Source organism: Myxocyprinus asiaticus, chromosome 24 (assembly GCF_019703515.2).
Source record: "Myxocyprinus asiaticus isolate MX2 ecotype Aquarium Trade chromosome 24, UBuf_Myxa_2, whole genome shotgun sequence".
NCBI lineage: Eukaryota > Metazoa > Chordata > Actinopteri > Cypriniformes > Catostomidae > Myxocyprinus > Myxocyprinus asiaticus.
Window position 1 is genome coordinate 35,812,630 of NC_059367.1, and position 210,005 is coordinate 36,022,634.

The following is a 210,005-nucleotide window of genomic DNA, read 5'->3' on the forward strand; positions in this document are numbered from 1 at the left end:
GGCCAGGGGTGCCTCTCTAACAGACATTTGCAGAGCAGTGGGCTGGGCAACACCCAACACCTTTGCAAGGTTCTACAACCTCCGGGTGGAACCGGTTTCATCCCAGGTAGTGGCACGCAATACAAGAGGATAAGCCCGGGATAGCCGGCCGGGTGTATCACTTGCACATAGCGCCTTCCTCCTCTTTTGAGCTGAAGAAGTGCGCCATTAATTCCCAGTAGTGTTCCCTGGTTGACTTCCTCCGAGCCCTGTGGCAGTCGAGTTTTCAGAGAGACTCGCTGCCGGTCCAGTATATGTGCTAACTAAGAGCCCTGTTCTGGGGTAGGTGCTCCGCATGTGGCGGTTCCCTGTAAGGTAAACCCCTTGCGATGTATATCTTCTGCTAATTCATTTCCCTGTTGGCAAACTGCATCTTCCTTGGGCAGAGCCCCTCTGCCCCAGTCTCCATGTTTGTAGTAACTCCTCCCCCGTTGGGTAGGATCTACCTTGATACTCTCCACATGGTCGGCAAGACATGGATGTATTTTTTCCACTTAAATATCCCCCCTCTCTTTGGGCGAGGTGTGGTCTCCGCGGTGTCCTTTTTTACATTTTACATTTTTATGCATTTGGCAGACGCTTTTATCCAAAGCGACTTACAGTGCCCTTATTACAGGGACAATCCCCCTGGAGCAACCTGGAGGTAAGTGCCTTGCTCAAGGACACATTGGTAATGGCCGTGGGAATTGAACCAACAACTTTTTGCTTACCAGTTCAGTGCTTTTAGTCCACTACACCACCACCACTCCGGGTGTCCTCCCCTTGGGAGGGACACCCCCCGACTAGACCTGGTGGCCCAGTCGGATAATCCCCAATTTTCCACTCCCTAAAAAAGAAGGGGAAAAGAGGCCACGACTGGGTTAGCCTGTTACTATCTTTTGGGTAGTCAACTTGTCCCCAATGGGCCGTTCGACACTCATAACTATGTTGGGGGAGGTTACGTGTTGACCTGGTGTGCTGGCTACGGGGCACACAGTGGTCTGCCCATCACATACCGCCAGTTCACATAACACAGTTCAGCCAGTTGTGGCATTTCATATAGGGACCCCTAGTTTCACTACATCGACACAACGTCGAGTGAGTGACAGATAGGGAACGTCATGGTTACTTGTGTAACCTCTGTTCCCTGATGGAGGGAATGAGACGTTGTGTCCCTCCTGCCACAACGCTGAACTACCTGCTGAAATGGCCGGACCTTGTCTCGGCTCCACAGCATAAAACCTGAATGAGTGGTTGCATACAGCTCCTTTTATACCCGTATATCTGGGGGAGTGGCATGCAAATACCACTCGCCAATTTTCATTGGCCTTTTATCAATGACCAGAGGTGTTTCGGGCTCCCAATAGTGACCCCTAGTGTCACTACATCGACACAACTTCTCATTCCCTCCATCAGGGAACGGAGGTTACACAAGTAACCATGACGTTTTTTATTGTTATTATTATTGTACTGGCAGATTGTTTTCATGTTTTTCACTTGTTTATAGTAAAAACAAGTGAAAGTAATCCTAAGTATTTAGATTACGTTACTGACAATGAGAAATCTAACTAAATACGTTACAAATTACATTTTACAGCATCTATTCTGAATTCTGTTGTGGAATACATTTTCAAGTAACCCTCCCAACCCTGCATATATTACTTTTATGCAGCATTTATGTGCTTTTTTTAGCTTCATAGTTTTGGACCCTGTTGACTTGGATTGTATGTGTCTACAGATCTGAGAAATTATTCTAAAAAATCTTCTGAGTGTTAGGTTGTGAAGGATACAGCAGACTACACAGCGATCTGGCTCTACTTTAGTGCAACAATACATGCTACACTACTGCAATTCATCTGCACTTTTAAATCATTATTTGATGAATTACTGCTGCCATGATCACAACAAAAATGTACACTTTTTAAATACTTTCTGTTTATCTAATAATCAGCCTAATTTACGTACCCCACTAAAAAGACTTAACCAGCATGCAATGCCCATTGAAGCTGGTTAAGCAGTTTAAAATCTAGTGGGGAAACCAGCATCCAATGCTGGGGCACCAGCACCCAAAACACAACATAAGCTTGTCACCTGCAATACTGGTCTTTTCAGCAGGGAAGAAAGGAAGTGTTTATACTGAAAAGAATAACAATGACTTGAATTTAATTACTCATGTCCAGCAAAATTGTGTGCAACTTTGAATCCTGGAAATGCTGATGATGTCCAAAATTATACCTCAATTTTGGGAGTTAATCTAATCCTAAAAATTAGGCGGACAATTTTCAGTTGCTTTATTATGTTCCACATAGAGTGTTGCTCTACATGTTTGTCCGCATCGGTAGAAATGTGCAAAAGGACTTAACTTCATTTCAAAAATATAATTTACGTATAAAATGCATGGTGCCCTCGTCACATAACAGCTTTCAAAAACTTTTAATCACTCTTTTTTGTCATGTTTCCATCCCTCATGGACATAATTGACTTTAAAAGGCAATTTCTGCTTTTGTATTTATTTAAATTTTCACCCGTCTTCCACTCAGTCTGGGCAAATCATCTGCTTTCATTTGGCAGTCTAACATAAATATCTGCTTCCTGGTCCCTGGCCCACTCAAAACTTGGAAAACGAACAGCAGAGCAATTATTTCCATCCGGATCGTGTTCAAATTGGTCTCCAACACTTCACACATCACACAGCATAAAGCAGGAGTGATAACGAGCAGCTGTACAACGTATCATATGAGGATATGATATTCTGACAGCACTGTGTGTAAACTGGCCTAATTTTCATTCTGTCACCATCAGAACAATATTTATATGTTGTCTGTTATGATACTGAACATTATATTGCTGGAACTATGTAAACAGGACAAACAATTTATCAAGTTTTTAAACGGAAGTGTGTGCGACTTTTCCCTGATCCATTCACCATGAACTTTTAGGTATTTAAAGAAATAGTTCACCAAAAAAAATCAAATTCTGTCATTATTTACTCACCCTCATGTCATTCCAAACCTGTATGACTTTTTCTTCTCTGGAATACAAAAGGAGAAATTCTGGAGGATGTACTGGTCACTCTTGTCCACACAATTACAATGAATGGGGACTGGAGTGTTCATTCTTCAAAAAGGACACAAAAGCATCATAACGGCTTACATTTGGTCTGACTGACACACAAAGCCATTTTAAGAAATTTACTTGCATCCTTTTTGAAGGGTAAAAGCTTCTTTCATTGTAATTCCATGGAAAAGAGTGAACAAAAAATTCATTTTACAGTATATTCCAAGGAATAAAGTTAGTTATACAGAATATTGGAACAACATGATTAGTGTATGATGACATTTATTTTTTATTTTTGGATGAACTAATCCTTTAATGCAAAATTGTTCGTATAATTATTTTTAAAACCTAACGGAGGTTTAGCTAATCACTAAATCATTTCAAAGATCTGCTTACCCAATGCTATCAAAAAGTATTAAACAGGGCTTTATAGTTTGTAAATCATGGCCAGAGGCAGTAATGCATGAAACCATGGAGTCAGTAGTGAGCTATCACTGCAGTCCACTGGGAATTATGCAAGAAGAATCATTTGGTTCTTGTTAGTTCTTGTTATTTCCCCCATTTTGCTACTTGCTTATGACTGCCTTCATTCATATCAGTGCAGAACTAGTAAGAGAGGGTTACAGTACTGACACCTTGTAAGAATTCTGTCATCGTTTTATCACCTTTATGTTATTCCAAACCTGTTTTTTTTTTCTTCTTCTTTTTTTCTGTGGAACACAAACAAAGAATCTGTAAAGAATCTTCACTTCTTTGTGTTCTACGGAGAAAACTGACAGTGTAATATATGGGTTTGGAACAACATGGGAATGAGTAAATATCGACAGGAGTTTATTATTTAGTACGGTGCACTATCTGCAAACGGATGCATTTCTAATTTCATCACATGTTAGCCTAAAAAACAGTGTTTATTGTTTCAAGGCCACAAGTGACCGCACAAAGATTGCTTTAGACAGTTGTTTACTTTGTTATTACTGGTTGAATAATGTATCTCTCTCTGTAGGACAAGAGCCTGGCAGATTTTCTTGTATGACTCAAAAAGACTCTCAAAAGTGTTAAAGTATTTCATCCATCATATTGCAAAATATAGCTCTAAAAAATCAATCCATCAAATCATCAATCATAAACATATTCTCTATATTTTCACTATATCACATTCAGTGTTGGGTGTAATACACTTACAAAGTAATTAGTTATTGTAATCTAATTTTTAGTCAAAAAAGTAGGGTAAAGCATTACATTTTAAATTCTTGCAATCAGATTACAGTTACTGACTTTCAATTAATTTAATTACTTTTAAGTACATTACAGGATTATGTTTAAAGTTTTTAATATATTATTTATGTTGAACGCATGAATTATGGCCCCGTAACAAGTCAATGTGAAGGAGAAATGTGAGGTGCAAAGTGTATGACTTTATGGCAAGCCAAATTGACTTTTATTCATTTGCAGGATATGTATTGTTGATATCAACAATAAAATTGTTTTATTGATTTCAACTACTAAAAACCATAAATTTTTATATCTAATTCTTGATATCAAGGTGGATATCAATTTCTACTAGTGGAAATGCCAATTTTTTATATCAACAATTGAATTCCAACTAGTAAAAATACTCTTTTTTTTTATATCAGATATTCAGTTTTCACTAGTGAAAATTTTAATTTCTGATATCTATAATGTAATTGTTACTAGTAAGAAAGTCTTTTTAGATATCGTTAATTGCACTCCATACTAATTGTAACATGTTGAAATACATTTACAGATATCAAGAATTAGCATATTAACTAGTGAAAATTGATTTCTTGATATGAGGAATTTATATTTTTACTAGTAAGAAGTACATTCTTGATATAAGGAATGATAATTTTATCTAGTGAAAATTGAATGGTTGATATCTGTAATTACCTTTGCATAGTTTTGTTGCCCTTTTAACTTTTAATCACATGTAGGATATGAATTGTTGATATCAACAATTACATTTTCACTACTAAATCGTGAATTCTTGATATCAAAAATTGAATTTCAACTAGTAAAAAACATCATTCTTGATATCTGTAACTGAATTATTACGTGTAAAAAAAAATAAAAAAAAAATAAAAAAAAGGAATTGTTACATGTTGAAATGTAATTTTTACTAGTTAAAATGGTCATTTCAGATATCATAAATTCATTTTTGGAAATGTGCATTGTAATGAGGAGTGCTTACGAGTTCCTTACATACCTTATGAATATTTAAAAAAGAATGGAATGGAACCTCGCAAGGGAAACGAAAGGGGGAAAGAGAACCGCTAATTCATCCCCACGATCCTTTTACTCGTTTATAAACCACACTTATATTTTTTATATCAACACCACAAGGTGTATATTATTATTATATTTAATAACATTGTATTATTTTGTAACGTGTATCGAGATATGTCCATCTGCAGAGCCACAGCAGTTTCAGGCCCGATGCAGTGTTAGAAGATTAGCGCCATCTACCATTTGGAGCTTAATTTCTTACGTTTGTTTGCTTTTTTAGATTTAAAATGTGCTGTTTTTACATCAATTTTGATTTGATTACTATCTAAAACATTTAATGGTAGCCTTTTCAACACTTTTTAGTAAGGTTCCATGGGTTAATATTAATTAATGCATAGTTAAAGTTTTTCAAGTTAATAAATAAATTTGACTATTATGTGATCATTTGATTTCCTTCCTGTTCATAAAGTTACAAAGAGTACTTAAAAAAGACACAAAGAACAGACATTTAATGTAATATGTAATTAATCATATCAAATTCAAAATAAACATTCAAATACAAAGCCTAACAAAACATGTACATTGCAAAATATATATACACTACCGGTCAAAAGTTTTGAAACACTTGACAGAAATGTTTCTCATGATCTTAAAAATATTTTTATCTGAAGGTGTATGCTTAAATGTTTGAAATTAGTAGACAAAAATATAATTGTGCCACCATAATAATTTATTTCATTATAAAACTCAAATGTAATAAAAAATAAAAATAAAAAAAGGTTTTGAAATTGATGACTTGGACCAAATAATAAAGAAAAGCAGCCAATAAGTGCCCAACATAGATGGGAACTCCTTCAATACTGTTTAAAAATCATCCCAGGGTGATACCTCAAGAAGTTGGTTGAGAAAATGTCAAAAGTACATGTCTGCAAATTCTAGGTAAAGGGTGACTACTTTGAAGATGTTAAAATATAACACAGTTTTGATTTATTTTGGATTTTGTTTAGTCACAACATAATTCCCATAGTTCCATTTATGTTATTCCATAGTTTTGATGACTTTACTATTATTCTAAATGTGGGGGAAAAATTTTTTTTTTAATAAATGAGAAAACTTTTGACCGGTAGTGTATATTACATAATTAATAAGAAATGTAAATAATAATAAATTATACTAAAATAATGATTTAAATAACAAAGGCTTGAATGACTCAAAACAAAAGCATTTTTAAAAAATACAACCTGATGCTAATCAAACTGTTTCCACAATTATATTCCTTGTGACAACCAATTTAACTTCTATAAGAATAATGAGGAATACATGTATACAGATCCAGTAGTTTGCAAAAAAAAAACCACATAGTTTAATAAAGTAATTGTTTACCAAAAATGCTAGATTTAATAAAACTTTACGTAGACAACAACTTCTTAAACTACTTCAAAGAGTTCTCATCAAAAAATCCTCCACGTGCAGCAATGACAGCTTTGCAGATCCTTGGCATTCTAGCTGTCAGTTTGTCCAGATACTCAGGTGACATTTCACCCCACACTTCCTGTAGCACTTGCCATAGATGTGACTTGTCGGGCACTTCTCACACACCTTACAGTCTAGCTGATCCCACAAAAGCTCAATGGGTTTAAGATCCATAACACTCTTTTCCAATTATCTGTTGTCCAATGTCTGTGTTTCTTTGCCCACTCTAACCTTTTCTTTTTGTTTTTCTGTTTCAAAAGTGGCTTTTTCTTTGCAATTCTTCCCATAAGGCCTGCACCCCTGAGTCTTCTCTTTACTGTTGTACATGAAACTGATGTTGAGCGGGTAGAATTCAATGAAGCTGTCAGCTGAGGACATGTGAGGCATCTATTTCTCAAACTAGAGACTTTGATGTACTTATCCTCTTGTTTAGTTGTACATCTGGCCTTCCACATCTCGTTCTGTCCTTGTTAGAGCCAGTTGTCCTTTGTCTTTGAAGACTGTAGTGTACACCTTTGTATGAAATCTTCCAGTCTATTGCATACTGTGGCAACTCAAAAACAAACACAAAGACAATGTTAAGCTTCATTTAATGAAACAAATAGCTTTCAGCAGTGTTTGATATAATGGCAAGTGATTTTCTAGTACCAAATTAGCAATTTAGCATGATTACTCAAGGATAAGGTGTTGGAGTGATGGCTGCTGGAAATGGGGCCTGTCTAGATTTGATCAAAAATGACTTTTTTCAAATAGTGATGGTGCTGTGTTACTGTTACATCAGTAATGTCCTGACTATACTCAGTATACTCAGTGATCAGTTGAATGCCATTTTGGTGAATTAAAGTACCAATTTCCCTCCGAAACAGAAAAATATGTACATTATTCCAAACTTTTGGCCGCCAGTGTATACATTTATAATATATATATATATATGTGTGTGTGTGTGTATATATATATATATATATATATATATATATATATATATATATATATATATATATATATATATACACACACACACCGATCAGCAACAACATTAACACCACCTGCCTAATATTGTGTAGGTCCCCCTCGTGCCGCCAAAACATCGCCAACCCTCATCTCAGAATAGTATTCTGAGATTCTATTCTTCTCACCACAACTGTACAGAGCGGTTATCTGAGTTACCGTAGACTTTGTCAGTTCGAACCAGTCTGGCCATTCTCTGTTGACCTCTCTCATCAACAAGGCATTTCCGTCCACAGAAATGCCGCTCAATGGATGTTTTTTTGTTTTTGGCACCATTTGGAGTAAATTCTAGAGACTGTTGTGCATGAAAATCCCAGGAGATCAGCAGTTACAGAAATACTCAAAACAGCCCTAACTGTTACTAGTAGAGCTCCCTTTCCTGATATCAATAATTACATTGATACTAGTAAAATGTTCCTTCTTGATATCAACAATTGAATTACAACTAGTGGAAATGGTAATTTCTGATATCAGTAAATGAATTTAATGTTACATTTGGTATTTCTGATAACTGGAAATGGATTTCAGATATCAATAATTTGGAGTGTAATAAATGATATCTAAAAATACTTTCTTACTAGTAACAATTATATTAAAGATATCAGAAATTAAAATTGTCACTAGTGAAAACTGAATTACTGATATAAAAAAATGAACATTTTTATTTGTTGGAATTAAATTGTTGATATAAAAAATGAGCATTTCCACTAGTAGAAATTACATTCTTGATATGAAAATGTTTATTTTTACTAGTAAGAAAATAATTATATGTGAAATTGGAATTTCAACTAGTAAGAAACACATTTTTGATATCAATAATTGTGTTTTGTATAGGAGTGAATGACATATTGGTGTGAAACTTTGCTAGTGAGAATTCAATTATCCACCTTTTTCACAGTCAGCGAAATTGATATCAACAGTTCATATCCTGTGAATGAATAAAAGTCAATTCGGCTTTCAAAAGTATCAGAGATCATTGTGAAATTCAACCAATGAAAATTCAATTACAGATATCAAGAATTGTTTTTTACTAGTTGAAATTCCATTTTTGATATCAAGAATGTGATTTTTGTGAGTGACTATGTCATTTTTTATATCAAGAATTCACATATTTACTAGTGGAAATGTAATTATTTATATCAAAAATTAGCATTTCCACTAGTGAAAATTATATTCTTGATATCAAGAATTAGAATTTTAACTAGTGAAAATGTAATTGTTGATATCAACAGTTCATATCCTGTGACTGTTGACTCCGAGTATGGCTGCTGCGTTGCGAGCTCCGACACAACATAGTAATGTTTTGTTTGTTTTGTTAACAATTCTTATGTTTTTTGTTTTGGATGTTGTCTGCCTTATTGTCTACGACACACAAACACTTTTGGACATTGGTTCAGCAATCTCACACCGTAAACCGGACTTCACATTCCTCAATGCCGACCCGCTGTTTACAAACACGCAAGCGGAGCCCTTTGTCTGGGCAGCACGGCCGCGGAAATGCAGGAGGAAAAGGGGAAACAGAGCTGGCGTTCTCATCAGAGTGAGACGCCGCGCAAATCGACCCCCACTACCCACTATTCTACTGGCAAATGTTCAGTCTCTGGATAACAAGCTCTGCGAGCTGAAAGCGCGGATCTCTTTCCAACGAGATACAAGGGAATGCTGCATTATCTGCCTAACAGAAACTTGGATGTCTGCGGAGATTCCAGACTCAGCCATTGAACCCACGGGGTTCTCCGTGCACCGAGCGGACAGAGCAAAAGACCTCTCAGGTAAAAGCAGAGGTGGTGGTGTATGTTTTATGATCAACAAATCCTGGTGTGATCAGAGGAACGTATATTCTATCAAGACTGTCTGCTCTCCTGATCTGGAATTTCTCATGCTTCTGTGTCGACCATTCTGGCTACCGAGGGAATTCACAGCGGTCATTATCACTGCTGTGTACATTCCCCCACAAGCCGACACAGACCGGGCACTCAAGGAACTGTATGGGAGTATAAGTGAGCAGGAAACCGCACACCCTGAGGCCGTGTTCATTGTGACCGGGGACTTTAATAAAGCCAGTTTAAAATCAGTCGCACCAAAATATCACCAGCACATTAGTTTCAACACACGAGGGGACCGGGTTTTGGACCATTGCTACTCTCCGTTCCGGGATGGCTACAAATCCCTCCCCCGCCCACCATTTGGCAAATCGGACCACTCTTCCATTCTGCTTCTGCCCGCTTACAGGCAGAAATTGAAACAGGAAGCACCTACCCTCAGAACGATCCAGTGCTGGTCGGACCAATCAGATTCTACGCTACAAGACTGTTTTGATCACACGGACTGGGAGATGTTCCGGTCCGCCTCTGATGACGACATCGAGCTTTACGCTGATAGCGTAATGTGTTTCATCAGAACGTGCATAGAGGACGTCGTTCCGACCAGAACTGTACGAATCTATCCAAATCAGAAACCTTGGATCAATAGCGATGTTCACGCGGCACTTAATGTGCGGACCTCCGCTTTTAATTCCGGGAACGTGGAGGAGCATAAACAAGCCAGTTATGCCCTCCGAAAAACTATCAGAACCGCAAAACGCCAGTACAGGAGTAAGATTGAAGGACAGTTTAACACCACCAACTCTAGAAGCATGTGGCAGGGAATTAACATCATCACGGACTTTAAAGGGAATAAAAACTCCGCCATGAACACCGCTGCCTCTCTACCGGATGAGCTAAATACTTTTTATGCTCGTTTCGAGGGAAATAACACCGCCCTTGTGGAGAGAGCTCTCGCGGCTGAAGCTACAGAGGTTAGTTCACTCTCCGTCTCTGTAGCGGATGTAACACGATCCTTCCGATGGGTGAATATCCGCAAAGCCGCTGGCCCAGACGGCATTCCGGGCCGCGTCATCAGAGTGTGCGCGAACCAGCTGGCTGGTGTTTTTACGGACATTTCCAACCTTTCCCTCTCTTTGTCTGTAGTCCCCACATGCTTTAAAACATCCACCTTTGTGCTTGTTCCAAAACAATCAAAAATAACTTGTTTAAAAGACTGGTGTCCTGTTGCTCTGACCCCCATCATCAGCAAATGTTTTGAGAGACTAATCAGAGATTACATCTGCTCTGTATTGCCACTCTCTCTTGACCCGCTGCAGTTTGCTTACCGCAACAACCGCTCCACTGATGATGCCATTGCATCTACAATACACACTGCTCTCTCCCACCTGGAAAAAAAGAACACTTATGTGAGAATGCTGTTTGTAGACTACAGCTCAGCATTCAACACCATAGTGCCCTCCAAGCTAGATGAGAAACTCCGGGCTCTGGGCTTAAACAGCTCGCTGTGCAGCTGGATCCTGGACCTCCTGTCAAGCAGACGCCAGGTGGTTAGAATAGGCAGCAACATCTCCTCATCACTGACCCTCAATGCTGGAGCCCCACAGGGCTGTGTTCTCAGCCCACTACTGTATTCTCTGTACACACATGACTGTGTGGCAACACATAGCTCCAATGCCATCATTAAGTTTGCTGATGACACGACGGTGGTAGGTCTGATCACTGACAATGATGAAACAGCCTACAGAGAGGAGGTACACACTCTGACACACTGGTGTCAGGAGCACAACCTCTCCCTCAACGTCAGTAAGACAAAGGAGATTGTGGTGGATTTCAGAAGAAAATACAGAGAACACAGTCCCATCACCATCAATGGAGCACCAGTGGAGAGAGTCAGCAGCTTCAAGTTCCTGGGTGTCCACATCACTGAGGAACTCACATGGTCCATCCACACTGAAGTCGTTGTGAAGAAGGCTCATCAGCGCCTCTTCTTCCTGAGACGGCTGAGGAAGTTTGGAATGAACCGCCACATCCTCACACGGTTCTACACCTGCACTGTGGAGAGCATCCTGACTGGCTGTATCTCCGCCTGGTACGGCAATAGCATCCCCCACAACCGCGAAGCACTGCAAAGTGTGGTGCGAACTGCCAGACACATCATTGGAGGTGAACTTCCCTCCGTCCAGGAAATATATACAAGGCAGTGTGTGAAAAAAGCTCGGAGGATCATCAGAGACTCCAGCCACCCGAGCCATGGGCTGTTCTCACTGCTACCATCAGGTAGGCGGTATCGCAGCATCAGGACCCGCACCAGCCGACTCCATGATAGCTTCTTCCCCCAAGCAATCAGACTTTTGAACTCTTGATCTCCCACGATCAAAATACATCAGCACTGCACTTTATTACCCTTAATCTTATATCTCACACCGGACTGTCATAAATTATATTATTATTATTATATTATGTTCTCTCTTAACAACTGACTATCAACCGACAGCCTGAATGTCAATACAGTACAATACTGTACATTCTATATATATATACTTTTTTATATATTTTTATTTTTATTGAATAGCGTATTGTATACTGTACAGTGTGTTATTATTTGTATACTGTTGAGTGTAATTATGTGTATAACAGATGTTTAAATTGTGTTGTGTTCACTGTCACGACTGCTATGTTGATCGGAACTGCACCCAAGAATTTCACACACCATTGCACTTGTGTATATGGCTGTGTGACAATAAAGTGATTTGATTTGATTGAATGAATAAAAGCTAAAATGGCTTGCCATATTAACTAGTGTGTAACATTATTTCCAACTCAGTAAATGAACTGCTCACCTCTTGGTCATCAGCCATCAAAAGGTGACCAGGTGCACCAGGAGTTCACGCTAATCTTCAATCAGCCACACTGTCATTACTTCATTAACATTCCTTGTAGTTCAGTTTGAAAACATATTTAGTTTTTTTGTTTGTTTTTTTACCTAGACTGCCCTAAATCAAAACTACATCAGACCTTTTTGGATACTGGCAAAAGGTAGAAAGGGATTTGTTATCAGGACCCTCTGATTGCGACCCAAACGAACCAAATACTTAAATAACTTTGCGATTAGTTCCTGGTATGACACTGATCTGTAAAAAAGATTGAAGGTTAGATTGTGTGTGTGGGGGGGGGGGGGGGGGGGGGGGGGCGGGGGAATAAATGTCTCTGTATTTAGACCATTGAATACCTCACAAGTTGAAGTTGTTTTAATGGAGAAGTCGCATATAACATTGAGTACATGATCCTCAGCTAACCTTAACATACCTTGTGCCTGAATTTATGAGCTAGGCTGTCTTATCTTTGTTTGCTTTAATGTCCATAAATACAAATACCACCATAGCTGTTTGGGATCAAGATAAATAGGCTTTCAACTAGTTTGGCATATACATTTCGTATACAGTATGCACAATTTAAAACAATATATATATATATATATATATATATATATATATATATATATATATATATATATATATATATATATATATATATATATATTATCAATGCCATTGCAAACTTCTGATCAGTTTGCCTCAGATGGCAAACCTACAGAACTCCCACTGATTGGCTGGCTTTAAGCAACTTCTGGGAGAGCAACATGATCACACAGGAAATCAATATCTTGCTTCCAAAAGTTCATGTATGCTAAAATCGACCCCATTCTGACAAATTACTGGCAAACGCGTTTCTTGTATCAGACATTTTTTGCATCGGTTAAAGCATAATCACATTTCCCTCTAGTGCTACTGATAGCACGTTGTGCGAGCAACCACTACGATGGAGGTTCTGGTCCAGTGGGAACCAGGAAACAAACGTGTTCACAAAAACAGTGATCATTGCGATTCGGATTTTGAAATATTGTCATAAAATAATGTTTTTACTCCACTGAAAGTTTTAGTTTAGGGTTAGGGTTGGGGTTTGGGTTAGGGGGTAGAATCAATAAAATATGCAGTCCTGTTGATTGTAATACATCATTGTGGCAGCGGAGGTGTGGTCAAGCGTCCGTCCGAAGAGAGCGAAAGCGGTGAGGGCACTTGCACCTGAGCTAGATTATGTTTAACACCTGTCTCTAATTCCAGTGAGCACGGGGAGAGCGGCATATCAACAGCCATGCCACCACCAGCAGCAGAGAGAGAGAGTCTGGCACAAGGAAAGCCACGGTGCTACAGAAGCTGTTGTGCTTAATCTATTGTGTTTGTGAAGCTGATGTGTTTAAGTAACTACGTGCCTGTGAAACTGATGAGTTTGTGAAATTGTAAAGCACTGAGGTGGCTGATTAAAACTCGTACCTGAACCTGGAAACCCCGCTTCCCTGTGTTCTCCTTCCCTTCTGCCTGTGAAGCAGTGTCACAATCATTTACAACAAAAAATACAACTCGTTTTTGGCCCCACCCTGTGGACAACTGGAGCTCACACATGCCCATAGTTCAAGAACATTTCCAGCTTTGGCCACTGGGGGACAATGATTCGAATTTCATTAAGCACAGACCGATTTCACCAGCAAAACTTTCAACTTTATCCTTTTGCGCATTCACAGAATGACCAGTCTGTTTAGCCAGTCAGATGGGTCTGTCTAAACAGGCAGTTCTTTGTAAAAATAAGCAGAATTTTGAACCAGACTTTGTGATATTTGTCAAAAGTCTGGCAATGCAAGGCTACACCTGCATGTGTTCTATTTCATCTTTTGACTGACTGCTATCTAGCCTTCACTTCCATGCAGTAAACAATTGTACAGTATGTCAGTCAGTTTCTAGTAATTTATCCTTTTCTACATACACTGGCTGCCAAAAGTTTGGAATAATGTACAGATTTTGCTCTTATGGAAAGAAATTGGTACTTTTATTCACCAAAGTGGCATTCAACTGATCACAATGTATAGTCAGGACAATAATAACAGGAAATATTACTACTTCAAAGAGTTCTCATCAAAAAATCCTCCATGTGCCGCAATGTCAGCTTTGCAAATCCTTGGCATTCTAGCTGTCAGTTTGTCCAGATACTCAGGTGACATTTCACCCCACACTTCCTGTAGCACTTGCCATAGATCTTGTCGGGCACTTCTCACACACCTTACAGTCTAACTGATCCCACAAAAGCTCAATGGGGTTAAGATCTATAACACTCTTTTCCAACTATCTGTTGTCCAATGTCTGTGTTTCTTTGCCCACTCTAACATTTTCTTTTTGTTTTTCTGTTTCAAAAGTGTTTTTTCTTTGCAATTCTTCCCATAAGTCCTGCACACCTGAGTCTTCTCTTTACTGTTGCACATGAAACTGGTGTTGAGCGGGTAGAATTCAATGAAGCTGTCAGCTGAGGACATGTGAGGCATCTATTTCTCAAACTAGAGACTCTGATGTACTTATCCTCTTGTTTAGTTGTACATCTGGCCTTCCACATCTCTTTCTGTCCTTGTTAGAGCCAGTTGTCCTTTGTCTTTGAAGACTGTAGTGTACACCTTTGTATGATTTTTTTTGATTATTATTATTAATTGTTTTTGGCAATTTCAAGCATTGTATAGCCTTCATTCCTCAAAACAATGATTGACTGGTGAGTTTCTAGTGAAAGCTGTTTCTTTTTTGCCATTTTTGAACTAATATTGACCTTAATACATGCCAGTTCATTGCATACTGTGGCAACTCAAAAACAAACACAAAGACAATGTTAAGCTTCATTTAACGAACCAAATAGCTTTCAGCAGTGTTTTATATATTGGCAAGTGATTTTCTAGTACCAAATTAGCAATTTAGCGTGATTACTCAAGGATAAGGTGTTGGAGTGATGGCTGCTGGAAATGGGGCCTGTCTAGATTTGATCAAAAATGACTTTTTTCAAATAGTGATGGTGCTGTTTTTTACATCAGTACTGTCCTGACTATACATTGTGATCAGCTGAATGCCACTTTAGTGAATTAAGTACCAATTTCCTTCTGAAACAGCAAAATCTGTACATTATTCCAAACTTTTGGTGGCATTAAATGGGCAGGTACATTTGAGAAGTCATAGATTCCATTCCTGCTGCCACATCTCTCTTTCTGTCTATTTTTTTTTTTTCTACTCACCTTCCTTACCCAGGACATCTACACACTCATGCAAACAATACACAAACTTCAAGTGAAGATTCAGGAGGAATAGGGCACATTCCACAGGAAGTTTACACGTCTCTCTTTCCTTTTCTGCCTCTTATCTGTGCTGATCTGAGCTGATTGCTGAAGCCTGGGTGGAATGATAATGGAGAAAAAAAAGAGAGCTGAGTGGAACCATGACAATGTTCATAAGACTTGCTGTAAGTGGTGCTTTTGATTCTTTGATGTTAAAATTAGAGCTGTCGAAGTTAACGAAATAATAACAAATTAATGCAATATTCCTTTAACAGCACTATTTTTTTAACACTGTTAACGCATGTCCTTATATGGCCATTTTAATAAACCATGCATTGACGGTCATGAAAGCAGATGCTGGGAAACATTATGCTGAGACTTGTGCCAAGCATTTTATCAGTGTAGCAAAGCAGGGGTACATTTAGAATGAAGTAAGCACACAAAAAACACAGTTAAATAGTGCTCGTAACATGATTGCAGCGGCCATTTGAACACCTGCCTTGCACTGCACACCAGAGTATTAGTGCTGGCCAATGTATCCAGGAATGATCAAGTTTGCCGGATAAATTGGAAAAAATCCACTCATCTCATCTCTAAGCATGCACACTTGAAGCTCTGTTAATTCAGGTATTACACTAAATTACATCGAATTCTGCTCGTAATATCATGTTTGTGTTTAGATTAAATGCAAGTATAATAAAGAGAAACAGTGTGCTTTTTCTTTTACTTTTGTGCATATATCATGCAATATCCTGCAAAATTCAAACACAAGTGTTCAAAAAAGAAGCATAATAAGACCAGTTATGACGGTGATGTGTCTCGCTTGTTCACTTCTGATTGAATCCCCCCAAACGGGTGCGAGCCATTATTTTATGTTGTTTGTTTACATGTTATCATGAATTAACTCTACCGTTGAGTTTGTGCATGACTTTCTGGATCTACTCACCTGTTAATCAACCAATACGCTAAAGTAAGAGTTTTAAACTGGCACGAGAGACAAAATAACTGTCTGGAAAATCCATGGCAGCACAGCGCAAATAATTTTTGAATTTGTCGGACATTTCCAGGTAATGGAAACCCTGCTGCGCACAGTCTCCAAGGTTCTGTTACATTGTCTCTGCATAATAGTGTGTTTGATAGTGCACTAGCCACTGTAGAACAGCAGAAGATGCTGGAACCCTGCAGGTAATCTACACTGTTATTAGCCCATTTAATCCCACCGAACGGGGTGAAAGGGGTCTAAAAGGAGTTGTTGATGTATTTTACACAGAGTTGTCAATTGTAAATGATAGTGCAGATCTTTTTTAGCATGAGTGTTACAATTTGTCACATATCCAGAGCTATTTAAATCCACTGCGCTCCTCTAAACATTATGTCTGTTAAAACACCATAAAAGGAAGCAAATATGTCCTGTCATAATATATATATAGAGAGAGAGAGAGAGAGAGAGAGAGAGATTTTATTTTATATATATATATATATATATATATATATATATATATATATATATATATATATATATATATATATATTTTTTTTTTTTTTTTTTTTTTTTTTTTTTTTTACATATTTTGAATTGTGCTGTGTTCATTTTCTGTTATACTGTTGGTAGGGAAGGTTGTCTGTAAATGACTGAAAAACAATAAATACATCTGAATGAAGCATATTTTGTCATCTCATGAGATATTGCAATTAATCACGATTAACTACAAGAAAACATGCGATTAATCGCATTTACATTTTTAATCGTTTGACAGCCCTAGTTAAAATATTTTCTCCTATTCCAGCTTAATATGCAGAGTTAGCGCAATTCGGAAGTTTCTTTTTTGTTCCGAAATAAAAAACATTCTCCACTGACGGTTAGGTTTAGGGTTGGCGTTTGGATAGGCGTATTGCTTATGAAATATGCATTCCTGTTTTACACCTGTATTACATCTTTTACAACTAAAAATACAGTTTGCTTTTGGCTCCTCTCTGTGGACATTTCACCTTAACAGCACTTCCAGATTTGGCCACTGGAGGCAGTGGTTTGAATTTCGGTAAGCACAGACCAATTTCAGCAGTAGAAACTCCTGTTGCCGAATTCACAGTGCGATCACTCTTTGCAATTCAATTTAGTGACATTAGAGACACAAATATTACACACTTCAAATATTGCTAAGCATCCAGTTTATTAGTTATCAAATTTACTGATCAGTCTAGCAGATATAAAACTGGTGCATGTTTAATACAAGATCAAGGATTTTGTAATTACAAAAATTCTGATTTCCCTTGCAAATACTCTATCAGCGATACCACGGTACGGTGATGGTCTCAGATGGTAATTCCAAGGTACTTTGCAATATACAATAGTACTGAATGATTACTTTATTTGTATACCATGCTTTTTACAAGATACTACAAAGGAATCCATGTTATTGCAATGCCAAACAAATGCCAAGTGTTTTTAAAAAGGAACTAAAACATAAGTGAAGTTTTCATTTTTGCAAGAGCCTACAACATTTTGATTGCAATGAATCAGAACCATTGCATTTAAATGAGATGCCAAATAATGGTGATCAGTAGCCACTTTTCCACTATCGGGCCAGTGTGAGCCAGGGCTATCAACAGGTCAGCCGGATCCACTAGCCTTGGACCTCGAGCTGCGAGACCAAAATCGATCTGCGTTCCCACCATCGGGCCAATAGCCACGTCATGTTGCCCTAAAACCCGCCCTTAAAGGGGTCATGACATGAGGAATCACATTTTCCTTGATTTATTGACATATAAGAGGTCATTGTACTGAAATGTAACTGAAAACTTCCTCCTTAATAGAAAAAGAGCATTTATTTAAACCAAGCTGCTAAAACAGCTTGTCAGAAATACATCTGAATATGCAAGGCCTATTTTTCGTCATTGCACCCTTGGCCCTGCCCACTGGTGCTCAGTCAGTCACACAGCAGGTGAATAGGAGAGCGATGGGGCCTGTCATGGGAGATTCATCCAAAGTGGACTTACACGGGACACCTTCATGTGCCTGTCTGGATTTAAATGTTTTTCTACATAAACATGCACAGACAGACATCTTTGACCACTTGATACATATCTCAGGCCGCTTTTAAAAGATGCAGTGTCAAATTAGAACCCTGAAGAGGAGAAGCTCTCTGTCATTCAGCTGAGCACAAAAGCGTCATGGATGCGTTCTTTCGCCCACCTGTGCTATTTTTAGATGTTGGTGTATGAAAACATGATGAATTGATACTGGAAATTGGCTGTGGATGTTTCTTCAGTGTATTTTAGAGTTGACTGTATGTTTGGCTCATATCGTACCAGTGATAATACGATTCAAGCTTTGCAAAAAGAACAGTTAATGAAGGATCGGGCAGTTAAAAACACATGGAATTGATCGCAAAAACCGTGAGTAAAACGTTTAATACATAAATATTTCATATGTCATGACTGTGTGATAGTTTATGGTGCTGACAACGTATTTACACCGGGCGCGTCTGTCTACACCGGGCACATCGACACAAATTTTCTAAACGTTTATTTGTGCTGTTGGCAGTAGTAGCGCCACCGCATGCAGCGCAAAATGGACGCTTCCATGGTAGACAGCATCATTGATTATAATGGGTTCTATTGCTTTTGACGCAACTCTCCCGTCCGGTGTAGACAGTGTTAACAGTTGTGCTTGAGATGAACTGTTAAATATATATAAGGATGCAATATGTTGGATGTGTGTTATGTGTAAAATTTAGTTTATAATGTTTTGGTACTTATTCATTTTCTTCCGATTGAGAAATAAAATGGCTCTATTCGAGGGGCTGCACGATGTTAGCCAACCAGAACAGTGTCTGTTTACGTTGAAGATTTAAGTAGGTGCTTAGGCCAAAACCGAGCATTTCGGACAGAGGGCCAGAGACAGGGTGAAAAATGATCATATATTACTAAATTAGGACTGTTTTGTTGCAAAAAAATAAAAAACTTTACTAACATTATAAGCGGACCTTAGAGAAGATAATAAAACTATAAAAATGAGCATTTTATGACCCTTTAATACGCTGCCCTGATGCCAGCGTCACACACGCCGCCCATTTCACAAGCAAGAGGGAAACTCAAGCTGAGGTATCATGTAATCTAGTTATCTGGAATATCGAGTTTATATTGAATGTATACATTAGCTAGCTAGCACGATAAGTTAGCATTGACAAATCACCAACTCTAACTGACATGGTGTTATGAGTGGTCTCTCCAATAACAGCGGGACAATATCCCAGCACACTGTCCATGATTTCAAACCATGGAAAGTTCATTCTTTGGGCACCACTTTGTCCATTGTGCATTTTAACGGATTTGTACTGTGCCTACAATTTTTACATTTTTTCCAGACCCTGTACCACTGTGCGCTGGATAAACAACCTAGCAAGTGTAGTGAAACTTCGCCTTTGACACTGATCCTGCCTCAATTCCCAGTTGGCCTCCTTTGGCCCAGAGAAAACCTCAAGGAGGCACAATGAAGTCCCAGAGTGACAGTGGGAACACTACTGGCCCCTGGCATGCATTGGCATGCCTTCATTTGGCGGCTAATGATCATTTTACTAACCTAAATTTCACAGATTTCATGTGGGTATTACTGGCTTCTTGTAAGTTCACAGTAACCTCTTGGACGAGTTACAAATCACTCCATCTTCACAAACATCATGAGCACCTATACCCTCAAGATTGTATTGCCACCTGCTCTTGACCGTACAATGAACCAGCCAAAATTGTATGTGTGTATGATTGTTTAATATGCTCTCAGAATTCTGTCACTGAGGGCAAAGTGATAGACCTGCAATATCAACACATGACAAAGTGAAGGAATAAAAGCATGACTCTTTCCATTCCTCTTTATGGCTTATTTGTAATTCTCCGAGCAGTGGTAATGCCATGATCTCCTAAAATGAGGGATCTATTATTCCAGATGTTCTGTGCTGTGCAGTAAAGTCATGGTGTTCTCATATGGGCTAAGTTTTGTGGAAAAGAAACAATGATTTGGGATAAGGCCATGCCAACATTTCTGTATGGCGATTTTTCCAAGAGTGTTAAAACACCATATTTTTATAGAGAATTAAATAGACACACTTCGTGGAGCAGTATGAGAAAAGTCTGCCTTCAATTTTCTGCATGGCTGATTTTTGCATTGCATTCAGTGTTTTCTTTCTTTTTTTGGGAAAAGAAACTACAAATTGTTCAGAGTTTTCAAATATTTGAGGAGTAATTTCCTGGGGCTATTGAAAAGAGGCTACTCTTGATCAACAAGCTACTGATGGCTTCAAAGATCACACTGATGCTTTTTTTTTTCAGTTTGCATAATTGAAGCCAGCCTTTATTATTCACAATCGATAGGATTTTCAAAAATGTACAACAGTGGAAGTGACAACTGTGACCACACACCTTCAAATTTTTTGGCCTTTTTGACAGAGCTGTTATTATATTGTCACTTGGACCAAGCACATGTTCACAAACAAACACACTCAAGCTCTCAAAATCCATGCAAGCACAATGCACTGACCATCAGACAGCATGCCCACAGACTGCACACATTCTGTTTTAGACTTCTGGTAAGCATTAGCTAGAATCGCCACACTGTAAAAAGTGGTAACCTGCAATCGCAGTCTTAACCTCGTGCGACCAAGCGTATGCATGGGTGGACATTGTATTATGGCTTCGCTATACGCAACGCATAATTTAATTTAAACCGACTGATTTCAGTTCAGGAGACTCTGGGCTGTCAGTAAAGGGTTTAACTTTCGCCGTACGAAGTCATGTGACAAAACAACATGACACCGACCACAGTGAGTTTGTCTTTGGGAGAAACATGCATTCATGCTTCAAGTGCATTCAATCCAAACTTCCTATCAAAAGTTCAGTTTCATGTTGCAGATGATATCTGGACCACTCAACATGTTTGACAAACATGGGACGTTGGTAATAAGTACATAGATTTAGAACTTATAATACATATGTAATAATTTTTATTTGTATAGTTTTTTATTTGTGCTTTTCCCAATGCACATTGTTCCAAAGCAGCTTTACAAAATAAAATCAGCTGTAATGTCTGTAACATCTCAAAAACATGAATAACCAACACTCCTGGAAACATAATAAACAATTGATTAAAAAAAAAAAAAAAAAAAAAATATATATATATATATATATATATATATATATATATATATATATATATATATATATATATATATATATATATACGACTTTCGTATATATCTATATATATATATATATATATATATGACTTTCTATAGACTGATATTATTTAAAATTTCACAACTTAGTCCCGCGGGAAACTATTTGCTCTAGAATTTTTATCTATTTTTATTTTTTATGTTTATTAGGTGCTATTAGTTACAAATCAAAAAAGGGAATGAAAAATGCACACAGCAGTCACGCTCGGGTCTCAGGAGGTTAAAGAGCTATTTCTGCCTGATGTAGTAACCCTTAATTTTTTTTTTTGTGTGTGTGTAACCTAGTTTATTCAGTGATGTTAAATAAAATTTTTGACATGAATAAAACCTGTTAATGTAGAAATGAATGAAGCAAATTTTTGGTTAACATTTTTTTCATTGTACTTATTACTTTTTTATGTAGGCTACAATCATCTACGAAGACTGCTGCACCAATTTATTTATGTTCCATGCAGGTTTTGTATTGTGGAATAATTAATTTTAGATAAACCAACCACTAAATGGCATGTAAACACAAAACAAACTGAGTCTTGATTGTTGATAATCAAAAGTCTGGCTGTGTGAGACTACATTACAGTTAGCTCTCCAATCAGTAAACACACATGAGGGGACCCAGTACAAGTGACTCTATAATGTCCTGCCCTCCAAACAAGAACACACAAAACCTGATCTCACATGCTATCATGGCATTGCAAGTGTTCTAAATGGCTTTGAATTGACAGTGATATTTTGGGCCTTGCTTGTATAAATCATTAGAGCTCTGAAAGATGCACATATTCAGAAGTTAACTGCAAGACCAGAGGAAGCTGTCCACTCAGGTATTCACCGCTAACTGTGTCCAATAAGCGGATGTGATCCAGATGTGCTGTGTGTTTGTTTGTGTGTGTGTACATTTGCAAACAAATAAATTGAGCATATGTATGTTTTCTTTTTTTCAAATAGATGAGTTATACCAAATGAGAAAACCAGCCAGTGCCCAGTAAATTTGGGAACTTCTTCAGTACAGTTTAAAAAGCATCTCAGGTGGCACCTCATAAAGTTTGTTGATATAATGTCCAGAGTGTGCAGAGTAGGCACAGGATGGCTATTTTAATGAAGTTAAAATATAAGATACATTTGCTTAAAAATACCATTTGGTACTACAGTCTCCGTCAGAGAGGTGTTGACATCAGTTAATCACTTGAGAGTAAACATGACATCAATAGAGAAAGCCCATTTCACTTGTTACATTATTAAAGATTTGAACTTTTCACATTATGACAATAACAGTGAATCATTACAGTTGTATGGACGTAATACCTTCATTAAATGTTCTTCACAGTGACTCCATGCCACATCTATTTTGTGGTGCCTCTTCATATCCAGGATCATCACTACCACAGGACTTACTCTCTCCATTGACAGGATACTGCTCTAGCTCCCATATTAGCCCGCTCACAAAGGTTTCCTGTCATCTGTGAACATTTCTGGAACAGTCCATGAAAGATCATCTTTGAAAACAAAAGCTTCTCTAATGAGCCATTAAGACCAACCCAAACACACCATAGCTCATCCTTCTCTTTGTCTGTATTTTTTGACATTAGGCCTGCATTAAGCTGGTGCTGTGCATGACCCCTGAGCTTGTGATTGTGAAAACAAACATGCAATATTACAGGATTGTCTTATTACACAGCTTTTTAAAATTTGACATTTTTAACTGATTCAGTTTGATTCAGTCTAAATGGAGTAAAGCTGAGGTGAGTTATTTTCCTAAAATAAAACTGTCCTAGGCCTTTTATTTTGGGAGAAAGATTCCTTTTAATACCTTTTAGACATAACTTATATTAAAGCTGTGATGAGGCAGTCATAATGGATTTTTTTTTAAAGTAAATCTTTAATTAAAACAGATTTCTTTTCCTCAGAAAGGAGGCGATGAGAGTGAGCTTTATTTGACAGCGCACATGCCACAATGGAGGTTTAGTGAATTCACTAGTGCAACAACAGCACTATCTAGTGTTTAGGAGGCGCTTGAACGACACTGCGTAATACATTTCAAATCAGTGACTTGCTGTCCTGCATGAAAACCGGCCATTTAATGTGCATGTCATGGCTTTGGCTTTGCTTGTTAAATTGTATGAATGACAATTTTGAAATCAGGTTGTTTTAAAAGGATTTAAAATGGACAAAATTAACTTCTAAAATCCTCAACATAATTTGATTTGTCCCTAAAGAGTTTCAGATTATCTATTTGCATATCTGGCATCAATGTATCACATACATCGCTGACCACATAAACATGAAAAATGGCTCAAACATTATAATTGTAAACACTTCCAGTTTTATGTCAATCTGATACCATGGTACCATATGAAGGATAATTTGTCCATATGATCTCCAGAACTCTGTAGATTTTTGTTTGGAATGTTTTGAAGATCTACTGTAATTACCATAATTGTATTTGACTAGATCTGGATCATGATGATCATCTTAACTAACTGATTTACTCCAAGTATATTTTAGCAAGCAAAAAATAAATAAATAAATAAATAAATAAATAAATAAATAAATAAATAATAATTAGGCCACGAGGTTAGTAGGCCTAATTTCAAACGTGGATTGACCAGTAATCCTGATGGTGGGTTTTGTAATAATTAACTTTTCTTTGCACCTAAAACACATTGTTTAAGTTTTTATCAAAGAAGGAGTAAAAAAATATGCTTACTCAACTTACTGTAACTTAGACAAGTTTATTTTTGCTTTAACTCAGTCAAATCACATTAATAAAAAAAATGTCAATTTCTTTCAACTAAATATTACATTGACAAAACTGTTTATTTAGAGCGATGGTTTTGTTCAAATAACTTGAATATTGTGGCAAACTTTTTATTTTTTATGATCTGATTAATGCAGGATGCATTGATCTTTGCAATACAGGATTAACTCTTTTTGAGAAGCAAAGACTGGACATGCAATAGTTTGATTGGAAGGCACATAGTTTTCAACAGTTGACACACAAACCTCAGTAATAGTTTCACTCAACAAACATACATTAAAGGGATAGTTCACTCAAAAATGAAAATTCTCTCATCATGTACTCACCCTCATTCCATCCCATATGTGTATGACTTTCATTCTTCTGCAGAACACAAACACAGATTTTTTCAAAGAATATCTCAGCTCTGTAGGTCCATACGATACAGTGAATTGTGGCCAGAACTTTGAAGCTCCAAAAAGCACATAAAGGCAGCATAAAAGTAATCCATATGAGTCCAGTGGTTAAATCCATATCTTCAGAAGCATTATGATAAGTGTGGATGACAAACAGATCAATATTTAAGTCCTTTTTTGCTATAAATTCTCCTCCCTGCTCAATTAGTGGCAATATGCATGAAGAATGCAAATCGGCAAAAACAAAAGAAGAATGTGAAAGTAGAGATTTATAGTAAAAAAAAACTTAAATATTGATCTGTTTCTCAACAACACCTATAATATAGCTTCTGAAGATATGGATTTAACCACTTTAGTCTTATTGATTACTTTTATGCTACCTTTATGCTTTTTGGAGCTTAAAAGTTCTGGTCACCATTCACTTGCATTGTATGGACTGATAGAGCTGAAATATTCTTCTATAAATCTTTGTTTGTGTTCTGCAGAAGAATGAAAGTCATACACATCTGGGATGGCATGAGGGTGAGTAAATGATGAGAGAATTTTCATTTTTGGGTGAACTATTTCTTTAAGTACAAGTTGATACAATCACAACTTAACATGTTAAGTTGGCTGGAAAAATTTAGTTGAGTCAACTCAAAAAAGCACAGTGATAGAACTAAACGTCAAAATCAGTTTTTACAGTGTTGGGACGCTTCCGGGACAACAATAATAGGCATTCACACAAATGTCCTATATACTCAAATAAGAGTCATTGCAAAAAGAGAAGAACAAAAGAACAAAGGAAAAACAAAACAAAGAACAACAACAGCAGCAGCAAAAGCCCCTACACATTTATACAAGAGGAAAGCAAGACATAGAGCCAGAGTTATTGCTAAAACATTGTTATTGTGTAACAAATAGTCATCACGTTTTTATTTTAAGTTCAATAAAGATATCTGAGAGTAAGTCTGTTTCGTTTATAAAGTGGAGATGAGCCTGCTTGGGTTTTGAAAACATTTGTATATGTATAGGCTACAAAATAACTTATTATAATAACAAAAGATTTCTTTGACATAAAAGGAATGGGTTAATGAGATGAGAGCACAAATCATATAAATTCGACTAGACTTTATGGGAGTTATTTCTAAAAAGAAAGAATAATGGATTAACATTCATCCTCACTTCCACAAAAATGGGCAGGCGTTAACCGCCTACATATCCCAGCATACATTCTTGCTTCGTCACTCCCAGCCGTCTGTGATTGGCTGTGGAATAATAGGTGCGCAGATAGCCACGCCCACGCTTAACTGCGATACAGCTGCACGCTTGTGCGGTTCGAGCTTATGATTGCGCGAGCAGAAATTACTGACTGAAGTTTGCTCCTGTAAATAGTGAACGAGTTAATTTTGTACGTGGCATGAACGGCGAAAGGTAGAGAGTGCAACTTTAATTAAAAAAAAACAGGAGACATGGTGGACAAGACATACGGCACTGAGTCTTCCAAGAAAAAATGTGGGACGACAGCCAATGGTATGTGTCATTTTAATAATTGCATTCGATCATCATTTCATTCAGACTGTGGTGTTTTTACTTCTAAAGATAATTATTGTCTTTTTTTTCTTTTTTTTTTTTCTGTTTAATACCAGTAATATTTTACTTTCATGAAGTCGTCTTCAAGTCTCCCTTTTCTTTACCGTTGATTTAAAATAATCCCAGTAGTCATGTAATAATGAAGTGTCCTTACAGTAAGGAATGAAGCTGTTTTCTGTGAGAGGTAAATTCAGAAGGAGGTGTATTTTAGGAGGAGAGGAATTAACAACAGGAAAGTTTTTATTTGGACACGGGTCACTGGTCTTAAAGTGCTCGTAAATGGTGAACTTTTGAACTTGGGGAAAGAAAATTCTAGGACATTGGGAATTTGTGTCCAAATCAACCAACCTGGGTCACACAAATCTTTGCAGCTTTATCTAGAGACGACTTGATCTGCAGCTCATCACTCTAGAAGAGGCAAAAATAAAGCATGTGAATAATAATAAGACAGATGTTATTGAGTTTTGATTGAAGTTGCTCTCAAACATATTGGCCTGAGTGTGCCACCACAAGAGATGCCTGGTGTCCTTAATGCGATTTTATTTGATTGAATTATGACCTGATGATCAATACTGTTCGGTCAATATTGTCTAGATAAATAATGATTTCAAATAATTCATTTGCATATATGCCAAATTATATCAAGGCTGACTGAGAGGCAGTTACAAGTGATTTTCATAGCAAGGCCTTGATGGGATGTGAAAATGAAAGTGAGGTTGTCCTAGGTAAAACAATAAAAATAAATAATATATATATATATATATATATATATATATATATATTAGTTTAAAAAGCACACATCAGGTTTGCAGAAATTAAATCTTTGTGTCCAATTTGGTTTCATGCTTTTTTTAAAACATTCATAGCATTTTCTACACAAAAAAAATAATAATAATTAAGGACCATCAAGTTAAATGTATTAAAATACTGTCTTTGTGCCTTAAATACATGAGAGTGTACACAACCTAATTATTAATAATAATAATAAAAAATGTTTCTCAAGGTAAAAATATGTATTATAAATATCATGAATTTTTGAGTCAGGAATATCAAGAAGTACTCTTAATGGTTGCTCCATTTGACCTGAACAAAATGTGCCTTTTCATAAAAAAAAATTCAAAATGTCTGCTATTTTTTTTTTAAACTTCACACAGTCCTGAGGGTCAAAAGGGCTCCTCTCTCCTTTTTTTGGCAACCTACATGTTGGTTACACCACAAGACTTTTTTTTTTCTTTTTTCAGATATTAATAATATTTTAAAATAATTTGTATTTTTAATAATTTAAAGAAATAATAATTTTTTGGCACGACTCATGTCAACATTTTGTTTTTCAATAATATCAGCTTATAATGGGACTTTGATATTTTTTTAACTGTCCCTGGATGGTTACACCACATGACTTTGTTTTTACTTTTCAGTGTTAAAATACTTCTATCCCAGATTAATATGCAGAGACAATCATAAGTAAGCCATTCATAGGTTAGTTTTCTTGAAAACTGTAAACAGTAGCCCCTTTCACACATGCAGCCAGGTAAATTACATGAAAATTGTAGGGGTTAACTTTACTGGTAAATGTACCACATATGCTATTCACACATGCAACGACTTTCCATCTTTTTCAGTTTTGCAGTAACTTTAACACATCAGCACCAAATGTTGTTAAACTCTGTGAAGTAATTTGCCGAAAATGAAATCTACACGGCTATGCTGGAAATGCATGTAGGCTTCTTGTTTGAAAACATGGCAAGGTATTATTTTGCACCTGAATATATTAGGGATGCTCTGATTAGGATCTTTACAGTCGATACCAATCACCGATCTTCTTGTCATCTGATCGGCCGATCCCGATCATTTCACCTTTTATCAGGATCTCTGTCATAACTGGCTATATGTAAGTTTTCCTCTTCCCAGTAATATCACTTTGCCTAGTTTTTGCTGACAAAAACAGTTTAAAACATATTAAAAAAGCTTTATCAAAACAGCCCTACTTCCGATTCACCAGTGTTATAGCGCGGTGTAATTATGTCATCTTCGTCAAAAATTTCTTACATCAGAGCATCCTGACCTCGTATGAACTGACACCGGTAATCTTATGGCTCTGTTCACACATATCATGAATATGTACATTTATAGGTAATGATACAACTTCTTGTTTAGGGTAATTGCCAGAGCAAAATTTACCAGTATTTTCAAAAGGGTCGTGTTCACACATTAACCTAAACATTTCTGTAATTTCTGGAAAAGTTTGTATGTGTGAAGGGACTACTGTGTCTCTATGGCGTTATGAAAATTCCTCTTTATTTTTTATTTGAGCGACTCGTCTCAAGAGAGACAATAACATTGATTCGACCAATAGCGTGATTTGGGGGCGGGACTACCAGTTTGTTTGATCAATGACAGAAGGGGGGTGTATTCAGAAAATAGTTTTGAGAACAATGTTTATTTTTGCAGTTCTGTTTGGTGGCGCTAGTGTCGCAGTAATCACATCAAAGGTCTGGAAAAAGTCCCATCAGACCCAAATAATAAAATGCAACTAACTAATCATGCCTTGTAAGGATAGCATTAAGGATTAATAAAAGCCATAAAATTAAGGAGCCATAAAATTCACTTGTTTGATCTTAGAAGGCTGTCTGTGGCACTTTTGCACACAGGTAGTAGCACAAGAGCTTCTTTCTGGGTCATTGTGTGCAGACTGCAGCATGATGCCTGGAAATGGAAGTGATAGAGAGGGATTGCCATGGTAATGGACCCTTAAGATTCTTCTTTTTATGTTGCATGACCCAAGGTCATTTGCTTTCCACCTTTGGCTTGTTGAGAGGTGTGAAAGGTGAAGGCTAAACTTTCATGTGGTTGCTAGTAGTCAGTGAGGATATCGTTAATGAAAACTAAATGAAAACATTTTTGTTAACTGAAAATAGTAATAAAAATTTGAACAAAATAAAAATGACCCAAATTAACATTAGTTTTAGTTTTTGACATATAGCTCTAACAGTTCAAAGAAGGGCAAGGAGGAGCTGGGAACCGGCTGAACAGTAAATGTAAGGTTTAATGTTAAAACACAACATAAAACATAAACGAACAGACACACATGCAACGCGGCCGCGTCTCTCTCCCTCGAACCGGCGTCTCTGGCTGCCCCTTATCTCGCTCTCCCGCTGATCAGCTGATTCAGCGCTGGCCGTGCTCCATCATGGCCCGGCCATGCCCTCCTCCTTGTCACACTCCTCCCCCGCTCGATTCAGGTCAGGGCACCACCGGTCTGACTAACTCTCCCCCCCCCCCCCCCCCATCTCTGGGAGACGCTGCCCTTCCGGCCGTTCTGTCAGCCGGTGGTCCGCCCCGCCTCCTGTGAACGTTGGGGAGAGGTGTGGGGAGAGGGAAAGGGCGAGTGGAGACACACACAGAGAGAGAAGGAGAGAGAGAGAAGAACTTACTCTCCGGCTCCCGGATGCGCTGTTGCCCGGTCCTCAACTGCTCCTCCGCCCTCTGGCGCACGCCAGCTCGCTCCTCCCCCGGCGGATGGCAGCGAGTCCTCCGGCCCCTGGCGGACGGAACCGCTCCTCCCCTTCTCGGCAGACGGCCGCGGTTCCTCCGGCTCTTGGCGGCCGGCAGCGACCCCTCCGTTAAATGTAACTAAATTAAACTGAAACTAGAAAACACTGAAAAAACTAAAACTATCAGTCATAGAATGAAAAACAAACTAAATTGAAACATTGAAAAAAAAAAAACTGAAAGTAAAAAAACAATGAAAAACTAAAATATAATAAATTGATGCAAAAAATAAATACAGTAGGAACCCTTATGCGGGTTGCAGTGCTTGATATGTTTCAGATGATGTTTCTTCATTTTGTCAGTTGAAGGATATTGCACATTCACTTCTCATGCTGTATTTGTGTTGCACCTGTCTTTTCTCTTGTGTGTGTTTTAGTGTGTGTATGAGGGGGAAAGTGTGTATTTCAAAGTAATGTCTAATGACAACTGTATGCAAATCAGATTAAGATGGATTTGTTCTTCTATCCAGGTTTCTATGGTGATGTTTTGGATGCAGTGGAGCATGGGATAAGTAAGTTTTATTTAATTTCATATCACAGCATTGGTCAACAACATGAGAAGTTTTTACCCTTCTCTTAGCAAATTAGATTTTTATGAAAAGATGTAAAATTCTTTTGATAGATTTTCTAAAGGAAGCAACACCACTTCTAATTATCTTGTGGTGAACTGCTGCATATGCAATGTGTTCATTTACTGTGGCTGACAATCTATGTAGTCAATTTCGGTTATAGTGTGTCAACATGAAATGTCCACAAGGGGGCACCCTGTCCTCTCCAAACCAATGTGCTTAATTTTGGTCCAACAATCTTGGAAAACTTTCTTTAGTTATCACATATGTTTGAAAATAATATGAAATGTTATATTTGTGTTTTTATTTGTATTAAAAGTTGAACATACTCTTGGTGGTGGCGTAGTGGACTAAAGCACTGAACTGGTAAGCAGAAGGTTGTTGGTTCAATCCCCACAGCCATCACCATTGTGTCCTTGAGCAAGGCACTTAACTCCAGGTTGCTCCAGGCGGATTGTCCCTGTAATAAGGGCACTGTAAGTCGTTTTGGATAAAAGCGTCTGCCAAATGCATAAAAATGTAAAAAAAATGTACTCTTCCTAAAATTTCATAAAATCAAGTTTTTTTGCATTAAGGCACCATTTAAAGGGGTCATGACATACTCTTCATACACTATTTTTTTATAATTTAATTATCTTCCCTGAGGTCCATTTATAATGTTAGTGAAGTTTGTTTGCATCATAATTTAGTCATATATAATAATTTTCCATCCTGTCTCTGGCCCTCTGTCTGAAACGCTCGGTTTTATGCTGCCTGGCCCTTTAAGACTTCAGTGTAAACGGCCTCAATTGTGATTGGCTAACATCATGCAGCCCTTCCAAAACAGCCATATTTGAAACTCAATCCAAAGAAAATGTACAGACTCCACACAACATTATAAAACTACATTTCAGGGTTAACACCTAATGTACACCCAACACATTTCAAACTGTTCTTTCAAGCACAGCATAAACTATCAAACAGTCATGACATTTGAAACATTTGTGAATGGAATTGGTTGCTTAAGGTTTTTCATCCAGTAGTCAAATGTTAACTGCCCCATCTCTGCCCCAACAGTTCCTTTGCTAAGCTTGAATCATATTGCAACAGGTTCACAAGCAATTCACACTGAATTGAGCCAAAAAACAAACAAACATACAATCCATGTTGAAATCTTCTGAATACGCAAATGTATACACGGTGATGTTGAGTGCTTCAGCAGGCTAAAGCAGAGACGCTGGTCTTCATTAGAGCGACATCCCACATTTTCCTGCTTTGTTTGCACACAGGACTGCATATGTTTCTCCCAGTCAGTGACAGCTAGGGATGCTGAGTTTTTTGACGGTGAGATTACCGTCTGAGAAAAAATCGCGGTTAACTGGTTTTACAATTATTTGCAATTTTTCTTGTTATACAACAGCACTGATGCAAAAAAAATGCATATCATATCACAACTGAATGTCTTAGTGGACGTATTTCTGGGGGATATGTGGACACTAAGGGCAGCTTAAAAATATGCTTATGCGCATCCCGAGCTCAGTGATGTGCTTCTATGTAACCGGAGTGCTTCAAAAGTGCGTAAATGTAGGATTATTGTGGGTGCGCAACGTGTAGCCTAGTTCATGGCATCCAACGGATTTTTCTTCTGCAACAGTTTATTGCAAATAAACCTTTGGACTGTGCATAATTATGGGAACGTTGCTCACAGCTGGCAATTTGAAGTCCAATAATGACTAAAATTTGCATTTGTTGAATGCGATTGATTTGTACAGAGGCAATGCTTTAAATAATGAGATCAAAAAGATGCAACTTTTCAAAGTTTACTTGCTGATAGTAACTGCACACAATGCACATTGACATTACAAAAAGCAGCATCTTTTAATTCATCACTTTAAAATCACCACAGCTAAAAATATTAAAGCTTACTAGTGGAGCATCCTGTCCCATTTGTAAGATGTGTTTCTTTCTATGACATCTGTCTGCATGATTTACATCTGTCGTCTTCAGTCAGTCATTTAAATGCTCCCTAACAGCCGATTTAAGTCATTTTTTTTGGTGGATATGAGTCTGGTAGATTGAATTCATCAGTTATATTTTGGACTTTGTGTGTTTAAGCCCCCATTTCACGTGAATTGAAAGTTCACGTTCAGTCCGCGACACCTGGCTAAGTACCACGCGGCCACCGTCTGTGACCATAGCAACAGCTCCAGTACCCACACAGGCACAAGAGTTTTCACATTTAGGCTTACAAAATCTTATAAATAACTCTTTTATATTATATATTTGTACATTATGTATATTATTTTTGCCACGTCTAATTAAAGTATTTCATGTTTTTTTGGGGGGAGGGTTTTTCCCCTTTTTCTCCCCAATTTGGAATGCCCAGTTCCCAGTGCGCTTTTAAGTCCTCGTGGTCGTGTAGTGATTCGCCTCAATCCGGGTGGCGGAGGATGAATCCCAGTTGCCTCCGCGTCTGAGACCATCAACCCGCGCATCTTATCACGTGGCTTGTTGAGTGCGTTGCCACAGAGACATGAGAGGCTTCACGCCATCCACCGCGGCAACCACGCTCAACTCACTACGCGCCCCACCGAGAACGAACCACATTATAGCGACCACGAGGAGGTTACCCCATGTGACTCTACCCTCCCTAGCAACCGGCCCAATTTGGTTGCTTAGGAGACCTGGCTGGAGTCACTCAACATGCCCTGGGATTTGAACTAGCGAACTCCAGGGGTGGTAGCCAGCGTCTTTTACCACTGAGCTACCCAGGCCCCCTGCATTTCACGGTTTTAACCGTGGATTCTAAATTCTTGCAGTTAAATTAACCGTGACATTTTTAATCGGGGTTAATAATGAAACCGTATAATCGCGGCATCCCTAGTGGCAGCAGCAGAATGAGATGCGTTTTTAAAAGTTGCACTAGTACCGCTCTTAAAACGAGGTGCACATCAACGGTGTTGTGTGGAAACGCATCAGTATGATCAAAGATGTCCATCTAGTCCATGTTTTCAAATAACCAACAATAAATATAACACAGATGGGTGCAAAAATGGTCCAGGACACCTTCAAAACAGCACAACAGCAAACAGCAAGATGAAAAAAAAAATGGGGGTTTCCTTTTTAGAGTTATAACTTGACATTGCGTCTTTAAAAGCGGCGCGAGAGGCATGATAACGGTCAAAGCCATTCGTCTAGTGCACGTTTATGTCGAAAATAGTGTTGTCAAAAGTACCGGTACTTCATTACCAAGTCGGTACTAAAATAAAAAAAGATGTAATGATACCAGTGATTCTGTAGTACCGAGCACCAACTTAATTCAACTTAACTGCTTTCAAATGCACACATGCTTGTGATATGTCGTGATAAATCGTGATATGTCCTAGTGTGATTATTAAACTGCAAAATGCTGCAATCTTAGTCTGTATGAGCTGCATGAGCTTTAAATGAATGTGTGAAGCAGACCGCTCATACACTGGAAACTCCAGACTATGAGAGTCATTCATGTTGTATGAGAGTTGACAGCAGAGCACTAATCATCTCTGAAGCGTTATTTTTATATAATTTATGTAATTAATATATAATATATATTTATATAATATAATTTGTGCTTTAACGATCATGGGCCATGTAGCGAATTGTTTATCCGGAGAAGTTAAACTTCTGTCAAAAATACATGTCAAAATAAAAGCATGATTCATAATAAAAGCTAAATGCCTGAAATTGAAGGAATTGCAATAGAAATATATTAACTGTATAGTAAAATGTAGTCTTCACTGTAGAAATAATAATAATAATAATAATATTAAATAATGACTAATGAATAATGATTGTAATAATAATCAAAATTAAACAATATATCAAGCAAGAGTGCTTTTGTACTGAATAAAAGTTTGTTAAAAAATGCAATGGTATGTTGATAAGTAGTTGTTCTATTTTTTACTTGTTAAAAGTTTAAGTAAAAATGTTTGATTAGACAGCATTTTGATAATGAAACGAAATTAAACTTTAAAACATGGAATTCTGGAAAAATAATTTAAAAAAATAAATAAATGTAAAAAAAAAAAAAAGGAAAAAAGGATTTGGGGAAAAAATAAAACAGATTTCAGTAGGGCCCTGCTTAAAAACAAACAACTGTTAGAAACACTTGAAGGAAACATGCATACCTTTTAACTTATTATTTACATTGAAATTTAACTTTAAATATGTTAAAGGAGTGTGTTCCATAGCACATTATCATATTAGCAAATTTTTACTTTGATATCGAAATTGGTAACGAGAACTGTGAAATTTCACTGGTATCGGTACCGACTACTGAAATTTTGGTACCGTGACAACGCTAGTAGGAAAAAATTTTTTAATCCAGATTTAATCCACTTTGGATGAATCTCCCATGACAGGCCCATCTCTCTCCTCTTCACCTGTGTGACTAACCAGTGTGCGGGGCCAAGGGTGCAATGATGAAAAATTAGGCGTTGATGTCTTGCTGAAGAGGCAGTCATATGCAAATGTCCTTGTGATGGAAAATGTTATTCCTCATATCATGACCCCTTTAAGGGAAAATAGTTTCAGACTGCCTTACAGGTGTCACTATAACATAATGTTTAATATTCTAAAAACATATTCAAGTGAGCTTTGGAGACAGCCAAATTAATTATTAATGACTGCAATGCTTATTTTCTGGTATTTTTTAACAGTTACCTCTGAGGTGAAAGTTTTGGAAAGTTATAAGATGCACAGGTCACAAGAGATGTTTTCGTTTTTAAACATTTTGGTTGTGTTTGATTTGAAGTGCTCACAACACTTACACCAGACTATCATTCTCACAATTCGACTCTAACCATGTATTGTGTTGCAGTTCCTTGTAAAGTTACAGGCCAATTGGCAAGTAGACTCTGTTTTGTTTACTCACTAAAGCCAATTTCTACTCTTGAGTGTTAATTTTAGACCTTGTAGATATCCATATGTGAACATGTTCAGCTCTTTTTCTGCTAGTGTTTGTCTTTCTAAAGCTCCACTGACACTGAATTTCTTTCTCTCTCTCCTTCTGTTTTTCACTCTCTTTAAGCTGCAGTGCCAGGTGGCAGCTGTAAGAGGAAAGAGTCATTTTCAGTTTACCCTTTACTGACCCCAGCGTGACTGTTTCATTTAAACTTCTGGGAACCTGTGATCATGGGAAAGGGGGCATGGGGGACCTGTTAAACCAGTGCACAAGAAAAAGGGCTCTATTGTTATTCAGGGCAGCTATTGATTTATGAGATAGCACATGATGGGGCTTTAAAAGTGATTGTGGAATAGTTACGTTACGATGCCCCATGTGTGAATCATAATCTGCTCATTGTACTTGTATTCAGCTGTTTTGTACTCCCAGAACATTGAACCATTCAACTTTGTGTGGCACTTCAGGCCATGTTTGCTGTATCCCTAATTTTCATCTCTCATTACAAATTTTACATCTGCTTTTTTTCATCTAAATTAAATAGCATGTTTCCGTCATACTACTCTATAGTGATGCCTAAATTTGGCCTGTGCTTTTAATCACTATATTTGTGAATGCAAAGTTAGACATGGCCACAGACTGTTCACGGACTGTCTGATGCGTTTTACTCTCAAAAGTGGCAACAATGTTTTCAAAATGGCATGCGCCAATCTGATTGATTGGTTTATGCAATTCACAGGAGTCAGGGTAACACTGCACAGGTTTTTATCAGTCTTGTTCTCAGGGTTATATTCGATTTCGGATTTACCTGCCCTGAAAAGTCACGTAAAAAAACAAAGAACAAAACACTCCTCTTCCTGTCTAAGTAGGCATGATTGGTGAGAATAACTGCAGTGTGTGGCCAGATTGTTATCGAGGCCAGACCATGCAAATTCCATATCAGAAGCCCCAGACCAATACCGAACCCCCGAAGCCCCAGACCAATATCGAACCCCCGAAGCCCCAGACCAGTGCAGAACCCCCCGAAGACCCAGACCAGTGCAGAACCCCCCAAAGACCCAGACCAGTGCAGAAGACCCAGACCAATACCGAAAAACCCAAAGACCAATACCAAACCCCCGAAGACCAATGCAGAACCCCCAAATCCCCGAATACCAATGCAGAACCCCCCGAAGACCCAGACCAGTGCAGAACCCCCGAAGACCCAGACCAGTGCAGAACCCCCCGAAGACCCAGACCAGTGCAGAAGACCCAGACCAATACCGAAAAACCCAAAGACCCAGACCAATACCGAAAAACCCAAAGACCAATACCAAACCCCCGAAGACCAATGCAGAACCCCCGAATCCCCGAATACCAATGCAGAACCCCCAAATCCCCGAATACCAATGCAGAACCCCCGAACCCCCGAAGACCAATGCAGAACCCCCGAAGACCAATGCAGAACCCCCGAACCCCCGAAGACCAATGCAGAACCCCCCGAAGACCCAGACCAGTACCGAGCCCCCCGAAGACCCAGACCAGTACCGAACCCCCCGAAGACCCAGACCAGTACGGAACTCCTGAAGACCCATGGTTAGAGTTCAACATAGCAAAATCCAATTCTCTTTGCATACCCCCTGGAACCTGCTTACGCACCCCTGGTTGGGAATCATTGATATAGTGGACGAGTCATATAATTTACTTTATGATTATTTTATGCTGATTTTGTGTCCTTGAAAACTCATACAAAGAAAGTCATGCAGGTTTTGAATGACATAAGAGTGAGTAAACTATGACAGAATTTCATTTTTGGGTAAACTAATCCATTAAATCAATTGAAGTTTATATACTCAAACCTTCCGGTCTATTTATTCAGTAAACCCCAATGATTAATCATAAAACTGAGCAATATATTTTTTTTTTGGAATGGTTACATGGGTTTTCGTTTTATTGTAGAATTCGATTAAAAGCTGTTTCAGTGTGTATGAAGCATTTTTGTGTTGGTTTTGCTGTAGTTGTGCATTTACTTGAGGTGTTAAGTGATGTTTTTAGCCGCTGCATATCACCCTTCATTCTGTCAAATCTCTAATCCAAATCCAGTTGCAAAGTAAATTGTCAGTTTGACTCTGTGTGTGTTTGTGTGTGTGGGCATGTGTGTTTTGCAGGGTAGGTTCAGCATTAGTTTCAGGGCTAATAGAGTTGTGTAGGGGCTAAACCCCAAACAAAAGAAAAGCACTGCCCTTAATCTGAGCAACCTGTCAACTTCCTGAGCCATCCCTCTCGTTTCCATGGATACTCCAGCTTCCTGTCCAATCCCTGGTGTGTGTGGCTGGCGTGACCAATGGGATTAGGGGAAAAGGGGGCCAGTCAGCACACTGGGTGTTGTGTTAAACCCGGGGAGGCATCAAATGTTTTGTTTGGATTTTTGGAGAGGGTCGCCACACTGGCAGTTTGGCTTGTTGTGACTGGCACAGGGGTTGTGTTGTGTGACCTGAAGAGCACACACAATCTGTTTCTTTATTTGCAATGACTAACACACATTCATTATTTAGTTTTTCTCTTTAATGCAGTGGCTCTCAACTGGTTTTGCTTTTGGACCCAGATTTTATAGTGAAAATTGAGTGGTGACCCAATACACTACCGAAATTGTTTATCATATAAAATGAACAAAATCATACTTTAAATGAAACATTAAATGTATTAATTTAAGCATGCATTTTAACTGCAAAGGCCCAACAGTATACACAATTAACATAACATATACATTTAATATGTATGACAAATGCATAAAAAAACAGAAGTGTGATTTAGCAGTTTAAGACATGGAACAAATATTGGCCAAATACTAAGGGGTAAACCGTAGTTTTGATTGAATGCACGGTCTTTGATGTCAGGCACAAGATATCGGAAACATTTTCTCCTCCCTGTTAAAAGTTGATAAGCCCATTTATTTCACTGTCATAACTATGCATGATTATATGGTTAGTTGCATTCTATTATTTGCATTTAGCATTGTCATTCTGTCTTTTCAGAGCAGACCTGCAAACCACAGCTCTAATGCACACAACTCCTCAGAAATACATAATCCAAAAACATAACAATATAAAAAAAAAATTTATTATTCAAATAATATACCTTGAAGACACCAAATCAGTGTTAAATGATGACAGATGCAGTTTTGTATGGGTTTTACAGTTATGATGTAGTTATGAATTCAACCACAGGGGAGCGGAAGAGAGCAAAGCATTGAATATATAGGGCTTTTGCTCCTCATGTGCCCTCAGTGAACTCAACACCCAGATGCACACTTCATTCCAACACATGCTTCTCTGCTGTCCTCACATAACAGGAGAGTGACACATACCTTCACTCTCTTTTTGTTTCTCACCGGTTCTTTCCCATTTTAACTTTCTTTTAGATCCATTTTCAAAAGTTGGCTGGAAGTGCATGTTTTAATTTAGAGTTTGTTTCCAGACTTCTGCTCCATGGTGTTTTATTGATCAAATGTATACGTTTTGAGGGAATAACGAAAAGTTATTATCCTCCAAAATTAGCCATGAGTCAAAGATTATCATCCATACAAGAAAATATAATGGATGACAGGACATCAAATACACAGTTAAAGGTGAAATGTGTAATTTCTGCGCCACTAGCACCAAACAGAATTGCAAAAATAATGTCAATTTTCTAATAGTTTCCCTATCACTCCCTTGTCCATCCATTAGTTGCTGAAACTGATAGCCGCATCCCAAACTCATGCCATTGGTTGAGTGTTGTCTCTGCATATTAATGCTGCCTTCATATGCTATCAGAATTATCCTATTTCACACTTCTTAAGTGATAATTACAAGTACGTCAAGTTCAAGTGCTTTGTTGTCAGAAAGAACAGAGAACATGAACGGCGCCAGGTTCAGTCATACATATTTCTTGAGGAACTTTTATTTTGACAGCATAATACATATTACTGTTAGCTTGCTGGCTATAATGTCATGTTGAAAGTGTACGAATCATCCTATCTTGGAATCTCAGGTATCAAAAGTATCTCAAAGTTTCCCAGTTGTAATTACGATTTAAGGGGTTGTTCATGTGCAACTTCTGAGTGGAAAGCTCATATTTACGATAATTCTGACAGCATAAGTGGGAAAGGAGAAGTATTTTAACTTAGAAACTATTACACACATCACCTTTCAAAAGAATGCACAAAATGTTTACATTTTCTAAAAAATATGAGGGGTGTTTGCCTGTGCTACATTTGCTGCCACCATGCTACAGTAGCATGTTGTGGGTGGTTGCCACGGCGTTGCTATGTGGTATCTAGGTTGTTATTACTTGACTAAGTCTAAGAGCCCAAGTATCTGATATTTCGGTGCCTAGAATTGGCTCTGGTTCCACCTTTAAAGTAAGTGGGTAGGATTTTTTTCCCCTATGAATTTTAGTGTCCGCTAGGCAAATCTTTAGTCAGATTTCTTAGAAAAGTAATAGCATACCAATTTAAGGGATCATTTATTTCTGTAGCACAAACAGTGCAGGGGTGTTTTTCCTAATAACAGTCAGTCTTAGCTCTTATGAGCATTCATTGATGAGGAGAAAGGTTTGGAAGACGAGCCAAGATAGACAATTTTCCCCTTATAACATCTCCATTCCTTTTAAATTACATTTTTAATACAATCATACGGCCACTTTGACGCAACTATGTGGTCATGTACACAAATGCAAGTAGTTAATTTCCTGATTTAGGCCTAATTATATTATCATTATTTATTATTATTATTATTATTTTATTCCTATATTTTTAATTACATAATAATGTATTATTATACAATAGATAATAAAAAATAGGTATTTAAAGGCTAATTGAACTATATCATCATATTCTATTTAAATATAAATAAGCCACATTTTTTTAAAGTATCACTGTCACATTGTCACATATAACTGCATAAAGTGCAAGTATCTCAACATTAACTGTATAAAATTGTATTGAGTGTAATTTGGCGATTGACCTACAGATGTCTGCAGAAGTCTTTGTCCTTACGATGCTCTTAGTGCTTCATGATTTCTCCAGAGCACTTGTAGATCTACATTATCATATATCTTTTAATTTCTACTTACAATGGTTTTGGGAAACAGCCTGTAATTCTAAGATGATATGTACGGTCGTTTGTACAATCTGCTTAGGCTTACAATGCACTTACAAGGGCTTTGTGTAGATGCAATTAAATATCTGTATATCACAATAGTCTTTCTCACTATATTGTATCAATACTAGGGCTGCAAATAACGATTATTTTGATAATCGATTAATCTAGCGATTATTAGAATGATTATATGACTATTCGGCGATTTATTGCAACAATTAATCATTAGCTCTTAACCAATTATTCAGCTTGTGCCCCGACTTAAAAGGTTGTATTAAACGTGCTTACTAACAATAAAGATGACAAAATCATCTTTTAAAAATACCTCTAAATGACGTTTACTGAATTAAAGGGGAAAAATACTTTTTATTAAGTTTAATTCAGTAAATAAATTCACTGCAAAAAATCCTATTGTTATCAAGTATTTTTGTCTTGTTTTCCATATAAATTGTCTGAAAATCCTTAAAACAAGATACATTAACTTGAGAAGCAACATATAAGATGTTAAAAATTGCTTTCGGAGACTGTATCTTGAATGTAAGTGTATTTTGTATATAAGTGTATTTTTCATTTGGTTATACTTCTGCAAGTGCAGTAAAGACAAAATATACTTTTATTCAAGATCTGTTCTCTAAAAGCAAGTCTAAATATCTTAAATGCTGCTTCTCAGGTGAATGCATCTTTTTTTTTTTTTTTTTAAGGATTTTTAGTTATTTTAAAATATTTGCATTTTTAATATTAGATTCAGCATTCTCAGATAACAATTTTTATAATCTGCAGTATAGCTGCTAAAGTAAATGTACGTTGTTTTAAAGGAGTTTTAGATATTTATATTGGAAAACAAGCCAAAACAAAAGCAAACCAAAAACGTATTTTGTTGCAGTGTATAATGGGGCGAAGACTACCCTCTCTCACATTTCTGTACATCTCAATTCTGTTCAACTCTCTTATTGATAAAGCTGCATATTGCCATTTTTCTTAACGTTAAGAACACACAGTGACGCATATATTATGATTCAATAAGTCGCGAGCAATCATGTTATAATCTAGCTGCATTAAGTGTGCGCACCGAGGGATGAGCGTCCCCTCGACGGAGTGTGCATCAGGCGGATGCAGTTTCAGTCTCTTCCCCCTTAGATCGGGACATTCGCGCAACTCATAGAAGAGGTGCTGACCACACAGAGAAATGCCAGTTTCAGAGTTTGTAGTTATTTACATGATCTGCTTCCGTATTATTTGAACTTTAATAAAGTTATAACGCATTAAATATAGCTGCATTAAAGATATAACACCAGGTTGTTTCCTCTAAAGAGCTCCGGCTCCGCTTATTCCACAATGAGAGTGCTTCTGTATTTACTTATTTGGTATTTTTGTATAATTCCCTCTTATTTTGCGATCTGCATCTCCTGATGCTGTTTGGAAAGTTTAGAGTGCATTCTGGACTGTGAGCTGTGTAATACTTCCTCTCCTCAGTCAGGCACGAGCTGCAGTGCTGCTCTCATGTCATCATTAGAGTTTAATGTGATCTCATTTTACGTTAAATGAGATCAAACGACTATTCGACAACGAAAACATTTTTAGACAATTTTTTATTGTTGACGTTGGCGATAACGACAGCCCTAATCGATACTAGAAGATGCATGTATTGATATATTTATTTTCTCATGTCCATGCATTCGCTTATATGATTAAAAATGTCTGTGATTAGCCAGTGGCTGGTAATTTTTTTTGGATTTAGTTTGAGAAGTGTAGTGGTAAAAAAGTTCATCACTAAGATCTTTTTACTGCATGCTGAGAGTAAAAGTTTGGTTTGACTCTTTCCGTGTAATGAGTGTCCAAAGATTATTATCGCATAATTTTTCATGGTTAATTGCAATTAATCCGAAAAAAGAGAGAGTACACATCCAAAATATTTCCAAGAGGTGCCGGATAAAAGCAAAAAGTTTGAAAATAAAAGGAGGAAAATCTGCACAGTGTTTTACTCTTCCATTTTATTAATTAAAAAAACAGCAACAGCAAATCAATGGTGTCATCACATGTACCATTAAAATGTAATTTACATGATTATATGTCCTTGTGGGTTAGCCTACACTGGAAAAACACAACGCGCTTTAAAAACAAGGATTGTGGAACATCGGAGTAGTATACGTACAAATGATCAAAGAAACCCTGTAGCAATTCATTTTAATTTGCAAAAAAAAATAAAAAATACAATAAAATAATCTTTCAACACTCAGGTACATCGGTATTGAACATGTCAAAACACCCAGAGTGTCAATAAAATTGTATTAAAAAGAGAAGCCTAATATATTTATATACTTAATACTCTGTATCCTAAGGGCATGAATTTGGATTTTGATATCTACCCATCTCTTTGATTTACTGACTCTTTTGGATGATATTTGTTTCGTGTACCTCTATGTGTTTTAATTCTGACCTATGTCACATTTTTTTCTATTACTCTAAATATTTTCATTCAAATGACTGCATTGTCTTTAAATTGTGATTCACTGAATATTTCTGAGAGTTGTTTACATTGTTTGAATCTTTATGATAATGATTGTTCACATTGAGTGTGATTGAATGATTATGAGATAATTGATTTTGATTGTTAACAGGTGTACATAATGAGGTGTATGTTTGAAACAAGGATATTTAATGAAGTGTTGCCTATTGATGTGTCCCTGACAAAGATCTCTCTGATCGAAATGTTGCTGTTGTTGTTTTTTAATTAATAAAAAGGACGAGTGAAACAGTGTGCGGATTTTCCTTAATTTCATTAATTTTAATTGCAATTAATCAAAAATTTTGACTAGTCCCCCCATAGGTTGAGTATTCATTGCAGTGTGCATTAAATCACTTAAACTCTCATCCTCCACAATATTAATCAGCCAGCTGACTGTGGCTATCCGCTTTGCTACAGCAGTCATGCAGCCACATTCACATTTCGTGTCAGAGTGTCAATGCCAGCGTCAAGCGCCGCTTTAAACTAAACACGAAAACCACTTGAAAACAATGTCTCATTCTGCATTTTCATTATAGTTCAGACTTGACGTGTGTGGTGATGGGGGCATGGCCGAGCGACATCTGTAGAGGGCAAGGCCGGGAGAGGAAGAGCAGTAAGGATTGACACCTGTGGGGAAATTATAAATTTTTGTGTCACAGTGAGAGCTGGAGAGGGATAAAAGGGAAGTCCAGTCCAGATCTGTGACAGTGGTGCAGAAACCCGGGAATTAGGAGGAAGAAAATGCAGACATGGAGTCCTCGCCGCTAACCAAAATATTCAAGACCCCTGCTAGCATCCACCAAGCCCAACATCAGTCTCTGCTTGAGCTGCGTATGGAACAGGATCAGCGGTTCCAGGCACACTTCCAGGCTCAAGCGGAGGACCGGCAGGTGCTACAGAGCTTGGTACATCAGGAGAGGTCTTCAGCCGTGAACCCGGACCCACCTATGGCTGTGCCACACATCTCGTGGCTTAACAACTTCCTGCGTCCAACCTCCTGGTGTACGAAGACCTGAAGAAAGCCATCATGCAACGGGTCAGCCGAAGCCCAGAGCAATATCACCAACACTTTTGCTCGCTGTCGCTCTGCGAGATCGGCCACCCGTTCGCATTTGCTCGACAGCTCTGTGACACCTGCTGAAGACGGCTGCTGGCTTAAGATCGCAACGCCGAGGAGGTACTCGATCTGGTGGTACTGGAACAATTAATCGCCGAAAGGGACAGCGGAGTGGGTCCAGTGCCACCGACCGGCGTCACTCGATAGGGCAGTCCAGCTGGTTGAGGACCATATGGCGGCGTATTGGGGGGCCGGCGAGCCCTCTTCTTCTCTCTCTCCCTCTCTCTCTTCTCCCTCCCCCTCTCCTCCCCCTCATCCTGTTCCATTATGACCCCAAAACCGGTTCCCAGGTCCCGTGGACCTTTCAACTCACCGGTTTTCCCTAACCCTCTCCGCTCTCCCCCACAGGCTGGTGAAGCCGCTGCCGCGGGTGTGGGCATGAAGTCTGTGCTGGTCAACTGGAGCTGCGGGGAGCCTGGGCATTTCCAGGACCAATGCCCTACGATGGAGGTGGAGACATTGGTCTGGTTCCCCGACATGACACAGGCTGCCCCCGATCGAGCAGGTGCATACCGGATACCTTTGTGTATGAAGAGGGGTACATACCAAGCCTTGGTGGATTCAGGTTGTAATCAAACCTCCATTCACCAAAGCTTGGTTCAGTCCGAGGCTTTGGATACAAGCCTGCGGGTGAAGGTAAGGTGTGTGCACGGGGATATTCAAATTGACCCTTTAGTGACGGTTATTATTCATTTTCGGGGACAAAATCATAGTGTTGAGGCTGCGGTTAGTCCCCGCCTGTCCCATCCACTAATCTTGGGTACGAATTTGCTGTCATTTACAACTTTATTAAGGGGAATATGTGTGGATGGGTCCTGCAACAAAATGTATCGGTGTGTTGTGTTTGATTAGCTGGCTAGTGAGGCATGCCAGGGCCATCTACGTCAGCGTCACATTAGGAGGACATAAGGGAGGGGGATGTTTCGGCTTCCCCAGCCCTTAGAGGACTCCCTGCAGGGGATTTCCCTCTGGAGCAGATGCAAGATGAGATCCTTAGGCGCGCCTTCGACCAAGTGAGAGTGATTGGTCAATGCCTCCAACCAGACATTGCACTCGCATATCCGTATTTTTCGATTATCAAGGATCGGTTGTATCGAGTGACGCAGGACACTAAGACAAAGGAGGATACAACCCAATTGTTAGTACCGAAGAGCTGTCGGGAAATATTATTCCAGATGGCTCATTATAATCCGATGGCGGCTCACTTAGGGCAGGAAAAAACACTGAACCGTCTAAACACTTGCCCGTTTCTGTTGGCAGGGCATTCGCAGGGATGTCCAAGGTGGTGTGCAGCATGCCATAAATGTCAACTGGTGAATCCGCCGGCCACCCCAAGAGCACCATTGCTCTTTCCTTGATTTGAGGTCCCCTTCGAAAGAATTTATATGGACCTCGTATGACACAATGTATGTCTTTATCAGTGGAACACAGGGGAGTAAAAAACTATCAGCAAGTTTTTTCTTTTTTTTTTTTTTTTATTCCCGTGTTCTTCTGATATAGATTTTTTTTTTTTTTTATTGAAACGGGGGCATGCAAATAAAAATGCTACTATATTCAAACATCCCTCGTCAGCACATACATCGTGTATTCAACTTCATGCATTATGAATATTAATAATATAAAGGCTATAAAAGAATTAATTTGGTAAATATTAAAAATAGAGAATTGTAATGGAGCCAAGTCTTCATCATTTCAAAATAAGAGTCCCTGATGTGTCTCAGGCTTGTTTAGTGTTAAAAGTCCCATGTTATGCACTCAGTCTTCTTTTTGGTTGGGATTTTGGTAAAAAATAAACTACGTATGGGATTTTATTCATTTTGTACTCTGGCCTCTGTCTGTGCTGACTAAGAAAACATTGTAACATTCTACGAATTGATTTTAAAAACGATTGGCCGATTAATCAGTTATCGGCATTTTCCACCACCTTAGTTATCGGTATCAGCAAAATACACTATCGGTCGACCTCTACAAGAAAGTATCACAAAATTAGAGTCATGACATTCTCTATACGAAACTTAATGGCAGGAAAAACGGCCATAAAATTTAGATGTGCATGATATTGCCTTAATCTTATTTTGTCAGCAAAATCATTGTAAATATTTTTTTGAATATTTAACCGCCCAGCCCTGTATATTGAAGTGTGCTAAATAAAGTTGAAAAATGCGCTGTTTATCTAAGATTCACATCCTCAATCAGTGGTCTAAATTGAAAACATCCACAGCAAATGAACTTTTCACTCTTGTGAGTGAGTTTTATGCAGCAAAATGCCAATTTATGGTTACAAACAAAGTCCAAGAAATCAGAGACATAGACTGTGGTCAGTACACTCTTTCCAGACTTTGCTTATTTGCATGCTGTGGTTTTTAATGCTATTATGGTCTTGTGAGTCAGGTCTCTTCTTAGAGTCACAGCAGAATGCCAATTTAGTCTGGTCACCATAGTAAAATCTCCATATGGCTGGCACAGAGACATGAGCCCAGCCGTATTCCTCCTTTACTTCAGACACTTTCCACTGTGAAAGATAAATAGAGAAAAGAACGAACGAGACTGGGGAGAAAAAATAAAATAAAACAAAAGCTTGGTTTAGGCTGACTGGAAAATGTCAATGTGTTAGAAATTTCCCAGCATGTTAAGCAAACTAAACAGAGCAATTACATTGGGATTGTTTCCAGATGAATCTATCTCTCTTCCTGCTAAAAAAGGGGAAACAAGCTTTTGAAGAACTGAGTGTGCAGATTGTTTCTGCTTTCACTTGTGCGTGAAGGTCAACGTAGAAAAAAGAAACAAAGATGAGATTATGAAAAAAGTGTTGCTCAGCCTCTCTGTGGAAATTGTACTTTTAGAATTTTTTTTTATTTATGCAGGAGTGGGTTTTTGTGCTGAGCTGTGATCTATTTCAAGCTTGGCCTATTTTGGCTTGATTAAGGTGAGAGGTCTTGACTGGGTTTAGAGGTCTGCCAAAGCACCACCCAGCTACCCACCATCCAGAAAATAGCATAATTTAATAAGAGAAAACACTGGAGACCTTTGTTTTAGTTACTGTCTGTGTGACATTTATTGGGTTGCTGAGTCATGAAAATCCAACACAGAGTCATGGAGCTCATGCGGGTAAAGCAAGTTTAAATCCGGCTCGCAACACTTCCCATTCCCATTCACCGCTGTTATCCCCATTATCCCTGTCCTTTTTCAAAAACAGAAAAAATGGGATACAGTTCTGGTCTGGTGATGTTAAAACTACAGTACAAGACAGAAATTCTCAAGATGTTTAAAGGAATAGTTCACCCAAAAATAACAATTTAGCCATCATTTATATATCTAAATGTCATTTCCAAACCTGTTAGATTTTCTTTTGTCTTTCTTTTTGTCATCTTATTTAGCGCTTGCGCAAGTTCAAACTTGTAGTTGCATCTACTGTAGATGGAAATCCTTATTCTGCAAAAAATGTAATGTGATTCATATGCAATATTCTGTGTTGATTTGAAGTCTTGTAGCAACACTACCCATAACTCTATCCTTGGTGATAGCTAATTCAAATCTTGTAAGAGTTTTGAAGAATGAGAGTTATTATCTAGACACAACTGTTAAGATGCATTGCACCATGTTTGAATATGCACAAGTGCAAATGCGGAGGAGAAAATTCTTGAGTAAATAACTTTAATTTCTGCCTTTTCCTCATCGAAAGCTATCAGATGATTTCATTAAAGTGCACATGTGGTATGGACTGCATTTATAGTGTTTTTTGAAGGCCTCTGGTCACTTTAAGCTTTATTTAAAATATCTCCTTTTGTTTTCCATGGAGAAATACATTTATACCAGGACTCATTGGTAAGGAATTTTTGGTGCTTTGGCCCAATTCGGTGGGCCAGTATTACAGATTTTTACTTAGCCCACCAAAAAAAAAATATATATATTTTTTTTTTAGAAAAATATTGCTTAGTGAGGATTTCTTAAAAAATAATGATATAAATAGTTTTCATGTATCAATTAACATCATACAGAGTCCAGTAAACATAAAAAAAGCTCAATCAATATTTGGTGTGGCCACCTTTGCCTTAAAAACAGTACCAATTATCCTAGGTACACCTGGACACAGTTTGTCTTGGTTGTTGGCTGATACGATGTTCCAAGCTTCTTGGAGAATTCGCCACAGTTCTGCTATGTATTTAGGCTGTCTCAATTGCTTCTGTCTCTTCATGTTACCCCAGACTGACTCCATGTTCAGTATGGGCTCTGTGGGGGTCAAGCCATCCGTTGCAGGGCTCCCTGGTCTTCTATTCTATTCTATTTGCAAAAGGAATGTTTGGGAGTCTACAATTAATTTTCTTATTGACACACTAAAGCTGAAGAAATGAATAATCATCTTATATATTTTATTAAAAGTTACATGAAAAATGTTGCATTACAAAAAACTAGCTTTGCTGGAAAACGACGACATATGATTCAAAACATTACTGACTGGTTTTCAACCAATTCTTACTGATGCCTTCAAAATTATGACAAGTTATCTATGATATTGATGTCAGCCAGCTAGACAGTTTTACATTGGTGATAAGTTTAAATTAGCTGCATTTGCAACAGCAATATTTAATACATCACAGATATCCAAATGTTTAAGTTTTGCAAGGCATAAAAACACAACAAACAAGATAAACAAATGTTAATGGAATATTCCACATTCAGTACAAGATAAACTCAGTTGACAGGATTAATTGCATAATGTTGATTTCCGCAAAAATTAATTTAGAAAAAAACAGTCTGGGTTACAGTGAGGAACTTGCAATGGAAGTGAATGGGGCCAATCTGAAACGTTAAAATACTCAGTTTCAAAAGTTAGCCACAAGATGTAAACAATATGTGTGTTAACATGATTTTAGTGTGACAAAATCGCATACTAATCTTTTCTGTGTGAAGTCATATCCAATTTTACAACTTCGTTGCCATGATGACAAAACGCTGTAAACTCTAAAACCCTAAAACGACTGTAAAAATGATTTAAACAACTTAACAGCTTTAATAATACACAAGTTTTAATTTTTAATAAAATTATAAGCTTCACGTTTCTGCCTTTTAAACCCTCCAAATTGGCCCCATTCACTTCTTTTGTTAGTGCATCATTGTAATGCAGATTTTTGCTTTTTTTTTAAAGAAAAAGAGGGATGAGACAAAGTTAATTTGTGTGGTAATCAACATTATGCAACAAAAGCTGTCGATTGAGCTTAACTTGTTTTGAATCTGGAATATTCCTTTAAGTTTAGTGAAAATGCAGTATTGGCCTGGTGGGGCAGTTGGCAGTTCTGTCAACTGGCCCGAAACACTCTAATACTGGCCCCGTGGAACATCCTTATTGTTGGGGCCTGTGGGTTTGAAACAATATGAACTTGAAATATCCCTTTAAACACACATCAAGCTGGAGCAGAGCTAGTTGCTTTAACAGAAGTAAATTATTCACTGAAGGCTTTGCAAAGCCTTTACGATGTTGTGATAGTCCAGATATTTTCAATTACTTTTATTAAAGCCTAGATTTATTTATCTTTCATCTAGATTGAATATTTTTTTTTATTGATTGTGTATCATAACAGCGAGATACATTTGACCCAAAGTTTGACAGTGCACTTACCTTACCTCAATAAACTACTCATAACAATGTTTTCTGGTGCAGTGCAGTCCCCATCAGAGCATACAAATGACTCACTTCTCAGAAATCCTCATGAGATTGAAGGCTCCTCCAGGCGTGTGACTGAGGTTCTTACACCGCAGTTTGCATTCATTGATCAGCGAGTTGTGTCCATTGGAAACCCACCGACAGCAATGAATGTTTATTGCAGTCATTAGTGGGCTAATACACCCATAGTGCTCTTTCCAAAAGTGTTTTGAGATTGCTCCATTTATGTTGTTTTTGGCATCCCTCAGGGTACAGTCAACGGTCGATGGTTTGTTACAGAAGCTCAAAACTCACCGACAGCGTTGAATGTTCACCAAGGGACCAGGAAATCTTGTAGGACAATGGCAATTTTTGTGTAGAACCACCAGGTGTGCTTTTGATCAAGATCCAAGATACACAGTAAGATCTAGTGTAAGGTACAAGAACAATCTAGAACCTCTTGACTTAGCCTTCACCTACAGTAGGTGTAGCTTTATTTTAGGTAGCTAGAATGGAAGTCAACATAAAATGACATTCGCAATCAATTCTACTTCCACAATGTGACATACACTCACTGAGCACTTTATTAGGAACACTATGGTCCTAATAGAGTGCCCGACGTGGTCTTCTGCTTTTGTAGCCCATTCGCCTCAAGTCGAAATCACTGAGATTCACTTTTTTGATTTTATCCATCAGAAATGTATTGGATTTTGAAAAGTAAGCCTAACACAATGCCTTAATGGCTATTTGGCTATTGGTAGGCCTACGTGACGTTTCAGTGGCGACTCCAAATGGAATTGCTTGAACACACCCCCATCTGCCATTGCTCAAAGAAAATAGATATTCCCGTTACTGTCAATGTTGCTGTTGAGTCAGAGTTGCTGTGTCAGGCTGGTTGGGATGCACAAACAAATGGAACAATGTTTTGATGGTGCCACAGAGCTATATTATATGGTTCATTATACAAGATGGTGCCGTGGATGGCAGCCTTGGTGTGGAGCTTGTTTGTCCTGTGTTTAGTAATTTTTTTTTCCAATCAGTTTTACCAGGGATGACCTGCTGAACATTCAGAAGCACATACCAGACAATCTTTTCCCTGTTTTGGACTATTCGGACGTTTTTGCTGGACATTTTAGTCGGAAGCGCGCTATGAGACGCAGGCAAGGGAAACGAGCCGGTGCGCTGGTCAAGCTCTGTCAGCGCGGCTTTCGAACAGCGCTGCCGAGTATTCATCTAGCAAATCTCCGCTCTCTACCTAACAAAATGGATGAACTACATCTCCTCACCTGTACAAACAAAGACTTTTCAAACTCTGCTGCCTTGTGCTTCACAGAAACCTGGCTGAGTTAAGCCATTCCGAACAGCGTGTTACATCTGCCGGGCTTTCAACTGTTCAGAGTGGATCACATTGCGTAATTAACGGGGAAAATGAGAGGCAGTGGAACATGCATTTACATCAGTGAAAGTTGGTGTTCAGATGTAACAACATTAAAGAAGATGTGCTGTCCTAAGTGCTCTTTATTAACTGTAAGCCTTTCTACTTGCCGTGGGTGTTTTCTTCGTTTATTATGGTGTTTATTTTTATTTTTTTATTTTTATTTTTTATTTTTCCCTTTTTCTCCCAATTTGGAATGCCCAATTCCCAATGCTTTTTTTAAGTCCTCGTGGTCGCGTAGTGATTTGCCCCAATCCGGGTGGCAGAGGACTAATCCCAGCTGCCTCCGCGTCTGAGACCGCCAACCCACGCACCTTATCATGTGGCTTGTTGAGCGCGTTGCCATGGAGACAGAGCACGTGTGGAGGCTTCACGCCATCCACCGCGGCATTCACGCTCAACTCACCACGTGCCCCACCGAGAACGAACCACATTGTAGTGACCACTAGGAAGTTACCCAAAGTGACTCTACCCTCCTTAGCAACCGGGCCAATTTGGTTGCTTAGGAGACCTGGCTGGAGTCACTCAGCACACCCTGGGATTCGATCTAGCGAACTCCAGGGGTGGTAGCCAGCATCTTTTACCACTGAGCTACCCAGGCCCCCCATGGTGGGCCCCCATATATTCCTCCACATGCATGCGTGAACGCAGCGCTGCAACAGCTGGCTGATCAGATCACAGACACAGAACAACAATACCTGGGCTCACTTATTATTATCCTTGGTGATTTCTTTTTTTGGGGTGGGGGGATCGTTCCTCCCCTTTTCTCCCTAATTTGGCATGCCCAATTCCCAGTGCACTCTAAGTCCTAGAGGTGGTGTAGTGACTCATCTCAATCGGGTGGTGGAGAACGAATCTCAGTTGCTTCCACGTCTGAGACCGTCAATCCACGCATCTTATCACTTGGCTCGTTGAGCGCATTACCACGGAGGCTAGCGTGTGTGGAGGCTTCACGCTATTCTCTGCGGCATCCACGCACAACTCACCACACGCCCCACGGAGAGCGAGAACCACATTATAGTGACCACGAGGAGGTTAACCCATCGTGACTCTACCCAACCTAGCAACCGGGCCAATTGGTTGCTTAGGAAGCCTGACTGGAGTCACTCAGCACACCCTGGATTCGAACGTCTTGGTGATTTTAACAGAGCCAACCTCACCTGTGAACTGCCAAAATACAGACAGCACATTACATGCCCCACCGGAGACAGAAATACATTGGATCATTGCTACACAACAAGGATGCATATCGCTCTTTCCCTAGAGCAGCTTTGGGACTCTCTGATCACTGTCTGGTTCATTTTCTTCCAACCTACAGGCAGAAAATAAAATCAGCTAAACCTTTAGTAAAACCATAAAGAGATGGACCAATGAAGCAGAGCTGGAACTACAAGCCTGCTTTGACTGCACTGATTGAAGTGTATTTGAGGCTGCAGACACCAATCTGGATGAGCTCACAGATACTGTGACATCATATATCAGTTTCTGTGAGGACATGTACATTCCTACTAGGACTTATTTAACATACAACAATGATAAATCATGGTTTACAGCAAAACTCAGGCAGCTTCGTCAGGCCAAAGAGGATGCTTACAGAAGTGGGGATAAAATCTTGTACAATTAGGCCAGGAACACACTGAATAAGGAAATCAGAGTTGCTAAAAGAAGCTATTCTGATAAGCTAAAAAAACAAGTTTTCAGCTAATGACCCTGCATCAGTGTGGAGAGGCCTGAAAGACTTTACTAACTTCAAGACACCTTCCCCCAACACTTTAGGGAACCAACAACTGGCTGACGACTTGAATGTGTTTTACTGTAGATTTGAAAGGCACAGTCTCACACCCCACACCCACTCTGACCTTCAGTTCACACAGACATCAACACCTCCTGCAACCCTCATCCTCCCCCCTCCTGCTACTCAATCTGCACTTAAGATCTGTGAAGATGAGGTGTGCCATGACTTCTGGAAACAAAAGACAAGGAAAGCACAGGGCCCCGACAGTGTTTCAACTACTTGTCTAAAATCCTGTGCTGACCAGCTGGCCCCCATCTTCACACAGATCTTCAACAGATCACTGGAGCAGTGTGAAGTTCCCTGCTGCTTCAAAAGCACCACCATTATTCCTGTCCCAAAGAAACCCAAAATCACAGGACTTAATGGCTACAGACCCGTCGCTCTGATTTCTGTGGTCATGAAGTCATTTGAGAGACTGGTGTTGGCTCACCTGAAGGACATCACTGGACCCTTTCTAGATCCCCTTCAATTTGCTTATCGAGCAAACAGGTCTGTGGATGATGCAGTCAACATGGGATTGCATCATATCCTGCAACATCTGGACAGACCAGGGACATATGCAAGGATCCTTTTTGTGGTCTTCAGTTCGGCTTTCAACACCATCATCCCAGCTATTTTCCGGACTAAATTACACCAACTCTCTGTTCCCTTGTCTATCTCTCAGTGGATCACCAGCTTTCTGATGGACAGGCAGCCACTAGTGAGACAGGAATTCACTTCCAGCACATGTACGATCAGCACTGGTGTCCCACAGGGATGTGTGCTCTCCCCACTACACATCTCCATGTATACCAATGACTGCACCGCCAAGGACTCCTCTGTCAAGCTCCTGAAGTTTGAAGATGACACTACTGTCATCGGTCTCATCCAAGATGACAATGAGTCTGTATACAGAAGGGAGGTTTAACGGCTGGCTCACTGGTGCAGTCAAAATAACCTGGAGCTGAACACTCTCAAAACAGTGATGATGATAGTGGACTTTAGGAGGAACACACCAACATTGACCCAGCTCACCATTCTAAACAGCACTGTGGCAGCAGTGGAGTCATTCAGGGTCCTGGGCACTACCATCTCACAGGACTTGAAGTGGGAGACCCACATTGACTCCACTGTGAAAAAGGCCCAGCAGAGATTGTACTTCCTTTGCCAGCTGAGGCAGAAGTTCAACCTGCCACAGGCGCTGCTGATACAGTTCTACTCAGCAGTCATTGAATCTGTCCTCTGCACTTCAATAACTATTTGGTTTGGTTCAGATATGAAATCGGACATCAGAAGACTACAAAGGACAGTTCGGACTGCTGAGCGGATTATTGGTTGCCACTGCCCTCCCTTCAAGAACTGTACACTTCCAGAGTGAGGGAAAAAGGCTGGAAAAATCACTCTGGACCCACTGGAAGCTTCTGTCACCAAGACAAATTCCTTGTGTGTGTAAGCGTACTTGGCAGTAAAGCTCATTCTGATTCTGATAGTGCTGACACTTTTCTGGGAAATCAACCTATGAATGGCTTATAGATTTCTCTTCATATTAAGCTGGATATGAGAAAGTATTTTGTCATCAAAAAAATTACACAAATTACAATTGAAGTACCCTGAACAATCAAGCACAATGAGACCAGTTTCACATAATATAAACATCTTAAGATTAGAATAAGCAAAACTTATCCAGACATGAGACAGAATAGAATTGTGCAGTAAAAATACAATAAACTGTAGTCTTGCCAGGCTTGTACTGTTCTTTTAATCTTTCTCTATCACCCTATCTGTCCCTCGTTCTCCCACATTCTCTCCAGGCCTGTTCTCATTACCCTGATCTGAACCCCAGCCTGTGTTTTTTGTGTGAGAGCTCTTTTGAGGCAGGCATGCATTATTAATGAACGCTCCCATTTGACTGCTCCTCCTAACTACGCAGCCAATCCTGGCTACTTTTTAAACACACTATATGCTCTCTTTCTCTGCTGTGTCTCTGTGATTCGTCCCTCCCTTATTTTTTGACTGCTCCTGCTTTGGCACAGAAATCAAGGGGGCTGAGTATGTTTAGGGATTTCGAAAATCCCTGATTAGAATATCATGCGAGGTATGACAAAGAAAGAGGAACGCTATGCGGTTCTTTGGATGCGCCATCATATGAATGCACACAAGACATCAGCAGTCCCATAGCACAAAGAGAGAGAAATGTTATAGGAAGGCAACACAATTAATTTGAGCATGTTCCTGTAGCTGTAACTGGTAAAGCATGGCACTAACTGCAAATGTATAGCTTGAATGCACTTAAAAGTAATTTAAAAAGCATCTCCCATATGCATAAATGTAAATTAATGAATACAATGCACATACACCAATCATCCACAACATTAAAACCACCTGCCTAATATTGTTTAGGTCCCCCTTGTGCCACCAAAACAGCGCCAACCCTCATCTCAGAATAGCATTCTGAGATTCTATTCTTCTCACCACAGTTGTACAGAGCGGTTATCTGAGTTACCGTAGACTTTGTCAGTTCAAACCAGTCTGGCCATTCTCTGTTGACCTCTCTCATCAACAGTGCATTTACTGCCACTCACTGAATGTTTTTTTTTGTTTGTTTTTGGCACCATTCGTAGTAAATTCTAGAGACTGTTGTGCGTGAAAATCCCAGGAGATCAGCAGTTACAAAAATATTCAAACCAGCCCATCTGGCACCAACAATCTTGCCACGCTCCAAATCACTGTTATTCAATTTTTTCCCCATTCTGATGGTTGATGTGAATATTAACTGAAGCTCCTGACCCGTATCTGCATGATTGTATGCACTGCACTGCTGCCACACGATTGGCTGATTAGATAATCGCATGGATGATTGTTGGTGCCAGACGGGCTGGTTTGAGTATTTCTGTAACGGCTGATCTCCTGGGATTTTCACACACAACAGTCTCTAAAATGTACTCTGAATGGTGCCAAAAACAAAATACATTCAGTGAGCAGCAGTTCTGCAGATAGAAACACCATGTTGATGAGAGAGGTCAACAGAGAATGGCCAGACTGGTTCGAACTGACAAAGTCTATGGTAACTCAGATAACCGCTTTGTACAATTGTTGGGAGAAGAATGTAATCTCAGAATGCTATTCTGAGATGAGGGTTGCCGTTGTTTTGACGGCACAAGGGGGACCTACACAATATTAGGCAGGTGGTTTTAATGTTGTGGCTTATTGGTGTATAGGGCGCCTCTTTGAATAGCTCTTGACTGAAACCAAGAGTGGTGGGTTATTGCACCTGGTTTCAGCTAAGTGTAACAGTTTAACGGCTGGTGGTCTGCTTATATGTGTGTATTTTTGAGCAGGAGTTGAGCTCCCAACCATGGTGAACCCAAGAGCACTGTCTGTTATCACCTTTCACACGCCTGCTCACACCAACAACTCATGTATGCAGTCCTTGAATTACCATTGGGTAGATGACATTAAATATTTTTGGGTATATTGGGCATATAAATATTTTTTGGACATTATAAAATGCTGTCAATGAAGGGGGTCGACTTCAGCCTTCCTGATTGGGTTGTGGGGGTATATAAGACTAAAAAGGTTGGGAAACACTTTTTGTATACAATCACATACATTTTAACCTAAAATTTAGAAGTTGATTTAAAAAAAAAAAAGCAATGGATATGCATCAACTACATATGCGTGTAAAGACCGTCACCCTGGTGCACCCTTCAATTGCAAATGAAACTAATACAGGCCTTCTGTCTCCCATTATCAATGCAAACACATTAGCACGCAATCCTGACTTCCCTCATTTATGTGAAGTGCGCTTGCTTACAGCGTCACATCAAAGTACTTTCTCAGTATATTTGGCACTATTGCTCGGCTCTAATAAGCAGATACAGGCCATGGAACATCTGGTTTGTAAAGTGGCAAATGGGAATGCTCTAACTTCCCCCTCTGATAGCAAGTCCAGCGAGTCTGTCAGGCTGTGCTTCCTGTCTCCTGCTGCTAGCTGTGTGTGAAGAGAGAAAATAGACCTCAGGCAGCTTCTTCTACTTTTACAAGAGTGTAGGAGTACTGAAAATGACAAATTTCACACCACTGCAGCATTCATTTGGACAGATATACCCTGAGACTGGTTTAGTTGGAACTCAAATGTCTATTTTTGAGGCTTTGAACTAGGGATGTGCTGACACGATTATTAAATTTGGCCGATGAATAATTGTCAAACAAATGATTACGATTATGACGATTAATTGTTTGTTTTGGGTTTTTTTTTTTTAAGGATTATGACAATTGTCTGTTTATAAATTGACGATTTATTTTCATACAATTTGTCATACATCTAAATGTTTATATGTGCTTCATGCACCTTGAGAAGTAATTTATTCATGTTTAACTTGGAATCATATAATAAAATAGGGATATTAGATTTCCTTTAAGGCTTTATAAACTTGTATTTTAAAGTATGTATCTCTTTTTGGTCAACTTCAGTCTTGATCCATTTTACATTACACAGTTGTTTTTTAGGGATGCACCGATACCACTTTTTCTCTTCCGATTCCGATATCTGAAATCTCAGTATCGGCCTATACCGATCTGATACCAGCGTTGTTGTTTTTTCATAATCAATTTAGAATATCTATACCTCACTGAGTGTTGCTAATTATATGTAAAGAAACACAAACCTTTAACTACACATTATTTCAATATAAATGTACAAACTATTAAAAAAAAACTTTATTGTTAACTAGTCTACTGGTTAATGCTGCAGCAAAATTAACAGTAATTCCAGTCTAAGTGTTCAGTAGAAAAGAAGGCAGTTTTTATTTATTTATTTATTTATTTTTGCAAAAAACATTCAACTTGTATCTGGACTTTAAAGGATTCAGATCTCTTTTTTTTGTTCAATGTAGTTGTAAGATATCAGTTCACTTTTCATTCACAGTTATTTTTTGGAACCCATTAAACTTAAATATTGTTATAATTTGTAAACAAATAATAATAATAATAATAATATACTATTATTTATTATTATTATTGACTTTTAGAATTTTAAATACAACAGTAATATATTGTGCACTTTTAACTTTAAAACCCTCTGGCTTTTATTTTGACATTCTAAACTCTCCAGGAAGTCCTGTATTTGTCTGTTTGAAAGCAAGTTCACAGTAGTTTAATTCGCTTCTTATTCAAATTCTGGTAAAATGCCCCTTCGGCGCCGTTCTAAATGCATATTATAAGTGAACCGAACTATTGAGCATCTACATCTGAGATGTTGTTCGTGAGCAGCCCTCAAATGTTGCGCAACACGTGAAGGCTAAAAATAGCCATGAGTGTGTGTGTAAACAGAGCAGCGCCATTCAATAACGCGCTGGCGCTGCACGTGCATATTATATATTTACTTATTAAACACAGCCTTTTGTGATTCACAGAGCTATCGCACGTCTTCAGGTGGCTTTGAATAAAATGCAAGAGTCATATGAACTACTTCAGTGGTGTTTTAATGGTTCTTTTATGTAATTTTTGAAGCTTGACAGGAACAAACATGACTAACTCACAGTATCGGATTTGGATCGGGCTCGTCGGACCGATACCCGATCCATCTAAAAACGTCAGTATCAGAGCCGATACCGATTCAGGTATCGGATCGGTGCATCCCTAGTTGTTTTTGGAACCCAGCCAATCTGAATATAATTATATTATATGATGTTATATTATATTATATTGTTATTTTTTGCAGTAGTAAAATATTTCTGTCCTGAATTATTCACTTTCACACATTATTTTAAGGCTCTTTGATTAAAGTTACCAATTATCATGAAGGAAGGCCTTTGAGATTTTGTGTGTATTTGAAAAGTTTTTTCATTGTGTCATCTCCACAGAAATAGAGTAAACGGCCATCTCTTCTTGTTTCACTGAATGTCATTAACACTGTGTGTATGAAACCCAATAACTAAGAACATTTGACATTACATGATTGCTAAATTAAAGTGCAACTGGAGCATTTTGTGTTCAATATCAAAATCGTAGGTTTTTTCACAGGAGTTTGGCGCAAACCTCCACAGATGGTGTTTGCATCACAGCGCTTCAGAAGTGGTTCATCTTCATGTGCTCGTCAGGAGCTGCTCTGGGTGTGGTTTGCGGTGTGGCAGTAAGACAGTCAGAGTTCCGTTGAATGAGACACACAAACGTGCCGTTCATGGCATTTAAATATTAGCTTAAAATTCTCTTATTTGGACAGTAACACGCAATTGGAATTTGAAGTGTATAATAATGGAGGTTATCTCAAATATCCACGATTATTCAAATAACCACAATTAGACGATTATTTAATAATCATGACAGGCCTATTACAACTCCAATTCCAAAAAAGTTAGGACAGTATGAAAATGCTAATAAAAACATTATCATATCTGTCTGCATTCATGGTGTTCTCACAGATGTGCGAGTTACCCATGCCATGGGCACTAACACACCCCTGGCCCATGCAGACACTGGCTTTTGGACCTGACGCTGATAACAGCTTGGATGGTCCTTTTCCTCGTTTTTCAAAAACATTTTGAAATGTGGACTCTTCAGACCAAAAAACACAGTTCCACTGTTCTACTTTCCATCTAAGATGAGACCGAGCCCAGATAAGTCAGCAGCGCTTCTGGACAGTGTTGATGTATGGCTTCTGCTTTGCATAGTAAAGTTAACTTGCATCTGTGGGTGCAGCGGCGAGTGGTGTTGAGTAACATAGGTTTATTAAAGTTATTCCAAGCCCATGTTCATGAAATCCATTACAGATGAATGATGTTTAAGACCGTGACGTCTGAGGGATCAGAGATCACGCACATTCAGAAGTGGTTTTCATCTTGCCCTTTACGCACCGAGATTTGACCAGATTCCTTGAATCTTTTAACTATGTTGTGCACTGTAGAGGGTGAAATGCCCAAAATTCTTCCAATTTGTCTTTGGGGAAAATTGTTCTCAGAGAGCTGGATTATTTGCTGAAGCATCTGTTGGCAATTTGACAAGTCTTGAACGATCCTTGCTCCTGAAGGACTAGGCTGTTTTTGGATGCTCCTTATATACTATGACACATTTGCCTCACCTGTTTAACATTTCCTGTTTCACATGGCCTTATTTCAACTCATCATATTGTTATTAGTCTTAAATTGCCCCTGTGTCAACTTTTTTTGGAGTGTTGCAAAAAAAACAAACAAACAAACAAAACAAAAAAATTCACAAGGTAAAGCATCATATTATGTGTAGTTGTGGTGCTTTCAATATAGCAAAGGATGAATATAATTTACAAATCACTAATTTTTGTTTTTATTAGCATTTTTCATACTGTCCCAACTTTTTCGGAATTGGGGTTGTTTATATTAAATTAATAATTAAAATTAGTAAATCATTTTTTATATTTATATGTATATGTTTAATAAGTATTTAATTAAAATCGGCCACTACTGATATTATCACCTACCGTATATTTGTGCATCTCTACTCTAAACATGCCTGTCAACAAAAGATTCAAAAACCTTCATTTCAATTTCTTCAGCACCTCAAAATATTGTACAGTACATCTATCTATATATGCATCTCTATGTCTCCATTTAGTCAGTATTTCTTCCACCTCTCTTGTACTCCTACGTTTCCCCCACCCCCTCATGTAAGCAGTTTGCAGGGTGAAATAAATGTATAACAGCACACTTATTGAAAGCGACTAAATAATTCCCCATTTAAATCAAACACAACTAACTCTGCTGTCTATAGACCACGAAAAAGAACCAGGATCTGATCTGTCTCTCTCACTGTATCTCTTATCATTTCAACAATCTATCTATTCATCATGACCTCTCATCCATCGCTTATTTTTTGGGAGTTCAAAGACGGTCTCTCCTCTTTTTAACCCCCCACCCACCCACCTCCCTTATCTCTGCTCTCTTTCATAGCACGCTGGTCTAGCCCTCATTAGAATGGTGAGGACTTGAGCCAATGAATATGTATATTGCTCAGAAGAGGAGAGCAGAGGAAGGATTGTGGATTAAGGGAATGAAAAAGGAGGCTGCAGGGTCTCTGATGTTGGCCGTGACATTTCCATGATTGCGGCTGTCTGCTCCCATCACGTTGAAGCTTATTGTTCGGGGTCAGAGCTGAACGACTCTCACTTCTCCATCAGCGTGTCTCTCCATCAGTCAAACTCAGGGGGCGTTCTGCAGGAGAGAAAGAGACAGCCACTTAGACACTGACCCATTTATTGCGGGTGTCAAAAAACAGACACCTTTGAAATGAGGAATACACAAAAAGAGACTTGCAAAACAGCAGTCATGATTATATTCTTCAAAAATTCTGGCTAGGTGTTTTTCTAAACTCTTAACTATAAGCATTGAAGTTCTGCAATTCATTCCTGAACAGATTCATGTACAAACCCCATTCTAACTTTGTTTTTTGATAATTCAGTTATTAGGTGTGCTATCTAATTTTGGTTTTCATAAACTTGCATCTTTTGCGCACTGAATTGCGATTGGTCTTATTTCTTGCATCTTTGGAAGCAGTGAATTGCTGGTGGTCTTCTTTCCTGTATCTTTTTGCATACTGAATAGTGATTGGTCGTCTTTTTTGTATAGTTTTGCATACTGAATTGCGATTTGTCATATTTTTTATCTAGTTTTGCATACTGGATTGTGATTGGTCGCCTTTCTTGCATCATTTTACGTACTGAACTGCGATTGGTCTTTTTCCTGCATTGTTTTGCGTACTGAATTGTGATTTTGTCTTCTTTCTTATATTGTTTTGCGTACTGAATTGCAATTGGTCTTTTTTCTTGCATCGTTTTGCGTACTGAACTGCCATTGGTCTTTTTTTCTGCATCATTTTGCATACTGAATTGTGATTTTGTATCCTTTCCTGCATGGTTTTGCGTACTGAATTGCGATTGGTCTTCTATTTTGAATGGTTTTGCGTACTAAATTGTGATTGTCTTCTTTCCTGCATGTTTTTTTTTTTTTTTTGCATACTCAATTGCGATTGGTCTTCTTTCTTGCATTGATTTACGTACTGAACTGTGATTGGTCTTTTTCCTGCATCGTTTTGCATACCGAATTGCGATTTGGTCTTTCTTGCATTGATTTGTGTACTGAATTGCGATTGGTCTTATTTTTTGCATCGTTTTGTGTACTGAACTGTGATTGGTCTTCTTTCCTGCATGTTTCTTTTTGCATACCCAATTGCGATTGGTCTCTCTTGCATTGTTTTGCGTACTGAATTGCGATTGGTCTTCTTTTTTGAATGGTTTTGCGTACTGAATTGTGATTGTCTTCTTTCCTGCATGTTTTTTTTTTTGCATACTCAATTGCGATTGGTTTTCTTTCTTGAATTGTTTTGTGTACTGAATTGGGATTAGTCTTCTTTTTTTAATGGTTTTGTGTACTGAACTGTGATTGGTCTTTTTCCTGCATGGTTTTGCATACCGAATTGCGATTGGTCTTCTTTCTTGCATTGTTTTGCATACTGAAATGCGATTGCTCTGTTTCCTGCATCATTTTGCATACTGAATTGTGATTTCGTCTTCTTTCTTGCTTCGTTTGCATACTGAATTGGGATTGGCCTTCTTTCTTGCATGTGATTTTTTTTTTTTTTTTGCATAATTGTGATTGGTCTTTCTTGCATTGTTTTGCATACCGAATTGCGATTTGGTCTTCTTTCTTGCTTCATTTTGCGTACCGAATTGTGATTTTATCTTCTTTCTTGCTTCGTTTGCGTACTGAATTGGGATTGGCCTTCTTTCTTGCATGTTTTTTTTATTTTTTATTTTTTTTTTGCGTACTGAATTGCGATTGGTCTTCCTTTTTGCATCGTTTTGTGTACTAAATTGTGATTGTCTTCTTTCCTGCATGTTTCTTTTTGCATACTCAATTGCGATTGGTCTCTCTTGCATTGTTTTGCGTACTGAATTGCGATTGGTCTTCTATTTTGAATGGTTTTGCGTACTAAATTGTGATTGTCTTCTTTCCTGCATGTTTTTTTTTTTTTTTGCATACTCAATTGTGATTGGTCTTTTTCCTGCATCGTTTTGCATACCGAATTGCGATCGGTCTTCTTTCTTGCATTGATTTGCGTACTGAATTGCGATTGGTCTTATTTTTTGCATCGTTTTGTGTACTGAACTGTGATTGGTCTTTTTTCCTGCATGGTTTTTTTTTTTTTTTTTTTTGCAAACTCAATTGCGATTGGTCTTTCTTGCGTACTGAATTACGATTTTTGAATGGTTTTGCGTACTGAACTGTGATTGGTCTTCTTTCCTGCATGTTTTTTTTTTTTTTTGCATACTCAATTGCATTTGGTCTTTTTTCTTGCATTGTTTTGCGTACTGAATTGCAATTGGTCTTCCTTTTTGCATCGTTTTGTGTACTGAACTGTGATTGGTCTTCTTTCCTGCATGTTTTTTTTTTGCATACTCAATTGCATTTGGTCTTCTTTCTTGCATTGTTTTGCGTACTGAATTGCGACTGGTCTTCTTTTTTGAATGGTTTTGCGTATTGAATTGTGATTGTCTTCTTTCCTGCATGTTTTTTTTTTTTTTTTTTTTTTTTTGCATACTCAATTGCGATTGGTTTTCTTTCTTGAATTGTTTTGCGTACTGAATTGGGATTAGTCTTCTTTTTTTAATGGTTTTGTGTACTGAACTGTGATTGGTCTTTTTCCTGCATGGTTTTGCATACCGAATTGCGATTGGTCTTCTTTCTTGCATTGTTTTGCATACTGAAATGCGATTGCTCTGTTTCCTGCATCATTTTGCATACTGAATTGTGATTTCGTCGTCTTTCTTGCTTCGTTTGCATACTGAATTGGGATTGGCCTTCTTTTTGCATGTTTTTTTTTTTTTTTTTTTTTTTTGCGTACTCAATTGTGATTGGTCTTTCTTGCATTGTTTTGCCTACTGAATTGCGATTGGTCTTCTTTGTTGCATCGTTTTGTGTTCTGAACTGTGATTGGTCATTTTCCTGCATGGTTTTGCATACCGAATTGCGATTGGTCTTCTTTCTTGCATCGTTTTGCATACTGATTTGCAATTGGTCTTCTTTCTTGCATTGTTTTGCGTACTGAATTGTGATTTTGTCTTCTTTCTTGCTTCGTTTGCGTACTGAATTGGGATTGGCCTTCTTTCTTGCATGTTTTTTTTTGCGTACTCGATTGCGATTGGTCTTTCTTGCATTGTTTTGCGTACTGAATTGTGATTTTTGTCTTCTTTCTTGCATCGTTTTGCATACTGAATTGAGATTGGTCTTCTTTCTTGCATTGTTTTGCATACTGAACTGTGATTTGGTCTTTTTCCTGTATCATTTTGCATACTGAATTGTGATTTTTGTCTTCTTTCTTGCATCATTTGCGTACTGAATTGGGATTGGCCTTCTTTCTTGCATTGTTTTGTGTACTGTACACCTTCAATGTCTTTTCTGTTAATGCTGTTAATGCATGATTTTCTGTAAAGCTGCTTTGAAACGATGTGTTTGTGAAAAGCGCTATACAAATAAAAATGACTTGACTGAGCTGCGATTGGTCTTTTTCTTTCATGATTTTGCATACTGAATTTTGATTGGACTTCTTTTTTTATATAGTTTTGCGTACTGAATTGCGATTTGGTTGTCTTTTTTATATAATTTTGCTTAATGAATTGCGATTGGTCTTCTTTCTTGCATCGTTTTGCATACTGAATTGCAATTGGTATTCTTTTTTGAATGGTTTTGCATACTGAATTGTAATTGTCGTCTTTCCTGCATGTTTTCTTTTTTTTTTTTTTTTTTTTTTTTTGCACACAATTGCGATTGGTTTTCTTTTTTGAATGGTTTTGTGTACTGAACTGTGATTGCTCTGTTTCCTGCATGGTTTTGCGTACTGAATTGGGATTGGCCTTCTTTCTTGCATGTTTTTTTTTTTTTCCGTACTCAATTGCGATTGGTCTTTCTTGCATTGTTTTGCGTACTGAATTGCGATTGGTCTTCTTTGTTGCATCGTTTTGTGTTCTGAACTGTGATTGGTCATTTTCCTGCATGGTTTTGCATACCGAATTGCGATTGGTCTTCTTTCTTGCATTGTTTTGCCTACTGAATTGCGATTGGTCTTCTTTGTTGCATCGTTTTGTGTTCTGAACTGTGATTGGTCATTTTCCTGCATGGTTTTGCATACCGAATTGCGATTGGTCTTCTTTCTTGCATTGTTTGGCGTACTGATTTGCGATTGGTCTTCTTTCTTGCATCGTTTTGCGTCTGAATTGCGACTGGTATTCTTTCTTGCATGGTTTTGCATACTGAATTGCGATTGGTCTTCTATGTTGCATCATTTTGCGTACTGAAATGCGATTGCTCTGTTTCCTGCATGGTTTTGCGTACTGATTTGCGATTGGTCTTCTTTCTTGCATCATTTGCGTACTGAATTGGGATTGGCCTTCTTTCTTGCATTGTTTTGTGTACTGTACACCTTCAGTGTCTTTTCTGTTAATGCATGATTTTCTGTAAAGCTGCTGTGAAACGATGTGTGTTGTGAAAAGCGCTATACAAATAAAAATGACTTGACTGAGCTGTGATTTGGTCTTTTTCTTTCATGATTTTGCATACTGAATTGTGATTGGACTTCTTTTTTTTATATAGTTTTGCGTACTGAATTGTGATTGGTCCTCTTTCTTGCATCATTTTGTGTACTGAACTGCGATTGGTCTTTTTCCTTGATGGTTTTGCATACTGGATTGTGATTGGTCTTCTTTCCTGCGTGGTTTGGCGTACTGCATTGCTTTTGGTATTCTTTCTTACACATATTTGCATACTGTCTTGCAACTGGTTCTGTTTTCCTTGTGTATATTTGAACATTGATCGCTGCATATATCGAAATGCAGTTGTGGTTTTGTTCGTCTTTTTGGTACTTTTTAGAGACTAAAATTGGATGAAAATTAGATGGGTGAAAACTGAGAGAGTGTGCTGTAAAACTATCATTTTCCACAATACATTTTTCATAAATATTAGAATCTTAATAAAGTGTAATGTAACATTGATGAGGCGATATGCTGCTAAATTAGTGTTTGCCCAAGGATGTGCAGAGGCAAATAAAAGCTTAATACACATACACACACGCACACAAACACACACTCACTTGATTTGGACGTTCAGTCTGGGTTTAATCTGTTCTGTAGATGCCACGCTGCCACAGTGTTTGCTTCAAACTAAAGCTAATCTCTAATGCTAATCTCACTTTATAATCACACACACACAAGATTTGAGGCAATCATGTGAACTAAATGTTCATGTATCCCTTTTGTCTGTGTATGTGTGTGGGTTGCTGTCTCCTCAGCTCTCATCACATTACTGTTGATGTCAGTAATGATCACTGACAGCAAGTTATTCTGTGACATTAAACATAAAAACACATGCACGCATACAGTATATAAACTCAGCTCAACGCATCTGCACTGCAAACAAGCCTGTTGCAAGCAACGCAATATTGCAAAAAAAAGTAATTTAAACATCTTTTAAAACAAGATATATGTACTTGAGAGGCAAAATCACATCAATTGTTTATTTTTCTTACCCCATGGTATAGTTTTTTCTTTCTTGTTTTAAGCATAAATCTAACAATATTTAGTGAAATACTTATACTTCCATATATATTTGCTTTACTTTAATATAGCAATTTGCCAGTGGTACTCTTTATCGTTTCAATATTTTTACTAAACAAGACAAATGACTGATTAAGAATTTTTTTTGCAGTTAAGTAAAACTATAACCCTCCTATTATAATCATTAGTGCAACGTTGCTTCATTGATGTTACTGGGATCGTTCTAGTTCTGTCTCATCGTGCGCATTGCGTCGCTCGCTCTCAATGTAGATGGACTGAAAGGCCTCGTAGTCAACAAACTTTTGTCATTTGCATACATTACCACCCAATACATTCAGCACACCTCCATAAACGCAATCACAGCACGTCCGCTCCACTCAGCTCAGCTTTGCTAATGAGACACTCGTAAAGTGCTTAACTTGAGAGTTTAGAGTTTAGAGGAAAGAAGCTGAAACCCTGACGATGACTGTGTGGTGATCTTAAAGAAATCAGGAGGCTTCTCCATTCACATTTCAAAGAGCGGCTAAAGCTCAGTGGATTAGCACGAGCGAGCGGGCGAGCTGACAGACCGAGAGGGATGCATTAACCACAGCACTGGCAGTGCCACAGCTCTGACTCTATTCCCTTTGTGCAGGTTAAGAGCATTATCATACACACTCCTCTTCTTCTCATGCTGTCGTCTTCACTCCCAGCTGTGCTATTTCATCTCTTTCTCTCACACTCTCTGTCTTTGTCGTTTTTGCCTTCTCACTGATAAAACAAACACCTTACGCTCTTTAGGCTGAGTGGCACGATGAAAAACATCAATCCCAGCTGTCCAAAATTGACGGTTGAGTCTGCATTCTTCCACTTTTTTCTTTTGCTTTCTTTAAATCTTTCCCTTTTTCATTCTTTTCTGCATGGGTTTCTTGAATGAAAACATTAACGCTTTTTTCTGTAATAAAGAGTTGCATTGCAACCCAGATTTGAACCCATGTTCTCGACATGAGCACCATTGTTTCAGCACATACACTAACTGCTAGGCTACAGTTCGCACAACAATCCTTTCTAACCATTTTGTCTGTCTTTTGCATATTCTTTGAAAGCAGTAGCGACCATAAAGACCATATCAAATGACCAGGATGAAAGTGGAAAGTGTTTTTATTTTATGTAGAGCATCTTCACTGATCCAGACAGCATTAATGCATCTCCCATTGTAACTCAGCATTCCGTTACAACTCTTTAATAAAATGCCTCATTCCGAATGATTTGTGACAACCCCAGCGATGAGTTATTTTTTTTTATTTTTTTTTATTTTTTATGCAGCACGGCTCAGAGTGCGTTTTGGCTACATATCTCATGCTAGATTCAGACGCTCACGGAACAAAAATTTCTGTGCAAAGCTTTGTCATTGTGTGCATACTTTACACACCCAGATGTACATGCAACATTTTCTATACCTGTCTTAAAGATAAGGTCAGTGGGTTGCTCTCAGCACACTTATGCACTTAAATACCATAGCAAATGCACATGCCACCTAATAAAATCGATTCTGATTCTTAGCCACTCCAAAGGAGTACAAAAAGAAGACTATTTCTGCTTTGATTTAAAACCGGCAGGGTTCTTCCAAAGGTATTTCTTTACAACTTCACACACTCCTGTAGGATCATGCTTTTAGAAGACCATAAACAACTAAATGATTGTACAACTTGCACCTCAAACAACCACTGAAACAGTATTGCTCAACACGTTATTTCACCTCACCAACACCGTAGCGACACACAACTTGAAAGAGCGACCGTATCTTTGTAATATTTACAGCATGTCTGATCTGCGACCACTGGCATTTAAGCACGCCAATCTGTGTTTCTCACTTCAACTTGTCAAAAAAGAGGACAGGACCGATAAACCCGAACAGATGCGCAACGTGACCGCATCCTAAACCGCAACGCCACATCTGCGATCAAGGGATGCCATAATCTTCAGGTTTGGCTAAAGCTGCTGTATTTTACACAATAGGCTGACCTATTCTCTCCTGTCTAGTGTGTAATCAGAGCTTGGGGTGAGGGGCCGAACAGGATTCCTGCGGATGGATTAGACCGGCGTATTAGATCGAGAAGCAGGGAATGAAAAAGGATGATGGGAGGTAGTGCTTTTTAAATGGATAGCACCTTTTGCATCAGTTCACTTGTGAAAGAGCCTGAGATGGTGTTAGGTCTGGTCAATGATGACAAAAATCATAAATCATAATTGTAGATTATTTGAGAATTTTGATTAAAAACACGTACGAATACATGTGTGGTGCAACTGCATGCCATATTCTTTAGGTAGGCTACACATTTAAAACAAGCTGAGAACTGAAATCCAATCACAAAAAAAGCAGTATACACAGAAATCGGTGATTGGTTAGAATGCTCAAACACTGCAAACATTTTAAATAGAATATTTTGAAGCACTGAGGGCAGACCTGAATTTGCACGCTCTAATCATCACTTTTCACGATTCGTAAATTGCGGCAGATATAATTGTAATCTGGATTATGGATTTGATTTATTGTGTAGCCCTAGGTGGTGTTACTCAGACAGGTTTTACTGCATACTGCTTGTGGGTCTGATTAGGGCACTCTTCCTCTGTTATAGAGCAGTCCTCTCCACCTTGCAGTCGCATCAAAGACTCCCATATCCTGTCCCACACTCTCCCGCCCCTCATCCCATCCCCCAGACTTAGTGCTGTCTGATAATCATGCACACAGAGCGTGTGAGTGTGTGTGTGTGTGTGTGTGTGTGTGTGTGTGTGTGTGTGTGTGTGTTCAAGCTTTACATTGGCTGGCTAGTCATTTTTGTGCAGCGTGGAACTTGTGATGAAAAAGTGTTCTCCCAAAAAGGAGAACATCATTCAACCTCATGTCATTCTAAACCTGTATTACTTACTTGAATGGAACGTAAAAGGAGATGTTTGGCATATTGTTCAGTCTCAGTGACCATGAACTTCTATTTTATGAAGAAAAAAAAAGATGCAATGAAAGTGAGTGGTGACGGAGGTCCTAACGTTCTGCCTAACATTTCTTTGTGTTTCATAGAAGAAAGAAAGTCATATGGGTTTGGAACAGGGTGAACTATTCTTTTAATTCAAAGACTGGTAGAAATGAGAGAACATCAAAATCATGTTCTTTGATTTAAAGTTGGGAACTTTTTTATTTTTGTTGCTGATCAGCCATATAATGTAGTCTGTATATAAGTGGTTAGGGGTGGGAGGAGTATTGTGTGTGTTTGTGTGTTTGCGTGCATGCATGTATATGTGTTCCCGCCTGGATTGGTACAACTGAACAAGACTGTACATGCCGGGTATTTCAGAACATCTGCCATAAACACGTTTGTATCCTGAGCAGGACATTCTTGGACATAAACGCATTATTGCGTCAATCTGGTTCCTCTGAAGATAAAAATCACACCGTTGCTGCTGATTTGTTTGATTCCTCGGGAATAAATGTATTGCTCCATTTGCTCGTTAAACTAGTTTGTGATGTTTTAATGACTAAATTATGTTAACGACCCTGTTAACAAATTTATATGTGTGCATACTTGGATATAGTTGAAGGACAAAATTGTCCCCAAATATGGGCTAAATTTGACAAAACCTCGCTTTGGAGATATTTAGTACCATACTCATTTGGAACAACACTTCATAAATTAAATACAACTTGTTTGTTTGTTTGTTTGTTTGTTTTTCAGTTCCAAAAATTGAAATAGGGTAAGACAGTGCCTTAGAGTTGGTCTTTTTGAATTACCTTTATATAAACAATAGAAGTCTATGAGATGTCCCCATTTATGTAGCTAAGTAAACATGTATGTTTGAACTTTTCAGAGCTGCATTTGGTGTTATAGTTCTGATAGTCTCGTTCTATGACAAATTGCTTTATGGATTAAGACCTTTGGACAAAAGCATTGTGTAAAGATGAAAAAATAATAATAGGTAGACAGCATTTGCTGTCTGTCAATCCATTCCAAACCTTGTGACCTCCACCCTCCCACACACACAAAGAAAAAAACACAGACTCCTTGCCATAATTACAGACCTTTTCTCAGCGCCTTTCCCTCCCTCTTGTTTTAGCAGCTAGAATGAACTCACTACCCCCTTTTTGGCATCATAAGTGCGTTTCTCATGTCCCACCACAAACCAAAACAGAAAACACACCTTTGTGCTGCATGGAAATATAAGACAGACACAGACGGGCAGCAAACTCGTCCCTCCACCTTTTCGTAGTTTGAGAGCAAGTGTCTCGCAACCTCTAACCCTTAGGGGTCCCCTCTGTCCCTCTCTCTCTCTCTCTCTCTCTCTCTCTCTCAACCGGGTGACCTGTACAGCTGTGGGTTAGGATGAGGGTTGACCTAGTCTGTCTAGATGGGGGTCTTTTGCTTTTGTCTCACTGTCTACCCCCCCATCCCCCCCAAAAACACACACAAACACGCACACATCACTGCTCGCCGCCAAATCACACCCTCCGCATGCGCACACACAAGCCGTCCCGCATGGAACACTCAAAAGTCCACGCAAAACTGTAATTAAGAAACTCTCACAACTAGGACAAGGCCATGAAACTGCTGATTAGCACCACCCAGCTCATTCACAAACTTCTTTCACTCATATCTCTCACATTTTCCCAGCTCTACTAGCAGTGGTGATTGTGGAACTAATAGGGATCATGACGGTTTGTCTGTCAGATGCCCGTCCGGACGCTGTGTGTGAAAAGCGTTAGCCCTCATTCAGAACTTAGATAACAGAAAAGCAAACAAGCACCACGTAACAGTGGAATGCACTGAATGAACTCGGCTGGAGTCAAAGCACACGGCACGCCAGCACGTTAAACACGCAATGACTTTTGAGCCATAACAGAGGAATAGACTTTTAAAAAAAAAAAAATATATATATATATATATATATATATATATATATATATTTTTTTTTTTTTTTTATTAAAATAGTTTAAAATACTTACCCCCCACCATAATGTCACCAGAGCTAACTTGTAGTTTTTTTTTTTTTTCTATCAAGGGTTCTGTCAAAATTGCAAAAACTGGACAAAAGTGACTGAAAAAAAAAAATTTACTTATTCAACAAAAAAAAAAGTAGCCTCCAAAATCTTGAGTCCTTCTTGAGCACAAAATGAGTTAACTTCCAGAAAAATCTGTCTCTTTCTCATAGATTTTTTTTTTTTTTTTTTGGTCGCATACTCGTTTGCTTCTTCATTTGCGCCCAAACCCACAAGCAAGCACACACAGTCAGTCGCAAAGCAAACTGTAGATACACAGAGTCCTCAGCCGGTCCCATACACACTTACAGCCTTGTCTGAGGCTGCTGGAATGGGCTATATATGACTCAGTTGATGGACAGGGGCACATTTTGTCAGGTGACAAGCAGAAGCTCTTTCTATTGGCTGGTTGAGGCTAGCTCCGGGGCTAGAGCGCTGTGATTGGCTGCTTTTGAGGTTGCTGAAAAAAGAGTCTCTCAGTATTCCAGACTACTGTTCTGACCAGGGCAGGGCAGGACTGCTGCACTCTGTCAGTCTGACACTAATCATTGTGAAGGGGACAGAGAGAGAGAGAGAGAGAGAAAGAGAGAAAGAGAAGAACTGTTTAGGTGTGTGTACGAGAAGAGCTGCAAATCTTGTGCAGCTATTTTGCCACAATAAAAGTGTCAAGAAGTGAAGTTTAGGAAACAGGCAGAACTGTCCCATTTCCGTGGCGTATTTTAGATTTAATAATTCAGAAATGTTAAATAAAGGCATGTTTTATCAGTATTTTCTTTTTTTTTTTTTTTTTTTTTTTTTTACATAATCCTCTCTTTGTAGTGGAGAAGCCCATTAAGAATTCATTCAAACCGAAAATATAACTCCTGAGTTTATTAGTCTTTTTAATGACAAAACTAGCCACGCTATAACAATTGTTTTTTTAGTTTTTTTTTTTATTTTTCCTCTTTTTCACCCAATTTGGAATGCCCAATTCCCAGTGCGCTTTTTAAGTCCTCGTGGTCGCGTAGTGAATCGCCTACTGCTGCTCACTGGATGTTTTTTGTTTTTGGCACCATTCGGAGTAACCTCTAGAGACTGTTGTGTGTGAAAATCCCAGGAGATCAGCAGTTACAGAAATACTCAAACCAGCCCATCTGGCACCAACAGTCATGCCACGGTCGAAATCACTGATATCACATTTTTCCCCATTCTGATGGTTGATGTGAAAACATTAACTGAAGCTCCTGACCCGTATCTGCAGGATTTTATGCATTGCACTGCTGCCACACGATTGGCTTATTAGATAATCGCATGAATAATTAGGTGTACAGGTTTTCATAATAAAGTGCTCATTGAGTGTATGTATGGATAATGTACAGTGATCTGGTAATTATAGCAAAATAAACCCAGTCGGGGTGATGTGAATCAGAGGAACTAGTACAGTGTAGAAAACAGGTTGTCAGGAACAGTAGTTTAGTGTACAGTTTAGCATTATACAAAAATGTTTGACCGCAGAATGCAATCAGACTGAAGTATTACAGCTTAACAGCTGTGCAATAATATGTGTATTATTTTTATATATTAAAATGGCTCAGCAGTTAAGGCTCTGGGTTACTGATCAGAAGGTCGGGGGTTCAAGCCCCAGCACCGCCAAGATGCCACTGTTGGGCCCTTGAGCAAGGCCCTTGACCCTATCTGCTCCAGGGGTGCTGTATCATGGCTGACCCTGCACTCTGACCCCAGCTTAGCTGGGATATGTGAAAAAAAGAATTTCACTCTATATGTGCAAATGTATAATGTGTGATAAATAAATATAATAATAATTATTATTATTATTATAACTGTTTCAAAGCAAGTATCAAATATACAGCAACTCAAATGTACATTTTAGTGGTCATTATAGAAAACTATTTGAATGCAGAATGTTATTGAACAATCAGACACCGGTACTACAAACATCCATGTACTAGTGTATTATTGTAGAAAATGAAAAATATGGACTATATCCATAATTACTTGAAAGCAAGTGCCTTGCTCTTTCTGCTTTGTTTCTACCTGTCTCAGTCAGGTTTTATTGTGTACTTTTGTTTCCTGTTACTGTTGAGATAAGGCTGCAGTAACAGAGAGAATTGTATCTCCGAGGTGATGCAGAGTGCCATCACGGTTTATTCACTTCCATTCATCCTGCTTAGCAATGACGACAGAGCCACATTGGGATCTGTGCCAAACGCTTTCATTCTTATTTGATAACATCTCGCCCACAGCCATGTTACTCCTTTTCCTCATAGCGTGGACTCCTCATAGTCTACGTTCGCACAGCAGCAGAATACGGTCGTCAGTCCTGTTTTAGAGTGCTAAATACGGTTCCGTTCACACACAGTTCAGTTATAAAGAGCGACAACTGTACTCACTTAAGTGACTTCCTTTTTTATATTTACTTTTGTCACTGTTACTATGGTTACAGCTGTTATTAATGGCTATAGAGCTCAACAGTGCCCGCCCACTTTTTCAGCAGTCTTGGTTCCGGAGGTATTTTTCCCGTTCATTGTTCCTTAGGGATTTCTTTAAAGTCTTCATAATACAGTTCTAAGCCATGAACCAAACCAACCAGCCCCAAGGTGAATCACAACATTACAATCTTTGATTAGAAGCAAAGAAGTATTTGAATATCTGATAAATAGACAAAAGGTACAAGACTGTGTACTTAAAGGGATAGTTCACCCAAAAATGAAAATTCTCTCATCATTTACTCACCCGCATGCCATCCCAGATGTGTATGACTTTCTTCTGCAGAACACAAGGATTTTTTAGAAGAATATTTCAGCTCTGTAGGTCCATACAAAGAAAGTAAATGGTGGCCAGAACTTTGAAGGTCCAAAATGCACATAAAGGCAGCATAAAAGTAATCCATAAGGCTCCGGTGATTAATCCGTGTCTTCTGAAGCTATATAAGTGTAGGTGAAAAACAGATCAATATTTAAGTCCTTTTTTGCAATAAATTTCCACTTTCACTTTCAGATTCTTCTTGTTTTGTTTTTGCCGATTCGCATTCTTCGTGCATATTGCCAACTACTACTGTTTTTTTTTTTACCCCAAAAAGGAAAATTCTCTCATCATTTGCTCACTCTCATGCCATCCTAGATGTGTATGACTTTCTTTCTTCTGCTGAACAAAAATTAAGATTGTTTGAAGAATATTTCAGCTCTGTAGGTCCATACAATGCAGGTGAATGGTGGCCAGAATATAAACCATATAAACGCAGCATAAAAGTAATCCATATGACTCCAGTGGTTAAATCCATATCTTCAGAAGCGATATGATAGGTGTGGGTGAGAAACAAATCAATACTGGGTAGGGAGGATAATTTATGGTAAAAAATTAATACAATATTGATTTGTTTCTCACCCACACCTATCATATCACTTCTGAAGATATGGATTAAACCACTGGAGTCATATGGATTACTTTTATGCTGCGTTTATATGGTTTTTGGAGCTTCAAAGTTCTGGCCACCATTCACTTGCATTGTATGGACCTACAGAGCTGAAATATTCTTCAAAAAAATCTTAATTTGTGTTCAGCAGAAGAAAGAAAGTCATACACATCTGGGATGGCATGAGAGTGAGCAAATGATGAGAGAATTTTCCTTTTTGGGTAAAAAACAGCTTTAATGAGGGAATGAACTACAATGCCATTAAGCCTTGCAAATGAGATAATCAACTATAATGGTGATGGAAAAATATAAAACTTTACATTTGAAGTTGTTAATGGCAAGTATAGAATCAGTATATTTAAAGTATATCGCAAAATAACGAGATGCATACAAATATAAGTAGCTTGAAAGTGTAGTTTCTCTCAGGATCATGGGTAGTGTAGTTCTTCAACAGGAGTTTTGTCTGATGGCTTAACAGAAGCATATACCATCGATTAACAACCTCAGAGCTCACGCTAGGTCTGTCTTTAGAGTTATTGTTTACAATCAATTCCCTATTAGAAAAAAAATTATGGGATTTTTACTTTCGAAACCAGACTGTTGCACTCTACTGAGAATAGAAAAGGGGATTGACTTGGTTATTTGTTCATACAGAGCGTTTTCAAGCTACTCCTGTAAGCTGTTGTATGAACGGGACAATTTGAGATTTACACATATTAGTAAATACTGTGTGAACGTAGCCATAGTGCTTCAGAAAAGCATGCATCTGTCTAGATTGATTCTTTCTTGCCATGTCCTCATGTCCAATTGTATGTCCATATGCATGAGTGTGTGGTGCGGTGAGCAGTCAGATGAAATAAATGTGAGTTGTGCCCAAGATGGCACCCCAATGCCCCCAGCATAAACAGAGCATGAGTGTTGATGAGCAGAGTCGAGAGGTGGGGCAACTGAACCATAAAATCAGCTCGTTAGGATCCTCTGATTGTCACATCCGACTGAGGCTGATGTGAGGAGATTGCTTGGCCCATTTCTGCCGGACGGCTTTCTCAGTGGAGGCCTTATCCTGCTTTGGCTTCGCTTAGAAGAGCATTAGATCTTTACTCAGATATGCTTCCTTCCCCATACTGCATGGCACAAGAACTGCAAGCATGTTAATTTAATGTAAACCTCTAACTCCTTAATAATGAATTCATCAAGCACACTGCCGCATGGAGAAAAAAACTTTGTAATTGAGCAGGCTGAGCATGCACAAGCTTATATTCCTTCCTATTACTTAGGATAATTCGTTTTTTATAGTTAATGGGCATTTGTTGCGTGTGTAGAAGTGTTTGTGCACGCACCGTGCATAGCTTTTTACCCTGTATTTTATCCCATACAGGACGCCTAACGTCCTGTATTGAAGCGAAAAAAGGTCTGACAACGAGACTCTTGAAGAGAACTCCCATCTTTAATTGAAGCACTCGAAATGCTCAAGTGTCCCGTATTGTGTGAAACATTCAGCCTTATCGTGCTGTGGTGGCTCGCAGCCAGTGTGTGTCACCGCACCTTAGCACATCTCTTTGGGTGAGTAAAGCCAATATCTGTATTATTTAAAAAAAATTTTTACTGCTTTGTTTACCCTGTAACATACTTGACATCATGGGTGTGTTCCATTCAAAAGTGATAATCTCTATGCCCCTCCTAGACTTTACCTTCAACTGTCAGAGGGCTGAAAGATGTAATAAAAAATTCACTTTTTAAGTAATTTTTTTATTGAAAATTCTCTTGTATAGATTCTGTGTTGCCATCATTATAGTTTTCCCTTTGAAGTGCACTGTGAAGGCATCATTTATGCCGTTTGTAACACAGTATATGTCTTCTCGTCGCAACTCCTGACGAAACAACCATGTCGCACACAACGAATGATAAAAAAAAAAAATAAAAAAAAACATTAAAATCTGATCTGACTGCTCATTTTAAGGTTTCTGAACCACCTAGAAAGGGGGCATGGGGGGGTTGGACGTTAGGGCACCCACGGGCAGAAACATAATTTAGCGCCTCTGCTAAGAAGCATGAATTGCGTTCTGTGAGGTTGTTTATAACAAATCAGTGAACCAAAGTACTGGCTATCTTGATTTTCTTTTCTTATGTAGTTTTTTTTTTATGTTAAAATACTTTACCCTATCCCAGCTTACTTAATATGCAGAAACAACTATAAGTAAGCCATTTGTTGGTGGATTTTTTTGAAAGTGTGAACACCAATGTTCCCTCAGCTGCGTGTGTGTGCTGCCAGATTCTTCAGATGTTGCTCCCGTGCAGACAGGAACAAAATCTTCGCTGGCAGAATCAAAAATCAGTGTGTCGGGAAAACAGAGATTTCTTAAATCAAAGCTAAATGACTGAATGAGTCCATACGAATGTCTTTTTATTTATTAATTATTTTTTCAGCATGCAGCCAAAGCTGTGAGAAATCTTGGAAACATGGAAATATGCAGCACTGATGAATTCGTGAAAGGACGCATTACCGCTTATACAGCAAGGTGTGAACAATCTTGGTAAATGCGGTAATGTGGCAGTCATCATGAATGGTAAAATGCACTACACGTTCATAATGCCCATCCTGTGTGTTTTTAATGTAAACACGGTCATGTATTATGCAAGTGCAAACAGGTGCAACACAAATCTGGTATATGTTAATATATCTGATCTGTGTAGACCTTGCAGTGCAAATTAAGCCTATTTACCTTAAACATTAATCAAATAACAGTAGTATTAAAAAAAATAAATAAATAAAAAAAAATACTGCTGTTAATTTGTCTTTTTTTTTTTTTTTTGTATTTTTCTATTAATGTTCTTATTTTATAATTAGTTATTTATTATTATGACTATTTTCAACTATTTACCTGAGTAATTAAAAATCAAATTAAGCTATGTATGGAGAAATATTTGAAGGCAACATGCTATAGATTTAATTTAATGTTAATATGTACTAATATGTGACTTTTTTTAAAATACATTTATTAGTGTTTAATAGCAATAATACTTTTTGTGATATTGAAATTGGTATTGAGAATCATTAAATTTCACAACTGGAATATTTTGGCAAATCGACAACTGGATTATTTAAATTGTATAGAAGAAATATTGTATTGGTGAAAACTGTGGCTCTGTGGTGCTATCAAAACATTGCTTTGCATTAACCAGTGGTGTGTTCATAAATTTGGTTCGCTGCAGTCACCGTTGGATAATAAGGACAAAATAGGATTCATACTATTAGTGTTGTCACAATACCAAATTTCAGTAGTCGGTACCGATACCAGTAAAATTTCACAATTCTCGTGAATAGGTAATATGCTATTAAACACTCCTTTAGCCTATTAATTTTTTATATTTCAATGTAAATAATAACTAAAAACAATAGCATGTTTCCTTCGAGTGTTTCTTAATTAAGTAAAGATTGCTTCAGTTATTTTAAGTAGGACCCTATGAAATAAACCTTTTTTTCTAAATTCTATTTAATTTTCCCCCAATTCCAAGTTTCCTTTTTTTCTGAATTCCATGTTTTAAAGTTTAATTAAATTTCATCATCAAAATGTGTGTTATCAAATTAATCCAAACTTCAAATGAAAATAGAACAGTTTTTAACAAAACAATCATTATTAGATTTTTTTTTAAATTATGTGCTTTAATAAAGACCCTCACAACATAATCTAAAACACAACATTGGGCTTGTTTTATGTCAAATAAAGTCCTGCACAACAGAGCATCACATTATAAATGAAAAGATTGATGAAAACTTCTATTCAGTACAACAGTACTCTTGCTTGTAAGATAAAGGTTGTTCATAATAATAATAATAATAATAAAATACATTTTACTAAACACTTGTCATATATTTCTGCTGCAGTTGCTTAAATTTCATGCGTCAAGCTTTTGTTTTGAATGGAACATTTATTTTGACATGAAGTCAGTAGTTTTACACTTCTGGATAAGACGTTGGTTATATGACCCAGTGTGATTATTGAAGCGCAAAATGCTGTGATTTTATTGTATAAATAGGTAGTCTGCAGGCTCTGCGCAAATCACCAAAAAGAAGTGCTCTCTTCTGTAATCTAATACAACATGAACAGTGCAAGATGCTCATAAAATGTGGTGTTTTGACCAGTCTGTGTTTTCGGCATATGAGCAGCTTCACACATTCACACTTTGCAGCGAGCATCACATGCAGACTTTATATTTATTTAATTAAATCACATCCATTTTCAGTTTAATAATCACACTAGGATATATAACAATTTTAATTTGATTAATTGTTAATTTCTGTGTAAAAGGATTATCAGAACAGTTGCTCAAATGAGCGTGTGAGCATTTGTAAGCAGCCGTCTGTCAGTCAGTCAGACAGCACGCTGGGACCGAATTGAGTCTGAGCTCTGTACTACCGGTACTGCAGAAACACTGGTACCATTACATCCTTTTAGTATCGACTTTGTACTGAAGTACCGGTACTTTTGAGATCACTATTATTCTGAAACACCAGGGTAGGGTTGCACCAGCTGTGCGTAAGATCTCACGTAAATTGGGATGTAAAGTTCAAACTAAGGGATTAGTAACTAGTTAGTTTGTAACTAAGTCAGTGCTTAATTTGGTTGCACCACCTGTTCTTAAGGCAAACCTTTGCTAGTAGGTCGTAAGCTCTCCGTAAAGTAATGTGTAGTCGCACAAAGTGACGTTTACCTGAATTGATCCAATAATCAGCTTTCAAATTTGTATACAGAACTGTTAAAAAGCCGTGAATTTCAGTTTTATCTTGTTACGGCTGATGTTTAAACCTTGTTTGCTCACGTAACTGTCAGCTGTAATAAATTATATCCCCATTAATATATGATACGTAATAAAAGTAGATTTGATAAATGGTATATTTGCCCTGTGTAAATAACAATATATCTAAAATAAATAAGGGCTGATAAATAAATACTAATACAACAAGCTGGAAAAAATAGACATTTATTCATTTTAATATCCTATATATATTTTGAATGTGTTGAAACTTGACACCAGGCGATGCATCCTGAAAAAGACACTGTTTTCTCTCGTAAATGTAAATGAGTGTAAATGTCAACATCATACTGTATTTCGAAAGGACTAAAGCCTGTCATGCAAAACATGAGCTCATTGATGTCATAAAATATGTCTTGCTTTTTTATTCCAACCGTTAGTCTTGTTCGGAGGCTTCCGTAAATAGTTCCGTTTAGTTTATATGTAGGGTTATGTTCTACCTAAGTTTAATGGTGCAACGCTCAAATATTTAGTAGTGCCTAAATTGTGACATAGTGCCCATTTACGCCACAACTAGGCCAAGATGTAACTTGCGTATAGCTGGTGCAACCGGCCCAGACAAACTAACAATAAGAGTAAAATGTGGAACATGTTGCAGTTCCTGGCTGTGTGTAGCACCTGCTGCTCTGCAAATCTTTCAGAAGCACCCTTTCAGTAGAAAAGAACTTCACAGTTTGTGCTGCACATTTCAACTTGAATTGTTTTGCAAGCCTGTCGCAATGTAATGCAGGCTTTGTAAAGAGGCTGTAAATGAAGGAGTGGGGCGGTGCAAACTTGCAAAAGTTCTGTTTCTCATTTCAGAGGGTGTTTACATAGAAGTCTTAAAGCCACAGCACAAAAAAAAAAAAAAAAAAAAAAAAACCTTTTAATTCTGAGGGTCAGAGAGAGGGTAGAAAATGGTCATAAAATCTAAATTATAACTGTTTTTGGTGTGGAACATAAACCCTGACTGACATGAAAGTGTACCACAAAGAAAATAGGAAAACAAATGTGTATTATTTGATCTCTTAAAGCCCAACTTTGGATGGTTTTTGTTTCATTTTCTAATGTGTCACTTGTTTGGAATGCTTAATCTTGTTGCTCCTGTCCTATAAATCCCTTTGTTTATAGTTCCTTGCGTGGAAGTCCAGATATTAAGTAGCATCTTGTTCAAAATTAATCCAAATGAATCAAGAGGACGATGCCTCTTGCCAATTTTATAGACATCAGTGTATTTTAAGGCCATCAACTCTGCACTGCATTAGGGGTAGCGTAGTTTAGAAATAGAGTTCTGCTTTGGTGGGAACAAAGGCATGTGGAGCTGCTATACTAGGCTTAGCGTGTTCTCTCCATGCACACATAAAAAAAAACATCTGGGCTGTCTGGGGCAGTAATGACCACATGTGCAGCCTGAGTGAAGTAAGCCTGGCAGTAAAGTATGTAATCTCTCCACGGCCTTTGTTTCAGATCAAAAATATACACAGGCTGAAATGAAATCTTGGGCACTTTTATAACAAAAACATTTGTAATATAGTATTTCATGTATTGTAAAATGTTATATTGCTCCTTTAATTCAAACTGGAATAATGGATTTAATATTTCTGGTTGTGGCTTGTTTCTTAAAGTAAAAAAGGTGAAGCTAGTCAAAAATACAATGGACAAATCCTACAACAATGGTTTGCAACTAAATTTTTTGTTTATAAGAGAGAGAGGAAAAAAAAAAAAAACTAAAGTAGCAGTTTAAAAGCAAAGAAGGTTGTTTGACATCTCTTCATAGACTCTCATCTAAAATTTCATCAATTCAGTACAAACAATTGATTTTCCCCTAAAGAACTTTCTCCAATTTAGCCTTTCCCGAGTTCCCACCAGTCAAATTCCTTAATTAAAGCACCGCTCAACTAAACCATTTTACATCCAGTTCTGCTTCCCTTTACATATACTAATACACCCGGGGGGAGTGGGGAATACAGATGAGTTCATTTATTATTTAGTTAAAATTAAAATTTAGTCAAGAGTGGAGGCAGGGGAGGGGTCAGGACTCATATTCCCCCAAATGTTTAAGGGCTTTGATAGGGGTTTTTCCTAGGAAAAAAGTAATCCCAAATTTTCAAACTAAAACAATCATTTTTGTGATTTATGGGGTCATGATATGCCTATTTTAATGCTATCGAAGATTCTCTTATTAATAAAAAAAAATTGCACAAACAAACAGTCATATATTTATAAAACATGAATATTTTCCACCCTCATTCGTACACTCAGAAATGCTTAGTTTTGGTGCTGCTTCTCCTTTAAGATTTATGATTGGCTCTCTGCTATTGACTGACCTGCTTTCTACTTGCCATTTCACTTCTCATCACTACTGGGCGGGCTACAGAAGTGATTAGGTAAATTAGGCATTGATGTGTTGTTAGGGAGGAGGTCAAATGCTCATTGACATCATTGACAATACAAAGTGGAGGAAGTATAGAACAATGTTTTGGCAGCTTGGTTTCAGCAAATGCTCTTTTTGCAGTGAGGAGGAGGTTTTGAGTTCTGAAACTTATAGTATGTTTTTATAGTACAATGACCTTGTATGTCAAAAGATCAAGGAAAATTTGATTCCTCATGTCATGACCCCTTTAAGTTCCTGAGACCTAACAATTCATAAAAATTGATGACCACACATGTGGACAGCTGGAATAAGTTGTGAAATTTTAAATAATAGTAAGTATATAGAAATAAATAAATAAATAAATTATATATATATATATATATATATATATATATATATATATATATATATATATATATATTATTTATTTTTATTTATTTTTTTAAATTGTTTTTAATATTTCCAGGAGTGTTAGTTATTCATGCTTTGAGATGTTACAGACATTAAAGTTGATTTTCTGTAAAGCTCATTGCCACAACTGTTCATTGAGAAAAGCACAAATAAAAAACTATTACAATACAAATTATTTGACTTGTTTGACTTATGTTACAATGTTTTTTCTACTTTGGCAACAAAATCTCAATGTTCTCTATTTGCACTGTCAAACTGATAGCCAAGCATCTACCAATCAGAAATTAGCATAATTAATTAATGGCCAGCATCGTCCAATCACTGCCAGTTATGTAAATAAAATTATTCATTATAAATTCTGAATCTATGTGCTGATGACCATTGTCCCATGTCTGCCAAACATGTTGAGTGGTTCAAACATCATCTGCAGCCTGAAACTAAACTTTAAATAGGAAGTTTGGATTGAATGCACTTCACTTCAAAGGAAAGTTATAGGATGCTCCCTTGCTCCCTATTTAGTCAATGACTTAACCTCCAGTGTGCTGTCTGTCTGCACTGGTCTCAGAACAGTTTGAAATGCACCTTATTTTCATCCTAACTCTGCCTCTGAAAGCATTTTTCTCCCCCTCAATGTGAAAACACTTAGTAAATATAGGATTAATTAGGGGAAAATAGCACTAATGTACACTATAGTGTACATTGTGTTTGCAGCGTGGTGTTTCACGATAAATCACTCAATTTTAAAAATGGCATTTCGAATGAAGCTAGAGACTCTAGTCTTTTGATTCAAACAGGTTTCAATATAACTTAATTAGGTTTCTTTACAGATGTAGTTTTGTTGCCATTTCTCCCAAAGACAAACTCCGCTGTGATCAGCGCCATGTTGTTTTGCCACGACTCAAAAGTTTAACCCTTTAATGACAGCACAGCTTTTCCTGAACTGAGATCAGTTGGTTTAATTTAATTTATGCGTTGCAAATAGCGAAGCCAAAATACACTGCCATACATGTGTACGCGGGGCCACACGAGGTTGAAGGAATAGTTCACCCAATAGTAAAAGTTCTGTCATCATTTACTCACCTATATGCTGTTATTTTGTCCTTGGAACGTAGCTCTTGACATACAGCAAAAGTTCATAGTGACCAGGGGCTGTCAAATTGCAAAAAGAACAAAAAAACACTAAAAAAGTAATCCATATTTGCTTCTATAGACTTGCTATATTCCAAATCTAGGCTCTGTGTGAGTAATAAACAGAAATTTAAGTCTTTATTCAGTTGTAATATTCACCTCCGCCGAAGGTTGCATTTATGGGGCCTTTTCTGTCTTTTTTGGAGCTTGACAGCTCCTGGATACTATAATTTTCATTTTATTTTATGTATTTTTTATAGCATGAGCTGCGTAGCGATTCTACAAAAATGGCTGCTTATGTGTACCACTGGAAAAAAAAAACACATACTGGTTTATCCATTTATTATAACATCCCTTTGATACTCCTATACTACCTGTATTTTTGGTCTGAGGCCTTTGAAGCTTTAAAGAGTTTTGGTCTGTTTGTGGTTTTACTGTATGCTCTCTCTCTCTCTCTATGGCCAGTTTTGTCCGAGAAAGTCATACTGAAGAACTTGTCTCCCCCAGCCGGGCTAAATATGCCTGTTCCGTCTGCTCAGTTATGGCTTCAATTTTAGATTTTGGCACCAGCAGTGGTGACGGCTTGGGCAAGAATGAGAGCCACATGTTGAGGGCTGAGCCATGACTGCAGAGAGCTGGGATTAGTGCAGGGAAAACCCTCTGCTTAGGGCACATTTTTACTCCACTCTGTCACCAAACAGCATCCTGCAGAGATTCACGGGCTCTGCTGCTCATTATGGTGTCAGCACAGTCAACAGGAGACTTGCAGAGCCACGTGCGACGTCACGATGAATACAGTGGATGATTGAAAATTTGATATGCCATTATTGGGTTAGACATAGTCAAAGTTATTTGGTCAAATTAAGCTGGCTGCATTTTTAGATGTATTTCCAATTACTTAATTTATTAGTGCTGCTTGCTAAGGCAGTTATCGTTGCTCATACCTTGGGATAGAGATTTCAACAAACCTCTAACCCAAAGTATTAAACTGTGGCACGTAACTCGTATAATCTTTCTTACGGTCTTTAACAAAGTCTGATTCCGGAGTCCATCATTTACTATGCATCTTTACGGCACTTTTTTTTTTTACTTGCAGTAAACACTAGGGATGTCCCAATACCGATACTGCTATCGGAATCGGGTCTGATATTGTACTCATGTTCTCGTATTCGTACTCGTAAAAATGCTCCAACAAATTCAAATCACGTTATGTCAAGATTATTTTACTGCAAAAGCTGTGATTTAATGAGATAAATATATAGTTTAAATGAGTGGCGTGCTGCAAATGTGAGCACTTGTGAATGTTTGGAGACAGTGTGGTACAGACGCAGGTGACAGCGGACAGAGCGCAAATTCACACGAGGCACATACAGAGTACATATTTATTTAGCAGACTATTGGGAATTAATAATCACTTTGAGTCACGTAGTGATCGGCTTTTCCGAAGTGTGAAACTACTGTCTTGGTCATAACACAGAAAGACTTCAAAATAAAAGCTCAGTTTAAATGTATGACAGAAATGTAATATTCAATTCAAGGTATGACAGAAATGTAATATTCACTGTTATACTACTACTACTACTACTACTACTAATAAATACATAAATAGTAATTGTATTATATTTAAGCAATATCGCACATCTGTGAGGCTCTGTTTTGCAGCACTTTATTTGACAAAAAATAATACAATATCATGTTGAAAATGCATTGTTATACTTTCATTTAATTAAAGTTTTAATTATTTATTTAAACACCATTTTGATCAAATTTAAATAAACTGTTCATATGCAGTTCATACAAAAAAAAGCTGGTATCGGCGAATACAAAAAAAAATTCGGTACTCGTACTCGGTCTCAAAAAAATGGTATCGGGACATCTCTAGTAAACACACACTAAATACTCATTTACATTTATACAAACTGTGCAGTTGACATGCATGCATTTATTAAATCAATGTCTACATTTTTTTCAACAGTCATCTCTTTAATTACATTATTAGTGTGTTACGCTGTACAGTCCGTCTTTGGAAAGATCATTTTTGAGTGTTGATTGAGTGGATTAAATGACAGCTGTGGAATGTAAACTGCCTGTGACCATAAAGTGTTTCAAATATTCCACTCCTGGACCTTTATTTCTAATTCAGACTGTATGCTCTTTTCCTGTGCCAGTTATCTTTTGTAAAAAGATAACTGGCACAGGAATTTTTTTTGTAATTGTAAATGTCTTTAATAATATTGGTCATGAAACTTAAAGATATCAGCAATTGGTATCAGCCAAAATGTCTATATTGGTGAATCCTTACATCAAGATTTATAACATTAACCTAATAAATGGTGTAATTGACATAATTACTTAAATACAATTATATTGGTTTGCATTTATCATTAAATAAAAAGCTCTTAGATTTTTGTGATTTAACTGGTTTATTTGCATTAGTCTTGATACTAGTAAATATGCATTTGTCATCATTATGTCTGCCCAGATCCTTCATTGCTTGTGTGTTCTCCTGCTCAAAAACGTCATGATCCCTGACATGTTCCCCACCCCCAGATCAACACACACACTCACAAGGAACTTGGGGCCCCCTAACCGCTCCCTGCAGCTTTCTCCCAAGTGATAGACTAATTTACAAAAATTTTAAACCAAGTTATTACCTTTAGCTTAATAAGGCTGTACCAGTTCAAGCCAGCAGTCATAAAGTTCTTTAGAACTAACTGAAATGTGCAAGTTAAAAAAAAATAATAATAATCTGAATCAAAAGTCTATAATGGTAAATACATTTTTGTATAAATAGAAAAAAACAAGAATATATTGTAGTTTGCTGTTACTGTAGTGGGACTTGAGTGATTCTTCTGTGGTTGTGTGTATTCTGTTGTTTTACATGTTTGGCACTACATTTTACATTGGGAATGTCTGTGTGTTTGGTGTGTGTGTGTGCAATTTATACTCTCACTGAACACTTTATTATGAACGCTATGATCCTAATAAAGTGCCCAATGTGGTCTTCTGCTGTTGTAGCCCATCCCCCTTAAGGTTTGATGTGTTGTGCATGCCGAGATGCTATTCTGCTCACTACAATTGTACAGAGCGGTTATCTGAGTTACCGTAGCCTTTCTGTCAGTTCGAATCAGTCTGGCCATTCTCCATTGACCTCTCTTATCAACAAGACGTTTCCATCCACAGTACTGCTGCTCACTGGATGTTTTTTGTTTTTGGCACCATGTGGAGTAAATTCTAGAGACTGTTGTGTGTGAAAATCCCAGGAGATCAGCTGTTACAGAAATACTCAAACCAGCCCATCTGGCACCAACAATCATGACACGGTCGAAATCACTGATCACATTTTTCCCAATTCTGATGGTTGATGTGAACATTAACTGAAGCTCCTGACCTGTATATGCATTGCACTACTGCCACACGATTTGCTTATTAGATAATCACTTGAATAAGTAGGTGTAAAGGTGTTCCTAATAAAGTGCTCAGTGAGTGTATGTTTTTCTATTTGTCTTGGTATCATAAAAGAGAACAATAATGAATATTTATGACCAGGGTCAGAAATTAACCTGGGCTTAGGGCATAATTGCACCAAAATTAAAAATGTTTTCAAAAAAATTCAAAGTTCCTGTTTTATTTTGTTTTGTTTTGTAACAATTTAGATTTCTTAATATTCTATTGTAGGCCTAGTTAAGTATTCAAATTATTCATAATTATTTTAATAAATTGATTACATTTATTAATCAATTAAAGGATTTGACAAAAAAAAAAAAAAAAGAAAATCACAAAGCTTTTATGTTGAGAAAACAATGCCCTCATTTAAAAGTAAAATAATGCCCTTGAAATCAAATTCAGGGGCAAAAATCTATTTCTGACTCTTGATATCATTTAAATGATTTGATCTTAAGTACTGCTCACTACTCTAGTGCTTTAGTCTAATGTATTGATACCAGATGTTAATAGCTGGGTGATTGCTGTCATGTAATACCTTTTGAACTCTGTGACTTAAAAAATTATATATGCTTGTGTTGTAATTTAAGCATGTATTTGTATGAAAAGGTATTCCAGATTTTTAGAAATATGCTCTGCTCAAGCTTAGGAAATGTAACTGTATTAATAATAACATGATTATTTACACAAAGGCATGAAAATAAGGCTAACAGGATTGATAACAGAATGGAACCTTAAGGATGAAAATAAACGGCTAAAGTCAGCCATTGATCGGTGAGGACTTGACAGTTAGCTTACTTGAGGGTGTACATTTTTACATGGATGTGATTTCCAATTTCTGTAATTTTATCAAACAGAATGGAATGTCTTAGAGTAAGACAAACCAAGTAATATTACTAAACATCAAATTATTAATACAGTTGCTAATGCTCACTGATGTTTGTGGTGGTGTTTTCTCACCAAAACTGATGTCACTTCCTAGAGGATGATATAAAGGGATGTTACAAAAGACAGGATGTAAAGTAATATTTAGATATTTATATAAAAATGTATATATGTATTTATAGAAAAATATATGAATACCAATAAAAACAACATTCCCAAGAAAAGTATGTTTTGATTAAAATATTTAAATTAGAGTAAGTGAAAAAATGTACACCTAAGACATTTTCTTCTTAGAATTTAGCACATAGCACCCATGGGAAAGGATGAAAATAAAAACATACAGTCAAACCAACTACTGAAATAATTTCAAATTCACCCCTGTGTTCACTTAAAGGGATAGTTCACCCAAAAATGAAAATTCTTTCATCATTTACTCACCCTCATGCCATCCCAGATGTTTATGACTTTCTCTCTTCTGCAGAACACGAAGATTTTTAGAAAAATATTTCAGCTCTTTTGGTCCATGCAATGAATGGTAACCAGACCTTCGAAGTTCCAAAAATCACATAAAGGCAGCATAAAAGTAATCTATATGGCTCCAGTGGTTTAATCCATATCTTCAGAATCGATATGATAAGTTTTGGGTGTGAAACAGATCAACATATAAACAACTATAAATTCTTATGGATTACTTTTAGGTGGCCTTTATGTGATTTTTGGAGCTTCAAAGGTATAGTCACCATTTACTTGCATTGTAAGGACCAACAGAGCTGAGAAATTAAGCAGTTTCATTGAAAAACATAATTGAAAATCAAACCCTAAAAATTATTGTCTTTACGTCCTCAGTGAGCAAGCCAAAGGTGACTGTGTCAAGGAACTAGGGCTGCACAATTAATCAAAATAAAATTGAAATCGCGATATGACCATGTGCGATTATTAAATTGCAAAGGGCTGTGATTTAATTCAATAAATTAGTCCGCTCGCTTCAAAGTTTTTGCGCTGCTCTGTCCAGTCTGTATTAAGTTAGAGCATTATTAGAGTGTTTTCAGAGCGCTTCTGTGCTCCACAATTCCATCTCAGAGTAACAGTTATCATAATAGCGTGGAACACAAGATGAGGTATAAAACATCTTTTTGAAATGATTGCTGAGCAAACAGCATTAACAGTAGCACCTGTGGAGTCCAGAAACATGCGTTCTTCCTCCATTCTCTTGTCATTTGTTTAACTCATGAGAGAGCGTGTCACCCTTATTACACTCCCAGCAGAAACAAGTTAAAGTGGAATTAATATTACCAACATCCAACAAAATGAAAAGGAAGGAACGTACATATAATAAATCTATATAAAATATTTAGATACTATAATAGAATGCATTGTTAAATGAAATGGTGACAAACTTACCAAAACTTTCACTTTGTTTAATTACACCATTGAGTTATCAGATCAACTTCAGATCAACGTCGGCACAGCCATTGACCAGGGAGATAAAAAAAAAAATGGCACTCCATGTCAAAAATGTTGCCGACCCCTAGCCTAGAGTAAAGAGTAAAATGGAATATTTTGTGTTTATTTAATTATTCAACCTACCAACAGTATTTTTGACAGCAAAAACTAGGCAACAACTATAGTATTACCAACAGGGAAATTCAGTTAACAGTGACATTGAGCAGAAAGCTTACAAATAACCAGTTCTGACAGAGCTGCTGATAAAAAAGTTAAATGAACGGCATCGGATGATTAGATCTGAAGAAAATTCGAGATGGGTATTAGATGTTAAAATCCTGATAGGAGCATCCCTAATAATCAAGTTGACTGGGTTTCAAAAACTAATGATGATGATTAGTGTGCTGAGACCTCAGTCAGCCAGTTTATACTAACAGTTATCAGTTAGTATAAAGCCAATATCAGTTATCTATTGTATGTGTAATACAAGTCATTTATTAGATTAATTGAGTAGATTAGATTAGATTTAAATCTAAAGGATATTGATTGAATTGTATGATTAATAATTAAGTGTCTTTGAATTGACTGCGGAAGTGCGCGCAGATGCTTCATCCTTCATTTACATTTGATGCATTTTAAAGTTTGCATTACATAACTAAATACATTTACAAGCTTGTTTAAGTTAGCTCAAACAATAGAGTGTTGCACTTTCAATGCAAAGAACATACATAAGAGTCGACGCGTCCAAAGTGTCGTAGAAGCACCACAAAATGACGTGGTTGCTTCAGCTATTGCATTTTTCATGACATATTTGCCTTTTTCAGCTATGTTTAAGGTATGTCCAGAATATTAATACTTAACCTAATGTGAGAGAACTCACTTTTAGTGCCACACAGTGGGCATTTCACCTACATCTATAGGCTATACATCTATGGAACCGCGTTAAATCGTTTTGCAAAAATGTCACTACAAACACATAATTTTCACGAGATTACGCTGGTTTTTCAAGTATTATACAGTATATAAATGATTCAGTACATCTGTTCCAAAACCTAGCATACTGCCTACAGAGGCAGCAATTTAAGGCATAATAGGTGTGCTCCCGACACAAAGTTTGTTCCAAAAAGTTGGTAACTTAATTAGCGGTCGACCGATAGTGGATTTTGCAGACACTGATAACTAAGGTGGTGGAAAAGGCCGGTAACCGATTAATTGTTTTTTTTTAAATCGATTTATCCACCTTTTTCCTGAACGCGGAAGTGTTCCACGATTCGACTGGACTCCAGTGTTTTCACTCGCATTGGTGTATATTCTTAGTGGGTAATGTAATGTTTAAGGTATTACATTTGTAATAATTTACCTTTTTTTTTTTTATAGACAGTGCCTCACCTAAGTGTGTAGATGACATGAAACGATGGTCAGAGATAAGTTATGTTGATATCACACATTATTAGTTATGACAGCCAACAATTGCACAAGTTGAGCCTGAAATTCATTTTTCCCCAAGTAACACTTAAATGGCTGTTATTCTCTGGATTGCTCGTTTTACTTGCTGTCTCGAGACCAGAAATACAAAACAGGCAATTAGAATCACCACCCAGTGGTTTGCTCAGATAAACTCTGGATAGAATGATCATTAAGTTCTTAATCTTTACTTGCTCTGACGGGCACAGACATTGAGGCCACAAGAGTTCAAAATGAATCAGATCCTAAAAGCAGTTTATTGTGCAACCAAAATTCCAATAATAACCAGAAAATTAAGGTTTGTTGCATAATGTGGGACTTTTAACTATAAACAAGCCTGAAATACACCAGGGACTTTAATTTAAAAATGACAGAGCAAGCATTTAATAAATTAAGCTTTTAATAGCTCATAATTTCACCAGATGAGGTTTATTTATGAGGAATCAAAGAATCAGGAATAAAAAAACTACTGGAATAGATTTTTGCCGATTTACCAATATTTCCAAAAAGCAACAATCGGCAGAGATTAATCTTTAAAACCGGTATATCGTCCTAATAATACCTAATTATAATGCCTCCTAAGATACCACATTTTGGCCAAATTCTATGGTGATTCTACCATGATGAGCTCCATTAAAAAAATAAATTCAAGATGGGGTTTTCATTACATACATACTTTAATATATAATCCATTCAATACTGAAAATTAAAGGTAAGAACTTGTTTAAAAGAATAGAAAACTGTTGAAAAACCATGACTATTTTACCCAAAATGTGTGTGTGCTATGAATATTTATGCTCATTACAGTATCATGTTGTTCCTCTCACGTCACCTGTATTGAAATCAGTTGCGACTCGAGTCTCCCGTGTGCTGTGTGTGAGAAGCGCTATTTAAATGATGCACAGAGTTACTGCCTATAAAGAGCATTTGAAATTGGTCTCTTATGAGGCTCCATTTCAGTTAGGATGCTGCCATAGAAGAAAGCTTCCTATGTAGGCAGGACTCAGCGAGGCATCTCACTAGATTTTTCAACAGATCCCACCCTGAACATAATGTTAGAAAACATATTTAATTCAGTTCCTCATGTTGTGTTGTTAACCTGCTCACTATTTGGAACTCACCTGTATCGGTCAAATGACTCGTCAGTGATTATTGTCTGTAGTTTCAGAGGCAGCCGGCAATGAACCATGACCCCTACTTAAACGCCCCCCCCTCTCTGACTGAATAATTGGGAAAGTAGGTCATGGAGCAAGGCTGTCAGTAGTGGCAGTGTTCTGTCTCTGTGTCTTTTTTTAAGCTTAAATAGGCCTTTTATGTAACATGGGGGTGGGGATATACTATATGTGTGTTTGTGTGTTGGAGCTATATGGATGAAAATCTCCCAGCAGCTCTGGAAAGAGTCTGAGGAATCACTATAAAATTCTCTTCCTGTTACAGTTACTTTAGTTCCTTGAGAGAAAAAAAAATAAAAAAATAACTGGATTCTAGTGACTCTATAGCATATCCTTTGAAGTGGATTTTCCATGCTTTGTTTGCTCAGCATCCCATTTCTGAGCATCTGTGAAATAGAGGAGTAGCGTTTATTCTAAATATGTATTTAATTCTAAATATAGTGGAAAAACCAATCTGTATTTTTATCTGGGATGTTTGTTCCTGTCTGACATAGGCTTGTTTTCCATTGTAGCTATGTAAGATGTAAGATAATGAAGATTGTGGTATTGTTAAAACCATTTTGTCATAGGGTCAGTAGAAATCTTTTATAAATCTGATTTAAATTGTTCCTTTCATTTGTGATGGTTATTTTTACAAAAAATATTTCATACCATTTTCAACAGAAATGACATATGCCAGATGGTGTAACCGTCTAGAAAAAGTAATAACATATTTTCTTTACACTTTGAATACGTGTGTACACTATTTTCATTATTTCAATCTAAAATATTTTTAACAAATAACATATATTGAATCTTGATTATCATTAGGTTGTCTTGGTCATACCATTTACTTTTGAAAACCCAAACTAGCCTTGTCATGTCGTAAAATTATCAAAATATTTGATATATTTAAAAAAACAAAAATACTGAACAAATGGTCACAAAGGTCTATATGGGTCCTCTCTGTGATGTGATGTTTCCTGTTTTATGCTTTTCTTGTTAAATGACAAAATGGCTTCCTTCATGTTGCGTATTTCACAGTGACTTATAATAGTAACATTTTTTTAAAATCACTGCTCATATTTTGGTCAAAGAAATTGTAATAAAACATTATGCCTAAATGGTTTGTATTTTTTATTTATTTATATTATTATTTTATTTAAAAAAAATAAAAAATAAATTACAATAAGTTCAGCCTCATAATAAAGACTTTTTACTTAACACTCTCCAGACAGTTACACCACCTGGACATTTTTGAATTTGCCAAAAAAAAAAAAAAAAAAAAAAGATTCCATTATTGAAAACATGTTCCTCGTAGTAGGGGTGTTTTCAAGACATTGTCTGTATGAATTGCATTTTTTATTTATTTTTGAATAACTTGGTAGATCAGGATAAAAATAATGAGTGGCACGTAATTTACCCTGTAATGTTTCAAAGCCACACTGTGCTACAAAACTGACCGCCCTCTTTATAATGTCCTGTATTTACATTTCCAATTACGGTTGTGGAACAAACACATTTTAAAAGCATTCCATATCATCCAGATGTTTGACCTTTTTGTTTCCTGTGCAGGAAAGCATATGCACATCTGCATCCTTTTCTTGAGACATCATTATCTGCTGCTATATTGACTTAAAGGTACCTAAAGTCCTGAACCTGGTAAAATTAATACAGAGTAAGGGAGTTAATGATTGTTTTGACTTTTTTTTAAAACCTACCAACAAACTCTGAGTGTTGAAAAGAGGGCCTGAGAGAAACAGATTGCAAAGCCGCCCGTTGTGATGCCAAGCTTTGATCTTCCACCCTGTCGTCCTGTGCTTGAGCTGTTTGAACTGTGTGTTTAGGGTCGGACATGTGGGTGTTGGGCATCTTAAAGGGGGAGTTTCCTGTGAAACTGAGCCTTGTGAGAGGTGAATGAGGGCAAGGAAACCCCAAACTCCCCTCCGTTGGGTCAGGTCATATAGTAGCGACACGGACATGATGTTCAGATACCTTTCCTTTTGTGTGTGTATGTGGGAGAGCACTAGACCAAACAAAAACAAGGAGATGGCCTAAAGGTGTCTGTCTGGACTTGCCCATCTTTGGAATATGCATTCTTTCTCTCAGTTTGACTGACTCTCTCAATTTCTTTTCACTTCAGGGTTCATCTCTGTCTCTTTTGTGGTGTTAAAAATATCTGATAAACTAAATTTTTACTGAAGAAAATGTGAGCGGTGCTTGCCCTTGCAAAAGTCACTGCCATGACGCTAGGGTGTTGCTTACTGACCCAAGTAAAAAATAATAATAATAAAACACCCCCAAGTCTGATATTCTGATACCTCCTTCAATTTAAAGGAATATTCCGGGTTCAATACAAGTTAAGTTCAATTGAAAGCATTTGTGGCATAATATTTATTGCCACAAAAAAAAAAAAAACACACACACACACACACACACACACACACATATATATATATATATATATATATATATATATATATATATATATATATATATATATATATATAGACTTGTCCCTCCTTTTCTTTCAAAAAAATAAATAAGCAAAAATTTGGGTTACAGTGAGGCACTTACAATGGAATTGAATGGGGCCAATCCGCAAGCATTAAAATACTCACTGTTTCAAAAGTATAGCCACAAGACGTAAACAATATGCGTTAACATGATTTTATTGTGATAAAATTGCTTACTAATCTTTTCTGTGTGAAGTTATAACCAATTTTACAACTTTGTTGCCATGATGACATAATGCCTTAAACCCTAAATCGAACGATAAATCAATGATTTGAACTTTACAGCTCAAATAATACAACATTTTTAACAGAAGAATTCATGTAAGTGCTTTTATAGGCTTCACATTTCTACCTTTTAAATCCTCCAAAAATTCACTTCCATTGTAAGTGGTAGTCAACATTATTCCACAAATGCTGTTGATTGAGCTTAACTTGTATTAAACCCACAATATTCCTTTAAGACTAAGGGATTTTTTTTCTATACTGGGTGTATCTGTTGACACGACACAACGGCTTGAGGCTGTCTACACCGGGCACGTCGACACACGTGCTAAACTGTTTATTTGAGTTGTTGGCAGTAGTAGCGCTAGCGTGTGCACCTCAAAATGGAACGGGACACATGTTTACTCTCGGCACGATGTGCTGCAACAGACGTTTCCAGTGTAGACAGCATCATTGATTATTATGGGTTTTATTGCTTTTGAAGGGACGTGCCGCTTTCATCTCTTGTAGACTGGGTGTAAGTCGTAATAATTGTACAAGTTGACTTTACTCCCATAGAGAAAAAGAAACGAATCAACGAATAATGTTATTACGATTATTTCCAAAGTTTAACCCCTAACCTAAACATAACCATAAAGTGTAACCCCTTACCCAAACTCTAAACTTTACCATGATTTTAATAGGAATATTTTTATAGTCTCGTAGCACAGAAGAAATAAACATCGGGGTTTGGAACAGGATGAGGGAAGCGTATTACAGGTTATTGACATACATCAGTCATTTGTATTGTCTAAATAAATAGTATGTAATGAGTAACTATATTTGTTTTACAGATGTTTCCTTTCTTAAAAGAAAGTGTTGGATAGGATTAGGAGGCTAGCAATATTTTGACACCTGTATGTATCACAATTCTATTTTTTTATAGGTTGTACCTTTTCGTACGAGCCAAGTTGTGTGATATCTTATGTTTTCCCCCAATCTCATACATATTATTAGTCTCATTAGTTGTCATGAGAATATGTTGTATTTTTTCTGGTTTTATCGACTGGCAGGCAAAAATCAAAAGTAATACCTCTTATTTGAGGTATCATTCATGTCTGTAGCCCTAAGTATTAGTAATAGTAATGCTTGTTCTTATTGTAAGATATGTATATGTTGAATCATGAATGCGATAGTTTGCATTTAATTCATATTAAAATATTCTTTCCTACCATGATTTGATCAATATATAGTAATTACCAGCTTAATTTAAGAATTTTTCTTGGTATACCATACCGTATAGCCTACATCTGTCTGTAATGTAAGCATTTTGTGGTCATATACTGTTTCGCTCACTGATTATAACTGCTTTTGATGTGACTGTTCCGTCTGATCCAGCCTCATATGTGGGCTGCTGAAGAATGAATTAACCGTAAAGCCAGTGCTGTATTTAAAGTGCAGTATTTTTTGGTAGTAACTATATACAGTCAGTTGTTGAGCTTGAAAATGCAGGCCAGAACAACAGGGTATACTTACAATGCAACGGTATGCTGGTTCTCTTGTAAACATATGGATATAACTTTCCCTTATTGATGTATTTTTTCCACTGGTTTCTCCTTCAATCCAATTCCTTAGTGATTCATTAACGGCTCCAGAAATGGAGGCCAGTGAACAAAATGGCAGCCATTTGATTTTTTTCTACATCTCTTTGAAGTGTTAATTGAAGCAGCGGCTGCATGATTAAGTCGAGATGGCTATCTGAGGCGGCGTACAGCATCTTGTGTAATATGTGAAAGCAAGATAGCACGAGCCACAATGTTAGACGAGAGAAACTGGCTCCCTCTTTCTCCCCTACTTCGTGTGGCGCCTAAATTATTTATCTGGTTTGGGGAAGCCCAACTCGCTGAACAGGTAAAGCATATTTTTAGCATTAAGTCTGGGGTGTGGAGGTCTGAGAGAGAAATTCCTCCCGGGACTCTCTCTCTTCTCTTCTCTCCTCATTCTTCTCTTCCGGCCCTTTCCTCACTCGTTTTCTTGCGTGAGAAAGATCTGAGTAAGGATTGGAGCCTGTGTTACTGGGTTACCCAGTTCTGTCACTTAGCGTGGGGAAGCTCCTGCCTTGAGAACTTCTAAAATGGTGTGTCATTGGCTTTCGTAGGACATTCTGTCAGTGATTTGCACTCTCAGGGTCTCACTGCTAACATGCCCTTTTTTCATGCTCACATTTTAACACAAAGGTGCAAGGCTTCTAGACAAGCTAAGATACATTCTTATTTTACCTCTTGGAGATTAGAAATAATTGACTTAATCTTCATGTTCTGTTGGAACTGACTTTACTGTTTTTATGTTTGGGGTTCTAGAGACCCCAATGGTGTATATGTAAAATGAATAGGGATGTCCCGATACCATTTTTCTTTTCTGAGTACGAGTACAATACTGTAGTATATTGTAGTATTCGCCGATACCGTTCCCCCCCGAATTCCATATAACTGTTAATTTAAATTGTATCAACAAAATGGTGTCTAATTAAATGAATTCAAACTTTAATGTAATGAAAATAGAATGATTAATTTTCATCATAATATTGTACTATTTTTATCAGATGAAGCACTTTTATACAAAGCCTCACAGCACAATCCAAAATACAACATTGGAGTTTTTGTCAAATAAAATGCTGCATAAAAGAGCATCACAGATGTGAGATATTGCTTACATATAATACAATTGCTATTGCTTTATTATTATTATTATTATTATTATTATTAGAAGTAGTAGTATATCAGAGAATATTACATAACTATACAGTACATTTTTCCATTAAATGTAAACTTTTATTTTGGCGGAAGCTTTTATTTTGGTGTGAAGCCCTTTCCATTTCTGTGTGTTTTTGATGGTAGCTTCTCACTTCCAGAAAAGCAGGTCGCTGCGTGCCCCAATGTGATTATTAAACCGCAAAAGGCTGCTATTTAATTACATAAATATGTAGTCTGTATGTTTCCTCGCACTACAAAGTGAATTAGCACTCTACTCTCTGTCGTCTGCAACAAACAGAGCGCATGATGCTCATGATGGTGTTTGTGTGTGTGTGTGTGTGTGTGTGTGTGTGTGTGTGTGTGTGTGTGTGTGTGTGTGTGAGACAAGGAGCTCTTCAAGGTATGAGCAGCCATTGTCAGCACAACACTGGCTTCACACATTCACAAGCACTCACATTTTAAGTGCACAGCACATGCAAACTATATATTTATCTCATTAAATCACAGCCTTTGCAATTTAATAATCTTACTAGAACATAACATGATTTTAATTTGTGCGCTGAATGTTTACGCAATGACACTCGTACGTCAGATAGTATTGGTTTTTGGTTTCGGAGCAAATTGCTTCTTTTCCTGACAGTGCTTGCGTATGGCATCAAAAGACATACTTTTATTTAGGACTGGGTAAAATATAGATTTTCCGATGCATCGCAATCTTTGTTTGAACAATCTCGATATCGATTCTTAAATCCCAAGATCGATCTTTTACTCAATGCGGCAACCCTCTACAAAGTGAGTGTTTGAGTAGTAAAAGTTTGGTTTGAATCATTCTGTGTCCAAAGACGAGATTCACACAATCCATATGTCATTGAATAATGTCTTTTTTAATACCCTTTATGTTCTCTACAGTCAGTTGTTCATTAAAAACAACAAAAAAGAATTCTAATCACACAGCATTCTCTCTCACATGCTTAAGAGAAAGGGACGGAACCGATTAAGCATGTTTTCTTCTAAATAGTACAAATTATGCATGTAAAAATAAACATGTAACAAAAAATATAAATGAATATAATAAATGCAATTTTAAGACATTTATTGATGGATTACACTGAATCTGAACATTTTTTAAAAGCTAAAATGTGACCAATATGATAAACTAATTTGTAAAATGTATATTTTTGAATTGTACCTAGACGGTCCCTTTATAATGAACAGCATTAGCTGAGAGAGAATTTATTTTATATCTAAGCAGATTGGACAATGTAACCAAATACCCATATGAATCGATATTGAATGGAAACAATTCTGAATTAAATCTAATCAAGAGCCTGTGAATTGGAATTGAATCTAGAAATCTGTATCAATACCCAGCCCTACATTTATGTTTAGTTTTTGTCCTTTTTGGAGCTTAACAGCTGTGGTCACTATGACCTGTTGAATATAAAAGAAGTGTGTACATTCTTAAAAGAGGTTTGGAATGCATGAGGGTGAGTAAATAATTACCAAATGTTCATTTTTTGGGTGAACTGTTCCTTAAAAAGCCACCAAAAGCAAATGGCCACTTGTTTTGCCATGGTCATGTCACTTTGTATGAAGAGCCACTAAGGCATTATATCATGATAGCTGCTGTAAATCATCCTAACTGATGTTGATGATAAGGTTGATTTGTTGAGACATAGAAAAACATGCTTTAGATTAGAACATTGCAAAAGAGTAGTTGGTGACTTTTTTAAGAGTATGTTGGCTTAGAAGAATTAATAAACAGGCTTTCAACAGAGATCTTTTTTTTTTTTTTATACTTGGAGCTAACCCTGTTCTGCGGTGATACCAATCAATGAGCCAGGCTAACGCAGCACTCTGTGTGCATGTGTTGGCATACATTTTTAATCCCTCTTTTCCCATAAATCTATTATTCCCACTCCAATAATACATTTTCTTTCCTATTAGCATAAAAACAGATGTGCACATATTAAGGAAGAAAGAAGCCATACAAACAAACACAAAAAGGGCTGAGAACAGCACTGCTGCATCCTGCATGCATACCGCCACAAAGCGGAACAGTGCGCGGCCGGCACTTTATTTGATGTAATATTCTTCGACATATTGAGACTAATTTTTTGCCTATAGACCTAAACAGCTGTGGCCTAATTCTGTTTTACACCCCTCCCCCCATCACTCAACGTTTTGCCTTGTAAGGCTGAGATATTCCTGGCATATGAGCTTCGACAGTATGCTGCGTTTTCATAGGCTATGTGACCACCCAGTGGACAAGACAGTAGCCTCGGGATTAATATATGGAAGGGGGTCAAGCCGTGCCCAGAGGCTGGGCTCTGATGGCTGAGAGGGGAAGTGGAATGGATGGGGGGTGTGGTGATCCAACTGTGTTTACATATCCCCTCTCTCCCATGCCGCCCTGCTTGCTAATCACCGTGCCAAGTTAAATGAGCATTTGCTCATAAAATCTGTGTGTATATTCATATTTCTCTGGGGAACGAATAATGGGGTCAGCGTTAGGGGTCTGAATGCAAACTTGTTATACGCGACTAATTACTGTTGTAGCGATGTTTGGAGTTTGCCATACTAATAGTGTTGACATTTGTTATCCCGATTAAGTTGCTGTTACATGTGTTTGCTTAGAATTACTTTCAGAGCACACTTGAGTGGATATATATGAAATGTAAAAATATACAGTTCATAACTAAATAGGAAAGGCTCTGCCCATCACAAGCACAATGTTATAACTAGGGCTGTCAATCATTTAAGAAATGTAATTGAAATAATAACATGTGCTGTTAAATCCAATTAATTGAATATAATCCTGGGTATATGAAAATATGTTTGTGGTCTAAGTCGATTACATTTTTTAATCACAATCAATTGCATAATTAAATCACGATTAAAAGTGCTGGAATTTTACTGTATATATATATATATATATATATATATATATATATATATATATATATATATATATATATATATATATATATACCTCTTTTCCTGTTAAAATGCACTTATTTCCTTCTTAAGAAAAAAAAAGTAACAATTATGCTTTTAACATTGCCTAAACAAAGCCATCAACACTATTCCAAGCAGTGTATATGCTTTATTAACGGTAAATGGGTTAATCGCTATTAAGAAAAATTTGCGCGTTAAATTAATCGCATGCGTTAACATGTAAACTTTAAAAGCACAAATATATATATATAATATATATACACACACATATACACACTACCATTCAAAAGTTTAGGGTCACTTACTCATTCTTTATTATAATTATTTTTCACATTTAAGGATAATAGTAAAGTCATCAACTATGGAAGAACAGAAATGGAACTATAGGAATTGTGTAGTGACTAAAAAAAAATCCAAAATAAATCAGAACTATGTTATATTTTAGCATCTTCAAAGTAGTCACCATTTGCCTGGATTTTGCAGAAACATACTCTTGACATTTTCTCAACCAGCTTCTTGAGGTATCACCCTGGGAGTTCCCATCAGTACTGGGCACTTATTAGCTGCTTTTCTTTATTATTCGGTCCAAGTCATCCATTTCAAAAAGTTTTTTTTTATTTTATTTTTTTATAAAATTTTAGTTTTGTAATGAAATAAATTAATATGTTGGCACAATTCTATTTTTGTCTACAAAACTAATTTCAAATATTTAAGAATACGCCTTCAAATCGAAAGGTTTTTAAGATCATGAGAAACATTTCAGTCAGGTGACCCCAAACTATTGAACGGCTGTGTGTGTATGTGTGTATATATATATATGTATATATATATATATATATGTATATATGTATGTGTATAAGATCTCTGTTGAAAGCCTGTTTATTCATTCTTCTAAGCCAACATACTCTTAAAAAAGTAAGTCACCAACTACTCTTTTGCAATGTTCTTATCTAGAGCATGTTTTTCTATGTCTCAAGAAATCAACCTTATCATCAACATCAGTTAGGATGATTTACAGCAGCTATCATGATATATTGCCTTAGTGGCTTCATACAAAGTGACATGACCATGGCAAAACAAGTTTTGATGTCGGAACAAGAATTTCTGAGGGCTCAAGTGGCCATTTGCTTTTGGTGGCTTTTTAAGGGACAGTTCACCCAAAAAATTAACATTTGGTAATTATTTACTCACCCTCATGCATTCCAAAACTCTTAAGAATGTACACACTAATTTTATATTCAACAGGTCACATATTTCTGTCAGAAGTCTCATCTGGGTTTGTTTTGTACAACAAATAGCATTAAGAGGTCCTTTCCCCATATCTTAAACACTGACAAAGAATCGCTGTGTGTGTGTTTGTGGTGTTTGCGTCAGTGTTATGACCCCTGACACATTGCAAAGGTGCTGCCCTTCTCACACGGAGCTGAATAAAATGTCAGAATCTTATGTAAAATTGGTAATCGCGTTAATGCATTAAACATTTTTAAATAATTGCATGCGTTAATGCGTTTATTTTGACAGCTCTAATATTAGTCAGGTGGTTTTAATGTTGACATTAAAACCACCTGACTAATATTGTGTAGGTCCCCCTCGTGCTGCCAAAATGGCGCCAACCCGCATCTCAGAATAGCATTTTCTTCATACAAAATTTTGTGCATTTTAAAGTTAAATGCATCGGTCTGGTGCACTTTGAGAGCAAAATTAAGTGGCTAGATCTATGAAGAACTTTGTGCTCTTGTAAACAATTTTGTGCTCTAGTAATAATTTAATCATAAACACATTGGTTGTATAGATATGAATGGTGATGACACAGCAATAAAGTCACACCCACAAAGCATAAATGAGACGGAGTTTAATGCAGTTCACAAGTGGTCAAAACACAAAATCGACTAGAGCATACATTTGAGCCAGTGCTCAACATAAAGCATTGTCATGTGCTTGTCCTCCGGACAAGTCAATTGGTCATTCACTTAAAAAAAGTTACTCATCCGGAGAGAAAAAAGGACATTTATGTTACATGCTCAAGTAACATGTAATTTATATATTTTTTTAAATTATGACCGATGCCCAAACTAATAGTGTACCTATGCAATCAACTCAGTTCTCTGCGACAGAAATGTAAACTGCACTGAGTAGGGGAAAAGACTATTGTCATATGATAATTATTTTATGATACATATGGTAGTCAAATAAAGGAAATGCTAAATAATTGCCTGATTTCTTAACAAATAAGTCCCAAAACCCCAGCCTTCTACTTGCCACCTCCTCGAAAGCAGCCACCCTCCCCATTTCCACGCACCACTCCAAAAATGAGGGCGCTCCATCCGACTTCCATCCCCTTCAAATTATTTGCCTGCCAATCATGAGACTGGTCAGAACCCAGTTTTTTTTTATGTGATTATCCCCCAAATTTATGACCGTCCCATCACCCAAAATACAGAGACTGGGACAAAGTAAAATTTGAGTGCTCAAAACGTCACACATACAACTCTGAACTTTCAGCCAAAATTCTTGAATCTTAACACACCCCCAAAAAACATGGATTGTGTCTCCATCTTCTGATTGGCATCGATAGCAGGTGGGTGTGTCTTTAAGACCAAGCCTATACAATCTAGAGGGGGTCCAATAGAATCTATGTAATATCTTGAATTGCATAAGGCGCACTCTTGCATCTCTAGATGCAGACTTGAAATTTTTTAGAATCCTAGCCCACACTTCCTCCTCCAGTACCAAGTTTAAATCTTTCTCCCATAATCTCTTGATAGAAGTTAAAGCTCCATCCCCCAGACTCTGAATTGTCAGGGAGTAATACACTGATGCCTCATGACCTTTTCCAAAAGCAGTAATCACCTCTCCCAGAGTATCTGCAGCATTAGGGGTGTGTGAGCTACTCCCAAAAATTGTACAAAGCAGGTGGTGCAGCTGTAAATAACTATTGAAGAGATATCTGGGAACCAAATTTTCAAAAGATCTCAACACTCCACTCTCATATAAGTCACCTAGTGTAGTAACTAGAGCCTGACCGATATGGGATTTTTTAGACCGATACCGATTTTAGAGGGGGGAAATCCACCGATTTTGGTGGCCGATATAGTTAATTTTTGAGCTGGAATGAAAACAGACCTTTTCTATATGGATTGTAAAAATCAGTACTGAATGTTTAGTATCAGTCAAATGCTGGCCATTAAAATAAAGAATAAATAAAAATACAATAAATAGCTAAATAAACATCAGTACTATATGTTTAGTATCAGTCAAATGCTGACCATTAAAATAAAGAATAAATAAAAATACAATAAATAGCTAAATAAACATCAGTACTATATGTTTAGTATCAGTCAAATGCTGACCATTAAAATAAAGAATAAATAAAAATAAAATAAGTTGCTAAATAAACATTTAATTTAACACTCTGGACACTTTTGTCCATACTGCGTGCAAATGTAAGATAACGGGGTGTGACCTAACTTCTCTGGTTAGTTTAATAGAAAGGCTTTGTAATGGCAAAATATGGGCAAGAACTTCCTGTTCAATACAAAACCTGGGTGGGGCTCTCTCAGGTGGAAGCGACCAATAAGCCAAATGTCTGAGACCGAATGCATAATAATAAAACAAAATCTTGGGTAGGCCTAGCCCACCTTTGTCAATCGGCCTATGTAACTTATTAAAATGTAATCTGGGACGTTTACCATTCCAAATGAAGGACTTCGCTATACTGTCAAATTTCTTGAAATTAGAGAAGGGGACATCTACAGGGAGAGGTTATAACAAGTAGTTACATTTTGGAATACAATTCATTTTAATAACATTAACCTTCCCAATCATAGATAAATGTAAATGTAATGTTATAAATGTAATAAAGCCCACCTGCCCACATTGCTCGAAAATCTTTTTATCAAGGGGTCAAAATTAACTCTTAACTAAATCAGACAAATTTGCTGGGAATAAAATGCCCAAATACTTGATGCCCTGTTTGGGCCACTGGAAGGCGCCTGGCTGGAAAGCCGTTACTGGGCAGTACACTGTCAGAGCCAAAGCTTCGGATTTAGACCAATTGACTCTGTATCCTGAGAATTTAGAAAAGGAATTAATAATCCTGTGGAGGCAAGGCATGGATCTAGTAGGGTCGGAGACAAATAATAAAATATCATCTGTGTAAAGCAAAAGCTTAAGCGCCATACCTCCCGCCAAATCTGCTAATGGTTCCAGGGTAAGACAGAACAATAATGGGGAAAGAGGGCAACCCTGCCGGGTGCCCCTATCCAGAGTAAAATAATCTGAAATTAATCCATTCATTTGTACCGCCGCTACCGGGTGTCTATAAAGTAACTTAATCCATCCAATAAAAGTTTTCCCGAACCTGTATATTTCCAAAGTCTTAAAAAGATAATCCCATTCTACCATAACAAATGCCTTTTCGGCGTCAAGTGAGATGGCAGTGACAGGAGTCTGATCATTCGCCACTGAGCACATGATATTGATGAAACGCATAATGTTATCAGAAGAGCTACGACCCCGAACAAACCCCACCTGATCTATATGTATAAGAGATGTCATAACTTAATCGGTTAGCCAGAATGTTTGACAATATTTTTACATCTAGCTGGATCAGGGAAATGGACGGTAACTCTTACTTGTCCTTTTTAAGAATCAGACTGATCCAGGCTTGCGTCATGGTTGGCGGAGGTTTCCATCTTTAATGATTCTGTATAAACTTCTAACAAAAGTGGAGCCAGTTCTCTAGCATAAGATCTAAAAAATTCAGCGGCAAAGCCATCTGGCCCCGGAGCCTTGCCTGTAGGTAAGGCCTTAATTACCTCATCAAGCTCCTCCAAGGTTATCTCAGAATCAAGAGAATTATTTTGCTCAGTCGTCAGTATAGGGAGATCAAATGGTTCCACAAAGTGTCTAATATCTTCATCAGTAGACGAAGACGTGGAACTACAAAGATCAAGATAGAGTTCTTTAAAAGCATTATTAATATCAGTGGCTGAGGTAAAAATTTCACCACCAGCAGATTTCACTGAGGGAATGGTAGAAAAAGACTCTCTCTGCTTTAGATATCTAGCCAAAAGCTTCCCTGCTTTGTCCTCCGTTTCAACATATGATTGTCTTGCCCTGAATAACCAAAACTCCACCTTCCGTGACAAAATAGTATTATATCTGTATTTCAATCGGGTCAATTTTCTGAGGCCATCAGATGACATTCGGCACTTCAGCTCTGCCTTGGCACTTTTAATATTCCCTTCCAACACCACAAGTTCTCGTGCTTTGGATTTTTTGATGAATGAGGCATACTGTATGATCCAACCCCTAAAAACCGTGCCTCCCAAGCCACCCTCGCAGAGGATATTGAGGACCAGTTGGTCTCCATATAAACATTGATTTCAGCCTTTAACATTTGTTGGAAATCAGGATTTTGCAAAGGGATACATTAAAGCGCCAACTATATGATTTCGTTTTCTCCGTATGTGGCAACACCTCTAAACTCACCAGGGCATGGTCTGAGAATAAGATGTTTCCAATAGAGCAATCAACAACAGATGAAATGAGGGACTTGGATGTAAAAAAAAAATCTATTCTAGAATAAATCTTATGTACTGATGAAAAAATGTATAGTATCTACCAGATGGGTTTAAAAGTCTCCAAATATCTGTGAAGCATCAATGTTGCTCTAGGGGGCTTACACACTTTTGCTTCACTATGATCAAGGACTGAATCCATCAATAGATTAAAGTCTCCTCCCAATATTATATCATGAGGGGTGCCAGCAGCTTGCAACATCCCTTCAAGATCTATAAAAAAGCCCTGATCATCAGCGTTAGGTGCATAAATAATAGCCAAAATCAACCTTTGCCCCTGAATTTCTGCTAAAACAATAATGACTCTTCCGAATTTATCTTTAATCTGTTTGAGACATTTGAATTGTAGATGTTTATTTATCAGTATAATGACTCCCCTTCTCTTACTTGAGCCAGCACTAAAGAAAACATGTCCACCCCATATTTTCCCAAATTTTTCAGCTTCCTTCGGGGAACGATGTGTTTCTTTAAGAAACACTATATCATATTTCCTTAGTTTATCCTTTTTATGGGGTGCCCCAACCACTTCACATTCCATGTGGAGAGAGATAATCCACTCATATTAACATTTGACATTTTGACATAGATTGTGTGTCAGAAATAAAATTATAAAGACCACATTCCAAGATTAGTGCAACAGTCAAACCCCGAACTTTCACCAGAACAAAACAAACAGAAAAAAGAAAAACGTGGGCATTAACCCCGCGCTTGGCAGTGCCAACTGGTGTCCATCCCTCTAAACTCAAATAGTCCATGTACGCCTACAAGAGCCCCCGCGACAACTTTGCTGTCGGATTACTCAAGTCTGGTGTTTGTATACAAATCCCGTGAGACAGAATTACACAGCAGAAAACAATCCACAAAACAAACTCCAGCCAATAGGCAGAATAAACACAAAGAACGTGTAGATTCATTCAGAAAACTGAAAAAATACAAATAATTTTTTTTTTTTTTAAATAAAAAACTTTCCGTTTCCTCGGGCAGTCAAACGAATGTTCAGTGAGCCAGCTGTTCATGAGTGCAGCAGATGACCTAATCCTTCCAATGTCCTGCAAAAAACAAACTCCAGCCAATAGGAGGCATAAACACAAAGACGTGTAGATTCATCCACAACCGTCCCGAAGGAGCGTTATTCCACAAAACAGACTCCAGCCGCTATGCGGAATCAGCACAAAAAGAAACAAAACAGGCGCCCCGTTACCTCGCATGGTCAAGTGAATGTTCAGTGAGTTAAGCTCACTTGGGAGCAGCGTGAGAAGCACACCATGACTTCCTCAGTCCATTGATTTTATGAAAGACATCGCTTGTTGTGGGCATGTAAATATTTTGCGGCCATCCTCAGTATCCATTCTTAATTTGGCCGGGAACATCAGTGCAAAAACGATCCTTCATCGATGCAAAAGTTTCTTGAAAGAATGTTACTCCACAAAACAAACTCCAGCCGCTAGGTGAAACCAACACAAAAAGAAACAAAAAGGCGCCCAGCTTCCTCAGACAGTCAAGTGTATGTTCAGCGAGACAATCTCACTTGGGAGCAACATGAAAATCACCAAATGGCTTACTCACCCCATTGTCTCTATGAAAGACATCGCTTGCTGTGGGCATGTAAATATTTTGCGGCCATCCTTAGTATCTATTCTCAATTTGGCCGGGAACATCAGTGCAAAAGCAACCTTCCATTGATGTAAGAGTTTCTTGCATTCCTTGAATCGATCACGTTTCTCTCTTGTCGAATTCGCAAAGTCTGGGAACAAGAAAATGCTTTGGTTCTTCCAAGAAAGCCTCCCTGTACTCCTCGCCTCGCGTAACACGATATCTTTATTGGATGATCTCAGAAATTTGGCCAGAATTGATCGGGGCCTGTCTCCTTCCAGCTTATGGCCTGTTATGTCGAGCAGACTCAAGAAGAGCTTGTCTAGAAATGTCACCATATTTCGGCCTTCCTCATGCTCAGGAATTCCAACAATTTGGACATTGTTTCGCCAATAACGATTCTCAAGGTCTTCCAACTTTTCCCAGAGGCGCTCCAAGTCTGTCTTTGTCGCTAGCGGATTAGCAGCTATTTCCCTCTCAGATGACTCCAGATAATCGATCCATCTCTCGACATCCCCGATTCTTATAAGCAACTCAGAGAATTTCACTTCCATGGGCGTAATCGATCGATGTATTACAGCAAGATCCTCCAGGTCCGCTACGACCTTCATCAGTGTCACAGACATGCTGAATTTATCCCGCTGCACCATCCAAATGGTGCAGTCCCTGGTCTGCGGCCCTGTCCAGGGTATCAGCTTGAGCATGTAAGTGTCTTTTAAAATCTCCAGAGCCTGAAGATTTTGAATTCTTTGACATGTTGACTTAGAACCATTATGGATCAGGGTGTATTGAATCTTACCGGTTTAAGACAAAAAATAATTAAAAACTAGCAAAGTGCACAGAGCTCGCCATTCACACGTCCGACCCCCACATGGTGCCACGCGACTCCCCTCTCAATACCAGCTTTAATACCACAACAAATAATAAAACTAACTAATATATTAATTATGACTGACTGGGAGTGAAAGATGCTTTGCCGAAGCAATGGTGCAAAACACAACTTTAGAGATATTTTATGTTATTATGAGAAGTGTAAATATATTTTCGGTTCATATTGAAACTGACAGGACAAATTAGACCAGGTCGCCACAGTCTAAGTAATTAATGGGAAACACTGCTATTCTTCTTACAACAGTTGTACAGAGCGGTTATCTGAGTTACCGTAGACTTTATCAGTTCGAACCAGTCTGGCCATTCTTTGTTGACCAGGTGGGCTGGTTTAATTATTTCTGTAACTGCTGATCTCCTGGGATTTTCATGCACAACAGTCTTTAGAATTTACTCAGAATGGTGCCAAAAACAAAAAAAAAATCCAGTGAGGGGCAGTTCTGCAGATGGAAACGCCTTGTTGATGAGAGAGGGATCATGCAGCATCATTTTAAACACAATAGTTTTCAGTTACTGATGCCATTGTAGAAATTCACTGTTCACATCTGCTTTCCTACTGCAATCGTGATGCCACGTTCATGTTTCGCATCAGGGTATCAATGCCAGCGGCACTTGTAACTTCACATGAAGAGCGCTTGTAGACAAAAACGTCTCATTCTGCGTTTGGTGATAGTTAAGACTTGATGTGCTTCTGTGGTAATTAAAATGTGCCTTACATAGAAATCAATAATTTTTCAGCCTATCACAAGTCCCATCTAGGCTTGTTCTGTACATCAAATAGCATTAAGAGGTCCTTTCTCCATAATTTTATCACAGAAGCGCTTTTGTGTGTGTATGTAGAGATTCTTTTATTTACTTGGATTAAAACCTCCGCGGCTCTATCTCAGGAGAGAGTGGAACTGTCTGCTAGCATCTTACGTCAGTGCCGCCCATAGAATGTCTATGGGACCGCAGCGTAAGCTTGTAGGCTCCCTTTGGTAAGTGAAATGTGCGTCAGTGTAATGACTCTGGGCAGACACATTGCAAAGGTTCCGCCCTTCCAACAAGTGTTTATGCTGTTTTAACGGCAAATGCGTTCATCGCTATTAAGAAAAAATTGACACGTTAAACTTTTTTAATCGTATGTGTTTACTCATTCATTCTGACAACTCAAATATGTATGCACTGATGAGCCAAAACATTATGACCACCTGCCTAATATGCTGTTGTTCCTCCGCGTGCCACCAAAACAGCGCAGACCCGCTGAGGCATGAACTCTCCCCTGAAAGTGTCCTGTCCTGTAAATTGCGAGGCAGAGCCCCCGTGGATCGGACTTGTTGGTCCAGCACATCCCACAGATTCTCAAATGGATTTAGATCAGGGGAATTTGAAGGCCAGGGCAACACCTTGAACTCTTCATCGCATTCCTCAAACCATTCCCGAACAATGTGTGCAGTGTGGCAGGGCATGTTATCCTGCTTAAAAAGGCCACTGTCATCAGGAAATACCATTGCCATGAAGGGGTGTACCTCATCTGCAACGATGTTTAAACAGGTGGCACATGTTAAATTGAGGTCCACATGAATGGCCGGACCTAGTGTTTCCCACTAGAACATCGCCCAGAGCACTCCCTCCACTGGCTTGTCGTCTTCCCACAGTGCATCCTGGTGCCATCACTTCCCAGGTAAACGGCACACACGTACATGGCAATCCACAAGGTGTAAAAGAAAATGGGACTCATTGGACTGGACGACCTTCTTCCACTGCTCCAAGGTCCAGTTCTGATGCTCGCGTGCCCATTGTAGGCGCATTCGACAGTGGACGGGTCATCATGGGCACTCTGACTGGACTGCAGCTACGCAGCCCCATAAGCAGCAGCACTGTGTGTTGTGACACATTCCTCCCTTAACCATCAATAACATTTTCTGTGATGTGCAACAGTAGACCTTCTGTTGGTTCAGACCAGATGGGATAGCCTTCGTTGCCCTCTCACAACGATAAGCCTTGGGCACCCAACACCATGTCGCCGGACCACTCCTCGGTAGGTACTCACCACTGCTGACCGGTAGCACCCCACAAGCCTTGCCGTTACAGAGATGCTCAGACCCTGTCGTCTGGCCATTACAATTTGGCCCTTGTCAGAGTCGCTCAGGTCTTTACTCCTGCCCATTTCTCCTGCATTCAACATGCTGACTACGAGAACTGATTGTTTGCTTTCCATCTAATCTACCCAGACCTTGACGTGCGGCCTTGTTAGGAGATGATCAACATTATTCGCTTCATTTGTGAGTGGTCATAATGTTTTGCTCATTAGTGTGTGTGTATATATATATATATATATATATATATATATATATATATATATATATATATACAGTGCATTCAGAATGTATTCAGACCCCTTCATTTTTTTCACATTTTGTTATGTTGCAGCCTTATTCTAAAATGCTTTAAATTATTATTATTATTTTTTAAACATACCCCATAATGACAAAGCAAAAAACAGATTTTTGATAATTTTTTTTATTTATTTTTTTACGGCATTTGAACACCAGCCTTGCACTGTGAGGCGCGGTGTGAGCGCAAGGCAAAAGTTGCGAGGCGAGGTGGGAGCGTGAAGTGAAAGTGTGAGCTTGAGGCGATCATTTGTGTTCCACGACTGTGGTCTTTGAATAACATAACGTGCGAGTAAGGGTAGCCGGTGGAGTTTCTGGTGCCCCCCTAGGGAGTTGGTGCCTTACGCAGACTGCATAATATGCGTATAGGAAGCGGCGGTACCGATTACTGGCTAACGGAAACCTTGCTGCTGTCTCCAAGGTTCTGTCACAGCGTCTCTGTTTGATAGTGCACTAGCCAATACAGAAGTTGGAGACCCTGCTGGAACCCTGCAGGTAATATACACTGCCATTAACCCATTTAATCCCATGGTTACAATTGTGACCGGGCTCTAAAAGGAATTTATGTATTTTGCACAGAGTTGTCAATTGTAAATGACAGCGCAGACTTTTTTTATGTTCGTCGAAACTCCATAAAAAGAAGCAAATAAATCCTGTCATAATACACTTACAATTACCATATTTAGTACATAATTTGAATTGAGTTGTGCTGTGTTCATTTTCTGTTGTTCAACTCTGTTGGTGGTGTAGGTTTTGTGTGGATGACTGAAAAATACATCTGAATGAAGCATATTTTGTCCACTTATGTTTATAAAGATATTGTGATTAATCGAGCTTAACTACAAAAAAAATTGTGATTAATCACAATAAAATATTTTAATCATCTGACAGCCCTAATTTATTTATAGCTTAAACCCGATGTTAAATTCCTGACCTGAAGTTATGATTTCACGTCGGAGCCAGTCTCTCCGTCCTTTAAAGTTGATCACATTTGTATCCACATCAGTGATAAAGATTATTAACTGGTTAAGAATTTATTCAGAAAAAAAAAAAAGTTAAAATGCTCCATAAAGGTTTAAATGCTCCAGAGTTTTCATTTATTAGGAATATTCCTCCTTATGTAAAATGAAGAAACTGAAACGTTTTTTTTCTTCTTCTTCTTCTTCTTTAAACTGTGCTAAATGTGGAATGAAAAATTCCTGATAGATTTACGGGACTTTCACCTGTTTGTAGGCTATATTGATTTTATTTTCATTTCTATTAATGTTTGAATTTGTATTTATTATACACTGCAAAATGTGTGCTTGACATTTCACATTTTTCTTGACACCTCCTGCCTCCAGAATAATGTTATACATGCACAGACTAACAAAAATTCTGTTTCATGCAGATATTAATATCAGAAATACCAGGAGAAATCACAGTTAACAACATATTCCACAAATTGTAGCCCACAAATTCAGCTTTATCTGGTAAGAAAAAAAATAATACAATATATTTTTTTAAATAATAATTGGGCTATTTGGCCAATAATAATAATTATTAATATTATTATTATTATTATTATTATTATCCATCCAACTTCTATAGCTGCTTGTCCGATGCAGGGCCGTGGGTAGTGCTGGAGCCTATCCCAGCTGTCTCGGGCCGAAGGCAGGGAAACACCCTGAACAAGTGGCCAGTCCATCACTGGGCATTATTATTATTATTATTATTATACAATTATTATTATTATTATTATTATTAGGCTATTGTTATGAAAATGCATATACAAGGAATATTTTATTAATTGAAACTATAAATGTTAGAGTAACATTTAAAAATGGGTGTTTCATTTAGTTTTGACACACTTCCAGTTTAAGCCCCGCCCACACTCTGTTCTATCCGAATACAGAGACAGATACAGATAATTTTATCATATGAACAGATACAAATACAGATAATGGCTTCGCTGCACACCCCTAAAATATATATATATATATATATACAGTTGAAGTCAGAAGTTTACATACACTTAGGCTGAAGTCATTAAAACTCATTTTTTAACCACTCCACAGATATAATATTAGCAAACTATAGTTTTGGCAAGTCATTTAGGACATCTACTTTGTGCATGACATGAGTAATTTTTCCAACAATTGCTTACAGACAGATTGTTTCACTTTTAATTGACTATATCACAATTCCAGTTGGTCAGAAGTTTACATACAATAAGTTAACTGTGCCTTTAAGCAGCCTGGACAATTCTAGAAAATGATGTCAAGCCTTTAGGCAATTAGCCAATTAGCTTTTGATAGGAGGTGTACTAAACTGGAGGTGTACCTGTGGATGCATTTTAAGGCCTACCTTCAAACTCATCGCCTCTTTAATGCCAAATCACATAAGTGAACCGCTTGTGATGATGTATAATTTGTGTCTTTACATACTCCCAATCGCGATTAGAATGGTATAATGCATTTTTCATACATGCTTGTGTCCAAATAAATCCCCTTCATAGAGCAGCTCACATTCTTCACATCTCTTGCAAGGCTTCCGTGGGGTTGCGGCAGACAAACGCTAACATTCAGCACATCATTGCACATTCAGTGGATCCGTAGAAGACAAATACAAGTGTCATTCTGTACATATAAAAAGTTTTGGTGGTAGATCCAAAGAGACTAATACTTAAATAACACAGTGAAGCTGATGTCGTCTTGAGTTTTTACCTAGTTACAGTGATAAACGGCTGCTAATTGTACTCAGGTTGATGACACAATTGGACCGTGGTTCGGACCCAAATAATATGATGTGACCAGAGACCAGCGGGGGCAGAGTGAGGGTGAGGAAATTATTACAATGACATCACCAAGTTGTTTGCTTACGTTTATCCAGATCAGTCAGATCTGGCTGTCTGGTATAACTGCCAAGACTGCAAACTCATTAGCGGATACAGTTACATTTAGTTTTTTATTCCAATGACACTCTCCCCTCTCCAGAGGATCATGAATACCTTTTCAGTACAAATACCTGTATGGAGGACTGCATACCAGCACTATCACATCTGACAGGCTACAGCATGTCTAGGGAACCGCATGGATGACAGCCGAGCACGTCATCTGCATTCTGATCGAGCACTTACTGAATACAGCCTGAAAAATTCGGACATGTATAATACCCAAATGAACAACAAAAATATGGTTATTTGATTTAATGGGCTACAATTCTGTTACAATACAGATGTTCCAGAACCTAGTGAGCCACCTCACTACCTTCTTAGGCAGCATCCTAACCATCATGAAACCTTATAAGTGACTGATTTGAAACATCAAAGAGAATTTGAAGCACGCTCTTTTGACTTGGGTTAGTAAGCAACCGCCTAGCTATACTCTAGCAACCGCAGCACCCTAGCAGCTGCATAGCAACATACTAAAAAAACACTCAAATTCTTTAGCAACTGCATTGAAAACCAGTGTCACTTTAGGAAACATCAGTTCTATTGTGTTAAAAAGTTGAGGTAATTATTTGGAAAGGAGAGGCTGATTTTGGCAAGCCCAAAACAGTGACTTTAAATGCCATAGGTATTACAGGATGTTACATCACACCAGGTGTGCCTCTCAATTTATGGTTATATACACTCCTCAATCCAGACAGGCAAGAGTTTTCCTGGAAAGATGCATTTGATCATAATTAGCTATTTAGTTTCATGTATAAGCCGTTGAGAATGAAGGTTTGGCTGCATTCCTTGCAGTCTACGTGCTATGCTGAGGAATGAGAGATTAAGCATGCCAGACTACACTGAGTGCATCAGCATTGCTGCCATTCAACGCCCTAGTGACTGTCACTCAACACAAATCTCTTCAAAAGCCTTCAAATACAAATCTTGATCCACCATATTTTTTTATCTCTAGAGGCTGGACTGTGCAGTAAGCATGAGCAGAAGTTTACTTTCTAAAAGGAATAGTTTACCCAAAAATGACAATTCTGTCATTTATTCACCCTCATGTTGTTTTAAACTCTGTGACCTTCTTTCTTCTGCAAAAACCAAAAGGAGAATGTTTGAACATGCAATTTCTAGGGCTGCAAGAATCACTGTGACACCGGTGGTAATGTGCGTGTAAATATACCAACTTATATAAGACTTTGTGAAAACCTGAAATAAATTCCTGAAATAATAGCATATAATGAGTTAAGTGAAGTGTTAGCAGTTTAGTTATTGTGTTGTGTATTCTTCTTGCTTTTAGAGACTTATTAATTTTCAATTTTTAAGCGGTATATAGTGCATTGTTATGCAACTCACAATGCAACACATTTAGCATGCCATTTAGTTCAGCATGTGCATTCACTTCATTGTATGTGCAAATGTAAGTAGTAATATTATATTTATGTTGTTGATATCTTTTTTATCTCATATACAGTGGCAAGAAAAGTATGTGAACCCTTTGGAATTACCTGCATTTATGTGTGAATTTGTCTTAATATCTGGATTGATCTTTATCTAAGTTACAATAACTATGCGTTTGAGTAAAGTTATTATCCCGCTAGTAAAGCGCTGCATTTTTCCGGTTCAGCTCTTTCAGCTCATGCAGCAATACTCAAAATAATATGACTGGATCATTTGAATAAACAAGGTTTTATTAAGTTGTGGTAATAATTCATCATATTTTCACCTACAGTATGGTTAAATTAAAATTTTTAATTATACTAATGATGCATATCTTCTCGTCTTGTTAACAATTAATAAACACCTGTACATTTTTGTCAGTAATTTAAATGAGATTCAGGTGTTTTTTTTTTTTTTTTTTTTGGTAATTAAATGTTTTTATTAAATATTACAATAATAAAGCAAAAAAAAAAAAAAAAAAAAATATATATATATATATATATATATATATATATATATATATATATATATATATATATATATATATATATATATATATACCCCACACACACACACACACACACAAACAAACATTTAAACCCCACAACCACACCCTCACCCCTCACAGACATCCCCAAAACTACACTACTCTCTCCACGCCCCACCCCAAGAGCCCTCCAAAAACTCAAAATAATTGCCCCATTTCCCGACAAACAAATCTAAGTTACCCCGCCTTCCCAATGACACCGCTTCAAAAGCCACCACCCTCCCCATCTCTTTGCACCACTCTGGAAATGGGGGCGCACCAGCTGACCTCCAACCCCTCAAAATAATCTGCCTGGCGATCATCACACAGGTCAGAACCCAATTCTCTATATGACTATTCCCCACATTGATGACCACCCCATTTCCCAAAACGCAAAGTCTGGGGCAAAATGAAACCCAAGTGCCCACTACGTCACACACAAAATTCTGAACCTTCAACCAGAATTTCTGGATCTCAGTACACCACCAAAAAACATGGGCCATGTCTCCATCCTCCGATTGGCATCGCCAGCAGGTGGGTGTATCTTTAAGACCAAGCCTATACAATCTAGAGGGGGTCCAATAAAATCTATGTAAAATCTTGAATTGCATAAGACGCTCCCTTGCATCTCTAGATGCAGACTTGACATTTTTAAGAATCCTAGCCCACACTCCCTCCTCCAATACCAAGTTTAAATCTTTCTCCCATAATCTCTTGATAGAAGTTGAAGCTCCATCCCCCAGACTCTGAATTAACAGGGAGTAATACACTGATGCCTCATGACCTTTTCCAAAAGCAGTAATCACCACTCCCAGAGTAGCTGCCGCTTTAGGGGGGTGTATGCTACTCCCAGAAATAGTACAGAGTAGGTGGCACAGTTGTAAATACATATAAAACTGAGATATGGGGATCCCAAAATGTTGAACCATATTTTCAAAGGATCTCAACACTCCACTCTCATATTGGTCACTGAGCATATTAACCTCCCTCACAATCCACTCTGACCAGCCGAAAGGGGACTTATTTATACATAATTTTGGGTTCTGCCATATGCTCGAGGCAACATTTAAATAAATGTCTAAATTAAACACTCTGGACAGTTTTGTCTGTACTGAGTGTAAATGCGAAATAACAGGGTGTAACTTAATTAGTTTGATAGACAGGTTTTTGTAATGGCGAAACAGGGGCAATAATTTTATTTAATTTTTAACTTCTGTTTAATGTTACAATTATTTACTGATATTTGGTCATGTTGAATATTCAAGTTATTTTAACAGATTTGTACATCCTGGATTATTTTTAGCCATTGACAATTACTAACGTATAAGGTATACTACAGACAGAATTTTTAAAATCAATGAAAACTTTTGAGTTTTATATATATTTTTATAAAAGTTTCTTTTTTTATTCTGTGTTCAGTAACACTAAAAGTTTGTTCCAAAATAAACATCCCCAATTTGGTAAAAAAAAAAAAAAAAAGAAATTGTCACCAAAATTGTCACAACACTGAATGGAGACTTGAGCTTTCAAGCTTCAAAACAGACACTAAATAACCATACAATTATCATTTTATTACTTGCGCACTATATTCCAAGTCTTCTAAAGCTATATGATAATAGACAAAAATGTTACTCATTATTCACTGTTAATCTTGCTGATAACTACTGTGCCTATAGTCAGTGATAATCAGATTAGTGTGATTCGTGTACAAATCATTCAGATTTCAGCAATTAATTGAAAAGATTCAAATCAAAAGAATGATTCATTAACAAATCAGACATTGCTTCTTCTCTAATGAACTCGCCAAGGAGAGCTAAAGCAGTGGTCAAGATTTTAAGAGAATAATTACTTAAATTTCATTATATTTCTCACAAAAAGTTATTGTAAAAGCTAACATAAAACTTTTGATTGCTTTTGTGGGCCACCCCACCAAGTAATTTTTTATTATTTTTAAGTGGCTCCTTGTACATATCATGTCACTTTCCTGGTGAAATGAACACTAGAGATGCTACAACAATTATTTTTTATTCCCCTATACTTGAGTAAAACAGCAGATTATCAGTTCATAAACACATACTTTTCGACCTGTTCCTCACACAGTGCTGTCTTGTGACATTGGAACAACATAAAGGTGAGTAAATAATGACAACGTTTCCATTTTTGAATGAACAAACCCTTTAACTAAGTGCTTGAGTCCAGTAGACTCAAGAAATCTGATCTTGGTCGCTTTCAGTTAACGTAACTTCCATTTTTCTGTGTTAAGATGACAGCATCTGATCTGGGGTCTGCTGTAAAGAAGCAATTCTAACAGACAGCTCAGTGACCAGCCCAGTTCTGATTACAGGAGGCCCCAGAGCTAATAACAGGCTTGGCCGTCCCTCAGTTCCTCCAGTCGAAGAGCGCTAATGTTCACGTTAGATGCACACACAGTGTTATTACACAACTCCCTGTGCCTTACAGAGGCCCCAGAGAGAAGAGTGGGGGTCTTACACCACAGCTTGTACCACTCTTCTGTCAACAACGGGATGAAAGCAAAGAGTAGAGGGAGAGATGAAAAGAGAGAGATCGGCTGGGGCCATTTGTGTCAAAAAACATTCATGAGCCCCAAATAAGAATAATAAGAATGTTAACTCAATGTTTCTTGATTTGTTAGAGGACAAAGTGGCTAAACATGTTCAAAAAGGATTCTATTTTTTATTACTTTTTGTGGTGTTCAAAAAAAAGCATCACTATTTACTATTGCTCATATTTAGGTATTGGGATCTAACCAAACCTAGCAACCACCCAGAACACCCTAGCAACCGCATAGCAATGCTTTAAAATAGGGATGCAACGATATGACAATTTTTGCCAATACAATAACAAAAAAAACAAAAACAAAAAAACTATAGGCCGATACCAGTATTTTTCCTTATTTTGTCATCAAATCACTGTTTTGCTTAGGAATTATGATTTTAAAAGTGTACAAAGAGGTACAATATTTATTGTTCTAACAATAAATTGGATCTGTTGACAGGTCAGCATTTTAAGAGAGAAATACAAGATTTAAAAAAAAAAAAAAAAGATGAAAAAGTATGATAACATGGCGATTGATGTGGGGAAATAAGGTTACTTTGCACTTCTAAAATATTTCTGCACTTCTCTATTTTCAGTTCTAAACAATACATTTTACATATTATAGAACGTTACAAATTCAAATTATGCCTATGAACTTGCTTTACTTTTTCGGATTTCATTTATTTTGTTAGGTAATTCGTTATACTACACAGGAAAAAATATTATAAACATTATACAATGCCGATGGTATACCGATGGTTTCAATTTAGTCAATAATTGGCCAATAAATATCGGTGGCCAATACATCTGTGCATCCTAGCACTGGTAAGCACCACTCACATTTTCTTTAGAAAGTATAAATCTATTTGTAACATTTCTATACATCAAATTGAACAAACATGAACAGCGTTTTGTAATACTCACATCCTGACCCTACACAATATTATTTACTTTTTTTTTTTAGATGCTTGAGCGAATAAGTATGAATGTCATGTACTGTATATAGGGCCGTTGATAATAATCGATAATTAAAATAGTTGACAGATTGATAAGCCAGGATTTTGCGTTGTGCACAAAAAAAATGAACAGAGAAAGGGAGCTCAGTTATATGTACATCAGTTGTTGGAAGGAGGGCATTTGGCAAAATGTGGAATATCCAATTAATCGATTAATCAAAGAAATAACCAACAGATTGGTATTTTGTTATCAAATAGTAGTTAGCTGCAGCCTTGAATAAATAAGCGTGACCTTTCATTCTTAAAATTTGACATGACTTATTTTTTTTAGACAGTTAATTACACGAGCAAATTTGGAGTACCAGGGAGAAATTGGAGACCTACTTCACTTTGAATTGATGTCGTGTTTCAGAGTTACAGATCACAGAGCGGCTTAGGGATGAGCTGAGGGTTCGACTTTATATAATTACATGCCTGCATCCTCAGCATCCTTCGCATTAGTTTGTGTGCAACACTGTTGCCTTTAGTGGGGCGTTGTTAGCTTCGTATGGGCCTCATCATGAATAAAATAATGTTGGTATTTTAGTGGCGTTGAGTGCAGGGAGGGAACTGGAGCAGGAGAATCGCGGCGAGGTTCACGGCTGTTTTTTCTGCAGGCATGGAGCGTGAAATGCACTAATGTGATTTGACAGTTCTGGAGCAAGTAGAGGAGGGACAGACAGAAAAAGGATGAGAGAAAGAGAGGGGGAATGAGGAGAAAAGAGATGGGGAGGGAAGATGGAAAGATGGGGGATGTTGTGGATGAGTGTTATGGATTGAGGTCATGAATGCAGAAGGCTTGATCTTTTGTGACCTCTAGAAGTCCAGGTCTAAATTATTAACTCTTTGTTTACAGATTGAAGAGGTGACAGTGATACTGAGTGTGTCCAAACATTACCATAGTACAATATGGCACTTGCATTCTTGCGATATATTCTCTCATTCGTTCGGGGCTTTTTGTTCTTTGTTGAAATGGCGGCATCAATCCATGAACAAAAGGTTCAACGTCATCTGATATTTTAAACTTCATTTGACATCACGATGGACACACTTATCTGACAGAAGAAGCTCGGTGTTTCCTTAGTTTAAGAACTTGAACGTTAAAGGGATAGTTCACTCAAAAATGGAAAGTTTGTCATCATTTATCGTTTTGTCATTCCAAAGCCCTGGCCTGCTTGCGTTCATGGAAGTTTGGCAGAATGTAAGGGACTTATAGCCTCAGTTACTACAATGCAACTTTTTTTCCCCATACTATAAAAGGGAATTGTGTCTGAGACTGAACATTCTGCCTAACATCTCCTTTTGTGAGTAAATGATGACAGAATGCATTACTTTTGGGTAAACTGTCCCTTTAAGAACTGGTCAAAAAATTTGACAGTAATGCGATAAATTGTGTGTCGTGAAGTGCTTTAAACCCCGCTTATTCATGGTAAAATCTCTAATTCATGGCCTCTCGAGTGGCCTATTGCTCTTATAAAACAGCGGAAACACCCTTAGTTTAAATTTATTATTAATAATTACTGGACTAGCCAATTCTTCTGCTAAGAGTGTTATCTTGCCTGTTGTCGAGCAATGTAGCGTGAAAGAAAGATAGAAAGAGGGCAAGAAAGTATGATAAAGAGAGAAAGAAAAAAGAAAACAGAGAGAAAAAGAAAGAAAGAGAAATAAACTTTGTTAGCGCACTGTAAATATCTTGTTATATAAATTTTTTGGTCATATTTTCATCAACATTATGTTCTAATTAAAATCATTTGATTATCACAGGGGTGTCCAAACTTCAACCTACGGGCCATCTATGGCCTGCCGACTGCTCTGATGTGGACCGCGAGAGATTTTGGAAATGGAACATAATTTGGCCCGCTATTGAGAAAATATATGAAATTCGTATTCTGAACACAGGGTGTCACTATCACGTGCAGACACATTTCACAGCCCATTTGTCTCCACTAGTGCGTTGTCTTTAATTGCCACCAGCTTCATCCATTGGATGAGTTCAGGAGTTTGGAATCCTCCAGATTTCCACGGATGAAGCCCATGCAAAATGAATGATGCGTTTGTTATAGGAGTGGTATTGGGTTAGATACTTTGCTCATGTACTCATTCTCGATAAAATGTCCCAGTACTACACATCGTTCAACTAAGCAGAGCTGCCGTTGTGCAGCACGACCGGCCGCACCGAGTTTATTGAGGCGTGCAGAGACGGGCGAGACGAGCACACTCTCCTACAATGTCTTCTGCAGCGCTGGGAAGTTTATTAATTGTTGTGAATTGGTTTTTTTGATGTTTCATTTAAACATGATAAATGATTCATGGACTTCTCAGCACCGTTTGAGAAAAAGGACATACTCGCGTTCAGCTCGCAGTTGCATATCAACCAAATGAAGGGAGCGCAATTATTTTGATCAAATAAAATCGGGTTTGTAACACAAGGAGCAGCAGAATAGAAACCATGTTTGAATTACTAATAAACAAAGAGTAATTCCTTGAATCGCGTCATAGCAGGAAATTGTAACACATTCTGCTTGTGCTTTGCAGTGACACTGAATGGACGTCAAAAAATAAAAACGCAAAATCCAAGGGCATTGAAAGTAATAAGTTCTTACCCAATATAATATTTGTTATATTACTGCATTGTCAGAAATTAACTTTTCCATAAAGGGGACAATAATTGCCCTATGGATAACATTTTCAGGGGAATTTTTGTTTATGAGGGCATTTTATCTAAACATATAAAAATGTACTGTGTCTTTCTTTTATTCAAAAAATATTTTATGTAATAGTGTGTCAAGCTGCTCTTAAAGTAGAATTTTAAGAACTATATCAGATGGTATAAATAAAAAAATAAAAAAATAAAAAATAAAAAAAACAGAAACCAGGACATATTTAAACTTAAGGGGTAGTTTTGTTTTTGTTTTTTCACTTTTGGGGCCATTTTTGCACTGAGCCCCCCTTAATTTCTGACTCTGCATCACTGTTCTATTACAAGTGTTCTTGTTGAGAGAAATATCCTTTTTTAACTCAAAATGTGATAAAAACTTGCATAAAATTATGCATAAAATATACAGATGATGCAATAGTGGCATCTAGCCTTTTTTTCTATCTTTATTATAACCGTATTTTCTTTTTGTATCTGGCCTCCAGTAGAAAAAGTTTGGACACCACTGAATTATCATCATGTTGTGTCTTTTTCGACTCATCTTTTTTACTGTCGGCAAAATCTAAAAACCCTTTGTCAACAAACATTTTTGTCAATTATTTGGTTGAGAAGATTAACACTAAGGGACAATTATAATTTGTGTAAAAAAAAAAAAAAAAAATATATCACACAAATTAAATATTTAAATGGTTTGTTTATTATACTTGTTTAGATTATCATAGTTTAAAAACTTTCTCTTATCCCAGCTAAATATGCAGAGACAACTGTAAGCCATTTGTAGGTGAATTTTCTCAAACTGTGTCTCTGTGATGTTATAAGCACCCATCCATACCGACAAAATAACATATTCAGAAAGCTGTTTGAAAACAAACGTTTATTTTTGCCATTCCATTTGGTGCCACTAGTGGTGCAGAAAATACACTTCAGCTTTAATATTTGTATTATAGATTTTCATATTTAAGATCGAGTAAAACTGTCAAAATACATCAGCACTGCACTTTATTACCCTTACTCTTATATCTCACACCGGACTGTCATAAATTATATTATAATATATTATATTCTCTCTTAACAACTAACTACCAACCGACAGCCTGAATGTCAATACAGTACAATACTGTACATTCTATATTTACTACTATATATACTTTTTTATATATTTTTATTTTTATTGAATAGCGTATTGTATACTGTACAGTGTATGTTATTATTTGTATATTGTTGAGTGTAATTATGTGTATAACAGATGTTTAAATTGTGTTGTGTTAATTTGATGTTATTGTAAATTGGTATATGTCTCATCACTGTCACAACTGCTATGTTGATCGGAACTGCACCCAAGAATTTCACACACTATTGCACTTGTGTATATGGCTGTGTGACAATAAAGTGATTTGATTTGATTTGATTTTGATCAAATCTATACATAAGTCATATCAAAAGTAGAAAAAAAAAAATATAAGGCTTTCTGCCATGTAAATCTCTGTATTGAATTCTTTCAAATTACCCATATTGTTTTAAGTCTAAAACTCTTAAATTGGATATTACAGAATTTTCCTAATAGACACAACATAATTACATGAAAATGTTTTCAAGTTTTAGAGTTAGTTTAAATCAACATGCTCTGATATCCACAGCACCAACTGCAAAATGTTCAATGATAAGCATGCCAGTAGTACTGTTTGTTAGTGTTATATCAGGGAAGATGCTTCATCTACTACTATTAGAGAAAGAGGGGCTGAATAAATATTTGATTAACTGATTAAATTATTCACCAGGTTTGTCATCACATTTATCATGACTTTATTAAAGTAGTGTTTTACACTGAGTCATATTGGCTGTTGGTGTGAATCTGAGTCGTTGAGACAGATCCCAAAATCCTGCAGATTTTGGCAGCTTCACAGCACTTCTGCTGTCCCGTGTCAGAAAGAGAAACACCTGCAGAACTGAAACCTCACATTATCATGTATTTGTGTAATATTTTAGAATAATTTAACCGTACGGCGTCAGGCTGCCACGCTAGAAAAGGGAAAACTTTGCATCATGTTCATGAACAAAATGAGATGTTTTTTTTTTAGAACTTTTGGAACATATATAGTAGGCAGGACTTGCTTTATTTAGTGGTGAAGGTTGCTGGTTCAGTTCCCTCAAGGAGCAAACCATGATACTTTTGCCTTGAGTTGCCATTATTTACTCAACCTCATTTACTTCCAACCCCATATGCTATTTTTTTTTCTTCTTTACTTTTAAATGGAACACAAATGGAAAAGTTATGAATACCTTCACACTGCTCTTTTCCATACAGCGACAGTTCGTAGTGTCAAGAGCTGTCAAGTTCCAAAAAGGACAAAATAAAAACAAGCACCTAACAACTAAATCATACCATTCATGCTGTTTATTCCCTGTCTTTTAAGGCCATACAATAGCTTTGTGTGATGAACAGACTGAAATGTAGTTCATTAGTCACTGAGTGTATTTGCATGCACACCAATACACTCATAACTACCAAAATTCCATTTATTAAAAAAAAATCAAAGAAATCCACATTCACTTGAGTCTTAAAATCATCGGGTTATTCTCTGCTTTTGACATCAACACATAAATAAGCATGTGCGCATTGGATAAGCCTGTAAGACTGCGAGTAAATGTGTTTTTACATGCAGAACTAAATCATAGTAATGGGTAAAATGTGTCATTCGGTTTATGCTAAAACTGTTTATGACCTTTCCTCGATAAAGGAAACATTTAAATAACCTCACACATTGTCAGTTTAAGCATAATTGGTATAAGAATGTGCATTTAAACACACACCCTAATCTTCCCTTCTGCTAAAGCTCTAAAATCTAAGCCATGATCGCATTCAGATTCAAAAATAGTAGGGATGCACCAATGTATCGGCCACTTATTGACCAAATTAAAACCATCGGCATATCGGTTATAACAATGAAAATGGCGATATGAAAATCTGATGGTTTATTTAAATTAAATTAGTAGCAGACTTTGTAAAAACTCAGTGCATTCAAATGCACAATTCAGAAATAATAATAGCCACAATATGTAGAAGGGTTCTTAGAACATATTTTAATTTTTATTCTTTCTCGTTCTCACATTAATGCGGAAAAAATGCCATAAATGGGCCTGACAGTTGTGAAAGCGGCACTTACCTAAAGGCTACATGATGATCCAAAACGTTTTGAAACCAGTAGACTTTGACTTCTGCGATATCGGGATGATATCCATTAATGCTGCATGATTGATTGAATTGAGATTGAAATTGCAATATGGCTTTATGCGATTACTAAACCTTAAAAGGCTATTTTAAACTGCAAAAACAGAAGTGCACAAATTTTTTAGAAGTACAAAATAAAATATTTTCTTTATTTAATACCTTTTTGTATCTGTTTTTATCTTCTATTCATCTTTTATTGTGGCTCTCTTTAAACTTTTGGCCTGTCATGTGTTCAACAGATCCAATGTTCAATGGAAATTATTTATTGTTAGAAGAGTGAAAAAGCTTTTGTACCTCTTTGTAAAAATCTTAAGCATTCCTAATAAAACAGTGATCTGATGAAAAATATTAGTAACATTAAAAAGGCCTATAGTTTTTGTTAAAACTGGAATTGGTATTGGCCAATATTTTTCATATTGGTGCATCCATAAAAAAATAGTGCCTTGAAGTGCCACGCACAGGTTTGACGCCATTGATGCCTAAACACAATTGGTTCTCGTATGTGCGAACTAGGGCTGCACAATTAATCGAAATAAAATCGAAATCGCGATATGACCTCTTGCAATTATTAAATCGCAAAGGGCTGTGATTTAACCTCCTGAGACCTTTGACCGCTGTGTGCATTTTTCATTCCCCTTTTTTATTTGTAACCACATATGTGGACAGTGGGAATAAGTTGTGACATTTTAAATAATACCAAGCCATATGAAGTTTTTTTTTTTTTTTTTTTTTTTTTTTTTTTATCAAATTGTTTATGTTTCCAGGAGTGTTGGTTATTCATGTTTTTGAGACATTACAGACATTGCATCAGAAATTAGCATAATTAAAACAGTCACTGCCAACCATGTTAAAATAAAGTTATACATTATAAATTCTGAATCTATGTACTGATGACCATTGTCCCCTGTCTGCCAAACATGTTGAGTGTTCCAAACATCATCTGCAGCCTGAAACTAAACTTTAAATAGGAAGTTTGGATTTAATGCACTTAGCTCCATAGAGAGCAATAGGATGCTCCCTTGCTCCCTTTTTAGTGAATGACTTAACCTCCAGTGTGCTGTCTGTCCGCACTGGTCTCAGAACAGTTCGAAATGCACCTTATTTTCATCCTAACTCCATATAAACCCTCTGAAATTTCGGTGCATCTATTGATTCTCAATGTGAAAATGAACAGTAAATATTGGATATTTTAACTGAAACTGAGCATACAGTCCACGAATGTGGTCACTGTGTTTAACAGCATGCCCTTTCGCGATAACTCACTCAAATTTTAAAATGGCATATTGTATGAAACTAGAGACACTAATCTTTTGACTCAAACAGGTTTCAGTGTAAAAACTTAATTGGGTTTCTTACCAGATGTAGTTTTGTTGGTGTTTCTCCCAAACACAAACTCCTCTGTGATCGACGCCATATTGTTTGATCACATGACTCATTGCGTCAAAAGTTTAACCCTTTACTGACAGCCCAGAGTCTCCTGAACTGAGATCAGTTGGTTTAAATGATATTAAATTATGTGTTGCATATAGCGAAGCCAAAACGTTATGTCCACGCAGGTGAACGCGGGGTCTCAGGAGGTTAATTCAATAAATAAATAGTCTGCTCGCTTCAAAGTTTATTTGCGCTGCTCTGTCCAGTCTGTATTAAGTTAGAGCATTATTAGAGTGTTTTCAGAGCGCTTCTGTGCTCCACAATTCCATCTCAGAGTAACAGTTATCATAATAGCGTGGAACACAAGATGAGGTATAAAACATCTTTTTGAAATGATTGCTGAGCAAACAGCATTAACAGTAGCACCTGTGGAGTCTAGAAATATGCGTTCTTCCTCCATTCTCTTGTCATTTGTTTAACTCATGAGAGAGCGTGTCACCCTTATTACACTCCCAGCAGAAACAAGTTAAAGTGGAATTAATATTACCAACATCCAACAAAATAAAAGGAAGGAACGTACATATAACAAATCTATATAAAATATTTAGATACTATAATAGAATGCATTGTTAAATGGTGACAAACTTACCAAAACTTTCACTTTGTTTAATTACACCATTGAGTTATCAGATCAACTTCAGATCAACGTCGGCACAGCCATTGACCAGGGAGATAAAAAAAAAAATGGCACTCCATGTCAAAAATGTTGCCGACCCCTAGCCTAGAGTAAAGAGTAAAATGGAATATTTTGTGTTTATTTAATTATTCAACCTACCAACAGTATTTTTGACAGCAAAAACTAGGCAACAACTATAGTATTACCAACAGGGAAATTCAGTTAACAGTGACATTGAGCAGAAAGCTTACAAATAACCAGTTCTGACAGAGCTGCTGATAAAAAAGTTAAATGAACGGCATCGATCGAAGAAAATTCGAGATGGTATCAGATGTTAAAATCCTGATAGGAGCATCCCTAATAATCAAGTTGACTGGTTTTCAAAAACTAATGATGATGATTAGTGGGCTGAGACCTTGTCACAAAATGGACAAAAACAGGACACGGTGGATGGTACAATTTGAATATGAAGACTGTGGTTTTTTTCTTTGTTTCATTGTTTATATATTTATTTGTTTGTGGGTGAATTGAAAAAAAAGGTCTCAGTTTGGTTCTTTTAAAGAGGACTCGAGTATGAAAACTTCAGTAGCCTTTAGGCAGTTCAACATGTGAAAAACATAAAAACATAATCGCAGTTCAAATCGCAATCGCAATATTTTTCAAAATAATCACAGTGTGACTTTTTATTCAGATCGTGCAACCTCATGATGCACTATTTCAAAAAAGTGGAATGGAGAATGAGATTTGAGAGCTGCAGTGGAGGGTACAATTTTCAGCGACCTATATTTTAGTCTGGGCCTCGTTTCCCAATAACGATTGATCTTAGCGGTTAAGGAAGCATTTTCTACAAGTGATTTTACGACCGTTCGTTATTTTTTTTTTGCAGTTTCCCAAAACTGCACTTAACTTGAACGTGCGAGGATGCGCTTTAAGTGCTACTTAAGAGAATCTCTGTCCGTGTGACAGTGCTGAAATGTGAATGTATAGTGCTGCTCGTCATTGTAACTTTATTATATTTGTGCGTAACTTTACAATAATTTGTAATTTACCTCGTTAATATTTGTTTACAAATATTTTATTAAATATTCGACCTAATTAACTACATACAGGTGCATCTCAATAAATTAGAATGTCGTGGAAAAGTTAGTTTATTTCAGTAATTCAACTCAAATTGTGAAACTCGTGTATTAAATAAATTCAATGCACACAGACTGAAGTAGTTTAAGTCTTTGGTTCTTTTAATTGTGATGATTTTGGCTCACATTTAACAAAAACCCACCAATTCACTATCTCAAAAAATTAGAATACATCATAAGACCAATAAAAAAAACATTTTTAGTGAATTGTTGGCCTTCTGGAAAGTATGTTCATTTACTGTATATGTACTCAATACTTGGTAGGGGCTCCTTTTGCTTTAATTACCGCCTCAATTTGGCGTGGCATGGAGGTGATCAGTTTGTGGCACTGCCGAGGTGGTATGGTAGCCCAGGTTTCTTTGATAGTGGCCTTCAGCTCATCTGTATTTTTTGGTCTCTTAAAGGTTAGGGTCTGGTGAGTTTGCTGGCCAGTCAAGCACACCAACACCATGGTCATTTAACCAACTTTTGGTGCTTTTGGCAGTGTGGGCAGGTGCCAAATCCTGCTGGAAAATGAAATCAGCATCTTTAAAAAGCTGGTCAGCAGAAGGAAGCATGAAGTGCTCCAAAATTTCTTGGTAAACGGGTGCAGTGACTTTGGTTTTCAAAAAACACAATGGACCAACACCAGCAGATGACATTGCACCCCAAATCATCACAGACTGTGGAAACTTAACACTGGACTTCAAGCAACTTGGGCTATGAGCTTCTCCACCCTTCCTCCAGACTCTAGGACCTTGGTTTCCAAATGAAATACAAAACTTGCTCTCATCTGAAAAGAGGACTTTGGACCACTGGGCAACAGTCCAGTTCTTCTTCTCCTTAGCCCAGGTAAGACGCCTCTGACGTTGTCTGTGGTTCAGGAGTGGCTTAACAAGAGGAATACGACAACTGTAGCCAAATTCCTTGACATGTCTGTGTGTGGTGGCTCTTGATGCCTTGACCCCAGCCTCAGTCCATTCCTTGTGAAGTTCACCCAAATTCTTGAATCGATTTTGCTTGACAATCCTCATAAGGCTGCGGTTCTCTCGGTTGGTTGTTCATCTTTTTCTTCCACACTTTTTCCTTCCACTCAACTTTCTGTTAACATGCTTGGATACAGCACTCTGTGAACAGCCAGCTTCTTTGGCAATGAATGTTTGTGGCTTACCCTCTTTGTGAAGGGTGTCAATGATTGTCTTCTGGACAACTGTCAGATCAGCAGTCTTCCCCATGATTGTGTAGCCTAGTGAACCAAACTGAGAGACCATTTTGAAGGCTCAGGAAAACTTTGCAGGTGTTTTGAGTTGATTAACTGATTGGCATGTCACCATATTACAATTTTTTGAGATAGTGAATTGGTGGGTTTTTGTTAAATGTGAGCCAAAATCATCACAATTAAAAGAACCAAAGACTTAAACTACTTCAGTCTGTGTGCATTGAATTTATTTAATACACGAGTTTTACAATTTGAGTTGAATTACTGAAATAAATGAAGTTTTCCACGACATTCTAATTTATTGAGATGCTCCTGTATTTACATGTTTTTATATCTATTTACATCTATTTCTTTTACACAATCTGCTTCCATAATCAGCCGTGCATGTGTAATATTTCGTTTTCACACATTTCTCTCAATATGAAAGCTTCCAGGATTAGTGAAGACAGCGGAGGCCCCTTGTATGATCCTGCTAATTACAAGCATTCATTGAATATTACGAGGTTCACCGTGTTATCTCGCAGCACAAAATAAGACATTTAGAAGATGCGCTTTAAGGACATTCACCAATAAAGCGGAGGTCTGCTCTTTACTCCCAAAATCGATAACGGTGACAGCAATGCTGCATGTGCGGTGCTACACAACTTGACGTGCTGGCGAGAGCGCCTTTGGGTGACAGATAGGAAGAGGAGACAAGGATTAGCCAATATATACAGACGATTTTCATGCAGTTATTGAATTTTTCTTCTCTCTCTTTTAATTTATACAGTTGTCTGCATCAATTATGCCACCACTTTGCAGTTACCAGCTAGCCATTAATTCAGCCATTAAACTATTCATCCATTTAGGTAGACTGTCTATTTTATGCATTTCGTTATGATTATTATTATTATTATTAGACTTGTCTGTTAAAATAAAAATAAAACATGATATTAAAGTTTTAGCATAAAGTGTGTATATATAGGTATTTAAATTGTATCAGGTGTAATTTTGCATTTGTCCTGCAGGTTTTTGCATAAGTCTATGTGCTTATGATGCTCTTTGCACTGTACGTGTACTCCAGAGCACTTGTAAATCTACGAGTATTTCCAAGTAGTACTAAAGTTACGATGCTTTTGGGAAATGCAGCCCAGTTCATCACACTTAAGCCTAATTTATACAATGGAAGAAAGCAAGTGTTTTTCTCTAGAACAAATTAATGCTCCCTTGGTGAAAGAAGCCTGTGTTTATACTACACGCAGCATTGTTTAAAATTAGGTCATTGAGGGTGGCGTAACAAAAGGTTGTCAACATCAGGCTTACAGCTCATCAGTAGGTAAGCCAAGAGTTTTCTTAGGTCAAGAAATTCAGGGATGTGCACAAACATGAGAAATATCACCAAACAAACAACTTACCAGATCAAAAATTGTCGGTGGATTTCGTCATCATTTTTAGGCAAACTAAAAGAAGCCTGTTTGGCCAGTAAGTATTAATTAGCCTAACGGCGCGGTCAAACATACCATCTCAATGGGAATCCGCACGATCATGAATTTCACGCTAAGAATTTTCCCTCGTGGTTTGGCATGGAGTTCAAGTTTGGTGAACTTTGACAGGCGAATTCGCCGCATTGACCAATGGGATGTTGCTTGGTTTGGCAGTGACCTCTGACGGTGCTTCGTACACAGCTACACTGAATATTCACAATGGATGTCATTGTAGCATGAATTTCTTTTTAAAGGAATACTCCGGGTTCAATACAAGTTAAACTCAAATCGTCAGCATTTCTGGCTTAATTTTGATTACCACAAAAATGTATTTTTACTCATCCCTCCTTAACTTTAGTCCCAGAGTTCTTAGTGTAGCATTAAAAAGAGGCTGCTTGACAATTATATTTTTAATCTTCGCCCGTGGAATTTCGCAGTGTGAAGGTATGTGTGCCTTTAAGCCTTTAAGCTATTAAATGGCTTCTGAAGAGTTGGGATATAGCTAATGAGTTATATGGACCACATATTTTTTTTAATTTTTTTTTAGCTTGACCGCCATGATCACTATAAACTGTCATTAAAGAGCTGTGTGAAGATTCTTTATATATACAGTATATATATATATATATATAATTTTTTTTTTTTTTTTTTTGGGTGAACTATTCCTCTAACCCCAAGTTTTCCTGGGGTTTGTCCCCATTATACGTGTACTGGAAGTTGCTTTGGAAATGAAAAGACCTTTACACACAGTGAAACGCAGGTGGTTTTCTATTTAAGTCACTGGAGTCAGTAGGTTCAGTGGTGTGATGCATTTTGAATGGACCTATGTTACAGGAATTCTGACTGAGGTGATTTATTGGAATGGATCCTGGGGCTGTTCCTGTGCTTGGGTTTGAGAGGTTAACCACGCACCGCCTCAGTCAACTGCATTTCTGTCTGAGAATCAACCCTAGTGACATTTTGCCTTAATTTAAACCATTGCAAACCACTACCCTACCACTCTTTGTGCTTGCTTATTATAGTTTTACATTTTAATTTAGTATTTATTTCTATTTTATATTCAATTCAATTTCATTTTATGTTTTAGTTTACTTTTAGTTTGTTTGCTCGGCATTTTCTAGTACTTCAGTATATTTAGTTTTCATGACTGTATTAACTTAAGAAACTGACATGAGGGAGACACATAAAATAAACCACTTTTACAAATCCCAGTTCTGTGCCAACAATACAAATGAATGAATCACATCCTTGTTTTGGTGATTCAGTTGTGTTTTGTTCTGATGTGTCATGTTTATGGTGAGTCATGGTTTTGGTGGCTAGATTAAGGTTTAATGTTCTTAATGTTCCCTCAGGAAAATCACCAGATGTCATAACACCTGATTTCAGTATTAATGTATCTTTAAGCCCAACTCATGGCTAAAATTAAGCTGCATGGTTCATCTCTGTATTGAACTTATTTTCCCTCATGTCTCAGTGCTTTCCTTTGCTGCATGCTGTAAGAGTTACTCTGAAGGTTTATTTGCCAATGTTTGGGTGGGTCAGCTGATAGGCGCTCAGTGCTCAACACATCCCTATGCAGTTTGGTGCTTCCCTCTGCTGGTTAATGTGCCACATTGCTAATTTTCTTTGGGTGAACTGGGAAAGGATGTTTAGTAACTCAAACATGCACGCTCTCAATCTCACTTGAGTCACTCATCATAGCTGAAACTGTCATCACCGTTTGAAAAGCTCAATGGAGATATATGCTCGTCATGATAACTAATAACAGCGAAAAAATTGTTTACCCTGCAATAACAGCGTTTAGACGGCTCCACGCAAATGCTTGTTAGAGAGCTGCATTATTTCACCACAAAATGGTAGAGGTTTAACAGAAATAAACTTCTCACTATAGCAACTATATTTGATGTATCTCTCGTTTTTGAACGCATCACTGGTGCATGCAAAGTTGAACAGTCATTGTGTTTATTAGTTGACAGTGTATTTGACATTTGCAATGAATGTGGTAGAGTGTCTCTGACACTGTCACTGAAAGTGATAAAACTGTTACAACACTAATTTATAGGCTATTATTAATGTATAAAATATTTACTGTAAAATTAATCATCCTCACTATAAAAAATGTTTACTATAACAATTAATAATTACATATTTATTATGTTAACTATATATATATATATATATATATATATATATATATATACACCGTTGATGTCAGAGGTTTACATACACCTTAGCCAAATATATTTAAACTCTGTTTTTCACAATTCCTGACATTTAATTGTAGAAAACATTCCCTGTCTTAGGTCAGTTAGGATCACTACTTTATTTTAAGAATATGAAATATCAGAATAATAGTAGAGAGAATGATTTATTTCAGCTTTTATTTCTTTCATCACATTCCCAGTGTCAGAAGTTTACATACACTTTGTTAGTATTTGGTAGCATTGCCTTTAAATTGTTTAACTTGGGTCAAATGTTTTGGGTAGCCTTCCACAAGCTCCTCACAATAAGTTGCTGGAATTTTGGCCCATTCCTCCAGACAGAACTGGTGTAACTGAGTCAGGTTTGTAGGCCTCCTTGCTCACACACACTTTTTCAGTTCCGCCCAGAAATTTTCTATCGGATTGAGGTCAGGGCTTTGTGATGGCCACTCTAATACCTTGACTTTTTTGTCCTTAAACCATTTTGCCACAACTTTGGAGGTATGCTTGGGGTCAGTGTCCATTTGGAAGACCCATTTGCGACTGAGCTTTAACTTTTAACTGATGGCTTGAGATGTTGCTTCAGTGTATCCACATAATTTTCCTTCCTCATGATGCCATCTTTTTTGTGAGAAAATTCACCAAAGTGCTCATCTTGTCAGAACCCACTATCCATTAAACATATTTTACTGGACTGTCATACCTCTACACATCTGAGGAACCTGTATTATTCAGTTGATTCTTTTGAAAAGGTTTTTAATCAAGTGAATCCAAATTTAGTTTTAAGGTTTTTAGGAAAAATTAATCTTAAACACCTCATTTAACTTATTTAACTATTTTAAATAACTAAACCTGGTTCCCGCCATGAATATATCCATAGAAGCTGGCATGGCATAAAAAATGAAAGAAACGAACAAAAAAACATCTTTTTTGTGAAGTGCATCAGTCCCGCCTGCAGCAAAGCACCCCCACAACATGATGCTGCCATCCCTATGCTTCACGGTTGGGATGGTGTTCTTTGGCTTGCAAGCCTCACCCTTTACATACATACATGCATGCATACATACATACATACATAACAACATACATAACGATGGTCATTATGGCCAAAAAGTTGACCAGAGGACATTTCTCCAAAAAGGAAGATCTTTGTCCCCATGTGCACTTGCGGACTGTAGTCTGGCTTTTTTATGGCGGTTTTGGAGCAGTGGCTTCTCCCTTGCTGAGCATCCTTTCAGGTTATGTCGATATAGGACTCATTTTACTGTGGATATAGATACATGTCTACCCGTTTCCTCCAGCATCTTCACAAGGTTCTTTGCTGTTGTTCTGGGATTGATTTGCACTTTTCACACCAAACTACGTTAATCTCTAGGAGACCGAATGAGTCTCCTTCGTAAGCGGTATGATGGCTGTGTGTCCCATGGTGTTTATACTTGCGTACTATTGTTTGTACAGATGAACGTGGTACATTCAGGCTTTTGGAAATTGCTCCCAAGGATGAACCAAATTTATGGAGGTCCACAATTTTTTTTCTGAGGTCTTGGCAGATTTCTTTTGATTTTCCCATGATGTCAAGCAAAGAGGGACTGAGTTTTGAGGTATGCCTTAAAATACAAACACAGGTACACCTCCAATTCAGTACACCACCTATCCGAAGCCAATTGGCTAATTGTCTAAAGGCTTGACATCATTTTCTGGAATTTTCCAAGCTGCTTAAAGGCACAGTTAACTTATTGTATGTAAACTTCTGACCCACTGGAATTTTTATGTAGTCAATTAAAAGTGAAACAGTCTGTCTGTAAACAATTGTTGGAAAAATTACTCATGTCATGCACAAAGTAGATGTCCTAAACGACTTGCCAAAACTATAGTTTGCTAATATTAAATCTGTGGAGTGGTTAAAAAATGAGATTTAATGACTTCAACCTAAGTGAATGTAAACTTCTGACTTCAACTAATATATATATATATATATATATATATATATATATAATATACACTACCAGTCAAAAGTTTTGAAACACTTGACAGAAATGTTTCTCATGGTCTTAAAAATCTTTTGATCTGAAGGCGTATGCTTAAATGTTTGAAATTATTTTTGTAGAGAAAAATATAATTGTGCCACCATATTAATTTATTTCATTATAAAACTAAAATTTAATTGAAAAAAAAAAAAAAGGTTTTGAAATTGATGACTTGGACCAAATAATAAAGAAAAGCAGCCAATAAGTGCCCAACATAGATGGGAACTCCTTCAATACTGTAAAAGCATCCCAGGGTGATACCTCAAGAAGTTGGATCAGAAAATGTGAAGAGTACATTTCTGAAAATTCTAGGCAAAGGGTGACTACTTTGAAGATGCTAAAATATAACACAGTTTTGGTTTATTTTGGATTTTGTTTAGTCACAATATAATTCCCAAAGTTCCATTTATGTTATTCCATAGTTTTGATGACTTTACTTTTATTCTAAAATATGAAGAAAAAAAATTATTATAACGAATGAGTGTTTCAAAACTTTTGACTGGTAGTGTGTGTATATATACAGGTGCATCTCAATAAATTAGAATGTCGTGGAAAAGTTCATTTATTTCAGTAATTCAACTCAAATTGTGAAACTCGTGTATTAAATAAATTCAGTGCACACAGACTGAAGTAGTTTAAGTCTTTGGTTCTTTTAATTGTGATGATTTTGGCTCACATTTAACAAAAACCCACCAATTCACTATCTCAAAAAATTAGAATACATCATAAGACCAATAAAAAAACATTTTTAGTGAATTGTTGGCCTTCTGGAAAGTATGCTCATTTACTATACATGTACTCAATACTTGGTAGGGGCTCCTTTTGCTTTAATTACTGCCTCAATTCGGCGTGGCATGGAGGTGATCAGTTTGTGGCACTGCTGAGGTAGTATGGAAGCCCAGGTTTCTTTGACAGTGGCCTTCAGCTCATCTGCATTTTTTGGTCTCTTGTTTCTCATTTTCCTCTTGACAATACCCCATAGATTCTCTATGGGGTTAGGGTCTGGTGAGTTTGCTGGCCAGTCAAGCACACCAACACCATGGTCATTTAACCAACTTTTGGTGCTTTTGGCAGTGTGGGCAGGTGCCAAATCCTGCTGGAAAATGAAATCAGCATCTTTAAAAAGCTGGTCAGCAGAAGGAAGCATGAAGTGCTCCAAAATTTCTTGGTAAACGGGTGCAGTGACTTTGGTTTTCAAAAAACACAATGGACCAACACCAGCAGATGACATTGCACCCCAAATCATCACAGACTGTGGAAACTTAACACTGGACTTCAAGCAACTTGGGCTATGAGCTTCTCCACCCTTCTTCCAGACTCTAGGACCTTGGTTTCCAAATGAAATACAAAACTTGCTCTCATCTGAAAAGAGGACTTTGGACCACTGGGCAACAGTCCAGTTCTTCTTCTCCTTAGCCCAGGTAAGACGCCTCTGATGTTGTCTGTGGTTCAGGAGTGGCTTAACAAGAGGAATACGACAACTGTAGCCAAATTCCTTGACATGTCTGTGTGTGGTGGCTCTTGATGCCTTGACCCCAGCCTCAGTCCATTCCTTGTGAAGTTCACCCAAATTCTTGAATCGATTTTGCTTGACAATCCTCATAAGGCTGCGGTTCTCTCGGTTGGTTGTGCATCTTTTTCTTCCACACTTTTTCCTTCCACTCAACTTTCTGTTAACATGCTTGGATACAGCACTCTGTGAACAGCCAGCTTCTTTGGCAATGAATGTTTGTGGCTTACCCTCCTTGTGAAGGGTGTCAATGATTGTCTTCTGGACAACTGTCAGATCAGCAGTCTTCCCCATGATTGTGTAGCCTAGTGAACCAAACTGAGAGACCATTATGAATGCTCAGGAAACCTTTGCAGGTGTTTTGAGTTGATAAGCTGATTGGCATGTCACCATATTCTAATTTTTTGAGATAGTGAATTGGTGGGTTTTTGTTAAATGTGAGCCAAAATCATCACAATTAAAAGAACCAAAGACTTAAACTACTTCAGTCTGTGTGCATTGAATTTATTTAATACACGAGTTTCACAATTTGAGTTGAATTACTGAAATAAATGAACTTTTCCACGACATTCTAATTTATTGAGATGCACCTGTATGTGTATATATATATATATATATATATATATATATATATATATATATATTAGAATTACTATAAAAATTAAGAGTGTGGCCCTCAAGGCTACAGGGCATTGTGACTTTTCCAAAGGGTGTGTTTCCTCCAAAGGTTCAAGGTTTGTCTGGTTTGTATGGTCTAGTAAGCCCCTGCTGGTAGATGCCATAACTACTCCATTCTGGGGGAAAAGCATCTTTCTCCATTGATGACCTTTCTAAAGTAGTCATGTATCTTACAAAAAGTATTTGCAAGCAACATATAAATCACAAATATTCCATTATATAATTGTAGATGTTTGATCAGTACCCAACTTTTCCAGGGCCCTTTAGCATTAATGCATCACATGGCATTTACAGCAGGTAAAAAGTAGACAAAAAAAAAAAAAGAAAGTCCTTATAAGCAAAGATTTCAATAAGATGAATTCAAATTGTGTACTTCCACGGGGTCCTGTGCCAGCTGATTAACTTCCATTGAGATGGATGGAAATTGGATAGCTCTCTTTGGTTTACCCATTGCTTGTAATTAGCTTTGTCTTGCAACATGTATAAAAGCTTGATCTTAATTATTTGTATTTCAAGCATTGAAGACAGTCCAATCTTTTGGTTTGACTTATACTGTGCACTTTTTTGTGCACACTATTTTATCACATATAGATTTTAATTTAAATTCTTAAGTACAATCAACTTGATCATGGATTTTAAACTCCTGTTCCTTTGAACTATCAATTTAAATTGTAAAGTTTACCCAAAAATGAATGTTTTTCCAACATGTATGACTTTTTTCCTCTGAACATAAAAGGAAATGTTCAGCAGAATTCCCAAGCTGCTCTAGGACAACTATTTATGTTTGAATTCCATTTTTTACCAATTCTTTTTTTCAGTTCCTACTCAAGCAATCCATCCACAAAAGATTAAATCTGGAATGTATACTTATCATAAACCTAGCAGCCAATAGAGAACAATAGTGTCTGTAGTGACCATTACAATGCAATGAGGCTCAGCTATCGATCAGTAACCAGCCTTGAAACAAGAAAAGAAAGGCTTGGTCGTAATGTAATCTGCTGCATCCTAAATCCAATCTGTACTAGAGTGGCCGTGACCCCACATAACTCAAGTCACTCATTCATCATACGCATCACAGCTTATGGAATAATGAGCAGTATTTTATCAATTTCTGTTTGCTGTCCTTTGTTTGCACATTTGTTCTCTTGATTTAGTTGAATGTGTGTCTGGGTGGCTATGTTTATATTCATTTGTTGGTTCAACAGTGCAAGTTTTCATTGTCAATTTTTTTCTTTGGTGGACAGTAGTATAGAAAGGACAGGAAATGTTGGGGAAAGAGGGGGCATTGCAATTAGTAAATGATGCAAGCCAAACTCAAACCCACGGCTCGTCTATGAACACGACGATTCGGTGTGTTAGAGCATGTGCTAGATGTGTCAGAGTGATATATCAGCCAGTCTGAATTTTTTTTTTTTTTTTAGTAATTTTGAGATTATCAGCATTGGCTGATTTAACGGAAGTATTAGCTCTCACTTGGGTCAGTTTCGCTTTCAGTTTAAAAAAAAAAAAAAAAAAAAAAAAAATATTCAGCAATTCAATTATACTGTACATAACACACATAAAATTATAATTGTATGTATACTAACGTTCAGAGGTTTGAGTTCTATGTTTTTGAAAGAAAATGATAATTTTCTTCACCAAGGATGCTTTAAATTGATCAAGACATTTATAATGTTACAAATGATTATTTATATTTAAATAAATGTGGTATTATGGAAACTTTCTGTTCTGCCATCCAGCAATGCAGCAATGATGCCTTAGGCATTCTTGCAGTCAGATTAAAATATTCAGCTGAAGTTTTATCACTTTTCACAGAACTTATAATCAGACTCTTCAAACAGCAACTCAGCACCTCAAACTTGGACTCATCCATCCATAATACTCATTTCTAATAAGTTACCATCCAATCTTTAGTTCTTTTTCCAATTCTACCCTTTTCTTATTTGCCAATTTCAGATGTGTCTTTTTCTTTGAAACACTGTCTAAAAGTCAGTGAGTCTTCTCATCTCCATTGCAGATGAAACTTGTGTTTGCAGCCTGATCTCATGAACATTATGTGACCGTGACAACGTTTTTGCAAAATGAAATTACGTGCCTTATTACATGTTTGGCTGCAGTTTCCGAGTGAAATGTCCAGTGAGGGGCACCAAAAGCAAGTGAAATGGTGTTGTAATCAGACTACGTTTTGAAGGTGAATATTAGATGTAGGTTTTAATGAGTAAAACATACCTCCCTAACTTAAAGTTTGAATCTAAACCAAATGAAATAGTGATCTAAAATCAAATAGACACCAAACAGACATTCTTACCATGAAACAACACCTAAACCTAACCGATAGTGTCCAAAAACAAAATGAGAAATGAAAAGCACATTTTCTGAAGCAACCACATCGTCTCGTGTCATGTCTATGACAATCTCATCTCACGTGTAAGCTTGCATGTTTGTATTTCGTGATTTGTGTGAAAGTAAATGCACAGTTGTTGTAGCACCTCTAGTGTCAGTTTCCCCAGGAAACTGCACCAAATGTAGAATTCGGCAAATAAAAGTCAGTTTGGAAAAACTGTATTATAGTATTCATTCTGTGAGATCACATCACAAATACATACACAATTAGTTGAAGGGAGTCAAGCAATAATATTTACAAGAAAAAGAGAGCGCAGCTCGCTCTTTGGCTTGAGCTTTAGCCTTAATAAACCATCTGAAACTGAACAGAAACTATAAGAAACTGAAACCTACTTAAAATTAATAATAGTTCAATGGGACGGAAACAATGCAACAGTTATTACATCTAATATTTATCCTTGGACCTGTCCATGTTGTCATTATTTCTGTGAGAGAAACTTCACTGTGGGAACATGTGGCCATGGAACTTGTCACCCTCAGACATGTGTGGCATTCGCTGGTATGCGTGACACTGCGAGCACTGAATGTTCCACGTAATTAAAAGAAATTCCATAGCTACATGCAACACCACAAATTTAAATGTTTATCTGTTCTGCTGTTGCTAATAAAATAATAGTATGAATACATCTTACCCAAGTTACAGGCTGAATCAACGTGAATGCTTTCAAACATTACTTATTTATTTTTTCTGCAAATCATCCCACGGGCCAGAGATGAATTCTTGGCGGGCCGGATCCAGGCACCCCTGCCTTATTTGTTTGTGAAAGCTCCTGGGAGCACAGACATTTCAAAATAATAGTGCCCAGTGGGACTATTTCGAGCTTGTTCAAAAGTCCAATGTTATGTATCAAATCTTGTTGTTTTTTGTTTTTTCTTCTGGATATTATTGGTAATTTGGTAGCACAATAAACTGCATCTTGGATTTCATTCAATGTGACCTCTGTGCCTGGGCTGCCTGTTACAGTGAGGAAAGACAATGAAACAGATCATTAGCTCCAATTTATGTTTGCATCAACCATCAGAATGGAGAAAAAAATGTGATCTCACTGATTTCGACCGTGGCATGATTGTTGGTGCCAGACGGGCTGGTTTGAGTATTTCTGTAACTCAGAATGGTGCCAAAAACAAAAGAACATCCAGTGAGCAGCAGTTTTGTGGATGGAAATGCCTAGTTGATGAGAGAGGTCAATAGAGAATGACCAAACTGGTTCAAGCTGACAGAAAGGCTACGGTAACTCAGATAACCTCTCTGTACAATTGTAGTGAGCTGAATAGAATCACAGAATGCACAAAATTTCGAATCTTGAGGCGGATGGGCTACAACAGCAGAAGACCACATCGGGCACTTTATCAGGACCATAGTTTTCCTAATAAAGTTCTCAGTGAGTTTATATACAGTATAAATAGATTTTTAAAAATGTCGACCGATCAGCTTTCAATCTGACTTCTGAACAACCATCTAAATATCACCTAAATTTTTTAGTTTATTTGTTTAAATGTTTATTTTTTTTTAGTCTGGAGCTCAATGACACTTTTCCTGCATTTGATGAGTGACCTAGAAATAGTATAGACAATTAAATATTTTGTATTTATTTTATGTAATAATTTAAAAATATATATCCTACAACTTTGTTAATTTCCAGATTTAAATGGAATTTGAAATCCCAAATTTTCAATGTGAACTCAGACTTTCGGACCCTGCTATACATACAGTATATCAGCATTATATCTGCCATCTGCTCCCCTTTTCTTTAGATAACTGCATCTGCCATTTAAAACCTCACATCGGTCGACCACTAGCTCTAACTGTAATGACAGCCATAGCCTCCAATTGACTTCATCTATAACACATGGAATTTTTTATGTAGTTAATGAATTGGGTCCAGTGTTTGCCTTACTGGGGAAAAAAAAACAAAAAACAGCATAATTGGTCACCAACATATTATGTTGTATTTTGAATGTTGGTCCGCAACACGGGATGCTGGTGTGCTGGTGTTCCAAAAAGGTTTTTGACTAGCTTAACCTGCAAGAGATCACTGGTTATCCAGCTTTACCAGAAAAAAAACATAATGGTCGACCAGCTACATTTTGCAGGAGAACAACATGGATGTGATGTTCCACCAGCTAGACCAGCACTTACCAGCATAAACCCACCAAGACCATCATGGGAATTTTGCTGGTAAAGCTGGTCTTTTCAGTAGAGTTGACAAACTGTAGTAGCGTAAACATACCTCAGATAAATCTGTTTTTTTTTTTTTTTTTTTTTTTTTATTGTGCAAGTGTCTTTGGTTGCTCGTGCTGCATAAAAATAATCACTACCTGATGTGAGCTGCTTTTAGAATTGTTACCAGGTAAGAAACAGTCGTTGGGTTATGCCAATAACCCATCAGTGACCCTACCCTCAGGCCCACTCCTAGCCCATGCTAGTGCTTCTTTCAGGGTGCAAGCTAACAGGAAATGCAGCGTACTTCTGCCAACTCTGACCTCAGTGTCAAACCAGCTGATTATGCCATTCATCCGCACTTGCTAAGTAGAAGGGTCAGGAAGGATACGAAAAGGTCAAGAGTGACATATGTTCTCTTCCCATTGGCTAATCTCCTGTTCATCAAGTTTGATCACCTATTAAAAATGACAAGCCAAGGTCAAATCCTTGTACAGCGACAAACAGCACATCTATTGGGGCTGAAGTGTGTATGATGTATTAATCCTTGCTTTTATGATGGGTCACACAAACAAACACAGACAAAATGCTGTTTCTACCCCTTATTCCCTTGTTTACTTAGTGCACAGTCTCACAAGGTTAATATTTTAATAAGATTAATTACTCTAGCCAGGCTAATTAGATTGAAACTCAGGAGAGAAGAGTAAACTCTCTATCTTTAAACTGAGTGGCTAAGTATTAATGGTATTTTATTACAGTCTGAGGTGGAAAGTGCTTTTGTTTTAGCAGTGCGTTTCATATGGGGAATTTAATGGTTTAAATTTCACTTTACACACCAGAGAGTTTGAGGAAAATGCATCAAGGTCATATTGTAGAAACACAATGCTTTGCTTTGATTGGTTCCATTACAAACACCATCAGACATCAAATTTCGTAACATAAGCCCATAAAAGTATTGATTGGTTATATCCACATTGATTCCCCCAGGTTTTTAAATCCCACAAATGCTTTGAGGATCAGCTGGCCTTGTATGTTTCTGTGTGATAATGTGTGAGCATATTGGAAAGGCACATCATTAACTAGTATTTTATTTCTATACGATACCAGTGATAAGTTTGGGCACACTTGACTAAATTTCTGTTTCATGATCTTAAAATCTTTTTAATCTGAAGTCTTATGCTGCAGTGCTTAAAATTAGTTTTGTAGACAAATATACAGTAAATTGTGCCTATGTATTTTTTTATAAAAACTAAAACTTTGTATTTTTTTTAAATGGGTGAATTGGACTGTATAAAGTGAAGGAAAAATATCCAACAAGTGCCCAGCATATAGGGAACTCCTTCAAAGACAAGGCAGTCCTAACATATTAAAATTATTCAATTATAAATAAACTGATGTCACTTACTTAAAACATGTTACTTAGAACAATAAGAGTGATCACATTTCTTTAAGAAATTTTTTACATAAAATATTTTGAGATATAATCTGCCCTGATGCACAAGTCATTGCAGTCATATAAACCGGAGCACAGTGCCATTCCATCAGAATTTTTTCATCAGGGTCACAATTACATCTCTTGTGCTGTGGACACATAACGTGCTATGGACACATAAATCTTCACTATGTCCTTCAAAATGCACACCTTAACAGTGAGTGGATTATTTTGTACTTCCCTGCTTAAGCTCAGACGAACAGCATATCTTTTATCACTTCTGCTTTTGAAACGCTATTGCATTGTGATTGTGTTGTGTGTTTTATTGACTGTAAAGAACATAAAAGAGCCTTTTTCTTAACAAAATCTTTTCTACATTATGAGCATTATATTCCACTGTCTGACGAGCGCTGCTTTATATGCCTGGGCAAAGCTCATGAGGAAGGGGCATTTGTTGAGATTGATTGCTTTTACTGTGAACACATGAAACGTAAGATGCTTCGTTGTTGGCTAGCCTCTTTTCTGAAGGACGACGCTGGTCCCCCTCACTCCCACCGTACTCCTTTTGCAGCCTGGATGTAGAGTGCGGAATATGAAGAGGATTTGTTGCAGACTCAAGCCTTGCATGCCTTCCCATCTCCATTTCAGTCTTCGCCCATTGAGTTCGCCCATGGAGACAGTGCCAGCGTGGCACGTACAGAAAGGCTTCTACAGCCGCTATTTTCTGGTCGCCAAAAAGGACGATGGGTAGAGGCTCATTCTAGACTTGAGACGCTTGAACCTGACACTTGCTAAGTCTTTGTTCAAGATGGTTACTCAGAGACAGATTTTGACTCATGTCCGTCCTATGGAGTAGTTTGTCTCGTTTGATCTTAAAGATGCATACTTTCATGTGCAAATAGCCCCTCATCACAGGCCATTCTTGATATTCGCCTTTGAGGGAACTGCATACCTTACAAGTCCTGCCTTTCGGATTGTCCCTAGCTCCTCACACTTTTACGAAATGTGTAGCTGCGGCGCTCGCTCCACTAAATCTGAGCGGAATCATTGTTCTGAAGTACCTCCATGATTGGTTGATTTTAGTCAGAGGAACAAGCATGCTCACACAGGAACCTGTTGCTCGCACATTTTTGTGCGTTTGGTTCTCAATGTCAATTGAGCAAAGAGTGTGTTGGTACCCAGTCGTCAGGTTTCCTTCTTGGATGTCCTAGCTCACAAATGGCCGGCAAAACGCAAGTAGGCATTCCCTCCAAAAAACCAAAAAAGTGTTGTGCAAAATTCAAGGGAACTGGGAAACTGTGCTGTTGGTTACACTCAAGTGACCCAACCGCCCTTGCTTCCCAGAGCTGGTAGAGCTGTTTGTCTGTGAGAAAACACCCATTGGTCATTAAATTCTTGTGATATGCGAGACGGCTCAGACACGCTCGCCACACTACTGTCCTGGTCTGGAACTTAGGGCTTGTACTGAATGTGCTTTCGAGTTCCCTGTTTGAGCCAGTTGATGCAGTAAGTTTGCTTAATCTGTCTGAAGACCTTGCTGCTACTTGCCTTGGCTTTATCCAAATGTATTTCAGGTCCTGTAGGTCCATGATACTTGTTTGGAATTTGGAGCCAGCTTGTCAAAATCCATTCTCAAGCCTAGGGAGGGTTATTTGCCCAAGGTTTGGCCATTCCCTTCAGAGCTCATGTGGTAACCTTAAATGCTTTCTATCAAGGCGCAGAAATTGCACATGCAAAAAACACCGTTTGGGTGCTGCATGTACATTGACCATCTGAATCAATTCAGGAAGATGGATCAGCTTTTTGTCTTTTTGTCAGGGCTGTTCAAAAGGTTTGTCTGTCTTCAAGCAAAGACTTTCTCAGAGGGTTGTTGATGCCATTGTGCTCGATTATGATGCAGTGTATCAATGGCTAGTAGGAGTTAACTTATTCGTGTGAATCAGTAGCACAGCATAATGGTACACATTTTTCATTGCGTCAGCTATGGATGCAGTGTCAAAGTGTCTGACTTGAAAGGGAATGTACTGGTTACGACTGTAACCTAGTTCCCTGAAGGAGGGAACGATGCACACGCTCGCCGAACTACTGTTTTCTCGCTGTTAAGAGAAAGTCGAGAAAATCCTGTGTGGCACTTTTCTCCAGTTTATATGCCTGCGATGATGTGTGCATCAGGGGCGTAGCATCAAGCTCAGTCTGGCAATAGATGAGCATGATTTTGAAGGGCTTCAGAGATTGTCACTCCTGGGAGGAGTTTTCCAAAGCGACAGCTACAGACACAGTGTCTTGTTCCCTCCTTTCAGGGAACCAGGGTCACTGTCAAAACCAGTACGATTTGATGCCTTTGTATTCAAAATTTAAAAAATTATTGTTTCATGCACTTGATGCCCAGAGTGTGCAGAAATATAAGATGTATATTATGCAAGTTTAAACATTTTATATAACACAGCTTAGGTTTGTGGTATTTTATAGTCTAAAGTGTGGAAAAAAGTAATAATAGACAGAGGTGGGTGGAGTAGCCAAAACATTACTCAAGTACAGTTACTTTAAAAAATAATTACTCAAGTAGAAGTAAAAGTACTCATGTTAATAATTACTTGAGGAAGAGTAAGAAAGTATCCAATTGAAAGAATACTCAAGTAGCGAGTATCTAGTTACTTCCACATACAGTATAACATATTAGACGTTTACTCCCCAATATTCCATTACATAATGCACATTTAACATGTCACATAATAATAATAATAATAATAATAATAATTATAATTTTTTTTTTTCTCCATATTTTAAAAGGGAATGATGACTGAGACTTTCAGTCTCTGACATTCTGTCTTACATTTTTCGGGTTCCGCAGTTTGGAACAACATGAAAGTGGGAAAATGATGACAATGTTAATTAATTTATGGCTAAACTATCACTTTAAGGACGCTTGAGAAGAAAAGTTTGGAAAACTTTCTAGTAATTATTACGGTGAAAAAACGTGAACAATGTTCCACAGGCCCAGTTATAAATAATGCTGAATAAAACGAAGCAAGATCGTGCTTTATTGATGCCTACTGTTGTTGCTTCACAGCTTTTTAAAGTCCTGCTTGGATACTTAGTTTAGGGTAGTTACAGTATTTCGTCAAAAGAATAATAGATAATTAGTTCTGTACACTAAGGGTAAACTTCACCTGATCTCTGTGTTTGGAAGCGTGTTAGGCTTATTTAAGTTCAAAGCTTGTTCTCTGATGTCCATTAGAAAAACACACCGCGTCTGTTAATCATAGAAATGCTGTGCATGCACAGAAAAGCTGTCTGCATATGATGGGCAGAGCAAAAGGCATTTCTGCTTAACATGGATGTTTACATGGATACGCAGATGCAGACGCAGATGTATTGCAGCACTGATATAAAAATTTATACTTATAACTGTGGTCCTAATGCTGCCTTCATGTGCTATCGGAATTATCCTAATTATGAGTATGTGAAGTCACATTCAAGTGCTTTGTTGTCGGAAAGAACATGAAACATGGATGACGGCAGGTTCATTCTAGTGTTATTATAGTTAATGAAAACTAACTAAAATAATTTCCGTTAACTAAAATAAAAACTGAAATTATTGGAAAAAACTTAAACTAAACTAAAATACTTTTTCATAACTCCAAAACTAACTAAAATAAAATACAAATGATCTCGAATTCATTTTAGTTTTAGTTTTTGATATACTAGGGTGAATATGGGCAAAGTGGGACACTTTGGGAAATTTTACTTGTCTTAACACTTTGAATTATGATCCAAATGCCACATAACCTAACATTATACATTTGAAGAAAGCTTAGGATGTCTTCAACTTTAGTCAAAAGCAAAAATTAAGACATTTTTCAATACTGGGAAGTAGAACCGTTGAAGACCCTCTTCAAATCCCAGATTTTTTTTAAAGCAGTACTGGTAAAGTGGGACAGAGGAAAATTATTTTCTAGGAAATATCTACAAAGTATTTGGAATTAAGTTTTATATTTTCTATTCCACTTTCACATCATAACATTGTTAACTTTTACTTTTTTATAACCTTAACAAGATTTACCACAAATTTCTGTCATTTTCATTATCATTGCTTTTCCCGCCAGTGATCATGAAATGAGCTCTGCCACACATCCCAAAACAAAATAGATAAAGGGATAATTCACCCAAAAATGAAAAGTCTCATCATTTATTCACCCTCATTTCAAACCAGATGTGTATAACATTCTTTCTTCTGCTGAACACAAACACAGATTTTTAGAAGAATATTCCGCCTATGTTGGTCCGTACAATGCAAGGGTCCAAAACCTTGAAGCTCCAAAAAGCACATAAAGGCAGCATAAAAGTTATCCATAAGTGGATTAATCTGTCTTCTAAAGTGATCTAATCTGTTTTGGATGAGAACAGACCAAAATATAACTCCTTTTTCACTGTTCATTTTGCAATTGCAGTCTACAGGAACAATCATGAGTTCAAGCTCGAATACACTTACTAGTAGAGCTCGCAGAGTGCTAGATGGTGCTGGGACCTTCTGGTCGCTTCTGAAGACATGTATTTACTGTAACCACTGGAGTCTTATTCATTACTTTTATGCCACCTTTATGTGCTTCTTGGATCTTTAAAGTTTTGGCCCCTATTAACTTGCATTGTATAGACCTACAGAGCTGAGATATTCTTCTAAGAATCTCCATTTGTGTACAACAGAAGAAAGTAAGTCACACATCTGGGATGGCATGACTGAGTAAATTATTTGAGAACTTTCATTTTTGGGTGAATTATTCCTTTAATTGTGTACTCTCTAATGGTTAGTTTAGTAAAGAGTTATAATAATTTAATGAAATACATATGGATACAATTTGGATCAAGCTTAAATGTCCTTTGTCACTTTACCCATATTCACCCTATATTATATTATAAATTTTGCAACATTTACAATTCACATTAAACATGAAAATACCACTAGATTGAGGTAACACAAAACTGCCCTGAAAAAGTTAATGTTATACTTTTTAAAATACACCAGTAAACACTCAGCTTTGGCAGCCATTAAAAAAAAAAAACTAAAACTAAAATAAAAACTAACTAAACTAAAGCTACAAAACACTGAGAAAATGGAAACGAAAATAAAACAGACAAACTGAAAAAACTGAATCTAAAATAGAAATTAAAACTAAATTAAAATTCCAAAACTATAATAACACTGGTTCATTCATACATATTGTTTGTGGAACTTTTATTTTGACAGCATAATACATATTACTCAGTAAGCCTGCTGACAATAATGGAGTTTTTTGAAATACAAGCTGTTTTCACAGTGTAAAAATGTACAAAATCATCAAATGTTTGCTGATATACATAACTGAATATGACTGCAACTGCAAGCGATAACAATTATCTGTATTTAGAAAAATCAATAAAACCTGTCATTCACTTCAGAAACCATACTCTCCACCGCCATGTTGAAAGTTTACGGCTCCTCCCATCTTGGAAACTCGGGTATCAACATTTTCCCAGTCATAATTACAACTTGACGGGTTGTTCATGTGCAACTTCCGAGTGAGAAACTCGTATTGACGATAATTCCGATAGAAAGTGAAGGCAGCATTAGAGCCCATAACTACAGGGTCACCCTCAAAATTACCATCACCATGACACAGACAAGCTCACGTTATCACAAAATCGCAAAAAAACTTACCGCAACGTGCTTTCTTAAGTTGGAGCTGTACTTTTAATATTGAAATATCCACTTGTCTTGGTGTCAAATGAAGGCATTGCGTGGCGAAAGTGTTTGTTTTGAGCGTTTGCTGCAGGAGTGATTAACTCGACTAGAGTGACAGCGCCGCTGTCGTAAGAGTCCCATTAAAAAAAAAAAAAAAAAAAAAAAAAAGAAACTCAAAAAATTACGCATTTAATAACACTTATTTAATTAAACCCAGTAATGTAACGACAGGGACGTCGCCCATTGTTTAAAAAAAAAAAAAAAAAAAAAAAATTCATTAGAAATTTACATGAGTAAAATGTACCCACAATTAAACATACTCAGAAAAGTAAATTTTTTCCAAAAAGTTACTCAAGTAAATGTAACAAAGTAAATGGAACATGTTACTACCCACCTCTGATAGAGTGTGAGTAGATGTGTCCAAATGTTTGACTGGTAGTATACAGTAAAAAAGTGCTGCAACTTAAGTTCCCTGCAGTTTGAGAATTTGTCTCAGCAAGCATTTTTCTGTTGTTAACTGTGTGTTTAGGACGTGTAGTTTTAGTTCAATTAAATTCAGTTGAGCCCCATGCTGGGAAAAACTGGCTTGAAACCGGTTTTCCTAAGGCTGTTATGTTGTAGAAATTACAACTGAAAGGGTTTTGCTATGACTGAATGTCTTAATGTTACTTTAAATGTGTCTTTTGTGGATTTATTTTTTTATTATACTGCAGTTGTAATCACAATTTATTTACATTTTGCCTAGGTACCTACTTAGGTAAGCAGTTTTATCCACTATAGACAATACAATTAGTGCTGTTAAAGCTGATGAGAAAATCCTGTTGAGATATCCGAAATGTCCTGTAATTCCTCGTCTGGTTTTTTTTAGGTCAGGTAGTGGCTGAGAGCATATGGTGAAGACCCTCTTAGAGAGGTATTACTGCATGGTAATCTGTGAAATAACACTGTCTGTTGAATTGCAGTGTTTTGTGTGCTGAGAACATTTGTTGTGCTATAATATCACTTCCTTTATTCTTCCCTTCACACGAAACATGTTTTTCTTATCAATGTCAACAACAGTCTGTTTTTATCACATTATATTTTCCTGTAGAGAAATTACCATGGCAAACATAGTTTCAACCAAAATAAAGTTACTAAAGTCATTGCTACTACTATAAAACCATGAGTAGAAAGGGAATGTTCATCATGACAAACTTTGAATGTTGGCTTGGCAAAGCATTTTCCGATTTTTTTTTAATTTTTTTTTTAAAAGCCTGATGCACTGTGCTGAGCTTTGTGGATGTAGTTTTAAAGCTCTAGGCTTTAAAACTAATTCTGACTGATTTAGAGTCCGAATTTTTGGTCTTGGTTTAGGGATAAAAAATAAAAAAAAACCTAACCTAAGTTTGTACAATTACAGTATCTTGGCTTTGTCAAGCCATCATAATAAATCAGTATGTTATCGCCTTCAAATAGTGTAAGGAGCTTTCAGGACTACCACCCCTTGAGTCATGAGTTCGAATCCAGGGTGTGCTGAGTGACTCCAGCTAGGTTTCCTAAGCAACCAAATTGGCCCAGTTGCTAGGGAGGATAGAGTCACATGGGGTAACCTCCTCATGGTCACTATAATGTGGTTCTCGCTCTCAGTGGGGTGTGTGGTGAGTTGTGCGTGGATGCCGTGGAGAATAGCGTGTGCCTCCACATGCGCTACGTCTCCGCGGTAACGCGCTCAACAAGCCATGTGATAAGATGCGTGGATTGATGGTCTCAGACATGGAGGCAACTGAGATTCGTCCTCCGCCACCCGGATTGAGGCGAGTCACTATGCCACCGCGAGGACTTTGAGCGCATTGGGAATTGGGCGTTCCAAATTGGGGAGAAAAGGGGAGAAAAAAAAAGAAGCTTTCAGAACACCAAGTTACCAAAGTTTTACTGTAATACAGGTCCGCGCTGTCATGAATAGCCTGGAAATATTAGGGAATTGTAATATTGTGTTTTCCAGGCCTGAAAATGTCATAAAATCTCAAAAGTCATGGAAATTTCTATAGAGAATTATATATATTTCAAGTTTTTCTAGTATTTAAAATATTTCAATAAGTATGTATTGCTCTTGTATAGGGTTAAACTTGCTTGAAAGCTTTAGTGATGTCCAGTTTATCAATGAATTGTTCTTTTGAGTCAGTTCTTTTCAGTGGATAAGTAGAAATGTTTCACAAATTGGTCTAAAAGTTTCATTATCAAATTGTTCTGGAAATTTGTTGTGGAAACCCTGGTAATAGCAATAACAGTAGTAATATGGTATTTTGGCAGAAACTTTAATTGTCATAGTACATTTTTGTAAGAGTTGTCTCTTACCATAAAACCATGTATTCACTACCATAAAACATAGATTTTGTCAACTGCTTAACAACTGAAAAATGACTTAAAGTTCACCTTAGTCCTCAGTCAAGCCTTAAATAAGTAGATTTTTCTACATCAAATACCTTTACAGTTATCGTTCCATACACAGCGCATGAAACAGTCAAGGTTTCTAAATGGGTCATTTGCTTGTTTGAGGCAAGTACTGGGTACTGACCCGAGTCAAAATTTTAGTGTTTGGGTGTAGCTGATATTTGAGTCAATGTTTGGATTTGGTGAAGATGCAAAGCCATTTAGACACAAAAGACATTGTGTTGTTGTGAGCATGCCTGGATCTAATTAAATGCATTTAGCTTATGTGTCAGCAGTAGCCTGAAGGTCAACCCCAGCCGTGCGGCAATAGCTGCACAAGAAACTTGAACCTCCTCCGACTTCATACTCGACTACAACCGCCCCTTTTCACCTCTACATGACAAAGTCCTGCACAACTCCACTGTTCCTCCCTCTCGCCCCCTTCCTGACTCTCCTGTTGCATTTGAATGTGAAAAGTCTCTTATGTGGCTGGGGGAGGGGGTGTAATTAGCGTTAGCAGAGGGCTAATGCTATCATACTGCTTGAACTGGATTGGGGTGATCTGGGTACAGGTCTGGGGTCCTGGAAAGACCCATATGTATGTTCCTACAAAATCAATCAGTATTATTGAATAAAAACCTGACTCAGGCAAATTGGCACTCTAGAGGTGGCGACTATGGGAGTGGGATTTAAAATGGATTTTAGGAATCATTTTTATCTCCAATTTCGAGATTATCCCCTTTCTGTATTTAATAATATATAATAACTTTATATATATTGAACCTTTCAAACAGTATAGCAGACTCTTACAAAAACTTACTGTTGCATTACCATGGTTCATTGATGTTATTTAATGGCATTACCATGCCCTATTATTTAGGGAATTTATTAGTATTTGGTATGTTGCCATTTTGGTTTAATGACAGCATGCACTCTAGCTGGCATGTACTCCACAAGCTTGTGTAAAACCTGATGAGAATGTTCGAGATTGTTTCAAAGAGCATTTTTTAAGAATTTTGAGAATGTTGCAAAGAGCATCTTGTGTGCTTCAATGGAAGCAATAAAATCTGACTATTTGTAAAAAGAGTTAATATGGTCACTGTCACAAATTTTCATTTATTTGATTAGCAAACTTGTAATAGTAGTGGTTGGAACCGAGAACCGGTTAATTTTAACTTTTTTTTAAATACTTAAACCGCATGATTTTCATGACCTTTGGTTCAGTTCTGTTTGGTAACAGTTCTCACATGTGCAATTTTCCGCCAATACGTGTCAAACACAGTACTAATACACTGACAGTTTTGAGCCCCACTGTACTTGTTTGATATTCATAAACCATGTTGTTCTAATGGTAATGTTATGAATACCATGGTATTACTGTCATGATATTTTTTTATGTAATAATATTAGGAATGCACCAATGTATCGGCTTTTTTTTATCAGTCAGTTATTGACCAAATTAAAACCATTGCAAATTGGTTATACAGTAAACATGAAAACACTGATATGAAAAAAAAAAAACAATGGTTTATTTTTAATTAACTAGTAACACGCTTTGTAAAAACTCTGTGAATTAAAATGCACAATCCAGAAATAATAATAGCCACAATATGTAGAAGGGTTGGCACTCCTAAGAACATGTAATATTTTTTTTCTTTCTCGTTCTTACAATGCAGAAAAACCACCATAAACGAATGTGACAGTTGTGAAAGAGGTACTTAACTATAGGCTACATGATGAAGGAAACCATCTAAACCGCTTTGAAACCAGCAGACTTTGAATTCTGAGACATCAATATTATATCTGTTAATTTTGCATGATTGACTGAATTAAGATTGAAATCGCAATATGGCCTTGTGCGATTACTAAACCTTAAAAGACTACTTTTTAAGTCTGCAGTTTTTATAGTCTGCATTCAGCGCTTCAGTCAGTGCTGTGTGAGCAAGTGGCGCTCTCTAGCGGTCTTGATGGTATTATCCATTATCTATTATACCACTATAATACAGAATTTAAAAGGAGGTTTTGTTCCTTTGGTTAAAATTTTTTATTTTTCTATGATGTGGTTGACATTTTCGTAGAATTGCCCAACATATGCATAGTAAGAATTTGTAATCATATACCAGTTCAATGTTTTAAAATTAGAGCTGTCAAAATTAACGCGTTAACGTATGCGATTGAGTTTAACACGTACATTTTTCTTAATCACGATTAACGCATTTACCATTAATACAGCATATATGCTGGTGTGAAGGGCGGGACCTTTGTAATCCACCCAGAGTCATTACACTTACACAGACACCACAGCGCCAGAGCCCTTCTACCAAGAGAGCCTTCAAGCTTAGCATAAAATAGCATAACGCGGCGGTCCCATAGGCATTCTATGGGTGGTTGTAAAACACTAGTTGACTGTCACGCTCTCTCTTATGATAGAGCCGCGGAGATTATCTCAGTAAATAAAAGAGTCTCTGGCAGCGCATCCCTGTCAGTGATTAAATAATGAAGAAAGTAGCTGTTAGCACTATTTTATGTACAAAACAAGCCCAGATGAGACTTGTGATAGAAAACAAGTATTTTTCAGCCTATGTAAGCCGTATTTTAATTACCTCCAGAAACGCATCAAATCTTAACTATCACCAAAACGCAGAATGAGACGTGTTTGTTTGCAAGCGCTTTTCATGGTGTTTTCAAAGCGGCACTCGACACTGGTGTTGATGATCTGACATGAATCATGAACGCAGCTTTACGATTGCTGTAGCAAAGTGTATAGCCACAGTCTACTGGCAGAATAATATTGTGGAGGATATGAATTTAATAGATTTAATGCCCATTGCAATGAATATGCAACCTATGTGGGGAGACTGTTCTTTCAATTAGTCAATCTCCCATTTAGACTTTGGGAAACATTTAATGTGACTTGTATTGGTGCTATTTTAGTGCATTTCTACCTGTATTGTAGAAGACTTTGTTTGAAAAATGTTAATAAAGCACTATATTGCTACATATTTTTTTTTTACAAAATAACCTTTTTTATATATCAACTATCATATTTATATCTATCATTATTTTTGTCATTTTTATCTTTTTATCTTTTATTTATCTTTGTTTGTGTCTCTCATTAAAATTTTGTCCTGTCGTGTGTTCAACAGATCCAATCCATGTTCAATGGAAATTATTTATTGTTAGAAGAGTTAAATGCTTAAATAATATGGTACTTTTTGTAAAGGGGGTATAATGGTTATAAAAATAAAACAACAAAAAACAGAGTTTAAATTGCATATTAAAACATTAAACAAGGCATTAGCAAAACAGGTTTTGTTTACTGGTAAATGGAAGATTATTGAAATATATTTTTTAAACTGTACTGGCTTCAGTTCTTCAGTTTTCAAATGTACAAATATGGATATTTATGCACATTATAAGTGTAAAAAAAAATCTCATGTGGCTGTATCTCATGGGTATCTCACAACAGTACTAGGTGGCGAATTCGTACGAAATCGTACAAGTTATACACCCACCAATGAGAGAAGACTCCCTTGTGTCCTTGTAGTTCCTGATGTGGCGTTTGTTCCGTATTAATCCAAAATTGTGGATTTCTAACTTAAACCCCTAACCCAAACCCCATACCTAAACCTAAACATAGTGTAACACCTTACCCTACCCAGAGCATAAATATAACCATGGTGTGTTATACGGAAGAAAGCGAACGCATGTTTGTAAAGTATATTTGATTGGTTAATGTATAAGTCATACGTTTTTGTACAAATGAAGTCGTACAAATTGGTACAAATTCGCCACTTCGTAGTATTGAGACTATCTTGGCCTGTATATAATTGGAATATAGAGAATGGATAATAAACACAATTTTACACAAGATTAGCTGCTGTAACTGTTCAAACTTAGCATTCTTTGACAACATAACAGCTCAATATAACTTTGACAGTGCATGCACTTCTGCTGACTTTGAAAGAAACAAGCGATAGAAAGCTAGAGCAAGAGAGAGGGAGGGGGCTTGCATTGTTCAGCAGGAGGCTAAAATAGGGCTATCAGTTCCACTCAGATAACCCCCGTATTGCCATTGGCCCTCCGGCCACACTGTGACCCTGGGGCCTGAACTCAGCAGTCATGTGACCAGGCTGAAACTGACCAGCAGGGCTGAAGCTGTGAGAGCGATCAGTAAGAGTCAGAACAGAGAGGAGGAAGGAGAGAGACAGAGAAGAGCAAAAAGAGAAAGAGAAATGAGGCCTACAATGTTCCTGAGAAGGATATGTGTATGAATGGATGACAGGGAGACCAGGAGAGACATGCGATGGATTCGTGGGAAGGTAAGGAAAGACAAAAGACAGGAATGGTGGTTTTACTAGATCAGAGACCACATTTAATGTTGATGTGTGATTGTATGCAGGACTGTTTAAATGAGATCCAGTATGAACTGGCATCAGATCAGTTACAAAAAGAAAAAAAAACTTTGATTAAAGGGTAATTGTGTATCCAATGCATAGCCAATGGCAAAATAGGTCCTAACCTATTATTCGTGATAAATGAAGATCCTGCATTAGTCGTGTTGATGTCAGAGATCGATTATGAAAGGTAGACTGTATACCTGCTAAAGCTAACAGCTGTTGGGAGGGTTTGACTGGACATTTTGATTTTTATCATTGTATCCAGAATATTTTGCTTCTCGAATCCCTGAATTCCTGTTTATCCGTGAATACAGTGTTTTTAAAAGCCAGGGGAGTGGGGAGCATTTATAGTGAAACATCATTAATATTTCATTCAGATATAAAAAGGCAAAATATTTATGTACCATCCTAGAACAAGTTCACACCGTATTTTCATTACGTTTTAATCCTTTTCCTCTTTTTGTTTTGTCACAGAATTTCATGGCCAGTTTTATAAAGCAGTGTTGTTTTGCTTTGTGACTGCAACTGGTTTATCGTAAATAATTTGTTTATGGACTGCATGTTTTGTGTATTGCGTAAAGTGTTGCAATGCACATACAGAGTCACAGACAAATTTATTTTGTGTCACAAAAGATTTTGCTACACACTGTATTTTGCTTATTTTATGTAACACACTATCGTCCACCCATATTGCATATCTGATGTAGTTTTTTTTTTAATAGTTCACACAGTTGTTTAGCGACTCATGGATTTGTTTAGTTAGTTTATGGTGATAGTGTGCATACTGTGGTATGCAGGCTGTGGCCCATCTGGAAAAGGTTTTCTGGGCTGAACGGGCAGCTGTCTTCATGTAATGCCGAGCGGGGGTCAGCATGGCTCCACGCTCATCTGGTTAAACCCCCGATACACACACACACACACACACAACCCCCACGCCCCCTGCATGGGTTTATAACTGTAGCCCAAACTTCACCCCTCAGTGCACTAGATTTTATCAGTTTAGCCACATAATTGTATCTCAGTTGGCTTTGTATTGATGATAGACCTTTTTTTGGTGCAAAACCAATCAGTTTGGTTTCACTCAATCGAGAAAACACTTTATAATATAAAACAACTCTCAGCTTTCTTCAAGACAGTCTTTTCTTAATGTTTGTAAGTGGTCATTAGGTGCCCTTGGACCTTGACACTAAACCCTTCAGCAACCCCTTGACAAAACTAGTGTTTTAAAATCAAAATCTTTCACTGTTTGTCCTCACAAAATGGCTGTATGCACCTCTGTCAAGCAAGATGCGTTCATTAATGCTTGTTTTCATACTTTGTTCATGCTCATTTATTTATCAAAAAAAGATTTGCGAAGTGTGGACTGGAGTGTGGTGTTAAACATGGACATAAACATAGTGCTGGCTGCTGTGTAAATGTGATATTAGCTCTCTCTGCCGTGTGTTAGTTTTAAGCAGATTTTTAGCCGACTAATTACTTTCATCAAAAGCTGGTGTGAAAATGCACTCACATAATGATGAAAGGTGTGAACGGCTCTTAATTGTTGTTCTTTCAGCCTCTGCCTCATTTACTTATTTCATCTTCTTTCACAGAATCGCCTTTTGATAAGTTAATGCCTTTCAGGAAGAATGTGATCTGAACTTCACATGCCTCAAATGTTTCAAATAGTTGAGCACAGAGGACTCCGATGGCTACTGTAAAATACCTCTGAGTCCTCATAGCTCACATTTCTGCATATATTTTTAAAAATGTTTCAGGTAATTTTAAACAGCTTAGCTAAAATAGGATCTTTACACATTTCTAGTCCAAATATACACACACTTTTATATAGAGTTATAGACTGAAATATTGGTTAGGCCAATTTGATAACCAGTTTTGGCCAATTTTAGCCAACACATTGGGCGATAATCATGACGGCTTGGAAGATTACATTTTCAGTTGTTAGTTCCTAATTGTATCAATTCTAAAATTTACTGACAGCCTGGTTAATGGATAATGAAAATGTTCTGTTTTCAGTGTTTTAGTGAATTGTAAGTAAAAATTCTGTAAAATGTTCATTTGATTCCAGAAATTGAGTACATCTTATTTTCATTATGTATGTATTGCCATTTTATCAATCACTGACCACCTTGCTCTCTAAAAAAAAAAAAAAAAAAAAAAAAAAAACACATCGCTATTAGAGAGTAATGGGAATTATGAAAAACTAAAAAATTTAATGTCTATGTGCATTACGGTAATTTGGGGAGTGCACTTCCTAAATTGTTATGAAAATATCACAATGCAAAAAAATTAAAAAGGAATTAATGAGAATTCGAGAGAACACTTGATAAATTATTATGAAAATAAGGTAAATGCAAAAAAAATTTATGGGGAGTACACTTTCATAATTGTCATAAAAAATTATTTAGCAATGCAAAAATAAATGTCTGTGCGTGATGCGTTATGCTACTGAGAATCTGGGAATTGCACTTGCAAAATTTAAATTAAAATGTGCGCATTACGGTAATGAGAATTTGAGGAGCAAACTTGCTAAATTGTTATTGAAATAGTCACAATGCAAAAAATTTATGTCCATTCACATTACGGTAATAAGAAATTGGGGAGTGCACTTGCTAAATTATTAAAATATTGTCACAATGTAAAATGTATGTCTGTGCGTGATACGGTAATGAGAATTTGATAAGTGCACTTGCTAAATTGTATGAAAAGGGAATTATGAAAAACTCAAAAATGTAATGTCTGTGCGCATTACGGTAATAAGAATTTGGGGAGTGCACTTGCTAAATTGTTATGAAATGGGAATTACGAAAAACTAAAAATTGTAATGTCTGTGCACATTACCGTAATGAGAATTTGATATTACTCTTGTTAAATTATGAAAATAATCACAATGCAAAAACAATTCTGTATGCATTACGGGTATGGGAATTGGGAGAGTACACTTGCTTAATTTTTTTAAAAATAATGTCACAATGCAAAAAAAATGTCTTTACATTACAGTAATGAGAATTTGGGGAGTACACTTGCTAAATTGTATGAAAATAATGTCACAATGCAACAAAAAAAAAATATCTTCGCATTACAGTTATGAGAATTTGGGGAGTACATTTGCTTAATTGTCATGAGTGTTATTTTGAAATGCAAAACATCATCTGTGCGCGATAGGTTATGGTAATGAGAATTTGGGGAGTACACTTGCTAAATTGTATGAAAATAATGTCACAATGCAAAAAAAATAAAAAATATGTCTGTTCCCATTATGGTAATGAGAAATTAAGGAGTAAACTTGCTAAATTGCTATTAAAATATTCACAAAGCAAAAAAAAGAAAAAAAAATGCCTGGGCGCATTACGGTACTGAGAATTGGGGAGTACACTTGCTAAATTGTTATTAAAATATTCACAATGCAAAAAAATGTCTAGGCACATTGCGGTAATGTGAATTTGGGGAGTACACTTGCTAAATTGTATGAAAATATTGTCACAATGCAAAAAATAAATGTCCATATGTATTACGGTAGTAAGAATTTTAGGAGTACTCTTGCTAAATGTTGAAAGTAATGTCACACACTGCAAAAAAAAATTATGTCCATGTGCATTACAGTAAAGATCGATTTTTGGGGATTACACTTAATTGGTATGTAAATAATGTCCATGCCAAAAAATCTAGATTACTTTGTTTAAAAAAAGAGAAAATACTACTTCACTATTTTGTGAATTCTAAACAATTGATTTTTACAAAAGGCTTGCGGTGGCTCTAGGCAGCACGTGGAGAGCACTGTGGCTTTATGAATTCATTTGAATGTAACTTGATTGGAAAATGCCACAGTATTGTGCTTGAGGGTGAATATGTTCAAGGGTGGTATGTGAAAACACCATTGTGTATATGAGTGTGTGTGGGGGGGGGTGCTGAAAGGACACTGTACATGACTCCACCTCCTCTTAATCCCATTCTCCTGTTGCCCATCTTCTCTATTATTGTTTCCGACAGAAGGGGGTGAGCTCTGAGGGTCTTCACTCATCACACTGTCTCTCTTTCCTTATGCCTTCTGTTTCTTCTTCCTCTTCCCTTTCTCTCCTCTCTGCCACTTCGTTTTTTCATTCATTTTACCCTCAGCTCCATTCGTCACTCTTCCAGGCAGGAAGTCACCTCTCTGGTGGGGTGAGGAGGGAGGGGGGTAGGGAAGGGTCGTTCAGAGCTTAGGAGTGTTTGTGTGTGTGTTTGTTTGCACATACACACGGGGGAGGGGACTTTAAGCTATGTGAAGATCAATAGCAGTAGAGGATGTCAGGCAGTAGAGGTTCAGCAATTCTGGTCTAAATTTAGTCTCAAATCATACCTGTTTAAGATGTGGCCTTTCCAACCACAAACAAATTAGACTGTATCTATATGTACTTCACTAAATCAAAACATACTTTGCGAAGGTCAACTAGGAGACTATGATGCGGATTCAAAAATTATTATTGCTAATATTCTGTATAACTTGTCATTGCTGATGTCTTCATTGATTTATCGTTGTATCTATTCATATTCTCAAATGAGGGCCGTACAATAGATGAAACCTTCATTAAGGTCTTCTCTGGTTTGAGACATTCCTGTTAATCTTACTTAAATAACAAGATCACATTTCTTTTTAGAAAGCAAAGGTAACACTTTACAATATGGCTGCATTTGTTAACATTATCATGAAATAACAATGAATAATAAACAATGTTTACAGCATTTATTAATCTTTGTTCATGGTAATTTATGAAAATACAATTGTTCATTGCTAGCTCATGTTAGTTCATATTGCATAACCTAATGCGATCTTCAATTGAACATTCTCAATATCGATTCTCAAATCCCAAGACTGATCTTTTACTCAATGGGCAACCCTACACTACAATGAGAGGAAATCACTTGCATTTGCAACCAAATTTCGCACTATGCGACTAAAATTTGTATATCTGGCAACTGGCTGGTAAATGTTCAGATTTCACTCACTAGTAATTGTGTAATATAGTGGCAGAGTATTCCGTGTAATGTGTGTCCAAAGACGAGATCCACGCGACTCATTTTTCAGTGAATAATGTCTCTTTTAATACCCTTTCTGTTCTTTACAGTCAGTTGTTGATCAAAAACAAAAAATAGACATTTAATTCTAATCATGCGTAGCATGTTTAAAATAAATAAATAAATGAACAAATGAATGCAGAGTTCATCTTTTGGCTTTCATAATATTCTTTTGGTTGCTTAATTATTATTATTATTTTTTTTCTCCCCTTTTCTCCCCAATTTGGAATGCCCATTTCCCAATGCGCTCTAGGTCCTCGTGGTGGCGTAGTGACTCACTTCAATCCGGGTGGCGGAGGACGAATCTCATTTGCCTCAATCAGCGCATCTTATCACGTGGCTTGTTGAGCTCGTTACCGCGGAGACCTAGCGCGTGTGGAGGCTTCACACTATTCTCCGCAGCATCCGCACACAACTCACCACATGCCCCATCGAGTGCGAGAACCACATTATAGCGACCACAATGAGGTTAACCCAATGTGACTCTACCCACCCTAGCAACCGGGCCAATTGGTTGCTTAGGAAGCCTGACTGGAGTCACTCACCGTGCCCTGGATTCATTTCGTGCTTAATTTTGAGGTGGTGAAACAGATGTCGCACCTGTTTTAATAACAAGCTCCTCTTCATTTTCTTGACCTGTTTGGGAGTCGTCCTGTTCTGTGGAGATTTCGTTCTCCATTTGGGGTTTTCCTGGGTCAAAAATGATTGAGTGGCAACCTCACGCCGAGCTCTCCTGTCACTGGAGCACAAATATCAAAAAGCCTGCTTGATTTGTGAGCACTTCGGAGCTCAGAGACAGCACGCACCAGTCACGTGAAACAGTCATTTGTCAGATGAGAAGAATATTTAGCACTATTAAAGCGGCAAAAGCACGATGAAGGTAATTAAATTTGCTTGGGCAGGCACAGAAAAATTTTCAATCCCGGAAAAACCCTGTCCATGTTTCGTCAATTCTCTGTCTTACATGAAGCCCTGCCCACTGATGGATAAGCCTACACTGCGCACATGGATATTTACATATCGCAATTTACACAATATAGCAACATCTCTATCGGCTGACACTTTATATCTTCACCACGATATATATCATTGTATTGACCAGCCTTAATATATGCAATATAATATCATATTTATTGATTTAGTTCATGGATTTGTTCATTTTTAAAAGCAAAAATGTGGCCAAAATGATAATAACTAATAAAATAAAAATAGTAAAATGAATATTTTCATAATGTACCTAGTTAGAGAATTTCTGTCATATGTAAGCAAAGGAATGTTCTAACTGAAATATACCCATATGAATCGATATCGAATCGAATGGAATCGAGAGCTTGAGAATCTGAATCGAATTAGGAAATCTGTATCAATACCCAGCCCCAATTGTTAGTTCATGTTAACTAATATAGTTAACTAATGTAAACAAAAAGTGTTAATGTAAAAAAAAAAAGTAGCTTAATGTAAAAATTTTATTGTGATCTTTTGACTTGTCCTTGATTGTTGTTTGTCTAAACTCAGCTATTAAAGGCATAGTTCACCCAAAAATGAAAGTTCTGAAAATCATTCACTCGCCCTCACATTGTTCCATACCAATATGACTTTATTTCTTCCTTGAAACACAAAAGGATGGAATGTTAGGGAGTGACAGCAGCAGTCACCATTCACTTTCATTGCATCTTTTTTTCCATACAATACAATGAAAGTGAATGGTGACTGAGGCTGCCATTTTTCCCTAACATCTCCTTTTGTTTTCCATGGAAGAAGTCATACAATGTTTGAAACAACATTTTTTGGGAACTATCCCTTTAATGTATCCACTTTAAATTTGCTTATGAATGATTTGTTAAAATCGCAGTCTTATAACAAAAGATCCCAAATTGCGGAGCCCTCGACTGTGTTAGTTTGTCATTCAACCCCATAATTAATGTTTTAAGATAATGAGAGGCTTGCAAAGAGGGGGATTGTTTGGATCTCAGATCTGGTGAGCTAAGAAAAACATCTGCTGATGGGAGATCAATAGGGCCCGGTGTCTTGTGTAATGTTTGCAAATATTTCAGGTTTTTTTGTGTGTGTGATTTATCTGCCTTTATTGATTTTGTAAATCTAACTATAGACGTTACTGAGAGGCCAACAATGCCGTGGATGTTGAAATCTAGCAATGTGGATGAACGTGTCAATATTCTGATGTAACTTCGCTCCTCTGTGCCTCTCTAATGCCGTTTTGCTGCAAGCTCCCAATTTTCACTGTTTCATCAGTGTTTCAGATAATTGGCCCTCTGGTGTTTTCAAGGAGCTTTATGTAGCCCCAATGAGGTCAGTTGTTTTTGTTAGTGCAATTAACCTTTAATAAAATCTGTAAAAGGTCTGGATTTTGAACATTTAAATGTTATGATGTAAAATGAGACATACTCTTCATTCAAACTGTTATGCTGACAGTATCATTTGTAATGGAAATCCTGTAATGCATCAGAAAAATCTAAAGTAGAAGAATTTTCAAAAGGGGAATCCCAATGTAATTTGCAATGAAAAAAAAAACTGTATTAAATTAGAAAACTGCAAAATAGAGGAGGCCTCAGACTTTTGGATCACACTGTATAATGCCTGCATATATCTGGTTTTTAGTGTGTGGCTTACATCTGCAGAAATGAGATCAGATTTAAGTCAAACCTTTGAATGGACAGTTGTTAAACACTTCAAGATGCATTTGCATGAAGCACAAAGCTTTTCTTAGAACTACAGGATTAATTTGGTAAGCAGTAAGCAAGCAGAATCGTTTGCTTTACATTAAGATTGAGCCTCCGTGTAATTACCAAATGCTAATTCCTGGGTTCTTGTAATGGTTATGAGATTACTACAGTGGTACAGGTCAAAGGGGGAGGGTGAAGAGTGTATTCTCATTCATTTGCTCTTTCATGCTTTGGTTTTGAGAAAAGCTGAGCTAGCCATGACTCTGAAAGTGTGTGGAGCTCAGAGGATTAGCATAAAACTATCCTGGCTACAGAGGTGGTAAGCGCAAAGGGACAATTGGAATGGGATCGGTGGGTACTCAATCCGGATAAAGAACAACCTACGATTTAACTGGCATGTTTGTGATCTGCCACAGATCATTTTTTTGTACTGTACATGTATCGTAACTGCTGGTCTCACTCTCTACGAATAGGGTATGCACTTTTTTGTTGTTGTAGTGATTACTATTAGAGATGAATGAAGTGTTATCTAACATAAAATCGTCATAGTATGGCAAGTAGGTTGTTTTGAACGCATTAAATGTCAGCATGGCAGCAATACAAGTAAATAATCACGTTCCATTATTTAAATTTTTACACAAATTGTAGCGTTGACAGCATTCATTAAGCTCAACCATTTATTGTAAAAAATAATCTTTCTTTAAAGGAATAGTTCACCCAAAAATGAAAATTCCCTCATCATTTACTCACCCTCATGCCATCCCAGATGTGTATGACTTTCTTTCTTCAGCAGAAAACAAACAAAGAATATCAGAGCTCTGTAGGTCCTTAAAATTCAAGTGAATAGGTGCCAGATTTTTGAGGCTTCAAAAAGCACATATTGCCATCATAAAAGTAATCCATACGTCTCCAGTCTTCTGAAGCGAAATGCTAGGTTTGTAAGAAATAGGTCAATATTTAAATTATTTTTTTTTAATAAATGTTCGCTTCCAGCCAGCTCATTGACGAGGGTGGAGTTCAAACTGCCTCTCATGTGATGTAAGTGCTTAAGCCTCCTCTGCATAGATATTCATACGTAGATACCTTATTAGCAGCTGTTCCTATGGAATGCAATACTGTTTCCACACAAAAGCACTTTATGCAGCAGTCTGAGCAAGGAGCTCGGTCTGAGGCATCTCCTCCATTCACTTGCATTCAACTCTATTCAAACAGCTCTCTTTGTTGACCGTTCCAAGATGGCACCGCAGTCTATGTATCCAAATCAGCCAAATGAGGCATCTTAGTATGAATATGTATGCTGCTCTGTTGTAAACAACACTGCGCTTCCGTATTTTTTCGTATTTCACATGTCAGTTCTCGTGCTTTCATCACGTGAATGTTTGGTAAAAAAAAAAAGTTTTAAATATTGATCTATTCCATACACACTCCTTCCATTTCGCTTCAGAAGACATTCATTAATCCACTGGAGTCGTGTGGATTACTTTTACGATGGCTGTATGTGCTTTTTGGAGCTTCAAAAATTTGGCACCAATTCACTTTTATGGACCCACAGAGCTGAGACATTCTTCTAAAAATCTTTGTTTTTGTTCAGCAGAAGAAAGAAAGTGATACACATCTGGGATGGCATGAGGGTGAGTAAATGATGAGAGAATTTTCATTTATGGGTGAACTATCCCTTTAATTTTTAGGAAATATAAGTTCATTGTTAACCTACTAGGAGTATAACTATAAACCCCAAACCCCTACTGGGTGATTAATTTAGGCTGCAACCCTGTTAAGGCCAAAGTATACTTCGGTTGTCCGCAATGCTGAGCATATGCACCTGCCTTTGACTGTACTAGAAGTGTGTCACAAAGCATTTATACATCATTCATATTCACTCATGGTCAAAAGAGTATACTTTGATAGGCAATGTGGTCGACCGGACAGGATCCAATCCAGAACAATGTTTACACTGGCCTTAACTTGTACCCCAGTTACTCATTCTGCCATTGTGTTACCTCATTTCACTGACCATTTGATAAAAAATAAAGAATAATTGGGGGGAAAAAATCTAAACCCAATTTTGTACCATATTTGTGAAACTTGGAAGGAATTTGAATAATGTACTTGATTTATTGAGATTAGACTGGTGGCAAGTGTAGCACTTGCAAACATGGCAGAGAAAGGCATGCATATTGATAAAAAAAAAACAGAGAATATAGAGGGTGAAAAGAGGAATCCAGTTAAAGCAAGATAGTAGTGCTAGAAGAATGGAAAAGTACAGCAGAGCCCCCCACACGCTCAGCTGCGATTGATTGTAATGGAAATGAAAGACAAAGCCCTCTCTTTATCTTTCTCTCCCCATCCTCCGCCATCATCTGTCCTGTCCTACCATCCTCCGCTGCTTAACCACACACCTGCCCAGACAAATGGTGACTCTCATCCCAAAATTTTTTTAAATAAGAAATACACGCCCTTATAAAAAGTTACCATTGCAAATGTATTGTTAATAAGTTATATGTAACATATATAAAATGTTAAAATGTCATTTACACATATTTCAGATGTTCTCTTATAATTTAATTAATAAAAAAATCATATTAAATAATAAAATATGATTTTGATCTATTCGAGTTGTTCTATTTGTTAGGCCGTTCCTATTTTTTAAGTCTAACGTTCCATAAAGTGAGTTTCGGGTCAATTATTTACTTTTTGTTTGTTCAACTGTACTTTTCATTTGCCTTTGAACGGTCATAAAAGTCTTGGTGCTGATTTTTTGTGGTAGAGATGAAAGCATTTCATTAACGTGCTGATATCAGTGGCAGCAGTGTTCAAAACCACATGCTCTGCATTTCCTGCTTGTGGTAAAGTTTGGAATGATACCAACCCTGATCTCAGGGTAACAATGCAGGTTTTAATAGGTCCAGTGGGGGGTCTCAGCCCTGTGTGAGTGAGTGTGTGAGTGAGTGTGTGAGTGAGTGTGTGAGTGAGTGAGTGAGTGAGTGAGGGTGGGGGACACATAGAGGAAGGGCTCAAATCAAAGGTAAAACCTGACTTTTCATTCCACTAAACACATTTCAAGTTCCTCTCGCAACAGTTTTGCCCATATTTTCATGGGATTCACCCAGTTTTTATTGTTATTATTTTTATTTTACCATTTAAAAAAAAATTCAGAACTTGACAGTGGTCCCTCTTCCAGTTTTCCACGGGCAAAACGAGGCAGTGGGTCCCTCAAACTGAGTGGCAAGGCAGAATGAGACAGAGGCGGGTCGGTGTGAAGTGGCACTATGGGATCAAGTGTGTGAAGGTGTGAGAGAACTGCAGGTTTATAGGGTGGCCATGCACTTGAAAGAGAGCGCAACAAATTTAACCAATCAAAAAAGGCTGTGGTGTGAATAAAGGAAGCCAACATTGGATGCAGTGTATTCTCATTAAAAGGAAGTCAGTCATTTCACATTCACTGGTCAATAATTTATGTTTTCAAATGCATCCTGCATAACACAACATCTGCCAGGAATTCCAGGCAAATGGCTTGAAGTAACAAGGAAGGCTCAGTGTTACAGTACTGCATATGGGTGTCCTCGCCATTTGAGAAATATGCCACCAGAGTATAAAGTCACAACCAAAGTGTATGGAGAATGCAAACACAAATGAATCAGATTTTTGTGATCAATAGATATCAGGTTTATGGTGCCCAACACTGAAACCTGATATTCCTTTCTTATCTAATTTATATTAAGGTTATGCAAATGAATTAGCTTCTGCCATGAATGGATCCCTTGCAGTCTGGGAGGTCTATTTACTTAACGACCCTGAATTAAGACTAGCTGCTAAATGAGCTTGACTTAGACAAAACGGCTTGGGCTCAGTTAAATCAGGCTTAATGGATGTCAATCTGTGGTGGTCGCTTAATTGTCTTTACTATGGGTTGAATGTAAAGGCCCGGGTATACTTAATTTTACACAGTCAACCGCGTTGCCTTTCAAAGTATACTTTTGTGATCATGAGTAAATACGAATGTGTTCAATGCATGCGTTTTGTGCTGATTAAATTTAATTTTGTTTTCGGATTTATTACACTGTTACAGTAATTATCTGTTGAATGATAATGATAATAAATAAACCTGGCTGATTCAATTTTTTCTAAATTGAAAAAAGAATATAGATAAATTATCTTTTGAATTATTATTATTGATTTATTTTTAACTTCAAACAAAACAGCTTGTTTTTTGTTAATCCATTTGGTTTAAAAAAATAAATAAATTCAAAATCAGCTTGATTACTCATGTTTATTGCTCTTGCATATAAAATGACAATACAGCATGAGTGTTTGATTAGCACGTGTGGGTGAACCTGAAATGCAGTTCATCATACTGCAGTGTAATCGCTCTTGTTTCAAACAAGACAGATATATCTGATTTTTTTAAATTCCGGTTTTTAAATAAAATGAACAAATGAGAAGCCGCTTTCTCGTTTTTGCCTATATATTTTTAAATGAAAAACAATATTCAAAGCATAAATTATATTTTGTTTTCCGATTTCAAAAGGTGAATGGACATAATAGTCCAATATATTGTTTTGATTGTTCAAATTGGCTGATAACCGTTCCAACTTGGCCAATGGTTAATGCACTGGTTAATGCACATTTTGTCACATTATTCGAGAATTTTTAGTAAATATTGTATAAAATAAAAGTTAATTTCATTTCTGCATATGATTGTACATGTATATTGGTATTATATTGGCCATCATCACATATATAGATATCAGTTGACCAATACTAATGAATTTAATTAATTTGCTAAAAATATTCCCTATTCCCTAAAAGCTTAAAAGTTTAAATGAAACTTAGAAGAGTAGAATTTGTGTATCTACTCAATGGAGTTGACTTCTACATATTACACATGAGCAGTCTATGAACTCGTAATGCATCTGTTATAGCGATAGTAATGTCAGTGTCATTCAGATGGTAATACTGCAAAGCTTTTAGAAGCCTCCTATTCTCTATTTAACATATCAGTGAGAGCCTGTCCACATATTCCCTCCCAGTGTCTCTGAAAGAGATGGAGAGATGGACTGGAAGGGACTCAAGAGACCCACAGAGTGAGAAATGTATTTTTTGTGCATAATTATTACTATTGCTCATACTCAGGGTTTGCTGTTTGTTCCAATCCTTAATCCTAAGTATTAAAGGAATAGTTCATCCAAAAATGAAAATTCATTAATCATTTGCTCACCCTCATGCCATCCTAAATGTGTAAGACTTTCTCTCTTCTGCAGAACACAAATGAAGAATTTTAGAACTACATTACTGCTCTGTAGGTCCATACAATGCAAGTGAATGGTGATTGAAAATTTGAAGCTGAAAAAAGCACATAAACGCAGCATACAAGTAAGACTCCATTGGTTTAATCCATGTCTTCTGAAGTGATGTAATCTGTTTTGTATGAGAGCAGACCAAAATACATGTATAACTTTTTCACTATAAATCTCTGCAGTAGCCTTGGCGATCATGATTTTAAGCTCAATTACCTTCTAATCATGAATGTGCCTAGAGATCATTTTGGTCTGTTCTCACCCAAAACCAATTAGATCGCTTCATAAGATATGGATTAAATCACTGGAGTCATATGGATAACTTTTGTACTGCCTTTATGTGCTTTTTGCAGCTTTAAAATTTTGATCGCCATTCACTTGCATTGTATGGACCTACAGATCTGAGATATTCTTCTAAAATTCTTAATTTGTGTTCAACAGAAGAAAGTAAGTCATACACATCTGAGATGGCATGAGGTTGAGTAAATTATGAGAGAATTTTTATTTTTAGGTAAACTATCCCTTTAAACATGTGCAAGTGACTTGTCCTACAACATGCTCTGGACATGAATCTAGCATCACAATGGTGACTTTTGCACAAGTGTGAAAATATAAAAATATATAGTTTTTGTTGTTGTTTTACCCTTTTATGCTATACTAATTTCACTGCAGAAAAAAAACATGGGCTTTTTTCCCAGCATTCATCTCTCTGAAATCAGTCAAAACATTGTAAGTTTGCTTGAAGTCAAAATACGAACCTTTCAACTCTGCATCAGACTAAACATTGTCTGATTTTTTTTTTTTTTTTTTTTTTTTTTTTAATCCTTCTCTTAACACCCCTATAACCCTCAACTGTATCTGTGGACTGTTGACCCCTTCTTGGTTCAGAAAACCCGTCTGCTCCACAGAAATCATTGAAGCATCAGTGCTTTGAAAGCTCAACAGCAAAGCGGCAGAAAGAAAAGACAGCATTTGCACTGTAATCATACTGTCCTTTAGAGGAGTAAAAGGCATGTCAGATGTTATGAATGGCCTGTTCTTGACTCTGCTGTAATGACAGGCCTGTGGAACACCCTCTCTTATTGAGAAAGAAAAGGCGCTGGGCCATGACCCTGCTTTTATGACTTGACTCTCTGTTAATGGTCCACAGCCACGGCAGTTGACCCCGCCACATTCTCTGTTTTTTTTTTTTTTTTTTACTCTCTTTCATACAGCAATGATCTTTGTGTTTGACTTTTTATGTAGCAATATCCTGATGTTTCCACTTTTATAACCTGCTTATTTTTCATGGATAGATCTTTAACCTGACTCTGTCTATCCTCTTTACACAAATTGAAAGATCTGACATCTTATTTGCGCAGAGAAGTCAGATTATGTTTAGTAAAACCGCTTTGTTTGGATGGTTCAGTTCAATGAATTCAACGATTCATTGATTTATCACTCATGTTTCCACAAATATGCAATATTGTTGGTATATTTTCCACAGCTAAAATGTACAGTACATTTGAATATGTCTGTAACAAAAACCCAAAACAGTTCTTAAATAAAAAAGTAAAAAAAATTATAATAATAAAACTAAAATAAAAATAAAAAATATTGCTGTTTATAATTTGGTTCATTTGGCCGGTTTGTTCTGATGAATTCACCGATTTGTTGAGTCATCACAAAAAATTTATAAATATTTTGTTAAATGTCATTCAGTTCGTTCGGACAGTTTGTATCAATTAATTGACCAATACATTGAATCGTCACTCAAGTGAAATACATATTTAGTTGTATGCCACTCTTATTATAATTAAGGTCCATAGATTGTATGAAATATTGCATTATGATTGATCCTCGTAGTTTAGACATTTACATACTTGTTTTGAATCGGGTTGACCGAACATTAAAAAGATATGTACGAAAGAATGACTTATTTGCGGATTGGACATCACAACATCTTGATGACCATGTCCTTTATGATTTCACCTCATAGTTAGATTTTCAAACAAAGTGCTTATAGTTGAGTGATTTTCAGACTCTTTGTAAATCGGTTTGGCCGAATCATTGAAAAGAATTGTTTAAAAGTTCTCTGAAGTATGGTATATTAATATGTTTATTTATAGCAATTTAACTGGTTAACTCCTTTAATTGTTGTTTAAAAGATCTGGTATCAGGAGATCTTAATGACTGTTTTGTTACTGATTCCACACTCCGAACTCATTCTTGGCCTCTTTCAGTTCTCTTTGTGGGGTTTAGTTAGTCTTCTAAAGCAAAGGTGTTGTCTGTATTGGTTCATTAGGCAGCAGACAGGGGGGCCTGGGATCAGTGTTGGCTGATATCATAATTCTGACAGTGCGTGAGCAGGACAGAGGTTGGTGAGGGTGGAGGAAGGGAGGGTTAGTTTTTCCATTGCTCTTGGTTTGAACCCTTTATTCGCTAAGTCAGCCGTGATGCCACAGTAACGGTGAGCAAGCACATTCCTCTCACGGCCATACCATTCACGGTTACCATGGTGCCCATCCATCTGGTCAAGGATTCTGGTTTTGGACCGGGGGAGGGTGTTTGTGTTACAGTGTTTGTTTCTCTTAGTGTTGTGGGAATTGGGTCCTTTTCTTTCATTTAACATTAAGAATTAAACCCATGAGTTTCTTTAAGTCTGTGAATTTCCAAAACACCAAATAAAAACAACATTCACAATGCATTTAACTTTTGTAATTAAAGCATTATATCAATGACGTATGTCATATTTCTGGTTGAAACAGAATATTCTGCAGCAAATAATGTAGGGTGGCTTGATTTTATCCATTGAGATTTGATTGGATCATTAAAAGTAGGCTATTATATTATTGGTTAATATTTTTCCCCCTCCCACATGACCTTTGATACATTAACAAAAAATAACTACTTTCTTAAAAGGATAGTTTATCCAAAAATGAAAATTCTCATCATTTACTCACCCTCATGCCATCCCAGATGTGTATGACCTTCTTTCTTCTGCTGAACACAAATGAAGATTTTTAGAAGAATATCTCAGCTCTGTCGGTCCATGTAATGCGATTAAATGGTGACCAAAACTTTGAAGCTCCAAAAAGCACATAAAGGCAGCATAAAAGTAATCCATAAAATTGAAGTGGTTTAATCCATGTCTTCAGAAGCGATATGAAAGGTGTGGGTGAGAAATAGATCAATAATTAAGTCCTTTTTTACTATAAATTCTCTTCCCTGTGCAGTAGGTGGCGATATTCACAAAGAATGTGAATCGCAAAAACAAAAGAAGAATGTGAAAGTGGAAAGTTTATAGTAAAAAAGGACTTAAATATTGATCTGTTTGTCACCCACAACTATCATATCTCTTCTGAAGACATGGATTTAACCACTGGAGATGAATGGATTACTTGTAAGCTGTCTTTATGTGCTTTTTTGTAGCTTCAAAGTTTTGGATCCCATTCACTTGCATTGTGATGACCTACTAAAAATTGTTCTAAAATTTTCATTTCAGCAGAAGAAAGAAAGTCATACACATCTGGGATGGCATGAGGGTGAGTACATGATGAGAGAATTTAAATTATTGGGTGAACTGTCCCTTTAAGAGGAAAAAAAATATTGCATTTGAAAAATTTGTGCAGTAAAGAAAGTAGTACACAACCTAAAATGACAAATGCAATGCATTTAACTTTACATAATATTCAATGAGAAATAATAAAGACTTGCTTTTATCCATCAAGTTTTGATTGAAAGGTGAAAAGTAGGCTACTATAATATTATTGGTTATTACTTTTTTCCCCGCTCATACGGCCTTGATAACATCAGCAGGAACCATTTCTGAGGTGAAAAAAGTTATTACATGTTGTCTTATTGCAGTATGTATTCAGTACAAAATGAATACACAGTATAAAAGCAACTAATTGTCTAAATCATACAAAATATAATTTGATATATACAGTATTATGGCATTAATTCCTTTCTCTATATCTGTTTCTTACAGATGACCAGGCTGAGCAGCGCTCCTGTCTCATTTGTGGAGACCGCGCAACAGGACTGCACTATGGTATTATTTCCTGCGAGGGCTGCAAGGGCTTCTTCAAACGCAGCATCTGTAACAAACGAGTCTACCGATGCAGCCGCGATAAGAACTGCGAGATGTCGCGCAAACAACGCAACCGCTGCCAATACTGCAGGCTTCTCAAGTGCCTGCAGATGGGAATGAACCGCAAAGGTGAGAAAACCTGATAGATAATGGAGACGATACCAGCCCATGGTTTCTTTTGTCTTGTTTCCCAGTAAGAATATATAAAAATCCTTAAAACAAGATAAATACTGGCAGGTTTTATATGATTCTAGCGGCATCAATCTGGTTCAGATGGTTGATCAGCTGGACTACCAGCTGCTGGGGCCGAGATCAACCTGGTAGATCAATTTGGTGGGGACCTAGTTGAGCAGGATAACCATGTTCCAAAAGACAGCTTGACCACCTTAAACTGGTATCACCTGGTCACCAGCATATGTTGTGTTTTTAAACTGGTATGTGCTGGTTTGACCACTCTAACCTGCCTAGCCACAAACAACTGACCTGCTTACAATATTTTCAAAAGCAAGATCACATTAGCTGAACAGCAAAACCAGCAAAACCACCTTGCTCAATCAGCCTCACCTGCTTTGCTGTGCTTGTCCATTAGCTAGACCTGCACCAAACCAGCACTATCCAGCCTAGAGCTGCATTCAGCAGGGACATTTGATTGAGTTGGTGTTCACATGGTATAATAGACCAGCCACTTGTATTGTATCACTTTTCTTTAAATGGTTTGATTTAGGATTCTGAAGAGTTTTTTTATTTTTATTTTATTTAGTTTTTATTATTATTATTATTATTATTATTATAGTTTATAGGCAGTTTTAGAAAAAAAAGAAAGATCAGCTAAAATTAATATAGCATAGCAAAGTACACCCAAAACCAGTGCAGTATCAAAACCCAAATGTCATATACCCATATATGTCAGTTTCATTGAGCCAACATAATTTAGTTGGATTTATGTACTATAGTAGTTTTAACTCGACTTCGTTAGGTTCATCAAACTCGATTTTCTAAGGTTTATTTAATACATTGTCTTATGTTGGACCAACTTAATTTGTTTTTATTAATCATTAGTATATGCCATGTAAGCAAGTGTAAGACAGTGAAATTTAATAGCAAATGCTTATAGATCAAAGTAGGACTCGAATCATGTATAACTTGAAAGTGAATGTCCATTCTCAACCTAGGCTCAAGCAGCATTCTTCGCCACGATGGTAACTCCCAAAACTCCAGCATAACAGACACTCTTTTTAAATAACAAATCTCTTCCTATTGTCATCTTACTCTAAAAATAATAGAATAACACTTAAAGGGATATTTCTCTACAAAAATGAAAATTCTCTCATCATTTACTCACCCTCATGCCATCCCAGATGCGAATGACTTTCTTCTGCTGAGCACATATGAAGATTTTTAGAAGAATATCTCAGCTCTGTAGGTCCATACAATGCAAGTGAATGGTGACCAGAACTTTGAAGCTCAAAAATCACATAAAGGCAGCATAAAAGTAATCCATACTCCAGTGGTTAAATCCATATCCTCAGATGCGTTATGATAAGTGTGGGTGACAAACAGATCAATATTTAAGTCCTTTTTACTGTAAATCTCCAATTTCACTTTCAATGACACATTCTTCTTCTTTTGTTTTTGATGATTTGCATTCTTTATGCATATCGCCATCTACTGGGCAGGGAGGAGAATTTATAGCAACAAAAAAATATTAATCTTTTTCTCACCCACACCTATCATATCACTTCAGAAGATATAGATTTTACCACTAGAGTCTTATGGATTACTTTTATGCTGCCTTTATGTGCTTTTAAGTGCTTCAAATTTCTGGCCACCATTCACTTGCATTGTATGGACCTACATTGCTGAGATATTCTTCTAAAAATCAATTTGATGAAAAGACTTCTGAAAGTCTTACACATCTGGGATGGCATGAGGGTGAGTAAATGATGAGATAATTTTAATTTTTGGGTGAACTATCCCCTTAATTTGAAAACATTTTCTTCCTATCCAGTCCCATGAAAAGCATGCTGGAAATGTAAATCCCCTGCCTAGTTTCATCAATGCTACATTAACACCACAAAGTATTTATGTAGTCCCAACTCAATTGGATTAAGTAAACTTCCATTTTGCTAATTTAAATGGATAGAACGCATTGAAATTAAGTTGTGACAAAATGTTCTAGAATTGTATTGCTTTAGTTGATTTTTAATTAAGTAAACTGAACAAACAACAAAAATCCTTTTTCTTTGTGTGAAGAAAAAATTTGAAGGAAAGACGGGTGGACTTTAGCTGAATTGCCTTCCCTACAATACAACTCTCCAATGACTCCTTAAAACTCTGATTTTCAGTCCTAACATAGTAATAGGTAAAAAATTTCCCACCAAAAACAGCTGGTGGGAAATATTTTAAAATAATATCCGCTGCCCTCTAGTGGCCATTGCATTCATTCACAATTGCAAAGGTTGAGCGCTCCACAGTATAGCAGTAATTTGAATATACCACTGAAAAAGACTACAGATAAGAACAATAAATAAGGTTGTATTCCATATAATGTTGTCTTTATTATTTACTGTTAACTAATGTAGTGTTTAAGACTGGGAAATAGTCAAATGGTAATTTTGGTTATAGATGGGTATAAGCACTTATGAATTTATTCCTCTCTTGTACAGGGAACAAGCTACACATTTCCTATCTTTATTTCCCTTAGAAACATACAGGGTATAATTATGAGTTGGCTGCTTCTTTAGTCATTTAGTATAAACATTTGATCAATACAAAGTCTAAAAGTTTACAAGAGAGATAAGAAAGAGAGGTTAGCCCATCAGTATTCAGAAATGTTCTTAAAGGAATAAATAGTTCACCCAAAAATGAATCTTCTCTCATTATTCACTTACCCTGATGCCATCTCAAATGTGTGTTATTGTCTTTCTTCAACAGAACATAAATGAAGATTTTTAGAAGAAGATAGAGCTCAGTCAGGTCTTTATAATAGAAGTACACGGGTGCCAGTACTTTAACGGTCCAAAAGTCACATTTAGGCAGCATAAAAGTAATCCACACGACTCAAGTCAATCAGTGAATGTCTTCTGAAGCGAATCGCTAGGTTTATGTAAGAAACAAGTTGATAATGAAAACATTTTTAACTTTAAATCGGCTCTTACATTCAGGGCTCTGATGTTGTTTGAAATAGCCGAACTCTGACTTGACGTTCGTTCTTCTGTTGTAAATAAGCGTCGCTTCCAAATTCTCACGTGAACTCGCCGACACGCTTTCGTCACGCTTTGCGTCAGCTGCTGGCAGGAAGCGCTTTTTAAAAGTTAATAAATTTTTATTATCAATGTATTTTTTACACAAACGTATCAATTTGCTTCATAAGACATTCATTTCTGAATGTGACTTTTGGACCGTTAAAGTACTGGCACCTGTGTACTTCTATTATAAAGACCTGACAGAGCTCTATCTTCTAAAAATCTTCATTTGTGTTCTGCTGAAGAGAGACAGTCATACACATCTGGGATGGCATCAGGATAAGTGAATAATGAGAGAATTTTCATTTTTGGGTAAACTATTCCTTCACTTCTAAAATATATATTTCATGGCTCTACAATCTGATTGGATGATCCACGTTCAAAGCCATTGTAAAATCACTGATGGCACATATGTGACCACAAATCAATTAAATTCAATATTAATTAAATATGTATGTTTGGCAAAAATAAACAGCATAACCTTTGGTTAATAAACTGTATTCATTTGCAGAAGAATTCTTTATTTTGGGTATTGATAATAGCAAAATAATTTATTGAAAATTGGTGTCTTTTAGCAAATGGCTGTTGTTGTTGTTTTATTAAAGCCATAAGCCACAAAAAGCTGTGTCTTAAGAGTGATTTCACAATGGTTAAGGGGGTTATAGACACTTTGCTTGACATGTGCCTAACAACACCCGTATATCATGGTAAAATCACTATAAAGTATGGTTTTGAGTGGCTTATTTCTTTAATGTAGCATATGAAGAATTTTAGACATGTCAGAATGTTTGAAATCTCATCTAATACTCATCAATGCATACTAAACATCAAATACTATGGCCACAGAAGTGTGTCCAAGTATTTGCATTGTATCCAAGTAGAAGAATTAAACCAACTCCAGCTCTTTCCTTATGCTTAGGTTATATAATGTGTATCTTTCGAAACAAAAGTTACAATTTCTGCCTTTCTACCCCAAATCTTTAATTTTGTTAAAAGCATTGTTGTATTGCGGGTTAACATCTAAATCCCCTTAATGAGAAATACACAAACCTCTTTGTCTGTCATTTTTATTCGAATGTTGAATAGAGGCAAAGTATTTCAGATGCAAACAGAAATTCTCATTTTGAAGGTAAACTTCTTTTTAAATTGACTCTGCTTATTAATTGGTTTTGTGTATTGCAGCAATCAGAGAGGATGGCATGCCAGGCGGACGAAACAAAAGCATCGGCCCCGTACAGGTACACATAACCCCTCTCATTCACTGTAAATACATGCCTCTTTCATGAAAAAATCAACTTTCCCATGTACTGACATGCCCTGCCCTGAGCTTTCTGTTCTCTATATGTCTTCCATACTTTGCTCTTGATATTCACTTTATTCAAACTTTTTCAAGTCATTAATTAATGACTCTGTCCCTGCCCTGCTATTAATCGAGTGTTCCTTGGTAGTCTTTTGTTTTTCTTGTGTCCACCTTCTATTAAAGCATATGTAGCATTTGCGTTCATGCTCTCTCAAGATGTGAATAGAGGAAATAGAGATGATTTGTATTGGTGCGCATGAAGACGAGTGGAATTGAGTTTTGGGATAAATAGGCTGGCGTGCTGATAAAAGGCCTTGTGACCTCAGCAAAATTTTAAAGACGTTAATTTCATTAGTGGAGTCGCTGTTCTCAAGGCCAACGTTCTAGTGAATAGATTGCCTTGTCATTCTTCTCATTCATCATCAGCTGACCTCATCAAATCATTGTGTTTGGCTGTTTTTCTACATTTGAAAATATATCTCAAAATCTTACACTTTAAGGCGTTTGATATGGTGGCTCATCTTATTTTAGAGTATACTGGCACATACTTTTATATTTTATATTTCTTAATCAATATTTTTGTCTTGTTATTAAGTTTAAAAAATATATTGAACATCTTTAAAGAAATAGTTCACTCAAAGATGTTACTCAACCTCAGGTTGTTCCAAACCCAACCTAGTCTCGTAGAATAAACAGTACTATAACTAAACTGAGTTTTATGTGCCACGTTCTATGTTTCGCCGCAGTTTCTTTGTGAAATTAACACTGTAGGCGCTACAACAACTGTGCGTTTTATTCACTTTCACACAAATCACGACTACAACAGCTGACTATGACTTTATTAACACTTATTTTTCACTCTATTGCTCACAGCCTGCTATTGTTATTATATCAAAACACTTACTCTAATGCATCATTTGAAAAAAAATAAAAATAAATTAACACTTGTATAAAACACACTCACATACATTTACACACTTATTCCAGTCTAATTAACTTCCGCAGTAGCTCACCTGATAGAGGGTTGGACTTTGGATTTAGAAACCGAGCCTAAGTATCATAGAAGTGACACGATATGACGTGGTTGCTTCAGTCACTGTGCTTTTCATGTCAAATTTGCTTTTAAAACACTATCGGTTAGGTTTAGGTGTTGTTTAGTCTAAGGATTTATATTTCTGAACACTACTGGTTAGGTTTATGCTAAAGTTTTAGGTAAGTGAGGTACATTAAAACCTCCATCTAATATTCACCTTAAAAGCCTCGTCTGATTACAACATAATTTCACTCGCTTTTGGCGCCTCCCACTGGACATTTCACTGGGAAACTGCAGCGAAACATGTAATGAAGCAGGTCATATTGGTTTGCAAAAATGTTGCCATTGTCATGGAAATTTAATGAGATCAGGCTGTCCAAACCCGTTTAATTTTCTTTGTTTCATGGAACACGAAAGGATGTGTCTGGAAGAATATTTCATCAGTCACCATTCGTTTTCAGTTTATGGGAAAAGATACAATGAAAGTGAATGGTGACTGAGGCTAACATTCTGCCTGACATCTCCTTCTGTGTTCCATGGAAGAGCCAAACTCATACAGGTCCGGAACAACATGAGAGAGTAAAAGTATGATAGAATTTTATTTTTGGGTGAATCATCCTTTTAAATTAGATACATTTACCTGGGAAGCAAAATTGTATAAGATGTAAAGATTTGTTCTAAAAGAATTTATCTGGAATTACCACAGGTTTATTTTTCTTACCCCATTGACAAATAGTTTTTTTTTTCTTTTTTTTCTTTTTTTTCTTGTTAAAGCATAAATTTAGTGAGGTCTATTCTTAAAACAAGAAAAGTTTTTTTGAAGCTTTTTTAAATTATATATATATATATATATATATATATATATCAATTACTAGACCAAACAAAAAACAAAAAAAAACGGTACAGACAAAAATACTAAAATCTAGATAATAAATCTAAAATATAACTAAATAATTCTAATATAAATGATCAATTTTTTTTTTTAGATATTTCCATTTAGTGCACTGACAAATATGTAATATTAGTATCTGGATCTGTTTAGCCTGGTGAGCTTTGTTTACTGTTTTTATTGAAAGGGCAATAGAGGTATAAAAGCTTAACATTGTTACTCTATAAAGCACCCTTTTTTTGCACCTGTTCCCAGCCTGTATGAGCACTAGAGACCGTTGTCTTATTGACTCACCTTAATTGCATCTGGAACACACAATAGTTGGTTGCATCACCTTAAGCAAAAAAAAAAAAAAAAAAAACTTTTTGGGCTTTTATAGATGGCTTGAATTTTAGTACTTAAACACTTGTTTGTCTCTTTCCGCTGTTTTTTATTAAGATTAAAAATGAGTCTCATGCAGTTGCACTTTGTGTGCAGTCACTAAATAACTTCTCTCTTCATCTGCCTCTCCTCTCATTTAAATTGACTTGCAGACTTTTTTTACATTTTAAATCTTTTCTCCAGTAACTTGTATTGTATTTTCAGAGCTTTGTAATTTAAAAAAATATATATATTAAAATGAAATAATCTCTTCCCCTCTCTCTCTCTGTGCAGATTTCCGATGAGGAAATCGAAAGGATTATGTCCGGACAGGAGTTTAAAGATGAAGCTAACATGCCAGAACACACATGGGGAAACAACGGTGACAGTGACCACAGTTCCCCTGGCAATGGTGTCTCCGATGGGAACCAGCCCTCTCCTGTCTCCACACTTTCATCCAAGTGAGTATTCCCACCTCCACTGCAAAAACAACAGGAATCTGGAATTCCATCTGGGAATATTTAACATTAAAGGACAAATTTACTTTGATTACAGTCCTTGGCTGCAATATACTTAAATTCAAATGCTTGATTGTTTAAAATGAATGAAAAATGTCCTCTTCATCAACAAAGTATTCTGAGGTATTTATTAGAGCATCAGGTCATAACAGCTAATTGTGATAACTTTGTTATATACATTAAATGGGAATTGCTTATATTTTGCACTTAAAATAATTATGGATCTTTACATGAATTATTGAGTTACTAGTAGGTAAACTTGACCAATCAATTCATAACCTCAACTTGAACATGCCAAAATGACTGATATTATCTTTCCTCTTTTTCGGCACAGTCGCTCTGTGGAGCTGAATGGTTATACGGCTGCTTTGAGGGAACAGTACATTGGCAATGCTATGGCCCAACACTTCCAGTTCCTGCCCCATCTGTTTGGATACGCCGCCCAGCCACGGAGTCTGTACCCTCAGAGTCATACCCTCATCAGCCAGCTGGTGGCAGCAGAGGAGCTGGCCCCTCTTGGCACGCCCATGCTCATCGAGGACGGGTAAAGAATACTTCATTCAGTCAACAGTCGAGCAAGCCATTTGTCATTTTGAAACAAGGTCAGAGATGAATGGGGGCTCAGGGCAAAATGCAGCCAACAGTGACCAAAATGCCCCCAAAATTCAGAATGAAATTCTATTCTTGGCCTAGTTAGACACATTATCACATACAATTTCAGTTGATGCCTATTTTATTTAATTGGTAACAAATTACTTACTCCCTGATCATTTGTTTTAATGAATAGATTAAAAGGAATATTCCAGGTTCAATACAAGTTAAGTTCAATCAACAGCACTTGTGGCATAATGTTGATTACCACAAAAAATGTTTTTGACTTGCCCCTCTTTATTTAAGCAATAATCACTGTTACAGTGAGGCACTTACAATGGAAGTCAATGGGGCCAGTCCATTAACATTTAAATACACAAGACATTTTAACAGGATTTTAGTGTGATAAAATCACTTTACTAATCTTATTTGTGTAAAGTTATTTACAATGCCAGAATTACATGGGTACAACATTATCATGACAACAACATTGCAATATTGGATATAACTTTACACAGATAAAGTTAGTAAGTGATTTTATCACACTAAAAATGTATAATGTTTGTGTCTTGCGGCTATAATTTTGAAACCGTTTATTTGGACCCTTTCCACATATCCGAGTATGGAATGCGGAAGTAAATGATAGAAGGGTAAACTTGTGTAGTGGTGAAATTGAGACCACAGCAAATATAATTTTTGTTTACCCATTTGCTCCAGCAGCAAAAGAAAAAATCCACTATTATGCTTTCACAGCTGTCAAAAAGAAGAAAAAAAATAGAGTGCCATGGATAACAGCAGTCAGAAGAGAGAAACAGGCAGAATTTTATGTCACTCCCTCAGCAGCTGTATGAGAAACTTCATTGCAGCTATGGTAACTTGTTTTTTAAAACTTATTCCAGGGTAATATGATACAAAGTATAAAGTAAAAAATGTACACTAAGTAATTAAAAAATTGTAAATATAAAAAAAAATTTGCTAGATTAGCGCTGCTGAATAAGGTGGAAACGCGTCATCACAGTCTGTGAAAAGGGTACATTTTAATATTTATGGACTGTCCTATTAACTTCCATTGTAAGTGCCTTACTATATCCGCAATTTATTTTATTTATTTATTTTAAAATGTATACAAGGGACAAGTTTTAATTATTTTTTATGGTAATCTACATTATGCCACAAATGCTGTCGATTGAGCTTAACTTGTATTGAACCCAGAACGGTCCTTTAAATTATTTTACATAAAAGGTGACAGTGTGTTTTAGGTTAGAAAATATAAAGATAGATAAAACAGGGGTCAAATATTGCCCTTTAATAAAAAAAAAATAAAAGAAAGTAGCGAGTGTGTTCATTGTTACGTAATTTGTAACGTATTGTAATGACAACTTATGGCCATGGTGCTCTGTAATGTTCTTTTTTTTTTTTTTAGGTTTTGTTTTTTGTAGATAGTTCACACTCATGCCATCCCAGATGTGTATGACTTATTTTTCTGCTGAACACAAACAAATATTTTTAAAAGAATATCTCAGCTCTGTAGGTCCATACTATGCAAGTGAATGGTGGCCATAACTTTTAAGCTCCAATAAGCACATAAAGGCAGCATAAAAGTAATTCATATGACTCCAGTGGTTAAATCTATATTCTCAGAAGCATTATAATAGGTGTGGGGGAGAAACAGATCAATATTTAAGTCCTTTTTACTATAAATCTCCACTTTCACTTTAACATCTGAAAGTGAAAGTAAAAGTGGAGATTTATAGTAAAAAAAAATAAATAAAAAAAAAGGACTGAAATTTGTTCTGTTTCTCACCCACACCAATCATATCGCTTCTGAAGACATGCGCTGCGTCCGAATATCCATACAGTGTGCCAATGGAGTAGTATGTCTGAATCCTCAGTATTCATGAAGCAGTAAGTGAGAAATACCCAGATGACTTACTATATTCAGCGAGATTTTGAAGTGCGGCTCGACTGGACACTTAATGATCTCATAATCCCTCGGTAAATGATGTGACGTCACGTAAAAACACTGGATTTAAAGGAACGGAGGTGAATCGCGAGTCGGATGGCTCTTTTTAACTGTAAGTGCTACAGTATATATACCAAGATAATTGTTCCTTGTGCTTAAATGGTGCTTGTTTACAAAACCAGAGTAGGTGGTTTTCACGGTTGTTGATATTACATCATATATTTGGGTCACGAGACGATGCCCTTGTCCCCAGATGAAGTATGTCCGGAATCTATTATACTACTCGCATGCATACCTAAAAGAATGTGCTATTTTACTGGCTGAGACGTGCATCCTTCATCCAATATAGTACATACTGTGACAGTAAGCGGTTTCGGACGCAGCTATAGATTTAACCATGGATTACTTTCATGTTTCTTTTATGGAATTTTTGGAGCTTCAAAGTCCTTGCCACCATTCACTTTCATTGTATGGATCTACAGAGCTGAGATATTCTTCTAAAAATCTTTGTTTTTGTTAAGCAGAAGAAAGAAAGTCATACACATCTGTGATGGAATGAGGGTGAGTAAATGATGAGAGAATTTAAATTTTTGGGTGAACTATCCCTTAAGTTGTATGTAATATTGGGAATAGATTGTGAAAATCTCTTTATTAGTGGTGCTTGCTAAGGCAAGCATAACTATTACTACTATGGTTAGGGGTTTAAGCAATTTATGATAAGACTAGGGACCAGTATATCATAGAGAATTGGTGGAGGGCTTTTTTTACTTGGGCTAGTAGGTAACCACTAGCAGCCACAAAGAACACCCTAGCAGCTGTATAGCAATGCACTAAGAATCACTCAGAACACCTTAGCAACCGCATAGCAACACCCATGCAACCACCCAGCATCATGGAGTTAGTTTTGCAAGGCCAAGCACTGCTAGTAAACATCTAGTAATTAGGAATTATCTCTTTTTCTATTTTGTGTAGGTATCGGGTCACTCAGGTGGAGCTCTTTGCCCTGTTGTGTCGGCTGGCGGATGAGCTGCTCTTCAGACAGATCTCCTGGATCAAGAAGCTTCCTTTTTTCTGTGAGCTGTCCATTGAGGACTACACACAGCTCCTGAGTGCTACCTGGCAGGAGCTCATCCTTCTGGCCTGTCTGACGGTCTACAGCGCACAGGTGCTGGGTGATCTCGCCAACGTTACTGACAAATACACTCCGTCAGATGACGAGTTGCAGAGGTGAGGAACTGTGTGCTTTGTGGACTATGATGATAGTAGAACAACATGTTTTTCATTAATTCAGTATTTGCTATGATTTAAGACTAGGGATAAGCTAACTTTTTATTATGTTTACTCATAATAAATTATAGTTATATTGTATTCAAGACAGTTTGTTTACATGCGCAGTTATAAGCTACAATCTTCATCTGTCTGTTCAAGTATACATGACACAATGCGGAATTGAATATTCGAAGGAATGGTGTCACCTAAGGAAGTGCCGGTAATACACACTTCCCATCACCTCTGTCTTTCGGAGCACATGCACAACGTCGAGGTCCAATAGTTGACTGATTATCTAGATCTGTTAGTCCGACTTCGCAAAAATCGGACGATACGATTTCAGTTGGACTAAAGCGTTTACATGACATATTAAAGAGACAAATTATGGGGGGCCTGGGTAGCTCAGCGAGTAAAGACACTGACTACCACACCTGGAGTCACAAGTTCGAATCCAGGGCGTGCTGAGTGACTCCAGTCAGGCTTCCTAAGCAACTAATTGGCCCGGTTGCTAGGGAGGGTAGAGTCACATGGGGTAACCTCCTTGTGGTCGCAATAATGCGGTTCTCGCTCTCGGTGGGGTGCGTGGGGAGTTGTGCGTGGATGCCGCGGAGAATAGTGTTAAGCCTCCGCACGTGCTATATCTCCGCGGTAACGCACTCAACAAGCCACGTGATAAGATGCGTGGATTGACTGTCTCAGACACGGAGGGAGCTGAGATTCGTCCTCCGCCACCCGAATTGAGGCAAGTCACTATGCCGCCATGAGGACCTAGAGCGCATTGGGAATTGGACATTCCAAATTGGGGAGAAAAGGGGAGAAAATAAAAATAAAAAAATAAGACAAATTATTGTCTTAGTTTGGCTGAAATTGAACTTTTAAAATGCATGTAAACGCACTGACTGGCATTTTAATGAATCTGTTCATTCGGACAGGTTGTTTCAATGAACAGATTCAAAGTGCACCGATTCATTTGAGTCATTATTCAGGTTCCAGTGTGACATTTTATGTTTCATTTTGTTGTGAAATAAATTTTTTGTTAAATTCTTCACTATATTTACAGGTAGGTTACATAGTTTATGCCAAATGTTGTTTTTTTTCTCACCCACATTAGTAATTGGACATTACTAAAAAGAACGAATTTGTCCTAAACTTAGTAGATGTGCCTGAAATAAATAAATATTGCCTTCCTGTTTCTGTCTGCATGAGAGGGGCTTGTTGCGATTGCAGCAGTTTTAAATCATGACCGACTGTTCTCCATGCTTCAGGTATTCTTAGGCATCTCTGGATGGAGGTGGAGGGTGTGTGTGTGTGTGTGTGTCTGTCTGTCTGTGTGTGGGGGAGAAAGGCAGCAAGAGAGAGAGAGTAACACAGACCTGTTATGTCTGTCTCTGTATAAGTGTGTGATAACTGATAAGAATAGAGCAATGGCATAGATTTGGTTTGAACATTGGGGGGGTCCAAATGTGGGTCTGGTCCATAGAAAATTATATTCAGTGCATACTCTTAAATATTTATACACTGTGTATCATATCAAACATTCAGAAAAATATTAAGGTTAATGTTTCAGACAAACATTAACCCTTTCAGAAAATTAAAGTTCTTACCTGCTCATCTGAAATGCATGTCTGCTTTCCTCACCCTGATAAAAAATAAATTAAAAAAATGATAATTTCTATGGACACCTTTAACATCTTCACTGACTCCACATATGATATATTTCATGTTTTCTAAATTCATACTAAAGTTTTGTGTGGGGCCTACAGACCGATATTACACATGTTGTTAGCCATTGACTGTGTCTTGTGAGACACAAAATTTTATTCCTGCATAGGGTGCTTGATGCTCTGAACACTGAATCCTCCATGCATCTGCATTTAAATCTAATAGTTTTATATCCCTTAGGAGAAATTTTACAATTACTCATCCAGTAATAATAAACAACTATAATTGTCCTATCCTGGCCAGTGCTGAGAAAAGTAACAGGTACCTTGTGACACTGCCATCTATGCTAAAGGGGGATTGCACGACACTAGTTGGGCAATACCAACTCATACAACGGAGGGGGGACTTTATTTTTTGTCTGGTTGTGACAGACTCATGGTCACACAATTGCAAGGTATCTCATACTAAATTAAGTTCAGCGTAGATAAAAAAAAATATATAAACAAGGACAGATGCATGATTGTGGGGGGCAGATCACTTCCTTTACCCTCAATTCTACGCCAATGGCGTAGAGCCGGCAAATCTTAGATTAAACTGTTTGTTTGTTTTGTCACTTTTCTTCTGTATAAGCGTAGTTGATAAAATGAACATGGAATTTTAGATTTTAGGTAAAACTATTTTGATATAAATGTATAAAGGAATGTGTAGAACTGTGAATCAAAGTGTAGAACTGTGTTGTCATGGCGCTAACTCTAACCCTAACAAAATGTGCTAGAACTAAGGAAACATAATATACATTCATTATTGTAGGCTAACCGTAGTGAATCAGGATAAGTCAAGGACATGGTTTTGAACACAGACTTTTTATGTGCCCGCTTAATAATGGACTTTTGTTCATTTTACACAAAAAAATCTTCCGTAGTGCAGCTTTAAAGTATAAATATTCCATGTTGTCGCTCAATTAATACGAGCTCATAAAACTTCATCTATAGTAATTACACAGCAATTAGGTACTACAAGAATTATCGCCAGACCAAGTATTTAGCCGATATTAGGCCGTTCCCCCTTGAGTCCAAAATCTATCATCAGCCTTGTCAACAAATAATAAAAAATTTTTATACTGATTTTTTATTTTATTTTATTTTTTAGTTAACATTGTGTATAAACGTGTGCTCATTTCATTTTTACCTTTCATTTGCTGTTATTAAATTGCATTTTGTATATATCTGCCACCGGCAACCCTGCTCTCTAAATATTTGCATTGCACATTAAAAAGGTCAAATCGATTGATAATTTAAATACTGCTGTCACAGCTTGACATGTCATGTGAACTACTCACAACTCTATAATATTGAAACATCACTAATAGAAGCTCGGTGGAAATTTTTTGAACATTTTGACCCTGGCTGTTGGTTTTGGGCTAATTCCAGCTACTAGTTCAAATTTTTAAAGCCATATTTAATAGGTGTGTAGCATATAACTGTGTGATCTGTGTGCTGACATGGAGGGGGAGAGTTTGTATAGTGTGTAAATTAGTCTGGAATCACCTGACCTCTGAACCGTCTCTTCTGGATCTCTTGGCTAGGTTTACTGCTGCATGTTGGGAACAAATGCAGGGTATCAGGTATCAGGTCATGAAACATTCCCTTTTACTGGGCAGGTACAACCTACCTTTAGGGAGAGAGTTCAAAGAGACTGGCCTAAGCTGGTTTAGCCGGTTTCCCAACCTGGTCAAGCTGATTAGGAAACCAGCTAACCACCTTAGGCTGATTTAAGCTTCTTTCTTTGCAAGGATGGCTGAAGATTGAAAGGTAGTAGTACTGGGTATCTTTTGGCACTGGTTGGCTTTTTTGTGATGGCTTTATGAAGTAATTTAGCACCAAAGCATGTCTCGAATGCTTTGCTTTATCACTAAAACATTATTAAGGCAGCTCATGAGTTCTCCCACTCTCCCATATTCTTATCTCATTAGTGCCTTACATAAATTAAGCATGTCAAAAACTCTGGTTTTATTGGCTTATGGGATGAGCGTATATGTAACAGCATAGTGCACGTACACCACTCATGCTGGAGATGCATGTTCCAGTTCAGCCCGTTTCGTGTCCCAATCCCATGACCCTTGCCTTCTTCTTGTCACGTTCTGTCATCTTTCTGCTATCCATAAAAATTGTCAAAAAGACCAAAAAAGGTCAAAGACAACCTCCCCTCCTTCCTTAGAGATGTAATTGTGAGGTCAACTGTCACTATTTGAAGTGTATATAGTCGATTGATTAAGTGTGTGTGTGTGTGTGTGTGTGTGTGTGTGTGTGTGTGTGTGTGTGTGTGTGTGTGTGTGTGTAGTTTCAGTGAGGATGGCATGGAGGTGATGGAGAAGCTGATCTATCTGTTCCGTAAGTTCCATCAGATGAAGGTCAGCAATGAGGAGTATGCCTGCATGAAGGCCATCAACTTCCTCAACCAAGGTAAAACAACACTCAACCGCAAGCTGGACTTAAGTCATTTGTATTTCTATGACAATAAAAAAAATACTTTATATCACCTTATCAGCTTTGCTGATTATTGATTTCTCCTTTATCTTCTAGCTTCAGTTTATTGTACGAAAATTCATTTCATATTTAAAAGGATCAATTAATTGCATGTTTGAGCACTCTGATAGCCCAAAATCTTTACTTGCAGTTCTTATTTCTTAGTTCTTACAAAACATTATACACTGTTGTTGTGAAGGGATCTGTTAAAGAAGCTTCAAAACATTTCATACTGTATGTTTTAGATATATTTTCTTATATTTCTGTGAGTGGTGACTGAGAAAATACTTTGCTCTCCATTCTTCATTCTCCATTCCATCAAAGCAGGTTTATTGCCAAATCTTTCCTGTGTGGTAGAAGACAAAATACTGTGTCTACAGTAGCCATAGTTCATATTACAGGTTTTTATAGGACAATAAATACAGACACTGTTAGACAATGCAAACAAAACAAACATTTCAACCAGTTAGCATAAGGTAGAGCTTGATCTGGCCTTGATCTGGCCTCAGAATAAAAAATGAATAAAAAGGGTAATTTTGACTTAATTTTCACAATTACGACTTGATTTCTTGTAATTGTGGTATAAACATACTGTAGCATGATATAAACTCACAATTGCAAGAAATAAAGTTATTACCGATTATTACCTATTTACTACCAATACTATGGAAGCTGGATCCCGACATGAATAAAAAAATAAAAAGGGCAATTCTGACTTTATTTCTTGGAAATTTGACTTAATATCTCACAATTGCTTTATAACAATTCTTAGAAATGAGATAAATGTCAGAATAACTTTTTGTTTGTTTGTTTGTTTTTTTGTGGCAGATGGTTTTTGCACCCTGGTGCAAATTAAGGTAGATGCTATTTACACCCAAGTGCAAATAGTGGCAGATACTATTTGCTCCCCTAACTAAATACTAACAGTATAGGGGCATCACTGCAGCATGTTTATTGTGAGTCCCACAGACACTCTACACCAACCTCTAAACCTAACTCTAACCTTCCTTTACAAAAATTAACCATGGTTTTACTAGGGGTGTAACGATCCATCGATCTGGGCCGATCAAGTCACCAACGATACTATGTCATCAATTCAGCGAGTAAACATCAATGTATCATTTTTTTCAGATGCACCTTTACTTTGAAATTCTCTTGCCAGCCACATCCGTCCACATTTCCGCCAGGCGATGCAGCAATTGATATTAAGCGCTAAATATGCTTCTCATGTGCCCACACGGATGTGCATGGAGTGATTGAAACCTGAAGTTGTGCCCGTCAACAGGGCTGTGAGCTCCGGTGACAGGATAGCACTGAGTGGCTCACCTGCCCGATTAAATCAGGCTTCCCTCGATATCGTGGTACATGCAACACATTTGAATTCTACATCAGAGTTTTCTATTTTGAAGTGCCATGGAGCAATTTAACCATGTAAAACGGATAAACAGCCACGATATTCTGAACAATGCTGACGAGGGAACGAGAAAACACCTGCCCTGCCCCAACATCAATTACAAGACTTTTCACATCTAAATATAAACACCCTTGCTAACATTTATCACAGGAAACTGTAACAGATTTTTTTCAATACAACTGTGGAAGCTGCAGCCAAGAAAAACAACACGGATAGCACATACTCTCCTGTCATGGGTATGTAAGTATTTTGGATTGAAAGACTTGCTTGATTGTTGTAGATGACGGCAAATCATCACTGTAGTGTTTACCTCATTGCACAAGACAATGAGCTGTCATCAAATGATTTATGATCACATGTATATGATTTTTGTATTTTGTTATTATTATTATTTTGTTTGTTTTTTTATTTAAAAAACTGAAGTACCTTATTTTGTTGTGGATGTCCCAATCTTGATACTGGATTTGCAGTTTTCAGAGAGCTCAATAAAATATTCAAATGATATTTTTGTTGCATTTGTGAGCTAATAAATGTAATTGATTGTGTAAAATATAGAACTTAATATCGTAATATCGATTGCAGGCCCCTGAATCTAATCTAATCGAAATCACATCGTGGTAGACTTTAAGGTATCAGCAGTCATTGGATCACTGGATAAGAGATTCGATATAAGATCATATCATGATGAAACTTGCGATTTACACCCCTAGGTTTTACAACAGTAACCATAGGATCACCATGGTATTTTATAGTAAAATCATACTAACCACAAAATTAAACATGGTTACTATACTATAAACACCATATTACTGTAGTAACACCATAGTTAATAGCATCACATCTATGGTTTCCACCAAAAACATGGTTACTACTGTATTACTATACTAAAACTACCTTTATATTAATTTTACGTACAAGTAGTATTTTATTTTTTTTTTCTCCCCTTTTCTCCCCAATTTGGTATGCCCAAATCCCAATGCGCTCTAGGTCCTCGTGGTGGCGTAGTGACTGGCCTCGATCTGGGTGGCGGAGGACAAATCTCAGTTGCCTCCACTTCTGAGACAGTCAGTCCACGCATCTTATCATGTGGCTTGTTGAGCACGTTACCGCAGAGACCTGGCACCTGTGGAGGCTTCACGCTATTCTCCGTGGCATCCACGCACAACTCACCACGCGTCCCACCGAGAGCGAGAACCACATTATAGCAACCACGAGGAGGTTAACCCAACGTAACTCTACCCACCCTACTAACCGGGCCAATTGGTTGCTTAGGAAGCCTGACTGGAGTCACTCAGCACGCCCTGGATTCAATTTTGCGACTCCAGGTGTGGTAGTCAGTGTCTTTACTTGCTGAGCTACCCAGGCCCCCATGTACAAGTAGTATTAAATAAAATATTTAGAGAGGAGACAGGAAACAGAATGGGAAAAAGAGTGCGACAAATGCAGAATCGAACCCGGGTTGAAAACACACAGTGTTTAGGCGGGATCTGGCTTACATAGTTATGCATTGAGGCTGAACAAAATATATCGGTTTCTATATAGTTCATGTCAAAGAATAGCGCAGTGTTTAGCAGTATAACACATCGTCCCAACTAGGTGCGACACAACAAGTTTCTAGAAACAAGTAATTTTTCCTTACTGAAAGCAATAATTCCGCTTGAGGTGACAAACTGTCAGCAAATTGGAACATATTTGGTGTTTAATATACAGCTATGGGGAGCATGATTCTGGACCAGTGAGATTAGACTAGGGGCAGAGTTACCCAGAGTGGCGCAACAAAAATAGAAACTAAGCGGCAGATTAAATGTATTGTTTTGTGTCATAGTCGCTGCTGATAAGGACACCCAACAAGATATTTTGTCACTTTCTTGGTTTCTATTTTTGTTGCGTCGCTCTGGGTAGCTCCACCCATAGTGAAATCTCATTGGTCCAAAATGCTGCTCTGATATAAAAGAAGTGAAGTTGTATGCACAGACATTGATTAGACAATGTATTAAGATATGTCTTTCTATTTGTCTAGATATTCGTGGTCTGACTAATGTGACCCAGTTGGAGCAGCTGAACAAGCGTTACTGGTATGTTTGTCAGGACTACACGGAATGCAAGTACCCTCACCAGCCCAAACGCTTTCCAGAGATCATGATGTGTCTGCCAGAAATACGCTGCATTGCAGGTAAGCATTCTACTATATTATTAATTTTCTTCATGTTTGTTAAGGATCTGATCTCACGCATTCTACCCTCAAATTTCAGGGAAGCTGGTCAATATTCCTTTGGAGCAGCTCCCCCTGCTTTTTAAGGCAGTATTGCACTCCTGTAAGTCCAGTCTGAACAACTTCAGGACAGGCTCCTCCCCCTGTGTGAGTGTAAAGGGTACCGCCCCTGCCAACTAGCCCCACCCCTCGACAACACCCTCCCCATCTATTGCACGGGGGTGGGGTGTTATTTGGGGTGGGATGCCTGGTGTCTGACTCCTCCTCTCATGAATGTGACAAGAAACTACAGTATTTTATACATTTAGTTTAGTTTAGTTTTTCTCTCTATTTATTACCAGACAGAGCTGAATGTATGTTGATCCACACTGTGCACATGCTTCTTTTTCAAATGGAAATGCACAATTAGCACAGTGGATTTCACACGCTTCAGTCCAACTGCGATATGTGACGGTGTAACCACTGATCAGATTAGATCTACCACTTGCTTTTTATTTTTTTGCGTTTATTCACTTTTCTTTTGGGTGCTGATAGGGGACAGATATGTATGAAAATAATTATGCTTTATTGAACGACTACCTCAGGAAGAAACTGTTACACATACTCTCACGGTTCGCGATGCTCCGTGCTGATCGGGAAGTTAACACTGACACTATGCGTTTGAGTGTTTGAGTCTTGTCATTTGTTTGTTCTGCATGCAAATACATTTGCATTGCACAGCAGTTCTCAAACACAGTAGTCATGGAGATTGTGATTGTTTACACAAAAGAGAGGTGTATGGATATTTTTCACAATCATAGGCTGGGGACAAAATGAGGATTCTACTTAACAGAATATGTCTGTTAATATTGATTTTTTATTTTATTTTTTTCTTCTTTTTTTTCTTTTTTTTTACCAAAGTGTTATGCAAAGTTGTAGGGAAGTGAGCACAGCTTTGCTCAACAAATAAATGAAGCCGTAAACTGGGGAAAATAGCGCCTTTCAACATCAAATGCCACACTCTGCACAGTTTGCACACAGTTCAGCATTGAAATGTGGGTTACATAGCAAGAAATCAGTTTTTTAAACAGTATTTTTTCTTGTTTTCCAGTAAAAATAAATATCTAACCATCTTTAAAACATGACAAATTTACTTTTGTCTTTAACTTTTGAAAGATAATATGCAACTTTTTTTTTTAGGAGAAATTATATCTTGAATCAGTTATTTTTTCTTATTTTGCTTTTTTTTTTTTTTTTTTTTTTTAAGCATAAACCGCACTAATTTTTTAAAAGGGGTAGTTCACCCAAAAATGAAAATTCTCTCAGCATTTACTCACCCGCAAGCCTTTCAATATGTGTATGACTTTCTTTCTTCTGCTAAACACAAATGAAGATTTTTAGAAGAATATTTCTGCTCTGTAGGTCCATATAATGCAAGTGAATGGTGGCCAGAACTTTGAAGCTCCAAAAATCACATAAAGGAAACATAAAAGTAATCCATAAGACTCCAGTGGTTAAATCCATGTCTTCCGAAGCGATATGATAGGTGTGGGTGAGAAACAGGTCAATATTTAAGTCCTTTTTACTATAAATCTCCACTTTCACTTTCAGATGTGAAGGTTAAACTAAACAGGCACCACATTTGACTTTCAGATGTGAAAGTGGAAGTGGAGATTTATAGTAAAAAGGACTTGAATATTGATCTGTTTCTCCCCACAACTATCATATAGCTTCTAAAGACTTGGATTTAACCACTGGAGTCTTATGGATTACTTTTATGCCGTCTTTTTGTGATTTTTGGAGCTTCAGAATTCTGGCCACCATTCACTTGCATTATATGGACCGACAGAGCTGAGATATTCTTCTGAAAATCTTTGTGTTCAGCAGAAGAAATAAAGTCATGCACATCTTGGAAGGCATGAGAGTGAATAAATGATGAGAGGTTTTTGGGTGAACTATCCCTTTAAAACCAAAAATACCAGTATGGTAATAAAAATAAACTTAATTCAAGATAAATGAAAACAAGCCTTATTTATCTTGTTTTAAGGACGTTTTGAAATTTTTACTTGAAAGGCAAAAATATAAATTTTAACTTTATCAAGTACTTTATCAAAATTTCCCATATCACAGACACTCCTCATTCGGTTCACTCAATTGAATGGGGTAGCGTCTTGAGTAATTTTAGTGACTGTGAAGTTGTGTTTTGATATTTATTAGCTCAAGTTTGGCCTTTGAGAGATGCAGTCATAAGTACAGTCACATCCTGAATGGACACCTTAAAATGGGAAATGTTCAAAAGCGAAAACTGAACTGACCTTTCACCATAAATTGTGAACTTATGATTCCTTTTCCACCAACTGGCTTCAAACACCAAAGAGCATTTATTTGACTGAGTTACGATGTTGTGTGTACATTGTGTGGAGAACATTGGATTTCCTTACAGTTTAGTCTGAGCAAGCAGCCAGTGTCTCTTGGACAGGCCTAGTTTGTCGCTGGTCCCTTCCCTCACGTTTTAAACAGGGTAAAGTTACCATTTTTTAAGTTGATTCACATCTCTCTCCGATATCACAGTGCGGATGTACTTGTAGTTTTAGTAGTTTGTAGTATTCTGGACATTGTAGGTCCCTTTAGATGTTTATATTTTCTTTTGTTTCCAAACTGGAAGGGGGAGTGTTGTTTTGAAGGGTATTTTGTTCAGTTTTGAAGATCAAATGCAATGAGTTTTACTGTAAACCCAATTTGAAAGAAAAAATGACTGAGATGCTAGCCAGTCCGGCAACGACAAGCTGTCCGATGCCCTGGAGATTTGGTTAAGTTGTTTTTATTATTATTTTCCCTTTTTTTTTTTTTTTTTTTTTTTTTTGTGTTTGTACCAAGGCATCACTGGATGTGCTCGTTGTAACTCTCATTTCAGACATTCCAAACATGTTAGATATGCTTCGAGTAATGTTTACATATTTGCACCAGACAATGACAAGGGGTCCATATCAAAGACTCGTGTTCATCTTGGTATTACCCCGTCTCAGGCCTACAAAGTGCAGCTAAACCTGAGTGGCAGCACTTGGGGTCCTTTGTAAATGCTACTAAAGAGCTTGCTTTGTTTATCATCACCATCAGCGATTCTAGTTAACATTTCTAAGGCCAAATGTTACCACTCTTCCATGTGCCGCTTTGCGTGTCCTTAATCTTTAAACACTGCCTGTTACGCATTTTCATTGTTTCATCCATCCCATAATGCATTTGTTTGTATCCCTTTGTGGTTTTTGTGTGTTGTTTACACTCATAGATATCGTGAATGTTTCCTTTTTTTGCGGGGGTTGTTTTGGAGTGTGAGCTAGCTAAATGTTGACTCTCGAGACGTTAGACTAAACTCAAGATACTGCAGAAGTGTTTGTTACAGGTGAAAACTCCAAAACACACTGACTTAACACGCCTTCACCCATGTAAGAACAGACTTTTTTCCGCAAATGACGCTGTATGTATACATCAGCCTTCACGAATGTGGTGGCTGTGTACTGAGTTTCTCTTTGATTCTGTTGAAAAACTGAGGTCACATATGCTATATTTGATTTAACAATTCTCATCCCCAAGTGTACTGGTTGTAAGTTCTCAGGAAGGAACTCGGGAAAATAGTTTTTCCTTACCTGCTTTTTAAAATTAGCTCATGTGAAGTCATGTTGTGATGTCGATAAACTATTTCGTTTCTGGCATTTGGTCTGAATCTTGAATAATATTTATCTTGAGGAAAGGTTTTAGATCTTGCATTTGGAAAAATCCACTCCAGAGTAAAGTTGTAATATCTGGCCATTAAAACAGCCACATTCCCTCTCGAGGTCTGTTTGTTTTGTGTTTTTCCTTCATATTTTACAATGCGTTCTTATTTGTTTCTTTTTATTCATTTTCCTTTTGAAATTTCTACATTGAAACTACCTCTTTTGTGTGTCATCATGTTGCGTGCTTTCTTTGAGGAAAAGTATTAATCGTTATTTATTGGTTTTATAGCACCAGTCACCCTGTTTCTTTCTACATCCCATTTGCCATTCTAGAAACTTCAGAGATTGAGATAAGAAAATCATTTCACCTGTTCATACTCAATCATTGCCTCGCAAAATAATTTTACCTTATGTCCACCTGAAGTTTCCTATTTTCCTTCATTTATAAACGTAGTATGCTATGTGTGATCAACTACTCCGCCATCAAATGCAGCATAAAACGTTTACCTCACTCTTCAATGAAGACCTTTTCTCAGTGCAATTATAACGTTGTTCTCTGTGTGAAATTAACAGTATTATATTCCTTGCTGTAAACACTGTTTCCGAATTGTTTTCATGGAGAATGTACTTTCTGTCGATTTATTATTATTTTTCGACTGTTTACAAGTTTTATCGTCAATCCATTGTAATCATTTTAATGCTTTGACACTTTTCAGCCAATCAGATTTCTTTCACTTGAATGTTACGGGTATGCTGATTGGTTATTGAAAGACTATCAAAGTGCTGTCAGATTTACATAAAGACTTAAAAGCCAGGGAACTTATTTCAATCTTCTAAACAATTCCCTTTGGAATTCTTTTTTAGCCAATGGGAATTTTAAAGGGATTACGTTTGATTATCATTTACCCACCCTCATGTCATTCCAAACCCATACGTTTTCCGTTGTTTCTTCTGGAACACTAAAGAACATGTTAGGCAGAATGTTAGAGACTGACGACCTAACATACTGCCTAACATCTTTTGTATTCCAAGAAAGAACGAAAGTCATAGGGGTTTGGAATGACACAAGGATGAACTATCCCTTTAAAAGGAGAAACAATGGTGAATGTTGGGGCTTGAGCAAACCATACGGAGCAGGACAAGAGGTTTGGAAACATGGGTGATGTCTCAGGGAATAGGCGCACTCCTAAAAGACCCACAAACACTCACTATGTTAACAACAACACTGTTTCAGCTTTTACATTATGTTGTAGGTCTTTGGACTGACACCTAGTTTAATTGAATGAAATCTGGCGTGATGTTTAGTGGCGTTTAATCCGGCCATGTAACTTGTTTGTGTGGTTTTGGGAGGGTTGTCTGAGGTGCTTTTCCTAACCCATGTCACAAGCCTCTTCCTCTGCTCTTCTGACTTTTACTACCTGTGAAGAATGTGACCCATACGTGTTATAAAAGCATGTTTAGAATGTTTAGGACTTGATACCAAATAAATGTGAATCTTATGCAACTGTGAAAGTGGATCTTGTCATTTGTACCCATTCTGTTTTTGGTAACTGCATCTGTGAAGCGATATGCATATTGAGGAAAGCTGCATGAACCATAAAGTACTAAAATGTACATAGACACATATGTGAAATATGCATTTAATGCCACTTTAGTATAAAGCACATATCCAGAAAATGCAATGCTGTTTGTTATTATAAATCACTAGCATTTGGGGATCACAGACGTCATGAAATGGCGAAGGTCATGAATATTATTTATGCATATATAACTTATAAGCTTTTAAATAAATACATTGACAATGTGATGTATCCATTTCTCTTTAGAAGAGTATGTGCCCATTTAATACTCATTTAAACCACAATGTTATTGTTGTTGGCCAGTTCAAATGCCCCAGTGAACATTTGACATTTATTATTATAACTTCATACCTACATTTGTTACTGTCATTGCTAAGATTTTGTAAGTCAGTGGACAAATGCAAGCAGCAGCTGTTAACTATTGTAAGCTTGTTGGTCTAGTGGTACTATATTTGCTTTGAGCTCCAGGGATTTTGGGTTCTAATCTGCCATGATATTACTTTTTATTTGACTAATATGTCCCTATTTTATATCAACAAGTGAATTACAACTAGTAAAAGTGGTAACTTTTGATATCTGTAAATTGTTTTCACTGGTGGCAATGTTAATTTCAGATATCTGTAATGTAATTGTAACCAGTAAAAAAAACAACCTTTTAAAAAATCTTTAATTACTCTTCAGTTTATTCATATCAGAAATCCATTTCCAGATATCCGAAGACCAAATCTATCATGTTGAAATACATTCACAGATATATATATATATATATATATATATATATATATATATATATATATATATATATATATATATATATATATACACTATATTGCCAAAAGTATTCGCTCACCCATCCAAATAATTGAATTCAGGTGTTCCAATCACTTCCATGGCCACAGGTGTATAAAATGAAGCACTAAGGCATGCAGACTGCTTCTACAAACATTTGTGAAAGAATGGGCCGCTCTCAGGAGCTCAGTGAATTCCAGCGTGGTACTGTGATAGGATGCCACCTGTGCAACAAGTCCAGTCGTGAAATTTCCTCGCTACTAAATATTCCACAGTCAACTGTCAGTGGTATTATAACAAAGTGGAAGCGATTGGGAATGACAGCAACTCAGCCACGCAGTGGTAGGCCACGTAAAATGACAGAGCGGGGTCAGCGGATGCTGAGGCGCATAGTGCGCAGAGGTCGCCAACTTTCTGCAGAGTCAGTCGCTACAGACCTCCAAAGTTCATGTGGCCTTCAGATTAGCTCAAGAACAGTGCGTAGAGAGCTTCATGGAATGGGTTTCCATGGCCGAGCAGCTGCATCCAAGCCATACATCACCAAGTGCAATGCAAAGCGTCGGATGCAGTGGTGTAAAGCACGCCGCCACTGGACTCTAGAGCAGTGGAGACGCGTTCTCTGGAGTGACGAATCACGCTTCTCCATCTGGCAATCTGATGGACGAGTCTGGGTTTGGCGGTTGCCAGGAGAATGGTACTTGTCTGACTGCATTGTGCCAACTGTGAAGTTTGGTGGAGGGGGGATTATGGTGTGGGGTTTTTTTTTCAGGAGCTGGGCTTGGCCCTTTAGTTCCATTGAAAGGAACTCTGAATGCTTCAGCATACCAAGAAATTTTGGACAATTCCATGCTCCCAACTTTGTGGGAACAGTTTGGGGATGGCCCCTTCCTGTTCCAATATGACTGCGCACCAGTGCACAAAGCAAGGTCCATAAAGACATGGATGAGCGAGTTTGGTGTGGAAGAACTTGACTGGCCTGCACAGAGTCCTGACCTCAACCCGATAGAGCACCTTTGGGATGAATTAGAGCGAAGACTGCGTGCCAGGCCTTCTCGTCCAACATCAGTGTCTGACCTCACAAATGCGCTTCTGGAAGAATGGTCAAAAATTCCCATAAACACACTCCTAAACCTTGTGGAAAGCCTTCCCAGAAGAGTTGAAGCTGTTATAGCTGCAAAGGGTGGGCCGACGTCATATTAAACCCTATGGATTAAGAATGGGATGTCACTTAAGTTCATATGTGTCTAAAGGCAGATGAGCGAATACTTTTGGCAATATAGCGTGTGTATATATATATATATATATATATATATATATATATATAAAATTGCATTTTAACTATGCTGAAAAAAAATGACTAGTAAGATTTACTTAATTTTTATTTCACAGATGTTTGCACAAAGTTTTTCTAAGTAAATCTTAATGGTATAAAACTAAGTAAAATCTACTTAATTTTATGACATAATATTGATTAAAGTGAGTGAGTACATTTAACTCTTAGTAAATGTTAGTAAATTCAGTTACTTTTACTTACAAATATGATATACATGGTGCTTGAATAAACGTAGTTAAATTTAAATAAATATCTTCTTCGAATATGTCACGTTTTGAATTTTCCTTACAAACATGTTTCATCATGTGCCACATGACATATGGAAGCCTCTCACAGGGAAACTTAATGCATGCTATGTCGTCTATTAGACATCACTTTACTTTACTGGCGTTAGAAACAATATTCAGAGAAGCGCACGCAGACCTGAACAATTTGTGCACAAAACACAATGACGGTAACAATCAACAGATTCTTTTTTTGATCCTAAACTAGTAATTTTGAGTAGAAAATAAATTACACACTCGAAAAATAAAAAGTTAACAAACGTTACAACAAAATCAAAATTGAAAATGGTTTAAATAAACTTGCAAACAGTGAATTCACGCAAGCTCATTAATTACTCAAGCCCGAAGCATGCTGGAAATACCAGCTCTGGAAAGTTGTTAAATTTACTTATTTTAATTAGCTACTTGTGAAATTTACTCAGATTAGCGGAAAAAAATATGACAAGGTTTATACAAACTTTAGGACTGATACATGATGACACATTGTTAATATAACAAAACAAACATAAATAATATTTACTTTTATTCATTTTTACATTTTTGAATTGAGTACAAATGTATAATTTACTTAATATTTTCAAGTTCACGCTTTAACTTATTCAATGTAGGAAGACTTTTCTGAAATATTGACATTTTTATTTTATTTTTTCAGTGTAAGAAGTACTTCAACAAGTAAGAAATGAATTACAGATATCTGTAACTGCATTCTGAAGGAGTAAATGTCAGATCATTGTGAAATACTACTAGTGAAATAGTGCAAATACATTCATAGATTAAAGTGTGGCTTAAATGTCCAAATTCTATTAAGGGCCATTCTATGCGATTCCCCTGTATTTTTTCTAATCTCCTCCTTTTAAGATTGAACTGATATAATGTTGAATGGTCTTTACAAGTCAGCAAATTCTCTTCCTTACTAATAGAGGTGAGGTTGACCTCATCCAGTAACCAGTTTCCCAGTCTGACTTTGCCAAAGATACTGGAGTTTTATCATTTAAACATAAACACCCAATGGCACCACCACGAAAGGTTCTCATTTATCCAGCCCAAACTAAACCCTCAATGTATTGCACAGAGAATCCATCATTGCAGAATGAACAATATTTATGCACTGATAGTGCAGCTTCACTGAACTCAGGCCAGTCCAGGTTGTGTAAACACATATTTGACAGAGCGAGACAATTGTATGTGGTCACTTCCTGACTCAGCCGATTCTTAAGGCTGCAGATCTTGCAAAGAGTAAAGATAGTTATTATTGGGGAAATATAACATGTGCAGGTTTTTTTTTTCTTTCTTTCTTTTTTTGCCATTTCAAGAGGAAAGACCACTGTACCATAGCTCAACACTGGAACTGGCCATGTTGCTACTTTCTTTAATGAAGACAATACGCTCTGCAATGCGAGTATGTTTTCATATCATACATGGCACTGTTTTTGATATGAATGTTTTCTTAATACATTATTTCCTTATCGTTTGAGTAGAGACGTAACACGACAGTCATCCTGCCCCAAAGACAAAACAACATTAATGTCCCAACAGATCTTCATTCATGCTGACTAGATGAAAACCACTTTCATTTCCACTGTAGCTCTGACTTGCCTGGTGAACACTTGGGGTATTTAAAAGATTAAGATGCCATTTTTTGCTCTTACTAGATGAATGCAGAAAGCAGGTGTCTCGAGACGTGTTTTTAAAAGTTAAAGTTCTTTTAACTTGACACTGCATCTTAAAAATGCAGGCCTCATGCGCAAGATGCTGGAAGAAACAGTAGAACACAGTGCAATGGTCAAAGATGTTCATCTGGCGCATGTTTACATAAAAAAAGCTCCAAACAAATGATGAAAAAGCACCATAAAAAATGTCAAAACATGTGCTATATTCCAAGTCTTCTGAAGCCATTCAATTTAAGTTGTTATTAGGTGAAAATCTTCCTCTTTGCCACAGCTTTCAAATCTCAAACAGTATAAATATGGCAAGACAAGATGTGTTGTGCCAAGTTTAATATCACTGACATCAAACCTAACCCAAAATGTGTTGATAGACCATATTTGAATTGAATGAGAGGGAAGATTTTAAGTAGATAATGATTTAAGTTTCGGTCAGTTTGTCACACAAGTTATCATTTGGCTTCAAAATATTTGGGATGAAGCACACAAGCCATATGGACTACTTTTATGGCACCTTTATGGTCATTTTTATTTAATTTTGGAGATCAATAGCCTCAGTCCATTCATTTTCATTATATGGAATGGAGCGCTCTGAACATTCTGTAAATATCTTAATTTCTGTTGCATGGAAAAAGAAGGTCAAACTTATTAAATTATGCCAGAAATGTCATTTGTGGGTGAACTATATACAGTGGAGTCCAAAAGTCTGAGAACATTAGTTATTTTATGCTCAAATTTATTATGAAAATAGCAGTGAAAAATGTAATTGAAAAATGTACATGAATTTAATAATGTCTAATATTTGATGTGTCCTTGACAGCATGCACTCGAGCTAACATGGACTGATGATCATGTTATCCAGCATAATTTGAGAATTTTTCTTGTGTGCATTCTGACCTTTTGTACAGTACAGTTAACATGGTCAAATTTTACAAATTTGATTAGTGACCAAGAAAAAGTACAGAATCATAATTATTTCTCAATCTTTTCAGTTTTTCAAAATCCTAAAATGTAATTTTTATTTCCGGGTTTAAACCAAAGGTTTGCAGGTTTTCAATGTGGTCTCCGACTTTTAAACACCACTGATTTGCAATAAATAGTTTTGCTCTTGAGAGTATTTTAAAAAGTATCAATCCATGTCTGCATCTTCTAATATGTTGTGTCTTTATTTGACAAGGACAGTTGTGGCAATAACGAGAGGAAGAGAGCATTCTCACCTCTGACCTCTCTGACCATGTTCAGTTTGGGTTATCATGGAGCTGGCTGTTGGTTGTCAGTGTGTGCATCACTGCTCTCCTCGTGGTTGGGGTTGAAGGCATTTAATGCTTTTCTCAAGGCCAATCGACAAGCTGTGGCCAGCTGACAGGCCCATCCCCTCTTCCTCACCCCCTCCTCCTCTCTTGCGTAGACGAGCCCCTCTCATATCTGACCTTCACTCGTGCACCCCTATTCAAGGCTGAGGATGTGTGGCCCACTTTCAGATCCAGCTCCTACACAACACAGAATACTGTATCACCCCCAGGTGTGTGTGTGTGTGTTTGTCCAGTCGTCCACGTGCAATTATAATCATAGTGTGTGTGACTGTGTGGAACACTGCAAAAAAATATTTTCTTAATCAGTATTTTTATATTGTTTTCCAGATTTATCTAGATTAATTTACTTGAGAAAAAAGAAAACTGTGCAAGTGGTAAGAAAAATAAATATTCCTTAAAGGAATATTCTGGGTTCAATACAAGTTAAGCTCAGTCAACAGCATTTGTGGCATAATGTTGATAACCACAAAAAAAAAAAAATTCGACTCGTCCCTCCTTTTCTTTAAAAAAAGCAAATAACGAGGTTACAGTGAGGCACTTACAGTGGGAGTGACTGGGGGCCAGTTTTTGGAGGGTTTAAAAGCAGAAATGTGAAGCTTATAATTTTTAAAAGCACTTAATTTTTCATGTATTATTTGAGCTGTAAAGTTGTTTAAATCTTAGTTTTTGGTCATTTTATGGTTTACGTCATGGCAACGAAGTTGTAAAATTGGCTATAGCTTCACACAGGAAAGGTTAGTAAGCAATTTTATCACACTAAAATCATGTTAACATGCATATTGTTTACATCTTGTGGCTGTACTTTTGAAACAGTGGGTATTTTAATGATTATAAATTGACCCCATTCACTTTCATAGTATGTGCTTCACTAGAACCCAGATTTTTGCTTTTTTTTTTTAAAGGAGGGACATTGCTAATTTTGTGGTAATCAACATTATGCCCTTAAATTGTTGATTCAGCTCACTTGTTGAACGTGGAATATTCCTTTAATTCATGATATATTATCTGAAACAAGTCTTATTAACAAACAACTTCACTTATCTAGTCTTAAGAATGTTTACTGGCCAAAAATACTGATTATGATTTTTTATTTTATTTTCTTTTTTTGCAATGAAAGCAGTGCATGTGAACAGGCTTTTTCTGTTTTATATCTGTGTTTGTGCCTTTTAAGCTAGGTTTACTGCTCAAGGTCACACTATGAAAAATAGATCAAGCCTAGTAACTTATATTTACTATTCATAGCTAGATACATTGTTCAAATTGAGGGATAAGGACAAATAAATTGAACCTGGGTGGCTCCCTGGGGCTTGGAAGTTAAAAACTATCAACATAAAAGTAGAGACATAAACATAAAACTAAACATTTAATTATTGCATTCACACAACACAACTAGCAACGCACTAGCGCCAGCAAAAGGAATTGCAAAAATAAGCAATGTTTTCAAAACAGCTTTCTGAATGTGCCCCCCGCCTGCAGTTGTTCAAACAGTCAGATAGTCCCACCCCACAACTAACGCCACTGGTTGAGTAATGCTGTTGGGGTGGGTTTAAGTGGGTCGCTTAAAAACAAACACAGTAATTTTTATTGTGCCACAGAGACACAGTGTTTACAGTTTTCGAGAAAATCAACCTGTGAATGTCTTATAGTTGTCTCTGCATATTAAGCTGGGATAGAAGTATTTTAACACTGAAAAAGTTGCATACTTCAGCTTTAAATCATTGTTTATCTTAAAACTGAACAGTCGCTAGGTTAATTAATATGCACACAGTTAATATCTCCCTCAATATCTTTAAATACACAAGCCATGTTGATAAACGATAGCAACAACAGAAAAAACAGTACACTTAACCATTCTACAATCAAGAAGTCTGAGCTGCATGTGATTTATAGCTCTACCATAAACTATGCCTCTTATCCAGGGTGGCCACCAATAAAAATTCTTAAATTAGAGTCTATTATTAAGCCTAATATCTTACTCTTCCTACATCTTACTAGATATCATGTCTTTAAGGTGATGTACATTTTTAGATGTTAAAATACTTTTTTCTATCCCAGCTAAATATGCAGAGACAACTACAGTGGCAAGAAACAGTATGTGAGTGTGGAATTAGCTGGTTTTCTGCATTAATTGGTCATAAATTGTGATCTCATGTTCATCAAAGTCACAAGTATAGACAAACACAATGTGCTTAAGCTCACAGCACACAAACAATTATAATCTTCCATGTCTTTATTCAACACAGACCATTAAACATTCACAATGCTGTGGAAAAAGTAAGTGAACCTTTTGATTTAATAACTGGTCGATCCTCCTTTGGCAGCAATAACCTCAACCAAGCATTTCTGGTAGCTGCGGATTAGACCTGCACAATGTTCAGAAGGAATTTTGGACCATTCTTCTTTACAGAACTGCTTCAGCTCAGCCATATTCTTAGGATGTCTGGTGTAAACGGCTCTCTTGAGTTCATTTCACGGCATCTCTATTGGATTAAGTCCACAAAACATTTTCCCAATAGCGTTGTGGAGCGTCAGGGTAGTCGTTGGCAAACTTCAGGCAAATGTTGCAATGTTGTTCGTGGTGTCCTGCCATGGACACCATGTCTGTTTAATGTTTTCCTTATAGTAGACTCATGAACAGAGATGTTTGTTTGTTTTTTAATCCCCTTTTTCTCCACAATTTGGACTACTTAGTAGGTCCTCATGGTGGCGCGGTTACTCACCTCAGTCCAGGTGAGGTCTCCGCTTCTGAGACAGACAATCCGCACATCTTATCACGCGGCTCGCTGTGCATGACACCGCGGAGACTCACAGCATGTGGAGACTCATCCTACTCTCCACGATCCACGCACAACTTACCACGCGCCCCACTGAGAGCGAGAACCACTAATTACGACCACGAGGAGGTTACCCCATGTGACTACCCTCCCTAGCAACCGGGCCAATTTGGTTGCTTAGGAGACCTGGCTGGAGTCATTAACAGAGATGTTAACCAGTTCCAATAATTCCTTCAAGTCTTTAGCTGTCACTCTATAGTTCTTTTTTACTGCACTGAGCATTCTGTGGTGTGCCCTTTGAGTCATCTTGGCTGGACGGCCACTTCTAGGGAGAGTAGCTACAGTATTAATTAATCTCCATTTATAGACAATTTTTCTAACTGTGGATAGATGAATATCTAAGCTCTTCCAGATAACTTTGCAACCCTTTCCAGCTTTATGCAAAGCAAAAATTCTTGATCATAGGTCTTCTGAGATGTCTTTTTTGCAAGGCATAGTCCACATCAGCAGATGCTTCTTGTGAATAGAAAACTCAAAATGTTTGAGTGATTTTTATAAGTCAAAGTAGCTCTAACCCACACCTCCAATCTCATTTCATTAACTGCATGCCAGGTTTGCCAACTCCTGACTCTAATTAGCTTTTGTTGATGACATTAGACAAGGGGTTCACATTTTATTTTCCAACCTACACTGTGAATGTTTGAATGATGTATTCAATATGTACAAGAACAATACAATAATTTGAGTGTTATTAGTTTAAACAGATTGTGTTTGTTCATTAATGTAACTTAGATGAAGATCAAACCAAATTTTAAGACAAATTTATACATAAATGCAGGTAAATTCAAAGGGTTCACATACTTATTCTTGCTACTGTATAAGTAAAACACTCACAGATTGCCCCTAAAAGTGTACCACAGTAGCTCTGTGGTGCTCAAAACATTGCTCTGTTTGTCTGAACAGCCTGACACAGCAACATTGGCTCATCCAAAGGTGAGAGATTGGGACGGTACTACCTGCAGATGGGGGAGTGTTCAAGAAAACGGTTTGAAAAAAGATTATTTTTGCAATTCGATTTGGTGGTACAGAAATTACACACTTCACCTTTAAGCTTCAGCAAACGTTACATGAAAGTCGCAAAATATTCTTAAAACAGCATTTGAGCCACAACTGTTCTTCCACTGAATATTCAACTTATCAAACTTATTATATTCCCTTTCATACCACGTACATAACAACAAAGTGCTGTACATCATGTTTGGTTTTCAGAGCTCCAGTGCCAATCGTTCTGTGACTCTGTGTGAACAATATACAGCTTAAAATTAAGACAAAATTTGGACTTGGATTTGGACACTTTCTGGTTGTCAAATGTTAGTGGAACATGTACTGAACTACACATGTGGATACTCTGCTAGGACACATGTATGAACTGACATCAAGCATCCACTAAAAATCACCTTGAGGCCAGTTCTTTAAAAGTCACTGCAGCTAAGAAAAGTGAAGTTAGTTCTCAGAAAAGGTCTAGCATCATTTGTTTGCAGATACCACTTGGTTTGATTTTTGAATCTAATGCAATTACATTCATATATTTTTAAGTGTGACTTAAGTGACCAAATACTTTTGGGGCCACTAAATGAAAACTATTAATCGATTACTGCATATCAGTTAATAGGATCTTAATGTCATTTATGCAATGTGAGGAGACAGAGTGAGAAATAGGAGGTGTTCGTGGAATGCTGTGTGCAAGGCTGCATCCGTCGGAACGCATGTCAGCCTGATGAAGAATGAATCAGAGTGAGTGTGTGGGTGGGTGGGTGGGTTTGGGTGGCTTACAAGGACTTTTTTTTTTAGGTTACAAACTAGTAATTACAAGGGTATTATGCTATAAATGTGGTTTATGAGGACATTTCTAGTGTCCCCATAATTCAAGTCGCTTAACATACTAAACAATGTTTTTTTGAAAATGTAAAAATGCAGAAAGTTTTTTGTGAGAATTAGGTTTAGGGGTAGGGTTAAGGTTAAGGGATAGAATATTTAGTTCTTACAGTACAAAAATCATTATGTCTATGGAGAGTCCTCATAAGGATAGCCGCACCAGTGCGTGCGTGCGTGTGTGTGCGTGTGTGTGTGTGTCTGGATGCTTGCCTGGTGGATTGAGGTTGGGAATGATGTAGCTGGCTGCTATCAGTTAGGCAGTTCGGCGTGTGTCAGGGTCGAGGGGTAAGGACATGTATGTGTGTGCGGGTCTGGTTCAAGCCAGCTTGTGTGTGAACGATGTGTGTGGCGCATTAGATGGCAAATGTTTGGCGTGTGTCAGGGTTGAAGGGAAGGAGATGAGAGGGGAAAGAGTAAGGGGAGAGGACCACACCTGTAGCGACCACACTTCAGTAGCTTGCCTATAAGGACACCAAACCAGACACGCACACAGATAACACAGCAGGCCTTGACGATTGGTTTGTGAGATGCCAAAAAATGGTTAATTACTGTAGGCCAACAAGGCCTTATCTCTCATTGTCTTAAAGAGTATTTGTACTGATGTTCTTGAGTGTTTGCAAGCACATTGCTTGAACTCATCAAATGCACAAGTATACTTCGGTTTTCTGTGTGCTGAGTTTGGTGAATGTAGCAATGAAACTGTCTACATTGGAAGTTTCCGTTGCTGCACATTGCATAGCACAGACGGTAAACAGATGTCCCGTTCTTTTGCTGACGTACTGCAGAATAAAATTATTTTGCTTACTAATAATATTGTTTTGAAAATTTTTTGCCATGAATTTTGTTTTTTACGTATATAAATATTCGGATTAAGTGTAAAAAGCAACCAAAAGCATCTTCTTTGCACTAAGTGCAAATAGAGTTAGATGCTATTTGTACCCTGGTGCAAAAAGTGGCAGATACTATTTACACCCCTAATTGAATACTAACATACAGTACAGTACAGCCACGTGTTTATTGTGTTTATTTTGAGTCCCACAGACACCCTACACCAACCCTACCCCTAAACCTAACCCTAACCTTCCCTTACAAAAATTAACCATGGTTTAACTGCAATAACAGTAACAGTAATATAGTATCGCCATGGTATTTTGTGGTAAAAATCATAACCTCAAAATTAAACATATATTACTGTATTAATAACATGGTTAATTGCACTTAAACTATGGCTTCTGCCAAAAAAAACATTGTTACTACAATATTACTACCAGGGTTGGAAGGTTACTTTTAAAAAGTACTCCGCTACAGATTACAGAATACATGCTGTAAAATGTCATTTGTAATGTATTCCGTTAGATTACTCAAGGTCAGTAACATAATCGAAATACTTTGGATTACTTCTTCTGCACTGGCAGAGTTTTTCACTTGTTTTGACTATAAAGAAGTAAATAAAGTAAGAGAATACACTTCACCTGTAAAAATACATTATCTGAAAAAGAGCCTAAATATCTTATGCAGTTTTGCTACTCAAGTCAATTCGTCTAGTTTTAAGGATTTTTAGACATTTTTACATTTAAAAAAAATGTGCCCTTATAGTTAAAGGTCTTACTAGAGAGAGAGAGTTATTCTCTAACGTAAATTTTCTTCATAAAATTCATTATAAAATATAATCGCGCCTGGTAACGGATGCATGTAAAGGCAAGAAATAGCATTCTAGCTTAGCATAAAGCTAAATGTTCACATGACAATTTACAAAAGGTTAAATATTTTTGCTGCTCCAAACTTCAAAACCCCACAGAGTGTACATAACATCCTTTTCTGATCGTATGTGGATTCTGTTCATAGAATGTGGCAGAAAATATATTATTTGTAGCTTTCCATATGATGTTAAAGGCTACATTGGTTTGCATTTCTTGTAAAAATATCCTAACTGCATAAAAAACATTGACAAGACATGAAAACTTGTATTTACTGGATTTGTGTTTCATCTGTCTAAGCATTTCTAACTGTTTTTTGTTAAGCTGTAGAAACACAATGTAGCTATTCTATTAAGCTCCAAAGGGAAAGTTCCTCAATGATGTCATATCCACCTTTTCACTCACAACAGTGTGAATGTAACAAATCATAAGAAAGTATTTCACTGCTGTT

At 37.2% G+C, this 210,005-nt stretch overlaps 1 protein-coding gene and 1 long non-coding RNA gene across 2 annotated transcripts; one reads left to right on the top strand and one right to left on the bottom strand.

Moving 5' to 3' along the window:
* The first annotated feature begins 44,872 nt into the window (after positions 1 to 44,872).
* On the top strand, positions 44,873 to 193,743 carry nr6a1a (nuclear receptor subfamily 6, group A, member 1a). The gene is made up of 9 exons (XM_051654239.1): positions 44,873 to 44,997; positions 173,411 to 173,641; positions 177,940 to 177,995; positions 180,634 to 180,800; positions 181,192 to 181,401; positions 184,384 to 184,638; positions 188,683 to 188,804; positions 192,302 to 192,454; positions 192,534 to 193,743. The coding sequence occupies exons 1-9, from the start codon at positions 44,937 to 44,939 to the stop codon at positions 192,671 to 192,673; spliced, it is 1,395 nt and encodes a 464-aa protein (XP_051510199.1). The 5' UTR covers positions 44,873 to 44,936; the 3' UTR covers positions 192,674 to 193,743.
* LOC127415500 (uncharacterized) lies at positions 59,637 to 72,223 on the bottom strand. Its single transcript, XR_007892944.1, has 2 exons — positions 71,894 to 72,223; positions 59,637 to 61,525 (listed from the first exon to the last, which is right to left on the bottom strand). It is a non-coding gene; the product is annotated as an uncharacterized LOC127415500 (long non-coding RNA).
* Positions 193,744 to 210,005: the final 16,262 nt, after the last annotated feature.

Excerpts from the sequence above, each read along its gene's own strand:
- nr6a1a (XM_051654239.1), top strand. The coding sequence starts at position 44,937 with ATGGAGGTGGAGACATTGGTCTGGTTCCCCGACATGACACAGGCTGCC. Across the intron at positions 44,998-173,410 it reads GGCTGCCCCCGATCGAGCAG|ATGACCAGGCTGAGCAGCGC; the intron begins GTGCATACCGGA and ends TGTTTCTTACAG. Across the intron at positions 184,639-188,682 it reads TCAGATGACGAGTTGCAGAG|TTTCAGTGAGGATGGCATGG; the intron begins GTGAGGAACTGT and ends GTGTGTGTGTAG.